Here is a 288,358-nt window from a genome sequence, read left to right on the forward strand (position 1 = left end):
CCTAAACCAAAGCTATTACAATGAGTAGTAGCATAAAGATAGTCAGCTGTTTTTTTCCCCATGTAAAGTTCCTGAACATGGTGGGAATACTTAGACAATTACATATATTGGATTTCTTTTTTCATAAGCAAAGAGAATAAAAGGACATCCTATTGGAGCTGGATGACAGCCACAAGGTTTAACTTTTTAAACTGAAGCCTCCACATCAAGGTTTGCACCTGGCAATTCTTATTGCATGTAAACAAACTTATATGTGTTCAAGTTAACAACTGTTTTTGCTCCCCAAAATTGCCTTTTTTTCCCAAAAATAAAGGCTTAAAACCCATCATTCATAATTCTGTGGCTGAAATAAAAACCCTTGTCCAGAGACTAAAATAAAAATTCACTGAAGCCATGGTCAAAATCCATCCGCCCTGACTCATCGAAACAGTCCTTTGGAATGTCTTATCTCTTGATAATGAAAACAAAAAGGCAGAGACATAACACAGGAAAATTTTTGTTTAAATTTAGGGTTCTATTTTCCTAAGGCAGTTTCTGGGGTAATTGAAGAATCAAGAGATTAGAAAACATTTTTCAATTTATATATTTAAAATATGCTTTTTCTAACTTCTTTTCATACTTCTTCAACAAAATAGCATGAAGGCTATAATCTCTTTCTTATTTTCAGAAGCTCAGGGAGTGACTGAAGACTCTGATGAGGGGTGATGTGGGTTTTTTTTGGAGATTCAATTAGAACAAATATTCAAGATGACTTTATTAAAAGACCTCAGAAATTGACATGTGGTTTCCACTGAGCCTCTGTATAAGTGTTTTTAACACTTGTCATGAATTGCACAATCCTTTCCAAATAGCTCTCAGAATATATCAAATGAAATCCTATTGCTACATCTTGGCTTGTCTGTTAACAAAGAATCATAATTTTTTGTAGTTTTTGATTTTTTCAGGGAGCTGAAATTTCAACGGTTTCTTTGAAATGATCATTACTTTTTCATTACTTAAAAATGTAGGGAAATACAGAGAACTGCAAATCAAATCATCAAAGCCAATTGATTTGTCATTCCGACAATATTAATATTATTTCTTATACAAAGGAAGACAATCAAAAGACATCCTGTGCTCCTCACATTTTATATTTTGAATTCTCAATAGAATAGCAAGCTTGTTATTCTGACCTTTCTAGTCTACCTTTTAATAATTATTACTAGGGAGTACCCTTTATTTTCACTAAGTGCATTAGCAAATCTCAGCATATGAAATGCACCTCTTTTCAGAAGCGCAGCTCCATTTTTATGAACCATTCAAATACTAGTTAAGTTCAGAAGGTTACTTACTATCCTACCTTAAAGTAGGATAACAGGGAAACATTGTGACACACACTTATAGAGCCAAAAGTTTGGGCTGGCATTTAACAGAAAAACACAAACTTCATACCAACCTTTCCTCAAGGCAAAATTGTTTTAAAATTCTAAATCTGAGACTTCTCAAACTCTGAAGAGTTTATACCTATAATTCCTTAGTTTGGGGATCATTATGCCATTTCATAGAGTGCTGACCCTGTAACAAAGGGTGGTGAGGCTGTGCACTTTCGCTTACTCAAAAATTAACTGTTTTGTACAACATTAGGGAAACTTTTTTGCATGAAATTGTGTAAGTTTTGATCTAATTAATGGCTATCCTGTCACTGATTTCATTGGAAATCAGATAAATCCTCATTAAGGCAAAAGAATAAATCTAGCAATCACATATCCAGTTGATTTTAAAATGGACGTCCTAGTCTAAGACAGAATGTTATGGGTATTTTATCAATCTTTCCTAGCTCAGTTCAGCTCTACCTATAGTCAGTAGAAAGTATTCCATGAGTTTCAGTAGGTTGCATTGGATTTTCAGCAAAGGAACAAAACACGATTTACTTTAAGCATATATTGCTAAATGGGAGTCTGAAAATAACTATACCATAAAAACTATAAAACAAAGATTAATAGTTCTGTCCAGCTCTCTCAGGGATGGTACTTTCAAGGAAAACTGTTTAAACTAGTTTATTTTAACTAAATAATTCTCTATTTAACCTCTAATAGAAACAATTTGTTACACAGAATAGACCTCAAAGAGGAATACTGTACTAATGCCAAACAAGTTGTGCATGTCTGCAAAGGAAACTACTCTACTTTCATACTAAATAAATCTCTTGTTTTAGAAACTAATGCAAAGAGAACTAGGAGAGGTAGCAGACCAACTATCCAGGAAAGATATACAGGAATGTATTTTAAATCCTTACCAAAGAAGAGAGTTATGTTTCCACTGCTATAACTTCACTAGATTTTCTTGCATTGAACATGACTGTTGAATTAACAGGATGTTCTGCTAATAGAACAGTTCCATTTAATGCATTTAATTTTAAGAATAGATCTGATGCAAATGCACACCTTTCCCTTGGCTTCAGTCAGCTTTGTAGAACACCCCAAGCTTCCTAAATAACTTACGGACGAAAAAAACCCATCTCATCAATAGATACTAAAATGACAATGTTTCATTTTTTTTAATGGGATAAATCAATGCTAAGACAACTTATCATTTCTGAATCATGGAGCACTGTAGTAGCAATAAGCTTATCAAGAATACACTATTTATTTTTCCCTCTGGAGTTTCCTCTCTCGACAGCAACCTTTGAAAAGAAAGAATTCTCTCCACCTTCCCAGATGCATCCCTACACCTACCTAACTCAAATATTACTTATGATAACTGCAATTACTCAATATTCTACTGGAAAAAGGCTGGAAATAGATGAAATTGCTTGGAATCAAACCAGTTCAGAGCAGTTACATATAATTATATAATTATAAAATAAATTCTGAACAATCCAGTTTGAGAAGTCTTGTGTGTATCCCCTACCAAAATCTGATCTATATCCAGTAAAAAGGGCATTCCCTTACCTCAGGCCTTTGAAGAGTCAACGTCTAGTCGGGAGTGGTTCTTCACTTTTACTTTGTGCAAAATATAATCAAAACAGTAATAATTCAAAATATATTGTGTCCAGAGATAGCAAGTACTCAAGTACAGTTCTCACGTACACAGCTTTTCTATTCATTGCTCCCAGGACTGTTTTTGTATTTTATACAAATTCTCTGCTTAATTCCAGTAGAGAATTAATCCTGAAAGCAGATTTGGGACCCCATCTCCTTTCTCCAAACAAACGCTCTTATCACTTCACCTAGCAGTCTGTCTCCTTTTCAAATACTTCTCTCTCTCTCTCATTTTCTCTCTCAACAAAACAGATCTTCAGTGATAGGTAATTAGTGCAATGAGGGAGAGTGCTCTTATCCAAAGTAGGCAACAGCCAAGTTCCGACTGCTTGCTTTCTAGAAGCTAGGCATACAGATTTGAAGTAAAAATTACATGCAGGTACCTCTCTGCCTGGGTGAGTGTACCAAACAATGGACTTGGTTATAAAAGAGGATCATCAGTGGTTAAAAAAAGCTGTGAAAAGGGCTCAGTCCTTCAAAAGAAAGATGGTTGGCATGTTACTGTTTGAACAAGACTACATGGTGTGAATTCCTCCCTGAAGCCCCGAGTGAAATACTGCTGAAGAGGAAGGAGATTTCAATCTCCTCTGTTCTCTGTATTTCCTTTACTAGCTGGAGCAGGTCCTGCACTGAGATCCTGTTTAATCTCTTTCTTGCACTGTGAAACAAAGTATAGCATTCTGCATTTCGCTAAAAGGATTACACCTAAAGGTTATGTGCTGCAATCTTTAAATGCTTACATACTTCTCTGTTTCAGTTGCCCACCTGTAAAAATTGCAGATAATTCTTTCTTCTACTCTTTATCCTTTCTGATTCTACGTAGGTAATCTCTTTGGGACAGGCCTTGATCACTACTACATGTTCACAGAAATGCATTTATAGGCACTACTACAATACAGATACATCATAAAATAGTTATTAGTGAATGAGTGGAGCCAAATGATGTCAAAGCCTACCTGGTCAGACCCAAAGCCTGAATCATCTTTGTATTAAATCTGACATTCTCTTTGCCGTTTTAATGGAGGATTAATTTTTCTTACCTGCTCTCCAATCCAACAGAGAGCTTAGGAAGGGTATGCAGAACATGATACTATAATAAAAAGGTGGAATACATCAATGAAACCAGAAGCAGGAGTAATTCACAGTGCTGGTTTCCTTCATAGATGCCAACAGCTCAAGAAGTTGCAGATTATAAGTTGTCTATTCCACAAGCTGTTTTGGCCCCTGCTGCATGGCTGTATGACAGTAATTTAGTAATTCTTGATGTGAAAGTTTGTCAGATGCATATTCCAGGCAATACCTCCTCCCCCTCGTTGAATCATACAGGCTGTGTCCTAATCAAATTATATTTTTGAAGTGTTTCCTCACTGAATCCCACAAGATTGTTTCTCATATTTTCCCCCACACCTGCTTTTTAAATTATTCTGAGGCTGCCAGTAAAGCCTCCTTTCTCCCCTCTCCCCCTGCCACCACTTTCCTTTTCTTTTGGGGTGGGGGGGGTGAGAGGGGGGAGAGGCAGGGAAGAAGAGAGGCACAGAGTTATGTTCATCATTTTCCAGTCCTTCACAGTCTGCCCTGTCAGCTGATACTGTCTAAAAATATCAGGAAAACCAATGCTTTTTTTTTTTTTTTTTTTGGCCATTTCAGGCTTATACCTGCAATTTGTCAAATGATTGGGAATGAGGAGTTGTCATCTATTAATGTCAGGAAATCACACATGTTCAGATCTATTGCACCTTGTTAGTTGCTCTGTCACTGATTCACTAATATTTATGAGGAGGCTCATTGATCTCTTCAAGCAAATACAATTGGATGGCTGTTGGGCGAAGGTGAGGACATGTTTACCCTTACAGACCACGGACAGAAGGCTTGCTGGAGAGCAGCACAGTAGTGACACAGAATGCTCGCTGCAGTCAGTTATGTGTTAAGTACACTTTACCTAAGCTGCAGCCCTATGCTTTCTCATCGTTACTCAGAGCTTATATACAAGAACAAAACATGTCCTTGGCTGCTCACTGGTTATGCCTTCCTTTCCATACTTTATCACAAGCCAGTAACATCACTGTCTGTGTTTTTATTTAAAATGGAACCACTGTTGTTTTTTGAATTATATCAAATCGTACTCCAACAGTTCTTCTTTGTGCATTGCAATAACCACGTGCCACCTGCTTCTTTGCAAACTAACTTTGAAGGACATATTTCTTTCACTTGGGCCCAGTTGTAAACAGGCCCCATTGCTGGGCTACGGCCCAGTGCTTTTCAGAACTTTTTGCAATGCTCTAGCAATATAAAGCAACCAGTAACAGCTGGTTGCCCAGATCTTCATCCACATAGTTCCTGGCATGAAAGCACAAGAGGAGACAGGCTCACAAAGGAATAGACAATTAGAGAAGGCTGAAATGCAGTTGAATCTTGTGGGATTCAATAAAGAAACACTTACACGTGTAATTTGATAGGACATATCCACTACATTGAACACAGTGGGGAGAAGGTATTGCCTGGCCTCTGGAACTTTGCAGCATTCCACATTAACAAGAGCATAAGGGAACAGATGACCCAGGGAAAAGTTAAAGCAAAGTTAGGATTGCTTTGATTAACACTTGGGCTTGAAACATTTTCCAGCAGGTCTCATGTCCTGGGAAAATCAAAGACAGACAGTCTCCATGGACTACTCCCCTGGCATAGCACTGATCAGTAAACATGGCTCAAAACACATATTACCAAAGGCAGGTTCACAGCTGCCATTTCAACTCAAGCTGATTCCACTTCCTTCTCTTCCTCCTCACAAATTAGTATTGCTTAGTAAAGATATACCATATAAGTAATAGATTATTAGTTGTTATATCATATTACAGAAAGATCACATCATGCCAAGGAAACATGAAATCTCAGCTCTTACACCGATATTCTTAGCAATATTCTTAAGGTGTCAGAGATTAGCTGAACACAACATCATTTCTTTCCTAAGCACAAATGCCAATGAGTTATCTGAAGACCCTAACTGTTATGGATCATATAAGAACAACTCCATTCTATTGGCACAGGTAAACTTCCTCTATCTGAAAAAAAATTCCAATAAAGGAAGAAAGAAATGCATTGCATGGAGAAAACTGAAGAGGGAATGGCAGGTTCATTGAAAACTTTGCATATTCTTCACTTAAAACCTTTTATGACTTAAAAAACGTTACTTAAAAGCAAGCTGTGCACAAACTGAAACAGTCTGGGGTTTTAATTGCCACATTTATTTTTGAAAGAATCCATCTAAGATGACATATAAGACACAACACTATGTCAATCATTAGCTCAAACCAAAGGAACTAGATTTTAACGGCAACTGGTCAGGGGAAGATAAAATGGGGTTTTGAACAGATTCTGAAGAGTTTTAAAATATGTACATGGCAGGGGACATATGATAAATCTGTAATAAATAGGTATATTCATTCCTGTTCTGTATATTGACAAGGAGTCAAAATCTGCAATGGTCCACATTGGGTACTCTGTATCTCCAGTTCACTTTTTCTTACTTTAGGTGTTGCAGGTTTAGGGTCTGAGTTTAGAACTGAACTATGCAGTAATTCAGGGACCATAAAACTTTCTTCATCATGGCTTGGGAAACATTTGGGGAACAGCCTGATGTTGGGCAGCCAGTTTCCTTTAATTAAGTTCTCTTTAGTAAGACAAATAAGTTCCTTGTCAGAAACATGCAAATATCAGGAAGGAGCAGAATGTGCATATTTCATATAAATTTTTTTAGCCTTTGCACCTTCAAACAGAAGTAGGCATATTTTAAGGGTTCATTTGAAAGTTACATGCTTGAGAAAAAAGCCTTATGGGTTTCCTGAGTGTTGAAGCTGAGCTGCCAGAACTTCTAGAGACTCTATTTTCTGATCTAGCAGTCAGCACAGACCCTGAGTGTGCTGTCCTGATTTCTGGTAAGAAAGAAAGTAAACAGGTCAATTAACATTTGTCAAAGCAAATGTTTGTCTGGACATGATGGATTGTACTCAGGAAACCTCAGCTACGCTTGTGGGCTGCCATGTAACCTTGGCAAGAAATTCAGTCCATCCAGGACACTATCTGTATATGGGGATAACAGTATTTTTCTCCTTCACAGAAGCTTTTTAGAGATAAAATCCAAGACCAGTACCAAGGTGTACCTATGGCAAGGCAACAGTTACCAAATACTATGTATATGATAGCATTAGATACATATCAGTTGGACTTCCACCCTAGTTTGGCAGTCTAAACTGAGCTTAAACTTTTCTCCATTTCATTTGCCATATCCTCAGGATCCACTGCATGTCTCAGCTTAGTAGGAATTCAGTTACAATGCATAGTTTCCTGGCCATCTCTACAGCCTCTATCTCAGAGGCACTTAATTTATACTCATAGCAGTATAGCTTTGTATCCTTTGATCCAGTCAAATTTTGATATATGGACATATCTACATCATGCCTAAAGTCTACAAGTGACATCTGTATTTCTAGTCAAACCAGGACCAAGATGAGTCCTCACAGAAGTTCCTAACAGATTCCCAAACAATTACCATTGCTAATACCAGGAAAACCACAGATACCCATATATTCATCCTGGTCTTTGCTTATCAGACTGCAAGTGAAGAGAAGGGAATGTTATTGAGACTGGTTGGTTTGCCAGGCTATATTGCCAGGTAACATAAGAACAGCTCCTGAACAGCTGACAGAGGGACGGGCAAGAAAGCAGTGACAGGGATATTAGGCAGGATCTTTAGGCAGTATTTAGTATCTTTAGATACTAAAGAACTGGTTAGGCACAGATATACAGAGTCTGCAAGAGTATCCAACAGCAGTTATAGCAGGAACAGAAGCAGAGAAGAGGGGAATAGGCATGAAGCAGGCTAGACAGGGATGGGAAACTAGCTGTCCAAATTACTGTTCATTGTGTGTAATAGGAAATATGTCATCTGGCCTATGGTAGCTAAAAGATAGTCAGATAATTTGGAGAGCTACTGATCAACACTTAGGCAGACCAGCTTGAAGAAGATGAAACTGCATTTCCTAAAAAGAAAATAAAAAAAACTTTATGATAAAAAGATTCATAGGTCTCATTTCATTAACAAACATTAAGTGAGAAACAACAGGAAAAAGAATCCCTGAAGACTGTATATGTGCACCCAATAATAGAAATTAAAAATTGGAGCATAAATTTGACCAAGAAAATAAGAAAAGTGATAAGAAAAGGCAAATTGCATAAAATCCTTATACAGATTTATTTTCTCTGCTGTTACTGCCCACCTTCCTACATCACTGGTCATTCCAGATGTCATCATTTTTTCTTAACTGCGCCACATTAAGCTGTAAGCATATGTGCAGTATACTACATGCTCCCCTGCAGAATGTATTTGTCCAGCCTAAACTACAGTAGAATACATGGGGAAGGGGAAATGCAATCTAAAAAACTTAAATACTACCATATAGAAATCAGGATTAAAAATGTGTATTCTCGTCTCATAATTGCCATGCTCAATCCACTCTACTACACTGCCTCGCTCTGAGTTATTACATCATTCTACCTACCTTTGAGGCAAGTTATCTCATTGAATTAACATTTACATATTTTTATCTCATCTAAAAATACCTGTAAACATATGTATATAAATACTGTATCCCACCTGCCCATCAGCCCCAGTCACCTCCCACCTCCTGCTCACTAATAGCACAGTCCTGCATCACCTCCCACTCAGCTAAGCGATCCTGTGCTAGATGCTTTCGACATACTCACAGCTATATATATTTATGAGCATGATAAAACCCTTCTGCAAAGTAAAGATGACATCTTTTTTTGCAGAGTTACAATGCATTTTAGAGTCACTGTGATGCTGGAGTTTTTTTACACTGTATTATGCGCTACATTTACATATACATGTATGTCTTTGCACTTCATCTAGTTTGAAAAAGTATATACCATTAAGGCTAAAATCCCCCATATTTAAGCCATACTTAAGTAGGTAGAAATATTTTTTCTAGCACAACAATTAAATCCTTGCTAATTTTGAATTATCAATAGATTTTAGTTAAAAAAAAAAAAGTGAAATGGTGTTTTATTACATAGAGTTAGATTTTGTTGAGCACCTATATTCTACTGTAGAAAGAGGCTCTTTTGATTACTTGTATTCTATATTTCCTGCATCAGTGGATAAATGAAACCATGGTTAGGAACTACTAGTGGTGCTAGGCCATCTGCCTATTCCTAGTACAGTGCAGATACATTCCAAACCCATCACAGAATAATTTTCACATGAATGCAAAGATTCAGTTTTCTCCTACTTTTTCTGGGGCTCTTCAATTCCAGCATTTGATTTCACTGTAAAGAGTATTTCATGATTCAGACTGATTTTCTTTGCTTAAATTTTATCCTGTTATACTATTCCAATTATCCTAAAATAAAAATTCCCTTTCCTGATATTTGCCTTTTTCAAGCACATGTTAACAGACATCATAACATTTTTGCTCCGTATTTTTCATATGGCTAAGTTATACACAGCAATTTCTTTTAAGCATCAGTCAAACCTTGCCTTAATCTCTAGCTTCTCTCTAATTGGTTGAATTAGGGCCTAATTCATCAGTGTAGAGTATGCCTTTCCTTCAGCTCAAGAGTTATGCATTCCCAATTCTTGCCAACTGAAAAGATACTCATGGTTCATGGGATATAGCTACTCATGTGGAAAAGCTCATAAAATTCTCATCAAGAACTAGACATGTAATGGGCTACAAAATTTTTGTATGCTTGGTGTGAAATTGTGCTTAATTCCCTATGATTGACAAATGGCAATTGCTACTTACATCATTGACTTTCACATGAACACAACATGAACAAGAGATGGTCTTGCTCTCTCAAGTCTAGGATATCCTTTTTTTCCCTTAGTACATGAGGAGTCCCCAAAATACTTCCAGAAGGTCAAAATTCAAGCTGAATTGAAATTTTCAGAGAATTAGACATTAATGTGTAGGTGCTAAGTGGCAAAAACTATTTTTGGTGCTTAAGAGCAGGGTAGCTTCCTCCTATGGCCACTAACCTGCAGTGGTCTTACTGAATGCTTTATGATGTGACATACAGCTCACTTCAGGCAGGAATGACTCCTTACAAGATGAGTTTCCCTTGGCAAGCAAAAGAAAACTATATCTAAACTTATAACAATCTATACTTAATAATTTTAAAATACCCAGGTGTTTTCTAAGTACAAACTGGGATGATACCAGTACCTCTTCACCCTTAAGGTCTCAGTGGTACTGTTTAATCGAACTTTAAACTGCTAGATTTTCAGAAACACCCATTTTTAGTTGTTAACACATTATTCAGCAAATTCTTCTTTCCCACCAGAGATTCTTTAATAAAATTTTTGTTTCTTTGGGATTTTTAGTTGTTGTACTTCTAGGTATCAGAAATTACTGGGAAAACAAACAAAATTACAATATAAGTCCAAAAATATCATAACTATCTCCAGTAAAAGAAGAGGAAAATATCCATTCAGGTCCTTATTTTAATCCTCTTCTCTGCTTTTCCTTAGAGCTCTACTAATTAGCTTCCCTGTGTATGGATCCAAATATAGGCCTACAGGATGCCAGGCCTGATAAAACCAGTAATATTTCTGAAGATCTGCGCCTGAATCTTAATACAGATTGTCTTACGAAGTGGCATGAAAACGAAGTACATATCCCAACGTAGGATGCAAAAAAGTCTAGGAAAGCATTTTAATTATGTTTATGCTTTTCAGTAAGCATAATAATAAGTACAGACAAGCAAGCAGGCAGGAACAAAACTCATGGGGATTATTTGTAAACTGCCATAAAGTTAAACTAATTAAGTGCAATTGATATTCAGTTGCATTACCCTCAACAGGATAGAACCAGGATTTACTTAACATGTACTTTGGTTTGAACTATATTTCTGCATCAAAGGACCAAGACCTATCTCAAGAATTAAAACATAATTTATTGGAACAAAAGAATTATTGCAAATAATGTGAACAGTGAATAATGATGTTTGTTCAGTTTTAGGCAAATTGTTCACTAATTTAAAAAAAATACTTTCCATATTTTAGTGAGTATATTGGTCAAAAGCAGAAAAGGTAGATTTCATAAATTACAGCTGAAGACATAATGAAGGAAGCTTTTCTATAAAAAAAGGAAACTTTTGCAACATTGCAAAGCAATTTTCTGTTCACAACACTTTGCACTTTCTCTTGGTACCGCAGGGTTCTCGTACATCCCAGAAAATTTCAACTGGTTATGAACAATCACAGTAGATGACAGGAAATACTGATTGCATTGTATAGAAGTCCTTTCCCTAAAGCTGTTACAAAATGATATAGCATTCAGTGTACAAGAACTACTAGAAGAGCATACATAATGCTTGAGTTTTTTCAACAGCTGATATTAACTAATTAATGCTGCTCAGCTCAGGAGAGAACCACAATCATCAATTTACTGAGCAAGAAACAAAGGTGCCACACTCAGAAGTCAGTTACTGGAAGGTATTGGAAGCTACAGATACCAACTGACAATAAATTCACAGTCATTTTCATTCTTCATCAGGCCATAATCATATCTGCTGTTCTGAACTCCACCTGTTCTCACTATGCCCATTTTTGCTTTTCTCTATTGCCATCCTTTAAAAGATGCACTGAATGCCAAACTTAAGCTTAAACATATCAAGAAGTTCTGTCCTTAAAGGATGGTGGGAGTTCCATCTGCAAGTCCTCTCAAACTAGTGTGGTAATCATTGCTAATCACCCATATTTCCCATGTAGTCAATATAAATAATTCTACAAACAACATTTGCAAAGTTCTGACATGTGGCTATGTTTAGCACATGCTGGATAATTAAATTAGCAATTTTGACTCATGATAATAAGAAAGAAAAAGATTGTTAAAATCTATTTCAACTGTACAGAAGAAAAATGTGTGTCATGTAAGAATGAAAAAAATTACAGGAATAGTTGCTTCCTTAAAATAACAAGCAAGGTACTTGTTCTAGTTTTGTACTACCAGTGTTATCACTAAAGCTATTCTGTTCCTCAGCACAGAGGAATCCTTTGGTGGTATATAGCTGCTACAGTTGTTCCTACATCATCCTCTCCTCAGTCAATATTCTGAGTACTGAAGCTGTAGAAAGGAAACACGAGTTGATATCCACCTGTCAGAATAGTCCCTTAGGGAAAGAGCAGACATGCTTAATGTTATTCCTTATGAAGACTTCCATACTTTCTCCAAACTTCTGCAGCTTTTATTAGCAGAGATTCTGGTATTCACTCCCTTTGGGGACAAATTGCTCAGCTGTTTCTCTTAGAGAAAGTATCATGGTAATATTTATCTTCTTTGCAGAAGGTAGAGTAACTGGAAAATTGAAGATTTTCCTACTAAAAATTTAGATTTTGTTGCATAAATTTAAATATTTTTATTTGCTAATGCTGCTACAGTGCCTTATGCTTCCCAGCTCATATTTCTCTCTTATGCAACACAGCCACTCATCGACGTTAGAAGACCTGTGTATGATGAGAATCTTCAGCTGCCACGGATCATGAGAACTGGAGTCCAAGGAAAATTTAGCCAAGGAAGACAAACAATCTCCTTTGAGGCACTATGGCAGAAGACTCATAAAAATAAAAAGTGTCCACAACAAATGTATTTGGCTGAAATACTGTGAGTTTGGGACATTTTTTTTTTTTTTTGCAAACTAAAAATAAAAATTGCACATGGAAGTCTGACACTCTGTAAAAAGCTAAGATGTGAAAACAGTTCTATTATTTTAAGGTCCAGATGAATACTAGTAATTTTATTTCTATGAATACTACTGTGGCATTTTACAAGAGGGGAAACTGAGTCATTAAGGACAGTACTTGCTTAAGGTCAATCACTGAAGCAGCGAGAAAACTGAGAGCTGAAACAAGTATAGTAAGAAGCACCAGTGAATGACAAAAGATTGGGGAGAAGAAAGGACTGGCAGAGCTGAAATTTTGATCAACCTTAACAGCTATGGAACCACAACATAAACTTCACCTCTTGAAACAGCCATGTTACCTTTGTTCAGACTGTGGCAACTTTTGTTACTGTGTTGTGTCACCACAGTCACTTTTTACTTCCCAAAATGCCAAATAATAAACTTCTGAATAAGGAAAAAACATTAGCCCTAGATAGTCTGTCTTTATTGCCCAAAAAGATTTTAGCTAGATATTTCCTTTCTCCAGCTTCCAGGCAGCTATTTAGATAAACACAAATGCTCAGCAGAGACGCAAAGCATACAAGATTAACATTCCTCATCAATATACGCACACATATCATCACAAGATTCTTATTATATGACAACAAACAGGCAGAAGCATAGCTGGGTAATACTATATCAAGCTAACTTTTTGTTCTGCAGTGTGGCAACTTACATGTCCTATAAAAGATTTGCTTTCATTTGCGTATTTATTTACATATCCTTTGAGGTCCCTATCTCTGATATAAAATGCACATTCATTACGGGGGGCGGGGTGTTCAGCCGTGGTAGAAATTCCACAGATTCTCCTCTCTTACAGGATCTCAGAGTGTTAGTAAACATAACAGACGACCAATCAGCCAGACTACAGTAACACACACACATCTCCAGAAGGCAGTGAGAAAGCCTTAAATAAAACATAGTACCAGCCTTCAGTAGAGTGCATTGAGACAAATGCCAGGGATGTGAAAGGTGTCCCTGGGATTACCAATGACGTGCTAATGGCTGTTCAAGCAATCTCTGAGCCTCCTTGTCTCTGACTCACTGTCTCCCTTTGGAGGCTCCTCTCACGTCATTAAGGGACTGAGGGTTATTCACAGATCACTGACTAAACGCAAGCTTTAGCTTCCCCTGCATTCCCCTGGTCATATGAAAAGGACTGAGGTCACTGCTAAAGCAGCCTTTGAGCTTTTTATCAATAGACCCAATGAAAGAAAAGGAACAAAACAAACAACAACAAAAACTTGAGAACCTTCTGCTCTCCTGTTTCTTTTTTTTCTTTTCTTGTTTTTTATTTCTGAAGTCAGGACTTTCCTTTTTGTTTTGTTTCATTTTATCCAAAGGGTTAAAAATTCCCCTGGTCACACCAGAATTGTCTTATGGATTCTAATCAAAGCTCTTTCCAGAATCTTCTGACTAATAATGCAAGATGAAATATATACATATCTAGAAATAAATATGCATACATATATATATACACACACATACACATATATCCCACACATACATAGTTTTATATAAGAATCCAGTCTTGGGAAGGTTACTGGAGAAACCTTTTGTTAGTATTAGAAAAAAAACCAATCAACACCTCCATCTAAACCCTTATAACAACCTGTTTCTGATTACTTTTTACAGTGTGCTGTGATACTTTCCCACATGCTCCTTGCACCTTCACCTTAGTAGCAAGTGCTGCAGGCACTGCCAGTGCAATGTCTCTGACTCAAGCCCATTGCAAGTTACTATTATCGCTCACTCAAGTGTTTTGATAGTTTTTAAACTGGATTCTATAAATCAGTCATATTTTTAGTATAACTGTTGGGTTAAGGCATTACATCTCCAGATGAGACAGACACAGCATGGCACAGCCCTAACGCAGACACCATTACATTGTTTTAATGATGCCTTATACCAATCCCTGTACCTTAATCCCCTTCCTATGTGAACATAATCTGTATATAAAAAGTATATTTATACTAAGATAACTGCAACAATATTTTAAGAATGCACCAGTGCAATTTAAGCTACACAGTAAAGCGGTATAACATTTGTGAGCAATGAAAACCTCAATAAGAGCTGATTATTTTTTAAAGGATGACAAAAACAAAGGATTCAAATCTGTCTCCAATGAACACAACAAGCTATCAAACCAGATCAGCATATACAAGCAACACAGCACAGGTGCATGAGCATAACACCCTCACAGGGCTTTTACACATCGTCTTCCTGACAACTTCAAGTATAGTTGACCCTCTATCACCTTCTCCCTATCTTACTTATTATCATACTATTGATTTTATCCTGGTATCAGCTTTTCATTTGTAAAGATGTTGCAATATTCCAACAGTCAAGACAGCACCTTTTTCCACCTACAGCCCTCTGAAACAGAAGAGATGCAGCAGATTCACTCCATCACCCTCTGGTATTCCCAGATTGCTCAGCTAATTCCTCACAAAAGCCTATTTCATCACACTTGATAGCACAAAACCTGAATATTCCCCAGAGATACCATTATCTGTTGGTTGCCAGGAATCTCTGTTAAACAGTTAACATGTTAAACATGTTAAACCACTAGAACAATATTTTCCAGATCTTAGCACCCCAGCACAGCCCATTAAATGTAGCGGTGGCAATGAAGCAGACTGAGGAGGATTCTATTTTCCTTCTCCTCCTAGGCACTGCACAGAAAGAAAATATTGCACTAAGTTCTCGATTTATACTTTGTGATGGGTTGATGCTCTTAAAAATTAGTTGTACCCTCCACTGAAAGTACAGTTTTCTGCTGTCATGGCTAAATCTCCTGAAATAACAAGTCAGGTTATTTTCACAGCCTACAGTTCTCTGTGGTAAAGAAACTCCAATTTATTTTTGTCTTCCTTCTTCCTATTTTCAACATTTGTGACACTTTGGCTTTATAAGATAAACATTTGAAAAGGAAGACATCTCTGTGCTATAGAAATGCACTTTTATCATACTGGCTTTTAAAAGAAAAGTTCAGTTTTGAAGGTGGGGGGGAAATCACATCATCAAAAAATGACTTTGGATAGTCCTGTATATGAATTATTTATGCTCTATTTTATAGTCCCCTTTATTCTCCAAGAAACAGCAAATGATTCAGCAAACCTATGATTTTCTGTGCTAATCAGATGTCTGACACTATACTCAGGCCTGATGATGGGCTAAAAGAGAAAGAACTTCTTTATGTGAGCTAAATGCAAAGACTCTTGATGAATCCCACTCAGTTGCATGTCTTCATGTAATAAGAAGATATTCAAATGCAACTTAATTATATTAGTGAGAATGGAAAATTCCATCTAATGATTTATAGCCCAAACACTGAAATATCAGGAAAGTATCCTGGCTCATAGTTCCACCAGAACTATTATGTATAAAATGAACTCTAGCTTTCAATTCTTTTTGAAAAATAGATACTTTTTATTTACTTTCTTTCTTTCAAATCCATCAATACAGCTAACATACCCTATGATTTCTTTTTCCAGTGCATTTCACACACCATGACCATTTGTGGAAAAGGACAGGGATACACACATGCCTTATTTAGATACATATTTGGATATATAACAGCTGATCTTTCTTACAATTCAGAAAAACAATCTAGACAACTTCTGTTTAGTTTGACTATCATCATCACACCTGTTGAGGGGTCCATTATGTGATGTTCTGCAAATCCATCAGTAGGAGGCACAATATTTTAGCTTTCTCATTTTACAGAGAAACCACAGATACAGAAAAATTAAATGGATTTGTCCAGGTTAGCATAGAAAATCTGTAGCACAGGCAACACTAAATCAGGATTTCTCAAACCCCAAGTCATTCATTCTCTCTCATTTTGATGTCTACAAGAACTCTCACTACCATGTCTGCCAATACTTGGTACTAATTCTTTACTTCTGTTAGTAACAAGTTCTAAGTAATATTAACCACAGAAGGAAGAATTGCTGTTCTTATCAACAGAGGTATATGATTCACTACAAACTGCAATTCTTCCCATGGGTTGTTCTTTCTGTGTCACACAGGTAGGTTTTTGAATAACAAAGAAATGAAAATGGCCACATCATATTAGAGTATCAAGATGGTTCCATATTCCAGCTCAACTGATCTCATATCATGGCTCACTACTGTCAAGGAGGTATGTTCTGCTCCAGCCCAGGTCTCACTACAGGCTTCTACTTTCTTTCCACCTCATCATGCAGCAGCCAGCTCAACCAGCTCACCATTTTGATAACAGCAGGACTTTGTATTAACTCAGCTGTAACATGAAGCCATAACCTTGAGTATATCTATACAGGAAGCTAGATTAGTAAAACTGCATAATCAGCTTAAAATTCATGGTCTATGTTTCACTTAAGAACATGTTTTTATTTTTGTAAGCAGGATGCTTTTCTGATGAACTTTGATTTGATTTAATTTGATATGGTGTAACTTCTGACAGAGCATTGACAAACCATGAATATTTTGAAATCCCACTGAAAGCAAAATATACTCCCCTTTGATCTGATTTTAGCCCACGTGTCACAGTATTTGTGGTGTCCCATATTCTATGTGAGACAGAACAGTAACATGAGAACCTGGCTATATGTGAAAAAAAAAAAAAAACCAAAACCGTAAGAAGAAATGTCAGGTTACTGCAAGGAAAAAAATTATCCAGTATTATTATCCACTAGGATTTTGCTGTTGCTTTAGTATCTGCTGCCTATTGAAAATACCTGTTGTGATTAGATAATTTTTTCACATTAGAATAAAAAAAAATTTAGATTATAAAATACAAAATAAGAAGAAATAAATCATTTCTTGCCTATTTTAAATAAACACAGGCTCTTCAACTTTTCAAGGCCTTAGTGCAGATTCAATAATTTGATTTCTTCATTATGGCTTTCTAAGCTAGAAATGTGCTTAGGAAAATAAAAAGAACCAAATTCAGTCATCACATTTGCCTTTAGTTTCTAATTAACCCTTAATATCTGACTAGCCCATGAAGCAGATCTTCAGGATTATACAGGGCAAAATAATATCATATGGACTGACTGAACTAAGTATATTATACACCCACATATAAGTGGTGGAAGAGGAAGACATGGAATGCAGCGTGGCAAGAGTAAGCCTTGATACACTACACTTCACTGTGCAAATCTCAGCTGTAGGCTTCTTTCTTGTATTGCATCTGAGGCACTACTCCATGAATGAGAAGAGCAGGAAAACAAGGCACTCAGAGTAAAAGCCAACTTGTACACATAATAAATACTGTATGTTCATTTTTGACTCTGCACCTTTTTCCTGTTCAGTGGCTGAACTGCACATAACAGGTATTCCAGGACTATCCTAAATTGGAGAGTCTCTATCACAGTCAGAGTAAAGAGTGTAAGGAATTAAAATAGGGTCAAAAGCAATCACTTCCTTGCTTAACTTGCACAGTTGGTACAACAGTTGTGTTGTTAGTTACTGATGCGTTGTTGACTGAAGGGCAACACGGTCTTGGATAAAGCTGACTGAACAATAAACAAGTATGCTGTAGGACAAAAGTTTGCATCAGTAGCTGGTAAGTGTGCCTGACAGCACTAACTGCCTTTCAGTAGTTTGTTATAGATGAAGAGGATGCACAGCATAGCATCATTATAACATCATCAGTTCTGAACATATCAAACAAATTATTAAATAAGTTAGTAATGGCAATTGTAAAGGAGAATAATGAAAAGAGTCAAATTACAATCTAGCATCTCTGTACTGGAAAAAGTAGAAGAGTATGAGAAAGAGAACATAATATACATACAGTATATACTTCTTTAATCTTTTAAAGCAATCACTTCTCTCCAATAGTAGCTATAATATATTAATTAATGTTACTAGAGCTCATAGCTACAGCATTTTTTGGCAAATTATATGAAACAGATGTCTGAGCCTGAAGACACTGGCTTCTATTTTTCGCCCAAATAGTGAGCTGTTAGCATTCTTTCTGCTGCTAACATATTGAAATCTGCTGCCATTTTCTCTCCTGTTGTCTCAATGTTAAAACAGAAAATACCTTGTTGACTGGGTGAGAGGGAGTAGATTTATTTGTTCAAATTAAGAAGAGACACAAAATGAACAGAGACATGAATAGACTCCCTCTCACACTGTTGCGCCCCTCCCCCCTTTCCTCCCAGGAATATTGTACTACCGGGGGAGAGATTGCTGGAAGTATTTTCAGAAGTCAACAAGGAAAAAAGCATAGTGCATAGAAAGTGCTTATAGTTGGGTTAGGAGTACATCAAAAGGGACTGGTTCTATTCCATGCTTTTAAACTTTTATTATTGCTAAAGCTACTTGAAAATTGAAAGCTCATATTCCAAAATTTTGATATTTCAGAGTTTTCTCTTGGAATTATCATAAGCAAATCTTTTTACTTTCTTTTCAAACAATTCTGATTTCTCCTAACATTTTTTACTTACGAAAACACTTAAGAACACTGTTTTTGCTAGAAATTGATTTTCTTCATTGAGATTTGGTAAATGTGAAAAAAGCAAAGCATGATAATTGTAATTTGCATGGCAGATCTAATGATGATGTTTCCTTGATTTTACTCTGCACTCTTAGGAACTGTGCAAAAAGGGGTTGCAAAATGCTTTGAAAGAAAAGGAGGAGGGAGTATGGATGACTTGAAAGCAAAAACAGCTGGGTAGTATACACTAAAGTGTGGGAACAAGAGAGAATTCAAGGAGAAAGATAAGGGGGCACACGGGAAAAACAGTATGTGGCAGCCAAAGCATACCACCCTTTTGCAACATGAGTAACGAACTAGCTGGTGAAGGCCAGACAGTTTGTTCCAGCTGCACGGCGGAAGAGGGAGCGATACGGAGGTATCATGGTCCGCCCCTGACCACAAAGGGTTGCATCCCAAAAAATAATTGCTGCTCACAGACTAACTGTTGACCTATAGTACCCCCAGCCTCATTATCCCTGCTTACCATATTAAAAATCACACCCTTTGCTGCATAATGATATGTAAATAAGGGGGGCATACCCCCAACAACCGCGCAAATAGCAATCTGGCCAATGAAGCATGTCTGCCGCACTTCCACATCCCACCTTCAGCAACTATAAAACAGAGGATAGCTCACTAAAGTTTTTGGAAGGGAAGAAAATTGAACCGCTGACCTGTTCACTGGAGATTGCTGACGAGCGAGCCTCCTTCTCCCCTCCCCCAAACAGGGACACCTCTTTGGTAAGACTTGCGCCTCCAACAAACGTTGGACGTTACCCGGGAAAATATATTATTATTGAAAGCGCTTAATTGTTAGTTTGAGCTCACAGAAAGAAAATTTGTAGCAGCAAGTGCATCTATCAACGGCAATTCCGAACCTGTTGTATCTGTCGCTTTAATAAAATCTTATTCTTTTTACTTTGCGAAACTGTCTCAGGGAAAGTCCTCAAACAGGGGGGCTCTGGCAGGCAAACATAAATTATAAAGATAAGGAAGGGCCTTCCTTCCCTCCCTTTCACGCGACACTAAAGCTTTTTTACTGTAATATTGAAAAAGTCCCATAAATCATTATTTAGGAGGAAGAATAATTATTTCATTTACTAATGATGTTTTTCTAAATAAAAAGAACAGTCACCCATAAAATGTTTGTTTCAGACCTCTCAGTCAGCTTGACTTCTGAAATGGTTAATTCTGTGACCACTACCACAGCCTACTGGCATTAACACACTGTTCTATACGGCTGCTACCATATTAGGTCTGTAAATGGCAAGCTATGTCTCTTTGATGAAAAGCATGTCCAACAACTTCACACAGTGGTTGACTGAAGGGATCAATCACAACATGAAACCACCATGAAAGCATTGTAAAAGAACCAAACCTGAATGGACATCCCTCAACTTTTTCCTAGTTCAGCTCTAAGGACATTCAGCGCACAAACTGTGCTCTCAGTCTATTTCCCAATTCAATTTTGCTCTGCTTTTCCAGAAGGAATAAGGAGCATGAGGCTGGTAAGACCTTGTCACTCTTTCAACTACCACAGAAAGAACATGTGTAACACTGTCTACTTGTTATTGACATTATCTTCTTAAATGTGTTCAATGAGGAGCTTTCTAGGCGCGTCTGAAAACCTAGTGTTAGATAAGCAATGATACAGATTGCTATGTCACAGAACCCAACAGTATCCTGCTAGAAAAGCCTAATGAACAAAATACATCAGCAAAACAAGACTTGTCTGTACTACTCAATCGACACTTTCAACTATGTTGGCCAAAAATATCAGAAGAAATAGGTTTGTTTTTAAATGTCCACAAACTTTGGTTGACATGCTAGCTTTATAACACTAGGCTGATGGAATCATGCTGTATTGTTTTAGCTTAGATTTGCCTTACTGATCTTTGCAAGGCAGAGAAATTTTTCCAAGGAGAAATATTTCCAGTTATAGAATATGCAATGCACTGATTACTTGGAAAAATTAAAGCCAACCCTGCTGTTCTGTAGGATTTTGGCAAAATTGCTCTGTGATACCGCATTGAATTCTGGGAACATTGAATTAGAAAGCTAAAGAAAGATGGAATGAACTCAGAGTAAGAAAGAAGCTGGCAGAAAAAAGGGGAAAAAAATAAAAGGAAAGAACTCACAAGCACAGTTTGGCGAGCAACTGGGGGAGATTTAAGAAAAGAGGACTACCTGACAAATATGCTCAGATGCTTGACTAGTATAGGGAATAAGTAGGGCTACTTACCACTGGAAATTGTATATTTCAGAGTGATGTTGTGAAATTTATAAATCCAAACAGAGCAACAGATTAGGGAAAAAAACAAAACAAAGAAACAAAAAAATCTAGTAGTCAAATCCTTCAAGGACAGATGCTCAGTCACAAAGACATGTTTCTAGGTAATGCACACAGCTAGAAGACAGATGCTCTAGACTCACTTACCAGTTCTGTTATACATGTTACTAGTGAGCCCAGGAGTAAACTTAGTTCATCTCTCATTGCTTCAGTGGTGCTTTACTAAAACAGGGATATCGGTATAGCCTTTCATTCTTTGTTTCACCTATTTAAACTGTAAACCCTTTAGGGAAAAATTACTTCTTACTATGCATTCATAGATTACCTTGCACAATGGGATCCTAATTTCATTCGAGCTCTCCAATTGCTGCCATAATACAAATAACAAATGATAATGTATTAGTCCACCAAAAAACAGCTCCCCAGTTTAATAAATGTAAATCCTCACTTGAGATAGTTAAATCTACTCTGGACTTAGAAATAGAAAATATATTTCAGAGAATAATCCTGTACCAGTAGGGGCATAGCTGACCTATTTTTATCTCTGGTTCCATGAATCACAGATGCTAAAATGGACGTATTACAGTATCAAATGTCTATTTTGAATGATATAACAGAAGGAGAAATCTTTTGAAGTTCCTTTTCTTTCAGGCACAGCACTCTACATATTAAGCACAATGTAAGGTGCTTATCTTTGAAATATGGAATAAAAGCTGTTGACCTTTTAAACATAAAATCTTGGTGAGCTTTGGTATTGCTTGGTCTAATTATATTATAATGGATGGAAGGTAATCTCTTATGTATGCTGTCTAGACACATCATCTCTTATCAGAAATCTCAGGGAAAAGAAGGGACCTATAGCAAAGCAGTGATGTAGCAATCTGTTGAAAGACCAGGCTACCATGGCTTCACAACAGACAACAAGAGATGCATGACATTGCTAAGCAACGCTATGAGCTAGTGAGGTTTTCTCTGGCTTCATATGGTGTGGTAGTTAAGGAAGTAAGAGCAAGGGAAAGAAAGACAAAAACAACTAAATGAACAGAAGAGTGTAAGAAAGAAAGCAAAAGAACAGATGGAAAAGCAGGAAAAATAAGTGGAAATTATTAAAGTAACTGTAGAATATCAAAATTGCTACTCTAGAAAAGTCACAGTGTTAACATTTTCTAATTAAGTAGTCATAAAAATTAATATATCTACCAAAGTATTCACTTGAACATAATATTGTTCCAGGTAAAATGTTAAAATTTTCCTGTTGCACTCCGTTACCCTCTCTCCAGCTAAACTTTTATCCTATTTTCCTTTAGAGTTCAGAATCACATATAGATTGGACAATGCTTCTTAAACTATGTTTTAAAGGAAATCACTGTTTCTTAAAGCTCTTCTGCAGTTAGGCTTGAGAATGTTTGAAAACTGAACAAGTGGGCTAAAAAGTGATTGATAAAAGGTTTAAGTGTTTCAAAGAATGGAAAAATCTGATAAATGGCAAAAATGTTTTCTTCCACAGCTTGAAAAGTTATTTGCACTCTAGAAAGCACAGCTGTTCATTTGTCTCCATCTTTTCTCTGTGTAAGGCTAATTCTCAGATGATAACAGGTTTGTCTCTATGAATAGACACTCCCATGTTTTGTTCTTTTTTAATGGAAATTTTCACTATTGCTAATTTAATGTCCATGCAGTCAGTGCTGTTAAAACTCCTTCCATCAAAAATCCCACAGCAGTTCACTTCTGAAAATATAGCTTGAACCGTTCCTGAATATAATCAAATCCAGGTTCACATGACAAGAAAATCTAGTCTAGAATAAATTATCATACCAGAATGCTTTCCATCAAGTTATAGAAGGGCATAAGTTATGCTTTCCAACAAAGTCTTCCAGTTCCTCTCCCTCACTCAGGTTATCTTTCAGTTCTTTCTACAGTCTCTCTCTTGTGCAAGTTTTGTCTTCTGCCAAAGAAATGACATTTAGTACAGACTAATGAATGATCCCAAACCACCTCTCATTCAACTCTGAGGAGGTGTACTGTCACCCTGCCTACAGACTCCTCCTTTTAGGAAAGTATGCGTGTGCCAAGTTTACCTTCTGACCTTATTTTTCATGGAGTACTTCCCAGATAAACTAAAACTAGTTTACAAATGACAACAGAATTTTGATCTCATAACACCCTGAGGAGAATAGGGTGGATTCTTTACAATACCTTGATAACATGATGCAAAACCTGGTGCTGAGTATTTGTTACTATGACCTAAAATAGTTAAAAGGACTGTTGAAAATGAACCATTTAGGATGTCATTACAACAACCATTATGTGTCCATAATCACTGCACTTGTCAAACCAGAACAATGTCTCACTTACAGTTTGTCTCCTAGCTGACAAACATTTTTTCAAAATGAACAACTTATTTTAAAAAAAATCACAGATTAGAAAGCAAAGTGTCTATAGGACACAGAACATGAGTCCATGGAGTCTGTATACTATTTTAATTCAAGTAAGTGTAAGAGTTTCGAGTTTTCTGCTGTTTTGTAAACACAGGGAAGGAATTGCATAAAATTAACTCCCTCAGGAAAGAGTATCAAATACAGAATAAACAAGAGCCACAATTTCAGTGCCATTATACTGTTTTCTATCTGATCCATTAACAGGAGCAAAAGTAATCTCGGTAAACAAGCAATAATTATAAGCAGACTCTGGGCTGCCAACCTATAAAACAGTACTACTGATGAAGGTGTCACTTCCTGATTATTATTTTTGTGTGGGAAGACTGTTTTTCTCCACAGTTTTCTAAGAATTTTCCATCTTTATTAAGTGCTTACAATTAGTAGCTTATTTTTGCAGTGTCTGTCAGCCCAGAAGTTGTTTAATTATTCTTTCCATCTTAATGAAAACATGCTTCTTATCTTGATGTTAATGGCCAAGAAACATGCTCTGTTAAACTAAGGACTCTCCGCTTATATATTTAGCATGGCTATTCAGGCTTTTAAACATGATGTAATTGAAACTTTTACTTTCTGGTTAGATGACCCTCAGTCTTACCTCCTTTTGTGCCACACTTTTAAATCTCTTCTTCTGTTAATATTAAGGGACATCAGGAAGTTAATCTTTAATGCAGCCTAGGAATTGCACAAGAAAAGGTTGAAATATTTCTGTCACTGTAAAAAGAAACTCTGATTCACAGCTTTGGAAATGAGAAGTGTTTTTCGACCACAAGAGGGAGCTCATATTGTTCTGTTATGTGCAACAGCAACTTGTAGAGGTTTGCAAGATAATTTTGTTTTAAACCTATTTGGTATAGAAATGAAAAAGGTCAAATATATTTTAATAAGAAAGTACAGATGCAAGTTTAAATTCAAATTAGTCTTAATTAAAAGATTTTTTTAACTAAACCAGAACTGTTTCAGATTTTGTTCAATAAAACAAAATGACACATTAAGTATATTTTTGATAGCAAAAAGATGCAAAAGGATTTAAGATTTGTGCCTGCCACTCTTGCTTCTATGAGTAACTCCACAGTTTCAGTGGGACTGTTTATGGGATGGCAGATCTCTACCATGATGAATGATGCCTACAAAATTCATTCTAGCTCTATACAAAATAACAATGTACAAATGCTAATGTTCCTAGAACAAACCTCACATTCCCCATCAAGTTCTACCTCATATAAACAGCTGTTGTTGTAACAGACAAGAGTTCTTTGAAGGCTTAGAATACTCTTGAGCCTCTTACCATCAAAATGGAATAAATTACCAACAGAACAATGTGAAAAAAGAAAATGGGCTTGGTCTGAAGACAGAAAGCATCACTCGCTGTGTCTGAAGCCAACGAAGACCTTTGCTGGTGCAGCCCAAAGAAGAGATGATTTAGCGGACCATGAAACAAAGATGTTAGAAACACATGAGAAGTCAATTACATCACCAAAATGTGTCTTCCTTCATGGCCAGACTGTTTTCTGAAGGCCATTTTCTAACGCTTAGGCCAGTTGAGTTTTAAGTGTCTCAAACTATGAGGCTTTCATTAGTTCCCATGTTCTCGAAACTCCATAGTTCAAAATGTCTGAAATTTTTTTTATGGCACTCAACCTTTTCTTTTGTCTTTCTATTTTCATCTCATTACTTACAGGCCTATGCACCTTGATAAACAGTCCCTTCTCCCTTCTTGCTTATCTCTTTAAAATAGTCGTTCTTGTTCTTTTATCTACACATATACACACACAAACACACACAGGCACTTGAAGAGCTAAGGAAGATATAAGCTGGATATTATAGCCATGAAGCATCAAGAAACTCATTCAAGTACAAAATTAAGAAGGGAGGAGTTTGCTTTTTTTTTCGTGAAAGTAAGTAGTTCATGGATGGCTTGAGATGATGGGATCTCAAGCACTGTTTAACCGTATTGGTAATAGTTCCCCATGCAACATATGGGCAAATGTGCATCCTTTAGATCAGTGTATTTTAGATATTTGCCTTTAACCCTTTCTTTTCCTGGCCCTTTCAATCATTATGGGAGTTTTCAATAGGGATTTTTGGAAAGAAGAAAAAATCTGAGAGGCATTGTTTCCTGTGCAGATGTTTCTATGTTATTTAAACATTTATATATTGGTGTATGCTCTACTGTGAAAATCAGAGAAAAATAACAAGACTGTGGTCTAGCATGCTGACAGACTTAGCCACAAATTCTTCTAACATCTTGCTAAAACCTAACAAACTTGTAATTCCTGAAACATGTATGTAGATCATTAGTGGTTTAAACTAAGTGCTGTTTATTGATTTTAAAACTACTCCTTTCTGCAAGCAGCACTTGTGATGTTCACCCACAACCCATTTTATCCCCAATAACTTCCCTGAAGAAAAGTGCACCACTTCCAAGTTCATTCTATTACCATTACTAAATCAAAAGAATTATTAAAGACTTGCAGATACATAACTACATGCAACTGGCATTGAGCATATCTAATTTGTGCAGAACATTTTGCTCCCTTACAAATCTATCCACAGTACTTGGTTTTATCGTGATATAAATGCCATTAAACCCCTCGGCATTTCTCGTGGCTGTGTGCTAATTTACATTTCAGTTCTGTCATGTGTCTTCTCAGTAAACTGCAGAGAATCAGATCTGCCCTTGTTTTATTACAATGTAAAATACCACTTGTAACTTAATAAAAGTGATGCATATGTTAAAAAAAGAAGAATAAAATAGCAAAGATGTCTCCACTCTCTTCTCACTCGCAGTAAAAGTAGTAGTTGAAGAGGAAAAAGGAAAGAGAAAAATCTTGTTAAGGGTAATACTATACACATTTACGTAATAAAGTATGGCTGACCTTTTAGCAGTCCCCAAAAATGCCAGCTACTGTAAGGCTTTCCACAAACTGTCTGCCAAATTGACAGAAAAACTGGCCACCTTCCTACAGTTCACGCCTGTGTTCAATTTGCACACAATAAGAAGAACGTAAGCCATCAGGAATATTTGATTTGTGCCAGTCTGTAAAATTATTTCCAATGAGAAAGCTACTTTATCATGGGAAAGCACTGAAACAGGTGACTAGTACCGTTAACTTTTAAGGAATATTTTATTAATAATAGATTACTTGAACACAGAGCTTGCTTCTCCATATTTAGGTCAGTTCTTCAGGGTGTTTGACACAAACATCTTCAGTAAAGCAACATTAGAGAGAAAGCACCATCTCTGGTTTTTTATTGTCCAAAGGCCTGAATCCCAGTTCAAATGTGGAAAACATTTCTAAGGCGTGGTTTCATTATTAATGAGCATTTAATGCCATTAGCAAACCACAACATGATCTGGCAAAAGAGGAAGCCTTTTCTAAAGAAAGGAACAATATTACAATAGTCTACTTTGGAGAATGAACTTTGCACTTTGTATTATGTGCGAGACGACTTTCATTACAAGACATGCTCTTGGAAAACTCCTGATTGTTTAATGAGTGCATTTGTGTTAGCTCATCAGATCTATTTTATAGCTACGTAGTAGTAAAGAAGCTGTTCAACTCTTCCTCTGAGGTTGCCATAATATTGCTCATTTTCTCTGGGACACAGCTACTTAAAACAACAACAAACACCACCCTTTATGCCCTCTCAGTGTTCCCAATTCAAATCTAACTACACAGACAGTCTCAGGATTCCCTAATCACCAGCATATTTAGCTTTAAATGTGAGCTTACTATCTCATGAAAGCAAAAATGCTTGCTGAACTAAGGTAACTGTTGACTCAGGACTATGAAGTCTTGCCATGGGAGTTACAAGGATACAAGCTGTCTATAAATGAGCCAAAAACCTTCACATAATCAGAAGAGCTATATAAAAAATGTCTTTCAATATTTTGCCTCATGAACTTAACCATTGCTACCTCTACAAACACGGTATTTACTCTAAAATGTTTTCCAAATCTAACAGGATACTCAAAGCTTGATTGACAGTAATACAAGCTCACAAGCAGCACAGAGCTGACATTGCAAAGCACTGATCCTTTATTGTTTTGCACAGCAAAGTGTAACCTGATGTTTACTAGGGTCAAAATTGCTGAAGAATTGGCAATTGCATTTAAGATACATAATAATCTGTTCAAAAAAAAACCACCAAAAAACCCAGCATGTGCTGCCCTTACCTTCCCTGCTCCCAGAGTCAGAGACACGCCATTTTGTACTAACTGCAATGCCAACACTCTAATCCCAGATCTCTTCAATGAAGCTGAGAAAGCCAGTCTCTTCTTCTCGTGTCTCCTTTACCACAGGCAGAGATGGGCATAAAAAGAAAAAAGTGTTTGTGATTGTGGGCATTCAACTTGGGAGATCATGAACAAAACTTCTTTTTAGGATGTAGGAAATTACCACTTTCTGAAAAATGAGCTTCTCTTTTCCATTTCCCAAACTGAATATATCTATAATCACTAATTCCATTTGGAGGCTAACCACCGCTACAGCAGTGCTACTATTTAAGTAAACAGCACCAAATTTAAAGGATTATTGTGAGGATTAGATTTTTATTTCTAGTAAAGTGGCTGAAACATGAAAGGTGCCAATTAAAGCAACACAAATCTATCTTGAGACCAGCCCTGATAATTGAAGGCTTGAAAGCGTATTTGTTTCAATGTTATTTCCTAGCCTTTTTTTTCCAAAAAACTAGATTAGAACACAGCCTGTCTTGAAACATATTCTTTAACTATATAACAATATCTACTGACAAAGCACCAATGTAAAAATCAAACTTTCTTGAAATCTGTGGGTTTTGTTATTGTGTCAAAAATAAGTTACTGGCACCCACCTTCTATAGAAAGTAATAAAGCGTTTTTCAGCAATTTTCACTGAACAATAATTCAATCATGTGTCCATATGTAAATAAGAGCTTTCACTGAATACTTTTTTTTTTTGATCCCAGTTCTATCTGTAATAATTGGAGTGTTCTTGAATAAACTTTGGCAGCGAACAAAGGGAATGGCCACACTTGTCTTTAATTCAAAGGATATCTATACATCCTTGTTCCCACAGTTTTGATGTTTTTCTAGAATAGTGTTTAATTTTGTAAAGACCATCTCATACATGAAGGTAGTCATGATATTACTAAAAGACATGCAAGAAGTTTTTCTGTGGGTCTTTTTAATGGAGAAAATACAAGCACCTCTGCTAGGATTTACAGTCTGAGGATTTCATGCTCAAGATGAATGCTAGGCCACAAGCTTTTTCATAACAATTTAAATATTCCCAAATAGAAATAATCTCCATAGCTTGTTTATTTTCCATAAGGTTAACTTCTTGTGTTCTTACTTTGCACAAAGATTTTTTTTTTCTTTCCCCCCTACAAGAAGAAAACAATAACCAAAGTCTCTGAAAGAGAAGTGAGAATATCCATATGTCTTCTTGGGACTCACATTTAGGCAAAAGATAGAATCAAAGGACATTATTGACACATGCAATTGACACTCAATGCAGCACACCAAGAAGCCAGACATGAAGAATCTGCCATACATCTAAGGAAAAGGAATAGAATATCCAGTTATTTTACCAGTTAAGCAAATACAGACGTTTTTCCAACTTACACTTCTCCAAAAGAGAGGTCCTGTTCCCTCAAAAAACCTAATTAACTATGAGGGAAATATGAATCAGCTCGCATTGTGTACGACCCTCAGATAGACTGCAACAAACTGTCTGAATGATAACTTTTTTTCCCCCCATCAGCATACATCTCCTTGTTCTGTTCCAGTGCTGAAGTATGAATAGTGTGAAAAAGAACAAAATAAGTTTATCTGTGGTCCTGTAGTTTTAGTCTGCACTTGGGTGAAGTTTGAGACTTTTTGTTTTGTCTGGTTGGTGGAGCTTATATTATATAAAGAAAAAGCTGCTGCCAATTAATAACCAGGGCAAAACTTTACAAAAGCAGATGGACCAAAGAAAATTTTCATTTCATGTCAATTATTCTCACCTCCTCCCACTAACCCTAAGATCTCATGGGCCGCTTCAAACTCAAACATTTGGTACTGAAGTACAAAGAAAGAACTGAATTTGACATCCCAGCATTTTCCAGACTCACTCCTGTCCTTACTCTTGACTCATTGCTCTCCCTCTATTAAAGTATTTTCACATAGTTTTCATGTAAACTATCTGCACATAGCTGCACCTGCAGGCTGGTGAGTGAGGAATTTAGAAAGTCACAGAAAAGGAGGCAACAGCCAAAATATGTGATGTTTTTGAAAACTCTAACAACAGTAGAAGACAATAGAGAGGCAGATAGCCATGTTAGGCCAGAAAGCAAATAAACCTCAGGGGAGTATTTGGCAAATATTAAGCTTGATGAGTTGAACTACTGAAATGCACTTGTTAAGATTCTATTAATCGTTTCACTGGAGATTTGCATTTATAATACTGATACAATATTAAGCAAGATTATAACTGATAAATAAAAATTGAAGGGACTCCTGTCACGAACAAATAACGTAAAAAACTAGGCTTCTGGGCTGGTAAAGTACAAGCAGCAGCATTAGCTTTTCAATACAGCCAGCAAAGTGCTCTGGAGAGATCAGATCCCCTTGTAAGGGACAGGAGCTGTCTGTCTCTGTGTTCACTCATGCTGTAATTCTCCATGCTGACATGACTTGCAAGGTGAAATTAGGGATAGTATGGCTTCTGTGTGTCAGAAGCCCTTCATGGACTAAGGATAAAACATGAACTTTGCAAAAAATGAAGATATATCTGAAAAGATATTTCTGCATGAATTCATTTCTGTTCTACTCACTCAGACAGGGCTGCTTCACGAAAGGACTGTGTGCAAAAAGTGAATCTGAAATTTCTCTTCTAAATATCTGCCATGTCAACTAAATTGTCAGATGCACAGCTTACACTGATAAGGAAAGTAACAGCACCTTATGGCTTAGGTTAGTAATGAAAGCTATATGAACATAAATAATTTCAAACAAAGGGGAAAGTATTTCCCCCTCCTTGCCCCCAAATAAATAAAACATAGCCCTCTCCTTACACATATTCAAATGATAAACTTGGAAACAATTTAGATTTCTTTATCTTAAAATCTACTTTATTAGTAAAACACCATGCCCACTTTTTAAGAGTTTTATGTTTGTAAGATCTGCCTTTTTTGGCTGAGCAAATCTCAACTGAGCTGCACATTTCAGTGTTGCCTTGTTTATCCCTTAAAACAACTTCTAATGTATTACACGCAGATGATATCAGCCTGTCTAGTCTGTCATTCCTGAATCTGTCTCAGGTTCATACTGGTAAACATTACATTTATTTTTTCTGGTCCTCAGGAGGTCTATTTTGAGCTAATACAAACTGCAGGAAGATTCACAAAAACCTCTTTATCTTCCAACTCTTTCATTTCCTTCTGTATACTTGAGTGCACAAAATTTGGGTTGCAAATGGCATCTGATCAATGAATTGAATGCTCTTCCTATAATCACCTGAAGGATTTGTAAACCCTTTCAGCTCCTCCACTTCTAACAGAAGTAACTTGCTCCTTAAATTGGTTAAAATGCCTAGCTTTTATAAAACTAGTATTTACACTGATTTTGTGCCTCCCATTTGTTTCACTTTGCTTCCAATTTTGTACTGTGTCCATACAATTTTTTCTTAGCTTATATTAATAATAATCATGCATTAGTAAAACACAACAAAACCAACTTTGTCTTAGCAGTTACATGTCTCTATTTCAATTTTTCAACAGACACCATGAAACAGATCCTACTACATGTCACCTAGATCCATTTTCTACCACTGCCTTTCACATGTCCACAGATGTACAGCTGTTTAGACTTTTTCTACCCAGAAAGCACACTGTAATTAACATGGTGGGGTCAAAATGCAGTATTTAGAATTTGAATTAAGATGTGTAACGCATGGGTATTCTCCCATGACTCCCACAGCCTGTGGTTTACCACCATCTCTTAAATGGGCACACTCCAGTCACCTGGAATGGTCCCTAGCTAGATTTCACACAGTATGAGAAAGGAAAAGGAAATACAGCCTACTGTCAAACTATGTTCAGCCTACTAGTGTCGTAGAATCTTCATCTCAGAAGATCCTATTTTAAGGGAGAAAGACTACTATCGACTACCTCAGTTCTTCCAAATTTGCATTGCCTCAGCAAACTAAGAATTTCTCTTTCTAGAGCACAGAAAAGGGCAATTCCAAAAAAGAACAGAGATCATATAGACAGAGCCAAATAATCATACTACAGAGCCATTTTTTTCACTTTTTTCCCTACAAATACATTTTTTACCTGAAAGGAAAGCCTTTGTGTTGTTGGGATACAAAGGACTTCTCCATAGTTCAGTTCAATCTACTGCTTATAGCTCCAGAGCAAGCTCCATGAATGTTCCAGCTTCTCTTCTCCAGGTCTGTGAGATATTTATTATAGTATGAAGCCCTGAGCTCTAGAGTAAATTTACAGAAATCAATAGACCTATATAAATATAACAAAGTGGGGTGGGGGTAAGTGACATAAATACCATATCTCAAGTACTATCATAATCAATAAGTCAACTTTTACGTTTATATTAAGGTAGAAATATATGAAGTATAGCATGGAGTATATAATTATGTATATGAGGTTTGATGACAGCTGCCACATTTTTAAGAAATAATTTTAAATATCTTATCAGTGTCAGATGATGCATGAAGACTATGAAATTTGATGTTCCCATAGTCTTTGTCACACTGAACCTCCATCAAATTACTTCACAGTGCTCTTAGAAAGCTCTGCAGTATTCTGAACTGCAAGAAAAGAGAGGAATTTGTAATCAGTAAAACCTCCCTGACACCCACACTTCATCACAAGAGTCTCCAGAGCAAGGCCCAGAAAAACTTTCAAATGCAAATGTTTTCCAACAGGAAGTCCAAAAGAGATACAAATGAAGCCAGCCAGTGGCAGTGCAAAACTGATTTTTAAGTGAGTAAAATATTAAAAAAAAAAAAAAAAGAAAAAAGAAAAAAAGAACAATTAAACAAATTAAAAGTGAAGCCTTCTAACATTAAAATCTGTTATCTAAATCACCCATCTGAATACAAAGGAAAAAGGCCTAAGGCTGCTCCCATCTGATTTCCAAGTAACAGTGGTTAAATGAGACCTCATATTAGTTTAGGAAGAGGAATTATATTTCAACTGTGTATGCTTGGGAACAACTAACTTCCTGTGCAAAAGTAGAGGACAGCTACTCACTTCGGTCAACTGGGAGATAAAATCTGATAGGTTCCTGATCAGGTAGACTCACATCGTAAAAACAAGTTCAGTTGGCATTGAAAAGGAGGAAGCCATCATTGCTCATGTGCATAATTATTTAGAGGATCAGGTCCACAGAGTTCATTCTACGCCTCAAAGAATTTCCCATCAATTTCTGCAAGGTTTGGGCTGGGTTGCGGATTTGTAAAGTAACCATTATATTTTATCTGTGTTTAAAGGCATTTTGGAAGAACTGAAACAAAAGAATTTTTAGAAATATTTAACCCTACTTTTATACTGAAAAAGATCTCTTAGTAGATCAGTTAGCTAAGCTCATCATATGATAATTTATTAGAAGTGCTTTGCTAAAGAAGTGTAGAAGTGTATTTACTAAAAGTGGTCAGAAAGCTCATAGCAAAATGTATAACAGGATGAATGCTTAAAATACAATAGAACTGACTTACTACGAAGCACCATAAAGGAAATACACAAATGCATTCAGATGGTCTGAAATTTGCAGTGGCAACCAAAATGGATAAATCAATGATTAGGTACTTGTTTTAACAATGACACTCTTGCACAAACATTTATAACATCCAAAAATTGCAACATTTAATTTTACTCTATTACAACTTGTATAATAGCTACCTAAGGAATATAAATGAAAAGTTGGCATAAGAGAAGTCATGTTAGTTAAGCGGTATTGGAATGGACTAAGTGTGTTTAGTCAATCACTGTGCCTCTAGTAAAAGCAAGAGTAACTTCTTTAAACTGATTAATGCAGGTTCTAAAACCCCAAAATGACTAAATAGCACCTAAACAGCTTTATTTATCTGTTTGCACAAACATGAGGGTGCAACCATGTTGGCCAATATTCAAACATAACCCTTACAGAATAATCTCAGCTCAAATCTCATGTTCACTAAAACACACAGACTAAATCCTGGGCAAAAACCTTAGCAAAAGTCATTCTCCTCTCTACAACTTTGAAGCACTAATAGCCTTCTAGGTAGTTTCAAATTCTCTCAGTTTGTAGGAACTACCAGAAATTTTAAGCCACTAAGAATTAGATAGTGCACAGCAGGCTTGGACTGCAACTACCTGCTTTATTTCTGTGGTGTATAAACAGTACACTGCATGCCTACTTATCCCCTGGTCACCTTGAAGCAATCTGTATGTTTTTGATTTCCTGAGTTTTGAAATACTTTCCACATGAATGTTAATGAGAGGCATCCTTTCTTAAAAGGCATCTGCACTTAAATGCTTTGCTGTGTCAGTGCCTGTATCAGATTCAAGTACCTAATTACTGTTGTTTCTTAGACAAGTTCTATCACAAACTCAGCAGAACAAACATTGTCTCCAGTTTGTTAATCTACCAGTCACCATAATATGTTTTTGCAACATGCTTAAGTAGAATTTATATCTAGAGAGGGGTCTAGCTCCCTCATCATTTTAAGATTAAGCTTTTCAGATACTTTTCAAGAGTAGTTGCTTGGCCAGTAAAGTATACCTGTTCTGAAAGGAACCTCATGAAGTTCAACAAAGGCAAGTGCAGGGTCCTGCACCTAGGGAGGAATAACCCCCTGCACCAGTACAGGTTGGGGGTTGACCTGCTGGAAAGCAGCTCTGCCGAGAAGGACCTGGGAGTGCTGGTGGACACCAAGTTAAGCATGAGGCAGCAATGTGCCCTTGTGGCCAAGAAGGCCAATGGTATCCTGGGGTGCATCAGGAAGAGTGTTGCCAGCAGGTCGAGGGAGGTGATTCTCCCCCTCTACTCAGCCCTGCTGAGGCCACATCTGGAGTACTGCGTCCAGTTCTGGGCTCCCCAGTACAAGAGGGATGTGGCACTACTGGAGCAAGTCCAGCGAAGGGCTACAAAGATGATTAGGGGACTGGAGCATCTCTCTTATGAGGAAAGGCTGAGAGAGCTGGGCCTGTTTAGCTTGGAGAAGAGAAGGCTGAGAGGAGATCTTATCAACGTGTACAAGTATCTGAAGGGAGGGTGTCGAGAGGATGGGACCAGACTCTTTTCAGTGGTGCCGAGCGACAGGACGCGAGGCAACGGGCACAAACTGAAACACAGACAATTCCATCTGAACATGAGGAAAAACTTTTTCACTGTGAGGGTGACAGAGCACTGGAAGAGGTTGCCCAGAGAGGCTGTGGAGTCTCCTTCTCCAGAGATATTCAAAACGCGCCTGGATGCAATCCTGTGCAATATGCTCTAGGTGACCCTGCTTGAGCAGGGGGGTTGGACTAGATGATCTCCAGAGGTCCCTTCCAACCTCAGCAATTCTGTGATTCTGTGAAAGCTATGAAATCTATTGCCCGCTGGTGTGTCTTGGATTAGTCTTTGCTAAGTTTCATTTCTTTTTTGTTTAATTTAAATAGCTCTGATCACTAGATATGCAAAATGTGCTCAAATGAGAACAGAAACCAGATATAGATTACTTTCTTGATAAGCCATTGAACATTTAGTTAAGTCCTTCATTCTGGTCTTAGTCTCCTGCGTAACCCTAGATGCATCACTGGGCTTGAGTAATCCATATATAAAATAGAACAATACGTCCCTTTCTCAGCATGTAGTATATGCATGTATACTTCAAAGAAGGAACTGTCTTCTCTTCAAAGCCTTTTTCTCCCTGTTATTAATACTGAAATGACTGTCTTAAGGAATATATGTCAACAGCATTTACCAGGCATAGCATTACACAGCACCAAAGTGAGGTTCAAACTTCAACCACTAAAACAAATACACTCCTCCAGAGCTTTTTTTCCAGTAGGTCAGTATTATTATCCTCATTTCACAGATGACAAACCAAGATAAAGAAAGAATATCATCTCATTAATGTGTCAGTGGCAGACTTGGGTACAACCCAAAGAGATTTCTGGATGGCACTCACTACTCTATTAAGCAGGCAGCACTGATTTTGATCATGTCAGGAACCTTAATCAAACTCTCAAAATACAAGGGTCAATGTGTTCCTAACTCAGAGTTCTAGCAATGGGCAGTTATGTCACTGGATAATAACCTCTGTAGCCTCTGAAAAGAAATTCAATTTATATTTCAAAATTTGTGCATTGTATTTGAGACAATTCTAAAAATAATCTGCTTCCTGCTGATGTCATTGCTTTTCTTGACTCATAAGATGTCAGAATGGAAGAAAGATAACTTCCTGAAGCTTTAGCTATGATGGTGCCTTTAATTATTGATGCATGGTTCTTACTTCTCAAAGCTAACAGCTAAAATAAATGGAATATACCTTTAACAATAGATAGAGTACAGGAAGGGTATGGATACATTAGGATTGCTTTCCCTCCAGAAGAGTCAAACTCAAAATGCTTAAAATTAAAGACTTCACAGTCACAATATTTGTTTGTTTCCTGGTATGCCTCTCACAAAGATACAAACAGATGAGAACATTTGCAATTTCCCAATTCTACCATCAAATGCTTTGTAGAGACCTTTGACTACAGGCTTGTGTGGGAGTAATCTGAAGAGTTACTTAAATGGTGATTCTGAACTTAACAGCTCAGCAATGCGCAAACATTTTTTAATCTTGATCCAATAGTCAAATCATAGCCAAGATAATAGCAGCATGGGTTTATTTTGTATTCAGTTAAGGTTTTACACTAGTACTAGAACAAAGTCACTCACAGTACTCTACCATAAACATATTCTTTCTCCCTTAATCTCTATTTTCACCTCTCCTCTACTTTAAGCAAAAAACTCCCCTCCAAACTTGCAGGCAGAAAGGCAGAACTTTCTCTAGAGGCGAGGATAAGGCCCTATGAATCTCCATCTTGCTCATCTGTTTGATGTGAAAGGCATGGTGATGCTGTGGTTGTAAGCAACAAAACTGATAGAGCTGATCCACAGAAAATAAGGTATTGAAGAGAAAAGCAGAAAAAAAAAGTCTGGTCTTTACAGCTTCTGGAGGACCCACTAACTTGGCGTACAAACGGTATCAACAGCTTTTCTTCAAAGTCAAGCTTGCCACTTTCTTATTGGCTGTGAGTTGTCATTTCACAGCAGGATTTCAGTCACATAACCACTCAGCACACACTGTGTGTTGAACTACAAATACATGTTTATGAAGGGCACAAATGGGGACACAGAGCACTGAATCATTAAATGTATTCAGCTGAACTAGTGATATTCTAGGGGGGAAAAAAATAAATAAATAAAATGAAATTTTCACAGTGCCCCTGAGGAGCAACAAAAATTTTCCAAACATCGCATTTGATGTGAATTAATTATCTGATGACACTAACTGAATAGTACAAAGCAAACGACTTTTTCTCATTCTATTACAAATTTGATATATAGTGCAAGCTTATTACCTTTCTTGTGCCACATTCTTCACATTCATATCTCTCTGTACATTTGCATATTATTCTACTACATAACAGTTTCCTTATGTAGTACTGATGTGTCCAGCTTTATCAAAAAGCAAATATGTTCCTTTATGGCACAATGGAATGCCAATGAATAATTCACACCAAAACCAGAAGACAGTTGGAAAAAAGCATGCTAAAATATTTTGTATTACATATACCCAAAACTATGACAGATGATTAAAAAATAGGCTTCATTGGTTGTGATTGTTCTACCCTAGTTCTATTTTACTGAATTAATAATTCAGAATTCTTAGTAGAAGTCCAGTGTTGTGTTTTGGTGTTTCAGGAGGGATAATCTGTATTTCTGGGTATACACAACATACAACATAATATTACAATATAATAATCTTGACTGTATGAAATATACATGCATTTTTGCATTATTCACTTCCTTTGCTTTATATATTTTTTCCATGTTATTGGAATAGTATCAGAATTGTGCATAAAATGTATTCATTTACAGTATCACAATTTTTTCCATGGCAACCAACCTTCATGTTATGGATGCAAGATGTGTGAGCTTAATGACAGGTGAATAGGTGCAGAAAATATTAGCGGTGTTGAGAAGGAGAAGAAGCCATAGATCTACCTAGTCATCTAATTTTAAATTACTGTAAAACAGCAGCTTTGGTAAACCGAGAATTAATATACTTATCTTGAATTCATTATTCACATAATGGTAAGCCAAAGCATGATACATGAAAAGAAAAATCATTGCCCAGTTTCCAGAATATAAGGAAACACAACATCTCATCTATTTTTGTGCTGTGTGGTTTTAGTTGTCATCAAAAATCACACCATATGTAAAACTATTTTACTCAACTGGAAGTCACACATACGTGTCAGGTACTGTCACTTTTAGCAAGTGCAGTAACCTCACCATGAACAGTATCCAGACCAGTGGATGAAAGCCTATCCATATTTAACAGACCACACCAAAACCAGGGAAAATTGGCATACACTGACTACTCATGAAATTCAAGCCTCTTGGTTAGTAATTTTTATTTATCTGGAGTTAGTTTTGATATGTAAAAGCTAGAAACCAAGGCTAGAGCCTAGGGCAGAGCGGACGCCATTTTGAACATAACAGAGCTCCTTTGGAAAGGGTAGTAATGCTACAAACTAAAAAAGACCTAAAGCAAACATAGAAAAAGCTTGTAAACCCTTACCATTGACAGGATAAACGTATAAACTATTGAAATTAACAGTCGATGAATAGAAGAAGTATGCCAAATTGTTAGATATCTAGAGAAGTTCACTCACTCTACACATGTCTGTCAGGGTGCAGGGTGGGGCACTGCACATAGTGCTACGCCACTCCCCCTCCCCCAAGCCTCCTGAATTATGCTAAAAATGTTAGCACGAATATACCACAAAGCACTTTAACAGCTCCTCAGGAGTAAACTCCGACAGCGGTGGTGTCTCTGAATTTGGCCAGGCACCGACAAGATGAGGATTGGTACTTAGGGGGTTCGCCCTGGAGCCCCTCAGCAAGGGGGCGCCACACCATGCCCTGCCCCCACCCCACTGGCAGTTATTTAACCAACGGTTCAGGTTACATAAGCTCCACCTGCGACCTCCCCAGAAACCGCCCCTCATTAGCAGTGCCTGAAAATGCTGCTTTCAGGGTGCCTGATTTTATTCAGAGATATGGGTCGCCTCCTGTGATCCCTTTTGCTAACTGAATCTAACCCCAAGTCAAGTCATGAGTACAAAGAATAACACGCAACGTGCAACTGGCAGTTGTGATACCCACCTAAAGTATTTGTTCTTTAATCATTGTATTTTGGATAGAATATCAGGTGTAAATAAATAAGTAAGGCAAAATAAATCATTTGACATTTAAATATTTCACAGTTTTACAATTTCTTTGCCTTGCTTTTAAGTCGTAACACAAAGATGGTAATATTCTGATTAAAGCCTGTTAGATTAAAACCTGTAATATGCAAGTAGCACGGATACATAAAGAGGGGAACAACACTTCAGCAAATGAGCCCATAGATCAATGCGTGTCACTATATCAAAAGACTTTCCACAGGCCTTTACAGCTTTTTTTTTTTTTTTTTGAATATATATACATCAGGAACTTCAGATCAGGACAAGACAGGAAAAGAGCTTAAAAATTTTGGTAAATATTTAAACATTAAAATCATATCCATTGGTGTGATAACGACAACATTAGGTAAAGAGGAACAGTTTCTTGAAATGAGGGGAGAACACAAGATAAACAAAAGCATGCTATTTAAAACCAATCTGCGCATTAAAAAAATAAGCAAAACAGCTTACTACTATTTTTTTTTTTTTATCTTGTTACTGGGGAAGAGCTTATTTGCCTGTAGGAATCCCCTTTTCTCTGTAACTCTGAGGATTATGCATTTTCTTCCTCTACAGTAAGAAGTAAAGTCAGTACTACCTTTGTGCTTGTTCAAAATAAGCATTTATTCCATTAAGCAGGGATCTCTGTGTTTTCAGAGAAATACATTCAGAAATTGCCTTTGTAGAAGAGAAATATTATTTAACCATTTCATTTGTTTCCAGGACCAGAATCCTGGTATAAGCATCACCAAACCAGGGAGACTGTTTCAAGAGCTAAATGCTGAACTGGATTATTATACTGTTGCAATTGTCCTTTTGCTTTGTAATGGGCTGAAAAACAAAAGGCCCTGGCACAAAAAGCCCCACCATCAGAAGTGCAAGTGCCCACATTGCATGGTTCAAAGTCTAGGCCACCATATGTTGAACTGTCTTACAGGAAGTTGGGTAAAGTTGAGTTCAATTCATAGCGCCTTGGTTTAATACAGATTAAGTTTTCAAAAGCCTGGCTTGCCTTTACTCTCAAATTGAGTAATATAAACTGTTAGCGAGCGTGAAAGGTGTACCACGCGTTCTCCAAGTGTTGCTAAACATACAAACACAATTCTCATCCCAGGGGCACAAACCAGAAGATGAAAACCACTATACTTTGTTGCTCTTTCTCACAAAGCTGGTGTCACAGATATGCTCTGACAAATGTTGAGGTAACCACCTTCCCTAATACACAAAAGGGGAAAAAGATCCATATAAACAGTCCCTTTAGTAAGCAAGGGCTAAACTCAGAAAAGAATTCACTATTTTCCTTCAGCATTTTCCTCCCAGATATAGACAGAGCTATCAGTAGATTTCATTAAACAGACAGAAGGTGAAGAAAGGGTAAACACACAGATACAACAAAACGAATGGTTTTCAAAAAAATTTTTTAGAGTTTTCTTCTTGTGTCATGCCTGTAGAAGATGAAAATAGAAGAGGTGTAAAAAGAAAGAAGCTGTTTAGCATCTTCCCCACCAATATATGGAAATTACATGTTTCTTCTGGAAGAGATATTTTAGCACAGTAGGGTGTTCTTATGTTGTGACAAGATAATGTGTGTGTAAAGCACTCCTATAATTTAGTTGTCACACAGATGTGCCTACTCAAGTGCATGTGTGTCAATGGAGAATTAGCTTTGATCTATGAAATATATCAGATGATTTCCACTTCTTACTCTGAATCACCTCAGTTTGATAAGAAATTAATCTGTCTATCTTTCTTACAGGTATCGTCAGAGTTTTTAAACACTGGAACTAATGCTGTCACTGAATGCAGCTCTACATAGAGTTAAAGAAACTAATTTCAGCATGGAAAAAAAATCACATTTTAATGGATTTTATCTTAGCATTGCCCCTTTAGAACATAGTAAGTATTTAAGGGCCATTGGGGTAACAAACTATATTGCAATTTTTTCTGGGGAAAAAAATGTGATATTTAATTCTGAATAGTCACTAAGCTGTGGAATTGGGAAATACATTTTCAATTGTAATTTCAACATTAGAAATCTAGACATGCAGATAGAACTATTTTTTATGACTATGCCTGCCAATACTATAAAGACTGACTTGAATTTCCAGTCATGCGTCTATCTCCTCTCTCATCCAAACATCTGCAAGTTTAAAGAGCGAAGTATGATTTGAAGTTGACATTCACTTTGAGGGAGAGGGATCTGGGAGCTGTCTCCTATTTTCCTCACTTACTTCCTGTACATGCTCACTTGGACACTCAAAATTATTCCTAAGAAATTCCAAAATTCTTTCTACACTGAGTATGTTTCAGACTCTAATGTTTAGCTGCTGTTGAAGTTCACCTCTTCATTTGGCATGTGGGGAAAAAAGACTAAACATCAGATCAAAAAAATAAAAAAGCTTAAACAGGGCCTTAATCTCAAGTACTCCTCAGTGCCATATACTTCGTAGTGCTCCCAAGTCTTACCTCTAGGGACTCAAAAGTCCTTACTTAAGAATCTAGTGGCAGAGATTGCCTACAGTCATACAGCATGAAAAAGACAACACAGAATGACAAACAAAAATCATGCTCATACTTGCTCTTAAACGTAAGCATGTTACATGTTTGGCTCTTCCTGTCTCTGACCATTGTACTGTTTCTAAAAACTTCTATTTTTTAGGGTAAAACTATTCATTTTCAGGAATTCAGAAGTCTTTAGTGCCAGTACTCCACTTTTATAAATAAATAAGCCTATATGCTAACATAATAGATATTCTTAATACTAGTGAAGGAAAAAAAAACCCAAAAGAGAATACCTACACATAGATGAGCTATTTCAGCATCCAGTGAAGCTCAGGTGATAGGCAGAGAAAAATAAAGTGATGATAAAGAATTTTTAAACCTCTCAACTGATGAAGTAGAAGTATAGAGAAGAATGGGAACTTAATAACTGTGGTGCAACATCAGAAACAAGTCAGTTGGGTAGGAGACAGGGAAGAGAACAACCAAGTCTCTTCTCAGTCTGTCCATGGCCATGTATGTGTGCATGGCTATTAGCTGTACTACTAAACAGTAGTTACATCTCTGAGCATCGGAGGAAATTTAATTCCCGTACTTGCACCATCTTCCAAAAATGGTTCTAAGATGTTAAGAGGATACAAGGCAGTTATGTTTTTAGTTTCAGCCAGATCAGGGAAGATAGAACAGGCAGTGTTTCACAACACAACCTGTAAGATTTATTGCAAAGCAACAGGAATCAACAGGTTTGTCACCATCCCTTCACTGAGAGAATCAGCTCTTCGCTGGTGTTCCCAGGGGAGCTCACCTCTATTTTCCCAGTGATACTAGCTTCTAGTAACTGCTTGTCTGCTTTCCCGCAAGCACCTGTATACTTTCTTCCTCACTTTAAAATAGCAGCACCCTCCCCCCTGCAGGAAACAAACTGTCACTTCCTAACCTCTAAGTCCCTCCTCACCACTAACTCCTACTTTGAAGCCACTACAGTACTAATGATCAGGCAGGTGACGAAATGCAGAGGCTGTTGCTGGTTTGCTGACCACAGGTCTCTCCCTCCTAGGGAGAAAAAAAACAAAACAAAAAAAACCCACTATTTAACTTTTCCTCTCTTCTCTTTCCCATCCCCTTTTTCCTGAAAATATGGAGGGGGAAGGAGGTGGATATAACCAGAACAAAAATCCCAACCTACTTTATTCTTCCTCTAGTCACAGAGGAACCCTTCTCTCTCCCCCCAACTTTTTTATTTTATTTTTTTAAATAGTCTCATGCTTCAGTGGGATATCTTCATTGTCTTATCAAATGATTCTTCCAAGATCTTGGACTTCACACACACACTGTCATTTTACTATATACCCATGTAACATACTGTAGATGGGATTTCAGCTTGATCTGTATTATTGGCTGTGATTGATTTAAAGGACTAGTAGTAACAGGTGTGTACAGAAATAAACCCAAGTAGAATGAGATTTGTTGTGAGAAAGAAAGTACCAAAGTGGAATGAAAACCTGCTAAAGATGGCATTTTTGGCTTAACACAGAACAAAAAAAGAGAAGGCCAAAAAAGTGTTTATGGACTTTTGGGCCCCTCAGAAATGCAGCATTTTTATCCGCAAGAGTTTATTATATACAATCTGTAGGTTTGTTTCTGGCTTGAAAAATAGAAATTTGCAAAACCAGAATGTGAGTAGGCAGAAAAACTTAATAGATTTGTCCTCAGAATACATGTGGAATGAAACTTGTATACTTTGTCACATAAAGAATTCAATGGCTTTCAAATACACAGTGCTGCCCAGTAATCAAAAAGAATTAAAGCAAGAAAAATTGCAATTACTTAGACAGTTTGAAATGAATATATTAGTTACTTGACAGTACCATTTCTATTGCTGATAGACCTCAACCTTTATACCCAAATTAAAGATTGGAACCACAACACAGCACAACTTGCTATAAGCACAGATAATATACAGTGGCCATTAACTGCCTTTAGTGGTTTGCACATCAGCAATCCATTGAAGAAAGAGCTACAAGACGTACCTGAATCACACACTATAACAAAGTTGAAAATAGGCATTCTCTACTCCCAGATGGAAAGGTAAGCACAGTATTTGAAGAAATAACTCCTGCTAGGGCAAGAAAAACTGAACTAACTACCAAAGACTGAAAAGCACCAAATAACCAGTGCTCATTTGTCAAAGATTTAAAGTCACTAATTGCAAAAGGAACTAAGCACCAGTCAATATTTTGCCCCAGAATGCAAAGTTTGTTCATATATTTTTGTTGTTCTAAGCAAAATAAAAAATCCCTGCTATTTTAGATTCAATAGCGAGCAAAGAATTGTGTTGGAACTTGCAAATGTTTAATAACATATAAAGTGCAGAGAAGCTATATACTGTCTCCCCCCAGCTTCCTTCAAGTAACACAGACATACATTCAGAGTTCACAACAAAGCTTTGCAGGACAGGAGAAAGGAATGAACTTCTCTTGGAAGCCTTACAATAGGCTGCCACTTGTTCTATGCAAACAAGAAACAACGTTCTGTTACTCATTGCACAATTTATTTACTACTGTCATAAAATAGGATTCAAAGGGTGTAGAATTTGATGGAGATACATATCATAAATCTCTTCCAAGCAGCAAGTGGTCTATAAATTTGCTTTACCTGTTGAGCTTTTCTAAAAATAATGCATAAGAAATACCACTTCAATATACATTTCTGAGCTCTTGCCACTCAAGACTGCCCTTGCCTTCAAACCAGAGGTTTTGCAGAAAAGCAGTGCATTAGAAATGCTAATTCACTGTTTTAGAAAAGAGTAGAGATGTATCAAATGAGGGTAAGTGTTAATCAACTATATCAAAATATATTTCAACCACTAAAATTTACATAGACAACAGTATAGAGACAACTCATAATATTGTCTTAGTATATTTGAAAGAACCTTTACAGATTAACAGGAAAGCCTGCATTTTTTTTTTCTGTAAATGAATGACAACACAACCATCTACTTCTATGAGTTGATATCTGGAAATGCACAAAGAATCACCTTCAGTAATTTTCTACATAAATTATCAAGGAATCAATTAGCTAGTCTAAAGCCATTCTTCACTAAGTGAAATTAATTGCATAATTCCATGATACTCATAAGCAGCATCAGTTTGTAGAAGAAAAATGATGTGAAAGAAACTTCTGTTCAGTGTCCAGGGTTATGCTGGACATATCAGTAGGGCCAGTTATCCTAATTAATAGTCACAATCTGCACAAAATTTGCATCATTACAGACTTTTTGCTACAACGTTAAAAGCCAGAGATTTCCTTCTGACACCTTAATGAAATATGTGTGGTTCTTATCTACTCTATACACTGTATACAAACATTGCATCACACACGTCCTGTATCCGTAGCTTTATGCCATGTGCATAACTTACATCAGTTATCACTAGGCGAATCAGTTCTTAAGACTAAAAAAATCGATCAGCAAAATCAAAATGATGAAAAATACAACATGGAGAATCAACAACTCATTTTTAAGCCTAAGCTTCTGCTTAGCACCAGGGCACACTGTCCTGCAGAAGGCTGCTGTTTGAATCTGATTATACAATCAAAAAATTGTGACAATTTGCAAAAATTCATACGTGAGACTTAAAGAATGCGTGAGGTTGACCAATCCAATTAGTTCAGTAAAGTGTGGCAGGTTCACACAGTCTTCAGAGTTCCTACAGACTTAAGAAACTGCCCAACCTTGGCAAGATCTGCCATTGCTGTGTGAGGTTCTGTGCAGCAAATGCAGCTTGGTGGCCTCTTCCCCTCAGCATGACAACACAGAACCAACTCACCAACAGTGCTGCTCTCTGAATAAGAGCACTGCTGGTTGTTTCATTAGGAAGGGATTTCCTACACTGTCTTTATGACTACCTTGGTTTGAAGACTGACGTATGGAAAGTAACTTTTTGTAGAATGCTTGAAGATCTTCTGTTAATTCAACACAAAATCTTAAGAAACGTCCAAAATACTCTATACAAATGCAGTGAGTGCTTGATATACAATGTTAGCTCTTCTCTCTCAGCATTATACAAAATTCAGTGGTAAATTAAATAGTATTGTTTACCCTTAGCTTTTGTTCTAGCTATAGAATTAAGAGCTGAAATAACAAAGCTCTAACTAATGTTTAATAATCATGAAATAACTACTGTAACAGTACTGTAATAAAACTGTAAAGCGTAAAATAATTAGAATGAAATGGTAACTTCCTGTGTATCTAGACTACCAAAAGCTTTTCATGAAAGAAAAAAAAAAAAGTTGTGTGTCCTTTTTTTAAAAACAAAAATTCAAACCATTTCAATGGTAAAAAGCTTTCAGATTAACAACAACAAACTTTTCTTACTGTGTGATATTTCATTTAAAATTAGTAGATCAGCAGTCCCCCCCAGAAATCCCCATATATACACATACACTTCTGTCAGGTATTTCTTTGGATTGCCAGAATGAGGTACACAGGTATTTTAATGTCTTTGCCATGCTAAGCTAACATCAAGGCAGTAAGAATGCTTCTAGAAATAGCTGTGAAGAAGAAGAGAGGACTGCAGTCTTACTCACTGGACACGGTCATAGCAGTCTCTTAAGAGGATCATGTGGCACAGGATTGCTCTGTGTTCCCTTGGCAAGGAGGAAGGATAAAAAGAAAGAAAAGTCTCCATTCTCCAAATCTTACCTTGAATCCACTACAAGATAAAAGCAGTACACTCCTACTCTTAGTAGCAGTTTTTGCTTTCTTTTCAGCTAGCTCCATTAATCCTGCACCTTAAATACCAGAGTTCAGGACACTGCTCAAACTGTAATGCTGGTGTGGTTTGATGACGCAAGGGGAACATGGAGAGGGTGGGAAGTTGTTATAATTGTGCATCTAAAAAGATTTATTGCTACTTTCAGTAAGAATACTAGGAAGTAAGTTTAAAATTAGAAGAAATTTATGTTAAGTCTCACGCTTACTGTACTGTGCAGCCTTTCCTTTCTGCCTGTGCAAGGTTCTAGTTATATGGCTTTTTGAATACCCTCATTTATGAATCTATGTTATTCAGAACATTGGACAGATGTACTACTTGTGAAGTTAAAACTGCCCATTTTACAAGGTTTGTTTTCAACAGGGGTTTTGCTGTGAAAAGGGAAGGGCAGCTATATCCATATAGGGGATTATTACAAGAACATCTTATATTATAGCTTAGCACAAAACTTTGTGGGCAAAATTATGTGTTGCTATGAAGCCCCAGTGAATCAGCTGACAAGTGAATATAACCACTGTAGTTCTCACAGTTTGTATTTACCACAATGATTCTCCCCAAGTTTTAAAATCAACCTAAAAAGATGATTCAGCTTAGCCCAGTACAAATAGAACAGACCTGCAATGATAAATACATGTTCTAAATATTGCTAGAATATCATTTTAGTAATTTAAAGCTGAAGTACTAAGAATGACTTTTTAGCAAAACAGAAGATAAAAAGGTCAGTGTCCCACCTACCATCTTAGGATTTGGTGTCTACTGAAGTCAGCAACAGCTTGTCCAGTGGTTTCAGTTGGCACTGATAGATTCTTCGCAGCTTTGTGACTTTGTTCCCAGCTGGCAACTGTTAATTTTTTAATAAACTGTTAAGATACAACAAAATGAATCACAGTGACACTGAGAGACAAGAAATAAGTAGCCTCCCAGTTCAAATATATGATGCAAATAATCAAATGTAAATTTACAACAAGTTCTATTACCAAATTTTTGTTGTTTTCAGCAACAGGCTTGAATAGCCAGAATTGGCTATTATTCATTGGTTCCATTTAAATTGTTTTACCTTCCCTGGAGTACCTGGACTTCAGAAGGTTCATATTTTACCAACATTTTTATTGCGAATCTGTGAATAGTAGGATTCCCAGCTGGACTCTTGTTCTCATGAGCTCAGTCTTGCGTCATTCAGAAAAATTATTCACATCACTCCAGACTCAAAGAGGTTCACTAAGAAGGTTTTTTCTCCCCTTTATACAGAGAATGAGCTGTGTTCTTATTAGCATAGTATTCAGCCAGGTCCTTCCCCCCTTAACCCCCCCTCCCCTTTTTTTTTTTAATTCAGAGCCAAGGTCATTTTTACGCTATCTGCTACAGACTGATTTTAAACACAGCAGTCAACTGTTACTTCCTTTTTAAAAAACTAGCTACAGAAAGTGTTTTAAGTCATAATAAAAAAAAATCTGAGGATTTCAAAATAGTTTTAAACACTAACTCAAACTAGGAAGGGAGTACACATGAGGCTTCAAAGAAGCAGTTAACAATATATCATGTTAAAAGTACAGAACTCATTACAGACATCTGCAATCCTGAAAATTTTGTAAAAGTATATTAGAATCTTGTTAATAAATGGAATATGACTCAAATATTAGCAATGCTATTGATGACATTTTAAAATGCCTGTTCTAACAAGTTCAGAGGCAGCACCCGCTTTTACTTGCAAGAAAACTTCTGCCATAAGTTAATAGTAAAATCTATCTCAATACAGAGGAAATTTTCTTTCTTTCAACAATGACAGCTTGATGTTCTCGAGAGATCACTGAAATACACTCTGCATTTACAGCTGACTTTAGCTATCCTGGGTGATTCTGGGAAGCTAATTACCTATACCAGCTCATACTTATTTGACCAGTTACTCAAATAAGAGACTGAATTTATATTTTAATCTTCTGTCATAGGCAGCCCATCTCAGTAGTGCCTGGGTGAAACCATCCACAGATGTCAGTCTACCAATGTCAGTCTATGAATGGTTCTTACTTTCTTGCACCATGCAGACACAACCTCACATAAATCATTGCTTAATCTCAAATCTTTTGACCTTAAAAAGCCCAAACCTAAAAGCTAAGCATCCTGTGGCTGAAATCTGCTTATCCAAGCTACAAAGGACCAACCAATTCTCAGTCCTTTCTCCTGTGCTTTAACATAGGCTCCCACAATATTCAAGTTAATGCCTCATGTTGAAACCTCAGCATCTTGGAAAGCTTTGTTTTCCTCTAGAAGCTGGGAAGACTGATTGTCTCATTTCTTCCCTTCTATTACTTACCTTCCCTCCTCATCTTATTAAATTGTATTTCAGTACATTCATTTTTTTTAAATCTAATTTTAGGATCTATGGTATAGTCAGGAAAACTTTGTAACTCTGCATTCTAAATGGTACCATGCTAGTCAAGACTTAACACTTGCATTTCCTATTCAACAAAATTGTCCCAGGAAGTGTTGAGAGCATGTAACACTGTTTACAAAGGGGACTTATACAAGACACTTCCATAACTAAAATAAACATCATCAGGGCTTGTTCTCTGGCCCCATGGACACTGACAGAGTTTTTTTGCATTTATAGGATTAAATAATCTTTTTCCTAAAAATGGATTGTTACCAGCTGTCTTGTGAGAATGATCCCTGGCCCATGCTAACTACTTTGTGCCCAAGAAACTGTTAGGGAAAACACCATCTGACCAGGCAAAACAAAAGACCATTCTAACAGGAAAGAGTACAGACAAGTTCAAGTTTCAGTGCTAGGAAATATTCCCTGATAATATTTAATATTTTCTTATAGATGAATTCTTAATATGTCACTATAGAGATTATCATGAAGAAAAAAACCTTAAGTTTTGGGTTTTTTTTAAATAGAAGGAACTATTTTAAATGTAACTTTAATAATGCATCTATCAATGGACAAGAATTACAGCTTGGCACTGCCTGTAAACCTTCAAACCCTACTTTGTGCAATGCTAGATACAGAGTGAATATTTGAGGTCCAGCTAAAAGCTCTTGACCTTTTCCCCCTTTCTTGCATAAAGGTCATATATAGTGCTCTCTCCTTTCATTAACATAGCAGTAAAAAATACATAGGAAAAATATTTTTATCTTCTTTTAAAATTGACTTTTCACTTGAGTTCAGAACTCATGAAAGATTTGAAGTAACTTCAATTTTGCTGCTGGCAGCCTTACGTTATTCACTGAGTTGATACAGCAGGACAGGCTGTTCCATCTCATTCTTCATTTCCAAGTTCTCTAAAAAGGCCAACAATCTTGGGTTTCATGATGGAGCCACTGGCGACTGAATGGCAAATCCTTGAGCTCCTTCAGTATATTAATAGTGTAAGTTAGTTTCACTAAAGAAATAGCTATATAAAATATATAAACACATCATGAAAAGCCATATCCTAGCACCTGTTAGATTTTTTTTTTTTACCACATTGAACAGATACACATCTGATTCTGAGGCCTGCATGTTACATGCTCAACATTTGGAATCTCCATTATTCTAATGTATAGCTAACTAGCAATCTAATTTATGAAAACCATAATAAAAAGTCAGGAGGCTGCTCCTCTAAATCAGCTGTCCTAACTTTTAGCCTTCCATTTTTCCTTTCACTATAATCCAAATAAAGAGCCATGATTTCATATGCATGTGCCCTGGTGGGTCACCACCTGTTTTGCAGCTGGTGGGACTGTTTCTTTGCATAAGCCAGTTTTCAAACCAGACCTTCATTCTGGCACAGTGGGTCAAATTTTGGTCCCACTAAAACTTATTGTCTTCCTATAAACATAGTCACAGCCCAAGCACTGCTGCAGTGATTCAAAAAAGACAAAAATCTGTAGCCATTTGGAAACAGGCTTTATTCATCTGAGATTTAATGGCCTATTTGCTTCTTCTGGAAGACTAAATATTGTGACATTTTGCTCAGTCTAACAGCTACTAGAAACAACTCTTCTTAAAGCTGTGACCCTTGATTTTGTTTGCTGGTTTTGCATAATGTGAAAGACATACACAGTCTCTCTGGTAACAGTGAGAATTATGCAATGGATCTATTCTCTGTCCAAGTATGCTCTCCACATACATGAATTTCCAATGAATGCTTGGAAATGAATGAATGAAAACTCGGACAAAATCTTCTCATAGAAAACAATTATTTTTGCCCTCATTTTCTTTCTGATTTGTGTTTGATTTCACTTTGTATTTTTATTTTGGTATAGCAAATGTATTTTATTTAAGGACCAGAAAGGGAAGTAAGTGCCTGTTCAGGGAAAAATGATAAGGACATTTCAGACATGATTTTTACAGAGTAACAGTTGTTACTGATTTAACAATTAACTGATAAGCCAATAGGCCAGGTTCAGATATAATGACACACTGACACATCAGATTTCACTTATGAAGGAGATATATATAATACAGGTTTGCAGTTCTCCAGCTAAGTACAGAGATGATTTATTCATGTTTCTAAACATCATTTCTGAACTCTGTTGTTAAATTTTTCTTCTTTTAAGCAAAACACAATGTTAGCACCTTTTGGATTTTCCCTCCAGACACCTTTTTCCTAGGATGGGAAATATTGTTCCTTACAAGAACACAATATATGATGATGTGTGAGCTGCACTAACTAAAAGTGCTTTGTAACAATTACATATTCTGCCTTGTTCATCATATTTCTTATCTGTTGTGACAACTTAAGTACTGTAACAAATGTCTTCATAGTTTTTTCTCCTATGGCATGCTGATAATGAAGAAAGGTGCTCAGACAATCATTCATCTGTGACTGAATGTAGCTGGTCATCTTCGTCACCACTGGAATCTACACCATCTAGCAATCAGACTATTTGCGTGCATTTTTATGAGATAAGAAAGAACAGTCTGGATGGATGCACTAAAGTGAAAGACAAGTTCATTCAGCATTAAGAGAGCAGAACAGACAGCAAAATCCGACACCAATGCTTTTCCTGAAGATCTCTTTGTTCTCTCTACAGCTATAAACATACCCCTTCCCCTCTTTCTCTCTTGGTTTCTTTCTTCTGACACTGTTATTTCTGTAAAGCATTATTTTGGAGTGCATTCTTTATGAAAAGTTGCACTGTACTCAGAGGAACAGATCACTGACCCACAAAAGCTTTTGTATGGTTACCAGCCTGCCTTCTGCACATACTAAGGGATTCAAAGTTATCTAGGCTGAAGAACTCTTATCAAAGTCTTTTGTATTATACCAAATGCAGAAGCATCAAGGGGAATTTTATGCTAATCATTCTCTTTAATTTCCATATAATTCAGGCCAGCTAAAAATAGATCTTTTACAAACAATGAATCATCATGACTTTAAGTGGATGCAGTTCTGCTACAATAAAATTGACATCTCTGTTCCAAAGCACCTTTCTTGCTTCTCTTCACAACACCCAGCATGCCAACAGACATAAATTAATAAAATTTATTTCTTCACCCCTCTTATTTCATTTATCAATAGCATGACCAGAGGCAACTAAAGAAATAATTCCAAATGCCATATTCTGTTGAAGGACAAAATAATTCCAGAAGAGAAACTGAATTTATAGGTTTTAGAATTCCAAAAATTAGGCATGAGATTATCAAACTTCATGGCAGTAGAAAAAGCCAAGGTAATTTCTTTTCTGGGAGGAAAAAAAAAAAAAAAAAAGCAGAACCAAGTCCTCGAGAAGGCTGTAGAGCTGTAGATCTACTTTTAGTACTCTCCAGCACTCCTGGAATGTGTCAGAAATCAGAGATATATTCAGTGACTGAACCTATTTGTATGATTAATTATCATCCATGTTACCTTGTGTACCACAAATTTTCACAAGGTGGTATTCTATACGCAAAGATTTCTCCTGGTATATCATCACTAGTAGACAAATAGCTTTGAAAATATATCTCTAAGATAAGTCAGGTCTATGCAATAAAGAGTTAGTTTTGTACCTCTCCTTAGCCCATTCAACTCAAAACTACCATCACCAAGAGGAAGAAGAAACAGTTTGCTCATCCATTCACATAGGTCTTCAAAAGCCAGATTTTTCACAGATTCTTTTCCACAGGGATTAAATTTCAATTATAGTCTGTCCTCCAAGATAAAAACAGTATTTTAATAAAACAATCACTAAAGCAGTTAAAAAAAAAAATCTGACTCTTGTTTAAATCCTAAACACTAATTCATTTGGAAATTGAGTATTTTATGAAAATTATTCACCTCTCAGTGACAGTATAATTGGTGTCCTAACATAATTCTTGTGGATTCCTTTAATTTTATCAACATCCTTCCGAAATTCTCTTAAGACTAGTATATAAGATAGAGGTTCATATGCATTTTTCTTAAACAGCAGCTGGAATAAATGAACCATTAGAGGGCAAAGGCCAACTATTAATATCATACAGGTTTAGGGCCAAGGAGACCTAGGTGTTGGCTGATGAAAAGTAACCATGAGACAAGCTGAAAGATTGTTTCCTGGGCTTTTAAAACCCTTCACGCTTGAAATTTTCTGAGTTTGCTTTTGAATCTCATTACTTTTTTTCCCCTTTTCTTTTTCTTTCTTCCCCCCCCCACTTTTTCAATAAAAGGTAAGAGTACAATCCCAGGGATAATTTACTTACCTTATCAACCATAAGACATCTCTCTCAATTTACACATATTCCAACCCATGGAACTTCATGTATCTGGTCCAGAAACTCTCTGATATGGTAGGATCCTATAAACAAATGTAAATGTGAATCTTGGGTACTATGATGGAAGTAAATCCCCGTAAGAAGCAATGCTCCAGCTGCTATGCAATGCTATAGAACCTCTCCGACTTCAGGCACAATGAGGAAGCACAGATATTTTAAAGACTACTGCATTTTTAAAAGTACTTCTTACAATTGTCACTGCATATGCCACTAAAATCAATAGGTATATGTACTGTATACCAACCAGGAGACTGAATTCAAGAGCAATCATGATGCTTGCAACAAAGCGGAAGACCTGGCAAAGGAGTAGATCTTGCAGGACACTCGGGAATAGTGAATCCCACAGACAATGGACTTTGCTTAGCTCTGTGTAATCCTTTCTGGACAATGGAAGAGAAAGGAACGTTAGTGAAGAATATCCTATTCTCTGCTCTGCTATCTTTGTCAGTTGAGAGCATGAAGAGTTCAGTGAAAGTCTTTGCCTGTATCAGGGTGATAAAAATGTTTTTCAGAAATGGAAAAATTTAACTAAGAGCCTGAATTATACCTAAGCAAAGCATATCATTTTTATTTACCTTCAAAGTGAATGTCTAAATCTGTGTGTCTTGCTGGTATTTATAAAATATGACTAAAAAGAAAAAATAGCTTTCTGCTTTAGAAACATAGTTCTCACTTTGTTTGCAGGTGCTCTGAATGGTAAAGAAGTTCAGTTGGACTTATGTATTTATTAGGACTGCATATTCAGATTTTTACATTTTCTGCAGAAAAACATTGTTAGAACTTCCTTCTGGCTTGGTAGTTGCAGATCCAGACACCCTAAAAGTAATACAGTGCCTTTAGATCTGAAGGAACGTTTCCTGTAATTTCACATGTAAGGAGATATGCTTCCAGGAGATGTGCTTCCAGGAGATGTGTGTTAAAATATGAATATTAATTCACTGATGCAGTAATTCACTATAGTGATCCAGACCACAATGGATGTAGGTGGGAGAGAATTCAACTACAGAGACTGTAAAATTCCAAGTTTCTTACAGTCGGGAGAACAAAGGGAAAACAAAGAGCTAAGCAAAGTCAAGACCCCAAGAAAGCATTAAACAAAATACCATTAAGAGGTCAACAGACAGTGCATTAAAATAACGTTATCAATGAAGCCGCGAAAAAAGTACTGTTTTAAATTCAATCTCAAAAACTTCTAAGAGGGAATACGAATATAGCAGCAGGAGTATATAAAGAAGTAATACAGACCTCAGGTCATCTTTTCATTTGTTTAGTTAGTACCACCTTACTCCATAAATTGAAGTGCCTTAAGTTTTCTCTGATTTCCACTGGAACTGGGGGAGGAGCAAACTCCAGAGAAAGTATACTGGAATCTACTATATTGTATGTGTCAGACAGACTTGTACCAAGATTTCCTCTAAGTACCTATATTACTTTTCACCTAACTGCTGACTTCATCTCTTCTAGATCATAATCTAGGCTTTGACCTGTACTAGGGATACACAGAGAAAAACGTAAGATTTTTGCAAGTACTAAGTGTTGCTCAGCATTAATACTTGGGTAAATTGCTTGGGTAACTATTACATAATAGGTAAAAGAATACAGCTTCCAGGTGAAAAAGTTAAAAGCTCATATCTTTCTTTTCCATTTATATTTCTCTTTGTTTTTATCCTTATTTTCTTCCCCTAAATTTCTTCCAGCTTTCCCTTTCTGTTTACAGCAGTCACCTTCTTATTATCAAGCACTGTCTCTCTCTCTCTCTCTCCTGCTATGCTAATAATCATCAAGTTTCTGGATCAACAGAAGAATGAACATCCAAGTTTCACTCCACTTTTTGAGTTACCCCTAGAAATTAAGGTAACATGCATCCAAAGCAGTACAATTACATACTCTAAAGGCATTTAATAGACCTGCAGTAATCTAGCCAGGAAAAACTCCATTAAAGAATATTAAATAGAGTTTACTTAGCCTAGGGATAGCCTGTTTTTAAAGGCTACTTCTGCACCAAGTGGTATACACACATACCTATTCTTCAAGGTCCAGTTGTGACTACAGTCAAGGAAGGGTGAGTGCAAATACATCTGGTGTTCACTCTGCTCAACAGCAAATGAATTAAATTCTTTTGTATTTCATAGAATACTTAAGCACCATCTAGCTCAGTGTGTATTTAATACTCCTCTTTGTGCAATTTCTGAGGACCAAAATGTGATGGCTTATCGTGTAATCACCTAGGATATCAATTTACAGAGCAAGACCATGTGAGTTAGGCTTTAGACACTCTTGGCTGACAGTAAGCATGAGGTTTTTGAAACTTTTAGGCTTTATTACTCAAATGAGCCAGAAATAGCTTATTTCAGGTGGATTAAGTTACCTTGCATGTTTTGCACACCAAGCATATCAGCATGGAGAATTAGGGTAGAAAATTAGTGTGAATTCCCATATGACTTTACTTCACGTTCCTTGTGTATAAATATTGTTATTCCTTGGAGTTTTCTCTCAGCAATAAAACATACAAATTGTTCCTTTATATTAAATTTGCTTACAAACTTAAATATATGCCATGAAGGTCTTTCCTTGAAGATTTTGCCAAAAGCTTTCCAGATTTGCATACTTCATTATATGCATATCTTGATGTACATTTCAAATGCCTTTGGAGCATGTTTGTAAAGACTGGCGTTGCAGCACTTTAAAACTTTGTATTTACTTACTATATCTTCACCATAGCCCATTTGTAAATTATGTTCTGTGAGGTTTTTCAGTAACATACCTACTCCAGACAAACATTAGAACACAAAAGCTGGCTATTCTTTCTTTTTCCCTTTACCTCCTGCTTTTCCTTCATCACATTGCTTCTGTGCTGTAGAAAGTAAGATATACTTTTCAGATTAAAAATTTTTTTTCAAGTTCTTTCTTCACAGAACGTCCCATTGTGCAATGAGCTATAAGCACTCTTACCTGCTATCCCAGGAGAGAGTGGGGGGAAAATCCTACAGTCTTAGCCTCTTAACAAGGTAATTTATAATTGTGAAATCTATGAATAAATTCCCTTAGGAAATATTAAAAATTGATCCAATTCAGCAAACTACAATTAATGCTTTCAACTAAAAATAAAGAAAAAAGTCATGCTTGTACATTGCTTGCCTGAAGGGCAAATAATAATAATAATAAATAATACCCTTACTTTGTATTGTCTTCATTTTTCAATTGCTGAAATCTCTCAACTCTAAATAGAAAGACATGCTGAAAAATCATAAGAAAAAGAATTAGTCCTCCCCTCAGTTCTTTGATTCTCCTCTATTCCACCTTATTCTCTACATCAGTATATTATTTCCTGTTGCATATACTGGATAACCATTCTTAAACTGACGGAACAGCTCATTCCTTTCTCTCCCTCTATAGACAGATAGCACAATAATGCTGAAGAGGAGACCATCTTAAACATTTTAGTGCAGATGACCATTCCTGGACATGTCATTTGCAACACACTTTGAATCAGCAGAACTGTGTGCAAGTTTTTTGGAACTTGTTTTTCTTTAAGGAAAATATTTATCAATACATTTCTCAGTTTAGATATTTCTTAGGCTAAAAATGTTACCAGAATGAAACCAGATCTCCCAATAGATCTGATTAGATAGAACAGATCTGATAGACAGCACCTATAATTTATTCCATGTTTTATAGAATACCGTGTTGCCAAAAATAAATCATATAGAATCTGATACTAAGGCATTTTTCAGGGTGAATGCTGTGAATCAGTCAGCACATGGGCTCTAAAGAATTTACTTTAAGGCACATTTCTGAGTGCCATAATAACTACATTTGTGATAAGGTACATTTTTTTCATCAGCACAATTAGCTCAACACCATAGATTAAATTTCCCCTATAATTTTGGCATTTCTTTTAAACATAAATCTAAAACAACAGATGAAAAAACAGATGCCCAACAGAAATTACATGAGTAGTTTTCCTCAGTTTTGCAATGCTAGTGGCATTGGGGCAGCGGGTGTACAGCTGCATCTATATGAAGTTATCAAATTTAAGAGTTCAGTGTTATTCCTTTTTCCTTCAAAATCATACTCCCATGTTGTTGTTTTTTTGTTACTGAGGAATAATACATGGTTAAACAATAGGATAGCAATATTTAAAACTGTAGGCTTCAGAAATCAGTAGTGTAACAACAACTTCCAGAGGATTAACAGACTTTTTAAGCACCTGACCTACTGATTCTCTTTTCAGAGGTTTTCTTACTGTGTCAATGTGGTGCAAGAGTTATTATCATCCTTCTCATGAAAGATCAGAATAGTTTTGTTTCAGAGCATTCTGATCTTAACAATCCAATGTGTGCCCAGCAATACAAAGCTTAAAAAGATGGTCAAAAAGCCATCTTCTTCCTTCTCTCCCCCACAAAACAGCAAGTTCAACTTGTCCATTATGAGTTTATTCTAGTGATGTAGTAACAAATATATTGGTGTCAGGGATCAGAAGCACATCAGTTTCCTAGTTTTATTTCCTATCAAGATATTGGTTGTTATTTCAGACGGCCCTTTTACAATGAATTCTAGATATCAACATATCTTTATCTCATTGGCCTGCTAGAACAATGCTTTTCTGGAAAAAAGCAATCTATTTTTCAAGTAACAGATGGATAAACAGATGGGTGGAAAGTCCACTGAACAGTGTGTTGGCTGTCTGTCACTCCCTGTATGACAGCCAATAAATATCATATGGATTAAACCTGTAAACATGTCCCTATTTAATGAATTCTTTCAGAATGGTACATGTTTGCTTGCCAATACCTGTATAAACGAAATGCCACTTTGGATAAGATAAATTTTTGCAATGAAACCAAGCACCTAAGCACAGCTTGTTCTAAGATTATTAATCAAAAGCAAACAGGAAAGGAAGCAGTAAGGTGTGTACATTTTTACAGATTATCTATGAGAAGGTACATTTTGCACACCTGGACAAATTCCTGGAAAGAACTTAAACTTCAGTATGTTTACATTTAGAATAAAGATTTCCTACTGCTTACATCTCTTTTTGTGAGAATTTTACATTTTCTTTTTTCAGGCTTGCATAAAGGAAATTCAGTAGTCAATCATAAGATACCTATTCAAATCAGACCAACAGTAAAATAAAGATTTTATCCTCCTTTGAGACATTCTCCCTATTTTGGGTTAACATAAAATCAATGGAAAAAAAATATTAACATGACAGCATCAAATTCCATATTTGCTAGTACTTAGGCCTTTCCATATCACATGTTCTTGCATTACAAATGATTACAATTTGCCCGTCTGGTTGTGAGGTATAGAAGGTTCCTGTTTACTTTAGGGTATTTATCAGCACAGATAAAAGGGTGTAAAAGGGTAGTTCCTTCACTTCACTTTCAATCTACTGTATAATATTCACTGAGTAATTCCTGGTTCTTTTACTGAGAGAAAGTGGATAATTTTTCTTTTCTTTTTCAACACACTGTTACTGATTTTACAGATAGAGAAAGAACGCTTACAGTCCCAGTTCCACAGGCTGAAAATGAAATGGAGAAAGATTAAATAATTTCCCTAGATTGCATTGAAAAGTCTACTTTGAAGAGGAGTTCAGCTCTTCAGATGCTCCAGTGCCTTCAACACAAGGGAACCTTACTCCTGAATTTTTGAAGAAAATACAAAAGCAAATAAACAGGATGGACAATGACATGTGAATTTAATTATTAAAATTGTTTCACTTCTAATAAATTTTTAGGTGTAGTACAACTAAATTTACTGATTTTCAAAAATTTGTTTTAAAACAGTATTCCTTAAAAGAAAATGCACTTGCTGAGGTAATAAATCAATCATAATTAGGTGTGAAAAGATGCAAAATAATACAAAAAGAAAAAGGAAAACAATTTCATTATGACAATGTACTTTAATAGTTCAATACCAAAAGATGAGGTAATTTTGTACAAAAGTTTCTGAAAATGTACTGACTTGCAATTACAAAACACCAATAGCAGTATTTCACAACACTCTCAGACATAAAAATGCAGATGCGTGCAGCAGAAGGGTACGTCACAAGTTGAAACTGGTTGTAATATGAGCAAAAAAGAAAACAGTAGAAAAACAGATATCTGTTAGAAAAAAGATTTGGTCTATGGAAGACAGTGAAGATAAGCCTGAAATACAAAAATAAATTCTGCCATGTGAAAATACTAGTATGAAGAGATCTTTACCCTTACATAACATCTTTTCAAGAGGAGCTCCAAATACTGTAAAGAGGTTAAATAAAACTTCATGACAAATTAATTAGTTAATATTATTTCATTTACAGGAAAGGTAGTTCTCTGGCTAATGTGGCATAACAGGAAAGAAACCAGTATATACTCATGACATTCCTCTTCAAAAAACAAGCAAGCCCCCTGCCCCAAAAACCTTGATCAGTTTATTTCCCAAAGCATGTGCATGAAGAGAACTGCAAAATGATCACAAACAGATACAAGCTGCAGTGTTTGTCCTGTACACCGCATTGTAGAGTCTAGATAAGGCAAGACTCTCAGCAGTATAGAAGCAATGAAGATGTAAACTACTTAAAGGACAGGACATTCCCATCACCTACAGATCAACAGCATATAACAAAACACAACACACTGAAGTGACATAATGAGGAAAATACAAAAAACTGCAAGAGATTTCAGCTTAGCATGGATCCTAGTTTGCTACAGGAGGTAGTTCTAAGCAAAGATGGGGGACAAGATAAAATTGGGGCAATCTGCTGTGCAGAATTACACAAATATATGTGGTGCTGAGTCTTCAGTATGATTCAATTAGTTGATGTCTTCTTTGAAAGCATCACCGAAGCCTCTGAATATGCTTTCCATCTTCAGAGTCTTCCATAAGAGGTTCTAGTACAGGCAGTAAGACCATAATGCTGAGTGGCCCTAAATCCAAGATGATAAATCTACGTACACAGAAGTAGGGTATGTAATCTATGTACCCAGAAATAGGTAAGTTAAGTTTTTGAAAAGCCAGTTATCTTTCTTCCAGCCTCTCTGGGCACGAGGCATTCATTTGTGAAGTTACCTGGATTCAGTCTTGCCTAGGGCTGCAGAATTCCTGAACAGTTGGTTCAGTTTTCTTATGCACTACAGCAGACTTACGAGCGACTGCATATCTCTAGTTCGTACTGAAGGGATGAATTAAAAGTAGAATATTCTCTTTTAGTGGAATATTACATGTCTATGCATCTTGCTGTGAATAAGCCCTCCTCTGAAAGAGCTTCTCTACTCCAGGCGTATTCCTGCATGTTGCTATGATTGACAGAATCTGTCAGAAATTGTAGGGAGATTTTTGCCTTCTTTTCCTTAAGTTATATATAACAGCAGAGAATACAATTTTTTTAAAGAAGGAAAAAAGTTAATAAAAACATTAGAAAAATAACTGACAAAGAAAACCAGGTAATTTTTTTACCCCTCAAAATGCTCACTTGTGTCTTATCCAGCATCTCAACTTTCACAGAACTTGAGTTTCATATGTTTTGCCCAATGGCTTTTTGTCCCACCCCTAATTTTTTTTTTAAACACAGAAGTCTTACATTCCAAAAATAGCTAAATAATTCCATGAAAACTTAGATTAAAATTAAATGAAGCTTAGATGTACATCTGAAGTAATTTTTACTCTTCGGCTGGCTGATCTCTGCAGGCTTAGGCATTCTTGTATCCCAGTTATTTAAGGCAATTCAAAGTTCCAAAAAACTGTCAGCATCCAACATTTCAAAGTATCATTATATAGTAAAAATTTACTCTACTGAATATGAGCAACACAAATCAACCAAGTGTTCTCAGCATCCTGGGTATGCAGAGATTGAAAGCCACTGCTGTCTGGATATTTTAGCATCCCAGCAGGGAGTACCATGGAATAACAGCCAAAGCAATGAAGCAAGTAATTGCACATACAAAAGTAAATACAAATAGTGCAAAATTATTGCCATCCTTTTCATGCCCTTCTCCTCCCATTCTCCTTCTTGACTGTTTGTTTTGTTCTCAATATCCAAGTTAAAATCAGACTTACTATTCTCAATCATCTGAAGGATTTTAGTCACTGCACACTTGGCTATGTCAATCTTCTTGTCTCAACATGCAGTGTATACATTTTAGCAGTTAGGCACATCCATTTTCCTTACCTCTAACTTTTGGCCTTATGCACCTTACTCATAGGAGCAGTTATCCAGCATATTAGACCAATATCTTTAGCAACTCCAGATATATTCCTCTGGTAGGTGATATTAGATTATTACATGAGGTTTATGCAAACTTCAGCTGCGTTTACCCATGAAATGACTTAACCAGACACATAGGGATTCCCCTGAAACAGCCACAGTAGACAGCTAAAACCCAATTCCCTCCTTACTGCTGAAAGAGGATCATGTCCAGAGGTTCCATGTGCTTCATTAATCCCCAGATGACTGGTGTATGCTCTATTAAGTATCTATATATATTATATATATACAATGTATGTATACACACACACACACATATATCAACACTGAACTACAGCTGACTAATTCTGGAAGGAGTCTGGAGCACAGCCAAGATGATCTACCTCTATGGCCACATGGCTCTTGTAGACAACTCCAGCTTCAGAATGTCCACAGTCTCCGTGCGGTATTCTTTCTCGTAAGGACTCTGGGCCATCTTGTCTGTGGCGAGAAGTGCAGATGGGTAACAAAGGAGCAGCTAGATAATGTACAGCCACATCCCTGGGACATAACACAGACATACACTGTTGCTTCCAATACACAGTGTGCTCATGTGTTTTTCACCTCAGACATCAAAGCTAGGTTGCTACAGAAGTAATCTTGATAACATGCCAGGGTGTAAAACCTGGAATACTTGGCTTTTAAAGTCTACCTTAAAATACAGTATAGTACCAGCTCTATCAGTGCCTTGCCAATATGGAGGAGACTTATGATTTTAATGATCATAAGAAATCCATATTAAAAGTGTGTGTCATCATTTGGAAAAATAAACAAATAAACCTGCAAGAATGAGGCTATGACCATTTTATTACTAACACTGGAATATTAATATTGTATTTAGACTGTAAAGTTTTGAGTCTCCTAACAGCAACAGTCACACTGGAGAAAATAAAGAACTGGTCAGTATCCTTCTTTGTAGTTAAAGGGTTCAACATCTAATCTCTAAAGTGACACTAACCCCAAAGTACTTTAAGTACTTTTTTTTTTTTTTTTTTTAAATCACTGCTCTTTTTCTTTCCTTTTTTTTCTTTATGTCAGGCCATTAAATCTATTTTTCTAGGAAAAGAACCAGCAGGAAAATACGTTTCGGCATATGAGTTACGTGGGTGATACAAAGATACTCTTATTCAAAATATTGGTGATTCACATTAATTTACTCTTTTCCAAATTTCTTCATTCATACAGTAAAAACAAAAGCTAAGAAAATTCCAGAAAACACTGTCTGCTATTCAAGCACCTAGAGATAAAGATAAGAGTATGCAGGGATTTTCAAGGTATTTAATTCCTGCTAACTTTTTTCAGCTTCTGTAAATGAAACATTTTCTGAGATCTGGCTCTTCCCATATGCCGCTTCAGCTTACTGGTTTTAATTAGAAATGCTGAAAAACCATCAATGAAAGGATTATTTCAAAATATTTCTGGACTCATTTAAAGTACAAACTAACGTAAAGAGAAATAAACCCATACCACTTAATTCTCAAAACAACTTTATTGTACTGAGAGGTTCAACTCTGAACTTTGGGGTGTTTTTTTTAAGCTGAACCTCTAAAACTTTTCAGCCCAACTTTTCAACATATTAAGTGGTTTAAACAAAATTGCCATTTTAAGAATTGAACCTAATATCACAAGTAGCTTACAACTTTGTCTTCCCATATACCTCCCTTAATAAATCCCTTCCAAGCCTCCAAGCTGTGATTCAGAAAGAGAAGAATAGTTCAGCGGTAACAGTATGGTGTAAGCCTTGAGTCATGCACACTTCATGGAAAGAGTTGGTGTATCACTAAGTAATAGAGAAAGAAAGAATAACTGATACGAGCCAAGAGAGGACAAAGCCTGCATTTTTGATGTGTGACTCAATGTGCTCTTCAGCAGCCAGAGCTGTACACAAACAGCTCCCTGCAGGTTCAAAAGGAGTGTGGTCTTTAGACAGTAGAACATGGAACTTTACTTTGGTAATTCACAACAACCCAGAACGTTTCCCCACAGCATCACTCACATGAAATATGAGTTACACACTCACAGAGAGAATTCAACAACCAGGGTCTCCTTGTTATTCTTCTATGCTATATATACCGCAAAAATTGAATTATATAAGCCAAACTACCCTCACCCTCAGAGATAACAGAAACACATTTTAAAGTATTACTGATGAAAAACTGGAGCTGAGTAACTTCATTTGCCATCACAATTGTCATTTTACTTCCACAAGTTCCTTTTGCTCCCTGTATCCTTACACATACCTCACTTCCTCAAACAGTGGCCATGTAACACAATAGTAGAAATCCTGATGTAATTAATGTTCTTTTTAAACAGTATCACAGATGGGAAATATACACTGGCTTTCTTGGGAAGAGAATCATATAGGGGTTATCATAACTGTCCAAAAAAACAGAATAGAGCAGGCACAAAGTGGGTGACTTCATGAACATTTTCCACCTCCAACTTCTTGTTAACCAGATATAAGTATCAGAGCTCAATTAAGTAGCACCCACACAATCAAGTGGCCTAAAACGAGAAATGGAGAAGTTCTTTTAGTTCATTCCCCTGCCAGTACAGAATAATTTCTTACATGATAGTTGTCATTTCTTTATCAAGTCTAATTTTAAATATCCTGGCAAAGACACCTCCACACTTCCTTTGGAAAATCTTCCGTGTCTTAACAAAGTTTTCCATTAAAACCACCCTTATTTTTTAATCCATTTATTCAAGTTCTTCCTTCAAATCATCCCCAAATTCTTCTCTTTCTTGCTTTTTTCATTTTTCAAGTATTTATGCTCAAATATCACTTGTTAGCCAAGCACTCAGTTGTAGGGTGTGGACAGATGAAAGCAAGTATGGTAATAAATGGATTAGCAAGTGCACTCCATTATTGTTGTTCACATTAGATAATTTAGAACCTGGTATCTGGTGACTGAACCTATAGAAGTGGTTCGTAAAACAATATACTTCATCTTTGTACTAGTTTTTTTAGGATTTTTTTCCCTCCCCTTTTCAGGTTATGCTTTCAGCTGAGAATTTTGTATAATGCTATAAGCCTAAGACAGTAGGATACAAAGATATGATTTTGGTGAGATACAGAGCCAGAAAATATATTTGGAGAATGCATGATAAATGGTAAACATAAGACTGCACTGTATTTATGCAAACACCTTGATGACATATGCAGATAATGTATGATCTGTTCTCATGCTTAGATATATATGATTTTCCCTTTGTTAGCCTGCCATCCTCTTGAAGCAACAGGCCTTATATTGCTAAATATCATAGGGATGGGCATGCTAATTAATGAAGCATGAATTCTTTTACTATAAATTTGTGTGTGCGCATGTGTGTGTGTACACACACACCCCTACAAATATATGTGCATGTAAACAATTTTGTTAAAACAGTGCAGCTATATAAACTTTGTGCTGAGGTAAAGGAATGATAGTAGAATTTGATCCTATAGCATAAGACCTTAGATGCAAGCAAATTCATAGCCTTCAGGAGTCATTTGCCATTGTACTGCTCTTAATATTATCACTAATATCTGTGCAAAATGCAAGTTTGCTCTAACCTCCACCACAGCTGGTCCAAATTTTGAAGAAAAATAAAATGGAGATGAAAAATAGCCAAAAACCCATTCATTTGTTTCCATACTTTCATTTTGGGGTAAAGAAAGAAAAGCAGAAATTTCATTGTTTCAAACTTGAAAACCCAGAAAAGATTTGCTTGTTTTCAAATACACAATCTATTTCATTTTTTTAAATAATTTTGGCTGAAATTGCTTGTCATTTTCCAATAGACATCATTTTAAAGAGGTGCAATATTCTCACTAGGAATAAGGTAGTTTCAAGCAAGCTGTACATTATTTCAGTGACATCAAGGGTAAGGAGGGATAGGATTTGGACAGGGGAAAGACAAAAGTTGAGAAGAAATACTTCAGATCTTGGTAAGCAGTAACTGGAAGATACTACCATGTGAAAGCAGTTCTAATGTGACATGTTTATTCCTTCAGTCCACACCTGAAGATTTCAACATCAATAAAGAACTACAGCGGTAATTAACACCATTTCAAAGAAATTGCAATAGTTTGTAATTCATTGCTTAATTGGTACTTGACTCAGCAGAAGGTATTTAATACCCACATAAAACAGAATTTTACTAGAAATGTGATGATTGTTTTCTGTTATAGACTGAGTAGCATGCTAATAAAGACCAAGTTAGAACTCTGATCCCATTTTGAGACTATGCTGGTGCAATGGCAACTTTGCAGCAGGAACTATGTTGTAATTATACTAATAAAAGCTTTGTTTTCAGACAGTTCTCTATATGCACGCCATTAGAATGATGTTAAGTATTTATATATTTATAAATATGTAAATCTATACATATTTTTGATTAACTTCTTCCTGGCCAGAAATGACTAAAAGCTATGACTATCATTTCAATTAAAAAGATGAAGTGCAACAGAAGCCTCCTCTCCTCCCTAACACTGGAAGGTGAGGGAATTAAGATACTGTATTTGCTATTTCAGTTGAGTTGAAGCTTTGGTGTTCAGTGTTTCTGCAAAGCCAAGCAAGTTATGAAATATGGCTTTAGGCATCTAACTTTTAGCATCCATAGTCAAACATTCCAGTTTAATTGACTCGCCTCCGGCCAGCCAGGGAGGCAGGCACTCAGCTGGGAACAGACCCCGGGGTCTTGGCTGGCCGTCCGACCTTCCAACCACTGCAGTCTGGTTAGCAAGAAACTTGCTTTCATATTAATCAACGTACAATTTAACAGCAATTTCATGATACTCTGCAATACTGTATTCCCAGTTTGTCTTTTGTAATGCCAGGTAACTAGTTAACTGTGTAGCACAGATAAATTACATAACTCTTACATAACTTACATTAGCCCTATGGAATAAACCATACCACTTTCAGGAATGTCTTGCTTTCTATACATTTCTTCTTGATCTGAGAACAGCACTTCCATTTTGATAAGAGGATGAGCCTCACTATAATGTACTGGAAATATTTAAGCCAGATGGATTGTTATTAATGGGGAGACAAGGACACATTTATACAGGTAGGGAAATCATAAATCTATTTTTAAAAATCCACTTAGATGAGTATACCTTCAGCATTACAGAAAGCAGTCTGCTGAAATAGATGATAACACTTATTTTTAAGCCTTGAAAAAGCTCAAATAAAGAAAATAAGACATAATTAATGGAACTTGTTGTGCTTTGTTCTCTGTCAAGATGATAAAAGAAAACAATAGTGTATTTTTGCAAAAACATATTAAACCCTCACACGAACTAATCTGCAAAGAAAGAAATCTTTCCCAAAACATCCACTTGAGTTAAATGGAAGGAAATTACGCAACTGATTCACAAAACTGTAGGGCTTATATTCATACTAAAAAGGAAAATGAAAGGAACCAATCACCCACTCTTTGTTTTCTGTGGATGATGTTACTTATTATTTTCTTTAAAGAAACTAAACAGGCAAAATTAAATTCTTCTATTAATGAATGTGTGTTGGCTTTTGTGAAAAGAGTAGTGACGACTTCTCCATGGCTGTTCACATTGGCTAATTTTCATTCACTGCATAGGGTTAAACATCCTGAACAACCAACTGCCCAACAAAAACTTAATCTGAAAAAATATTAAATAAATTTAAGCATTTTTAATTCTTTGGTGAGTGAAGTTTGCTAGAGAAATACACATTCTTCCCTTTTCTAATTTATTGTTCACAAAATACATTTTTGTTAGTCAGAATTGTTGTGGCCTGCTAAATATAGGTGGCAAAGTTTATTTCACTAAACCTATCCATAGCGTTGGATGCTACTTGAATACGATCACCTACTAAGCTACCCTCTGGCTATAAAGAGCACTGAATATAATAAAAATGCACCTAGAAATATCAGGAAAGTATTTAACATCAGTTATTAATTTGTGCAGAGAGGTCACAAGTCCCGTTAAAAAACCTACATCAACTGTAACAGGGTTTTCTATTTACTTAGCAGACAACTCAGGTAAGAAACTATAATGAATGAAATACCCAGAGTTTGATTTACCTTTTGCAAGCAAAGTGGCAGAAATAGTTATTACTGGAAGAATGCTGCTGGGTTCTAGAGGAACAAAATGCCATCCCTCCTCTGAGTGAAGTTCTCCATCTTCTCTTTTCCCTGAGGACAGAGAAGAAGGGTGGTGCCCCAGGTCACCTGCTCGCCACCTTGGCTTGCTTTGCACAACAGTGTAGTGCCCGAGGGAGAGCTGCAAGTGCTGGACACCGGAACACCAAGCATAACACACTTTTTGCTTTATTCAGTCTCTCTGACCACTTACTGTCCACACGCAGAAGACAATCCACACTCACCTCATGAAAGCAGCACTTGGGCACAAATACATCTGTTCACACAGACACTTGAATTGTCACAGAAACCTCAGAATAGCAGCTCCCCCAACAGTGACGTAAGCAAAAGGCTGTTCCTGCTGATATATGAGAAAAAGCAAGTATAAACTAGACCATAAACTGGGTTGCTGAAATTCTTTTCTCTAAACCAATTTCAGTGTAAAATTCAGTTTGATTTAAATAGCTAGAAAACAGATTTTAATTTAAAGAGTCATAAAGTGTACATGGAAATGTGATTTTTCATTAAGAAAAATTAAACTCCTAAGAAGTGAAATTTCTCAGCCAAAATGTGATTCAGATATGTTGCCTAATTCCTCAGCGTACCTACATCCTTTTCTTCACATATATCAGCAGGGCTAAAGCTACACTTCCCAAATTTACTGAATTCAAACATCATACTGCACCTTTGGATGAGTAGTGCAACCACAGGGATCCTGCAACACAGAAAAGAAAGAGGTCATAGAAAAAAACATACAGGGTAAATAAAATATATTAAATAATGTATTTAAATATTAAATAATATGCTCACTTCTGCACATGCATGCACACACACTTTATAAACTCCTGGTTGACCATCAGAAAGAATTTCCTATGTGCATTTAATTAGATTCTGAATATTTTATACATATCCTGATTATCTGGAACATTTCCAAAATATTAGGAACACAATTAAACGTATATATGAAATATTGCACATTTTTGTAACTAGGATCTTCATCTTACCTTTTCTACATAGTGGCCCACTGGCCAAACTGTCTACAGGGAATCTGTATCATTTGTCTACTACTGCAACTTGTACAGCTTGTTATAATGGTAAAAGCCATTGAAGCTAAGGGCTTTCATCCATCCATAACCCTAGGGGTTTTTTTAAGCTAGAGGCCAAATCCTTTACAGAGATTTTGATATATCTTAAAGATCTGTACTTTGTCCCTTAGAAACAGCTTTTTAATTAACTTATTTATTTATTGATGAGAGTAGATGATAGGAAAGGAAAGAAGCAAAGATAATAAGGAAATCATACTTTCCCAGCCTATTAACCTCTGCTATTCAATGACCTACCAAAAACCCCTTCATTTTCATTTTTTCTGTCTCTAGACAGATAAGGCAACGTCTTACATTCAGCACAGAGGAGAAATAAACATCCTTGCCAGCTACATTTCTGCAGAAAATGTGCCCTAGATCAATAGATTTGTGCATTTACAGACATCTGCCACAGATGACGAATCCTCCAGTAGCTTAAACTCTGAAGAAATGACATATAGTTGTCGGCATGCTGCTGGAGATGTTACCATTTCCCAGGAAAGGGTTCAGGATTCTAACACTCTTTAACCTCGTTGGACTAAAAACCTACACTATTTGCCAAAACAATACTTGTCAATTTTCTTCTGAATTAATTTAACATTGCTTTACCGGTGTGCTCCACTGTGCTCGCAACATATTAAGTAATTTTAGAGAGAACAATAATGTAAAAGAATTGTTATAAAAAGACATTCACAGATATCGCAAAGAAAAGTTAAAGATGTAACATGCATTGGCATTAAATGACAGTTTTACTTGCTTGTAAGTGAGCTGACATGGCATTAAGTAGAATATCATGGATAAGCACCCAAACTACTGCAGACTCAAGTTAGTACACTCAAGAAAACGATAGTGTGACAGAAGAGTTGCTTTGTCCCAAAAGCAATATAGTCATTTTAACATGCTATCAAGCTAATAAACTTTGCTCAGCAAGGATTAATAGCTCTGGTTTAAAAAAACTGCTTTCATTTCCAGAACTAATGCATCATACGCACAGGTTTAAGTTAGATACTAAAATCAATTCATATTGAGTCATTAAAAACTGTGTGCATATAAGCTAATTCTTTGTTCTGAGTGAAATCACAGCAAAGTCTTGATTCCCCTTTGATGTAAAACCTGTGCTTTTTATTTAACATTCAGGCACCTAACAACTTTTCACACCTGCATACAGCTTAACTGAGCATTTTGCTGAGATAAAGGAGAATGACATTTTTTTGCTGTTGCCTCTTCTTGCCATAAAAGGCCATTATAGCACACACTGCCAAGGCAACCGGTCAGCTACAGTTCCCTTCTCTCGGTTTCCCCACTGGATTCTGGGAAGGAAGCAGTAGCTATGAGGGAATGCTAACAGAGCTAATAATAAAGGCAGCAACAACTAAAGTACTGGGTACTAGTCACACATTCTCATGTTTCTCAAGTTTTCTCACAATGACACTTTAACACCTGCTCCTATTCCAGCAGCCATCCTCTCCTAGATACCCCATCCAAAACCTCCCTTAACTATGACACAGATCCTGCTAGATACCATGAGATGCTAGCCCACTCCCAGTAGTCCCAGCATCCTCAACATCTCAGATGCTCTGCAGTATTTCCTGACCTGTGGAGATGCCCAAAGCATCCACTAGACACATTTTGCATACAAACGTGTTAGCTGTTGCTTGGATGAGTATGTACGGACCATATGATGGAATGACAGTTACAGGCATGTATCTTACAAAGATGTACATTAGCTCATTAAATAACTTGCATAAAATGACATACAAGAAACAATATAGAGCTTTGCCCATTTTAAAGGGGTTTGGCCCATTTTAAAGGCTGATTTGGAACACTTCAAGCTGTTGGATTTAACATTGGGTCAGAACCCCACATATTTGCTAGCTGCCAAGCAGTTTAACATGATTTAGGGAAAAAACGGAAACATGTCAAGCAACTTGAATTGCATCTAGATTTAATCACTTAAAGCGATATTGCTGAAGAACTCTTTTAAACTAAGCACTTCTCCCCACTGCAGAAGACACCCCCCCACACCCAAATTTAACCTGCCCCAAAAAAGTCATGTGCAGTATTCTTCTCCTTGAGAATAAAATGTTTCTCCCTTTCCAATAATAAACCTCAATCTACACTGAGGGTTAGCCAAAGGCCACTTTACACAACCACCAATTATACTACCTACTGCTACAGTCTCAGCAATAAGAGACTCAGGCTCTTAATATCACTGAACAATGCTTTTAGGTGTCAGTCAACAGTCAGACCCAATCACATACCCACATCCCAGTGCCCTGCCACACAGCTGCCAATAAAGCAAGAGAGAGGCAGGCATTCTAAACCCAGGATACAACAGGATTGCTTGAGAAGGTCCTAGAATTTTTACTTTTAAATCAATTAAGGTAAAGACACATTTAATCCTGTATTAATTGCTGAAAAAAGGTTTATTTCAGGCACCTATTCATAAGTTCAGTGGTTAGAGAATTCACTTCATATTGTTTCAAAATACTTATGTAAGGTTCATTCTGCTTTTTTATTCATAGACTTTTGAACTTGCTTCATACATCGGCTAGAGTTTACTATGCCCTGAAAAAGAAAGGCCATGCAGCAGTTCTGCCACAGAAGCAGATCTGATGGTGACAAATGGTGACTCAGAAGGGAAGTGACTGAAATTATAACCTTTTCCTTGAAACTGAAACAAACAGATATCTCGCTCTTCAACTCGCAAAATGAGAGGAAGGGAGTGCATGTTTTCCATTGCACTATGGTACCAAGAACTAAAGACCAAGATACTAAAGATAAAGGTAATTATAAGTAGCCCACACAGGGTTTTACTACAAAGCCATTCCCTGTAATTTTCATACTTTAACATTCACAATATGCAATAAAACATTTTTTTTTAGGCTCCCATCTTCATTTTCAGTGCTTCCAACAGGCTGGAGTTCACTAAATTGAGGCAGTTGCAAAACTGAGGCCTGTATGAGAACCCCAGGGAAATGACAGTCCTACCTCTCCACAACTCAAAACTAGTCTCTTCAGGGATGCTAAAAGCCCCAGTGTTGGGTTCTTCACCTATGGTGCTCAGAAGATGGCTAAGATGCCAGAAAACTAAGTTGTTTTTCACCAGGACAGTTTAAACCGAGATTTTCCAAATATGAAGGTCCCATTAGAAAGTTTTTGACCTCCTGAACTGCGTAAGTGTAAAATACTGTCTTACTATCTCTTTTGGACATCCTGGGTGGGCAAAGGGCACTCGTCATTTGGATCAGAATGCTTTCAAAATAGCTTAAATGCTTAGTCAATGCTGAAAATGACCATAGGCAGAACAAACAAACAAACTATGAACCTCAAAGCTGTAGCTTACTGAACCATTAGCACTCTTGTTTAGGCAAGGTGCCTCACACAACCCCAAAGGTTCTTATGGAAATCTATTGACTCTGGCTACTGAGACTAATGAATTGCTCACTGGGAAAGACTATTTACAAAGCTGTATTTATAAATATTTTGAATCATGAATTCAGTTCAACACACTGGGATATAAAGCATAGGAAATACTTTCAAGGATACATTCTAAAAGGTTCAAGTTTAAAAGAGATTTGTGTACCACAGACGGTGTAAAAACTTTGTGTGTTGAAGATGACATGATTACACACATACCACATGTATACTGTGTAATGGTACTGGTAACGTCTCCTCTTCTTCCACTTCAAACCAGTGCCATAAAATTTGCTTAACTGTGTCATGACAGGGATTCCTAGATACCAAAGATATATGACAATTAATACAATAAATTAATACAAGAAAGTATGGCTCAGAATGCAGTTTGGAAAACATTTAGAAGAAGCTGTAAGTATTATATTATGTTCTCAAATTCTCTGCACTAATTTAAAAACAAAGACATCTGATCCCTGTCTATTGTACTCCTAAGAGGGTAACAAGAATTGTTTTGTAGCTCTACAGCAGGTAAAGCTCAACAAAAGCTAGATAATTGTGTGAACAAATGAAAAAACAGGAAGATCTGTAATGGACCAGAGCCAGTAACCTATGCAGGAAACAACCACTCACAATGTATTTAGGTGTGTAATTGCATACCCTGATTTGTTCTATGCATTTATTTAATTACATGGTTCCCTAACAATTTCAATAAAGTGTTAATCAACAGTATCCTTCAAGTAACAGACTCAGTACAAGTCAGTAACATGAAAGAACAAGGAAAGGCAAACACAGTAACAAACTACAGAACCAGTCTTGCATTTTCTTCCAGTCTGCCACACATACACTTTGCAGAATGGCAAAAGGAGTGGAGGGGCAAGAGGGAAAAAGGCTGAAAACAGCCAAGTACCCAGATAAAACAGCAAACCCCAAAGTATTATTTTTTAAATCTCTACCACTGCCAAACCAAAATGTTCAAAAATTGGAACTGAGGCTCCAAAAATGATAAGCTTATCTTAAAAGAAGACAGAAAGGACAAAAAAAGGATTACATAAGGGCTCATAGAAAAGATAAAAAGCCCCAAGTCACATGATTTTCTTCACGGTTATGGAGAAGGCTGGAAAGTGACTTAAATGTTTTAGGAAAGCTGAGACTCATGCCCATGGGAAAACTTGGAACACCATTAATTACATGGGTAATGAGTATTGTCAACACTAAATCTGATGCGTTGACTTGAACGAGAAAACATTTCCTAATTTTTTGTATGGAAAATAAAAAAATTACTAGTATGGACTTTACTTTGAGAAAAGATAACCTGACTTAAACAATTTTATAGTCTTGTATTAAGAGGAACAAAAGGTGAATGCATGGTGAGAAGACTTATTATTCTGTAAGGCTCTAAGAAGTGATTGGAAGTTAGGCCAGTTAATGTGATATGATATGTAAGAGGGAATGTGATATTCAATAGTTTTATTCAGTAGCCAGCATCAATACTCCTAATGCAAACAATGAATTACTTCAAAGGAGACATGACGGCCAAAGTCAAAGTGACTAGATCCATATTTCCTCATCAAAAATGAAAACTGAAAAAAGCATTGTTTTCTTAGTACTGGATTATGTTTGATAAAAGGAATCAACTACCTTTTCTAAGGAAAACTAAATGCTTTACAACATTTCTTACAAGAAGCCCACTCAAATGAAACAGAATCCTGAAAACTAACCTAACCCTTGGATAGCCTGCATGAAGTATTTGCCAATTTTAACTATGCAAGTGGCTAAAGAGCAAACGAATATTTTTATCTGCTGCTGAATTACTGAACTATTGCAAAATGTGGTATTTATGCAGCAGGATCATACTCCCACTGGGATCTAATTGGAGCTGTCACTGTATTAAATTCATTCATTATTTTTCATATCTCAAAGAAAAATGTTGACTGCTGCTTGTTCCAGGAAAATTTCCTTTAATTTTAAAGGAACAGTAGCTTGCCCCAAATTAGAGCGAGAAAAAAAAAAAAAAAAAAATCAAATTCAGGCAGTAACCAGAAAACAACCCAACAATCAGCTTGTAACATGTTCTTTTCCACCCCACTAAAGCCCTATTAATAAAGCATTAGCTAATATGTCAACGCTCTAAAAAGTGAATTATTGTAACATTCTAAGGGAAGGCTCAGATTTTAATCTACTTGTCAATCATCACACTGTATCAGCTACAGTAGTGCTTCTACCCAGGTGTGGAGGGTGCAGCCCAACACTGCTATGTTTACCTAAGACCTACACACCAAAAATTGGCAGGGGCCTGGTGTGAAGGCTAGTGTGACACATCTCTCATCTTCTATCTTAAATACTTTAGTTTCAGGATACAATTAACTGCTGTACAACTATAAAGCATGGTATTTGCCAAGCTCATTTAATCTATCTCCCAATTTCTAATTTTGCATCACCTGTTGACTTTTTTTTTAGACTGATTATGATTAATGGCGACAACTGCAGTATATGTGCAGTTTAGGTCTTGATCCTGCATTTCTGAAATCAGTGGAAGATTTTTATTAGCTTTAATTGTAATAGTAGCAGTAAAACCTTTTGGGGAGTAAACTTCCTTTCGTCTCAAATAATTTTTCTCTCACTCTCCTGCCCTCTCTAACAGACACTGTAAAACTCTGCATACAGACTCAGTACCAAGGATTTTTTGAAGTTTTCTTAACCTTAGTCTTCTGAAACCCTTTGTGACCATTATTAAACCACTGTGAAATACAGTATTTCCATATACACCAGTGGATCTGCCTCTATGTTAACTTTGTTAACTCAGCATTACCTTATTTCTAACTGCCTGGACTGCCCCATACTCAGTGGACTTAACATAAGACTACTGGGCTTATCTCCACCCATCTCTCATTAACTACCAAGATTTCTACTTCCATTTCTAATAGGACTTTGAGAAACAGGACATTTAGAAATAACATGTGCTTAGAACAAAGCTATTTCCAAAAGTAAAGGTTGCATGATTAGGCTCTCAGACTGTGCATGTATGAACATGTACAATTAGCACTGTATTACAAAACACTTTTACACAGATATCCTCATTTTCAGATACTTATCAGCCAGGACTGTCAATTCTCCATATTTCAGTTCTTTGCAAAGTCTGTAAGACATGTTTCTATGCGTAAAATTAGCTTTGATTTTAAAAAAGGAGAAAAATATACAATTTTCAGGAAGGGTACGCAGAAATCTGTGTAGAATGTAAAAATGCGTAAAATACAGTTTAAAATAATAGAAAGAGGTTTTCTAGCTTAAGTTGTGGATGACTAAGTTATTATTAAACTTCCATTCATTTTAGTGCACAAGTTTCGGCAGCATGTTTCACGATTGTTCATTATTTTGCTGTCGTTAACAACTTACAACACACTGTTATTAATGTTGTTATGTTAATGTTATTAATGTAATCATAGCTAATATATAATGCTAATAACATCATAAGCCTAGTAGTGACTTATTCTGAGTTCTACTATGTCTTGTGCACTCAAGCCAAAACAAAGGTAGATTACACTTCCTTTCCCATGAGCACATCCAGAGACTCCAACTAATGTGACTTCTGAACAAATGAGAGTGGAATATTCTAAAACTTAAGCTTTTATTCAGGTATTCTAGCATGTATGAATTCTAAGATGTGATTTACATAATGTCATTTGTTTTATTTCAGTATCTGTCATACATCCTAGTGTTTTGCTGTTTATAGAGATTTGTCCACCAATGTAGAAAGTATTTCTTTTATGAATGTTAACAAAAACATGAAGTACATTTGCCACTGTTACTTCTACAGAAATAGCATTAAAGAATAGCTAGAAGTGTTATGTATACACGTATTGTTCTACATATTTACAGAATAAATTTTATTCTCTGTATTCTATATATTTTATAACTTACAAGTTTAGGATTCTTACTATCCAAGTTTGTTTTTCTGTCTTTTGAATTAGATATCTTGACTGAAGTATTTCCAGATGAGAAAATGACTCACCCTTTGGTAGTCTTTGTTCTTTTAAAATACCAGTTAGAATAACTTAAAACAACTACTGACCTGTAAAAGAGTTATCCATGTGTTTTTGACTGGTATCTTCACGTTGACAATAAACATACTGTTACTATAATCATTTGCAGGTGCATTCTGAAAGGAACAAAGCATAGATATTCCCAAGACAGATAGAGGGAGCTGCATCTCCAGTTTTACTCTTTAAAGAGACATCTATAAACAAGGTGTCAAGTTTAAATTTGCAAACACCATAAAAGTAAAAAATACTCTCTGCTTGTTTTTGACTGAGTATTACAACCAGTCCAAGTAGGTTTTAAAAACATCAGCAAAAATATAATTTGCCTAAAGATCAAGGTACAATGAACAAGTTTTATTTCTTTCTATAAACATGTCTACGCTGGTACAGTAAGAAATCCAGGCAACCAATAATTTACTATGTGTTTTCAGCTTAAACTTCTTGTGAACAAATATTTCCCCCTTCTCCTGCTTTAGTTATGTAATAGCAATATTAGAAAGCATGGTATGTCATCAGCGAAATATGTCAAAAGAAACAAAACTATTGAACACCATGTTGTTTAATAAAGTTGGGTGGACATGTATTAGTTTCCCAAAAAAGAAAAGCCACTCCCTCTCAATCATACGGGGGTAATTTCACATTACAATTCTGAAAGGTAAACACAATTCCAACAGCATAGGAGACAGAGTGAAAAAAAAAAAATACAGGCTTGGATTTAGAAGCATCTCTACCCTCCTATTACCTGTGAACACGCACTAGAAATCATGCTCAGCGTCCATGTATGGGGAGCAAGCTACCATTCTACTAGTTATCCTAAAACAGGAAAAATTAGGCAATTAACAAAGAAAACCTAACAGAATACTGCATCTAGGTATATATAATTCTGTTAACATTGGATGTTAAATTATTCAACCTCACCATAAAATGGATTTTTTCTAAGAAGATGTTCAACTTTATGGCATACTTCTTACTTTTTAATTAAACATATTTTTCTCCTCTGTCTTCCACAGGGGCTGGGAGGAGGGGAAGGGAAGGAATTGTTCTACATTCATTTAAAGTATTTACAAGATTCACTATAGCACTGCAGTTTTTAATTAACCCACAAAAGTCTACTTTAATTCCAGCATACCTCAGGTGTAAAAAGACCTATACATTTGATTACACTTCTGAAAGAATTATAAATAAAATGGCATATTATTTCAAGTTAGAGATTAGTTTTAAACAACTGTTATATGGAGAAAAATAAATGCATGCCTATATAGAGACTCTCATAGTCTTCTGAATAGCGTTTGCAATCCAAGTGTAAACAGTCCTACTTCTACTGAAGGAGCCTGTCTGGAGAGATTTTGGAGCATGGGAAAAAAAAAGTCTGAACCATTTATTAATCTTGCTAGAGATAAGGATGTTAAGTGGGTTGACAGCAACTAATTGGTCTTTGAGTTCATTACTTTCCTGTTCATTCAAATTCTTCTCATTCTTCACAAGCACTTTTGTACAGTGGTACTCAAAACAATGAGTCAAGACCAATGTCTAAGTTATTTTAAAATTTAAACTAATCAAATAAAATCAACAACAATCTGTATCTAAGACTGCTTGTTGAAATCATCCCACACGTGCACCATCACCCTTACCTCAGGACATATTTTCTCATGGTTCCTCCCCCAGAGTGGTGAGCTCTTTAGAGCATAAACTCTCCAATTAAAACCATGTCTTTTCCAACATAAAGAGGAATACTGTAGCCATTATTATTATATAAGTTGTTAGTAATAGTATTATATGTATTGTATTTATTATTAATTTTATTAATTTATTATTAATGGTATTATACATTAGCATATAAGCAATATACAAAAAGTCTTATACAATATTTGCTACTAGAAGGTAACCATTTGCTAATAGTGTTTACTGAAATAACTTTTCCTCCATTTGTACTACATTAAGAATCCTCTCCTTCAAGCTACCGTATGTGAAATACTTTAGTAGATCTATACAAATGTTGACATTTTAAACAAGAATTTTTCTCAAAAGGCATTCTCTGTATTTTACTCTAAAAGACTCATGAGAGATTATTTTATTCATTTGTAATAGATTTAAAAAAAAAACAATGAAAAAGATATCAATTGTTTGTATTATTGAAAGCATAACACATGATTAGGCCTTTACATTCTGAAAAAATGAAACTTTAATTTTCTTTAGGCAACAATAGTGAAGCAATAGTAACAGCTGTCGCAAGGCCCTCATATTGTTAAATAGGCTTTAAATACAGCTAATTGCTTACACATTAAAATGGTATTTTTAAAAAGTATTTTATTTTTACTATAAAAACCTTTCTCACAGTATAACTGTGTCTAATTTTCAAGTAACTATTCTATGTATTCTACTACTGTCTACCATCAGTGATCTCTTCTCCAGATAGGTACTTTAGCCTGTAAAAATATCAACACTTTACCTTCTCTTGGATTACCCAATTAAATCAAGTTTTTATAACATTTCAATACAAAGCATGTTTACAAGGCACAGAAATACTCACATAGCTGGTTTCTGATCCTTTTTTTAATTTTTCAACATCCTTCTGAAATACTGACATGAAAAAATATGTTGTACTCTAGAAATAAGCTCTGCACATCTCTATTGTTTGGCAACAGCACCATGTCTACAACTATTACTTGATATTCTTCTCTTACATATCTCAAGTTTCTCTTCTTCCTGTCATGTTTAGCACCACAGTATTGCCATATTTCTTGTAAATGTGGGCTAGAGTCTTTTTCCTTAGATATATTATCTTGCATTTGGCTGTATTAAAATGAGCGCTGCTCAGGGTGAATGGCAACATTCTAGAAACAATGTACAATTTGTATCTTGACAGCATGATTTGGTTTTCAGTGAGACTATAATTTTCATCAGATACTGTCTCCTTCACAGATAACATTTCTGATTATGGTAAAAAATGTTTAGTTCTACTAATGTGTCATGCATACCATGTTAGGAAAGTTTAACATATGCTATGTATACCTGCGTCTTGAAAAGCACGTAAAGATCTTCTGTTCTTCACCTAATACAACTTCACCTACTAAATTAAAACAAAACACTTAATATATGCAATAATACATAGACTAACGATAAACAGAAGTTTTTCTGGGAAAAACAGAATATTCTGCTTTCAGGCAAACAGTAATTAAAACCCACGTGTTCTCCAGATCACCAGTTCAAAGCAGAAAGTAAAGAGACCCTGCGAGGAATGAAACAGATCACCTACAGAGAAAAGCTCAATGGCTGATGTCCCACCATGGCTGTGGAACTTGAAACGAAAAGGTAAGGAACCGACAGTAGGAACGCAGGATCAAATCTTGGTAACAAGCATAAGAGACTGTGCCTTGGAAATCAGAGGGGAGGAGTGTGGTTTTTAAACAGTTTTAAGCATAAGGAATTTGGAATAATAATAAGGAATACTTCCATATAATTTCTGGGATGCAGATACTTACCTGCTTCTACTGATGTTCTGTTCCTGATGTGTATCCCTGAATAACTCATAACACTGCATTACAACTCTTCTAAGCCTATTATAGAGGCACAATTTTTTCAACTTACAATTGGAGAACATTTCAATATGATATCTTAACCAAAAATAACTTTAGCTATTTATATTTAATGTTTGGATGAAAAAATATCTATTCAAGGTACAGTTTATTGTCTCTATGATGTCAACAGTAAATAATATTATTTGAAGTGGAATGTTGTATTTAATAGCACATACAATGAAAGTAGGAAAAAATATTGAAATTTCAGAAAAATATGAAGTGCCCATCATCATTCAGCTGTTATTTCAGACGAGTGATGTATGTCATGATATATATACACCTAAGAATACCACTGACATTAGATGGCTTAGCTTCACCAAGAAATTAAACAATATTCACATATTTCAGTATAGCATATATTATAGATGGGGAAACTAAATTTCAACTTGTTGATGTTTGATGACTCAACTCTAGTGAAGCAATCATATTTACATCAACATAAAGAGGATGTTTGATGAAAATCAAGTCTGAAATTACCCAGTCAGTTTTCTTTCAAAAGCTAGTGTAGTAATCATTTAATTCAGAGTCAGAAATTGCATTTTCTTATTCTACCAGCCAAGCTCCAGGTTTATCAGAAATGAAATCCTGCTACAGATTTGATTATCCAAAGACTTTTTTTTTTCTTCTTCTGAAGAGATGAGTCAGAGCTCAAAGAAGTTGAAACTTGCACTATTTTCTGGTCACCTTTAAGATAACAAAGCAACAGTCTTGTAACATAAAATACAAACTCAGAGCAAAATCCATTTCATATTAATTAGCTTTATCAAAACAAACAAACAAAAAACAAAAAAATCCACTCTGTTACAAGTTATACTAGTTAGTATAGCATCCAAATAGGAATCCAGTGTTACAATGGGCCACTTAAAAATTACTTACTACTTACCTAAGTAGCAACTCTTAATAAACCATCACCAGCAAATGAGAATACTGTATAAGACCCATAAACCCCCCTTTTTGATGGCTTTATTATAATTGAATCAACACATAAAATTTTGACTGGATCTATGCACAGAAGTTAGGGTCACAGGTAAATTATGTACTACAAATCTTCCTCCAGTTGTTGCTGCTTTTAGTGTCTGCATACAAACAGTGAACTTTTAAGCATCTTTTTTCCCCCCAAATATATTCATTATTTAGATGTCATAAACACTGTATAACCAGTTAATCACTCAGATAATGTAAATATTTACTAATTAACAAAGGTAAAAGCCCATTTACAAATTCTTGGATAAAACATTAGATATTGGTATTAATTTATTTAAGAACTAGTTCTTGGAATAGTCCTACAGGCATTCATGCAATGAATCAATAAGGAGACAGAATTTTATATATTGTGAATTCTTAGGTTACTTTAAACATACTCCAGACTAAATTAGTCATCTGAATTAGGTGTGTGAAATCAACCCCTGTAAAAATGTGTCCATCTCAATCAGCTACTGAATTTAGACTGTTAATGTCAAAGTTCTGAATTAAATCCAAAGGAAACAGTGTAAATACACCCAAATTGTAATTTTTATAAACTTCAGTTTTGATGGTTTTTTTAAAATGTTGTCTTTTTTGTATAATTATTGACAACCTCTCATCTACCTATATTTTACCTTTCAATGCCCTGTTTTTAACACTACATCCCAAGTAAAAAGAAGCACAAAAGAAAGAAAGAAATGTTTTCCAACAGCCTTTTTTTTCCACTTTATTTTTCAATTTGATATTATCTGTCCAGTTATCTTTCTGGAAAACAAAACTTTAGGAAATCATACAATTTTATAATCAAACATTTTGTTTTAGAGCTTAATAGCAGCTCTTAACTTGGCAGACCTCCCTCTTGGGTTTGTTTGAATATCCTTGGCCTGGGGTGTGAGAACTTTTTTCTGTATAAAAATCCACTTTAAGTTGGATTTTCCACAGGGAAATTCTTCTGTGTCGTCATCTTTGGAGTAATTTTTTAGACCTTGTCTTATCTTATGCCTTGAGCCAAGATTGTACTTTTCTGTCATGTCTATTCCATAAAGAAAGCGTTTGATGATACGATCTTCTAGGGAATGGAAAGAAAGGGCTACAAGTCGACCTCCAGGTTTTAGAAACTTCTCAGCTGTCTTCAGCCCCATAAAAAGTTCATGGAGCTCATCATTTACAAATATTCGCAGTCCTTGGAAAGTTTTGGTAGCAACATGCGTAGGTCTCTGAAGCAAGTCTTTTCGCGCATACAATGCTGATGCTGGAAAAGCACCTGTCAAATTTTAAAAGGTATAATATTAATATTTTCTTATATCTATACTGCTATCCTGACATTGATCCACTCATGCATGATGACTTTAAATGGAAGTATACTTACAACTGAACCCAGAGTAGTGAGCTTCCTTCTTTATAATACATCGTTATTGTCTGCTTTGAATTCTCATTTCTGAAAGTAAACCCTATTAAACTGAGCTGGCTTAAGTTGGGTGCTGTTTTTTCCTAGAACCATTCATAGAAATTGCTTCCTCAAGTGCTTCACAAAGCTAAAATGCAAAATAATAGCTGAAACTGAAATGGGGAAAAAAGGAAGACAGGCTAGATAAATCCTATGCCTTACAACTCAGAGTAGTCAATGATAGTTCAGCATTTCTTTGCTGTGGTTTGTTTTTTGCTCTTAAGGCAAAAAAGTTATATATAATGTACGATGGAGACGCAAATTTTAAATGTTGCTTTCTAGATTATTATGCATTAATTCACAGGCAGAAAAAGAGCAAGACAATTCTTACCAGGTGATAAATACTTTTCAGTTAATTACTTAAAGCTTAAAAGAGGCATCCTTGTGTTAGTATAAAAATTGTTTACCTCTATGTCTTCATTCCTTCAAATATTCACAAAAATACCTTGAGAAATTTATGAAAAGCAATTGACACAGCTGCTCTCTCACATGCCTATACAGCAGAAAGTGTCAGCGTATGAATTTGTTGAAAAAAATCACAAGATTAAGTAATTTAGACTGGTTCCATAAAATTCCCTCCTCCTTCCCCAAAAATCTAATGAATTATACTCGTCTCTGTAGAAGCAGAGAGAAAAAAGAGAGATTGAAAATTTTGGTGGAAACTTTTTTATAGCATTAATTAATGTATTTGAATCTTCATTATCTGAGTATAGAGCAAAGAGCTAGAGAAGTCAAAGTCAATGGATCAAAGGGACTGAAGGGCAAAAGTCTTACAAAACCTGTGAATCCTGAATAAATTTATAATCTATTATGTAAGTGAACGCAGGAGGCTGGTTAAGGTAAATTGAAGGAATAATGCTAGTGTATAAAGGGAAAGAATTATTCTTCCAAACAAAATTTCCAATGAGCGGTAAGGCAATGCCTCTGATATACCTGTATTAGAATGCCTCAATTCTATGCCTATTCTAAACTACACCACCAGAAAGTAACGGTTTTGAAGCAAATGCAATTCATAATCAAGTTAATGATATTCTCCATAGTGGAGCAAGAAGGAAGAAAGGGGTATGGTACCTCTGAAACAAGTGAGTTTACTAAATTCACATCTACAAAAGTGACTAAAGTAGGCAATAAGAAAATTTAATACTAATATCATAATCCACTATGCTGTCACAAAATATTTTATTACTGGAATTCTTCAGAGTTTGATAGGTAAGCTTTTAATTATGTGAGAAAACATATGCATTCAGCATCACGCATACACTGATTACCAGTGTTCAGCAAAGGGAGAGGCCAATGACGAGACTGTTACTAATGATTTAATTTTAAGTTATTTTCCTATATGTGGTGTATCCAAGATGTGTTTCTACATATTCAATTTTCCAAATTACATTCCCCACCTCCTCTAAGTCTGATAAGAATGCTTGAATTAAATGAAAAAAACCCCACCCTACCCCCCTGCATCCCCCCAAAAACGAAATCCAACCAACCAACCAAAAAAGCCCAAAGCATAACCGGGGCTTTTTCCTGTTACTCTCTTCTGAATTCTTCAAGACAGAAAATAGCAACTGGATCAACTTCTCCCAACACAAACCACTGCCCAGAAGTTCATAGGAATTCAGTTTAAAATTCTGTTTCACAAAACAGATTTAATCTGTGGGAAATTGGGCTCCTACATTTCTTGCAAACTTTAGAAAAAATTACACTAGGTAGCTACTATCATTTCTGTTTCTGAGAATACCATAGTGTGTGCTTCGTGTAAATCTGTAAATAATAAGAAAACAACCCCTCACACTGTCAGTGTCAGAGTCACAAAATCTGACTTGATGAAGGGTGAACCAAAAGGAGAACTCAGGATCTCAGAAAGTAAGATGTCCCAAAAAACCAACTGACACCAAGTTTGTGTTATTTGGCACAATATCTGTTTCCATATTTCTTTACATATCTAAAAATACATTCCAATTTGAAAATGGAGTCCTTGAAACTACCACTGACTGCCATTTATGTGTGAAGAAAACTGCTTCTTAAGACGTAAGAGAACACTGTGCTGAGCAAAATGAACAATTTCCTTTAAATGTTCAACTAATAAAACTACAAATACTAATAATTTGCTCAGGACTCTTGGATAGTTATCAATTATATTGAAAGAGCAGGGTTTAAAATCGTAATATATCCAAAATACCACAGGACATGCATGTTTCTGTAGCACAGTCAGAAGGAACACACAGATATCCTTCTTTGAAATTTATACACTAAGTGACTAAATACACATAGCTTCATAGTCTCCATAAGAGACATTAGGATTTTTCTTCAACAGAATTTAAGGTCACATCTGACACCTGAGAATTTTTGGGGACTAAGTTACAGAAGTTGTTGGTTTCTTGAGAGAAGAAACTACTCTTTTCGTAAAAGACTTCACATCACAAACCTATTTCTTGCTTTTTGCAAGCCTACATTTAAAAATCTCACTCTTCTACCCCCCCATTCCAAAACCAAATCCATCCCCTCATGTTCATTTACTGAAAATAGTTAAAACTAGAATGAAAAGGCACTGTTCCCTTACAAAAATATTAGCTACTAGCAAGCTAGTGGATTAGAAAACAGCATTTTTTCAGTTCTACCTGTGTTATTCTGTTAGCTTTACACAGGACCTCTTTTCTCCTGCCATTTGCTGAAAAATTTACAGCTGTGACTTCAGTTTTAACATCAGTTCTATACTTCCAATTTTGGGCTGTTACTATCCAGAGCTCATGTTCACTTCTCAAAGCAGGACCCAGAAATTTTAAGTATCATATATTAGTAGTCTAAATACTAAAGTGTTTTCTAAAAATACTGCTGGTTTTCTGGGGATGATCCATTCCTGATGTTCTGAGGTTCCAAAAGCATCACAGATAAAAGCGAAGCCAATCCACAAGAGGGCAGAGTGAAATCCAGGTACAGATCTGTGTCTATTTTTTGGGACCAACCCATAAAAGCAGAAGCCTAGAATGAGATCTTTTATTTTAATTTCCACAGCCCATCATACTGGAATTTTAGTCAACTACTGAAAGCTTTATCTTCTATGTCATCAAAATATCTTTTACTTATCTGAACTAAGAAGAATAATATAAAGATCTGCTCTATTTCGAAACTGCTTTTGTAAAAATCTAAATAGACATGACACAGTGATATCTGATCAGGTTTTTTTACAGTCTGACCATGAACACCATTCTGTGCTTTGCAATTGCAATACTGCATGGACAAATAAAAGAAATGAGAAACTCAGGCTACCAGGATAACTAGAACACTAAAGTGCCTTAGGAAGGTTCTTCTAAATGCATGGCCATTGTAGAGCGCCATGTCTTCCTACAGTATCAGCTAACTGTGCTTTGAAATATCTGTAAAGTAAGAGTTGGATTTGAAAACTGAATCCTTAGGATACAGACTTATGATATATGTTGAAGAAAAATAAATAAAAACCCAAGTATATTCTGTAAGTATAATACAGCCTTGTATGCCTCAGATGAACAGGAACAAATAGCACTGCAGGTCCTATAGAGCAGTACAGAATATTAATATTCACAGTAACACGTTGCAGCTTTATGTAGCTAAAGCCCCACATCTAAACTCAAACCATATTCAAGTCCAATGACTTACTGGTTTGTCTTCAGAGATCACTAATTACTAATAAATATAATTTGTCATTGTGACTTTTGTCATACTGGCCTTCCTCTTTTTAGCACAGGCAGTAGATTTGATCTATGCTGGGGTGAAAAATTTTTCTGCCCCACTGTTAATCTTGATATAGCTAAATAATGACCTAATTGTGCTTTCTGCTAAGGAACAAAATCCCTCACCCAGCTCCCTCCAATTATCATGATACTAAAAGAAAATCCTTCCTGGTAATAGGCTGTACAAGGTACAATAATATAAAAAAATCTGTATGGGAAGCTTGTAAAATGGATTTCATTCATAAAAACACCATGCTTCTGGCTAGATGACTGGTTTGAAATCCCAGTGAGAGAAATTATCATTTTTTAGTTTTGGGATGCCCTCATGCTACTTGCACTTTTAAAAATCTAATAAACTTACATGTTAAAGTATATTGAAATTTTTAAGCTTGTGAATGAAATTAGCAATGTGCTGTGCCTGTCAATATGAACTATTAAACTCCCTAGAGTGTATGAGAGTGGGAGAGTTTAAAAATTAATTCAGATCCTGCACCTGTTTGCAGGAATCCGTCTGTTGAATTAGCATTGCATTTAATAAGTTTCTGTGACGCAACTAATGTCCTTTTGTCTAGGCTCCCTTAGTATGGTGTTAATTCACACCCATCTGAAATTCAGGCAATATTACAAATTTCAAACTGATAATTAAAGTCTAAGTGTGAACAGATCTGGATGAGACTGGCTTTACCCACTAGTTCTTTTCAAACTTCAACTTTCTTTAATAGCTCATCATCAATTTCTGTCAAGTCCAAATGATTACATGATCTCAAAATAACCTGCTAATAGATTACCTATCTAAATGACACTGAGAAAAATTAAGTTCTGAACACAAAGAAAGAGGTAACAAGGTATATTACCAACTGAAAAGAAATCAAAGTAGATGATCAGAAAAAGCATATTAAAATTACATTGAAAAAATTCAATAATTAATTTTTCTAAACAGTTAAATGCACATCCTGTTAAGCCTAGCATTTCCAAACAGAACTCAACTAGCTACAGCAAAAGCCATTGGAAAGTACTTCTTAATTGACTTCCACACATCTATTCACAGATCTTCAGTTAAGAACCACTGACGTCTAGTATTTACAGAGCATTCATCATTACAGATAGCTGTGTGAAAGAAATATAAACAGTGAGCGGGGTTTGGTTGTGCTGCAGAAAGAGACAATGTTCACAGGAGTGAATAAAAAATGAGACGTCCGATAAGATTTCAAGATTTGAGTGCATGAGGGTTACAAGATAGTCGACATGGTTAAACTTTTAAGTTTTATTAATTCTATGAGAACAACACTCCTTTTTCCCCAAGTAAACTACAAATTCCATAGCAATGAGGTCTGCTTATTTAAATGGATTAGAAGCCTTTCAGACAGCATTCAGAAAAAAATATCAAGCCAAACACTTTACTTTTTTTTGTAGGAATTCATTCATTGGCCCAGTATGTAGAGATGACCTTCAGGCTCTACAGTAAGAACTTGAACAAAGTATTTTCTTGAACTGGAACACAGGGCTGAAAGAAATCACTTGGACACCTGAGTTAGCCCCAAGCTGTTGTAGGCAACTCTGAAATACAAATCTATTTATAAATTTCTCACACTATATCTCAAAATTATATCTCTTGCCAATAAAACTTTACAAATTTCTGACGTTTCTGTGAGCTTTTTTTTTTTTTTTTTTTAATTTCCTGCACACTTATCTCCCCATCAATTTATTAAGAACAACAATACTTCCTCTAATTTTTTTTTGTTTGTTTAGACCAGAAATCTAGCATTCTATGGGCTGGTCCAAACCTAGCTTGGACTTGGTCAGATTCTGGTTATCAGCTGGACCTTAACAAAGAAGTTTGGAGTCTTAGAAAATCTGAAGCCATAGTAAACTATGTCTTGTGAAACAAGTATGGACTATACATGAATTCTCAGATACTCAAATCAGCAAAAAGAATCAGCAGGGAAAGAGATAGAGAGACATAGCTTCATTGGCTAGGCTTTTTATTTCTCTTCTTGCCCCTATACTGGGCAAAAATGATTCCGTTCTGGAGAAGAAATCATGTTCATATAGAGTCTGTGAAATCTAAAATGCGAGATTTTATTTTTCTGTTTTAATTTTTTTTTTTTTTAAGGACTTCACATTTAAACAATGGGTCATAGATTGTACTCTGGTTAAATCTTTAATTAGTGTGAGGTTTTTGTGCTGGGCCACCAAGGGCATTCTGGAGGTGTTGGTGTCTGGCACTTTAGCTTATCTCAATTCTTTCATGGGTATCATTTTGCAGAAGAACATATATCGATGAGAGATGATGAATTACACAAAATACATTATAGTTACCAGTGCTTGGTGGTTTGTCTCCTCTTATTTGAAAATTATTAATTATTTAGAATTTTTCTTAAGGTATAACCAATTTAAAAACTAGTAAAGATCCACCCTTGTGCTCCTTACTAGAGAAATCAAATTAAATTCTACCCAAACAGGTACCAATCTAAATCTAAAACAATTAATCTAAAATTGTTTTAATTATTTGCATACTTTGAAAAGGCACATAAAAACCATATGTATTTACGAACCACCTTGGTGGATGTGTGCTGGATTTTCTTTGGCGTGTATACTATACATGAGTACTTGATTCACATATCAAACAGCTCTTCAAATAGCAGTAAGAGTTTAAAAATGAGAACAAAAAAAAGCTCTCACTGTCACCTAAAGTGACCATTAGGTGATGACTCACATGTAACCCATTAAAGTTCAAGCAACTTAGTTTGGGCAAGTTTGGGGCAAAATCAATTTGGAAGTTTTTTTTTTTTTTTTTTTTTTTACAGCACATAACACATTATATCTGTAGCATAGCAATATGGCTGCTTTAAATCCATTAGTAATGGTATACTTTTAATTAACAGTCTTCCAAAGAGCATGAGATATATGTGACAAAACTCCCCAAATTATTAGCTCATAAAGCTGATGACAATGATTATTTTAAAAATGTAACTTGTCAAGTATTATTAAAGGATCATATAGTGATTTACCTCTTTGTTATTCAACATTATTTGTTCCCCACATACACTGTATTCACAACAGAGTCTTCCTATAGCAAGCAGTCCCTTCAGGTACTTTTATCATACCAGCTAAACTTTGGGCCGGGGTTAACCTGACAACTTGCTTAAGTATCCTGACTTATACAAATCCAAAATTTTTGTTTCTTGTCTTTAAAAATAAGCCCCTATTAAACTTACTAAGGTTTTCTATTAATTACTAGCATATTTGTCAATTATTAATTACTGTTCTATTACTTATCACTTATTAGAAATTATTAAATTTAAAGTTTAGGTAATACAAATTTTTGTGAAAACAATAATAATTTTAAAGGTCTTTAGGATATACACACAACTTTAACACTATTTTTTACTAAATGTTAAATTTGGATAGCCAGTTTTAAGGGGTGAACAATGTAGACATATCTGTGACAAGACCCAGTAATTTTCATTTCTTGGGAAAAAAAGTTATATATTATAACATTAAGGAACAGTATTTGTATCTAATTTTTCTCCTTTAAAATTTTCACTCTAGAACACAAACATGAAGGTTCTTGTAGTGCCTAACTACATTTTGTTCAAGTTGTTTACAGTGAAGAGCAAGTAAGATAAAATATTTCAACAGGTGCTTCAGGCTGATCTGGTTGGCATTCACAAAGTGAAGCAAGCTATATATTCTTTTTGCTTTCTGGTTCTTTAAGGAAAGAAATAATCTAATTTCATTTGTAATTGGAAACTGCTGTGGTACATCCCTATCCCCTCCAAAATATTAAACAATAGAAATTTAAAACTAAGAGAAGTATATCACATATCTGATATTTGAAGGCTTATCCATAGCTGGGATAAAGAATTCTCTAGGCTGCTGTCATTGTGTTTCAACTTGGTTGGCACAAATAATAAATCGCTTCATGTAAAATCTATTATTATACTAATCGGCGAACTACAGTAGAAAAAGTGGGAGCTTACAAAATGAAAAAAGGAAGAGCTGACATCAGAGCAGAATAGGCAGGATTAGATCCTGCATGATTTCAAGTACAAATAGATCCCTCTGGGACTTTGGGGATTAATATTTTTTCCTCTCTCAGCCACTGTGAAGAATTAATGAGGATACCTGCAACAATGCTTGCAAGCTGCTGAGTTCTGGTGATGGGGTATATGCTGCGTGCCTGAACGATGGCTGAAGCGATTTTCTTGGCATGCCTCTCCTCCCCGTATGTTCTCAGGATGGACGCAAGTGCCTGTTGATCTAAAGCATTCACAACATCAGCAGCAGTGGGCATGTCAGGGTACCTACGCACAAGAAGAGTCAATTAGTTCACTGACGTCAGTTTTCATTGACAAGAGGTGAAGCTTCATAGCATTAAGACATAAAGTCAAACACACACATTGCATACAAGTGCCTTTGAGGTTTTTAAATAAGAGACAGGAACCCTATGAAAACAGATAGAGCTTGTACCTTTTAAATCCTATTTCTTGCTATTTTAGACAGAGTATGTTCCTTAACATTAATTAGACTAGCTTAAACTTCCAAGCACTACAATACAACTATGCCTAATGAGTTGACAAGAATAAATATATTTCAGTATCACATTAAAATGGAAATGCTGTGTGACTGTTCCTATTTAGACAGCTTCAGAATATAAACTTGTCCTTTACAGGTTCATTTTAGTCACCTTGTATTATACGTTTTCTATTCAGAACTGATCTCAAAGATCTTTTCTCTCACATCTACTGCTATGAAAATAATTGCTTATGAAAATAATTTACTTTTCATTACAAGGCATCAGAATTTATATTCAAATACTGTTTTTGAGGGAATACAAAAGACCTAATATTACAAATGAAAAGAACTATTAAAATATAAATAGTACATACCATACATACTTTTTTTTTAATCTATGACACTTTGCTACTGAAATAGTTCAAGGTATTTTATGAACATTATGTACAGGTTTACTCATGTGGAGAGAACATACAATCTACTGTTTAATAAATTCTCTTCTACTAACATGCAGAATATTTTTCAGCCATTTATTACCCTCCTGCAGTATCTCACAAAAGATAACAAAACTTAGAAATCAGAGGCAGGTAGTATCATAGCAACGACTGTAGCTTAGGCTTTTGTTATGCCACAGGTATTCTTTGTTCTTATGATACTGCTACATGTATGTATTCTTATGATACAAATACAAGCCTGAAGTTCAGATTCTTGAAATCAGAGGGCTGAATCCCAATAGGATCATCTGAGATTTTTATACAAAACTGGAAAAAGTGAGTATCACGAAATTTGCTATGTGTTAAGACTTCTGAATAATTTCCTGAGTAACTGAGGTTTCCCACAGGCTCTATGTGAACAATGAAAGGTCAAATGATATGCCTCAAGACTACAGGTTCATCAAAATACTGGGCAAGGAATTTTAATTTTCCTAGTAACGCATTATGCGATTACTATCATCTACACAAAGATCTTTGTTTTTTTCTCGTAAAAAGTACGATCCTATATTAGGTTGCTTGAAGATGAAAACTCCTACATAAATAGGAATTATTATCCTACTACTGCATTTCATCCTCTTGAATGTACTCAGCACCAATTCTGATAATTCAGGTACACACGAGATTTACTCATAGTTGTTTATTTGTGACTTAAGTAAGCCTGATATGCCTTTTACACAATGTGAAAGGAAGCTTATAATATTGCTAAGGAAAGCTTACAGTAAAATCTAAGTTCGCATAAGACAATGTTACACTCTTATGTTAAAAGCAATGTTGCCCTCTGATTTTAATTGACAGGTATCAAAGACAAGATCTTTTTTTGTTGTTGTTGTTGTTTTAATTTTACATTATATTCACGTTAAAGAGAAGTAACTGGGTCAGATGGCCATTCCAGAAAAGAGGGAGGTTGTTCCTTTCCCGAGGGAGCAACTGAATATGCTTAAGTGAAATTTCTGCAAATAGTAAGCGTGGCAGAAAAGGAAAGGGATCCCAGTAAGGAGTTGTCAGCCTGCAGATCAAACAGAGTCTGAAAAACTGAGGCCTGTTTTCTCCCTGTTATTTCAGCAAAGTGAAGAAAAAACAAACAAAAAGCCTCCTAGGGGTCAAAGCAGACTGTGCAGAGCTTGCTACAACGCAGCTAGTCATGGAGTTGCTGAAATCAAGACTAGAAACCTCACAGTGACCTAACAGGAAAGGGTAGAGTAATTTCAACTTTTAAAGGAAAGGAAAAAAAAAAAATACTGTCTCACCTAGTCACTTCTTCTCAATTAAAAGAGAGAGAGGAAAAAAAAGAAATTCTAGTTAATAAATGTATTTTTAAACTTTAAAAGCCTGTGATGTTTCTTGGAGAACTCACTATGGGAGAAGGTGTAGGAAATCTACCTCAAAGCTACCTTAACTCAGTGACCTGTCAACATAATCATCATACTTGGCAGTTTCCTTACTCTCCTCAAGGTTATCAGAAATCTTTCAGTCTTACATTAAAAGCTGTCCCAATAACTGTACATGCTATACGTCACAAAAAATTTTAATAGTTAAAAAATATTACTGTTTTAATTACTCATCACTGGATCCACCCTCTTATTTCAAAGAGGTGAAAGAGAACATAACCAAGGTTCTAAGAATTAAAATCTAGAGAAGCTTCAGGGCAGAAGAAAGAGAGCGTACTAGTGCAAAATTAGACGTGGTTTTATGATGGGAATTCTTCAACCTGAAATGAAATGCACAGAGTTTTGCTAAGCAATAGCTTTTGGAGTTCTAAGGAGAAATATTTTATTAATAGGTACCTGTCACTATCCATCCTCATGTCCAAAGGACCATCCTTCTGCAGGGAAAAACCTCTTTCAGGTGTATCAAATTGCATTGAAGAACAGCCAGCATCCAAGAGAACTCCATCTAGAGTCCCTGGCTCAACTCCAGATGAGATTAACAAAGCCTCTGCCTGGCTAAACTGTCCTAGAAGAGCTCGAATCTGTTTCCTGTAAGAAAATCACAAATGAATAGTCTCAATTTTATTTGTAATAGTGCAGTGCTTCCCCCTTATATAGTAGGAATTTGATAATAGGGCTCACATGACTCAAAAGCAACATGGCTATACCCAAAATAATAGGTTAGGCAGTTTTTATAAGCCAATATGCAAAACTGATCCAACCCATTGTCAGTGGCTACTTTTTACTTCCTTCCTGTTTGATCTCGAAGTTCTCCAAATGCTCACAAAGAACCAGGGTGCTTTATATCTACAATAATTGACACAACAAGGCCTAATCCTGAGATCAGGCCGATCTAACACGCAATTCAGAACACATCTAACACACACCAGTAAAACTGAGCCTTAACAAAATGCAGTGAAAGCACATTCAGATACATGTGACAGCCTGTGGCAGCCATACAGCTACCTTTTATATAACAGCCTATTTAGAGCTCCCACTCAAGGGAAACAGGAATTCAGTTCCATTTTTCAACATGAAGGGACTCAAAGGCACATCTTTTATGTCCAGGGGGAATGCCCTAACCACCAGGGTATCCACTGCTCTGGGTAGGGCTCTTAGTTAAGTTAGGCCAAAATGCAGAAAAGAACAAAGATTGTTGGAGTCAAAGGAAAACAGACCATGACTGCACAGCGTTGTGCTTAATACTTAATCTGAGAGGAGAAAATCTCAGGTTCCTGCTATTGGACAAACACTTATTTTTATGGTACTTGTCATTTCAACAATAGTTGGGCAAGATTAGGTGCACTGGATCACGAGCAGATAAAATATTTCTGTGTAGTTCTGACACAACCACCTAATCACTGGAGAGAGCAGTAGTTCATATGCATTTTTGTGTTTAGCATTTTTCCTACTTAGCTTTAAGGTGGTTCTTGCTTAATATGCCTGTGCTGGAAAGGGAAAGTGAGGCGGCAACGGAGAGGAAGAAACACACCTCTGAAGTCCCACAACTCTTTCTTGGTGTCTAAGCCTGTACTTTTGATTATGGTCTATGCACCAGGAGATCTATAATTAAACCATTATTGGATCTGGCTGTCAAAATCTCAACAATTTCACAAAGATTTATAATGTAAACCAATATGCTGCTGCAGGTTTAAGTAGTACCTGCAAAAACCAATATATTACTGTCCCCTAAATAGAAGCAAGAGCCCCCACATTTGAGTTTTGATAATGGTTTGGATAAGTGCTCCTCCGCCATATGGATTAGTGTTCACATATTACAAGGTAAGCCAGGTTAACCTAAATCATTGTGTCCAAGTTACACGGGCAACAGAGAGTGAATGAAGAGAACAATTCCTTGAACTGTTGCAACTACAAAAGGAGAGCTGCTTATACTTTTTGACACTTCAGTGTTTTAGTCATTTTGAAAATGAGACAATCGTCTTTTCAAAATACCAGCTTAAGTCTAATCCTTCTTTCTGATCAGTTTAACATTGACACAACAGGCACTATGACATAATTTAGTTGACTGCAGTGGCTTCATTTTTAAACTAGTGCATGAACAGAGAATCTGAGGTATTTTTGCACTCATTCAACTGGAGTAATTAAGAAAATGCTATGAGGGAAAAAAAAAGAGAGAGAAAATGCACCATTTAAAATAAAAATTTATGACCCCATAAATATATGAAAGAACATTTAGCTGTATAATGGTATCCTCATTACAGCAGAGTGAGCCAACTTATTTAACACAGTTCATTCCAGGAAAATACCTGGAATGAACATGTATTTCATGAAGGATATCATGATCACATATACAGATTTCTTAATTTATTACTGTACAAAACTAAATACAACTATTCAGCTTAATAATAAGAAGAACGGACAGTTCCTGAAAAGTATAATGATCCATTCAATATATTTGCTCTAATTGAAGCTTAATAGTTACAGGTTTGAGATTATTCTTCCCTTCAGTATGAGAGGAATTTTCTTGAAAATCCATTTCGCTTTGTCCAAATGCAGTTTTTCTATTTTATAACTTGCGTAAATGAATGAGCTTTACACTTCTGTATGTGGCAGAGAAAAATAAATGAGAACTGGGGAAAAAAAAATCATAAATTGCTATTGTCTAGTTCCCCCACCAGACAATATTCCATGTTGGGGGCTATGAACTAGTGTAGTATTCGGCTACCAATCATTTCAAAAAATGAATTTGACCTATATCCTTATGACCTGCTAGAAACTTGATTATGTTTCTTTAAGCAAATCATAAACAAATGGATGCCCGAGATGTTTAGGACAGTGGCCTTTGATTTATGGTCTGTCAACCCTTTGGGATTAGGAAAAGGTAATTAAAAAAAACCCAAGCATATTTGAAGTTGAAATTTACTATTTGGGATAGGCATCCTTCAGCTGGAAAATGTTTTGGAGTTTGCAGATAGAAAGGTTGAAAAAAAACCAAACAAAACAGGTTGACGTTTTGATGTCAGTCTTTCACCTGTGGGAAAATATAGCCTATGTATAGAAAATGTATATAATGAATCTAAACTCTTTTTCTAAGATTGTAACAATGATAATGATGACATGGAGTAATCTATTCGATTATGAGAATGACACATTTCAAAGAAAAATATTTTACCAAACATTCAGAAGATTTTATTAGATCATAATAAAACTCTTCCCTTTTCTGCCTATGTTCAAATAATAACTGCCTGTTAAACACATGGTTTTCTCCAAAAATGTTTAATTTAAACTCAGTTTCTTCTGCCTTCAGACTGTTTACATCATCTGTCTCATTTTTCAGAATAGCCTCAAATAAATGATCAAATAAATAATAAAAACTTATGAACCCTATGCTTAATACATTTATTTCCTACAGTCACATGCCTTCTGTTGCTCCAGATACGCAGACATGACCATATTTACCTAGTGTGAAAATCTGTCCACTATCCCCTTCTGTATTAATATACTGCAAAAACAGTGCTTAGTGGAAAAATCAGGAAAGGCAAACCAGTGACTTAGGGAACATCACAACACATCAAATGAAATAGTCTGGTTTATAGCTCAGAAAAGCCTGAGAGGAGAGAGGATATGGAAACATTATAGACCAGGACTGAATGGGTGGTTCTGGGGATACCAATGAAAGTTGCCAAGACTATAAAAGGGTCGCAAAGATAGGAAGCATTTTAAGTATTGTAAACGTTCTTTGAAGGTAACAGCCAAAACCTAACCAAATCCAATTGTCTTGCTTAGGAACAAATACTTAAACTTAGTACTTGACCACCACCTCAAATATTCAAATACTTTAGAAACATAAAACAATTATGAAGTGCTTTTAGTCCCAACTTATAAATGGAGAAAATAAGATTTATAGGGTTTAATAATGAGTGATTTGAATATAGCTATGCAGAAAGCTAAGACAACTTAGGAGATTATGGTCTGAGAATGTAAAAAAGCAGACAATACCCTTCATATATTTAGCTTTCATATATTTGGCTTTTTTTTGGTAATAGGATAAATCTATTTGGTAAATTCCCAAATGACAAGCAACCTCCAACTTCTCCAAATATTCCACATCCTCAGTCCATCTTTATTAATTTTTTTATTTTTCAGAGAATGTCAAAAAGTATTGAAGGATTTAAAAGAACACTGGGAACACGGACAATCTAGCCAATTTTATAATAATAAAATATTATTTCAGCTGCTACATATGTTCTGGGGCCTCTAATAGATTTTACTGCATACCAGCCTCAAGGGCTTTCAGAATTCTTGTAATACCTGCTATACTTGGAAAACAAGCATGATTTTGGGCTCAGAACCCTGTGTTCAGGTCACAACACAGTATTATATTCTACTATGACACACAGCATAGTAATTCTGACAGAAGGCATCAGATCCACACTTCTAAACTATATAAAAAAAACAGAATGAGAAAAAGCGTGTCAAGTCTTCCAAAATATTATGAGCTCTTCTGCTTTCAGTTAACCGCTGTTAATTTTATATTGCTTTATAAAAATATTTTTTATTTCACTGAGGTGAGAGGGATGCACCAGAAAAAAGTAAAGCATCATCCTAACTTCTACAAAATAAACTGAGAAAACAATTTTTTCTCTTACTTACTTCCTCTCAGTAGTAGTTTTCTTCAAGATTGCTGTGACATCTATCAGTCAAGTAATTTCACAAAAAAGTACTATTATGCTTTCACGGTATTTCAGCATTTTTCACAAAGATATATAAATATAGAAATAAACAGTAATCCTTGTTCTTGATCTTCTACCATTGCTACCATTACAAATTCTATGTATGAATATACACAATGTCAGGAAGCGATGATCCCTTGTCAACAGTGAAAAATATCTCTTACTCAACCAGAGAAAATGGTTTCTTTGAGAGAACCAAAAAGAGAATGTTCTTCAACTAACTCTCACCAATGTAAATCAAACCAACCTGGCACTTTGTCTGATTCAGTAACTCTACTGATTGCCAATTAGCACTAGCTGTAATGAGGTTGACTCATTCCACCTAGGTCACTGAACAGCTGTCAGATAGCTGTAATCCCCTGCAACCTCCAGCACCCTAGCTAGAAATTGTTATGAGCATTACTCTGCCGCAGCACAAACACCCTCTCAAAAACTTGTCTGCATATTCTCCAAAAAATTTAAATGACCTTTGGCAAATGGGAAATTGCCACAGTCTATGTTTGCAAACAAAAACTAAATGAAGAATTTCAACCTCTATTAAATTGCTAACTTATAAAGGAGCCTTGTCATTACATTCCCAGCTTTACAAAAATTATTCACAGCTCTGGAAAAAGCCCATATATCTATTTAAGAAGTAACACTTCAGCCTAGGTTGGTTTTTGTACCACAAAATCAAAAAATCTAATCTCAGTCACTGATTAACGAAGACCTTAAAAAACGGGAAGAAGCATATGTAAAAAACAATTTCCACAGAATCAAGTAAGTTCGTATTTTCAAATTTGGGGGGTATAACCATAATTTTATTCACCATGTTACAATTACAGAAATGCCACTTTAAGTCTTTATGAATTAGTAAACTTTTACTCATCATGTTTTCCCACTTAAAATTTGGGAACAATTAAAAATTATTCACATATTCTACAAGTTAAATACTTCTTCTCCATAAAGTTTGAAGAGAAAAAAAGCCAACAACTTTTTATATTAGCCTCTAGAACACCGAACATCTTGCATTGTCAAAACTAGTAAAGCAAAGGTGAATACACTGCTTTTCTGTCTCCTGTTGTCAATTGCCTTTCTTCCGCCTCCCTTTTACTGCCTCCTACTCACACCATTTCAAAAGGAGTTATTTCCTGCTTTAATTGTTCTCCCGTAGCTTCCAGTAAACTTCCTCTCTTTCTTACCCCTGCCAACAGATTCCATAAAATGATGCTGCCTTTGCCCCTCATGTCCCATTTAATCCAGGTACCAAAAACTGTTTAATTAAAAGATACAATTATTTAATCAATAGAGCAAAGATCGGTTCCATAGAATATAAAAGAAACCTTACCATATTAGACACCTTCCACAGCAGGTATGTTCAATCCAGTCCACAGCAAAAATTAAAATATAAATTTCTAATGAACCGTGTTCCTCTCTGGCTAAATTAAAGATTAAGACTGTAGGTTTTTTCTTGGCAAACAGAAGGCCAATACAAAATGTGTAATATATTGTCATCATTCATATGTGCCAAGGAAACCAAACCATTAGCATGCCTTGACTTTCATTCACAGAACCTACTAGTTCAAAGGATAAAATATGATCTGTGAGAAGAACCATAAATATTTCTCTGACTTTACATGGCATTATCTGTTGATTTTATTTAGAGGTAAATGTTAGGTTAGCATTCATGGCAATAAGAGAGTCTAGTTTTACAAGGTTCAGAGGACAAAATATCGAACCAGCTGAAGACCTGTATAATCATCTCAGGTCTACCAAACATTCATTGTGACCCACAGCTTTATTAACACTGATTTTAACTTAAGCTAAACTGCTCCCTTCAGACTTCTGGCTCTTTTTGTACTGGTTTTTGTTCCCTCTCCTCCTCACATGACCTCCATGGAACAGAGTATAATGCAAATAAAGAAAGAAACAGAACACATACCAAGACAGAAACAATTTGTTGGGCAAAATGGTGAATGAGATGGCAAAAATGCCAGATACATGTTCATAAACGCTCATTTTCCATGATTATGGAAATCAAAGATTTGAGACAGATAACTGAAGAAAATGGAGGCAAATCACACCAGGAAAGGTTTTGTTTCTACAATCACAATCATTGTGGTTCTACTTCCACTCAATCACAAATGAAGCAGAGGGCTATAGCGTAATTCTGAAACAAGAAAAGACTTATGCAATAATTTCTACAGCCAATGAAACTACATGGCCGCAGATAGAAACAATAGATATATGTATAGATACATACATAGATATGTATAGATAACATACACCAATGACTCCGCCTGTTATTTTAGATCTCCTAATAACTAAATAGATTACTGCAAGAAGTTTTTGATATTCTTGTAGCATTTTTGCTGACAGCTACGCAAACAGTTTTAAAGTGGGAATGTTCATCTCACTATTCAGTTCTATCTCAGGAGTTTTTTTCACTGTAAAAAAACAGTAGTAAAGCAACTTTCCTTTGAGTTGATAAATCTTATGTATTATTTCCTCATTCTTTCTATAGCTTAATACCAGCTTAATTAAAAAAAATATACATTTTTTATAACCCTCCTCTCCCTTTCCCACCAATTTACACTTTCATTACAGATACAATGCTGCTTCATTGACCTCAACAAAATTTTTTCTACTGGCCTTAGAAGGGAGAAAAGTCCTCTTTAATTCATTTGCAAAAACCCTGTAGAATACAGAAATAAATTCTGGATACTTATTTCATATACGTATATGTATTTCATACATGCATTTTATATATCAGATTTACTGACCAATTACTAATCAGTTATGATCAGCTACGTATAATGACCAAAATAGTGTATATTAAAGTTGAGACAAAAGCTTGTTGCTCCTCTATGTTAAAGGAATAAAAAAAGTGTACTTCCTCTATTAACTTCACCCCTTCCCCTGAACATCTTCGTTTGTGCTGTCTAAATATGTTTCTGCCCTACCTAAAGCAGCAATTAACTATTCTCTGAACAATATGGAAATTAATGAACAAGGAATTTTTACACATAATGGAAAATCAGATCAAAAAATTATTTTCATATGAAGGAAAATTAAATCCTTGCATTGTTCAGTGCTTTCTCTAACTAAGCTTATCCCTTTAGAAATCCACAGTAATCTGCTCATAAGCAAAGGATTATGGAGAAAGTAGTCAGTTTATAAGATTCGAATATAGCTAACTGACTTCCAAGAGTATTCATTCACTAGTTTAAAGGGTTAATTTTTTCCACATATTTATCTGCATATAAAACATGAACTTGAAGTTAAAAGAACATACATTGATGATTTAGAGTAACATGTAATCAAGTGTCAGAATAGGCTACTCCTAGCTACACCCCCACATTCAATTGTTTTAATATGACTCCTACTACAATTTGGTTTACATTTTGTAAGACTGTTATAAAAACACAGACATGCAGCACATAAACTACTCTTCCTCTCTGCAGAACCCACTAATAAATGTAACGATTGCTAAATTTTCTTTAGTTAACAAAGCAAAGTTACCCAATATTTTTCCACATCATAAGCTCTGGCGTTCGAAAGTGCTCTATTCATGGAGAGAGCTTGCTCAAAATTGTGCATAATTGTTGCTTTGACAGATCTGCTGCTACTGATATTTGGAATATATTTGCATAGCCTTCACATAGCCTTTGCCTAGTTAACAAAATATGAGTCTAGACCTTCAGACTCAGTGGTAATACTATGACAATAAATGGAAAAACAATCTGAACCACAGTAGGGTTTTTTTTTTCTTAATTATCCAGTAGCTGACAGTATTGGAGTGGCCTGAAAAAGTCCTATACAATTTTTATTTCCTTTGACAAACTATTTCTTTGTTTGACATGGTAGTTAAACCTTAGAACACTAAGGATGAATACATCTCGCATCAAGAATATATTATGAAAGAAACAAGTAACTTTTTCTTCCCTTCTGTCATTCTAAATCTAAGTTCTCTCAGGTAAGAGCATGTCTACATTCCTAACTGACTACCACTTCGAGCATTAAACCGTCCAATCATCCAAACACTCAGGATCACATGTCCCAGCCATATACCTCTAATTGCGGGAAGGAAAAATATGAGAAAAAACAGTAATGCAAATAAAGGCAGAAGTGAAGTAGGGGCATCATTCAGCTGGAAATTACAGAAGCCACAAGCCTTTTTCTTCCACATCTTTGCTTGTACCAGACCTTATCTTTTTTGAGACAGGGGAAACAAAATTGTGCATAACACTGAAAACAATCATGAGTTTAAATGACACCATAACATTCTCTGTTCTATTCTCTATTCCATTCCTAATAGTTTCTAACATGCTCTTCTAACCACTACTGAGCACTAAGTTTATGTTTTCATAGAACTATATATTACAAGCCCAATATTTCATTACAGAATACACAGCTCATAGCCCATCATTACATAACTAAACCTTGGATGTTTTCTGCCACATATCATTTTATACTTAACTATACATCTGTCTTGTAAGGTTTTGAAGTTCTTCACAGTAAGCTTGATCTTTGCTGTACCGAGTAACTTAGTATAAGCAACAATCATCAGTGACTTTGTCACATACTGGTGAACTCATTGCTTTGAAATGAGATGAACATCCCTTATAGCTAGGCAGAAAAACCCACACCAGAAGACTTCTGTGTTTCCATCTGCTCTTCATTCTTTCCTCAAAAACAGTTATTTCACTTTATCAAACCGTACTTTTTAACTTCTGAATTTACAAACCCTCTGCAAATGTAAACTCATGTCCCAAATTACAAAGCACTTAAGTTCAAAATTATATCTATGTTTATTTGTCACAGCATGGAAATCTACGCTTGGAAAGAAAATCATGCACTTAACCCTACTAAAGATTACAAGGTTTAAGTACATATTTAAAAGGGAGTATTTATTTACTAGTTTGTTGAAGCAAAAGCTTAAGAAAGCATTTTCAAATTCCATAACTGAAAGTTAGGTACGTCCCCCTAAGATAACAGATTTTTAGTTACAATGAAAAGCATTAAATTCTGAAAAACTTTTGAAGTTATACAAAAGAATGAAACATCAACTTCTGTAAAATGCTTTTGATTTAAAATACTGTCTTTAAATACAGTTTGGCAGGAATTCACTCTCCCAGTGACCTTGGCCATTTTTCTAATTTAAAAATATCAATTTTAGAATACTATCACAGAAATAAATCTGGTTTGTTTAGGAACCAGTCAGATCTTGTTATTTTGTAGAGGACACTCATTTAGTGTGCATGTGGAATCTTAGAGACAATTCTATATCAAATTCTAATTCTGTTGTAAAATCATTTATGAAACATTGTAATGAAGTTTGGCAAATTTTGCTGCATTTCATCAGTGATAATCTTTTCTGACAATCAGTGTTTAGAGTATTGACTCTTTTCACTTCATACAAGTCCTGAGATGCAGCATCTAAATGCACTTCCCTCGTACCCAGCAAGCATCCAGAAATTGTGCAAATCATCTTTTAATTTTAGTAAATAAGAATGCTTATTATTTTTGATGAAACACCTTAACTTCAACTACCTATAAGCTTTTACGGGCAGAGAATTCATGCACAGTCAAGTTACGCACCACTACGGACGAGAACACAGAGTCTAAAGTTGAAAGTATTTGCAGAAATAAGAGAATATCTGGTTAAATAATGTTTGGTCCTGAAAGTACATACAATTTTAAATTGCAGCTCTGTTTCTCTCTGTAATAGCACAATATTTCCAGCTGAGATTTTTTTTTTTTAATTAAAATGTACCACTCTTGTGAAACAAAAAGACACCCAGAAGTAAATGAAAACAGTGTATCACCATCTATAAGGTGTAGTAAGGTAACTAAAGAGTTATATTTTTATACAATTTTGCCTGGAGTTTCAATGATATTATTGAATTAACATATGATCGTATCTGTCTGATTTTTGAAGCAGCCAAAGCTAACAGCTGAAGTTAAAAAGATATGATACAGAAGAAACATTGTATTATAAAAATGTGATTGTCAGGCTATTAGAACAGAAGCTGTTACACAAGTCCCAGTTTCAACTATCAGGAAGCACGATCCTTAAAAGTGCATAAGTAAAAAAGTACAGCAAAGTCAATTTTTAGTCAAGCTTATTTTAACCTAGAAGAGGCAGTAATATCAGTCTAGTTAAATTCTTTGCAAGTACCACAGTAAAGGATGACAAAGTCATAGAGAAAAGACTAGAGAGAAATAGGATTTCAAAATTATAACATGCAAGACCACATACTGAGGAGCCAAAAGAAAATATTCTCATATGAGCTGAAAGTTTATCATCAGAAAATGATCATGAGGAAAAGGAATACGAAGTTTTATTTGATCATTAAAGATAAACAGTAAACAATAGTGTGAATGCAGCCATAAACAGGCAAACAAAAACCTTGGGTGTACAAGCCAGAAGTATTTTCATTAGGCAGAGAAAAGTATTGATGGTAAGACTGCATTTGGAGTTGTGTATGCCATTATGGGAGCCTTATTTAAAAAAAAGCAACTCAAAGTGGAACTGATACAGAGAAGCTCTAATTCAATGACTACACGGAATGAGAGCCACTATTATGAAATGAAACTAAAAAAAAATCCAGATTTGGGTTGCATACCAAAGGTGGTGGCCAAGAAATATATGTGAGTATTTTAATGCCAGGCAGAAAAAAGAAGTAGTAGATATTGATCAACTATTAGTTTTATTTAACTGAAATTAGATTAGGTAACTACTTTAGGTGAAAATTAAAAATCATGAGAAATTAGGCTCTGGAACAGCTGCAGCATGTCTGCAGGACTCCTACCAACTTTTAAGACAGAGCATAATGAAAGAATTATATTATATTTTGTTTTGGTTTGTAATACCAGACAATTGGATTCAATGATCTAGAAGTCTTTTACAGCGTGTTTATATTCAAACAGATATTAAAATTCTCCATCGTAAAGTTCACCCAGATAATGTTTATTTAAGTTCATCAAAATATATACATTACTTATTTTACAAGTGTAGATACATACTCCAATCTAATAATAAAAATAATATAACCCTTAGGAATAAACTTTTCATTTTGTTCTTAGAGATCTCTAAATTGAATGCATAACTTTACCATTGGCACTGAAAAGGCTTCTTTCTCTTAAATTTTCACAAAGTGGTTACAAGGGTTTTTGGAACCAAAAATAAGACCAGTATGACTGGAAACTTCTATTTTCTAATAACAAACTCAGAAAAGGTACTACTCTCAAATACAATGGTTTTCAGCTTTTTTTTTTTTTTAATACAGAAGAAGAGAAAGCAACTCCCAATGCCTTTTGCTACTAAAAAAGGGAGATCAGGATCCCAAGGTTACCAACTTTTGATCATTACTGAAGGAAAAGTTCAGTATCTATTTTTCCACAGAGAATGATAAAATAATTTAAAGACATTAATTTAGCATGATATAAAAGGAAAGTTACACAATATTAAAAAACAAAAACCAACTTACTCCAGTAGTATTTTAACCATATTTCTTTCCAAACATAAGAAGGATTGGCTGATCTTTTAAGAATATTTCAACATTCTGTTTCACGACTCAGTACTTTGTAGGCTGTACTTCTCTATGTTTATGAGTAGTTTCCATATGAACTAGTATGGACACAAACAGAAACAGAAAAAGATATGGGCTTGTTTCATGTAGCAGCTGATTACACAATTTGACTAATGTTTTAGTTTAGATTACTAGCTTTACTAAAGGCTAAGATCTTATAGGTAAAATAATTACAGATAATTTCCATATGAAGCTGAATGGCTTTGAGATTGCTAGAAAATACAAAGTATCATCATCTTGGAAGGCTTCAAAACAGAAGCACAGTATACCTAGACATTCACTTAAACAAAAGTCTTCCAAAACTGGAATTATACAAGAATGCATTTATTCATGAATGTTCAGAGTGTACAAAGCATTTTGTTTCTGAGGTATCATATTTTTAACTTAGAATCATAGAATAATTTTGGTTAAGAGAGACCTCTGGAGGCCATCTATTCCAACTCCCCGCTTAAAGCAGGTCTAATTAGACTGGGTTGCTCAGGGCCATATCCAGTCAAGGCTTGAACATTTCCAAAGATAAATATTCCACAAGCTCTCTAGACAACCTCTTCCAATACTTCACCACCCTTATGGCAAAGATTTTTTTCCTAATAATCTGAATGGAATTTCCCATCTTCCAACTTGTGTTCCAGAAACACTAAAGGACTCCAGCTATATGGCAGCCCTTCAGGCAGGTAAATGACTCAAGTGCACATTGCTTATAAAGCTGGTAAAGGGATTTAAATAATCTAAGCCTGCAAGATCACTACAAATCGCTGATACTCTTTTGTGAATTTTTTTTTTTTTTGGAATTATAAACTATAAATATACCTATATTTCTGTTCACAAGCTGCACTACTGACACCAATATAAATACAAATATCTGCACTTCAAAGGAAAAAAATACCATTTTATTTTGAATAAACTTCTCCGCCAGGGCAAAACCATGGGTAATCCATTACAGAAACCAATCTTCAGAAGACACTAGATGGCTCCACTGGTGTTCCTACAATGTGCTCCAGTAATGCCTCAAATCACCCTTGGGGAATATTAGAGAAATACCTTACTACTTCATTTCAGCAATATAATGCATTATCTAGAGTATGCTCTTCCCTGAGGTTGTATACCATAACATTAAATATAACTCCATTTGAAAAGCTTCTATAAAGATAAACTTAAAAGATACGGTAATTTCCATAGTGAAACATTAAATAAAAACAAGTCAATAGAATCATCATATACAATTCTTTAATGTTAGGACAAATATATCTCTGATTATTCTCCACAAAATACAACCATGAACTTGGCACAGTAAATTCCATCTCCACCACATACCTTCTTCAATACCACTGACTTTTGAGCTATATTCACAGCATGGATATCAGATTTGTTACATTGCATACAGTTTGTTTTGCTTTATAAAGGTAATCCCCAAGTGATCCCCAAGCTACTGCTCTGTCTTACAAAGGAATCTGGAAACTGTAGCGCAAAGAACTTCCTATATGAGACTGATTGCTCAACATTCATGTATTTGGACTGACCTCTCTTTATAGAAAGCTGTTCTGATGTCATACTGCTTTTGTGCATAAAACCAGCGAGTATTCTGAAACACAGATGAATGAATAAAATGTTATGGAAGATTCTGTCTGCTGAAAAGATGATCAGATATTTCTGGAACATCCCCAGTAGATGGGGGATAAAACATATGTCCATTTAAATGGTTTGTGTCACAGCCATTTTGCACCATTCTTCAAAGAAAGAGCAGGAAAAGCAGATTAAGCCAGATTTGTGTCAACAATGCTTTAGGGCCTTCTCAGAAATGTGAACCTTTTTGCAATTTATCTTTATTCTTACCTGACACCACCTCTTTGTGGATCACCCTGACAAACACTTAAAGTCTCGTCCACAATTCAGTGAAGAAAAGAACAGCAGAATGACACTCTGCACAATGAAACGTTGGGATTTCCTCAACATATACATATTTTCTTCATGCTACATTAACTGATAAATTTTTGTGACAGTCAATTGTCTGAATGAAGCAGGAAGACTTCTGCTGATGATCTTGAGTACCTGAACCAGATTTCTCGCAAAGCTAGGAACTTGGTTCTTTAAGACCTCTTATTTGGGGCATGTACACATGGCAGTTATACATCAGCATTTTAGACTGCATTAGGGGTGAGCTTTTTAGACAATCTTCTGATCACTCTCACTTAACTGCATTTTGGTTTGCATCAGAGTGGTTTCAGAACACTATTTGAATTCCTGTCCAATGAAACTAAATATGAAGATGGGCACCTAACGTGCTCTCATAGCTAAAGGCAGTCAGTCTTAGAGATGAGAGTAGTCCAAAGTAAACACCACTAAATGAATAAAACATGGATGCCAGGTCCCAAGCAACACCACTGCTGTTGCATGATACTATGTGCTAATGCAGGCATGGCTTATACTTCTTTTCAGATGTGGATTTGGTGATTTAGATGAAAGAAAATTTCCATCATCATATATATAGGCTTATATTTTCAGACAGCATCTGGCTCACTTTACAGAATGCCTTGAAAAAAGGGTTAGAAAAATTACATCCTTAATGCTTGCTTGAAATGTTCGTGAGTCTAGTGAAGAACCAATATGTAAGGACTCAAAAATAACAAAGTTACAAGAAGCAGTAAACAAGAATTTTGCTGGGGAAAGTCTCATCAAGCCTGCATCTTGGTTAAAAGAAACTATTTCTTTTTTTGACAAAATGTGTGTCTTGTAGGTAGGAAATATAAGCATACAACCCACTAGTTTTTGAGCATTCCACATAAAATCATAGCACACTAAGGAAGCATGGTGAAAATTTCTGTAAGGTGCATAAATGATTTAAAAAACGTAGACCAGTAATTATAAACAGTCTGTAACAGAGTTTTTACAGCACTAATCCTGGGCCTACTACAAGTCAATATTTTCTATATTCATGAAACAGATAGTAATAATTTTAAAATCCCAGATGGCATTGAGCTGAAAAATCATGGATGGCAGAATTAACATAATCCTGCAAAAAAGAATTTGGAGAATTACACTGTTCAACAAAATACCCTAAATCAGAATGTGATGCTGTTAGAAAAAAGACAAATATTTTTACAGTATAATTAGCAGAAGTCTGATGAACAAAATTAAGAGTTAACTATACCATGCTACACAGAACTAATCAGGTCTCACCTAAGTTTTACAGACAAGTATTTCTTGGACCAAGTTTCACAGACAGTATTTCAAAAAGCAGTGGACAAACTGAAAAAAGATGCAGAGGAAAACAAGAGGTGGTTAGAAAACATGACTCATACAGAAACATTGGAAGTTTTGCTTTATTTTTCTTTCTGGATAAAAGGCAGTTGCAACATACTATTTTTATACCATCTATCCTCTTATCTTCCTATCCCTTCAATCAACGGTTTCCCAAGTATGATATCTAAAAAGTAGAGATTGCCTACCCTTTTCATTCTATTGACTCCTCATCACTTTAGTCTATTAGTAAGTTGATATTTTGCACTGAAGAAAGATTTTGATACATAGAAATACTTCTGCTTCAGTCCGCACATTGTCGTCTTTGATCGAGAAGTCACAGTAACAGCAAGTAGCTGGTCCCCCAAGCAGCTGTTTCTTCCTTGGCTCTTTCCTTTAGTATTCTGAATGCCCAAATACCCCAGATCACTCTAACAAACTGCAGTAACTGATATGTAACATTTCTGAGGAAAAGTTCTATGAGAACCATGTAGATAATAATTATCTCAGAGTTCCCCCCAAACTTTAAGAAAGGTGTAACATATAACATCCACATTTCTTTTTCTGTGCATTAAATACTTGTTGCGAGTTAGCTGCCTGAGAACCAAAAGTTGTTACCCACAGGATTCTCCTCTTCTTCTTTCCTGTACACACAAGAAGTGGCATAAGAACTATTTTCAGAAGAACTTGACTGTCCAAATATGACAGGCAATGTTACACAAGTTCCTGTAAATGAAAATACTGGTAAGGAAGTCTTTAATGTAATTAACAGATATAGGCAACTATTTCCCATTTCAAATAAGAAATTAAAACCTTCAGCTCAAAGCTAAACACAGATGTTACCAAAAAAAACCAAACCCCCAAAACCCAGTTACTGCATGGTGAAGTGAGGTGGCTCATTTCCAGGAGATGCTGATCTCTGCAGAAGAGCAGAGGATGAAGGGAAGAGCATATGTTTAGAAGTGTTTTCACTGACCAGTTTCATGCTGAAGTGGACAAACAGGTGTGAAGCCACATTACTTTCCATGGCAACTGAAAGAGATGGTATATATACACTTGCAGTACAGCAAAGAATGAAGTTAGACAGAAATGCACAATCGTTACTTCTACAGGTTAAGAAAAAAAAACCCTCAGTATTTCCACCTAGAACTAGATATCCTGAAGACATACGCTGTAGACTCCTCTAAAGCTGCTTCTTGGCTATCCCTGACTTCCCCACAAGTTTTAACTATTGGTGTTAAACGGTCAGTCAAAATTTAAATTCTGTTGTTCTTTGCCTTTTCTCCTGTCATGTTACAAATTTATATCCTTTCCATTAATTTCACCTCTGATTCATGTCAGTCCTCTTAAAAATGTCCTACCCCCTTCACCTGTGAATTACCAAACTCACTTGGCCTTTCAGTACTTGCATGGCTCTGCATTTTCCTCAAACCTTGCATACCATTCTAGTCTTCAAGACTTGGGGTTTTTTGTCCTTTGATTGCTAGATTTTTAAATTGCTTGAACATTCCAAAGTTTCCTTCTCTCTTCCATAATCCCACTGCTTCTCCAAGCAGTACCAATGCTAGTCCATTGGTATTCTCTCCATATATTTTTCACACTAACTGAACACTGAATGGGTGTTCACCACATAAAATATCACTTAAAAATATTACTTAAAACAGCTTTTTCTGTTTTCTAGGAAAAAAAAGTATTTTCTTAGAACACTTATTTCCTGCCTTTATTGCTCATTAACCAAGGTACAACCCATATAGCTACAGTTCATACTTCTTTTCCATTACACCAATAGAGATCAAATTAAATATATTCATGCTCATTACAAATAGATTCTATCTGAAGTGATTTGAAATCACTGAAGTTTCACAATTCTGCACAAATGAAGATCAACAGCTGAAGCTAATTATGCTTATATCACAGTTTTTCCAAAGTGCAGTTGAAGTTAGAGGGCTGAAGCACTGAATTCTAGGTATGATTCAGTTCTTCACAAAAAATTTTCTGTTACTTTATATAATCGCATGTAGCTTGCTTCTGTAGCCAATTGAGTTCATGATGAAACTGTGCAGGTTAAGAAAATAAACAAATATCTGAAATTTGTGGACAATGAATATTCTTCTGCCATACACTTTGTTCATTTCTGTGACAACGTGAAGAATATAATACTATGTCTGAACTTCAGATATTCCGTTATAGAGATTAGTGTAGCATACTGAAGGAGATGAATATTCACAAGCAGATTCATCTAAAAAGTTACCATTTGAGTTGACAAGTGTACCCAATTTGGGAGGGAGGGGAAAGCTGAAAGAGAAGGAATTACACCTACAGTGAACTGTGCACCTCTTGCCTTTATCATAACGTCTGAATAAGGAACTTAGTTTTAGGCCTTACACAAATATTTATCAGACCTAAGGGCAGATCCTGCACTGAAAATTTCTTCGCTCCAGAACTTTATCACATGATTAACAAAAGCTTGCATCACATTTTTAAACAGGAAAAGATGAGTTTCTGCATATCAGGGATATCCCCCGTGTGGTATCTAACTTTTACAGAACCACAGAATCACTGAGGTTGGAAGGGACCTCTGGAGATCATCTAGTCCAACCCTCCTGCTCAAGCAGGGTCACCTAGAGCATATTGCACAGGATTGCATCCAGGCGGGTTCTGAATATCTCCAGAGAAGGAGACTCCACAACCTCTCTGGGCAACCTCTTCCAGTGCTCTGTCACCCTCACAGTGAAAAAGCTTTTCCTCATGTTCAGATGGAATTGTCTGTGTTTCAGTTTGTGCCCGTTGCCTCGCGTCCTGTCGCTCGGCACCACTGAAAAGAGTCTGGTCCCATCCTCTCGACACCTTCCCTTCAGATACTTGTACACGTTGATAAGATCTCCTCTCAGCCTTCTCTTCTCCAAGCTAAACAGGCCCAGCTCTCTCAGCCTTTCCTCATAAGAGAGATGCTCCAGTCCCCTAATCATCTTTGCAGCCCTTCGCTGGACTTGCTCCAGTAGTGCCACATCCCTCTTGGACTGGGGAGCCCAGAACTGGACGCAGGACTCCAGATGTGGCCTCACCAGGGCTGAGCAGAGGGGGAGAATCACCTCCCTCGACCTGCTGGCAACACTCTTCCTGATGCACCCCAGGATACCATTGGCCTTCTTGGCCACAAGGGCACATTGCTGCCTCATGCTTAACTTGGTGTCCATCAGCACTCCCAGGTCCTTCTCGGCAGAGCTGCTTTCCAGCAGGTCAACCCCCAACCTGTACTGGTGCAGGGGGTTATTCCTCCCCAGGTGCAGGACCCTGCACTTGCCTTTGTTGAACTTCAGGAGGTTCCTCTCCGCCCACCTCTCCAGCCTGTCTAGGTCTCTCTGAATGGCAGCACAGCCCTCTGGTGTATCCTGCCACTCCTCCCAGTTTTGTATCGTCAGCAAACTTGCTGAGGGTGCACTCTGTCCCTTCATCCAGGTCATTGATGAAGAAGTTGAACAAGACTGGACCCAGGACTGAGCCCTGGGGGACACCGCTAGCTACAGGCCTCCAACTAGACTCTGTGCCGCTGATCACAACCCTCTGAGCTCTGCCATTCAGCCAGTTCTCCATCCACCTCGCTGTCCACTCATCTAGCCCACAATTCCTGAACCTGTCTATGAGGACATTATGGGAGACAGTGCCAAAAGCCTTGCTGAAGTCAAGGCAGACAACATCCACTGCTCTCCCCTCATCTACCCAGCCAGTCATTCCATCACAGAAGGCTATCAGATTGGCTAAGCATGATTTCCCCTTGGGGAAGCCATGCTGACTACTCCTGATCACTTTCTTGTCCTCCACATGCTTGGAGATGGCTTCCAGGATGAGCTGCTCCATCACCTTTCCAGGGATGCAGGGGAGGCTGACTGGCCTGTAGTTCCCTGGGTCCTCCTTCTTGCCCTTTTTGAAGACTGGGGTGACACTGGCTTTCTTCCAGTCCTCAGGCACCTCTCCTGTTCTCCAGGACCTTTCAAAGATGATGGAGAGTGGCTTAGCAATGACATCCGCCAGCTCCCTCAGCACTCGTGGGTGCATCCCATCAGGGCCCATGGATTTGTGGGTGTCAAGTTTGCTTAAATGATCTCTAATCCACTCCTCCTCCACCAAGGGAAAGTCTTCCTTTCTCCAGACTTTCTCTCTTGCCTCCAGGGTCTGGGGTTCCTGAGGGCTGGCCTGAGCAGTAAAGACTGAAGCAAAGAAGGCATTCAGTAACTCTGCCTTCTCTGCATCCTTTGTCACCAGGGCACCCACCCCATTCAGCAATGGGCCCACATTTTCCCTAGTCTTCCTCTTGCTACTGATGTATTTGAAGAAGCCCTTCTTGCTGTCCTTGACATCTCTTGCCAGATTTAATTCCAAACGGGCCTTAGCCTTCCTCGTCACATCCCTGCATACTCTGACAATGTTCCTGTATTCCTCCCAAGTGGCCTGTCCCCCTTTCCACTTTCTGTAGACTTCCTTCTTCTGGTTGAGTTTTGCCAGGAGCTCCTTGCTCATCCATGTAGGTCTCCTAACTCCTTTGCTTGACTTCCTACTCATAGGGATGCACCGCTCTTGAGCCCGGAGGAGGCGATGTTTGAATATTAACCAGCTCTCTTGAAGACCCCTTCCTTCTAGGGCCCTCACCCATGGGATTCCTCCAAGTAGGTCCCTGAAGAGGACAAAGTTTGCTCTCCTGAAGTCCAGGGTTGTGATCCTACTTAGTGCCCTGCTGCCTCCTCGCAGCATCCTGAACTCCACCATCTCATGGTCACTGCAGCCAAGGCTGCCCCCGACCTTCACATCTTCCACCAGTCCTTCTTTGTTTGTTAGTACCAGGTCCAGCAGCACACCTCTCCTTGTTGGCTCCTCCACCACCTGTGTCAAGAAGTTGTCACCAATGCTCTGCAAGAGCCTCTGGGACTGTCTGTGCCTAGCTGTATTGTCTTTCCAGCAGATATCGGGGTGGTTGAAGTCCCCCATGAGAACCAGGGCCTGGGATTGTGAGGCTACTTCCAGCTGTCTGTAGAAGGCCTCATCGACTTCCTCTTCCTGATCAGGTGGCCTGTAGTAAACACCCACAGCAGTGTCACCCATGCTAGCCTGCCCTTTAATCCTTACCCATAAGCTCTCGACTCGCTCTTCATCCACCCCTAGGCACAGCTCAATACATTCCAGTTGCTCTCTCACATAAAGAGCAACTCCACCACCTCGCTTTCCTGGCCTGCCTTTCCTAAAAAGCACGTAGCCATCCATGACAGCACTCCAGTCATGCGAGCTATCCCACCATGTCTCTGTAGTGGCAATGAGATCACGGCCCTGCAACCGCACACAGATCTCTAGTTCTTCCTGTTTGTTCCCCATGCTGCGTGCATTGGTGTACAGGCATTTCAGGGAGGTGATCGAACACGCAGGTTTCCCAGGAGGGATACAAGAGGATCCTCCATAGCCACATCCCATGTGCACTTCCCTGGCTGCATTCACCTGCTGGAGGCATCCTGACTTGAGCTGTCTTTTGCCAGCTACCCTGGCACTATAACTCTCCCCTTCCCCCATCTTTCCTAGTTTAAAGCCCTCCTTACCAGGTTGGCCAACCTGTTGGCAAAGACACATGTGCCCCTCTTGGTGAGGTGGATCCCATCTCTCGCCATCAGTTGTCGATCTTCAAACAGGGTCCCATGGTCATAGAAACCAAAACCCTGTTGCCAATACCAGCGGTGCAGCCAGTCGTTAACTTGGAAAGTCTGTCTCCTCCTCTTCTCATCCATCCCCCTCACTGGCAGGATTGAGGAGAAGATGACCTGGGCTCCCAGACCCTTGACCACCATCCCCAGAGCTCTGAAATCCTGCTTGATGGTCTCCAGTTTGCCCTTGGTGTCACTGGCGCCCACATGGAAGAGCAGTAGTGGGTAACAGTCCGAAGCGTGGACAAGCCTTGGCAGTCTTTCCATGACATCTCTCACACGAGCCCCCGGCAGGCCACAAACTTCTCTAGACAAGAGGTCAGGTCAGCAGATAGATGCCTCCGTCCCCTGCAGCAGGGAGTCCCCCACAACAATCACCCACCGCTTCTTCCGGGCGTTCCGGCAAGGCACAGGGTCTGTTGTCCCAGGTACTTCCCTGGCAGCCATGCCAATCTCCTCATCCTGGAGGGCACTAAACCTGTTCTTCAGCTGCAAGTCTTCGGGAGGAGTAGGAGCCTTTCTCCTCCCACGAGCAGTGACCACTTTCCAGCCTTCTTCTACGATGTTATGATGTACCGTTCCACACGGCACAGAGCCCTCTGGCAACTCCACTGCTGTGGGGGGTTGGGACTCCCGAAGCTGCACAGTTTCCGAGAATACCCTGTCTATCTCTTGCTCCGCTTCTCGGATGCTGCGCAGCCTACTGACTTCCTCCCGTAACTCCCTTACCTGACGACACAACTCGTCAACAGCAGCACACCTCCTGCAGGAGAGCTGGCTGCCAGCCCAGGCCTCCCGGAGAGGCCCCAAGCACTCCCTGCAGCCTGAGACCTGTAGAGCTGCATCTCCTGTCAGAGGGTCGGTCTGGGTCCCAGCCTCTGACACAGCAACTCGAACAGCCACTGGGGAATGCGCTGTGCGGCGTGTCACGACCATACTTGAGGAAACCTACACCACAGGGAACAGAAACGAAGGTTCCTTCGTGCGCCCTTCTGCGCGAACTGCTGCGCAAACTGCTGCATCTGCTCGCTGCTGCGCAAACTGCTGCATCTGCTCACTGCCTCTGTACAGCTGCATCTGTTCGCTGCTGCGCAAACTGCTGCGTCTGTTCGCTGCGCTCTGGGAGCTGCGCTCTAGGCCTGGCTCTTATATAGGCCTCTCCCTAGCACTGGCTAAGAGGGTGCTTGACCTGCCCTAATCAAGGGCCACCAGGATCAAAGGCCCCAACTCCCTCTGGCCAGGGCAACCAAGAGAGCTCATTAGCAGCAGCCACTTCTAGCTAGAGCTTTTCCCAGGAGAAGTCAAGGCCTCCTGCAGTTGTCCTTGCCTAGCTTCCCCTTTCCTGTTCACAGCAATCACCTTCTAGGTCCTCGGGGGTCCTCAGAAAGCCCACAACTTCCAACAAGATCCTCAATTCTAGTCAGAGCCCAAACACTGCTGCACTTTAGCAGGTTTTAACAGCCTAAATGTGAATTTATTTTCAAAGTTAGTAAAAGTTGCTTCAGAACATTTCAAAATGTGACTCTAATCTCCTTTTTCACAGGAAATTTTCAGAGCCAATGTTGGCCCTGAATCTTGCATGTGGAGTAGGCAAGAGAAATTCTACAAGTAAAAACACTATTCAACTTCAAAAAGTGACTGCTCCAAGTACTGCCTAAATTAAAATACATGTAAATTGTTAGCACTCAAGAAATGGCAGGAACAACATTTTGTTGTAATTTTAAAGTTAAACTAACATTCTAGTGTTAGTACAAGTTTAGTATTTAAAGCAGTCTTCTGTCTTTTCCAGGAAATCAACTGAAGTAAACATTGCTATATAGTGAATTTGAGACTGTAGTATTTCTGTTTATCTTCATGGTCTTTTCTTTTTTTTTTTTTTTTTTTTTTTTTTTAAGTAGACTAATGTTGAAAATCTGTGTTCTAAAACTAAGCACTCACATTTGGAGTTAGGCATCTATATACTATATTATGTATATATATTACGCAGATTAGCAAAATTGAGTAAAAAAAAAATGCAGATACCTGATACTTTGCAAGATTGAGCTGCTTGTATTCATTTGGCAAATAGGAGTTGATTGCCAAAAGTCAAAGGATCTTTAGTTTGCAAACACTAACATTTACACAATATATTAGAATTGGCCTATTAAAATAAAGATCAGAGACTTCAGATAAGTGTTATTACAGGAAATGCAATAACCTACAGCAAAAGCTGACAATATGTCTACTACTGATCTAGAGAATGCCAGATCATTAACAAAGTGCAGGAACTGAAAAATCTTCTTCTGTAAAAGAGCATTCTCTTCAACATAAGCTTAAAATACACTAGTAAAGCAACATGTACAAACTGGTGTTTCATCAGCCTTGTAGACAGGCAGCTCCGACTTCATGTACGAATAACAGCACATATTACCAAGACCCCGGGAGAAATACACCAAAAATGTTGCAGAAGAAAAATGACTGTTGCAGATGTTACGTTTGTACACAATGGCATTCCTTACCTCCAGAACACAAACAATGATACCAAGCAATGAGGAATACTATCGTATCCTGTAACACACTCTTGTTCAGAAGTTGTTCCATTATACTCTGTATATGGTTTATGCAAACGCTCTGTGGTCTAATGTTGCTGAAGTTTAGATTGGGGGGGGGGGGGAAGAGGAACAACAACAGAAACATAAATTAACATTTGTTTGAGAGAGAGGGGTTTTTTTGCCCCCCATGATTTTCCTCCATGCCCTCTGTATCTTCCTGTCTCTACCTCAAGTCTTCAGTCCCTTTTTACCTCCTCCTGAAGCTAACAGGATGACCTGCAAGCATGACTCAGCTGTAATTACATTAACTTCTAATAAAGGCTCATGCATTTGACAAGTCAGCCTAGCTTAACCCCAACTCTGTACACATATACAGCAAGCAGTCAGTGTGAAGTGTGGCTGAACAGGATGTTTTGTGAACTTTGAAAAATTCATGTTTTTATGCTGTTGTTTTTGGGAAGCTATATTTAATAGGATATAAAAAAAATCTCTTCCCTTATTCCTATATTGAGAAAGAATCCTAATTGGCCAGAACCAGTCATAAAAATTTAACCATGTTTCTGAAAACATGAGTGCCAAAGGGTAATGCATTGCTAATGGTTGCCAGTGGAATAAATAGCAGTTCTGACGTCAAAACTTTGTTACACTCCAGTAACTGGCTCACTTGGGGTTTCAGGTACAGCAAGTTACATGTCAGTTTTAAATAAAGTTATAAAAATAGAATGCATGGTGAACCATATTGTCACTATGCAACCTGAAACTACATGATTTATGTCTAATAAAATGTTAACAAAGGTGATAGATGGTATAAAAATAGTATTTTCTGCCTCATAATATCCTCTTACTTTGATTTGAGAGGGCAAAACAAGGCAGATTTCTCTTTTGTTCTTCAAATGCATGGCCAAAACCAGAGTAAGCAATTTCTAGTGAAAGTGATGTTTTTTAAACATTTATACTACCTTTACCCAAAAGACAGTCCATTAAAATGCAAACTGTAAAAAAACTACATTACAACAGATCTTTGATTCCTTCTTTAATAAACATATTAAATAGCAAGAGGCTTTATCTTGCCTTTCAACTCCTTCTATGGAGTGGCAAATGGAAAGAGCAACTATTTAACAAAATACTCCCTTTCAAATTTAGTTTTGTAAAAGATACACTTCATAGGCCTGCTAGTACAACTGATGACTTGCAGGTTCAATGATGCAGCCACCAAGATGATGGAGAACATCTATGATGCCAGTGTGGAGCTTAATATTTGAACGCTTCCTGCTATGCCTGTGCACAACTAGAGGTCTCAAGTTTCAAACTCGGTTGCATTCACATGGTTGGGAAGGCTGGAAGGGAGCTGCCAGTGCAACACTCTCAAGGCAACATGCATGGCTAGAGATGGAAAGACCGACCTGAGAGGTGCCAAACTTTGGCTAGGTTCCACACAGATAAGACTAGACCATCCTGATCAAATGCTACCGTTAAATCTGACTAATCTTTTTCTTAATCTTCCCGATCTTACAATCTTGCCAAAACATAACCGTAAATGATAAAATTTTCCATTTCAGGATAGCCGAAATGCTCTAAAGGGCTTCAACAAAAGAAACCCTTATGTCACGTCCAAAAATGAGGTTAGAATAAATATGCTGTTTTGCCAAAAAATGCTATGATCATTTAAGTGAACATATCCAGCAGCTCACATTTCCAGAGCTGGAACCTGCAGCAAGAAGGCAGTGCAAGATACAGCTACAAAGAGAATTTGGGAGGAAGTAAAAGCTGCCCGGCAACAAAACCTCTGCTCTGTCACTTGGATACAAAACATACACTACATCCAGTACTGCTAAGGAGGTGAGTGCAGCTCCCCAACGTCTAGCCCTGAAATTTATCTCTGGAGCTTTTTTAAAGGTAGCCACATGGGGTCAGACTCATTTGGTCAAATTATAAACCTTGGAAAACTGCAGTTTCCTAATTCTGTATATGCTTCAATTGTGGCTTATAAAAAGCTGAGAGGGGGAAAAAGAAAAAAAAAAAAATTCACTGAGCACTCTCAGAACTAGAAGCAAAGAGGATTTTTCAGAAGTCCACTCTCCCACCCAAACAAAATAAGGAGGCTGGTCATCCTGACAAGACTGCACTGCCTAGGTGCTTCTCTTATTCCTCACACAGGCCACGGTAAGATTTGCGCCACCTGCAATTACCCTAGAGTTCAAATAGTAAAGGTTTGTGTTGTGGACTTAGCAGTCCTAATAGTCCTCTTTAGTCATGTGAGAGCCAATAGTGTTTCACAGAATTTCTCATTTTTGTTCACTACCTAAGAAAAAGTATAAATTTACATTCATTAAAACTATGTTAAAAGAACAATACAGAATAGGAAGCCATGTACTCAAAATCAGAAGTTAGCATACAGCAGTCTGTAATTACAGGCTCATACAGCCCTTTTCCACAGGATCCCTTTCACATTAAAATAGGGAGGAAGCACAATACTTGGAGAATAAATCAGGACAATTTTAACTCCATTATAGTCCAACTTTGAAGTATCTGTCTTTTCAACTTGAGAATTCTTTTAATGCAGGTTTTTTGTTTGTGTTCATTTGTTTTCTAAGCTTTGCTGGCTTTTGTTCTTTGTTTTTTTAAAGTAATCCAAAAGGATGGTTTGAATCTGGAGGAGTCTGGAGAAATTTAAGTTTCTCAAAGTAATACCCACTCACCCAGCATTAATTAAAACTGACGTGAATGGTCATTACTCTGAGTGCTTTAACTTTTGCATTTCCTGGCTTTTGAGAATTTAAATGGAAATTTTACATAACCTAATTCATTGCTTCATTAATGGATTTTTTAAATTATTATTATTTAAGGACAAAAAAGAATGAGTGAGAAAGCATGGAAGGGGAATCATTTAGAACATGCTGTTACCATTAAGGCAGTTTGGGCAGAATTTATCAACTGGTCATATAGCCACTAAAAAAAAAACTTCTTTACTTGAACAGTAGGACCTGTTCATCTCAAAGAAATCATTTCTGTTTTGAGTTCCTTCTAAGTTTTCCTAGGAGAACACACATTATTTCCATTTCATAGATCAGAATGTGAGCTAAGTAATTTAAATGTTTGTACCACACTTTGTACGCGTGCGTGTGTGTGTGTAGATAGATACATTAAAGAAAAAAACAAACTTTCATTCACAATTACAAAAACTTCTCAAGACGTTGCTCCAAGAAAACAGGCAGCCAAAATAAATCCAGTTAAGTCTCTAGCTCCTGTAAAGTTCACCCTTTTGTCCCAGTTCTGTGTCCAGATGATACACCATTTAAAGGAAAAGGTACTCTATGCTACTTCTCTGTCTTTCTATGCTACTAGGAACTCTATACTTCTATGCTACTTTGATATTCCAAAGTATCAAAAATATTTTGGTAACCAGTCTTTCATTATAAAGTTTAAGAAACTGAGGTGTAAACTCAGTATATACGATCATTTAAATACTAATTCAGATGATATTAAAAAATAATAAAAAGTGATGATAATGTTAGCATTAACATCTGTTCCTTTTAAAAACAAAAAGCATTAGGACAGTTAGTGCCAAACTGAAAAAAATGCAACAAACAAAAAGAACCTGCAAAAAGCAATCCTTACATATTGATTACCGTGAGCACCCAAGGTGCCGCAAAACACAGCTTACCACTTATATTTCAATATTTTTATTGCTGAATTGTCTAATCCATTTTCAGTACTTGATTCTGAGTGGAAGAAAGCTACTGAAAGCAAATATTGTCTGCAAGTACCTTTTAAATAGTAAATTGTACCCTATTTATGTATTACAAGCATGTTTTCCAGCTGCAAAGCAGCCTTAATTTTCCAGTAAGTTTTTGCCTCCAGTGAGTAGCAGTGAGTGCTAAAAAGAAAAAGAACAAAAATCAACAAGCAACAACTGCCCTTTCAGAGTACAATGAATTAGAAACAGTAAATTTCTTTTACAAAGATAGGGCAGCTTTTAATCCTTTCAATAAAGATGACTTTACTTTCCATATTCATTTCAATTACTGTGCACATAATAGCTTTTTAAAGTTCTTTTATTTTCTGACACTGCAGAATAACCATTATATTTTAAATATACCATTGTTCAGAAACACAGGCCTAGTGTTTTTTTTTCTTTTTTCTTTTTAAATCAGCTGATGCACTTGTCTAGTCTAGCTAAAGGAAAATCATCTCAAGAGCGAACAAGCGTGTTTCAGCCATAGGTCTTCATGAGGAACAAATGGCCAGACACGTGACAGGATCATCTAAGATTTAGTTGCTGGGGGGCAATGGTAAAGCAATACACACTGGGTGCCTTGGCCATGTTCCCTCTCTTTTTTAATCTGTATCTAATTTTCATGCCACATTCAGATTTCTCTCTCTTCTCTTCCTACTAGGGAAATACAAGTTTAGGCACTTCCTAATATGGTAGAAGTGGCAACATCATCTGTCACTATGAATGATATTCCAAATTCTTCATTTGGTTAAAAGGCATTAAACAATTAGCATCTACGTTAGAAGAAACAGGCTCAAGAGTCACAGTTTGGCAACTTATATCAATTCTTCCAACTTTCCCAGAGTACTTTCCAACAAAAGTCAAAGAAAATGTAGAACATGGGCAATCAAGGCAAACACTTATAATCCAAAATAAAAGTTTATCTTAAAACTCTAGGTGAGCATATAAATCAGACTATAACCAAAACCAAACAGCACATCAGCACACCTGAGCTATGAGACAGTCCCCCTCCAAGCTGCTCCACTTCAGTCTAAGTTTAAACAAAGGGCTTACGCAACTAGCTTATGTTCTGTTCAGTATGTGTCTTATTTTAAAGAAGTCTATTTTAATATATTAAATTAGAAAATCTTCCCAGTTGTGCATGCAGGAAGTTGCAATATTCTGCAGACAATTTCCAGACCTATTTTACTGTCTTAGAGCACATTTTTAGAACTTAAGCAGTAGCATTGCCCAAATTGTTACCACACTGTATCAAGCTGTACATTAGCTTACCTAGGTCTATTCCCCTCAATTGACATCACCTGTTTGTTTATTTTTTTAAATGTGATATATGTTATAGCCTTCACATACAAATGTAGGAGTTCTTTCATTTCTTTCACCTGGCTGTATAACTTTTTTTTTTTAAACTATGATTAGCAACTACATTACTGTTTTTATAGATGGGACATATTCCTCCCACCATCTCCCTTCTTGTTCTTACTGGAATTCAAAATTCAAGTGAATGTAAGTGCCAGCATTGTCATTTTCAAAAAGAAACAAAAATGCCACCTATCAGTTTTGAGCTCCTCACTTTGCTTTTGAAGTTCTTTTTTAATACGCATAATAGTTAGGAAAAAAATCTAATTGTTTCTAAATCTAAGAGAACTTTCTCTAAATAGGAAAAATAGTAACCATTAATTTTGTTAATAGGACATCAGCACCTTATCACTTTTAGCTTTAAGACAAAAGTTATTACATTTTAAAGTACATCCTGCATCAAAATTCCCCTGATGGTTAGTCCCCTGTAACAACATTTTCTGGTAAGAAAAAACATTCTTTAAAGAAAATACTGACCAAATTGTCAGTACATCAGGACATTCTCTTTATCAATGTCAGCATTTAATTAAAAATGTATTCTTAGAACTCAAACAGAATGGAGAGAATTTATTTGCAGGAAAACTTTTCTATATATTTTAGAGGCCCTATTTTTAGAATGGAATCTGAAAAACATCACTGCTATACCGTATTCACAAATGTCAAAGCCCTGACAATAGATAAAAAAATATTAAGTAAATCCCATGTTTCTAGAATATTTGAGGATAGCTGATGTTATGTCATTAGTCTGTGGAAGCTCATTTGTTCAATTCTAGCACTTTGCTTAGTTTTTTTTGATTTTTTTTAAGGCAGAAGGTTATTATCCAATTTTTTTTTTTAACCTCTTATGCGATTTCTGTATCTCTTTATGCAACAGCTTCTAATGGTACACTAAGAGAGAGAAAGATGCCCAACTAGTTACAGATAGGACACAGAGAAGACGCTACCAACTGGGTAAATCACTGATCTCTTGTTTCCTCACTCGCTGGGGGAGAGGGAGGAAACAGATTTGAGGTGGCCACAGGCATAAAAAGGTAATGTGACAGGTTTTACTGGACTGCCTCTAAAATTAACAATAAATTTAAATGCATTGCCCAGGCATCCCATTCCCTGTTTCAATGTCATTTTTGTTTTGGTTGGTCTTTATGTGATGCTCACAGCAACCTAAAAACAATACAATAATCTAAAAACAATACATTGCAGGACTTGAAGATAATACAGACGAGTGAGATTACACACACCTTATGCTTTCCTTTCTGAAGGCAGATGGGGTAAAACAGGCTGTCTTTCAGGAGCCCCAACTTGGTTTAAACCTCTGTTTGGAAAAACACAATTGATAAAAAGCTGCTGGCACAGATATCATTTTGTGGCTATAAGATAATTATTTCTCCAAATATCAATTTTATAAGGTTTTAGCACCGTCTCTTCTGAAGGCTTTAAAGAGAAACACCAATCTGAAATGAAGGACAGACTAACTATATTAGGCAAAAGGTTTTTAAATCCCCATTTTCCCTAAGGTATTTGAAAAGAATTACCATTCTGAATGCCAGTACCAAGATACAGACAATAATGGACAATTCCTTACAAGGCAAGCAAGAAGGGAGGCTAGAACTTGGTGAAGAAAAGTTTTAGTCAGCACCTTCTTGCACTGTTTTCATGGCTCATGCAAAAGGGATGGACAACTCAAACAAATTGAAAGACAAAGTTTAAGGAAATTTGAGAGAAGTTAACTTCAGATTCAGATGAAGATACTAAGTGGCCAGACCCCAAGCTAGATGAAGTAGGCAAGCAATGAAGGAAGATCTTGAATAAGTTTAACATAAAATTCGGTTTTCTGCATTCTTGTAACTGCTTCTGTTTATTTATTGTTGGAAACAGATATTATACTCATTATCTCAGTATAATAAAATGATGTGTTTACTATTAAATCCAAACAAGTAACGCAACTAATTTTGAGAGAACTGAAGTCTAGCTGTTCTATTTCCTACGGAGTGGCAAACTTAAGAGTACTGTATTTATTTTCAAAGCCAGACACCTCCCATACAAGCTTAGGCACCGAAGAACTGAAAGTCTTACTTGAGCCTACTAACGTGGGTGCCACGTGTCTGGAGAGAATAGTCCCTTAGCAAGCAACAGCAAGCAGGGAGGTACTCTTCATTTGTTAAACCTAAAAGACTTCTAAAACTCTTGAACAAAAACCATGATCGACAATTATATTATTCTTCTGCAAGATCACCATACTAAGGGTATGATTTTGTTTATGCTGAGTATCATTGCCAGATTCTCATGCAAATTCGTCCAGGACCACTGTAAAACACAAATACACAGTAACAAGCCTATGTTTAATACTTCTCTCCCAATCTCCAATAAAAGGTAAAATGAAACAAGATACTCTACTACACAGTTCATTCTGTGAGGGATGAAGATGACATAAAAATGAAAGCTGCTACTGGAAGTATTTGTGTTATAGTGACAAACCACGGCCTAAGAAAGGAACATAAACCTCAGGACTAAAGTCCCGAACAGAAAAAGGGTGAGCCCATCCAGTTAAGAAACAAACTCCTTTTACTCCTAACTATTAAGCATTTTCATGTAACATCAAAAGAATGTAGCTACATTTTGCTGAACATTCACTTAATACAAAAACAAATTAACCAACATGCTGAAAATATGCAAGTTGAAACATATTTATTACTAGAAAATCACATCAGGTAAAATGATCATGATACATTCAGAAGCTGATGCAAGATCATTGTATAAACTGCTCATATTTTCAATGCTAATTGTAACATGTAAACTTTAATAGCCATTTCCAATTTATTTAGTACACAGCACAGCATGCAGCACATTAACGATGTATGCACCTTCTGCTTAAGCCACAAGAGTCATTTGGGGAAAAAAAAATGATTTCAGTCAGAGATTTAACTGCTGTAGTTCCAACTTCTTTCCTTCTCCTAACTAAAAATAAAACCCAAATAGTTATTCGTTTAGCATTTAAGTCATCCTGTCTTGCAACAACTGTATAGCTTTCAAAGGACCTACAAAATCATTCAGAACTAAGACACACATTTCCAGATTAAAGTGTGAAGAAATCAGAGCTACTTTAGGAGTAATGAGAGTTGCCATTTTGACCATGAATGAGAGAAGCATTCAGTGTTTAGTTCAAGAATATTAAGACAGACATTCACACCATTACAAGCATCTCCCAAAACAAAGAAAATATCCTAATACTTTGCAGTCACTGTGGATCCAGGGTCAAATGCATGAAATCCTCCCCTTAAGAGGCTGGCAATAAACTTACAAGTCACCTATACTGCATCTAAGCTTTCATCAGAAAACATCTGAGCAGTATAGGAGTCTACAGAAGTATGTGAGAAAACTGAGCACCAACTGCAAAAAACAATGTTTATAATCAAATTATTAAGTACCACTCTATGGAATCTGAGAGGACAATTTTGGAGAAAGAAAGGAAGATTTGCCCAAGATTTGTTCAGAAAAAAACAGAATTGCCTATGTACTAGGTAAGCAGTACCCTGGGGAGTGGGGGTTGATTAAAAAAATGAAAACATAACCCAACACTTCATATTCAATAAAATGTTACGTCTCTTCAGAAGGCTCTAGTCTTCATTAGTTAACAGTTTATAAAAGGTTAATATTATTTGCAACGATCCTGAGGCTTAAAAGGAACGTGCCAAGAACAATACAAGAAAACACTTTACAGACAGAAACCTTCAACATGGTCACAGAAATGACTGTTCTTATTGCTTGTCTAGTTTTGCGATATTTGAAGATATATTGCCTTCCTGCTAAAACAACATACTCTAAAGAGTTTATGAATAACACAGGGAAAAAAAGCTGAAAAAAAATCATATAAGACTGATATTCAATTGAGTGAATGTTCTTGAGCAAAAGCCATATAGCAACATTTAGTATATTGAGTAATCACTGCACTGAATATAAGGAGGGAAGTTTAGATTCTACTTACAGTTGCAACAGAGAAATTATTTGAATTGGTTCTTTGTATTCCTTACAATAAAACAAATTTTTATAGTATCAAGTTAAACCAAGTAAATAAAATAATACTTATTTTGATTTCTATAATTTTGTTTCTTTGTTCATCAGCATCAATTGCACTACAGGCTCCTGCTGCTTATTGTCTTGGTCGATTTTAAGCCCTTAGGTGACTTGTTAGCAAATGATTTGGAAATAAAAAGTGATGCAAAAAGCTGCGTAAATCCTTATTAATTGTTAACTCACTCTACCTTCAAGCCACCTGCAGTATCTCTTAAAGTTGATTACGGGATAGAAAGACGTCAGAAAGCCAAAACACTGAGAACATTCTGATTCTAGTTAAAGGGTGCACATTTTTTCATAAAAAAACTCGATTGAAATTGTCACTCAAGCCTAAAATATTCAAGGAGTTTGACTGAGCACTGCACCAGGGAAGAACAAAATATATAATAAAAAAATTTTTTTTTTTTTAAATCACCAAATGAAAAAAAAAAAGCACCAGTTTTTAAGAACTACCATTCTCACCCTGCATATTGTTGACTTAGGGTATACTCTAAGCCAATCAAGGTCTACTTACAAAACAAAACAAAAATCCATATAATTCTAAAATAAAGTAAATATCCAATCCCTCTCACCTGCACAGATAACTTTCTAAGACCATCTGCTACTTTAGGAAGGGGTTGCACTTCCTGCTACAATAATGCTTGCTAAGAAACACTGAACCTTCAGCTACAACTCTTTCTCCAAATCACTATCGTAGGTGGTAAAGAAACAAAGTACCAAGCTATCATTTAATGCTCTTTTTACTTTTATACACAAACTTAATAAACAAGCAAACAAAAACCCTAAAAGAAAAACTCTCAAATTTGCTGTCTGAAAAAATAAAGTTCAAATTAACATAAAGCTGTTTGATTATTACAACAGGTTTTTTTTTTTGTTTTTTTTTTTTTAATATGGACACATTCAAATCCATTTCCAATCAGTCGTAATGATTTGAGGATTTACCAGCACGAAAGACTACAATAAAACTGACACTTTTAAAAGGAATAGAAGAATTCAACCGAGTCCAACTTCACCTATATCAAGTATAATGTTTGCTGTTGAGCTTAAGCAAAGAAGTCAATGATACAATTGACTTAATTTTAATAGATCATTGCAGTAATTGATGTGTTATGCAGGTCACAATGATTCTTCTCTGTAATAGCTTTTTTTTTTTTAAGCTATTTTAGCTATTTTATTTAGCTATTTTAAGATGTAAAAATACAACCTACAACTCATGTCAAAGGTGATTTAAACTTCAATTCTAGGAGTTTTAAAAAACTACATTCATTTTATAAGTGCAAGAAAAATGAAATCAAGCTCTTCATGAAATTTATGAGAAATGGTCTTCCATATATTTATTAAACTATGATCTGCATCATCATATTTAACTGTTTTCTGGAAATCTGTTCTCTTACAGTAAATTTTCCTATAAGGAAACAAAAAAAGACTACAACAGTTGCAGAGCTACATGAAAACCCAACAAAGGCTGTTTGTCTATGTACTTGGAAAGCTCTGGGCCAGTTTTATACAGTGTCAAGTACAATACCTATACTAACCAAGGCACAGATTTGCTAAAAACCTTTGGGGATCAGAACCAAGCATTTCAATTATATTTGACTTCAGGACACTCAACTCCTGAGAGAATCAGGTACCCTGAACAGATTTTTGGAGAAAGACAGTGAAAGGGGCATTAACAGACCATTCTTCATGGAATGAAAGAAACTGTCTGAAAAGACATTTTAATATTGGTATCCTAGATCCTAGGTTAGGTAGAGTCAGTGTTCATTTTAAGACTTTGGACAAAATTTCCTCATGAAAGTGAGGAAGAGCAGTACCAGACTAAAGATCCCAGGACTCAGCAAAAAGGATTTCAGGCTGTTTGGGGAAGTGGTAAGCTGGAGGTCTTGCGAAGCTGCCCTAAAAAACAAAGGCACTCAGGACAGTGGGTCTGTTTTCAAGACCAATCTCCTCAAAGCACAAGAGGAATCCATTCCAACCTGTAAAAAAACAGGTAGGCGTAGCAGGAAGCCAGCTTGGCCAAACAGGGAAATCCTGACAGAACTCAAATGCCAAAGGGCATAGAAGGGAGAAGCGGGGACGAACTACCAAGAAGGAATATAAAATCCTGGGCTGGATTGGTCTGGGCTAGAATTAGGAAGATCTAAATTTGGCTGAAGAAACTGTAAGAGATATGAAAGGATACGTCAGGAATCAAAAGAAGACTGGAAAAGGCGCAGGTGACCTAGTAAAGGTCACACAAAAGGCTGAGATAGTCAAAGCCTTTGTCTTGCTATTTACAAGCAAAATCTGCTCCAAGTGCCTAGTATCAAAGACCAGAAAGGAAAGGTGCTAACACTACAATATTGGAGGATCAAGCCAGGTGGTCATATACAGCAGCTGGGCATACACAAGGCTATGGGATCAGATGAGATATCCAGAAGTGTTGAGGGAGCTGGCTGGTGTAATTGTGAAGCCACTCTATCATCTTGAAGAGATCATGGTGATCTGGGTAGGTGCTTGATGACTGGAGAAATGCAAATGTCATGACCAGCATCCAAAAAAAAAAAAAAAAAAAATCTAAAAGGAGCATCCAGAGAATACAGGCTGGCAGACCTCACCTTAGTCCCTGGGAAAATTATGTAGTAAGTCCTCATAGAAGCAATTCCCTGGCAAATAAAAGGCAAGGATGGGAAGAGAGCCAGCATGGATTTATTGAAGACAAAACATCCCTGACCAACCTGATTCCTTTCTAAGATGAAATAACTGATTCTGTGGATAACAGATAAGCAGTGGATTTAATTTATTTTGATTCAAACAGACTATACTATCCTATATAGCCCTATACTATCCTTATAGCCAACCTGAAAAGCACAAATTGGATGCATCAGCAAAAAGCTGGATTCAAAGGATATGGGGTACAATGTATCATATGTACCATAATTCTACTGCATGTTAATCTTTTTCTGAGAAACCTGTAAATAGTGAGTTAATGACAAGCTTTCAGGTCAGCACCCAAATACATACTTTTCTTTGTGTAATTCTGGTTAGAGAGAAAAGAGGACAGGACATTTAGTTCTGCATACTTGTATTTTTAAATGTTCAGTTTCTCCCAAGAATAAAAAATGGGAAAAACCCATGGAAAACAAGAAATTCCCTTAATTATACAAAGGGACACAGTTCTTGTTTCTAGCCTTAAAAAGATTAAGGTCTTAGAACTGTGAGGTCATTATGAAGAAAAAAGCTATAAAGATTAAAAAACACTAAGTTTTTGAAATCATTAGGATTTTGTTTCATTTATATTTCCTGCCGCAATACATCTGATTTTATAATCAACTAGTGCCTCAGGAAAACAGATATTGAATAAAGGACACCAAATTAATATCAAAATCCAGCAGCAGCTTCTCTTCCAATCTATTTGTTATATGCAAAATATCCAGAGAAACAGAATTAAAGATTTGCTTGGGACACATCTTCGATGTCTTGTATATCAGGACTGCATGTTACAAAGGGACAAGTGGAAAAAAACAATCAGCAAGTACCTTCCATACCTACTACTTACCATGCTAAACTGTCCATAAACCTGTAGTTTTCCAAATATCTGGAAAGAGCAATATAAAAATTCTTGATTTGTGTAAGAATGATATGAGAGCTCTTGCCTGTTTTGTACTATTGAGTAAATATTAAAAACTGCTCAAGGACTGGTCAATAACTTGATGATTAGTTATATAATTTCTTATTTGTCACCAGTCATTTTAATTAATACTACTGTTAATCTGAATGTTGATAAAAAGGATAAAAAGGTCATTCTGAAGGCAAAAGAGAAAAATTTTAATCATGCATTTTATTTTCAGAAACCTATTTTTTTTCCACAGCATAGCCTGCTTTCCAAATGTGCAGAAATAAGATCATTCTTGCTACACAGATCATAAACCAGAACACAAAAAGCCTACCCTAAACATACTGTGTAAAAAAAAAAAAAAAAAAAAAAAAAAAAAAAAAAAAAAAAAAAGCACCCAACAACAACAAAAACCCACACACCTTGTGTGGTTCCCCTCATTACCATGGTAAAATCATTAGTCTTCATATTTGGTCTTTCCTCTTATATTTGTCATGCCTCAGCTGTGGATTTTGACACATATAATAGACTCAGTTTGAAAACAAAAATTCCCAGTATGTATAAAATGAAAGCTTCCTGTTATATACAGAAATTCTTCTTAGCTTGAATTAAGAAGTTGCCTTTTATATACTTGGAGCCAGTATGAACGATGCTCCCAAAATTCCCTCTAACTGAAAAGTGCTTTCTTGTAAAGTTTCAATGTGACAGTACTGATAAAGTCACATATTTTTGGTCCTGATAGTTAGAAAATTAACAAACTGCAAATTCAATTTTGTTGTGGCACAGAATTTTTGGGAATATTAAAAGGTACTGGCATCATTTTGTACACTGTCAAATCATGGATCAAATATTATTCAAAATGCTGGTAGGTCATACCTTAATATTTGGCTCATCAACTGATAAAATCCACTATGTTTTACAAAGCCAGACTCTGTAAAGGGTTGAATTTGGTACGGGTGCTCTTTGATTCCATGTTTGAAATTGAAGTATGGAATATCTGGATGGTCACACATTGCTTCACCTGAAGTTTTTGTATTACAAGTAATCAAAACTCATTCAGATGTGCAATCAACTAAATGAGATTTTTACCCTGTCTTTAGTGGTAAATTATCTCTTCATCAGGAACAGCTAGTGGTCACAAATGAGATGAAAGAGGACAAGCTATTACCTCAGACAGATGGAAAATGTGTCTTGGGACACATCCTATTGTGCCTTGGGAAGGGACAGGAAGCAACAATGGATTAGGCCTTCCCTAGCAGCAGAAAGGTTGGCTTTTTAATAGCTGCTTCTCCCAGTTTCACAGGGAACAGGTTTCTAGTTTCTTTCAAGGGGTGAAGGTACAGGTTTTCAGGTCCCCATATAATTACCAGAATAGAAAGTGGTATTTGTGCTTTCCCAGAGATAAAGATGCAATGGCTTGGGGGACCCCAGAGAGCAGCTCTTATCCTCCCCTTTCCCTCCCTGCCCTTCACAGCCTGCTTTAAATCAAGTGGAGGTGGTAGCAGGTAGGCATAGACCAGCTTAAAGATAAATGGACAATCTGGACATTATCATCAGAAAGAATTCAGTTCTGTTTTCCTGACTCTTCCTTAAAAATCTAGGATTCAAAAGTCTCTAACCTCTCCTGATCAATTTAAGACTGTACAGTAAGTAATATTAATATTACAGATTGTTTCTGCTGAGGAGAGACGTCACGTAATCTTTCTTATAAATCTGTGCAAGTCAAAAGTTAAGGTCATTTACTAGTCAATAGTAGTCTCAAATACTTGCACCATTCAGTGGTGCCAAGGACACAGGTAACTTCCACTTCAAGTTATGCTGTATGCTTTCTCCAACAAGGTTTTAAAAAGAAATTTTCTGAAATCATCCCATCCAAATCTTTACTGTTCGATCAATCTAAGTTGCTGCATTTGCAAGTATTCGAATGCAAAGCCAACCACCAACTGTCTGATTTTACTTTCAGTCCTTTGAATATTCTGTACTACACTTGGCACGGCTGAGTCACACTGCCCAAAATCGAATTAAAATGCAAATGATGTTTATTATGATGACAAGAAAAATAGAATTATATAGTCAAACTCAAAATAATTCATTTTTATGATCTATGTCACTTATATTCATGATCCTAATGTATCTAAGGGTAAGAATAACAGTATTTGTAGTATAATGACTCAATCGAAAATAGTCTGAACTCCAAATAACTTTTCCATGTATGTACACATTTCATACTTAGTTAAGTGTGAAGCTCAGTACTGGTGCAAAAAAAAGCCATTAACAAATATTTTCATTTAATTATCCATTTTCCTGATTCTTTATTCAATTTAAAGAAATAAAAGTATGAATCAGAGACTAACAGCTTTTTTTGTTTATAGTTACTTAATAAATGACATGTTTAGGTTAACTTCTCATCAGTCTTGACCTTCTTTTATTAAGTGACAAGTACCTTTTTTTGGTCCATAAATTGATATCATCTCCTGGTTTACAGGAAAATTCGACTCCTCAGAATTATAATCTACATATTTTTGCATCAGACAATAAAAGCAAAACTCTGTTGCATCAATAAGTATCTCAATACAGACTACGTACTTTAGTTTGGCACTGAATGCCTCTGATGCTTCTTATTGTAAAAGTGAACAAGAGTAGGCTAATTATACAGCTTTTGACAAATACCAAGCTAAAGTACTAACTGTTGCTGACAAATATGAAGATACCATCTTCCCAATAGGAGAAAAAGATCTGTAGCCAACTGGCTGGCAGATGCACAAAAGTTCAGATAAGAACCTGTGTTCTCTTCTTTCCTTGCCTTATCTCTCATTAAGCTACACAGAACTGTCCTCAGAAACACTCTGCATGTATGAGCTAAAACATTGAGCTCTGAAGATGTTCTGAGCATTTTCATACCATACCAATAATAGATGAATTAAAATGAACAATGATTGACGCATCTGAAACTACCGCTGGTTTAAGTAACACTTGGCACCGCATTCCATATAAAGTTGAGACAGCAGGATAGCAGGTTTATGTATATAACGCCCTTAAAGATAAACTGAAGATCTGGATATTTGTACTGGAAAAAAATTCAAACCTCCCATACTCAGCTCTGTGTCCCTGACCAACACCTAGAGGTTTTTGTTTGTTTGTTTTAATTTCAAAAGCCTCTTATCCCTCTTAATCAACTTAAGTCAAGAAATAGAGGTCCTTGCTGCCTTCATTCTGTACAAACAGTTAAAATTTTATAGTATCCTTAGAAACACAGACAAAAAATTATGTGGCAGAAAAAGACTGCGACATTCAACAGAATGTTTCTTGGTTTCTTTCAAGTGGTTCCTTGATCTATCTGTTGTCAAAGGTGCAGTAGCTCCTCAAGCTGACAGGTAATTAAACTGCTTGGGCTACAGTAGATGATCACATAGTCTGCCCTGACCAAACAAAATCTAGAACAGAGTAAGTATGAAAAGGAATAATGGGAACAGGGAAGTGAATCACAGAAACAGAATCTCTTCCTATACATTTTGGATGATGATCCACTGCAAGAACTTTGGGGAGATGACAACATGATACATCTCTCAATTTTAATTTAAACTCCATAAACAATATAAACCAATATAAAGCACTATCACATCTGATTATGTCTCTGTGGACCACCTCCGAGATACTCGCTACTGCCTGCTACAGAAAACTAGTGCACAAATTAAAACTTGTCATTTAATGCTACAGCACTACAGTACAATAAGATCAGGAAGTAAATGTATTTCAGAATCCTGTTATGCCTTAGAAATATTCAAAAAGACCTACCCATATCAGATTACAATCTACATTCTATAACTGTTCGTACTGACACTGCTTTAAGCAGAAGATTGGACTAGATGACTTCCTAAGATGCCTTCCAATCTGAGTGAATTTGTTATTTTTTTATCGTGGGAGAAATTGCCTAAATCACTGAATCAATAAATACAAATTATTTACAAAACTCTAATTTCCACTTAGTATTGAAATGTAAATGACTCAATAACAGTAACAGGAAGAAGAAAAGATAGAAATAAAGCAGTTCATTGTTTCAGGCCTAATACATCTCTCTGTTTCAAGCCAACATCTCTAAGATTTTCCCATTAAAATAATATAAAGATGCTTCTTCTCTCAAGACTATTCAGGTCAAAACGGCAGCAACTTGTTTTCCTAAACCTGATTCGTTTGACTGGAAATAACATTGTCTGGCACTGGTACATGAGATGTTATGTATGAAAGCAGATACAAAAAATAAATCTAGGACATCACATCAAAAATCATTTTTAATAAATAATATAACCATCAGATAATTTTGCCAAGATAAAAGAGATAAATATATGCAGTGTAAAAGGGATTAACAGAATCCAGTAAACAGAATGAGTCTGGATAGACTGAATAGTATTTAATCATTTCCCAAGTGTTTATAGTGTTAAGTAAAAGCTTCAGTGGGAATGTCAACATAACTTTACATGTGTTGAAACTACTGCTATTGTATATACATATAGAGGCAGTATTTGGGCACAGCTATGTTTTTAAGACACCTTACTCCTCCTTTGAGATGCAAACAGTGCAAATGAGGACTTTCCTTTTATATATAGTATGTGAAATTTAAACTCAGCTACTAATGTTGCAAATGGCCTGTAGACATCCCACTTCAATGCATGAGCTAGACAGATCTCAAGTTAAACAACAGTCAGGTTAGGACAGTATTTGGTTGCAACTGAGGCAGAAAAAAATTAGAGCTCTGAAATGATTTTGATAAATTCATGTTGTAAATCCAGCAGACAGAACTTTGCCATGTCATTCAGCATTAAAATTCTGGTTTGACAGTGCTAAAAAGAATTCCGTGATGGAGAGATATGAGATGTTGATACCACATCCAACAATTACCCTTAACATCCTACATAAAATGCTCTGCTCCAGCCTTCCAAACATACATGTTAACCTGTTTCAGTCCATTGAAAATGCACTTTCCTGCCCTCACTGACTATGTAATGCAAGTAAAAGCTGTTTTCTGGCTTCCCATGCACAAAATAGCTAACAAATCCCACCACCGGAACCAAATACCAGTGAAAGCACCAATGTTTTAGGACTCACTTCACAGGCAGTATTGGCACACAGCAGGAAAAAATCCCAGTTTAGGACCCCCTTCAGTTTTTCCCATATGGATGCAGTCACAACTCACACTTTCATATCCATGCCCACTCTGTAAGGTACAGTGTTTGAGCTGCTCACATCTATCTCTTCTGAGGAAAAGCAGAAACATGCTGGAAGCTGCATCTGGTCAAAGAGCCACAGTGGATCATCACTAAATCATTCCTTCTATAGCCTGGTGGACAGGGACATTATCCCAGAAGGAAAATTAACCAACTTTCCTTACTACACTTGTTCATTCTGGAAACAATTTTCCTGTTCTTCAGGCAATCCACCAACTTCCCTTCCCCTAGGCTTTTTCTCCCTGCACTATAAAGTAGCAAAACAGGACTTTTATATCTTAAAAGGTGTCTGTGGATAAATACAGTATGAACTGACACCACCATGTCTGCTTTATCAGTATACCTAACTTTGTCATCTTTTCACATTATCATCCTCATGACTTCTTACTGGTTACATCTTCCTAAACTTACTTCTAAAACTGAGTTACATCCCCTTTTAAAGAAACACTTGGATTTCTGCACTGTTTCTCTTCCCCCTGCTTTTCCAAGATGTCTGTTTGCCTACCTGGTCTTACACAGTGATACATTTTGTGGGTGTTCAGGAAACATTTGCAGTTCAATGGCCATTTCCACATGAAACGTTCTGTTCTGCATAAGCCAAACAAATACTTTCTGTTTATATGAATACATATACAGATTCAATATATGTATTCACTAGTTCATACCATGAATTATTTTCCCTGTGTGACAAACTCATTAATACATCCCTTTTTCAAAATATTCTGTATGTAAAAATCCATCAATAAAACACAAAAGATAAAAAGACTGATTATACCCTACAGAAAATATTGCACTGCTCTGTGACTAACTTTAATGTCTACCTTTATGTCTTAAATGAAAACTTACAGTGCAAATTCCCAAAGATAGTAACTCTCCCTGTTTGTAGAAAAATCAATAAAACTTTTGATGCTCACAGGATACTACTCCTAGGAACTACATAGCACCCTGCTATTTTAAGCCATTACTTTCTACTGATCACTATGATTAACTGTAACCATAGTTAGCTTATTAACTGTAAAAAAATATTATGCATATTAATTGGGAGACAAGAGTGAAAAGATGTAAATATATAGTGTAAAAGCACACAGTAGAAAACATGTACTTTACAATATAAAAACATATTAAAACATGTTTACTTTTGAAAAATCTGTAAGTGTGTTTTTTATAGAGAGCAAGTGAAGTGTGGAATAGATATGGGCTTTGTATCACACTGTGCACCACTGACAGCTGAGAGAAGAGGCAGGGTTGGTTAATCCTCAACCAAAATAATCCATCTACACACTGTTGACAGTTGGCTGTAAAAAAATTCCATTCATTTGAGAAACTCCTATAAATAGAAAAAAATAATGAGTTGATAGTAACTCCGGGGATAGTGGTGTGGGTATGCAGGCACCTGAAGTAGCACTGTGTGTGTTTACGTACACCAAAATTATTTTTAATATACAAATTCAGATACAAATTTTTACAAGTTTTAGAAGCCATTTATATTCAGAGCAAATTACAAATCATTCTGCTAAGAGATTAATTAAGAATATGGTCTTGATGAAGAAGCATCAGCATTTGTTTCCATTATCTCTTGATTTAGCCAGGAAATAACCAACAAAATATTAATGAACTGGTCTTATCTTAACTGCATGTTAGTCGCTTTGTTTCAGCTCCCTGATTTAAATCCCTAATGAAAACAGTAAACCTGTCTTTCACAATTCCTTAGCAGAGATACATTACTGTTAACTGTGAGTATATGACTGCAAGAGCAATTCAGAGTATTACCACAGGAACATCAGGTAAATTAAAAAAAAAAAATCTGTAACATTTAGTGCTGCTAGTTAACATGGTTAGGTATATAAGAACTTGATATTGAGCATAAAAGGAAACACACATATGCACTACATCTGTTTTTCAAAGACTGTGAACATGGTACTATGTGCTTCTTATGGAAACAGCTGCAGCCCCCCACCCCCACCCCCTTTTCTTTCCCAGTATCATCTACTACAGGGTATTGTATGAATGAAGAGATACTGTCTTTGAAAGGCTTTCAAGGAGCAGGGTGGAGGGTTTAGACACCTTAACTAATGAGTCACTTCAACCATAGAAAAACAAAGAATTTCCTTTTCTGTCAAGAAATTTTCCTTTCAATCACACAATCTGTTTTCCTCCTTTCCTTGTTCTTAGAGAATATTTACAGGAAGAGCAAAGATTGACAGTCTTGAAAAGGCTCAGCTGCTTTCTTCTGACTATTGGTTTAATTTTGTTTCTGCCATGGTAAAACCGAATGTCACCGGCCAGTTTTGGATTCTTAACACTGTGCTGAGTACTTCTTGGACCACTAAGGAGTTACCTATCACAACAATATATTTTTCTTACACAAAAGTACCTCTTTCTGAACTTCAAATTACTAGACTGCAGTCCATACTTGGTATTGATTTTGCAGACCATACAATGGATTAAAAGACATAGTCAAAACGTCTGTAAAGAAAGGAAAATTAAGACCTGCATACACAAAAGCTTTAACTGCAATTTAAAGGAGATGTTGGTAATAAGACATCTAATTACACTGCGTAAGAGAAAACTAACACTCATATTGACAAGGTTTTAAGAAAACACTAAAGGGCCAAGTTATAAAAGACTGTAGAGTAAAAGGGGAAGAAAATCAAGTGGTAAAAGTAGACTGTTAAAAGTGTTTTCTAGGCTAGGGTAACTTTGAATTGGACCCAATATTGAATTGAAAGTTCGATGTACTGAAGGATCAGATTATACGTATGAAAGCAAGTAAAGGATTCTAGGCATTCTGAAACCTGTACAACTGGAATTCTGGCAGCAATAGAAAGAATTTTTATTCTTATATTTTAGAAGGAACTTTACTCAGGTTGGTTACCAAATCAATCTCTCGTGTAACAAACTAAATGACAGAAAACCCTATTCTAATACAATGGCATTTTACGGTCACTTAATGGATCTTAGTAGCATTTTTTCCATCTCATACATCTAAGACATTTATCTATGGTGCCTGTATTTGAGAGACAGAGATGCTGACACACATGGAGAATTCTTTATAAAGATTTAAAGCTACAGGGAACTTTAATGATCTTGCTTACATATAGTCAAAGCATCATTATGATGACATATATATGCCTTGATTACAGATTGCAAGTATACCTTCTTTCAAGTCCACAGTCAAGAGTTTAATAACAAGTAGAGCAATGGAAGCATCAATATATTACACACTCAGCTACAATTCACAAGTACTTAGGAAGAGGTTATTGTAACCTAAAAAAAAGTTTTGTTTTCCTCTAGGACCTAATACATATTCTATTTTGCCAGAACTTGCTAGATGCAGTTGATGGTTCTAGCTTTTTCTTTTTGTAAACTTAGTATCACTCTGAATGAAAAACCCACAAACAGCATCACCTCAAAATTACTTCAGAATTGCAGAAAAATATATTGCAGTTCAATTAAGTGAGGAATTTCATACTACTTGTCCCTACTTCTGGGGCATGTTTTCTTATTCTGTGCAGACAATCACAAAGAACATACTGTCTTTTCTGCGTAGGCTTTGCGTAGGTTTCTCATATTTAAAAGCTTGCAATGATACTGGTTAATTGCTAGATTTCAGCCACCTTTCTAACCTCTCTCTTTCAGTGAGTGTGAAAGGGTTTACTTGTAATATATATTGCTACTGATAGAATTTTATCTTGTTCTGGATTCTCAGCAGCAATTTCCCAGTTAGAGGCTTCCCCGGAAAGCACGTCAAAGGATTCCCACCCACACACTGAATATCTAACAGCCCCGACCCATTTTCTCCTTATTAAAGCAGCACTACATATTTAAAAATAATAATAAACAGAGAAGCTAAATAAATGCAAGAATTGCAGTGGGAACTCTACCCTTTTTGTGTTTTATTTCTGACAAAACCACTACCAAGAAGCTAAGAGATGCATTTAAACTACAAATATCAAATGCATTTTTCCCTCAGTGTTCTCATTCAGTGACTTATTGCTCCGGCTGTCTTTTGACTAAGTAGAGGTGGGACTTCATTTATTATTCTGAATATAGAAAAAAACCTAATTTAGCCATACTTATCTCTTCCAACCATATCTTTGGGCATATTTCTGCAACTTGAGCTTTAATAATCTCACAACTCATTGACATAAGATATAGGATGTTAAAAAAAAATAAAAATAAAAATCAAGCACCCACGTGAATAACCCAGTTGAAATTATATGATTTTACTAATATTATTAAAGTTGCTTAACCACAATAAGCAATAGATAAGAAATAAGATTTTATGGTAGGATAGGCTACTACAAATGACACTGCAAGATTTAAGATCTGACGTAGCTGGTATACTGAAAATTTTGAGCATCCTTGTTTAAATGGTTAAACAGGTACAGTATTCTGTTTTAAGTAGAAACAAAACTGCAACAGAAAATTCAATAAATGTACGACTTGTAATTTTCCCATTGCATTCAAAATTTCACAGACATACTATGAATCTCTGATTTTACTGCTTACAGTTGCGTAACAGCCTCTTTCCCCCCCTGTGCTATCATCTCTAAAGGAAGTGAAGCACTTTGGTAAGTCAAATAACCTGTCCCAAAATGACAATGTTAAACTGAAAGAGGTGAAAAAAACCCTCAAGATCGGAAAAACAATGGAGAAATTTATATTTCTTCAGTGCTGCAGTTCAGTTTCATTTGTGTCTGTACTTACAGAAGGGACAGCCCTACATTTCTCTCTGCCTGCAAATGAATGCTCCCATTACCACCTTTATGATAGCACAACCATTTCTGTGGCTGCGTGGTGAACCTCATAAGGGAACTATTTTAACCGACAATTAACATGACCAGATATAGTTTTCAACTGGATCAATTCCCTGACTTTTGGGGGCCAATACGGATCTGAATTGAACTGATAAAACTATGATAAAAGGTTTATTTCTAACAGTACTAGAAATAGACAATAAAAAAATATTGTATTAGCTCAACCATCTTTTAATGAATATCAAAAGAAAATATTTCATTTATGAAAAACCTATCTCCTGTAGCACAAGTAAATCTTTTATACTTCCAGTTTATTTGTAAACAGACTTTAACTGCTATTTATAAAAGATATACATATTCTTTCTTCTGCCCTTTTAATTTACACTTTATAACACAACTGACATCCCAAAGTAAGTAGATTATTAATAACTATTTATTCCACATAAGAACATTCTTAAGATGACTAGCTTAATTTTCAACAGAAACTACTATAAGACAGATATATTTCTTACCTTTTGAAAAAGGACCCACCAGTTCTTTCCACTGGTTTATAACAGAAGATGAGGGAAAACACCAAAAACAACAAGACTGCTCTGTATCTTACAACACATACAAATAGCATGGAGTCTTCTTTCAATGATTAAGACTTTAACAACAGTTTAGCCCTATGCCATTTAAGAATCCACTTCCTTCTAATGACAACTTGAGTCTGTAATGGTGGATAACACTGTATCTGGAACACTATTGAACAGATTTATATGAGTTTACAAACAAACCCACGAACTAGAAGACTCCCTTTTTTATAACGTCACAGTAAGTTACATCAACTGTAATACTACATTGATTAAAGCATGTCTCCTAACAAACATAAGCAAGTAAAGAAGAAACAGTATCAATTCAGAGCTAATCTAATTGTTGGCAAAACAACATCTGATACTTGTAAAATCTCTTCATCTATCTGGAAAATAAACTTCCTTCACATCAAGGTTTCCACAGGATACTTTATGGACAAATATACTGAGTCAGAGGATTGTTCATCATTGTATTATGCTTGGCAAATGTTTTTGAAAACTTTTAGATACATTTGCTTCAATCTGGACTACATATTTTTTTCTGTGACACAAAATGAAAAAGAACAGTAGACTTTACTACTCCAATAACATCTGTTTGCAGAAATGTGTTTGCAGGTTTAGTTTGAAAGAAAATGGACTTATCCTAACATATATTCTCTACGCTATTCTGTCAAAAAGAAAATTATCCTGTAATGGCAAAGTAGTATTTGAGAGATGAATTTTATAAATTTATACGTACGCACTGCATCTCACTTGAGCCCACATAGAACTGAAAATTTGAAGATGTATATTTAAGTGGTCTTACAAAGTAGGAAGATCAGAGAATGAGCTATGCTTTCTTCTCCCTTGAATTTTTCCCACAGGGCCTCGGACAATGGCACATGAATAAAGGAGTGCATAATTAAACCTTTTCTTTCAGAAAACATGAGGAATACCTTCCACATTGCTTTGAGTACTGCTCTCTTAGAACAATTTCCTCTCCCTTCATGGGAATATGTTTAAACTAGATATTTCTAGTATGGAGAAACCTGAAAGAGGCAGATAAAGATTTGCCTCTTTTCATGTAAAACCCCTTTTGAACTAAATACTCTGAAGTTTTCAGAATGATAGTAAATGTCCTCTTCTTCCTCCTTTCCCTAAACTCCTTAAGTATTATTTTTTCCATACTATTTGATTTTGTATCCACATATTTTTACTTCTTGGCCAAATTTAAAAACCAGCTTTTGAAAAGCGCATACTCAGCTCTACATATTGCACACTTATGCGTGGATGCATATACACTCCGATTGGACTGCTTCATGAATAAAATAAAAGAACAAGACCTTTGTATAACTAACAAAAAATTAAAAATTTGCATTTAGCAGCTTTTCATTTAATGAATTAAGCACTCTATTCAACAAGGAAACTGAAGGATGAGCTAAATGGTCTCAACAGAAAAAGAGAGGCTTGTTTAATTGATTAGTAGTTTCTTAAGCCAGTGGCACAACTGACAGAATATTTAGCAAACACAATACTGAATTACAATAAATTGTGTTTGCAATTTTAAATAGTTTTCAGAATGAGTCATATTTAAATTACCTCACTATTTAAAAGTATATCATTCCATCCTGTTTTGTGAAATATTTCTTTGCTAGTAAAATCATGATGTATATGTTTTTGTGCAACTCTGTCACCAGAATAATCTCCAAGTAAAGATCACATGAATTCTTTTAAAACATAAATTTTCAATAGCAAATTGGCTACTTAAAACATATACAAAGTTAGCAGAGTACAGAACATGTATTTAACTCCAAAAACCTCAGAAAAGCTTTCATGCAATTATGCAAATAAATTGAATAGGATTTCTTTATGAGGTTTATACAGTACATAATGCCATTCTACAATAATAAGCCATTAAAAACTATATAAATATATTAAAACTATAAAAATATGTTGAATTGGGTATACAACATCACAATATTAAGCTCATCTCAAACATATTTAAAAGAGCAGAAAACTACTTACGGGTAAGATTCTGAGAGTTGTTGAGCTATTTTATAAGCCGTGGGGTCCCTGTCTAGTGCATGTACTGTAATGTCACTGGTTTTCTGTAGAAGAGCTGTAGTATGACCTCCAGCTCCAAACGTCATATCAAGGAAACTCTGTTGGATACAAAAGACAACACCATTACCTTATAATAGAACAGAAATAAACTTATTGTCGATTTAAACCTTTAGTTAATCTCTCTCATATGCTGGAGGAAGGAAGACTATTAAATATAATTGTGGTTTTGGAAGTATTTTCATATTTTGAGCAGAACTGCAATTATGTCAGAGTAATACTTTTCTGGGGGTTGTGACCCCCTTAACCTACCTCACCTACCCCTCCAGTCCCCAAAGGGACAACCATTTCCACAGCATCATATTCTTCCCGCTTCTTTATATTGTGAATTTAGAAGAAAGCTAGTTGTTTCACAGCTTCACCAGATTTACTCATATTGAAAGATGTATGGCTACAAGGAGTAATCAGCACCATCTGCTTTGTAAGATTGTCTAAAAGGAAGGCTGAGGGATTTGTGTATAGAGAAAGAAAAAACTGCAGCTCAAAATGTGATGGCAGCACAGGCACAGATATCCTGACTGGGACTAATCTAACCAGCATAAAAAATGTAAGTTTTGAAGACACAGTACTGATGATTTCAGATCCACTACACAAGGTTAAGGCTATGCATTGAGGTTACTATGATATGCTGAAACCAGTGCTGTTGCATCCTCACTACCATCATTACACATGTTAACTAGATTCAGAACCATACAGGAAGGCTTCCCTAAACAACAATAACATTTCAAATTTGCTGTATGTGACAACCTCTGGGCTTAAATTATACCTTTTGATGAACAATGTACATTTCTATACTTCTGAAGAGGATATATGCACATAGGCAGTAAATAATGTTAATGTTTTGGGTACAGTGACATAAACTAAGACTGAAAGATTTTCAGTAGTACCAGGCAAACACAGCCATCCTCTCCAGACCTCCTCTTCTGGACTGAAACTGAAAACATATTCAAGAAACTTTGAATGCACTCAGACCAAAACATAAACAGGTATAGCATAAGCACAGGTTAAGTAGAATTGGGCATTGCAATTCCAATGATGAGTCTCTTGGAATTCCAAATTCCTGAAGATGAATGCAAATTTCATATTCCCTTTATCAAAAACTTCACAAAAATCACAACAACAAAATTTCAGTATCATGACTGAGAAGGGTGATGGCGTCACAAAATTTTACACAGAGATAAGGTGGCTTCCAGAGGCTGGTTAACCCTATGCCACACTCATGAAGGAGAACATCTGGGGCAAACCATTTGCCTGCAAAAAGGGAGGGAGATGGACTGACTGGCATGCAGTAGGTCCCAACAGGAGAAAGCAGCAGAAGGGCAGCTGAGATAAGACTCTAGCAGGGGGACACTTCCCCCCCTGCCTGCTCTACTGTTTCTGTATGCTGATTCTAGAGAGGCTTTGGTAATCAAAGTCCATTTGACCAACAGGCTGACCAGGTGGTTCAACTCCTGAGACTTGCCTAGGAAAGAGCTGTTTGGGACAGATAACCCACCTTGAACCAAGGCAGGCTGGATCTACAGGATCTTATGATAAAGAAAAAAGTTTTGATCTGTGTCCTCCCTAAAGGGAGAAATACAAGAAAATTAGCTGAAACTTAATGATGTTATAAGCCTTTTTATCCATAAAACTGAAGTGCTTTTTATAGGAGCTGGCTTATATGTTTCTACTCCTTTGGACAGAAATTCTAGTACTTAAGTTGACAGACCTACTTTGTTGACAGAAATAACTGGCCCTTCATTCAGCAATTCGGAGGTTATATGAGTGCACTCCTATTTAAGAAATATTTCCTTTTCAAATTACTACTAAGAAAATATCTATTATTCTATACTCCACAGAAAACATACTGAGGCTTAGAAAAAACAAACAGAATTCTGTTGTTTTATAACAGCATATTTTAACCCACGTAGATACGATATTGAACAATATCTTCCCTAGTTTCTGCATCTCTAAATTCCCTTAACTCTTTCCTCTCAGTTAATTTTTCCAAAAAATGATGATGACAGTAATAATAGTAATAATAATAAAAGAGGCAGACTCCATGGAAGCTAGACTAAACTAGAAGAATAGAGTCTTCATATCCTTTAATATGAATACCTGATTTTTTTCACTGCTCAAATTTTTGGATGATAAAACAGTTTTTGAAAACTACTTACCAAGCACAATCAAATTATATTACTTAAAAACCTCATGTACACTAAACTTACTTACACAAATTATACACATCAAAGCTAAGCACCACTTAATGGCAATTTTATTACTTTTATAACTAGTAATTATTATAGATTTTGCTTGTAAAATATACAAGTTGACAGATACACTTTGAGCCTAAGCAAGGTATCATTACACCCCCCAAAAGCCCAGAAACTGTAAAAGCTATTAAATCCTTTTAGAAAAAGTCTGCTGCACTTAGCATGTTACAGCGTAACTGCTTTCACACTATTTCATTTCTTTCTTTTTTTTTTTTTAAAGTTTCCTATTAAACATATTGTAACTTAACTGTTGAAATAAGAAAGTTTCAACCACAAAGACCCTTCAGATAAAAGTGGAAATTCAAAGACAATGAAGACCAGAGTAAGACTGACCCAAAAGTTTTCCCAGAAACAGTTTTTAGAAGCCATAAATAAAGACTTTTTTAAAGAAATCCCACAATAACAAAATGGATTATTTAAGATACTAATAATCCAACACTACTGTGCCTACAAGTAAGTGAAAATTACGATTATTTATACAGATCTTTAGGATGTTATGATATTCTATTTAGTTTCTTTATATATACCATCAGACTTCCTAAGCCTGTGCTCTACTGGCAGAATTTTCCTATGATATTTTATAAAGTTCTTGTGGGGAAAAAGTAGTTGGCTCATCTTCCAATATCAAATTGCATCATTCATATGAGGAACTGACACAAAATATCAGTTTTCTGTAAACAACATGCATAACACAAAGTTATGCTACTCAAGCAAATCATTAGATCCCTGAAAGTATTGCCATAAGAATTGCAAAATCTACCTTTAAATGTTGCTCCATTAAGATTAGGAGTAACAAGGAGAATCAGGTAAAGTATTAAAACAAACAAACAAAAAACACACATGCAAAAGCATCAGAATTTCAAAGTAAAAGCCTGTAACATAAGCAGCACATGCAAGCTCCAGTAAGTTCAGCTGAAAGGTACAGAAATCAGCTCGGTCTTTAAAAACTCTGGGAGGAGGAAGGGGAATGTATAGTTTGTATTACATGAAGGTATTATTTCCAAAGGTAACAAACATGGTGCGCAAAAATATTAACAAAGAATAAAGACATACAAAAGGTACTGGAAAGAGCTGTGATAAAAAGAAACATAAAAAGGAAGACTTCAGTGCAATACTGTATCAGTGTAGGCAACTAAGCTTAGAAAAATCAGATGTAATGTGGGCAAAAAAAAATCAGATATTTACACTACAGTTTAAAACATCTGAATCTAAAATTTTACTTCTCCATCACTACTGTGCAGCCCTGGATATTTTCTTTGTGAGAGATAAGACACACTTGGGAGTCCAAATTTAGATTTTGCTTTCTTAAATGTCCAAATCATTTAAGAAAAATACTGACGCTTAATTCAGTTTCTCAAAATTAAGAATTAATGACTAGAATTGAATATCCCTTCAAACATTTGTTATTCACATTTTACAGGCTTCTGGTTAGAGAAGTTGTGGGTTCCTATGGAAACTCTCAACTCAAAATAACAAGTAGACTTCCTTTCAATGGGCACCCAAAGAAGAAAGTTCATGAAGTCATTACCCCTGGACACAGCTCAGTAGAACAGAGATTGAACTGATTTTGCCTCTTCATCTGGGACTCTAAGAAGCTCAGTTGCTCTGCCGCTGTACTGAGCAAGGCTGAACCGCTGCTGCCACTGTATTGCTCAGTTTTCCCATCTCTTTACACACAAAAAAGTGTAGCACCAGTGTGGGACAAAGGTTTCTTTCTTGGCAAATATAGGCTATGCATACATTACCAAGCAGTGAAGCAAGAGCGACAGTAGCATGTGTTTAGAGCAAAATAGCTGGTGTTGAGGACTATACTGTTACTTGCACTATTCTTGGACAAATCCAGTACTAGCTACTGAAGAGGATACTGGACTAATTAGCAAAATTTGTATTACCTTTCAAGGGGAAATTATTAGTATAAGCATATAATTGTTAACTCTGTGCAGTTAGCTTAGCAAATTGTAAAAATTAATACAAATATATTCGTATTATAATAATTCATGTTATATCATAATATAATTCATATTATATAATTCATATATTGAAAATATACAAATCTCTTAAATTTCCAAGAGGTATGAAATATTTTTTGACTTCCACTCAAGTCATTTCCATTAAATCCTTACCAGAAGTAATGTGTGTAAGCAATAAACAGCCCTTCAACTTTCATCTTTGGTTTCTATAGAAAAATCCCTTTAGAAGAATGTGAAAGAAAAACAGGAAAATAAAACTACTTTTCTATTCCTTGCATAGGATTAACCCACTCAGGAAACATGATCACAACAATCTCAAGCATCATGTAGGGTTGCACTATTGCTCAGTGACTTGAAACAATCAAAATCAACCTAAATTGCACAAGAATACCTCATGGAAAACATCTGTTTAATCAATATAAATAACATTTACTGTTTTCTTTTAAAAATAAAACCAGTATAAAGAAATGCTGTTATTTGATATCATAGCTAGAAACCTACCACTGAAATCTTAAACTCACCATTGCCTTTGCTGAACAACATCGACAGAAAATGGTCAAGGCAGGCACAGGAAGTGCTAAAAGTAACTAGCTATTTGTCTCCTCTTTAAACCAAAGGAAGTTTGGAACAGCAATTTTATTCCACTTAAACTCACTAGTAACGTAAAGTTCCAGAAAATATTGTTTCTTCTCTGATGGGCTTATCCATTTGCATATTTCTTGAAGATCTGCTCTTCTTCCAAACTAGTTCTTCTTTAGTGAGTTCTGGAAAATATTACACAGATACGATCCTCTGCATCTTTTCTCTCACTAACACTTCCTATCATGGAGGAGGTTCCTTGTTTCATCAAGTTTGAAGAGCATAAAGTATGAAAAGTTGAATGAGTGACCTTTTTTGCCAAGTATATATCCAGACAACTTAACTATTTAAGCAGTATTTAATGTTGCATTTTTTTAATTCCCAAATGAAACTTTGAAGATCTTGTGATTCAGTCAAGAACACTTGTATTCATTAGTTTGCTTAAATTCTCACCTTTCCTCACACTCATCCGCTTCTGCTTCCAGTAATTTTTAATTTGTTAAACTTTAAGCTTGATAAGCCCCTTAAACATGCTGAGTATTGATGAACAATATAGAAGGTCTTTTACATAAACAGAAAATTAAAACTAGCAGTGCAGAGACACGAAAAGAGGAAAGAAAGATCACTGTACCATTACACAGAGACAAGTAGTCAGTATTGCAATAGCATTTAAATGCTCTAGGTAAGAGTTCATGCAAGCATTCACAGCAAACACGCTTGCTTACAAAATTATATTGCCCTTTCCACAAAAACCTTTAAGCAACAGTAGACAACTATACCATGAGCTTTAATTGGTAGCACTACATAATGGAATAGACTAAAGCATTTTTGGCATCCTAGCAAACGCAGTTAATGCTAACTAATTTAAGCACATTTTGGTATAACTTTTTAAGGTAAATAAAGACCTTCCATGGATAATCTTCAAACTGTGCATACATACATGCCTAAACTAGCAAGTAAGAACTCAAACGCAAGCTTCATAATCTGGCTATTCCACTCAAAAGCAAAGTTTTACATCTAGAATCTAAAAACCCACCACTTTAAATTATCAAATAAAATAATTTTATTATTACCACAACTATTTTGGAGCACTAAATTGATTTAAAATTAATCACTACAGTGATTTATAATATACTTTTTATATATTCCATTCATCTTTCATGTCTGAAACAGAAGAAAAATGCTTCATTTGTTCTTTCACTTTCTCTCTTGCCTAGTAGTTTTTAATCAAATAAAATTAAACGACATTTTATCCTCATGGTCCTATAAATACCGGAAAAGATTATTACATGAGCTCTTCCTAGATTGACTCACAGTTCCATTGTTAAGTTATGACAGCCCCGTCAGGCTTCCCCTTGGGAATTTTATAATCAGTTTATGACTGTACATTTTAGAAACCATTTGGCTCTTTCATGACATACAGATAGCAACAAACAAAAACTTTATAGCCCTCATTTTACAGCTAGCTCCACGACAGTTATATAGATACAAGAAGTACATTTTATTTTTCTATACAAGACTTCACTGAGAAGATACCTCCTAATGAATACATTTTAAATACTTCATCTTACTACGAGAGAAGTCAACTGTAATTCCCTTACCACTACAGTCCACATCTAATAAAATTTTCTTACCTGATAGCTTTTGCAATTATTATATAGCAAAATGTGATTAAATTGAAAACTGGTATAAAATTGAAACTCTCAGACTCAACATTCATACACTAAAACTACATGAGACTTACTTTAAAAATATTTAAAGTTTTCTCACTAGTTCCAATAATTTCTAGTCTCTGCTTTGTTTTTTAAAGCCACAAATTTTTTCATGTTCTAAAACCACCATTTGTTCCTTCAGATTTACATCTTGTATTTTCTGCTATTAACGGTAATTCTTTCAAGCAGTTTACAGTGATGCTGATCTTCCACAAAGCGATTTTTCTAGTGTCAAAGAAGGCCTAACTTTGGCAAACTAACTAGAAAATATCCAAGCTGAATCCTGAATTACATGAAGCATTAAGCCAAATCAGTCTCCTATCCTGAGTATTAGTTCTTCATGGCTAATCTGTTTTCCATCATTGACTATACAACAGGTTTCTGATGGTCACCTTTTCGCCTAGCCAAACCTGGTCTTTCTTTATTCATACCTATATACCAAAGGATCATTAGTATGCTATAATCAATTAGTACACATAAAGCCTTCTCCACCACTGCTTCCACTAGCTAACAAGAGCCTCTTCCAAAAACTGAAAGTCAGTTATTCCCAAAACAATCTTGTACTGCATATAATTCATTTTTCTTTTCTTTAACTCCCAACCCTGTTTATCCATTTTTTTCCTAAAAGAAATCCCTGTCCTCTACTGGTAAGGACTGTCTTCTGTACCATTAACCAGTGTTATTACCTGAACCTCTTAAAGCCAAGCTCGCTAAAATATCAGTCTCAAACCAATCTTCCCAGCGAGATGGAGTTACTTCCTCCAGCCGATTTTGCACTTTCTCTGAAGACTGACACACCCACAGAAGGGACAACGGTACAATTATTCCTGAACTCTTGTATCATACTGTTGGCATTTTTCCCTTGTTCTCTGAAGGATTTTTTGTTAAGTGGCAGTCATTCATATATAACAGGATAATTTACTGAGCAGAATGTTTTAGGTTGTTGGAGTACCCTCCTCACAAATTAAATGCTTGTAAGATCCATCAAACATAGTACAGGCATATCACTTGTGAAATTAAAATAGCCTACATTAAAATATATGGTATCTAAGAACAGGAAAAGAAGAATGTTGTAGTATTCCTCTTTTGGAATTGCATTCTATCTACTCGAGATAAATTTCAAAAGATTTTGAGTCTGGTATTCATTTTTTAACATAAAATCAATTAAAATATATTGAAACTATAGGATTAATATCCCACTGTCAAGAAAAGACATATTTGGAGGGTTAAAGAGATGTTACTACATTTATTGATTAAAAGTGCTAATTTGCAAAAATTAATAACAAATAGGAGAAATAAGAACAGGATGTAAAAATCTGTTCAGTTTTCTTAAAATAAATAAAAAAAATCAAATCCTATAATTAAACAAATTAGCTTTTAGCTGGTGTGAAATGAATAAGAGCAGAACTTTGTCTGCAGGGGAGCTAGTCCAGCATAGGCAGTTGTAACAAATGGCGGAATATACCCCTAAGAACCGTACATGTATTTCACATGCTACTATCCTTTGAAAGTAGAGACTAGCACTCAGTGAAACTATATATTTTTTAATTACCAGCAAGTTCTAGTTATGGGGCTCATACAACAAAAGCAAAGAAAGGTGATAATGAAGAAAGGTATAACATCAGCCAAATAGAATGGTAGACCAGTCTTGGAAAGTCATCCTGATACTGCATACATTACAACATATGATCTCTATAAATATAGAACTAACTCTACTTTTTGTCATCTGCAGTATACATATTGCAAATGTATACTTGTCTATGCATGCAAATGTATATCGATGGCTCAAATGTAGTTTTAAGAGGAAAATATTGCTCACTATATAATCCAAAATAAGGGAAATCCAGCTTACTTTTTTCTAAGTTAAGTTAATTAGGAAACATACAAAAGAGCAAGAAGGATGATATGACTAAAGCTCAAAAGATGAAGCAACACAGGTTCTCTTCAATCTTTGCTGCGTGCTTTGAAAGTGATACTGCATATATCACTGAACTTTGGGAATGTAGTTCTCAGTTCTCATCTGTGGAAATCAAAGATAAAGATTCTGTACATTTCTTGCTTATGAATGTGCTCATAGGGACTTTCTGCAAACGTTGACTTATGTACATAAAAATTGTCACTTTGTAGCTTTAGTGTTATAAATATGGATGACCAGCTTGCATAAGCTTTCTTTAAATATAGTACCTTTATGCGTGTACTTTAAAGAAGTAAATAATAGCTGGTAATGCTAACAAAAGGAACAATGCTAGGACATTATGCTTGCATAACAGTCATTTTGACAGTAAATGTCACTCTTTCCACTTTTTACAGGCTTGAAGCAGATGCCACAAAAAATACTGAAATACTGATTTATTTGAAACCAACTTAGCAGAGAAAGAAAAGAACAATTATCCAGTGTCAAAGCTATCCTGCCCAACTACTCCGCTTGTCAGCATTAAAGAAAATGCTTGGTATCTACCACCTGAAGAAAGACTCCTTCATGCAATTGAGATATCAAATATCAAAATAACAATAATTTGACTTGGCATATTATTATAATGGATATTCTAACAAAAATAAATTCACAAGGAGAAATGGTAATCTGATAAGAGCAATGACATATTTGCATGGTACTGAGGCCACTGTTTACTAGCGTTCCAAACCAATCAAGACTAGGTCACAATGTTTCTCTTGGTTTTTACCAATCTTTCTTAGTGGGATGACAAGCCAGCAAGTGTCACAATAATACAGCTCCTACATTTGAAATGAATGCTAGCATTTTCTTGTAAATAAAAGGTCCCACTACTACTACACTTGTATTTTGAACTGAGATGCTTATTAAGGTTAACAATAAATATTTATTATTGCATTGCCAGGCACCATTGGTAGGTGTACAGCAAACACCACCACACATACCCAGGAATAGAAAAGTTTTATCATAAAAAGTTTTATCACTAACAAAATAATCAACACATTAAAAGACATTTTCTTCCTCTTCGTTCTACTGCTATTACTATGATGAGTCATTCTCTCTAAACTCTGCTAACACTTGTTGTCTGAACTTCCTTGTTATTCACAACAGAAATTGTTTATTGTCACAACACAGCTTGTTTTCCACTCAACTTTATTTTTCAAATATCAACCCAAAGTGCATTAAAGCATAAATATATTTGACCTCTTGTTCAAACATCCTGAATTTGCCATAGCTTACATTTTTAATACATTGTTCATGTACAAGAACTATGTCATATACACGAAAGGAGAATAACAAGTTGAATAGATGTGTGGGGTGGGGGAGTGACAACGGAACCTATCTTTCTCTAGCAGTCATTTTTTTCAAGGAATAGCTAATCTGCTAAGTATACTTTTATTATCATCATATTTTTCACAGCTAATCATAGACGTACTTAAAAAATAATTGCTTCTTGATATAAAACACAGACTATCGTTTCAGCACATGTTTTTTTAAGGACCACAGCAGGAAAAAGGAAGAATGTTTTCTCAGTTCTGTGGTCTTTTCCTTCCTTTCCCCAAAGCTCAAATCCACTAGCTCAAAATTGAGAATTATTGCTTAGGGCCGGCCTTTGTTAATACCAACCTCCCTGAACCTACAGTTTCAATAAACAGAGAAAAATAATCAGAAATACAAATCTAAAAATAATGCTAAAAGGAAGAAAAAATAAATCCCTTCAAAGTAGGGATTCTGTAAATCCACAAAATGATATGGAACTTAATCACACTACAGAAGAGGATAGTGCAAACCCAGAAAAACCCTTCAAGTCCTATTTCAGCCAACCAGCTGGACTGAGAATGTGCAAGATCCTGAATAGGCTTCTGTCAGGACCTGGTGGCAAACATCACTTTTAGAAGGATTTCTCAAAGACAATGACAGCTCACACTGCATCCATAGTCTATCTATACAAAATTACAACAGAAGTGTTAATATTGATATGCATGGAGAATGAATGGAAACCTCTGGGCATGAAAAAGAATCTCTTGACTGGCTCAGATTGTATTAATAGGAATATTGCATAGCTAATGCAGACTCGTACACAAAACTACATACATTTGTAATAGCACAAAGAACTACTGTTTGAAAAAGTTATGCAGTTTAATGAAATGATTTAAACATATTAACCTTAAAATTACTTTGATTAGTAGTCTCTTTCTTGCCAGATTTAAGTAATAACTGATGAGAATTATGGCTTATCCTATTCCAAATCATTTTCTGAATTTCAATAGAAGACCATTTAAAACTTCAGTGTTGGAGAAAAATATTTTTTATTTCAAAATACATCTGGTCAATATTATAGAAGAAAGGAAAAAAGTTCTGTTGCTTTCAAATCTGTAATACTTACTGGAATTAAGTTGCAGACACTTAATTTGGGCCTTTTTACCAGGTATTCAGACATTTTTTGTGATGTAATGCACAATATCAGGACTTGTGAATGACTGAGGATGTTTTTTCCTTCAATACTACTTAAAGTCTACTTCATCAAAATTCTATACAAGATTACCACCCACCTTTGAAAAACAGCAATTTATGGACATATTCAAGTGCCTGAATTTTAAAGATAATTGTCCAAGGAGATAAGGAAAAAAGTCTTCATAAAATACATAAAATCTATCCTAATTAAAATAAACTTTCCAAGTTGCAACATGCAGCAATGTGCTGCATAGTAATTTCAGGGATAAAATAATACTATGAATAGCTTTCTGTAAACAAACAAAAACCCCTCATTTTTAAGTACAGTATATATGATATATCCATGTAATATATGTGTATATATACACACACAGCAAAAACTACACAGTTCAATCATTTTATATCAGATACAGTAATGATAAAATAAGCCTTTAAAGTCAGTTAAGAATTATACTATCTCATTTTGTCCAAATTAATTTAAAATCATCTCCAAAAACTAAAGTTAACTTTACTCTCCTGAACAGTAAATTAAACCATGTGTGCATGTATACATATATACACAGAAATACTTGTATGTGGTGTATGTATATATAAGAATGCTTATATATATGCTATATATGTAATTTTTTATACACATATATACACACTATACATATATGTCTGTGTGTATATATCTCATTTTTATATATACATATATATAAAAAAGGTCATGTTTATGACCAAGTATAATGGAAAAGTAAAATGAAATTTAGGAAGTAATATTGTCTTTTCCTAATACACTTTCTGAACAACAACTCAGTCCAGAAAGTGAAAATAAAACCCAGTAAGCTAAATTTTAAATAATTTAAAAGGCGCTATAAAAGTATAACTTTGCAAGAGACAAAGCAGAAGTAATCTCAAATCTCTTTAAACAGAATTTATTTTAGGTATTATTTTGCATTTTACTTTACTTACAATTCTGAAGAAATTTTGATGGTCAAGATGTGCAACAAACAGAAGAATAATGTTTTCCTTAGTTCAAAGATCTGACAATATTACCATTTTGAAAAGATTTATATAAGAATAAAAAAAATCAATTCTAAAACTTAAATTAACATGTGCAAACAACAAAAAAGCTATTAATTGCATCACCATTGCACAGTCATACATGGGTAAAGTCACTTACACCAGCTCAGTTACACAGAACAAACCAAAATGTTGGTGTTGACTTTGCAACATCTTATTATGGTAACAAACAATCTATTTAAAAGAGGCTAATGGAAGTAGGATCACTTTTCGTCTGAAAGACATATGGAGTCCTTTTCCTGTCAACTGAAGTTCACGTCTGGACTCAATTTACAACTCTGTTTAGAGCAATATGCTTAAAAACATAGTGTGTATAAATATCACAGATATTTTCCTATCATTAGATAATAATGGTTGTCTTTTAATGCACATAAATAATAATTAATAACAGTCCTTCTGTTAAATATGTTAATACATACTTGATTTGGTTTTAGTACGCTACAGTAATTTCAAAAAAATTGCATAATTATAACATGGTGTTCTCCAGAAAAAAGGTTGTCTTGAAAAATAGAGTATTTTTTACTATTCCTATTTGGCTGAAACATAAGGATGAGATTATCAATTGCAGACAGGCTACCAATTCAACTACATTATGAATGAAAGAAGCCATTGAACAGAGTAACTCTTAGCTTCAATAGATAAAATTCTACCCTTCTCATTAAACAAATTTTTCCTAGTAGTATTATTTCATATAATATTTTCCACTGACCATGATTTTAAGCAAAGGATATTTAAAAAAAATACACATTTTCAAATACATTTCAAATATACACTATTTTTCTATAAGAAGCAGCATAATCTACCATCTTCATTTTAACATCCTTCATGTAATAAGCTCATTAACATTCTTCTGAGAAACAGCTCTGCAAGTTCTCTACTCTCTCCCTCTCTCGGACCAGTAATATGCTTAAATTTCACTCTTCATAACTAATATTTGAACTTATTAAAAACAAATGTCTGAAACTCAGTATCCAAAGGTGAATGTTTTAAATTGTATAAGCAGAAATCCAAAGTAACATGGCATTTGTGATCCTGCTTATGTAAAGGTTAGCCCCAGAGTAAATGAAGCACTGTGTTTTCTATAAAGTGTACCACAGAAGTTCCACTTCATAAGGGGAAAAATAATCATAATATTTCATATGCCCCCACAACCAAATCCACAAAACAAAGATGTTAGATATAAGTATCTAAGAGTGCAGAGACATAACGCAGACTTAAATACCCTGAAAAACATTATCATGAAATAGAAGTCTTTGCCATAACGTGTATTCAGAAAAGATGACATTGTTGTCCTGCCACCTTGACCCTTTCATTTTCTAATTCCTGTTTCAATTGTGTAAACTTGAACTTCTTTAGGGCTATTTTGTTTTTTAAATAAAACACTCATACACCATGGGGGAATTGGCCATAGGATTAACAGAATTATTTCTCTTCTCCAGGTTGTTGAAGCTCAGCTGACTTGCAAATGAATCGCATATTCCATACTCTAGAGCTATTTTCTTTACTTTTTTTTCCTTTAAATAAAAGAAACTTGTCAAGCAAATTGAGGCTGTGCATCATGTTTCTTACTCAACAAGCACCTTCTAAACAACAACATTGACCTCCAGCTCTACTAAGCACATTATTTATCCTTTGTCTCAAACATAGGAGCGCTGAGAAATTGTGGGGTTGAGGCATGTTCAGTTAAACATGACATACTATCAGCCTTCTTTTTGTTGTCAGTGAACTAAAGTGACATTATTCCAGTTCCAGGATCAGTATTTCTTTGAAAAGGTCATGCCTGCAGACTATTTGCTTCCTGCTCAGGATATGAATGATTCAGTACTACACTGGAACAAGGTACAGCACACAAACAGTTGTCAAAGGAAGCCTGTAATTTAGATGCTTTTCTGTTTTTAGCAGATGGGGTAGATAAGTAGAATAGATCAGAAGTTTCTAAGGTGATCATTAGCACTTTGCACACCCTGCTGACGAAGAAAAAAGTTTTACTTGGATAAATTTAAAAACAATTTATGAATCTAAGTAGACATTAAGAAGTAATATTTTGACTTCCTCACAAAAAGTTAGTACTTCTTAAGGCTCCAGTCATGCAGTTTGAATAACACAGTAAAATTCTATTTTGGCCTTTTCATCTGCTGCTTGGGCATTTGACTGTACATGAAGGATAGTGACCACAGAAAGCATGTTTTGTTCACAAAGGATTGACTGCAGCTTCTGCTGGTAGGCAAAGAAAGATAAAAAAATATGAAATTCTCTCTTGAAACAAGTCAACAAAATTTCATTGGCACTAAATGCTATATTAAAAGGAAGTTGCAAGTGTAACAAGTATATGTCTGATGGTAATGATTCTAACACAAGAGGAAATCGCATCTGAAGTGGCAGTCCAGGTTTTGGGGTGAGAAAACCATTAAGATTAAAAATTATTTAAAATAAAGTTTCTCCATGCTACTACCAATCATTTTGGGAGAAGGAATTTAAGAACAAATGTTACAATTTAGATGAAATGGCCAAGCTTTGGCATGCATAACCAATAAGAAAACAGACAAGTGCCCGTGATTGATCAGATTGCTAATGAGTTTTGCACTTCACCATTTATCTTTAACATCCTTCTTAAGGCAATTCACATTCCCAGACTTGCACAGCAGATACTCTACCCTGTATAAATAGAAGTCTTGCTGGTAAATTCTGCACTGCTTGAGAGCTTGACAGTGTGTTTTACCAAAAACTTCTTGACTGAATTTTGGCAGGATGCAGAAGGTATGCAGCCTGCCACATATATTCTTTGCATGTAAATTTACAAAGGCCCTCTTGCTCCTAACAAATTTAGTCAATAAGCAACCTTCACTTGCTAATGACTTTTGGAGTCTGAGCAATTATGCAACAGAATTATTTATCATATCAGTTCATGTTAACCTATCAAGTAGAATTTTCTGCTTTTTGAAGTGACAGCATGCAGATCATGTAATGCTCCCCTAACAGAGAGACACTGAATACTGAGCTGACAGTGCCTACTTTAGATACTGCAGAAGGCAGGCTAAATGTCAGAGAAAGATGTTCCACTTGGAGCACAGACTACTGCAGATCATGTGGTCAAGGAATTGTCTTTAGCAGTGAAATATGGTGCTGCAGACTGGAATACCTTGAATCTGGAGAATGGAGGGAGAAGAACCAAGGAATTCTGGTGTCTCCAGACCTTGGTTGATGCCCTGCATCTTTGTTATGTCTGCTAATATGGTGACTTATTAAAAGCTGTGGTATGCCATGTTAGTCAACTATTTTTGAATACAATTTTGTCTTGTGTTGAGAAACCAGTCCTTGTTCCAGCCCTCTCAAGACTAACTAGTATCCAAACAAATCACATAGATATAGGAGTACAGAGTAAGAGTTAAAATACCACCAGAAGTCAGACTCTGTCAGTAAGACCATCAGGCCTGTTTATGATGCTTCTTAGAGACGCAACTGTGCTAGTTCAAACTTATATCGTATATATTTGCAGTGTGGCACCAACATGATCAGTAAAGTTAATCCTTACCAATCACAACTGCATTCATTGCAGCAGGTTTTTGTATCCCCAAGTCCTATGATTTACAACCTAAAGCTGATCCTATCTACTTAAAAAAAAAAAAACAAAAAACCCCCACTATTTTTGCAAATAACTTGGCCCTCCATATCTCAGTGTCCTACCTACAAATTTTACAGTACCCTTAGCAGAAATAATCTCTGCCAGAAGAAGGAAAAAGGTTAAGTGTAAAGTGGTGGGGGAAGAAAAGACACCGCTATTGAGAATGCTAGCTACGTTACTGACCTTTCCATGAAATGAGTACACATTTTCATATCATAGCAGAACTGAGCCACGCATTTATGAAACACTAAAAATATTCTGAAATAATTGTGATACAAGTTTTGATTTTACATTAAAATATTACAAAATTATTTACAATGACAGTTTTTTATTTATTTTTGTAATTTTATAAAATGTTTACAGCAATTTTTTTCCATATTGCCAAAAATCTCCATGGAGTTATTTATAAAGTGAGTGATTGTGTAGCTAAACATAGAGACTCTAAAGCAAGCAACACAAACATAGTATATTTTTCAGTAATTAGAAATGCATTGTTACTAAACTTCACAGAGCAGAGAAGATTTAATGACCTCCAATACCTTGTAACTTGAGATCCTCATACTCTCATCTAGTATGCAGGTACAATACACTAATACATAATTAAAGAACAGGCAGTTACTGATTTATATTTATGTGAGATCAGCTTTACAAAAGGAACATATTTCAGACTCATGGGCAATTAAAAACAGATTAATTTCCTACCACAAATATGAGTTCAAATTCCTAGTGAGAATAATATAAATTATCATTTACATTAATACTCCTCATCGCATTAATATAGAGATCAAAATACAATACTGACCCTGAGAAAAAAAATCCTGTCATTTAAAATGGGCAAAAATAATGAGGATGAAAACCTTGTATAACTATACTTTTTCCATATAATTCACTGATTACAGAAGGGACCTACTCTGCTGTTTAGAGCATAAAAATTAAATACCAGGAACTTCCAACCTCTTGTTTCAACTCTGCAGCTGGTTTGATAGTAGTATAAAAAGTCTTAATCAGCAACATGTAATTATAGTAATAAAACATGTTTGAAGTGTTGACATTAGTCACTGAAAACAAACATGTGACTGTAGTCTGTATTCTGAACAGCTGTCCGTTTAGGTCCTTTCTAAGGCAAAGAACATTCTTAATTATATTACTTCGGTACTTTAACACAACATGCAATGCTGGAAATTCACTGAATACAGTGGCATGACTTTAGGTTAGGCAAATTTGCTCTGGATTTTTAACCTGTTAATTACAAAAAGAATAAACAGCACATTAAGAACACCATAAATTATATTCTAAGTGGAAGTTAAACTAATTGTTTGTGTTTTAACAAGACATTATAGATACTATTGTAAGTGCTCATCAAAAGCTAGCAAGAAGAGAAGGCAGCATACCAAACTCTTCACATGCTGACAGCACTCTGTTTATGACCTAAGAACTACCTGTAGTATCACGTTACAAAAGGACGAGTTGATTTGTCTCACTTCTGTTAGTTCTTATTGGCTAAAACAAAAAGTGTACAGTAACTATGTCCAAATTAATTACACAAATTAGATGTATGCAATAGTTGCCTCAAGCATATCTAACACAGTATTAGTTTAAAACTTAACAAACAGAAGCAGTACAACTTAATATACCCTAGTCTGTAAAAATCTGTTTTAAAAAATACGTAACAACAATGCACAGGAAATGAGCCAGCTTTAATCACTAAAAGCTACAGAAATGTTTTTTGCTTCTCTTTGTCTATTATTTATTGCCTGAAAATGAACTAGTTCTACTCAATTTTGCTATAATGGTGTTTGTGCACCATGATTATTCATTACAGAAGCCAAAGATGTTACCATTATCAAAGAACTTTTTGGCTTTATGAACTGTACACAAACACATACAAAACAGTTCTTTTCAAAAGGACTTATCTAACTTAAGACATGATTAAACAAGTGAATGTGACAGAGTAGGAAAGACTACAGATAACAGTAGCAATTTCATGTAATTACACAGATTAGTAGTCATTCTCCTCAGAGCAAAGCAATTAAACACATGTTAATTTTTAGACTTAGTTTCATTGACCTCCAAAAGACTACTCGGGAGTTTAATGTTATGGGTTAACATTAGAATGCTTAGCTGTCTCAGAATCAGTTTGCACAATCAGATGGTTCTACTAGTTTGATAGTTGTTAGTTTTGTCCTGTATTTCCAATCAGAAGTTGTACAGGTAAAAAAAGTTAAAAAGCAATTATCAGTTTGAAAGTTCTCTTCCGCATGCACAATTTCAACCACCAAAATCTCTTTTGGTATCTAGCCCTCAGCACTGCATCCAGTACTGCTGAGCTCCTCTAGACATGAACAAGATATCCATTTTTCCCTGTTACCGCCTGGGTTTCACCTGCAGACTTGCACCATCCTGTCGGCAGCCAAGCTGATCTTCACCTCACTGGACATCTGACCCTCCAGGTAGATACTGGGATCTAAAATATTTTAAGAGGCATCATAAAGGAGTATTTCCCCAAATTCTATCCACTCCCAGGTGTTTTACCACACCTTTCTTCTAGGAAACTTCCTTTCCCTCTTCTGTGAAAAACTGGTTTAACTCATTTCATATCAATCGCTACTAAAACTCATCACCAGAAAACTAGTTTACAATTATCAGCTCTAGCTCTGAACTAGCAGTGGATCTTCCTTATTCCACTTATCCTGTCCTAAGCTACAGATTTATAAAGCTAAATAAATAAAATTAACACCAAACACATGCTATTTATTCCCAAAACAGCTATATATGCAGAGGGAAGGGAGGCTCACATCCCTCTATTGCTTAAAGAAAACCCCATTTCTAACCAACAGCTCATGTATTACCATTTGCATGACATTTCCCTTTAATTTACCCCAGCAACAATTTCTCTTATTCCTTCTTTATAGCACATGACAAAGTAAAATCAATTTAGGGAGCACTGAACAAATAAGGAGAGCATTGCAAAGGAAAGGACTCATTCCTTCATAAAGAATATCCTGTTTAGCCTTTTATTTTTTCTTCACACAGAAAAGTGCCAAGCTTATGTATATTCCTGATCTGAACTTGAACATGACACCCTAGAAAGATGGGGTCAGTTCCAACATCATGTACTCCACAGGTCAGGATAATGCAGAAGCAGCAACCTCTAGCAACCTTAACCATAAGTGAAAGTTTTCCAACAGCAATCAAATTCATAGCTCAGCATCCAGGCTGCAAATACAGCAGCAACAGGTGAAGATATGATACCAGTTACTGAAACAAACTAATGATTTCTGGTTATTTTCTCCAATATATATTGTTATTTCAATTTTATTTAGAAGAAACTTCAGCCAGTTTGCTCAGTGCGGTCCAGTCTGTGCCAGACATTCAGTCGCTCAAACAGAATACAGAAATAAAAAGAAAAATCTAAGTTACAGGTATAATAAAAACAGGTATTTTTTCCAGTAGTCCTCTTAAGGATATTTTACATAATTCCTAACACTGTTAAGCTTATTTTAAACTGAGAGAATTCTTCTTTTTTGAACATGCACTACATTTACCAGCATATCACCCTCATCCAGGCTGATACGCCCAGCTACCATGCCTATACAAGTAACAAGATACAAAAGAGTGTGCAAAAGACACAGTTGGCCAAGTCACATCTTGTATTTTTCCCAAAGAATGGAATGATTCATGAATGGCGAGATCTACTCTCAACACCCTAAGTATGTTAGCACCCTAAAAATCAGTATATGAAAATGTTAAATACCTTTAATGCAAAGCCTGGCCTGATTACTTCTTTTCTGTCCAAGGCCAGGATAAATCATTCACCTTTTTTTCCACTTCTTACATCAGCACCAAGTTACAGGTTGACAAAGTACCAAAGTTACAGGGGAGAGCAAGGCATAACATAGAACTGCTAAGAGAGTAGTACCAGACAAAAAACAAACAAACCAAATAAATGGCAAAGGCAAGCGCTATTGGCAATATTGATGGAGGCTACAGCAGGTCACAAAAAGAGGTAAATGTAAGTGTACAAATGTAAAGGCAAGTTAGGACTTGAACAGTTTCACTGATTAAAAAAAATAATGTCTAACTGCTACAGCCTCAGTTGTGTGAGCTTCTTTAAAAGCAACGCAAAATGAAAAGACTTGTTTTTGTCACTACAGCACACAGTCACAACTGTCAATTTACATCCAAAACTGACTTTTCCCCATGATAACTTAAATATCCACTTTTCATTGAAATATACTATTTTACACTTTTTAATGAGAGTAGTTCATTTAAGGAAGCTGGAAAAGAACTTGAAAGCACTAAATTGTGATTGGAAAGGATTTACACCAAACCGTGTCAATCCAATGTGTTGAATGTCACCAATAAAATTAAGCAGAAAAAAAGCCCACCACTGAAAGACATGTACCAAGTGTGTTTGAACAGCAACATTACTTTTTCAGCATTAACGCTTGTTCTAGATTAACCACAGCCTCCAAAATCCAATAGATCTCACTAATAAGTTTTAAAGTTTGTTTCCAAGAGCAAGAAGGACATATTTCACGAGAGCCACATATGTCATTAGTCTTGTGATAATAGTAAGCGTCTTGTACAACTTTTAAAATTTGCTTAAAATAATTGCTAGGACAATTTTTTTTTTTTTAAATAACTTGCCCCTTGCATTCCACTCCTTTGCTTTTAATATTTATCTAATATAATATACTATTTGAATAGACAAAACGTAATGCAAACAACCTGACTTGCCGAGAAAAAAAATAAAGATATTCCTAAACCAGTTAGGAAAGCTTTTTACAAAACCATGAAGACCACTGGGCTAAGAGCATGTTTCCAAGTGTACCTCATGGACTGTTTGTTAAGTTATTTTAATTATTAGCCTCTGAAATGATTCTAAAACTGATACCTTAATGGTTTCTGTTTCATGCCTCAGTAGGTGTTAATTTTATCTACTGGATTTTCTAAATGACAGCTCTATCAGGCTCTGAGCATTTACTCTTGCCCACTCAATAGACTCAGGTCAACAAGAGAGAACTTTTGCATAACATTTGCTGAAATTAAGTCTTAATTCTCTCTATTGGTAGCCAAGAGACTAACAAATACTTCCAGACTGGTGTTTCTAACCCCATTTAATGATTTTTTTTCTTACCTGAGTGGAAGAATTAAGTAGTCCAGAAGAGCTGTTCTGCAAAATTTGTATAAAGTAATCTACCTACCATAGCAAACCAAAACCACAGACTGTAACATGCAGTATGTCAATGCTTACAGAAGACAACCTGAAAATATTTCATGTATGTTTTATTAAATTACACAGAAAAAAAAAGTAGGCATTACCAACATTGTTTGGGTTATGAAGAATGAATTGTGTCCCACAAAATTTAAAGAAACATGACTTTACTAGAATATGGAAATATTCTTATATATTTCCTCTACATGTAGTAAATGCAAATCCCACTACTGATGGGATGTTCCAAACTGGTGTGCCGAGATGCAGAAATCCCATTAACAAGTCAGAAATCTCATTTCCTCATCTTCAACTCAACCATTTAGAATAGATAGATTCTGTCTAGCAATAACCTAGCTCAAAGAAGTGCTAAGAAAACAAAAAAGTATGTACAAATGGTTGTGTGGGAGACAGGAAGAGAACAAATAGGAAACCATCACCACTGTCAACTCTATATCCAAAATTATGTAAGCAGCAATATGCATGCATCACTGAAGACAATGCTACTCCTCTTACTGTACAAAAGAGAATATGACAGTTTCCTAATTACTGAATTTACAATCCAAGTTACGGGAGTCCACAATAAAAAATAAGTTAAAAAAAAAAAACTTTCCTCCCTCCTTGCAGAACATTTAGAAAAGTTTAGCTCTAATGGAAGGTTTTTATCCAATTTTTGATTTTTCTAGAAATTAGGTAGGTCCAGTAGAGTTTTATTTGGTTCAGTGACAGCAAGGTGGATGGAAGCTTTGCATTATGCTTTTAATGCTTCTCTCAAATTGAAAAAAATGCTTTGAAATATGCTGTATTTTTCCCCTAAATTAAAGGATTCATTTTATTTTGAGTTTCTAGCATAAACATTATTTTGGTGATCATATTCAAAATATCCAGGCATTTCCACAAACCAATGAAATAGAACAAATGCCTACATGGAAGAGTTATGGCTATACCTAACTTAAGAGACAAAAAACTGAAACACATTAAGATTTGAAAAGGTTCTTCAGCAAACCTATTACACAGGGGCAAATGCAACTCCAGAACTCTTCACACACCTCACGATCAAAATCGTTAGAGAGGCATGCCAAAATACTGCAACCTATTTAAAAAGTACCTGTTTTTAACATCACAAGAACTGAGTAGATATTTTGAGTAAGAGTACAATTAGAGGAATAGGAAGAACTGCTAGAAAAGGAGAGGGACTGGATAAAAGCAGGGGAAAAGAAACAAAGGAAAAATGAATGGTGGGGAAAATCCAGTAGAAAAGAACAAAGCCGAGAATAAGCTGCATCAGTACGGCCAGCACTGTAGGAGCAAGTTGATGTGAAGGAAATGTACAACACAAGAAAAACAAGAAAATAACATTCAAAGAACAAATTTCAGACCTAGATGAATGATCATTTCAGGAGAAAGCAGAACACCTTCAGTCTCTGCTGCTTCAAATGAAACTGGGGTCAGAGAAGGACAAGAAGATCCAAAATACGGAAAAGGAGTCCCTTGGGGCACATCTCTTTGGTCCAATAAAATGCCCAAAGGCTCAAGTATTTTCTGTGAAGTAATGGATTAATGTTGCTTTCATACAGCTGTAGCAGATGGTATGATTCACTATATCTCAAAACACAAGAGCTTGGGGAACTTGATGGTATTATCAGGCATTAAGTTAAAACAAATAAAAGAAAGCGCTTCTCATGCAAACATTGAAACTATGGATCCCATGTTGGGGGAGCTAAAACATGACACATTTTTAAAGGATATTAATCAAACCTATGAAGAAAGGCCACACCAATGGATATTACATCTCCAACTCCACATGTCCTTAAACTACTAACTGCCAGAAGCTTAAAGGTCATGCAAAGAAGAAAAAACAATCACTTTATTTCCCCTTTCTATAATCATTATATTATATATAACATATTATAACCATATAATCCTTATCAGCTGGTATTGGGCACTGTCACAGGCTGGACACCCAATCAGGGGTACTTTGATCTGAACCATTGCTGCATTACTGGTGGTCTTATCATTTAGAAGGTCTTTAGATCTACACAGGTTAGGAGAGAGGAAAAAGTGGTTAAGATAGAAAGATAACCAAAACATCTTCCACCTCCTCCTCAGGTCTCTAGAAAGAGAAATTTCTTCCTCATCATCCCAGCTTCAGCACTCATTATATCCTGATGCAGCCTAGAGAATTTCTGAAATTTCTACAAATATATTTATCTTAAAGCATTGAAAAGCAAGAAACTCAGTAGCAAAGCAGTCCACAATCCATTCAAGTTTTCACTGAATTACCACAGCTGAAGCAAAGAGAAACCCTGCATAGAGCTGGCAGATTTTTTATTTTATTTTTTTAATACTGCAGAGGATAAAAACAAACCTTGCCTTTCTCTCAAGACTGTGAGGATTTTCTCTTAATGAAAGGCAGTTTGAAAAAAAAAAATCCCCCAAATGTAGCACTTTCCATGATGCTCCTTCAGGAGTTAAAGAAATAAACATTCAAAAAGAAACTGTAGAAAAGGAGGAGGAGAAACTCCAATGATATTGGAAACTACTGCCATTATCTGCAGATGCTGGCAGACACTGGGATAGAGCCACGCATTATAAAACAAGGTACAACACACCAAGATGAACACAGGAAAGCTATCAAAATTGAAAGTGTAATCTGCAAGTAAACACAAAACAGACATAAAACCATTGATTTTATCTGTAAGAAATTTTGCATAATATTTACAAAATTCGGGGAAGAGAAAAAGAAATATTCAGTGCTTAAAGGATGGTTCTTAATGAAGAAAACTTAAATCCTCAAAGGATTCTAAACATCTGTAAATTCACAGGCAAAGTAAAAACATAATTACCGAATATGTGACTTAACAAGGGAAAAAAATCAATGTGAATGGTATAAAAATCATAAAAAGGATAAAAAGAATAATGATAACAACAGGTCTATTCAACAGAAACAACATCTTAAAACACACAAATTTTAGCAGCAGAGAACAATTAATGTAAGTTGCCAAAAACAAAATACTTCAGAGGGATGTCAATCAGTAACACAGCTGACAACTGTGCTTTAATTAAATTTGAGACTGTTACCAATTAGTCTACAGCACTACAGGCTTCATACTGCCTATGACTCAGTGCACTGAGTCATCCAGTAAAACTTTTCTTACAGAAGAACTATCCATGCACTCACAAGGATGCAAGATCAAAAGGAAAGTAGTTTCATTGACCTTCTTAGCAAATGTCTTGTGTTAAATTTAGATGATCAAAAGTATATACTGACACAACCGTTCAATAGGTATTCCAAGGAGAGAGAATTTCAAGAGTATTGTTTTAATTCCACTTTGGATAAACATTATCTCAGAAATCAAAATACAAGTAATACTTTGTACAGTTTGAAGCTAAAGCACCAGATTTTAAATTTGCCTTTTTACAAGCTGCTCAAGTAGTGCTATTAATTGTTAATAAGATAGCTACTATTTTTCACCGAAAGATCCTGTTTTCTGCCACTTAGAGTCCTGACTGATTTAACAATTGGGGACTGAAATTTTCGTGTCAGAAGGTCTCCAGCTGATAGGGAGGGTGCAAGGCAGAATGATAAAAGGTCTTCAGCCCTTTCCCTGGTTAGGGAAAAAACATGTTTGCTTAAATATTAAAACTCTTACATGAATTTCACTATTGCATTAAGTAGTATTAGTATTTTTAAATTTGAGAATAACAAAGGGTAAAATAACAGGAGGACAATTCTGGGTGAAAGACCTTATAGTATTCTTATGAACCTCCAAAAACTTTCAATGCAAGCTAGATTTAAAAGCAAGACTTCCTTCCCAGTTGTTCTTTCTGAACACTAAGTCTATGATGTCTAAGCTGCTAGGCACAGGATTTCAGAAAAGGATGGGCATCTCTCCTGTTCTCTCGGATCACGTTCTGATAGTGCCAATTCAGAGGGAGCGATCAGTCTGTTTGCTGTAGGATAGCAGATGAGAAGGTGCCTAGAACCAAGGCATGCAACTTGCAGAGGAGACCTGCATTTGTAACAACAAACTGACCTAACAGCATGGCTTCTCAAGACAACGGGCTGTTCACTATCATCTTCAGCTCTAGGTGCACACTCTTGATGCTATTTTTGCATTGGCCCCATATCACAGGTTGGATAAGCTTGCTCTTTTACCCTAAAACCAACTGCAAGTAAAATAACTGTTTTCCTATCAGCCCTCCCCATGGCTGCATAATCAGCAGAGCAAGAGAGAAGATGAGCATGTGCAAGCAGACAGAAGCATGAAAGGCAGGGCAATTTGAGATCTCTTAAGTTCTATGAAAAACAAGAACAGACAAATTCAAGAAAGAACAAAAAGTTAGATTTTAGGACTGAAACACAAGCTAGAAGAGAGTAAGGTTCCTAAGGGCTAAAATGAACAAATCTTACAATTAAATAGAACAGAAGGTTAAATTAAAGAACGTTTTCCCCAGAACCTGCACCAGGATCTAGAAATCCCAATACTGAACAACTATTGCAGAGTCAATTGTCTGGATGATCATCATGTGGCAGCTGTGTTTCAGGATACCTATCCCACATGAACCAGATTCTGAAGTTTTTGAAATTCATTCACCAGCGTCAAACATACATATATACGTTTATATACATACAGAATCTTTTTTATGGTTACTGTGTTATCTCCTCATGCTACTATATGTGACCAGCCCACAGACATTTCAATAATGTAGTGCTAAAAACACATATAAAAACTAAATTTAGAGTCTACATTAAAATGTGTCCTCTAACTTATATTTGATCTATCTCAGATGATCTGCAGTTTTCTGTAGCATTATTACTATCATCAGCTCATCACAAATTTTTTTCAACCTACCATTGTTACTCTTGAGTCAGATTGATAAGAACAGAGGACTTAAATGTATATCTCTATCATGCCAAGATGCATTTTTCATCTAATCAGTTTAATGTGCTTTTTACAAATATCTGTACATTTCAATCAACTTACTTTCTCTTGATAGAGTTAAGACTGCATATACAGTCCACTGTGTAGTGCAACTCTCTTTTTTGCCTAAGTCTACACATGTAGAAAGAATACCTGTTCAACTGTAAATTAATGGTTAGACCCGTAGTTGTACAGTCTTCAGTTTAAAAACAGTCTGTTTTTACATATTTGCTGAAAAAAGACTCTTATTACTGTTTCCCATATGCCAGATACAGAAATGCAGAACTACTGCAAAAACTCATCTATTTAACCTCTATTGTTCTATAACCCAAGAATGCTGTGAAATATTGTTTCTATAGAAATTTAGTGTACTAAGCAGTATTCATGTTTTTATTATATCAAAACAAACTTGTCTGTAGTCAAAAAACACATCTAGATATAAACTGAAGTGAGCTATGCTCAAAACATCTTCTGAAGAAATTCATAAACCTAATTATTTGCAAAAAATGAAGTTTTTAATATGCCTCACCAAAAAAAGTAACCAAAAGTAGCAGCAGCAGACCTTAACTGCATTATTGGACAGTATCTCCAATTCCTCAAAAATGGAACTCCAACAAGATTATGACAGCATGAGAAAATAATCTAGATGAGTTCGCAATCTTTTATACCTCCTCAAATCACTACAATGGTTCACATCTTCGACATTATCCCAAATGCTCTATGCAAAAGGAAGAAATCCTGTTAGTGTTATAAAAAACATCTATAGTAGAAAGCCTTCTAAAGAAGATAAAAGTACTATAATATTCAGAAAAAACTGATTAAGTGCGAGTTCTGGTCAAGTAAGAGTTTTCTACTTCAAAAATTAATGGCTTATTTTCTACTAATAAGGCCTCTTTAATATTTATTTTCCCACTTATAAGAGGTCACTGGGTCATATACCTACTTTTCCTTGGTAGCTTTGCTTACAAATTCAAGCCAAAGAGATCTGCACTTAATCCTGCTGAACAATTACCATCTACAAAATTCTTGATTGAAAAGAAAAAAACGTTCACTATGCAAACAAAATATATACTATCTTAGCTCATTCAGATTTCACAGCAGTAATCTTGCTGGTTTGATAGAATGTTATCTGTCAGAACTTACAATATGTTTAACCATATCAGTCTAGAACTATCAGAGAGCAAAAATATTTATTAAAAAAGTATTAATTCCTGGTCATATAATTTTATTCATGGCATTAGCACTTCAGTCACCAAAAACACTAGCAGGTAACAGAATTATCCATAAGAAAACAGAAAATTGCTATGAATCTTCCTCCTCTCTGAGTGAGCACTTACTACTACTAGAAAAAAAAAAGACATCTCTTGAAAGAACATAGCTCATGTAAGCTGAAAGACATGCAGCTTCTCAAAGTCATTTAACAAGGATTTGAGAATAATCTCAACTTCAAAGTCTAGCTACCTACTCAATTAATTCCTAAGCAAATATCTATAAATTTTAGTTATGACACTTCTCAGTTCTAAGCACTGCTTCTTTGTTTGATTCAAGATTCGGCTTATGCTTGTGTTTAAGATGGATAAGCCACCTTTATCCTCAAAATTTACCCCAATCTATTTATCTCACCTACCACTTATGTCCTATTTAATATATGCATAGGTAAACCCTGCAGAGCAAGAGTTATCTTATGTTTTTTGCACAAGTACCTAATAATTTGTCTCTGATTCCTGTTAAATATACGAAAATTAAAAAGGCATACTTGTTTTATATGACTGCCAAAAGGCAGGGTTTTTACAATTATTTTAAATAAAATGGATTGTTAAAAAAAACGTTGACACAGTGAGACATGCTATAAAATTTGGTTACTCATGGGATCATAACAGATTTGTTAGTATAAAACTCTACTTTTAGAGAAATGCTGGAAGGGTTTTAATATTTCTCTAAATAAATAAATAAGCTATACATACTTTTAAATCACAGCTGAAAAAATTATTAAAACTTACACACAGCTTTTATTCTCATGCAAATAAATAAATAAAATTATCCCAGAACTAAGAAAATGAGAGGTCAAAGATAATCTCCTGAGACACTGGCATTTTTATCAGCATCTTTTTATACTGTTGCAATTTAGTAGGAAGTATTATTTAGTCTTAAGCATACTAATAATCTTTCCTCTTACAGAAATTTAAAACATTTTTAAAAGATGTTCAGTTTCATAAGGTAAATCAGATACTTTTTTAGAGTAAAAACATCTCTATTTTGTTTCATAATCATTTTTTTCAAAACTTACAGAATATTGTCACACAGAAGGGAAAATATTATTATAAATCTATAAAGCTACATACTATATATAGACACCTAGACAATTTGAAGGCCCTAACTCCAATCCTGAAAAAAGCTGTGCTTCATATTCTGTTACTGCTACAAGGAATTCCAACTATGAAACACAACTTACTATTTTAGTATATATTCTAACGTCATCTCAGTTTCAATCAAATAAAATACTAGAATGTTATAACAAAAAATTATTTAACATTGAAAAGCTAATAAAAAAGAAACTTCTGGAGAATAAAAACCATCTGTGGCAAAAAGTGGTTGAGGTCACCTTCTAGACCAAAGCAGTCATTCCAAGTTTTCCCATAGCAGAACCTCAAAATGCTAAAAACATGCAGAAGCTAAACCAAACTTTTCAGAACTTTGCACCTACTACCAAAAAAGAGATGCTGATGACAGTGATCTGCAATGTATAACGAGGTACATTCTACAGACAGACATATAGCAGCACAATTCTCACCTCAGTAAGCAGAATTCTCCTCAAGTACACAAGAGCTGAACTCGACAGTAATAAATACTTTAAAAGGATAAAAGGTCTTATGCCTTATGACATCAACTGCTAGAAAATAAAGACTAAACAAAAAAATTTTATTGTTCCATATTCTTGCTAATGGTAATATACTATTCTGTACAAAGCAATTCTGGAAGAGAAAAAAGCAAATAAAGCACACAGCCAAAAAGAATATTTTAGTTGCAAACAAGAAACATTTCCTATCAGTTCCACACAATTTTTATATAGATGAAAGGCTTTGTACTAACACAAATAATTTAAAAAAAAATAAGAATTGAGAGCAGGACTATAAGCAGACTACAATTTTTTCCAGAAGTATATTATGTGATGGCACCTTTGAGAGATTATATGAGATGATAAAAAAAAGTTGTTTATACTCCAGCTCTAGTAATTTACATTACAAAAAGAAATTTAAATAAATACTTGGCATTTTGTAGGAAAACAACCCTCTTGCAAAATGAATTATTTTAAGTACAATAGAAAATGATTTTCAAGTAGTGGTTTATTTGGCAATTCAACATAATACTGCTATTATTAACCATTTTTCTGCATTCATCTCATTGGTACATTAATAGATGCTACTACTAAATTATACTGCTGTACAGCTCACATACCAAAACCTGTCAGATCACAGACAAATAGTCAAACATTACACTAACTTGCATTTTGTATCAACTATTTCTGCATCATCCTAAACAGGAGGAAAAAAGTTGTTACAAATATGATATTTTAAAGCACCCAATCAAAACCATTCATCAATATCCTCAAAATTAATTTCAAATATATTTTCCTCATGCAGGCTCAAATTTCTTTCTGATTACAGCTAAATATGAAACAGCAATTCATAGGCAAGATACTTCTCTACTTAAAACATTTCTTGCATTAAAATGTCAAGACAAAGGCCGTTTACCTGTTCTGTTGTTTTTTTGCTTTCTTCTCTTATTATCTAAGACTGAATACCTTTGTTTCTGATCTTGAATCTACAGAACATGCTGGAATACTCCATCAGAAAACTACCTGCAATTTACCTAAAAATACCTTACAGCCTTCTTGGTCATCAACTGTAGCTCCTTCACAGAAGCCTGGCAGCAGTCCATTAACTCAAAGCTTCTGGACTTTGAAAGTCCAGATCAAAGAGCTGTGACCCAGACCCTCTCCTGTCTGCCGAGTGACATTCCTCGCATAGCGTGAAACCTGACAGCCAAATACCACCTATCATTTAACTGAGTGAAACCTCTAGAAAGATTAATGGGAGCAAATTTTCTTAATGCAACAAACATATGAGCCCTCCCCCCCACCTTCCCTCTCAAAACTGGGAGAAAGGGTAGCAAGGAAAAAAAATAAAAAATAAAAAATCAACAGCACTGTTGTCACCTGCTTTTAGACAGCTCTATTAGGCTGCGCTTCAGTATGCATTATTTTACTCATTTTTTCTAAGAGTTATGTTGTCTGTAATTATATTTAGTGACATTATGACTCAAGCAGGCCATTATTAACATTTCCATATGAAATTAAAATTTCAATCTCTGAATGACTGCAGCTAATCACTAGACTTAGCAAGACAAACTTGATTTCCTCAGCTATCTTAAAAAACTTCTTTCCTCTGTTACAACAAAGGAGATACTTAAGATGCAATGAAAACTCTACATAGGCTTAACTGCAGATTTAATCCATTCTTTAATATTTATGGGTAGCCAACCTCAAAAAAGTCTACACGCATATTTCCAATAGGTCCTGGCTGCCAGGTGCACACAACAATTTTACATTAGAGAATACAATCTTTTATAAAGTTATAATCTGAAACAACATTAGTTGATTTCAGTGCTTAAAATGCAATTATGAAAAGAGTATTCTTACAAGATGCTGAGCACCAGCAGATATCACTGGAGTTGAGGGATGTGCTCAAAAACTCTTAAAAACAGACCACACATTTGGATGACTTCAGGTACCTGCTAATTTGTAGTTTAACCTTTAAATTACCTCTTTATGCAGAGCAAGCCTGCAAAAAGAGCTACTTAAAACAGAATTATCTTAAATGGAAATACAATAGAATAAGAAAAAATTGCACCTATTTTCCGTACTTCAGTCATGATCTTAAACCCCTAGTAATATTTTGCATGGTAGAAGTCTGTACTCCTGTTTGCAAACTAGAATTCAAATATTTAGTAAGAAAGCTTAGCCAAAAGGCTGACTAAATAAGGCACACAGTACTAAACGGGAAGGAAATGAGTAGCTACATATATTAATTATCACCCTTTCTGGGATCATAGGCTCACTCAAGTTAAAATTTAAAGGGCTGAGATTACTTTCTGGTGAATTTTATTAGTTTTCCCCAAGAGGTGCAAAGACTAATGCTGTCACAACAGAAAAGGAGAGCATACACAGCGTCATTACAAGCTGAGTCACCCAAAAGCATTGAATCTTGCTTTATTATAACACAGTGTCTTAAATAGTCTCCTGAAGCACTATTATTTGTTATGCGATAGAGTGATAACAGCAAGCTAACTCAGTATTACAATAAAATGAAATCTGGTGCATCTGCAGAGTTGCTCTCAGTAGGCAGACCAAGTTCCCTTGCTGGCCTCTTTGGAGGCAACAGCTGCAGGCTTCCCTTCCTCTACTGCAATAGAGAAAGATACAGAATGAAGTTGGTGAGAGCCGTCATGTGTTGCTGCCGAGGATAACATTTATATTTGCCTGCGGAGAGCCATGCTACAGATGGGAAGAGGAGGAGGTCTGGTGGATGTCTAAGAATTATAACCAAAAGATTCTTCCCCATGCAGCTGTAGCCATCAACCTACTCTTTTTTTCCTCCTCACAAGTTTTTGAGTTACTTTCTCTCTAGGGAGCAAAATCCTGAAGTCCCTTAAAAAAGTAAACTCTGAAGGGACCTCTTGACCATGCCTTGTTAACATCTTGCCATTTTCCAAATCCAATATATAAGTATTTTTCATTTCCTAGTACCATCACAGTCTAATCTCAAATAAATCATATGTGTTTTATTTCATCTGTCATCAGGGAATTTATGATCCCTGTATTTTTTCAGGACCCACTACAGAAGACAGAAAAGCAAGAAACTTGAGATAATTAAAGAGCGTGACTGGACTTTCTTTGCACCTTCAATTGACAAACTGTTCATAAAGACCATCTCCTGTCTTGTTTTCTTTTCCCTTCCCTCCTTTTCTCTCTCATCTCATGATGTAATTCACTCTGCCCCAGATAGTGTAGAACTTGTATGACATTTGCTGCCATCACACTGGTAAATGATACTCCTCTCCTCCTGTTATTCTCTTACTTGGACTGCTCTTCACAGTAGGGACCAATTGGTTAAGAACCAATCATAAGTTAAAGACCAAATGAAAATGGTGGTCTGATTTTCCAAATCCCCATGTAAATACTACTTTCATAAACACAGATATTATTATTACTCTTAATAAAAACAACAGGTATTTTGAGGGACTACCTCTTAGTCAAAATTTCACTATTTTCCATTTTCATACCATATCTTCAAAAAATCCTTTTATATATAATTCTAGCCAAACATATTTTAAACAGTGCTCTCTCTTTGATAAGATTCCATTTAGCAAATCTTCTGTTACACAAGGCAAAAAACAAATACACTTCGCATACACACACAGTCTACAAACTTTTTATTATGCTTCTCCTTACACAGCTGTGATCTGAAGCCTAGCTAGTCTCTCTGTAAATTCACAACACACACCACCAGGGAATCAGGTACAACAAGAATGACCAAAAGGGTGGTTGGTACACAGGAACTACATGATCTGCTGAAATAACTCTCGCCCCCACCCCACCCCTGTAAAAAAAGTGTCCTGTAATTTCCAGAATATCTTCAGAATTTCTCTATATTCATTTATTGCTTTCTGCAAATTCCACGTCTTTTTTCCTCTTTTACAACAGCTTGTTTATCTTTATCGATCACAGTATAAACCACTGTGCTGCTATGTCAGAAAATTAATGTCACAATTTGCATGCAGAAAAACATCTTCAGTAGGCTTCCCATTAAAAATATGCAGCTATTACTACAATATAAAAGATCATCTAAATCACTTGCTTTATGCTATTGGACCTACTTTCATTTTATAACTTAAATAGGTTAAAATGGTATAAGCAATTACTCTGTCCCTAGAGTGCTGTGCTTTTCCAAAATATCTATTTCAGCATTATCTCATGATGCAACATGAGACCGAAAAACTTGGTATTCTGGGATTTTACTCGTTACACCCTACAAAATACTTTATGCAACTTGAGAACTTAAAAGTTCATTTTTCCAGGTCCCTTTTCAAATTCCTGTTTATTTTGGAAACTCTGCTGACCACTTAGATTTTGAAAACCTTTAGTGTAAATTTCAGTCATAATTATTTGCAGATGACTTTGGAACTATTATAAGTACATGGCCACAAGCATAACCACATAATTATTTATATACTATGGTACTTGGAAACCCTTCTCACAAAACAGAAGTCCACTCCGCAGGGTACTACACAGAGGAAGTTTATTTTTGTCCTTAAGAGCTTTCATTCAATATAAGGCAAAAAAAAAACAAAAAAACATATGGGCAAGGATATAAAGAAACTAAGACAACAAGATCAGAACAACATACCACGCTTTTTGCACACTAGCAGTCTATCTCAGCTTCATTTGATTGAGCATCACCCAGTACTTGACTAACTAGCACTGAGCAATGGGAAATGACTATACTCCAGATCAACAACAACCAAGAGCAGCAACAGAACTTCAGGAGGTGAAAGGCCACCTTCTTCAAACTAAATGCAGACCTCATGCAGCACTTCAGTGGCAAAAGATCAATGTGAAACCTCCATGAGCAGTCTTGTGCTTCATCCTGCTGTTTTGGAAGGCCATGTTCATACCCTCTCAGCCGAGAATCTTTCATTTGACATTTGGATGCATGAAAATAGTAGCTATTGAGAGAACAACGGAAGATGTACCCAGAAGACTGAAAGGAAAGCTCATGGCAAAATTGGAGGTTAAGTACCTGCCTCTTTCTAAAAGCTAGAGATCCTTTACATATTAATTCTAAGAGAAGGAGGACATCCTTTCAATGGAAGCTGGGGAGAAAAAAACATCTGAATAATTCTGCGAAGAATCAAAGAGGATGCTTCCACAAAAAATCCCAACTAACTCAAGATGGTGCAACATAAGATCTGTTTGGGGAAATTAACCATATGTTTTTTAATACAAATTAACTTAATTAGCTAAAAAGAGCATTTGATATTAACTCTGTTTTTGATGAACCACTTAAAAAAATAGATAAAAGGCATCAGTCTTGTCATTCTTTCTTTCTCACTCCAACTTTGACCACCTATTTCATGCAGAGACATGAAAGAAAGTTTGCAGAGCTATCATAAATCAAGTAATACACCTAGAACCTGCTGCATCTCCATTCTTGTCTATTCTAGACTATCATATTTAATACAAATCCATAGATGTTACCAGATTACGATTTTCTTCATTACATCTGAATATGGTATAGTATTTCTTCTTATTCTAGATGGAGTGTATGTTGTATGTGCTGTCTGTGCTGGAGCACGAACAAAAATAGTTTCCTAGAGATATGGAACTTGTAAGAAACTTAGTTATAAGACCCTGATAAGAATAATTAAAATTCCAAAGTTTCATCCTCTGGCATTCATATTAGAACTCACTGCTAATGAAATTCTTTTTCACATTACTGTATTCCTATGATGTGGAAGACATATAATTAAAAGGCAAGTGAACGACGCAAAGGAAAAATTACGAAAAAGTAGGGTGAAAATCAGGGAAACGTGCTTGTGAAGGACAAAGACATTCAATCTAAAAAGGTACGCTTGGTTCTTTACTACCAGTAAAGCTCACGAGAACAGAGAAAACTCAAGCTGCCCAGACAACTGAAGAAACTGTTATAAAGCATGCATAAAGAGCACTAGTGGACTGAGAAGACTAAAACGTAGTTTAGTCAATACAGTAAACTTAAAAGAGGAAATTACTTGTGCGTGGATTTACTGCAACAGACCTTTCATTGAGGAGAAGCAAGCTAGACTGGTAAAAAAAAAAAAAAAAAAAAAAAATCTGCAATGTGCTTCCAAGAAAGCACTACCACAGAGACTTTGCAGAAACAAGCACTAAAGCAATAAAAGGAGACTCAAAGGTAAGTGGAAATACTGCTGTTTAAATCCCTGACAAACAGATTCTACAAAAGAGATAGCCAACAAGAATATTCAATAGGGGGGTACTAACATCTTTATCTCAGCTGTGACTCGCTCTAAGTATCATTTATTTTTTTAGGAACCCCTATAAGTAAAATGAAAACCCCTTTCACTGACTAAAAGCACAAGGAGAATGTTGTCCTTCTAACTGGATTTTCTATATATTGGCAACTCCTTGTCTTAGGACTCTACAGGAAATAAAGGCCCAAATCAGCTTTTTTTTATAACAAAGAATATAACTGTGTTAAAGCTGAATACAAGAAAGCTCCATGATGTAAGAAGAAGCAAAGCACAAAAACGAAATTGAAGATCTGAACATTACAGGTATAGAGCATATTTTGTTATCTTCCCTGCCCTACCAAAAAAGAACAGAAAAAAAATTTAGACTTTGTAGTCATGATCATAACCTTAAAAATGCAAATTGATGCAACAGTCCCAGTTCTACGTGTTAACAGAAACTGTAGCAACGTTCATGTCAATGAGAGTCAGTCTCTTAATCTCTATTCAAAAATTCACTGATGATGCTTACGCTAGCAAAACTTGGTTAACACATTGTGCTCTTTTGCACATGGCTTCTTTTCAAAATTGCAGGCTTCAAAAAGCTTTAAGATTCAATATTGACTAGTACTGCAAATACATGGTTTACTTTGTCTTAAAAACAGAAGTGCATTTAGCACATATGGTTAAAATCTCAGGGAAAAGAAGTGGGATCCTGTGACTCTAATAACTAAACTTCATCCACCTGCAGTAGCAGTTCACTTTAATAACCCAATAAATTTCCTTTGAAGGATTTCCTTTACATTTTACAACAATACTAAGTAACAGAAACTGCAAAGCTGAAGTGAAATGTACACCTAAGCCCCAGTTTAAACGTAAAGGATTCCCAGTGAATAAGACTAAGGATTATTCTATTCAAAACCAGAATTCAACATCCTTTTTTTCAAAAAAAATAGTCCTTCACCAGGAAACATTCACTGAAACTATTTTAAGACATATAAATTTATTTAAAAATACCTCCACTAACTTAGATATTGCGAACAGGTTAGCCACAAGTTAGCCATTATAAATACTACTGTCCAAAATAACACGCTCTCATGCCTGAGACTAGTGGCCCATTACTAGCTTAGGAATCTCTGCAAAGTAATGTACAGAGACCTGAAAATTGAGATGACTAATAGCAATAATTAAAATTTAAAAAACCCCACCCTACTAACGAGCCATTTTACATTCATAAATTTTTATTTAAAATTCTCAGAGTCCCTTCAGTGACAATAAAAAATTACTGTCCACAGTTATAACCAGGAATGGAGTTTCTCTTGCAAGATTCCCCTCCCCCTCCAAGCTTGTTTTTTTTAAATCAACAACCACAGTTTAAGAAATAGTCCCCCCCACCAGCCTTCTTAATCCTTATTTAAGTACAAACTGAAAAAATACTTGGTTATAGTGTCCTAACTTATATATTCATTTAATGTGGGAAAACTTCATTCACAATTCTGCAGGAAATCTGAACTCAAAGTTCATTACATATTTCACTAATCTGAGTATCTTCAAAAGTAAGACCCATGCAAGAGCATTGTGTATGTTATAAGAGTTGTGCTATTGTGATTCTCTCTTGTTTTTGAAACACTTAAAATAATACATTGACTCCCAAACCAGAGAAGTTCTCACAAGACAATGCAATGAGATTTGACTATAACTTTTTTGAAGCCTGATTCCATTTTGAACCTGATATATCCCTTTCCCATTCGTGGATGATACTGTTTCTCAGTAAAAGAAAAAAAAAGGCAGTATACTACATTTTGAACCTTCTTCTTAATATATCATTCTTTTCACTAAACCTTCACAACCTTCACACAGATAAACCTACAATAATATTCTATGAAGCTAACAAAAAGCATCAAACTGACAGATAAAAGCATCTGAAATGGGAAAAATACTTAAGTTGTAAATTTGATAATAAGATGAAAGGATTTCATTTAAGATCCCACAGATGAAACAAGTTCACTGTGTATGAGCTCTGTAAAGGGAGCGCATAACAATATACCTACATTGCATAGAAGTACACCTTCATTGCGTACAACAGTACAGTGTAGATATATCAGCCCTGCAGTGTTGAGTTAACCTAGACACCAAAAACAGTCTACCCATTGCACCACAGCCAAATTAGAAGGCTTGTGATACTTCCATGTTACTGATACTAAGCTGCTTTTGGTTACATTATGCAGTCCATTTATAATTTTAAATCTCTCTACAGTACACTACATCATGCAGTAAAAAGCATATCCTCAGATAACGCAGTGCCCCAACCCTCTAAATCCATGAAAATAAGCATCTTATAACAAGGTATGACAATGATGTTTAAAACCCACATACTTACTATCCATTACACAAAAAGGGAGAAAGCTGTTCACAAATCAATGGATTAACCACACAGGAGAACTCCCTGCTACTATTAGTAATTAATACAACCCTAGAAACGCACAAAAGCAATCCAGGAAGACTAGCACAAAAGCAAGAGATTATGCAAATATTTACTGTAATTTTAGCAAATAATGTTTCTATTATTTTAAATAAAAAACTTAATCTGAATTGCAAATCAATTTAGGAGCTTTAAAAGGTACAAAGGATGTTTAAAGAGCGCTCCTTTATTTCTCTAACTAAAAGTTATCCCTACACTGCACAGACTTTTCTGGACTGCTACCGAATCATAACTTGTTAATTATTATTTAACTCACCTGGCCAGGCTGTGGGGATAAGAAATTAACAACTTCCTCCAGCATCACTGGTATATGCAATCTTCCAAAATTTTTGTTTTCTGCACTTTGAGGCAACTCTCCAGTTACATGTCTTTGTATGGTGTCTTCCTTTAACTCACATTCAGAAAGTTGTTTTACTGAAGAATGGATCCTTCCGGTGAAAGTAACTACATTTATTGAGCTCAGTTCTAAATTGCGTAGAAGTAAACATTTGTAAACTTGGCACAGACACTGAGATAACATTTTGGAGTTGGTCAACCTAGAAAAACAGTAGATGCTTGGAATTATTTTAGAATAAATATTTAAATAATAGATTTGTTAAAAAAAAAAGTGGAAATGCTCTAAGAATATTGCTACATATCCCAAGACAGGAGGTTCCACAGAAACATCATGCCAGCAAAAATTTCATCAGAATCTCCTGCTTTAGTCTGTTTTCAGAAATTTCAAGGCCATCTACCCATCAATCATGTTCAAGCCACAATGGCTTTCTTTTCACAAACACCCTCCTTTCTTTTTCATTGGACCTTAACAGTGTTATAAAGTTCTGAAGTTGATAACATTAAACAACAGTAATCAAATTAAGCATGAGTAAAATACTAACTTTACTTTCAGGCTGTTCCTCTCTCTTTTGCCAAAGATAACAAGACACTTTCACTGAATAGTAGCACTCTGGTTGCTAAGTTCTCCGTATTTCTAGTTAAAACAGGAATTGACAAATCAAACATTGCAACCCGATTTTAAATGGTGCTATAATTACATAGTGTTACAACTAACTTATTTATACTAAATATATTATCTTTATCACACATTACGTCTTGTAATTAAAAACACCATCAAGCACATCTACAGGCAGGAATCTCCAGAGAGAGAAGTGCTAACTGACTGCTATTGCTAACTGAAACAGTAGTCTAGTCCCGGAAGATATCAGAGCTGTTAGCTATAATATAATTTGTGATTTTAAAACACATCTTTTAACTACCTGAGAACTGATGATTTTTTTCCTATGCCTAAATGCTCAAAAAAATAAGTCAGTGACCTACGAGTAGAATATTGTATTAAACAGACTTTATCTTCCATAAAAAAATTAAAAGTTAGTTTAACACAGGTAATAATAGTGCTTTGTTTGCAAGTTTTCTGTTTCTTTATGGAGCAGAGACCTTGTGTAATACTACACTTCATACTCGCCATACAGGAAAGTTACAAACTTTAACATAAGACCATTTGAAAATATGCCATCCTGTATTTAAATCTTTAACAGCTGCATAATCTTATTTACCTATCACATTTTTATTGCATGTCTTGTTTACATTCAGCTAGCCAGAGGTTTTGCCCGTTTTGTCTGCATGGCTAGGAATGTGCCGAGTCATCATTTCTGGAAAGTTACTCTCATAGTATTTTAAGCCCCAGTTGGGCACTATGTCCCCTTATTTTAAATTTCAAAGCCTGCATCATTTTACAGTCTTGATCAGACATACACTGCAATGAACCACAACCTCTCTGTAGAGATTATTGTATAAACAGGGAAAACACATGGAAGTATGATCTAACCGCTCGCATGCCTTGTGATCACGCTGCCTTGTGATACTACAAGCCTCAGAAAGTGTTACTAATACTAGCGACACAGACCATTTTACTTACAGCCGTTATCATTCTACTCAACGTGGCTTTTTTGTTTTGTTTTTTTTTCTTTAATACGGTAAGAAGCAAGCATAGTTTTTTCCATTACAAGTGTTAAGCGGCATCTGGGCGCAGGCCGAGGCAAAAGTCCGCGGAGCGAGGCTCGTGCTGAAGCGGACGGAAGGGCAGCCAGGGAACAGAAACTCGACTCCGCAACACTCCCCGCAGGGAGCCCGAGCAGGAGCGCGCACCTAGCATCCCGCCGGTGCCCGTTCTCTGCCCGCGGCGGCGGAGCCCTGCCCACAGCGCCGGCCGCGGGGAGGGGACGGGGCCACCCGGGCACGGCACGGCACGGCCCTCACGGGGCCCTCGCCCCGCCGGGGCTGTCCGCAGCGACCCCCGCCCCAAGCTCCGGCACCTCCAGCTCCCGCCGCGGCCCCTCTCGCCCTTCCCGCCGGGGCGGCGGCGGTCCCGGGGAAGGGGGCTGGGGGGGGCACTCCTTGCCCCGCGCCGCCCCGGCTGTGGCAGCCTCGGCCCTGCTGCTGACCGGGGCAGCGCTCCCGCTCCGCCTCCCTACTCGCCCCTCACGGTGCCCCCCTGCCCACAGGCGCGTACCTCGGCGCGGCCGCAGAGCAGCCTCCACCTCAGCCCGGCGCCGACAAATCCGCTCGAGGCGGCCGCCCGCCCACCCCCGCTGCGGGCGCCCCCGTAACGGGCGTCCGCAGCCTCCACGGAGCGGGACTGGACCCCCCGGGGGCGCGACCGGCCACGAGTAACGTATGGCGGCACCGCGCGCCGTCGCGCTGCTGACGTCACGACGGCGGCAGCCAATGGGGGAGGCGGCGAGAAGCGGGCCGCTTGTGTTTGAATTCGGCGGCTGGGGGTTGGCGGTGGCGGCAGCCGTTTTTTTCTGCTGAGCTGCCCGCAGCGCGCGCGGAGGAGAGGTGGGCTGGGGCGCGTGTTTTCCGCTGGGGTGGGGGTCGGTGTGGCCTTGCCCCGCCTGGGCTCGGCGGCGGCGGCGGCGGGGCAGTGCCCCCCGCGGGAGCTCTGCCTGGGGCGAGCCGGGAGGCTGGGGCCTGGGGGCAGGTGGGACCGGGCTGCGGGCGTTGCGGCTTTGCGTGTCCGCCGCCGTAGCGGCTGGCTAAGGGGGGAGACTCGCCCGGAAGCTGGGACCGGTGCCCTGGGTTTTGCATTTTGGTAAAGGGCAAGAAAACCATTAGACTAGGTCAGCAGAAGACTGGCAGGTCATACACAAACTTGCTCTGAAGTAAGGGAAAACTGATAGGTGTTTTTTATTGCTGTTGTTTTTTAAGCTAGAGAAATAGGCTTGTGGATTTCCTAGGGAACTGCTGTTCAGCTTTCTTGAAGCTTTGTTCAATTCTATGGTGAATTAAGGCACCTTTTCAGGCCAGCTGAACTGCTTTCCAAAGTTGCGTGAACACTGCAACAGTCCATAAGGCTAAGTAAGAAGAGCTGGACAGGTCCAGCACAGGAACAAGAAGCTAGAGAGCCTTAGAGAGCTAATTGGAAGGCTATATTTGAAATATAAGGCCCTTTCACTTTTTTTGCATTTGCAGAAAAGATTCAGCTGCATGATCTGAGAAATTCTTGAAAGCAAAAAGGGGAAGAGCAGGACTATCGTTATGTCTGCTGCTAAAGAAGAGGATGTCTGTAGTCATGTGAAAGTGGTGGTCCGTGTCCGTCCAGAGTCCCAAAAGGAAAAAGATGGCAACTTTAGCAAAGTGGTTCATGTTGTAGACCAGCATATATTGGTCTTTGATCCGAAGGAGGAAGAAGTTAGCTTCTTTCATGGGAAGAGACTAGCCCATAGGGATATCAATAAAAGAAAAAAGAAGGATCTCAAGTTGGTGTTTGATGCAGTTTTTGCTGAAAGTTCATCCCAGTTAGAAGTTTTTGAACATACTACCAAAAGTGTACTTGATGGCTTCTTAAATGGATATAATTGCACAGGTAATTTTTTTCTATTTGTCTCCTTCATTAAAAACCTCCCTAAATTCTTGGAAGTTTCTACTATTATATCCAGATGCCTTAAAAAAACCCTGGCATTTAAACAGAATGTTTTGTTTTAATTTATAGAAATGCGAGGCTGACTTTTTTTATATCCAATAGAAAATAGGATAGCTATACTCCATTTTGAAAATGAGTTCATTTTTAGGGTTATGATATGCTTTATAATTTTATAAGAAATACAATGTATAGTAGACACAAGTGCTCAAGAAAGTTACTCAAACAGAAGTGGCTTTTCGCTGAGTGTGGTAATCTATTTTATGAACTTCTCTCTTTAAGAGCTTGTCTTTTTAATTAACAAATGGAATGTTATGAATAAATGCAATACCTGCCTTCAATAAATTGATGGCCTAGGGTTATGACAGTAAAGAAACAATATTTTTCATGTAAATTGCCTGTGAATGAGTTTTAAACTGGAAATCTGAGCATAAATGTGATTCTGAAATAGTTTTCTGATTATGATACTAAAGGGAAAAGCCTAAGAAACTTGATCAGCTTCTGAAACCGCTATACAATATGATAGAGGTATGTGAATGTCCATTTGAATTTTGTATTCCTGATTGGCTTACTGGTATAATAGCATGTGTTCTTGTTTTTTAATGAAAACTCAGTGCTTGCATATGGTGCAACAGGAGCTGGAAAGACTCATACAATGCTAGGCTCCCCTCAAGATCCTGGAGTGATGTATTTAACCATGATGGCACTTTATAATTGCATGGATCAAATAAAAGAAGATAAAATATGTAATGTTGCTGTTTCTTATTTAGAGGTAAGCCAGTTCCTGCATTTAGTGTGTTGTTTTCAATAAAGCATATTCTTATAAACAGAGATTGTTTTTTGTTGTGTGTGTGTGTGTTCCCCCCGCCACAGTCAACCATTCTGGAACTTGACAAAATGAGTTCTTGAAAGGAATGGAATAGAACTGTGTTCTGCAGATTTGATGTTATTTATAGCCACTTGTTACTATCATACAGCAGGCTGCTCAAAAAGGCCAATCTCTTCTAATATTTTTTATTAACTGAATCATGTTTTGCTGATCAGTTATATCCCCTTGAATATCTGTTAATATGTGGAAGGAAATATCCTTTCGGGCATATGTTTCAGGACTTAGAAATAAAGTCTTGTAATTACTGTGAAATCCCACAACTCTATTTCCTTTTAATTATATTAATTTTTAAAGCTTTCATATTAGTACAACTGTATTTTAGATTTGACAAACAAAACAATTAGAACTGCTGTGCCAATGGTTAGTTGTCTACAAATATTCCTTTCATTCTTTATTGTCAGCCTCTCTCTTCTTCCTTTATCTTTACACATCAAAGTCCTGCTTTTGCATGCCACTGTGTTGCTGTCATGCAGAAGTAGCAAAATTAAGTTATGGTTAACTTCTAGCTCCTACTAAGTCATAGTGGAAGAGTAGTTATTATTTGTCAGTGGCGGGGAAGAGGGAGGAGGAAAAGGTATGTTTTGCCACATGCTATTTCAAGTGCTTCCACAGGCCCAGAGATGAAATATGATAATTAAGAATGTTAGCAGAAGTGCATTTGGATTGAGAAATCTTGCTGTAGTATGTATTATAAAGTCTAGTAGAAGAAAATAAATGCTACATATTCACACCCACTCCAAAAATTAGTCAATTTTTATTTAATAGGAAGAATGACTCCCATTTCAATGGCTAAAAAAATATATGCCCAGTGAATAAATTAAATAATTGTCTCAAGTTCAGTGAAGGAAAGCTGTTTGGCAAAAATTGTACAGGATTAATTTGTTACTTTATCTTAAATGAGTATTAAAAAAAAGCATAATGGTTTCTGTTTAGTTAGGTTTAATCCTGTCAAGTACAGTAAGATATTTTTCTTGAAAGATTGTGATTTCCTTTTTGAAGGTCTACAATGAACAGATTCGTGATCTGCTGGTAAACTCAGGACCTCTGGCTGTTCGTGAAGATGCCCAGAAAGGGGTGGTAGTTCAAGGCCTAACATTGCACCAGGTATGTAAACAGATCTCGAAACTTAATAAGCCTCATAACACATTTGAGAAAGTGATGAAATTTGCATACATTTGTGAAAGCTGGATACTAAATAATAATTTCCTAGTGGGCTTTTCTGTGGCAGTAATCACCAGTACCTAAGTAACTTGCAAATCTAATGAATTCATTATTCGGAAGCAGGTTGTAGGAAAAACTCCTGCTATTCAAATATGCATATTTATAAAAGCATCCAGTCCTTATTATCAAAAGGGTACCACTGATTTGATGCTTGTCCTCAGATTTTGGAAGATTAGCTTTTGACTGATACATCTTAGCACTTCTTAAGAAATTTTCTGCCTTCAGTGCTGCTGTGAGTGTTCAACACCTTTGCAAATCTCTTACCTGCATCTCAGTTTTTTTATTTGCAACTTTTTTTTTTTTAAATAACCACATCTGAAAAGTTTCATTTTAAGTGAGTTTTCCAGCCCAGCATAGCAATTCTGTGGCAAAATCAGTGAAAGAATTCAGTTTTCCAGTCCAGAAATCAACTTTCACGGACCTTTCTCTTTCTTGCAGCCTCTTAGTGCATGTTATATGCTACGTGGCTTCCAGCTTTTGCGTGCATGGGATAATGATTCTATAACCAACAGTTTCATCAGTTTGGTTGACTCTTTGAACACAATACTTCACAAAGCCTGGGTCTTGTGGGGAGAAAAAATAGTATATTGTTTAATGCATTAGTACAAGAAAGATGAATTAAGGCATCCTTAATTAAGAGTTTCCTGAACCATGGAGAACCTTTGCGGAATTTAGGCTCTTTAAAAATAAATAAATTGTTTTAAATTTCTGCAGTTAAGTGCTTGCTCTTTGGGCCTTATTGTTTTTTCACTAAATTTGTTTGAAGCACCTCAGTCTGAAAACAGGAAATTTCTCCCCTACGTATTTTGAAATCAGTATGAAATCTGCTATATTTAATGAAGACTTAAGATAAATGCATGTGTATTTTGTTTCCCCCTCCCCCCATATAAAGCCTAAATCTGCAGAGGAAATCCTTCAAATGTTGGATTATGGAAATAAAAATCGAACGCAACATCCCACAGACATAAATGCCTCCTCTTCTCGATCTCATGCTGTCTTTCAGGTAAAATGATACGTGGTCATTTTTTTTGAATTTTAGTTGTTGTCTAATCTTGGATACAATGAAAGGGTGGGTGAGTTTTTTGTTGTTGGTGGGTTTTTTTGTTTTTGTTTAACTGTGTCTAATCTTTGTTTGGATGGGAGGAGATAAATGATTGTTCTTTTTTGACTTCTCATCCTTTATTACTGTGTAAATGTTCATAGTGATTATATCTGACAAAGAGAAATCAAAGAAAAGCTTTCCTGCTTTTCCAGCTTTTTTTTCCAGTGTGAGCTATTATTCCTTAGAAGAAAGATCTTGTTCTGTAAAATCATAGTTTTGACCTATGAATATACTTCCATAAATTGAAAGATTTCTTGTACTTTATTCTTTCTTTACAGATCATTCACTTCTTCATTCCTTCTACTTTTTAATATCTTGTTCAGCATTTTTCTAGGAAAAATGTTTTACAGGGTGCAATTACACATCCAGGTATAAACTGAGTACCTTAAGTGATACTTTCCCATCCTGCTTATTCTGATTAATGCAGATTTTCATGCTTAAGTGATTTCTTAATATTTGTGCATGAACCATGTTTGCATGCATTGTAAAAATCTGCTGAAGTTTGAAACTTCTCCAGAGATTATTGCTGTTTGCAAACCATCACTGTATCCTTCTGACTCCTCTTAAATACAGCCTGTGATATAAAAAATTTAAAATGGGTCCTGTTAGCTAAAACTTCATTATCCATTTGCTAGTACATATTGCAAAGCACACTATTCTTTGTCATTTATATGTTGCTATTCTGAATTGCAAAATATTAAAAAAAAAAATTGAGCCCTGGTGCTTGCATTACAGCCCAATTATTATTTATTTGTTCAACAGTGTTTAACCCTATCTACAGACATAGGCAATGCTTAGTAACTCTATTCAAAGTTAATATTTTGATATAGATGATGGTAATGTAAGTAGCTTTAAAGTTAGCACTTTATAGCTTTACTGTCAATGTTAAGAAAAAAAGATTAATAATGGACAATAAATTTTCTATATATTTAAAAACATATAATGGAGCAAAAATCATTCCCACCCTAAAAGCTTTTGTGTTGTCTTACTTAACCTCAGACTTCTATTTGAAACTTCAATTTTTTTTTTATTCCCTCTGTAATCTTGTCCTGATCTGTATCAACTGTTAGAGACCATCGTGGTTGGATGTTTGAGGCAAAGGATCGTGCAAAGTTGTTCAGTTTGAAAGCTGCATTGTCGTGTGTGTGTGTGCCATCTTTTAATAAGGTGCAAAGCAGTGGTGCAGTGACACAGAATGAAATCAGCACAATAAAGGGAGAAACAGAAATCAGCACAGTTCACATGCTGGACTGTCCTACCTTATCTCCCTCACCTTTACTTGGCAGCAGAAAGCTCTGGATTGTTTTATCTGGCAGGCTTGGCACTCTTCGGATTTTGTTTATGAATGTGGCAAGCAATTAAATTAGGCAGATATTGTTGTCTAATAATATCTTTAACAGGACAATTATGTGAATAGGGATGCTGGAGAGTTTATCTTCAGCCTAAGTTATATATTTATTCTTGCAAATTGATCTTAGTGTATATATATTTACTTATTAGCAAAAATTGTTTAATCACCAAATGAAATAAACTAGACTGACAAAATTAGTGTCTTTCTATTTTACTGCAATTGTATGTGAATGTATTACCAAAAATTCCATTAGTATATTTTTTAATTAAAAAAATGTAAATATGATTTCATTCATCATTTCAAACTACTCCCAGCTTACAGAGAGCAAAAATGAACCACATATGCTTATAAGTGAAAGGATTGTTTTCTTTCTAGTGATATAAATAAAAACAGAAAACTGAAATTCTGCTGTATTGAAATATCGTATGAATAGCAAATATCTTGGGTGTATATATAATGTATATTCAGGATGCAGCTTGTTTGCAATGCATTGAACTAAACAAACTGGTACATTTGTTTGGTTTTGTAAATGTCCTTCAGATTATGTTCTCAGTGAAACAGGTTTAGTTTTTATATATAAACACACATGCTTTAAACTGGTTTGACTCTTTGAATGGCTAATATAAAGTGGAAATAACAATCCTGTGATTGTTTGCAAAATACTATTAAAGTAAGTGTCTGACTTTAAAAAGCAGATAGAAGGATATGCTTATGCAACTTGGTTATATATTAAGCCTTGGATGATTTTCCCCCCCCCGATACAAGTTTGCCCAATTAAGTGACACCATTAATGTTAAATATGCAATTCTTAAAACTAGTTAAGTTATTTTTCTCTTTGAGCTTGAGATAACTGACAATGTAAACAATTTCATCCTTTCTGGACTAACCTCTATGCGGTTCATTCTTTGTTTCTCTGTGCCAGCGTAGTAGTGCCCAGCAGAGTAGCACTGGTTGCATTAAGTGCACTGTCTGTCTCTTAGCCAGTCTTAATATGCAGTTGCAGTCAGTTAAATGGCATGCCTGGCTGAATTTGATAATCATGGACAAATGCCTTGGTACTGTAACTTCCTCATGAAGGAAAAGACCTTTCAGCATAAAGATTATGTTTTGGCGTGTCACAGCTCAAAGAAGCATGTTCTGCTTTGTACTCAGTAGTCTGCCTAATACATAGTTAATTCACTCTGTCAGACTAATTCTGTTTGAAGATGGTGTCATCAGATTATTGTAGTTAGCCAAAACTTTCTTTGGCTTTCTCTGCAATATTCCTAATCCATTTAGTCCTTGTAATGAGATAATCCTGACTGTTTGGGGATTTATTTTGTCTTTTGAGATAGTCTGTCAATCAAGATATTTAATTGCTTTTATTATTACTATTATTTGGGAGGACACGAGTTGACTTGTTAAGAGGAATGACATGATTTAGTAGCAGCATGTCTAAGTAATGTGAAACTCTGCAATATGAGCTAAATATATACGCCCTTGATGCACTTGTCTCCAGGGTCAGGTTTGTTTGGATCTAAGACTTCTTCTGCCTCTGTTCATGATATTCTTGTATTTATTTGCTATTATTAGATAATACTGCACCAGTATGAACAATATTCTATGAATACCAGGGGGTATAAGACTTCACCGTCTGCTGACATTTTAACAGTTAAAATGGTTTAAACTAAGCAAATTTTCAACCATGCAGTTTGGAAAAGGGGGGTCATAGGTACTTTTTCTACTTGAGGAATTTAAGAGTGTTGGCATCTGTAATAAGTAACTACAGAGTGCTCAGTATTACAAGTAACTGCTTATGTCAGTTCACATGACATCTATTTACATTACTGTGGTATATCTGTGACATTCAAAGAAATATGTCTTAGCTACTTATCCCTTACTGCCTCTTTGGTTCCACAGATATAAATGAGTGCATATCCCTACTGCTGTGTTGGTTCTTTGTTTCCCTCTTGGTGTTTTTTTTTTGTGGGTTTTTCTTTTTTTTCCATTTTCTCTTATTCTAAAGGTGGCTCTTATTTGTAGAGATCAGTTATCTTTAGGCTGTTTTTGTTTTTTGTTGTTAGCTCTGTTGGTGTAGGACATGTTCTGGAACTGAATCAGAAAGTAGCAAAGTCTTGGCCCAGGACATTTTGTGCTGATTTTAGAGACACAAGTTTGTACCATCTGTCTTAGGTTTGAAGTCTCTATGTAGGTCAGGCAATTACTGCATCTGAAAGTAAAATTCTGAATTGCCACACTGTTCTGTTAAGTGGTCTGCTGACGGACAAAGAAGTAGGAAAGGTTCTCCTTTGGGGCACTTCCTGTGTCTTTTGAACTTTTTATAGAAGCTTGGATCATACAATATAGTTTGGCTGTCACACCAGCTTTCCTTACTATAGTAATGATAGTTACTGGGTTCTGGTAGAGTACTACTAGCTTGAAATAGCTCCTTTACAAAGATAAATACAGGGAACAAATGTGTTTTCCATTTCTTGGCACACTGGCTGCACTAGAAATAGTGTAGCAGGACTTTCTTGACTCGTTTGATATAAAAATCTTTCTTGCTATGTCATAAGGCTCTTATTTTTGTTAATTGACTTCAGTCCCAATACTTGTCAAATTTCTTGTATTAAGCGTCTCTGTGAAGACTTTTCTCGTAGACAACCTTAAAGATACAGAACTGGTGAGATATACTAGTACAGCAAGTCTTTCCTAATTCTCTGTCAGAAACACTAAGCCTTGCAAGTGGCAAGGTACACAACAGAAAAGAGGGGAAATGTATAAAGAATGCTGAAAAAGTAAATGCTAAGTAAACGTAAGGATAACTAATTCTTACTTTGACTCTGATTATGTGCTGCCCACTTTCTCAGAAACCTAGGTAAGGATACCTTCACTAGCAGAAGGAAACAAAAGCATTTCATTCCTACTATATCTCCTGTACCTTGAAAACTTGAGGAAAGAAAGGATGAGGAGAAACAAATGGCTACAGGAGTCTCTGCTCTCTAGAGGACTCTGGCATAGCATGTGATTTCACAGGAGTAAATGAGTATTGTACTCCATTAATGGCAGTTACAGATGAGTCAATTGCTGAAAGTCCAGCCTTTTCCTATGACTATCCTGTATTTATATTTTTATGGCATACTGTTAATGATACCTTTTAAAAAATGAACACCTTTTACACTTGAAACCATAATAGCATGATGTACATCCTGCCCCCCCCCCCCAATTAATGCTTGAAGCAGATGAATTTAAGAGGTAAGTGTCAGAAATGATTCTCGTACGTCTCCTTCGGCCATCCTCCCTTTTGTTGTTAGAGATGCACTGAAAGATTTAGCTTGGATTCCAAAAAAGGGGATAATAAGCATCTCTGAAAACACTTTTGATACTGTAAGATTAATTTACTGCTTAGAATAACAAGAGATTGGTTAGTGGTTACTTTTTAACTCTTTTTCCTTTTTTGTGCTTGCAGATTTATTTAAGGCAGCAAGATAAAACAGCTAGTATTAGTCAAAACGTTCGCATCGCCAAAATGTCTCTTATTGACCTGGCAGGATCTGAACGTGCCAGCGCTACAAATGCCAAGGGGGCTCGTTTTAGAGAAGGAACAAATATTAACCGCTCCCTGCTAGCTCTCGGAAATGTCATTAATGCCTTGGCAGATCCAAAGGTATGTGCTGTTTTCCCATGCAGTCTCCACTTTCTAATCGTTTAAAAAACAAATTTTTAAACAGTAAATATCAAATGTGGCACCATTTCTTTTATCTTTTGACTCTTACTGTATCTTCAGAATGTATTCCTAGGATATTTTTATGGAATATATTAGAAAATGTTTACAATTCAGGTTTTCAATTTTTAAAAATACAAAGTCTCTGCAGACTTTGATTGTGAAAGTTGCAGGTTAAAGTTTTCGGGTGCTGAATCATCTGATGTACCTTAACTTTTGCTCCATTAGCACAGATGCTGAAAGTAACTTGCACTTGGAGTAGAAACATTTCATGAGGATCCTTATGTATTTTATCCCTGCTGATATTGGTTTCGGAGCCAGCATCTCTTTGACTGCTTTAAGTCAAAGATTACTTAGTTAGCTGAACTACAGATAGTTCTTTTTTGTGGTTTAAAAAAAAAAAAAGGATTGGAGGAAAGTGTCCTGGTTTTGGTTGTTTACGCTCAGGAAAAAAAATGCCAAGGCTTTAAACACTTTTAAATGCTTTGGCATCTGCCTGTTATGAAGTACTTGTAAAGGTGAGTAAGTTTTGTTTCTGTCCTGCAATCCATAAGCCTAGAATACATATGGTTATAATTAGAAAGGTTTTGCCCTCCAGTTATATATACTCTGCCACTCGTCTTAGACTGTCTCCTCCAGATAAATAGAAGCACTATTTCAGAACTAAAAGTATTTCTTAATGTTTCAGTCATTTAATAAAAGTATACATTTTTTCATTTGCTACAACAACTAAAATTAGGTTATAATATCTAATATTGAAAATCATGCTCTTCATATGGTATTCCTTGTAGGCTTTCCTTGGTGCCTACAGAGTGAGAGAGGGCATTCTGTCTGCAGCTGGCAGGGGAAGTTGATGTCTTACCACAGTTTCTGCCTGTAGTGCTGTAAATAGTTAATGCAGCATTTTATTATCTGGTCTGGAGAAATCTCCTTTTACTACTTTGTTTAAACAATATTAATCATCTTTTAGGGTAACAGTGGGGTAGATAATATCTATCTATTCCCTTCTGAAATATAGCCACGTTAAAGCCTGAAGTCCAGGAGAGCTCCCCTGGAATAAGGGGGATTACCTTGTTTATATTTTTCACATCATTGCTTTTCCTTATGGGTTGGCACCATTTTCTCTAGGATAGCTGATTGAAAGAATCTTCTTGGGAAATGGTTCTCAAAAATAGTGTGCAGCTATCTCAGGATAATATCAAAGATGAATGTAACTGCTTCCCCTCCACACACACCTTTTTCCAAAATCAAGCGTATCTAGAGGGTTGCATAAATAAATAGCCTACTGAAGACAAAGACATCAGAAGCTGTGTTGCCTCTAATCTTAATGGAGGAGGATTTTGTAGGAGAAAACAGCACCTATCCAGAGCTTAAACTGTTAAATAATATGTCTGACGTTTACTGGATTTGCAATAAACAATTTATTCTTTTGGCATTTTAAGAACACTTAAAAATATCCTATTGGGTCAGATCAATGTCTGCCAAACCCAATTTTCTATTTCTGACTGTGTGTTAGAGCTCACAAACCTGGTCACTTTCTGTGGACTGTTTGCCTTGTATTCTTCCTGGCATCTGAAATTCTTGTATTAGGGATGTTAGAGGGTATATTCCCACCTAGTTCTTTCAGTATCCGTCTATGGACTTGTCAGAGAAGAAATTGTTTAATCTGTTTTTGAACTTGCTTCCACTGTCTGCCTCTACAACCTGCTGTGGCAACAAGCTCCAGAAGTTCACTAGCTACTGTGTAAAGAACTACTTCCTCGTAATCTGAACTCCCACTAGTTTCACTGAGTACCTTCTAGTATTTGAGGATTTGGTGAATGCATTTCTGTGGGGAGTTTATCCTATCATTTCATATGAACTGTAAATCTGACAGTTGTTCAGATTCAAGGCACTCCTTTATTCAATAATCTTTCTTTTGATTCTAGAAAGAAATAAAAAGCTCATCTCTGAAAGCAGTCTTTCAGAAGAGGGGCTTGCATCTATGTGATCTGTGGATTACAGAAATATTTTTATTAGGATGATGGAACTGTGGAGCACAACTGAGGACCTGTTTACTTTCATAACCTATGGTTAAGAGACATGACTTTACCTTTGTTAATCTGCTTTAAATTTGTGAAGCACAGCATGTAACTTGTACTATAGCAGAATTCCACTGCTACTCAGTGCATCCCTTAGTGCTCTAACCTCTGAGCTTTTGTATTCTATTATGACACTGAGAAGTATTTCTAAACTACATTTATGTTTTTTTTTTTTTTTAAACTGAAACTTCTGAATCAGGCAGGTTATAACAGGAAGGAAGTAGCATCATCTGTTCCAGAGCTGGTTTTTTTGCTTGTTTTGTTGTTGTTCTTTTGGGTGTTTTTGTAGTTTTCAAAATACTCTCTAATGCAGCTCAGGAGGTTGATGTATTTTGATATATTCTGATCATATAAATATATTTAAAGGAACAGAACTGGAGTGCGGAAGAAGGAAAATGAATTTAGCAATCTCTTCCTGTCTGTCTGTCTTGGGTTGCTGCAGCTCCAGAGCTTTGCCAGTTTGATCTGGTCTCACCCAGTAGTTGAACTGTAAAAACCCAGGATGGGGGAGAAGAAGGTATCATTTTGTCCTACTTAAGACTTTCCCTTGGATTTCCTCATTTTCTTGTGACTCTCAGCCATATGAGGCTTTTTGTTAGGTAGCCTGAAAGGTCAGGAATTTTGACTTTCCCTGCTGTGGAATCAAGTGACTGCTCTGAGCAGGACAGCTGTTATGCAAAACTTAAGGAGTGGGAGGAAAAACAAAAACTGAGATTTAAGTCACTGTCTAGTATGTTGACTGCATTTATCAGCACACACGAGAACATAAAATTAGAACACATGAACAAGCATGTGCAAGAGTCTGTCTTCAAATCGTCATGGGCTTATAGGCAAGTTTTTGGTTGTCCTTTGAAGTACGGAATAATAGCGTAAATTACAGGATATATTGTATTTCAAAACTACAGTAAGTATTCTAGAACTGTTTGGAATGAATAGTCCATTCATCTAGACCAAAACTCTAATCTATAATTGAACTTTACTTCTGTTGCATTCATAAGGTTTGCCATTGTATTTCTTCCATACAATTTCTTGCCTGGTTATTAGCAATGAAACGAAAGAGCTCTTTGCCCTTAGTAGCCGTCTTGTTCAACTTGTTTCTTACCCCTTAATACTTGATGTCTATGTTACATAAACCAGGTGTTTTACATGATCATATAAATTAATGTATAATTTTTCCAACCAACTTTATTCATTTGTTCGTTTGTTGGAAGGGAGCTTTGTTTTGTGTATGAGTGATTGCTTTCAATTGAGATAACGAAAAGCATTGTTCTGATCAAAACTAAAAAAGCCACATACGATTCCCAAAAGTATTTTGGAGAGGGTTTTTTGTGTGTGTGTGTGGTTTTTTGTTTTTTTTTTTTTTCTCTTCCTTTCTCATTCAGGATAAAGTCTATAAACTTAATCTGACTCATCATGCCTTGCGCTCTCAATGGCGTGAGAGAACTGCAGATCTGAAATGTAAAAGTAAAGTAACAAATACTTCCAACAAGATGCATACACAAATAAGAGAAATATGCCAGTTACATGAGCATAGTTGCTTTCCTGTTTCTCCTGCAATAATTTGTTTTTGTCTTTTTAAATACTTAATTACTGTAAGCCACTTCTCCTTGTCCTTTTCAAGTCGAGATTGGTTCCCTAAAGTATATTTGAATACTACTGCTAATGTTCTCACCTGTCAGCTAGGGTATATTCTTACCCTTGTATTATATTCAAACTTGTCTCTTCATGAAATCTCATTTATGACCTTTACTATGTGCTTTTTCCTTTTTTAGTCAGGACAGCCATGAATTTTCTCCTTCAGTTTTCTAGAGAATGCCTGTGTTCTTTTCATATTCTTTTCCCTTATTGCTTATTCTGGCTATAAACTAACTTCCTAACAAGCTAGATTGAACCCTTCTATTTCCTATGTTCTTTCCAAAGAATTTCCTTTATTCAACAAATAATGATAATTTTTTAAACGTTGTCCCTATTTTAATATTTTGTTGGACAGGATCTGGGATGTAGGGGGGTCTTTATTTTGAAATCTCCTTAAGAAAAGCAATATGCAAAGAAAGAAAAGCAAAGTAGGTTAGCTGTTTCATGTGTTTCATGAATGTTCAGTACCAAAAATTAAGGAATCCAATAAAATATATCAAGGGAATATATCAAAATATATAGTAAAGATACCTCAGCTGAATTAAAATAAATATACTTAAGGTGGATGCCAAAATATTTTTCTTCTCATTGGTTCCGATTACTGCCCGTTATTGTCTTATAGGCCAAGAAAACGAGCATTAGAGTATGGATTTATGTAAAATAAAACTATAGTAATACGTGGGTGTATTACTGCCTGAGCGGGGGGTGGGGGGGGGAACGACGGACGGACGGACATCTGGGCTGTCTAGACATTACAGAAATCTTACTCCCTCCACACACACCCCCCCCCCCGCAACTTGCCTCTGTTCTTCCCCTCCCCCCTCAATATTTTCCTTTCTTTAAATATTTTCTAAGGTGAATGAACAGGAAAGCTTTTTTTTCCTCTAACCTGAAATAATTCCCAAGGATATGACTTGGCTTTGCATACAGAGAGACTTGTAAGTTTATGGAGAGATTTCATGAGATCTTTCTTGATGAGTTAATTGTCTTCCAGCTCACATAACTGTGAGGACCAATCGTAGAGGCATAAAGAGCAGAGTAGGATGTTTCTGTTGGCAATCGTGAACTTTTAAATCAGCTCACTTGCAATACTGCCTCCCCTTAGACTGTGGTTGTGCAGATGCTTGAATCCAGTCAAAGGGGTGATCATACCCTCTTCTTGCCTTCAGCTACTTACTTTCACCTCCATGCTGGCATTAGCTAGCATTTGTGTAGCTGTGCGAAGAGTCAAACCAGGCAACTGGTCTGTGTGACAACTAACTTTTTGGGGGGTGGGGGGGAGTGTTTCTTGTGTGAGTGTTTTCGTTGTTGTTTTTGGAGTGACTTTTGTTTGTTCTGCATGTGTTTTGTAGCTGTGGTGGGGATGGTGTTGCAGCAGTAGTGAATTAGTCCACTGATTTGGCTCACCACATGGCTATGCAAACCCTTGATGCTAGCTGAAGGGAAGGAGTGGGAACAATTGTGTAAGACAATGACAAAACATCCTGAACTTTGCCAGAGTCAAGTTCCTATGTGACTATTGCCTCCAGCTACACCCTTCTTGTCCTTTTGGTCAGCTATTGAGCTCCCCCTTCAAATATGTAAGGGGAAAATGATCAAAACTTTAATTTTTCCTTCCTGGTGCCAGAAAAAGGTACACACTCACCACTGTCTTGTTGGGAAAGGAGGGAGAATTTGGAATCTGTACATAAGTTTCTTCCTGTTGACTTATTTGGTGTAGGTTTGGGTTTTAATAGCCTTTGTCCTGTGAGATGGAGATTCTGTAGATGGAATTGAAAAAAACTTTACCAAGCAGGCATTGCGTTGCCCAGAGATGTGGTGGAGACTCCATCCTTGGAGACACTGAAAACCCAACTGGACACAGTTCTGGGTAGCATGCTGTAGTTGATCCTGCTTTGAGCAGGGGGGTTCGACTAGCCCTGTTCAGAGTCCCTTCCAACCTCAATTCTTTTATGATTGTATGAACTGAAAGTAATTAATGTAGTCTACTTTTTTCTGTTGGTTGCCCACATTAACGAAAATAGTTGTTGCATATCCAGACTTCAAAAAATAACTTGGCTAATACGTGTGCTGTGAAGGTATAAAACGGTTCTAAGAGATTTTATAAAGGAGACAGTTTGAGGTGTATATGTAATTTTGAGGAATATTACTTATGTAAATGAAGAGTTCTAAGGCTGTTGTGTTTTGTGGTATTGTTGAAATGCTAAGCAGATATTTTAAGCAGGTCAATATTTAAAATACATTTACATAATCCAAAAAAAAATACATATAACTCTTTCTAGAACAAGAAACAGCATATTCCTTATCGAAACAGCAAGCTTACTCGTTTACTGAAAGATTCTCTTGGAGGAAATTGCCGAACAATAATGATAGCTGCTGTTAGTCCATCTTCTATGTTCTACGATGATACATACAATACTCTTAAGTACGCAAACCGAGCAAAGGATATTAAGTCTTCTGTGAGTATATTGCTATTTACTGATGTTTTGTCAAAATATACTATTATAGTACGAAGAGAATGATTTTTTTAATTATAATTTATTTCATTTTAATATTTAATATTAGTAATTTTTCATCAAAGAAGGAGCATTACTGGGACTATGCCTTAAAAGGCTAGCCTGCAAATTGAAAGAGTTTGTTTCTGTGAGCCTCAAATTTCGAGCCAATAATCTCTTAGCTCATATAATTTGTAGTCAGCTTCAGTATCTTAATATTACATTCCTAAACGGAGAATTGGGAAGTATGTCACAAACATCTGAACAGTTGTGCAAGAGCCAGACTAGGTTTGTTACAGGTAGAATTCAGCTGGAGCCAGTAAGCTCAACTAGCTTATACTGATGAATGAAAAGCTGCTGGGGTGTCCTGTCTTCTGCTCTCTGGTGTTCAGATTTGGTTTTTCATAATCCTGTCTATTTCAGCATCCTATTTCCTTTGCATAATATGGGGTTGACGGTAGTTTCTATTTGTTGCGTACTTTTTAATTAAAGATAATTTTTATAATAAGATCCACAAGGCTTGCTTTAACTGATAAAGCTAGTTCAAATAAATGTAAAATTTGCTTGTGCATATAAATGTAATCACTTTTTATTGTGCTGTTGAGGGAAATTACATGAGCAGTAGATTACTACAAAAGCTAAGAGAATCATAGTTTTGTGCAAGTCAGCAATATATTCATCTCTCTTCTCATAATACAGTACACATGATTATGCAATACTTTATATATAGTGTAAATATTATGCAGGAAAAAGTGAAGGAGTCTTCTTAAATTTTAACTTCTTTCTATTTTTCAACAGTTGAAGAGCAATGTTGTTAGTTTGGACAGCCACATAAGCCAGTATGTTAAAATTTGCAATGAACAAAAGAAAGAGGTATGTCAATATTTTTTGTTATAAGTTTGAAAACAAAATGTCTTCATGGGATTGAACCTATAAGACAAGTGTTCTCCTAATGTTCCTGTACAGGTTTGAAAGAAAAAATGTATTTTGTATTTTTAAGCACAGAATGATGGTTTAAAAACAGGTTGACAAAAGCTAAATTTATATTCCAATTGAAAGGCACTTTTTTGTTTCAGATCGTAATGTTGAAAGAGAAACTGAGAGAATATGAAGAAAAGAAAGCAGCCGTTCCTGAAAATAGGAGTACAGCAGTGCTTTCAAACCAACAACAGGAAATAAAAAGGTAAACTGATCATATTAAGGTCTTGCTTTAAAACTGGAGTTTGCATACTACATAGAACACATTTACTTTCTTTTCAATATTGGTTTCATCATTAACATTGCTTTATTTGGTATAGGTGTGACTTTGCATAATTATTGTTTCTTTTCAGGACAACTTGATGGCAGATTTAAACTGAAATATTGTACATGTGAGGAAGTATCTTAATATCAACTTTCTAGGCAAATTATACAGTAAAACACTGCAAGAATAATCATGTACTCTGATCATCAAGAAGCTGATGTGATTCACTGACATCACAGTTTAGATCAGTGGTGAAGGTCTGGCACCTCTAGCTACTTCCTTATTAAGGCTGTACTAGATTGATAAAAATGCAGCAATGTCAGCGTGCTGTAGACTATATCTATTCCCATCAAATTTTCATTAGAGCTGTTGATATCAGGAATATTTATTTATGGTAGGGCATTAAATCTTGAATTTCATCAGTGAGCATGTGGTTATTAAAATGCCTATGTCCTTTTTTTTTTTTTTTTTTATTTTTAACTTATCTGTGCCTTAATTATTGTAATGATGCTAAATTTCACAGGGAAATGATATTTTTGTCCTAAGGCTACTGATACTCTTCTGTATTAATATGCAAGTGAAATCCTACAATTAACAACACTTAATGCAAGCCTTCTAGCCAGAGCTCTGTAGGGTTAAAAAGTTCCTATTTCAAAAAGCTAAAGATTTGGGAGAAAATCTAGAATAATAGCCTTCTTTAATTTCAACTGTTTAAAGTACTATATTGTAATGTGTTTTCAGAAGAACTAAAATGAAAAGTAAGTTTTATAAAGTCTTTATCCTATTTGGAGCCAATACTTAAGCAATGTTACTATAAAATGATTTTGAGTCACCTTGACTTCTTGTATCTGATTTTTCAAAGTTATTCTTGCACTATAGGAAGAACCCTCATGTGAAAGCACTGCCTTTTTAAAAGAGAACTTTCCAAAGCTAAAGTGTAAAGATATAGTGGTGTCCCACTAGATGAAAATGAGATAGTGTATGTGAAAAGCTTTGTAGCAAAAATATTCAGTGAAACACTTGCCCGTATCTGAGGAAGGTACAGAGCTGGGATAGGATCATTCACTAAGTTGTTATCAGGAAGAACACCAATAAATTGGTGAAAGTTCAGCAATGAGCAATGAATGCCAGCCAGATAATCAACTAAAAAAATCGTCAAAGGGCCATTGAAAAATCCTAAAAAGCCAAACAACTGGTCTGTATATAGACTAAACAATATGCTGCAGATAGAAATTGAATTATAGATATACAACATAGACTAGCGTTATATTTGGGAGTTTTGTAATAAAAAAATGCAATGCAGTTAAGAAAGGGGAAAAATTTTGAACATAATTTCAGAAAAAGCTTTCTCATAGATCTGTCTATAGAACAATCTTTCCTGGAAGTCCATCTAGTTGGACTTTGAAAACTAGACAGTCCTGAAATAAGTAATGGAAAACAATCCTTTTCTAGTAGGAAGCTTATCTTCATACCACAAGAAATGTGAAAATATCTTACAAGTAAGAGAAACTTACTACAATTTTTAAATTATTTTATTAAGTGGTCAAGATCTAGACTTTTATAGCAGAGGTATGACATTTGGGGAGGGAGAGGGAAATATTTATAGGCTCTGTTTTAATGCTCCCAGAAACATGTTACCAAACAGAAATTGACTCTTTATTGCATTATGTAAAAGTCTCAAAGCTATTCCCTAGGTTCTAATGCTGCTGTTTCTGCTAACAGTTTGATTTACTTGTACTGCCTTCTTTTGAGGAAAATAAGAATGCTAGCTTTCAGCAAAGCCACTTAAAAGGTCATTTTTGTGGGTAGATGGAATGCAGTTTTCATAACTGCCAGCAGCTGCTGCAACTGCTGGCAGGTATTTCTTCAATAATATCCTTTTTGTGAGGTTTAAGAAGGACAAGAAATTGAAGTTCTTCATTTCACAAAGGATTTCATTTACATCTGTAGGCTCTTTAGTTTTTTTTTTTTTTAATACTTCTCATTCTTCTCAATAAGTCTTCTTATATAGGATCTGTCTTTGAATATTTCATCATATATATTTCTGGGAATTATTCAACTAGGTTTATTCATTTAACTCTTTTATTGGCCCTTTGAATGCATTTTTTATCTGGAATACTTCCTGAAGAGAAAGTAATACTCCATTCCTCCAAAGTACAAGATTGCCTAACAAAACAAAAAACATTAGCTGAATAGTACATGATTCCATCCAAAATAAGTAAGTATAATATCTGTCATGTTGCAGACAGATTTGTTTAGCAACAGGTTAGAGTCTTAGAGAATTTTCAAGGGAAAGTAATCTCTGTTAAATTTGTTTAGCTAAACTTAAGCCTGTTAAGGTTCCTGATATGTGTCACTTAATCTTTTTGTGGAGGAGAAATTATACACTGTTTAGAAATGTATTATTCCCAACATATGTCTGGATCAAAAACAACAAAAAAAGTGAATATAGCTGATATTTAAATAACTCCTTACTGTGCTTGTGAAACCTCTGTAGAAAGAAAGTGTGTGTGTGTATATATATACGCACAGATACTTTATCTACTGGATGCAGGTTGTCTCCGGATTCATCTTAAAGACTGGAGTTTTATTGCGGAGAGGTGGCAGACTGTCTTCCTCATCAGCAAAATGTAAACAGTTGGGGCAAACCTCTTCTTTTTTTCTTTCTTTTTCTTTTTTCTCTTTTTTTTGAAAGTACATGTTTCGTAAGGGGTTAAATGGACTGTCTCCTGTTCTCACACTAGCACTTTCTAGTGTGGCATATGCACCAGGAGCTCTCTAAATGAGACAAGGCTATGCATCTCTATGCTCTCTTCTCTGCCTTCTGTTATGACTGTGTCTGACTCTGCTGAGACTACATCATTTCACAGATCCTTAAGTTTGGGGTGTGTCGGGGATACTTAAAATTATTTGTTTAAAGCATGGGAAGTAGCAAAGCCATATGATAATTTTGTAGTTAAGCCAAAATGAAGCTAGCTAACATATTCTAAAATTATTTTGGATTTTTGTATTGTCGTTAAATACTCCTGTCTTACTAATTTTGGCAGGGAGGGGGTAATTGTTTTTCTTATAAGTGTCAGAGCACTACTCAGCAGTGGTTACTTGCTGTGGAAAATGCCTTCTAACTGGGATTAGTCCTACTGGCATACCAGAGGCTTCATAAACTTCTCATTCAAGTTATTTAAATTTCATTTTCAAAAAAAGTGTTGGTTTCCAAGTCATGTTCATACTTCTGACAGTTTTCCTGCATTTTTGGGGGGGAGGGGGGCTATGTCTGAAAGGTTAATTTAATTTGTATGATTTGCCCTTTATTTCATTCTGTGTTTGAGAAGAATCAGTCAAGAGCAAGGTCACTTCGAAATGCTGGGCATACACTATGCTAATATTTGTTGGTCAGAGAATATTGTTAATCTTCTGGAGTATCCACAGAGACACATATAAGCCTCTCCGCTTCTCTATAAAAGTCAGCAATAAAGTGGGTGTTGCATTCTTTTCCTCCTCTTGAGGATCCTGTCAAGTTCATGTTACTCAGAGTGCAGGTGATAAGTTGATTCCCCAACATTCACTTGCCAGTTTTGAAGACACTCTATAACCTCTTCCCTTCTGTTTGGCACAGGGTAGAGAGCCTTTATTCTAATGCTTTGCTTCTATTAGATACCAAGAAATCCTTAAAAACGTGTTCACAAACCGTGAAGAAATCAGAAAAGAATACCTCAAGTTGGAAATGCGTCTGAAAGAAAATACACTGAAGATATATTACCAGAAACAATATCATGAACAAATTCAGCTGATGTGCTCTGAAGAAAGAGTAGAAAAGGTGAGTTGCCAGTAATTTGATACAATGTACCATCCCTTTATTTTGCTATAGAAAGATATGGAATTTTGCTTAAATATTTACGTAATTAGTCAGTGCTAAATATTTAAACAGTTAAAATGGGACATGGTGCTTATCATTTAGGTAACATTTTTCTTCTATTTATACAGAAAACGTGGTGCTTGTCAGGTGTGCTATTTTTTGCACAGCACAAAGTGTTGATTTTTATATTGCTGCTAATCATGAAAACTTTACAACTTGTCCTTACGTAGGCTTCATTGTCGTAGCTACTCTTAATATCTGACTAGATTTGGGAGACTCGTGGTGCTTTTTTCCAAAACATATTAATGTACGTATGGTACAGACATTGCAGCCATTATCAAACCTGCGAAATCTATCTGTGATGTGAGTAATACTTTTTATAAGGAAAAGCATTGACATTGTGCTAAACAAGGCAGATTCTGTTGTTGGTGTTTTTGATTGTCACCTGTAAGCTTTTGGAGACTTGCTTAAGAATAGTCATATGAAATAAAATTACATTTAGTTGTCCATTATTTTAAGAAAAGAATTTTGGGACTTAGTACAAATAATTGCTGTTGCGCAGCATTGAATGCTCACATCTTTCTAGAAGACTGAAGTATAGACAAGTAAGCATTTATCTTAATCAAGTTTTTTGATGCAACTTGGTTTAAAGGAATACATGTTTTATGTAGGTATGAAGTTGGAGGTGAGGCTGGTTTTGCTTAGTCACAGTAACAATCTGTATTTGGCCAAAAATGATATAGCTCACCCTATTACAATTTTTTCCCAGTGATTCATATGAAATTTGGTCCTTATAAATGTCAAAGTGAAAATATGTCATTTTATTCAGGCATGTTTTTTCTTGTTACTGATGAAGATGTTTCAAGTGACTTATGTATTCTAGAATTCTCTTTCATGTCATAGAAACTCTGAAGTAATATCTCCTATCTTGTGCCACTTTTTAAATGCTTCTTGCAATGGAGCATAATTGTATTTTTACTTATAGTGTAGAGTTTTATATTCATACACTATATTTCATACAAACACTTCTTATGGGCTAATTTACCATTTATGTCAAATGTTGCCACTGCTGCATCAGATGTTGTTGTTATTTTTTAGTTAACTTATAGATATGATTTAGTAAGGGTCAAGTGTCACTCTCCCATAAGTACAATGCCTTATTTATTAAAAAGAGTTAAGACACTGTAATGATAAAATTAAATGTCCTTTTGAGACTGCTTTGGTTGGAACAAATTGGATTTTAATTTGGAATCCAGTCATTTGATTATCAGAGTGACTGCTCACATTTCCCTTGTGCACTGTAATGCTTCTGTTCTTCCATGTATTTTTTCCACATTTGCTCTTTTCCTAAATGCCTCTGGGTTTTCTCTCTGTAAAATACCCTGCGAGACCACAGGGGTATTTCTGAAATATTAATTTCTAAAGGAAGATATTTGCTTATAAAGCACTTCTTATTTTACACTTATTTGTTCATACTTGGTAACTAGCTATAATAATCACATTAGCTAAATTAATGTGAAGTGAAGAGATCTTACCTATGTTTGCCCAGCCCTCATTTGCCAGTTTCAATTCAAAATGATAATTTCAGAAAGAAGGGGGGGAAAAGATTAATGTATGAATTTAGACTACCTTAATCTGTTTTAACAAATTCTTTCTTTTTGCAAAAATTTTGTTGTAAATTATCTTGCAAAATTTAACCCGTTCTCGATACTGCCCCTGTGTTTTGGTTATTTTTAACAACCTTAGTTGGAGTAAATGTTCATGCAGTTTTGACGTATGTTATCAAAGTTTTCTACTTCTAATGCAATACTTGATACTTGGCAATCCTTTTTGTTTTGGTTTGGTTTTTTTAGACATGTTCTGCAAGTGTTGGTTTGTTACGATCCCAGTGAGAAAGGCATTCACGCTCTGTAAGGAGCACTTAAAATGCTGTTTATTAGAGCTAACGCTATAAGGAGAAAAAGGGTTAGTATAGATAAGCTTACTCCTTCAGATGCTGGGTATCCTGAGCTGTGCAGCATTGAACAGGCCTCCAGTCAGGGCAGAGCACACCATGTGGATCCCATTCTCCGAGAAGTTATCCCATTTTGGTCTTTTGAGCTCTTATGGGATTTTCTTAAGATAATTCTGATTGTCGTCTAATGTCAGATGAAATGGATGTTCCCATGAGAAATTGTTGCTGCGCTTTTAGATAAAGACAGATAAAGGTGGTGTAATTGTCAATGCTAAGCAGGAGCTGCCAACAGGGTCTTTCATTAAACTTAGTGGGTGAAGTTTATTCTATGGCAAAAAGTATGTGCAGCACAGTATAGGCCCGAAGGCCAAACTACGTGCGCAACAGAGCACAGCCCAGCACTAGCCTGTGCCTACTCAGGTTAACTGTTATGCAGATCATGAACTTTCAGACTTTCCTCCTATGTAGGATGGCCTTCTGGTTAGGATTACTGCAACATGGCTAAAACAAATTCTTCTCTGATAAGCTTTAAAAAAGTATGTTAGGTGTAAAATCACTTCTGCAGTTCCAGTTGTCACTTTAAAGTGTTTTTAATTATCTGGGAAAGGAGCATGTTACTGGAAAGCAGTCAGTCTATCTTGCTTTGAAATTTTCTGTTCACTGTAATCACTCATGCTGAATCTAGATTTAAGTGTTAAATGTGTCCCAGTTCCTCAGCCTTGAGGGGCCAATTTCTTCTATATCACCTGTGATTTCTGCAATTGTGAAACAGAATAAGAACCAAGTCTCTTGTCTGGGAGTACATGTCTTCCAGATTTCATGTCCTGGTTCAATTTTACAGCTAGCTGTCACTGCAGCACATTAGCATGATAATGTCCCTGCTTCATGGGAACCTGCTGGGAGGGTTCATGAAACAGCAGAATATTGTCATTACCACCTATAGTACTTTCTAGTACCTCTCTTGCACCACATAATGTCAAAGACAAGCCTTCAAAACAATGCATTTGGATTTTTCCACTTCAGTGGTCCTGAAAACTTTCCCCTAGTGTCACTGACTACAGGGGACCAGATGTCTAGGGGAGCTCTGGTCTTGCACTGATCTTTTCCTGATACTTTCCCTAAGGATCTGGCCCTTGCCTGGTAAGTGCCAGGAGCACTCATATTTCAAGTTTCTCTGCCATGCTGATTCTATGTTCTGCACACTGTGTATTGAAGCAAAGGTTTTGAAAAATCATCTTGGAAAATGCAATCTGCATCTTCTTGCATACTGCTCCTGTTTTTTGTTCTCCATTACCTTTGGAAGAACAGCAGTTAGAGTAATCTGTGCTTCAGCTCAGCATGAGGGAGCTACATACAGACTTTCCTCTGACTTCTTATAGTGGAACCAGTTTGGCCTGCTCTTCTAAATATGTAGATTTATTACAGTTGATGTTCTTATTTAGAGAGTTATTCTTGAAACTGTATTAACCTAGAGGTTTAGGTTACATAGTTTATAAAAACTAATTGGGTTTTCTATGCTCATTTTTGTTGAGTGTAGCAAATAGACTTTAAACGTGTTTTTATTTTGCTTTTTGTAACTACCTAAACTTCAGGCATAGCTGAATTCTGTGTGCTCTATCTAAAGTTAACATTATCTGTGACTAGTAGAAATCAAGTGACCTAATGTTGAAAGTATATTGCAAATTATAGTTGTTCTCTGAAATTAGAATAGAAGTCTCCTTTGCCCTGTTAAGACACTGCCTCATACCAGCTGGCTTTTGCTGTTTTTGTGCTTTTTTTGTGGTCAAGCTTCAGAGAAGTTTTAGGAGAATTTTGATGCTTGGAGGTAGAGGATTTTCCTTCTGCAAAACATTTAATCCTTCGGTAGGTTTTTTTAGGTCATATTGCATTAGAAAAACAAAGCAGATAAAATTCCTTCTTCAAATTCATGCTTGAGTTGCTAGAAATTCTTAAGTTATATGTTATATCTAGAAGCAAGCGTGTGTGTGTGTGCATACGTGCATGGGTATTTTTTGCAGTCTTCCTAGTTTCAGACAATTATGACCTAGAACAGAAATTGATCAAAAACAGTGTATCATCCCTTAAGAGAATAATCAAATGACTATATTCTCTATTGGAAGGGTTTCCATGGAAAAAGCATGAAAATATTTAAAAATAATTCAGTAATGCCCAAAAGAAGAATGCACTATTATTTAACTGGTCAAAAATGTAAAATGTTTGTTATGTCCCATTAAAGTCTGGAAAAATCCTTGTCATCTAGAGGTGTTTGTGAACACCATTTGAAAGTCTCCCCTTCAACATTGTCCTTTTAGGCCACATGCAAGCGGGATCATAGGCTTGCAATGCTTAGAACGCACCGTACACACATGCAGAAGAAGAAAGAAGAGGAGGTGAATCATTTTGAGGAAAATACAAATTGGCTGCATCGTGTTGAAAATGAAATGCGCCTCCTGGGTCAAGATGGGTGTATTCCAAAGGTAAAGTGCCTTTCACTTCAAGGGCAGATTTCATGATTTGTAGGCAACATTTGACTACAGTTAAGAATAGATTTCCCTTTTGTCTCTCCTGTTCTTGCTCAGGTGACTCCTGCTGTAACTAATCCTTCTAGGGTGTTTTTAAATTCTAGTGTTAGCTGTTTCAGTCCTTCTGTCCTGAAAGTACTTCATTGTTCATGCAAGTATATCTCTTCATGAAAGTATACAATTGCATGCAAAAATACCTGCTAAAGGTGAATGAACACAATATGGCTGAGCAGTTCAGGCAGCTGCTGGAGACTTGATCCTGCTCCTGGCCATATCCTTCTTTCTACTCCTGCCTTTACAATGGCTCCTGATGCTTGTCTAGCCATATGGCAACCTAATCTGCTAGCCTGGAAAAAAACCTTCTCCTTATTGGGGATTGGATTGTTGGGAGGGTGCTAGAAGAGGGGGAGGAAAGGGGAAAAGGAGAGGTCAGTGAAGTTCTTTGCCAAGTTTAGTAAGTAGAATCAGCTCAGCTCAGCCTCAGACAAACAGCAGAGCTGGCTGACAGGAAGGGATGAGAGGGTGTGCAGGAAGAAAGCAAAGAGGAAAAGAGGGATGGAAAGTTGTTCCCCCCACCTTTCATTTTAAGTCAGCAGTTAGATTGGCTCAAATGATACAGTGTAATGAATACTTACCTGTCTTATGCAATGGAATGTATATTTTAATGGGGTGGCTAAAATTTTTTGATATCTTAAAAATGAGCTTTAGTATAGTTCAAACAAGATACCAGCATCTCAGGAAGATGACTGAATGTAATGAAGACTTGTCCTGGACAATGTCACTGAAATCCAGTTATGGAACAAGTACATAGGAAAATAAGCAAGCATATTTTGGGGCATACACACATAAACATACAGTTGTGGCTGTTGGGTTCTTAATGCTAATTGCAGCACACCCATCTCTTTCTGAAAAGAAATCTACAAAGCAATACTGAAGTATGTAAATGAAAATCAAGCAATTGTACTTTTCTACTGTAAAAACCTTATTGTAATAATATAGATGAATTCTATCTTAGATTTTCAATATAGGACCTATTAATATGCTTATTTATAGCTTAAATTTCAGTTTCTCATTTTCAGTTTGATGTTTAGCATTTTTTTGTTGTTGTTACTAATTTCCCAAGGAACTCTCTAAAGATCTTCAGTGTTGTCATTTAAACCTAGAAGTTAAAGACCTGAAAGCCCAGATCGAGCACATGTTGTCTCTGGTGTCCCTTCAAGATCAACATCATAAGCAGACAGAAAAGTAAGTACATTCTCATAGCAGGCCTAAGGTGACTTCCATTCTGATATTTGTGACTTCAGAAGGTATATCTGTTGAATTCAGATTTAGTTGAAACAGAGGCGAGATTTTTCTCAAACTTTTCTCTAGGTTAGAATTGTATTTTCTTAGCAAAAAGATATAGAAAATAGTTATCAGTTCATAACTCCTGATCTCTACCCACCATTGTTTAATGGAACCTAAGAACATACTGTAGAGCTTCTCACTTCTACTTCACTTCTTTCTTTTTGTAGTTTTTTCCAAGTTGTTGAAGGTGATTCATTTCCCACTTCTGTGCTGAACAATAGTACAGATTTTTAGATATGTTATCTTTTAATTCCCTGAACTGTAGGCACTGATTACATTTACCTGTATTAAAAATTGTTACTATAGAACTGCTATATAGCTACTCAGACTCAAAAAAAAAAAAAAAAAAAAAGCTGAATTTGATGGTGCACATCAACTCTTTTTCAATTATCTGTCACTTGAAGCTGTTCAAGATTAGCTTTCAAGCATGATAAAAAGAAAGGGAGGTAATCACAAATTTGTTTAGTAAATACAAATTAAATTTACAATGAAATAATTCCAAAATGATGTAACCAGCTTTTATTCATCATTGGGAGGATAGGAAGAGGTTGTTACTATAAACATCACAAAAAAGCGAGTATATAAACTTGCAAAATAGAAAGCAAAATTTTTAAAACTCAATGTTGTTTGTAATTACTAAGTTGCTGCTTTGCTTTTTTAATATATTTTTAATTTAATTTATTTTGAATTTAATTTTGAATTTAATTTTAATTTAATATATTTAATTTTAATTTTTCATTTCATCATATATCTGTGTGTGTATAAGATATATGTATGTGTGTACACCCCCCACCCTTCTCTGTTCTTTCAACCTACAGAATTCAGTCTTGCAACTGAATTTGCAGTTAAGGCATTCTTGCGTTCACACAGAATTCGCAAACTTCTCTCATTGTAATATGGATTACAGTTGGGAATGGATCTAAGTGTGCTCTATTGTATAATTTAGGTTCCTAGTGTTCTAAATTTATTTGGAATAGGCTTCTGATGAGACCTGCATGGATGAGCAAGGAGCTCCTGGCAAAACTGAAGCAGAAGAAGTATACAGAAAGTGGAAAGGGGGACAGGCCACTTGGGAGGATTATAGGAACATTGTCAGAGTATGCAGGGATGTGACGAGGAAGGCTAAGGCCCGTTTGGAATTAAATCTGGCAAGAGATGTCAAGGACAGCAAGAAGGGCTTCTTCAAATACATCAGCAGCAAGAGGAAGACTAGGGAAAATGTGGGCCCATTGCTGAATGGGGTGGGTGCCCTGGTGACAAAGGATGCAGAGAAGGCAGAGTTACTGAATGCCTTCTTTGCTTCAGTCTTTACTGCTCAGGCCAGCCCTCAGGAACCCCAGACCCTGGAGGCAAGAGAGAAAGTCTGGAGAGAGGAAGACTTTCCCTTGGTGGAGGAGGAGTGGATTAGAGATCATTTAAGCAAACTTGACACCCACAAATCCATGGGCCCTGATGGGATGCACCCACGAGTGCTGAGGGAGCTGGCGGACATTATTGCTAAGCCACTCTCCATCATCTTTGAAAGGTCCTGGAGAACAGGAGAGGTGCCTGAGGACTGGAAGAAAGCCAGTGTCACCCCAGTCTTCAAAAAGGGCAAGAAGGAGGACCCAGGGAACTACAGGCCAGTCAGCCTCCCCTGCATCCCTGGAAAGGTGATGGAGCAGCTCATCCTGGAAGCCATCTCCAAGCATGTGGAGGACAAGAAAGTGATCAGGAGTAGTCAGCATGGCTTCCCCAAGGGGAAATCATGCTTAGCCAATCTGATAGCCTTCTGTGATGGAATGACTGGCTGGGTAGATGAGGGGAGAGCAGTGGATGTTGTCTGCCTTGACTTCAGCAAGGCTTTTGGCACTGTCTCCCATAATGTCCTCATAGACAGGTTCAGGAATTGTGGGCTAGATGAGTGGACAGCGAGGTGGATGGAGAACTGGCTGAATGGCAGAGCTCAGAGGGTTGTGATCAGCGGCACAGAGTCTAGTTGGAGGCCTGTAGCTAGCGGTGTCCCCCAGGGCTCAGTCCTGGGTCCAGTCTTGTTCAACTTCTTCATCAATGACCTGGATGAAGGGACAGAGTGCACCCTCAGCAAGTTTGCTGACGATACAAAACTGGGAGGAGTGGCAGGATACACCAGAGGGCTGTGCTGCCATTCAGAGAGACCTAGACAGGCTGGAGAGGTGGGCGGAGAGGAACCTCCTGAAGTTCAACAAAGGCAAGTGCAGGGTCCTGCACCTAGGGAGGAATAACCCCCTGCACCAGTACAGGTTGGGGGTTGACCTGCTGGAAAGCAGCTCTGCCGAGAAGGACCTGGGAGTGCTGATGGACACCAAGTTAAGCATGAGGCAGCAATGTGCCCTTGTGGCCAAGAAGGCCAATGGTATCCTGGGGTGCATCAGGAAGAGTGTTGCCAGCAGGTCGAGAGAGGTGATTCTCCCCCTCTACTCAGCCCTGCTGAGGCCACATCTGGAGTACTGCGTCCAGTTCTGGGCTCCCCAGTCCAAGAGGGATGTGGCACTACTGGAGCAAGTCCAGCGAAGGGCTACAAAGATGATTAGGGGACTGGAACATCTCTCTTATGAGGAAAGGCTGAGAGAGCTGGGCCTGTTTAGCTTGGAGAAGAGAAGGCTGAGAGGAGATCTTATCAATGTGTACAAGTATCTGAAGGGAAGGTGTCGAGAGGATGGGACCAGACTCTTTTCAGTGGTGCCGAGCGACAGGACGCGAGGCAACGGGCACAAACTGAAACACAGACAATTCCATCTGAACATGAGGAAAAACTTTTTCACTGTGAGGGTGACAGAGCACTGGAAGAGGTTGCCCAGAGAGGTTGTGGAGTCTCCTTCTCCAGAGATATTCAAAACCCGCCTGGATGCAATCCTGTGCAATATGCTCTAGGTGACCCTGCTTGAGCAGGAGGGTTGGACTAGATGATATCCAGAGGTCCCTTCCAACCTCATCGATTCTGTGATTAGGATCTATGCACATCTAATTAAAGTGTTTGGCTTAAACCACATTATTTGGTTTAAACTGTTCATCTATCTAATAATTAATTTTAGAAAGTAAGAACTTCAGTCAAGATATATTGACTGTATTTCGGTGGGGGGGAGTTTGAGGGACTGAAGAACTTGGAGACTAAGAAAAACAAGACATAATGAGTTAATAAAAATTCATAGTCCAATACAAGATTTGACAAATGAGAAAAATCACTGAAATGGTCGTGAATATTTCCACTCAGTGTTATAATATTTTCCGGAAATTAATTCTACAGCAGAACTACTGATATTAAACAAATTTAAAAAAATTTCTGTTCGTAATAGTGGCAGTTCTAGTAAGCCTCCGATTAGTTATGAAATAGTCATGTTTGTCTTGCCTTTTGTTGTTTTGTAGAGTACTAAATGCTTTGCTTCCAATTCTTCGCAAACAGTACCTGACTTTGAAGGAAGCTGGGTTGACAAATACTTTAACTGAGACTGAATTTGCAGAGGTTGAGCAGCTGATTCAAAGACAAAAATCAGTAGTTTGGGCTGACCAAACTGAAGATGGGGAACAAAATCAAAAACATCCAGAGATGTCAGTTATCTTTGCATTTTCACAACTTGTGAACAATCCAATCACCCCATGCCGTAAGTACATAGCTTGGATAATTTTTTTTCTGTTGGAAATATTTTTAAACGTCTCCCAAAGACTCTGTCATCCATATGCATAGTGGATACACACTTCTGCAATTATTAAAGCCAAAAGTAAAAGTGAGTATCAGGTTAACCTTCTATAAATTATGTACCGTTTTTCATTAGATGTGGGAAATAGCTCAACTTTTTCAGTGGTTATACATGCTCTGCACACAGATAATGCCCTTCTGTTGTTTTAACGTGCCCCATATGTCAATGTTTCTAGATTCTTTGAGTGTTATTAAAAAAGAATAATTCTATTTGAATCTTTCATATGACACAGATGGAAAAAAGTATTGTAGTGTCAGTAAGTACTATAATACTGTTGCAGTGATTTTGAAAAATTAAGCAACTAAATGTTTTCGCACGGTTTGAAGTAACAACTTTGAGGGGGATGAGCTTTGCTGTTTATTGTAGCTTGACATGGAATCAATGTAATACAATATTATAAGTTTACTTTTCTAGGATATCAAAGGATTCAGCATTTCTACCATGGAATTGACTGTGCTGCTGTATCCTGATGGCCCCATTTTTCCCCATTACTCTGTGTAGCTGCCTTCTCTTTAGATTTTCCCACAGATAACTATTAAAGGAGTTGCACTGTACTGTAGTCTGGGTGCAAAGGGATGAAGAATCCTTAGTTAGCTTTGCTCTGAGGGATGAGAAGCAAAATCTCAAATGGACAGTTCTCAACAGTGCAGCTGCTCTGGGCCAATGTGTATACTGCCTAGCCAGAATGAAGATGCTCAACACATTGGAGCTTCCTGATAACAGCTAATAATCCATAGCAATGAAAGCTATCCATAGCTATCCAGGGAAAGACATATTAATAATACTTCAGTTTCTCAAAAGCTGGTAGACATGAAAGAGCAGTGACCCCTGGAGCACTGTGCAATTAATTACCTTCTTCCTTTAGTCAGTATTCTACATAGTTAGCTCTGGGGTTGGGAGTTATTCTGTAAAACCCTGTTCTTTCTCTGTTCCTATTAAATGCACTATACTATTTTAGCAGATGTTTGTACTGCTATTGATCATATCAGAGATACTACTCCCGGTATTTGGCTGTCTGCAATGTAAAGGTTAGATTGTGTTGCAGGTGGGTTAGGTTGGAATTTTTAGCACTTTAGGGGAGATGAAGGGAAGGAAGGTATTTGTACTACCTGCTCTGCCCATCTCAGTTAGAGGAAGGAGATGTTCAGCAAAGCTGAAAGCATTTGCTGGGTTGCCCTGTTTTCATTCCTACATAGAGTGAGGGCAGTTGTAAATTTTAATTCTCACTGCTCACTGACACTAATAAGCTTCTGGTTCTCAGCTCTTCAAATTCTGTCTCCTAAGAGGTCAGGTCTGTTCCTCCTGAAATGAATACTAAAATTACTATTATTAAAATTGTACAGGAACTTTTAAGGCATAAATATTCCATTCCCTTAAAACCATTAGACTTAATTTGAGGGGTTGCATTGGAAGTTTTATGTAGAAGTTTTCCGATTATTCTCTTGTTCTAAATGTTTTTGAACTGCGTGTTCACCTAAGTAAACACGTGCCATCTTTTTCAGTTAAAAGGCAGTTGATATTTCAGCCATGAATGGTGTCTTTGCCTGAGGATGTCCATGGAAATCTTTTGGGATGGTTTGTTTTTCTTGTTTTTTTCATTTTTTTAATTGGTATTTGGAATGGGAAGTGGAAGACATCAGTTTCCTTCCTTTTCCCTCTTGACAGATACAGCAGAAAACATGGTAGAAACAACTGTCCTCCTAACAGTCTCTGTTCAGAAAAGAGAAATTCTTCTTAAACAGTTTTTTTACAGTATCATTTTAATCTTAATGTGTCCTTACATAAAATACTATGGCACTGAACCAGTCATTTCCATACATATTGGGAGGTGGGAGTGGAAAAAGTAATCCATTTACCAACTTTAAAAAAAAAAAAAAAAAGGTGTTGTAAAAATTGTTTGATGGAACACAAACACAAAGAAATAGCTCTTCCTCAATTGTTGCTTAGAATTCAGTTCTAAAGGATTGAACTATTAAGCAGTTGTTATGCTATAGCAATACATTTTTCTTGCACAGGATGTAAATACCAAAGCTTTTTAGAGATAAACATTAATTACAGAAATTACATTAGCATGGAAAAATGTGAGGTAGTACAAGGGCAACGTTCTAATCAGAAAAGGAAGGATGTAGTAATTTCTCTTTTCCTTTAAAGACACAATAAATTATTCAAGAATCCAATTCCTTCTCCCTCAAGTCATCTCAAAAGTATGCTTGGCAAGTGTTAGCAAAAGCTGACCTAAGAACTTGGTGAACAAATAAAAAGGAAGATTTATACAGATCCGCTCACACCTTTGGCGCATTGATATTTTGTTGTTTATAATTTGTTCAAGATGTTTGAAAGGAAATAGTGTTTTGTATCCACATCAAAAAAACCCAAAAAACAGACTACCTGTTACAGTGGTCATTATTCCTTATTTAAAAATCCATTTTTCACATATAATTGCACGTACTTCAACCTGTCAGCAGGAAAGAGCAATACGGGTCATTTCTTGACTTTTGATTATTTTTCATGTCATAAGTTGAGAGCAGTTTTGTTTTAATCTCCCATTTCATATAAACGTGTTTCATTGTGGCAATATCTTTAGAAGTTTCTTTTTGAAATAATTTGGGGGAGGGGATGGAAAAGTTAATTCGTGGCAATAGTGTTTCATTCATATTACACAATTATGTATGATAACTCTTTAATGTACTATGAGCTTAGAGCATGTAACAGGAAAGGTGTGTACTAGATCAGCTGGTAACAAATGTGATGTATGATTCTTGAACATACATACAGGCATACTTGGAAGAATACTTGGGGAGAGAAAATGCTTTATCAAAAATGAAATATGCTAGTCCTGTAGAAAATAATAGTGGCTATATAGTAAGACTTGGGAGGAAAATATGACTTCCTCTCCAGTGAAGGCATATGAAGTTAATAATTACATTTCTTTTGTTGAACTTAAAAGTATTCAACTATATATATATATATATATATAAAAAAAATAGCCATGTGTTACCCATATTTGGAAATTTCAAATTCATTACTTTAATAACCTACAAGTTATTATTTAATCACTGTGTGTTTAAGATGGTAGCAATACAGAAAAACATCTGTACTTGAAGGAAACTGCTGAATTCTCCACCTCATAAAACATGAGGCACTAACCATTGCAGAAAACTTTTTAATGATACGGTAAACCTTTGCTGGCAGTCCTGTTAGAGGGGAACTGTGAAATTTGACACAGTCGAAATGTAAATTAATCGTTATTGAGTGGTTTAACTTAAAGAAAATTGGAATGCTCTAAGTCATATAAGCACCTTGTCTTCGTATGTAATGTTTCTGACTATAAGCTCTGTCCCCAAAAATCTGAAGCAGCTGAATCACTTCTGGTGGATCAGGAAAAGCTATAAAAGCAGGGCTTTACCTTTTCATGGGTTACTTTGGGAATTAACTACATTCCCCTATCTGATCCTAAAGAAGGAAGCCAAATTAGTAGTTGATCTAGAAAAAGAATCTAAAAAGAAAGGCAGTGATGGTAAGGGTGAAAGTAGGGATTTTTAATCCAGGTTTTGCTGAAAGGAAATTTCTTACGGAATTAAGTTTTGAAAAATATATTCGAAGTGAATTCACCTTACTGTGTGAAGATAAATAAGTTTAAATGTGTTCTTGATATTAGCTCTTTATAAGACATTTATTTCTATCAGGAATTTCAAAATACTGAAGACTCCGGTTGATTTCCAGTAATGCGTAAGTCTTTGTTTCCAGTGAAGATTTTTTTTTCCTTTGTAAAAGCTCTCTTACCTATTAAGTGCTGTAAAGTCTAATTGGAAGAGGAAAGGATCAAGATCCTGTCTGGCCATTCATTCAACATATTTGTTCCTATGTTCGAATTATCAAGAGAGTCAATTCTGGTGCTAAAAACTCCCTGTTTTTTAGAGAAAGCTAATTAAAGCTTATTGACTTTGCCAAAGCACATGTATCTTTTCACGACAGGTTTTAATGTGTTTCATTAAAGCTAAAGTGTGCAACTTCATACACAACCCAACCATTTATGCCGAGTAAAATGGAAGCTATGAAAACAGCATAAGTTTATTTAAAAAAAATGATTCAGGCATCCATTTTAGGGTGTTTGGTTAATGGAGAGCCATACAGTATTCACAGAGCATGGACTGTTGGGTAGGTGGAGAGCTATGACTGGTATTTGCAAGTATTTCTGTGAATGGGAAAGTTCTTGGCATTGTTTCAGGCATTCCATTTCCGGAAGCCTTACTGTACATTAGTATTGAGAGAACAGAATTGATTTACAGGAAAAAAAATGGCATCCATTACCTCTCGTAGTGACAAATATCCAAAACTAAAGTAAATTTATTACTTTGCATGGCAGAAACAATTGGGATGTAGTTGTATGTAGTAAAAGAATTGATTAAAAACAGGAAAAGTGTAATTCTTGGCTATAGGAAAGACGTGTCATATGTTGAAGAGCTTTTTCACACTGTATGTCCTGTATGACTTTCTCATGCTGTGTAATATAGTACTCAGGACCACCGGGACCCACAAGAATGCAGTCTGGCTTTTAGCCTTTTTCTCATCGCAGCTGTTGTTTGCAAGACTGTCGTTAAATTGGCCATCACAGTGATGCCTTTGGGTCACATGAATATTAAATAATTGAAATTCATTCACTAGACCTCATTTGCAATTTGGAATTCCATGACTCAGTTGTTAGAAGAATCAGAATGTATGATTAGGATAGTAATTGGATCAATCATTGGTAGCCCAGAAATGTTTATTGAAATGAATATATTAATATTTGATTTCACTTTAGCAGAGCAACCTGGAGAACTTAATTTAGCACAGTTTCCAGAAATAATCCCCTTATGCATGTATTAACATGAGTTCTAGGAAAAAAAAGTCTTGGCCATTATTTTGTCCAAAACCTCAATTAGAGCTCACCCAATTCATCACAGTCGTCTTGTCATGAGCCCTGCTCACTTTTGCTGTGACTCATGTTTTCTAAATAGTGTGTCCTGCTTTTCATATTAATTCACAGTGCTGTAAATAGCTAATACTGGTATTTTTCTCTCTTGATAAATCAGTTCTTCTGAGGAGTCCTTTGGGACAGATAATATGACAAACCAATGACCAAAACCACTTCATACTGGTTGGCAGGGGGTAGTTGGCAGGTGGGAGGATGATTTTTATTTTTAATTTTGGAGTGACACTTTTTGTTGTTGTTGTTATAGAGATGAATCTGGTAAGAAAAATAGTATCTTAAAAGAATGCTGACAATTAGCTTTTATAATCATCAACCTGAAATTAAAGAGCAGTAAATATGCAAGTGGTATAGTCCCTAAAGCACATTTAGAATAATGCTTATTTTTTAAAGGATAAAAGTTGTAGTCAAGAACACTAGCTAAGGAGATATTTCTGCATTTTTCTGTTTAGCTGATCCTTTTACATAGTGATTCACTTCTGTATATGTAATAAAAATAAACTTAATATTCCTGAAGCATGATAGTCATCTGATGGAGAATATTGAACTGGCCACAAAATGTGAAGCAAATAAGAGCTATAGACATGTCTTTTGTGTCTGATTATAAAAGAAGTTTGGGAGTTTTTTTGGAGGTGGTGCTGTTTAAGTGTTGTCATTACATTTCTACTTAATGGCTAGCACTGGAGATCCATTTAGGAACCAATTAGATTTGTTCTGAAGAAAATAAGAATAGCCATGCTTGGTCTATCGCTATGTTTTCTTCAATATCCTATATTTAGAAGTTGCCAGTAACACACTCCTAAGAAAGACTGTGATAACAGGGCAAGTCTAGAGTCAACTGACTTGCAATTTCCAGTTCAGGAAGTCTCGTTGGAACAATCACATGTAATAACTGCAAGTAAACTTCTATCTTATGAGTTTGTGTTTAAAAAAAAAATATATATATATATATATATATATATATATCCCACAGGATGCTGCAGTGAGTTCAACAGTAAATTTGTGCTGTGGGAAGTAAGTATTTCTTTTTGTATTAAAATCGCTTTTTTTTTCATAGGGTAGCTATTCCTTATTAACCTTGTATATTATATATTCCCTCTTTTTTTTTATTTATTTTTGTTCTCCTAACCAAGGATATACTGTTATCCCAATTTTCTGTTTACTCATTAATACATTTGAGGGAGAAAGATAAAGCATGTGCTAAAACTTATTATGTATACATATATCTCACCTACAAGCACTCAACAATATTATGCTAATATTGAGTATACTGGGAGAAAGCATTGCCCAAAATTGTCATACAAATAATTTTATAAAGAAAAATAAAACTTCAAGCGGGCCCCATCCCAAGTTTGACATTGTCTTGGCTCTCCCTAAATTTTATCTCCTAGATTTTAAAGGAAAAGCATAAAAAGATAAGGTTTACATATCCTTTTGGATGCTTGTTTTGAAACCACAGTTCCAGGGTCCTACTGAGTAGATTTTGGGTATCTTACAGCTATTATGAGTATGTGTACTATAGGAAACGGTCCAGTTCAGCGTCATTTGGGGGAAAAATGTTAATGTAAATGTTTTCAAGGGCAAAGTTAAAGAATGAAGGAAGATGAACTCTCCAAAGATCCTACTTGGTCATTTTAATCCATCTGTGTTTTTTTCCTGGCACACGCAAACAGTAACTGGTCAAATTTCTGCATGTTGGCTTCCTCCAGGCCATTGAACTGAGCCTCAGTTGACCACGCTTAGGTGTTTCAACCTTCCATGTTTCTCAGTAGACTAAAGCAATTCTTCTCTTGCTTCCTTAGTGACAGTATTAACCATGAAGGTTTTCTGCAAACTTTATACAGTTCTGGCTCTCTAGTTTAATTTCTTGGAGATATCCTATGATTAATGAAATGCAGACACATTCTTGATTCTAGATTTCTAGATATGTAAATATATATAATATATGTATCAAGATACAGATTTGGACAATTGTACACACTTTTTCCCATTTTTCTAGTAGATCTGTAGAAAACTTTGGCTTAGTTGTATGGTCTGCTGAGCTGTCCCACTTACTCTGTGCTTAGAATTTTTCCTCTGTCTATCAAGACTACACCTCTGTCTTTGGTAGACATGACCTGCTATGAAATCACATTTCTCAGGTCTTCTCTTCTGTGCTGGTGTAACACTGTGAGTTCACATTTGCCACTGACAATAGTTACGTCCTTTACTCTGGAGCTTTTTCTTTTTCCTATTCCCTTCTCAAATAGGACTTAAGGAACTAGTTCATCCAAGTTTTAGCTGCTCTGTTGCAATATAAGCCAGATGGTGTCAGATACCGCCCATTTTCCAAAATTATTTACTAAAATGCTTAATGCTTGTTTAGACAAAGTTGCACTAAGATTAGGAAATAGAAGGTGCAGTGGTTGTGTGGATGTTTCAGTTCTAGATGTTGTATTTGTGTCAGCCTGCAGTACTAATCTTCTTTTTCAATTAGAAGTTCTTAAGATATATAGATATGTATGCGTGTGTGTGTACATATATATATATATATATATATATCTCTTAAGAAAGTATGCATCTAAGTACCACTGTTTTTAAAAATATTGGGTAACCTTTGAAGTATCTTAAAGTGAGTTCTCACAAAAAGGATACTGGTTATTCTCAAAAATACATCACACTTGATATCATGACCATTTGAACTCATTTGAAATCCATAGGAGTATTGTCCTTGTAGCAGCTGTTGTTGTCTGAGCTTATTGTATTTAAACTTTTCAGTTGCAGATATTAAAAGCATCCCCCGAAAATAGCCATTGTGTCATATCTGGGCTTCAGTATCTTCTTTCCTTATTAAGATGGAAATAATACAGGAATGCATTGTTATTTTGTGGATTTTAATATGCTTTTCTTAAAATATTCATGCTTACTTTAGATCATAACTGTTTGAAGTATATGTACAACAGCAAACCTGACTTTTGGAGTGGTTGTAGTGGAGTGGTTTCCGCCCACCCTGTGCGGCCCCGGCCCCCCCCCCTCCCCCCCCAATGGAAGAATGGCAACATTCTTTTGACATAATGCCTGGAAACCTAGTGATGTCTCTCAGACCAGGAACACAGTGAATCAGAAAGAAAAATGCAGACTGCATTACTACGAGACAATTGGACACAACTTGTCAAGTCTATGTCCGCATTAGGAAGTAGAGTGGATCTGTGGAGGGAGACAGTTGGCACCTGACATCAACAATATATGCGTTGGGGATTTTTTTTGTTGATTTATTACAAACGTGCTTTAATGTAGTCTCATAAGTGAAATATCCCTTTGATGCTAGACTGTGTTTGGAAGATGTTTAGTTTTATCTAACAGAAATCCAGTTCATGCATGCTGAGACCATGCCCCTCTCTGAATTGGAATGGGATATGCTGATACCGGTGGCAGAGGGATATTAACAGCCTAGTATTTTAACAACATTTTGAATCTACAGGAAGTAGAATAAGTTTGCACTTGTCAAGACATAAAGGAAGGATGCTGCAGTAATGCAAAGGATGAAGTGTGTGGATCTGAGGTCTGTGTGAATGATTAAGAAAAGTATATCTTAGGTTTTGTGCAAAAAAACCAACCCTGCAAGTTAGACACATCAAGTACGGCTCTATAGAGAAGAATGATGTGGAGATGACACGCTGATGGGTTCAAGTGAAACCAAGTTAAATATGACATTGCTGGTGATATTTTTGTTTAGTATATTGGGAGCAACTTAATGCTTTCACAAAAAGCTTTGGGAAGGGACAGTCCTTGAATATTTTATATGCTTTCCACTATTTAACTGGCAAGAGGAGCTAGTTTTGTATTAACTTGTTCTTGCTAGGAATTTTATTCCAATGATAAATAGATTTAAAAAATAGGTCTGGGGTTTTACTAATGGCTTATATTTGCCCTATATAGAATTTTTGCAATTGTCTTTTAATGTACTTGTATTACAGTATGAAATACTGTTTATTATGATGAAATTCAACAAATTATTAATGTTGGCAATACTTTTGTGTTCTCTACCTATCTAGTTCATGGTTTAAATGCTTGCATTTACGGTTAATTTAAAAATGCTTCCAGTACTTGGTCCTGGAGAAGCTTCTAAAACTTGGCACTCACACCAAAACATTTCTCTATCACAGACTTCCTTCCTAGTAACTTTAGGACATTAGCAAAACCTCAGTGCCTTACAGTAAGCAAACTTTCTGAAACTGGAACCTCCCAGTCATAATGTATCAACAGACAAATATAATTGTAACCATTATTTTTCCCGAAACACACGCTTTCAGTTGCATATAAGCAGGAGGAAAACCTAATGAATTAATATTTTAAAATGAGTTCTAAAATGTTTAATGGATAGTTAATTCAAAGACTAGACTGGAATCATTTGATAAAGCTGCTTCTTGTGTTTAAGAATATAAGCTGTCCAAAAATCTTTAAAGGAAAATACTAGTCTTTATTCTGATTACTAGAAAATAATATTTTTTGAGGGAAAGAAAGATTAGTCTTTACATAAAAGAATACTGTACTCATGTAAAACCAAGAATTAAAGACTGAGCACATTAATGAAGCATAGATTTGTTGGTAATGTCACAGGGGTACACACTGAAAATAGTTCATATACAAGTTTCTTTCTTGTTACCACCAAATCCAGTCAAGTCTTGGAGAAAAATAGATCTTCATTAAAGTAGGCCTATAATATTTCTGGGGAAGGCTAAAATTTCTTAGGGAATGTGCAGGCTCTGTTATCAACATGATGACAGCATTCTGTGGTCTTGGAATGAAATATGGCTTTGTTCTACTCTAACACTTCTCTATTGCCCTTTCCATTCTACTTCATGTGAAGAATACTGTGAATTAGCTTAATGTTCAGCTTACAATCAAGTTACTTTGTCTCAGCAATTTGCTCCACTTCAGCTGGTGAACGTTGACCATGAATTAGATTAAGATGAGGTGGGTAAACTGTACATATGCATGTGTGTGTACATATGCACTGGAGTTATTTTGGTCAAACAGACTTCTCACCTAAATTTTCTTTGTTTGTATTTCTTCAAAGCTGAAAACAAAATGGTAGAATTGTAATTGTCCACACAGGTGTCTTTTCCCATAAGCAGTAGCTTGATTTAACCTACTTTTAGTATGTGTGCCGTTGCATTACCTTGCTTTTGGATAAGACCATGTTATATATTTCTTGAGCCATAAAAGCTTAAGCATTGTTCTTTTGTGAGACTGAGCTCTTTTGGGGTAAATGTTTGTTTTATTTTTCAATGGCTTCATTATTTAATTAAGTTCTGGCAACGTAGAGCAGATTTGTGCCCTATGTATTAGCGCCTGATTTACTTATTACTTGTACCCTCTTTGCTACTCCGTGTTCCATCCTCTCCAAGCAGGTCCAAGTCTCATGGTAGTCTTTAAATCCTTCCCTGTTTCCTCACAGCACTTAGAACTCTAATTCATCTCCTCTAATTGGGCATCCTCTCCTCTAGCTGAGCATGAGGGGATCTCATGTGCTACAAGCATGAGCAAACTCTCATGTGCAAATTCTAGTTCAAAGCATGTGATGGCTGGCTAATAGCAGGGCCAAAAAAATCCTAAACAGCAGGTGCCGAGATCATCCTTTGAAGGCTTTCCCTCAATGAGGTCCATATTTGGGCCTTTTCTCTAAGACTTCTGATTTCTGATGCTGGTTGGAGATTAGCTTTTTCAGAACTTCTTGCATGTAACAAATTGGGTTGCAGCTGGGCAGTGAGGTCAAAATGAAACCAGGACTGAGAAGTAATAGACAGTCAGAGAGCACAATCACATAAGCTTTGCTTTCCTAAGAAAATTACACTTTAAATGAGGTGGGAAAAGATACTGTAGTGTTTTTTAATCAAATTTTCTCCTCTTTAAGGAATATTCATGGAAGTGCTGAAGTGCTATAGGTGTTGAATGCATGATAGAAAACTAAAATTAAGAAGCATTTCAACTTGATGAGTTAAAGCTAACTTTCTCACTGAGGCAAACATAAAACAGAATTTTACAAGAAATAAATACTTGTGAACACTTAGGAAAGCTGTAGTTATTTCCTGAGTACCTTTCTTTCCACAATTTAAAAGTACAAGATCTTCTTACAGTTTAGTTGGTCATAGGAATAGAATAGACAAAGCAGATAGGATATATGATGCAGCTTCAGCTGCAAGCCGAAGTGGGGCCAGTCCATAATAATTTTAAGGATACTAGCCTTTTATTTCATCTTTGAAATTTGCAATAAAAGTTAAATATAGAAGCACTTCCCTTTATATGACTGCCATCGCCTAGTCTTGAATTGTAAAATAAGAATTGGTCAATTTTCCGTTAAAAACTACTAGTCATTGACTTGAGTCAACACTAGCCCAGCTATTTGAACAGTGGTCTGTGTATTGGAATGATTCACCCTCATTCATTTTGAATAAAAATAAGGCTTTATCTTCTATTTTGATGGTTGCTTTTATTACTGCATAATTGAAAATACTGTGACGCTTCAAGAAAAATAATATTAATGGGGGTGAATGGGAATGACCAACTGCTGGTGCATTGCTTGCTTTATTATTTTTAATGCTTTTAACAATGTAATGTAATTACAATTACAGTGAATGTAATTGACAAGACCCAGATACCTTCTCTCTTCCCCTTTTTCCAAAACACTACTTTCATTTGCAATGTCAAAGAATATTGTCCTCTCTTTGTTATAAAAGGAAGAAGATAGTATCACAATCTTGTTCATTCTACTGCATGATACTTACTAGAAAAAATGGCCATGGTCAGAAGACACTTGTAGGATTATTGTGATAATACCATCTTAAATTAAGAGTTATTGAAAATGATACTGTTATCATGACACATTCTCGCTCTTCTGTTCCCTGTCATTGACTTGTATCTTACTTGTGCTTCCTTGTAACATTTCTCTCTGGCGTTAACTACATCAGTTTATGCATTATTTACAATCCTTCAAGCGCCACAGAACAAATGCTACCATCTGGACAATGCTACAATAGAAATAATTTAAGTCATGTGAACAAATTAATATGTAAATGAAATCAATAGTATTTGTAATAACTTCTGCTGATATCTTCTGCAAAAAAAAATTTCAGTGGGGAAGAAGAGAGGAAAAGCAATATTTAGTAAGTAAATGCAGGTAAGTGTACTAACTACTGCTGACTATGTTGCACAGGTACACCTGTTGGTACACCATCAGAAGAAATTAAGAAAAGTACAAAACAAATAATAGAATATGCAGTCCCACCGCAGAAAAGAACTAGGCGAAAGCTAATGGACTCTCCAGTCACAGCTCAAAGTCCTGCTGCTTCCAAGCACTCCAGCCTCCACCATCTGGAGGATTCCTTTAGCAAGGAGGTTCGCCCTATTGTGTATACACCAGAATTTTGCAGAAAGCCACTACAAAGCTGCTGTACACAGACTGTGGTAAAGCAAGATTTACAGACTGCAGGCCTTCAGGGGGCAAATGATTGTAATATAGATATGCCACTGAGAAAGGACAGTCTTATGGCCTCTACATGTAATGTTATCCCGGAGTGTGATGAAGCTGACATGGACTCTACAGTAATTCTCTATCAAGGCCTAAGTAAAACAAATGAAACTTCTACTGACTCATCTGGAAAGGAGTCACAGCCAGGCAGCAATAGCATTCTGCAAAGGTAATTCCCATTTATATGGGCAAGGGATACTACCTATTTTTTCCCTATTTCTATTTCCCAAACATTTTAATGCTGTTTAATTTCAAAGAACTAGTTTTTGTCCCTGTTGTCAATTTTTACTTGTAAACCTAACCTTTTGAAAATCAAACCCTCAATTTTAATCAACATCATATTCAGTTCTGCCAGTATTTGAAGTCAATGGTATTGAGTGGTAACAGATTAAGCTGAAAGGTTATCCTGTCTTACAAGATGCGTTCCAAAAACAAATACACCACTTATAAGCTTGTGTTTATGGGGCCTCAGACAAGTTGCTTTCTTTTTCTAAATGTTAGTTTTCCTGTCTGTAAAATGGATACCTTAACCTCCATTGAAAAGTAATTGCGAGATGCTGTTGTGAAAGAAGCCATGTAAGTTTGTATTCCTGATATTCATAAGCATGAAGTCCTTATCTTTCAAAAAAAAAAAGGAAAAAAACAAAAATAGCTTTGAAGAAAGTAATATTATTTAAAAATATTTCCAGTATTGTTTTTCAACTTAGAGAAAATATATTTGTTTACAGTGAAAAGCAATTCCATTTGACTTCTATCCAGGATAGATTTTAAGTAATGTAATACTTTAATTTCAGACTTAGGCTCTCTTCCTTGAAAAACAAAAATTCTACTTTGGTACATGAAAAGCCCTCGTACATGGCAATGACTTCTGCTGCTGAGAGAAAAAGAAAGATATTAAGGTAAGGTGAAACTAACTGCTCCAATTCTATGCAAATTAGTTTGTGTTCATTTCTTATAGTCTCACTTCAGTTTTCACTTTAATTCTAATATTATATCCCAAATCTGAAGAACTTCTGACAGAAGTTATCTGGACCTATGAGCATATCAGATGTCAAATATGTTTAACAATTAAATTTTTTTTCTTTTTTCTTGGCAAGTTGAGTAGAAGCACTTCTGCTGTGTTTTGGTTTTTTGTTCAGGAACTTCTGTTGTTTTAATAGAACAAATACAAACTAGTTTCACATCTTCCATAAATGCTATGTACTCGGAACAGAAAGATGACACACAATTCTGAAAAGAGAAATTCCATCATCAATTAGAAAATCTAATTTGTTTGAAAATATTATGCCTTTGCTGGAAAACACTAGACTACCAAAATGGAAAGCGGAGAAAATGCTTGACAACACTTCTTATGTGGGTAGTGCCTTTGTTTTTCTGATAATTCCATTTCCAGTCTCAGTTATTATGACTTCATTCTTGTGGTCTGCTCTAGGAAGAATTCCCATTTGGTCACTTCTGTTTTTAGGCCCTGAAAGAGGTTTGTTATGAGGAGCAGTAGAGAAGCTGAAACTGAAGAGACACTGAGTAGTGGAATTGTACATTTTTGGGGGGGTGGGTTGATTTATTATTGTATTTCAGGGTAAGCTATTAGATCATTATTGATAAAACAACCATTTTGTTTTAAATTGAAAGCAAAAATTGATACAATCTCTTAAAATTGTTATTGAGTCACTTGTTGCTAAACAATAAGTGGAACTGCCACCTTATAGATCTTGCTCTGAAGAATGTTTCAAGGCTGTTGCAGCAGGCTCTATAGATATGTCACAGGACATGGAAGAAACTTCAAGTACTCTTGATTTATTAGCATCTTTGAGATAGAAGATCTTAGAAGCTTGTAGATTTACCTGATCCAATTTCATATTCATGTTCCAGTTGATATTAATTATTATTCTAAACTTTTTGCTCTAGGATGAGAAAAGTGATGCTTTGTTAATGCATTTTCCAATTTTTTCAAATAGTTGATTATGAATTTAGAAAAACAGGTCACCCACCCTCTGAAACTGAGCTAGTTGCCTAGCTTATCTTTAGAGAGAGGAGTGGGATCTTTTGGAGCCTGATTTATCTTATCTTAAGGTAAATGTTCTAAGATAGACTCTAGAAGTACTCACTAAGTGTAATGATTTGCAAACTTATGCATGCTTATCTTTTGCCAGAAGATTAGCTCTTTCTGCTCTTTTGTCTCCTTTCTTCAGTCTCACAAACATTCACTTCCCATTTTCCAACTTAGACTAACTCTGCAGGAAAATCCCACAACCCTTATTCTTTTGGGGGGATTATTTTTTCTGCTTAGACTACCTGTCTTACTGTAAACCAAAAATTCTTTACAGCTTGTTCTTTCTGTTGGTGAAGAAGTAAGAAAAGGAGTGAAAGCATCTTCCCATCTGTGAAGCAGAAAAAAGAGTATACACTGAATTTTCAGACAGCATCTCCTTTCTTTTCTCTCCTTTCCTTTTCCCCCTTTTTCTCTCCATGCTTTCCCTATTTGAAGAAGTTCATTCCAGTCATTCATCTCGTAATAACATTAGAATAAAACTAACTTCAGTTATTCTCTCTGCACCATAAATATAGTCGGAAACAGTCCTATTGCTAGGACCAAGAATAAGACAAGTCAGTCATAATATGGAAGCTCCTGTTACTAAAATACCATTACATTCTTATTGGCATAAGTTCTCTTCCGAGAAGCACATATGAATAGATCTTAGCACTGGCACAAGGCAGGTACTAGTATTTACTGCTTGCTATATATTTTCAATTAGATACAAGATTATTAAGAAAACTAGTGTAAGTTAGAGGACTGTAGAGTGAGAATAACATAATAACATTAGAGAAATGGGGAAAGCATAGAAACTTGGATGTAAATAGAGTTAGCTTGTTTACGAGACTGTCTTATGGGGTGGAACTATGGAAGTTAGGCAAGTATGAAAGTGTGAGATCATAGATAAGTTCATAGTTTTCAATGTAGATCTTAAGTCCATCATATAAAAGGCTATGAAATATAGAGGTTTTTGTCTTGGTGAATCTGAAGCTGTAACAGCTCACTTGCAACTTAGCTGAGAAGTATTGTTGTGCTATGAAGCCACCCCCAACCACTGTGTTTGGAGGCTATAGAAGAATTATTGTAGCCATAAAAACTGTGATTGGATCAGTAAATGCGGCTTGGTCATTTTGAGAATTTCATACATGTTATATGTGTGATAATTTCTTAGTATAATTTGTGTGCAATGACCACAAAGCTGACTTCCACAGTTTGCCAAAAATTTGTGGCATATTGGTTCACGTTTTAACATTAAATGGCAACATTAGTTCTTATTTTCACTATTAATACATTCTTCTAAAGGTTTAAAAGGATACAGAAAAGGGGAATAGTTTACTTTATATATATATGTGTGTGTGTGTGCATATGTGTACGTGCATACACATACGTGCACACACACACCTGAAAGACATGAGCTTATTCTCTGCATTGTGTTATGAACTATAAATGCTGAATGATATTGTTTAATGTATTTGCACATTGCAAGACCTGAGCTACTGTAATATAGCATAATCAGCATAATTACTTTATTGAAAGCAAATTCTTTTTGGCTGTTTTTCCAGTTCTACATCAAACACTGGATTAAGTGGCCTGCAAGATCCTGTTTCTGCAAAACGTTTTCGACAAGAGATCTTGTTAAGCCATAGAGCTTTGAGGGTACCCAGAAAGGCAGGTAAGTGTCAAAACTAGTGCATGACACTGCATTGATAACTGTGTTTGTATAGGAGGTCCAAGATGAAGGCTGATGCTTACAATGTTGTCAACTTAATGGCATGTGTTGCTGTGATCAGTACACTAAGCATTGGTTTGCATAGTATATCCATTCGTTTAAAAAAAATTTTTTTGAATATGTCTAATGAGTTACTGAGTTTTGATTAGATCTGATCCAGATGTTGCAAGCCTGTTAAAGAAAACCTTACCCTAAGAGTTAAAGATTTACCACTAAAAATTGTGTGTGTACTTGTTGGGGAGTTTGAAATTTGTTATAAATTTTATCTTTGCTTATCAACTTCATCTTTACCAAAATCAGTTGCTATACCCACATTATTAAGAAACCACCTAATAAAGTACCAAATTCTGAAATAGAAAATAGTGTTTTGCTTTTCAAAGTTCAGTTTTGAACATAACATCCTGCTTTCAAAAAGGATATGTTATAGGAGAAGAATGAAATATGGCTAAATTCCTAACAGGAAGAGCTATTTTCGAATTGAATAGAAAAAAACTTCCTCAAATGACATAATTTCCATTTTACAGTATTGTACTATATATAATAAAGAATAAACATTTACATATTTGTACTTTTTTTTTTTTTCTTTTTTACGTAGATCACTGCTTCTTCTCCTGGCATCTTGTATGTCAGTTGAGGGTCACATCAGTAGACCTGCTAGGAAACTAGCACGTGGGATTACTGAGCTGAGACTGATTATATATTTTAATACCAAAATCTAGCTTTCAATAGAGGCAAAAAATATCTGTAAAAATCCTCAGACTTTCTCTGAAAAGGGGAACCAGGTATACCAGATTCTGCTTATGTTTATTGGATGAATGTCTCATTTATAATAACGTTTCTTTCTTCGTTAGGAACTAAAACAAGGAGCTGGAAGCAAGAACAGGATATGCCAAGAAACCTCGTTAGAAGCCTTTCAGAAGGAAATGTAGCGTTGCATGTTAAATCAAGGACTTCAAAAAATCTTTTACTTCATGTTTGTAAGAAGAAAAATAGGATTTAGTTCTGAGTTCATCCATATTTCAAGCAGGACTGATAGACAGCAAGTGAGAACAGGGTGACTTTCATTTTCCCCTTGTAAAGTATTTGTTGTTGAAGACGCATATCAACTTATGTCTCTTTCAATAATGCACTATTCTAGAAGAACTGCTTCTTGGAGATATGAGGATTTCATTAAATTCTAAAATAAATTAAGGGTTTTTTTGTCTCCCTTTAGAGCTTACAAATATCTTTAGTATATTCACAATTGAGTAAGAAATTTCATTTGGACTTGGCAATAGGGAAGTGCACAATATACCTTTCACTGTATTCTTTGTGAGCTTTTTCCCTGTGTATATAATTGACAGATCAAAGCTTTGCATTTCCTGAAGTGTTAAGGGGATGAATGGTGCTATAACTTTTTTAGAAGTTGCTTTAAATTGCTTACCTATGTTCAGTCTAATTTTCCAATGAAAATTTTGTGGTACAAAAATTAGAAAAACTATTTTTACCAGCCAAATTGTTTTCACTGAAATTTCATAATGTTAAAGTTTTTTTTCATTTGGAAGTGAAGCATGTTTAATGTATTAAAATACATTCATGCTGAGTATTAGGATTCCAGTTTATTCTTAGATATCAGTGTTAACATGGACAGATAATACCAATGTAGTACGAGGAGATAGAGAAATATTCACAAAAAATGTTTTTAATGAAGTACAATATCTAAAAAAATTTTTAGCCTTTCCATTTTTAGTTTGTTACTTAACTTAGTTGTAAATGTTCCTTCTTTGTATTTCAGAGGGGATTTTTAAGTAATTCAGTTGTAAATAGAATAATTGTTAATTATTTTGAATAAATTTTTAGCAGTTGTAAATAAAAGCAATATAGTGTGAATTGAGCTTTTAGAAAAATGTACTACTTTGCCTGTTTCTTCTATTGTGAAAAATGACAGAATTAATTTTGACAGGTATTATCATAACACCTCATAGTTCATACTGTATCTCTTTGATAAATGATTAATATTCAAAGATAAAGTCATTACTGTATAGTAATATTGTAGCCCTGACAGCCTGCCCACTTTTAGGAACATGATTATAGTGTATTTGGTCTATACAAATGTAAGTACATGCATGAAATTCCCCAAACCAAGGAGTGCTAGAGAAGAAGACCAGGTGCAACTACTTCCAGTGGAGTCAAACTCCTGTCTGAAGCAAGCAACTTGTCAACATGATGGGTGCTGCAGGAGAATGTTCTGGCTTCCAGTGATAGTAATAGGCTCAGAAGAGTTTTACAAGTTCTTAAAAGGATTGTATCATGTGCTTTCCTATGAGAGCAGGTGACTGGACTCAATGATTTAATAGCTTTTATCAAATTTGTTCCAGAAATATGTTTCTAACTATTACCAAATATTTATAATTTTGTAAATGTATTTAAATTTGTTCCTTATGGTCTTTTCTTTGATATTTAGACAAAGAAATGTAAACCTTCTACCCTATTATATCTCCCCCTAGGTGTCATATGTTGACACATTTATTTTTAATGCGCTGGAGGGGTGTTTTCAGAAAACTTCTGAAGAAAGAAATAGTTACTGCCTGTATAATATATATATATATATATATATATATATTTTTTTTTTAAGACAGTGTCTCATGCAATTGTGGGAGGAGCAAACAACTTTGCAGAGGCGGCTGTTGTTAGGGAAGTCCAAAGAGGAAGGAATGATTCCTTGAGAAATAGGCATTGCTAGTTAAAAATGATGAGATGAGAAAATTGAATCCTCCTGTGTGCCTTCTAAAGGGAGTATAGGTCATGAGGCCATTGTGGTGGGCAAGGGGTTGTGCAGAGAGCATAATGTGGACTGGGAAAATATTGGCTGTGGAAAAGAAAGTTATGAACAATGTCCAAAACATCAGAAAAGTCAAAGAAAATGGAATTCTGGACTTGACCACACCCAAGCCAGATAATGTAAGAAATTTCAGTAGAATGAAGGAGGAAAAAAATCATTTTAAATTTGCGCTGTCATAAAAAGCAACAAGATTTTGGAATGAATTATAACTTCTTACAATTTTGGCACCAAATATAACTAAAGCTATATGGACCAATATGTTCTTGATTTGTAGGGTTTCTTTTGAATTCTTAGTGTGCAATACAAAACATGCATGGGGAGCTTATTTTGTTCACACTGCTTCACATCTGCAGGAGACATGTTGCACTTTGCTTATAAATATAGTTAAAATGCTCTTGCAGCATCTAAGGCTCAAAATGCACACAAATGTTCTTAGCAATTTTGAAAGGTTTTTGTGTTATGTGGTGTGGGGTTGTTTTTTTTTTTTTAAGACAAGCTTGTGCATGTAAACTTTTGATGCTGAATCAAAACATAGAACTGATAAGTTCTTATCTTTTCTTAATGTGTTTTGCATACCTGAGTGGAGCTGATTTGATTGACTTGTGACATTTCTAGAGACTAAAAAAATATAAAGTATGTTGAGAAAATTAGCACACAGATGAGATATGACTCCCACCGCTACTATCTGTTATCCAAATATGTTGAATATAAGTTGTTGATTACAAGGTAGGTGTTTTGTTACAGTTTATAACTAGCATAAACAAAACTATTTCCATCCATTATATCAGATTGAAGCAATTTTTTAGATTTCAGATGGCAGTTGATTAGTATTCTGCTTTTTTAAGCATACATTTGTGTTGTGTATTATGAACACATCTTTCAGACTTTATAAGCAGAAGGTGCTTCAGAGTATATTCCACACACATTACTGGTACAGAATTTTTCAGTGCTTAACAAGTTTTTTTATTATAGTGCCAATTTATTTTTAGGTAGAAAGGAAACACTATTTGGGGAGTGGAGGAGGTATGATATAACCAATTTCATTTTCTTGCATATCTGCATTGCCTGTTACCTATTGGCCTACCTTTACAGACTAAATTAAGGAATAGCTTTTTAGATGACATTTATCTGAATTATCCTTTTAATTGCTTTCACTCTGTTGTACCATGCAGTGTTAAATCATGCCAGATGGGATGAAACATAATATTGCACAACATAACATGACTAAGGCTGAATCAGGAATTCAAATGATTTGGGTCAATTTAATCTTGTTTAGTGTTTGAAAAAAAAAAGTTTAAAAATAAATTCACTTGAAGAAAATATTGTGCTCCTTAAATATTCTAGAGTCTGACGTCTTGGATACCTAATACTTCACAGGTAACTAGTGAATCGTCTTGCTTGCTGTGAGATACATGATGATTTTCGTATGTTTGGCCATATACATGGCAATAGAAATACTGGTCTTGGTTCATCTTGCTTTCTCATTTAATAGAGATACCTAGTTTATTTAAAACAAAAACTTTAGCCTGAGTCAAAAATTTTGATTAATATTCATGTCTCTGCCTATTTAATAGAATGTTCACAAGTTCTGTGTATCAAATCAACAGTGTGTGGGAGGTGGTCCTTCATACACAAATGTCCTATTTTAGTGTTTCTAGAAGTTCATGTTAGATTATTAAGTATAAAACTGCCTGAAAATCTGTTGATAAAAAGTTGCTATGATGTAATATGTAGTATATTTTGGAGAAGAATGTGAAGAAAAATATTTCTTAACAATAGTTCTTCATAAAAACTTTTTCTTTAGAATGTTTGAGTATACTTTGCAAAACACAAGTGTAACTTTAAAAGGAGAGGAAATACGCATGCCACTGCCACCATACTCTTATTGTGGGTGTAGTTTGAATGTGAACGATACTGTCTCTAAAATGGTAGTCTTCATGTTAGTCTTAAACACAAATACCCTTCATAGCTCAGAGGAGTATCAAAATTGTGTAAAATGTTCTGTATTAAAATGATCATTGATCTTTCCATGATGCATATGTTGCACTTTCAAAGTTGAGGTACTTCTGTAACTCCTTGAAGTTTTTACTTAAGTCTTCAGGGTGTAGTATATTTATGAGATATCATAATTTTTTCCATAGTAGTTGATTTGTTCATAGTTACATGGTAATAATTTACAAGGTCTTCCTAACTGTCCATTACTGTTCCTTTTTCTTTTTTTAATAAAAGGAAGGGGAAACATGCAAATTCTTGGACTATTTTCTTTAAGGAGCAGTTGCAGTTTGTGTACAAGTGACAAACTTGTGTCAAGCCTTAGGATGATGGAGTTTTCATTATGGACCAAAACCTGTTTTATGTATCCTCTTATATTAGGACACCGTGGTGAAAGTGACACCTACCTTGGTAAACCTGTCTAAATGGGTTTTTGAATATGGACATATTTATCCAAGACCCAGTTGTGTAGCAGCTAGAAAATGCTTAAAATACATATATTATTGCGGGGCACTTCTACCTAAATTTATTCAAACAGTAAAGCAGTCATGAAACTCCCTAAAATGCCTAAAAATATTTCTATACACTGAGATATGTTGTCCAGGCTTTCTTGGCCAAAAGCTTCCTTTGCATGTTTATCTACATCAAGCATATGTCATTTCCAGTATGTCCTTTTCTCTCTGAAAGTGATTGTAATCAACAGGAATCCTAATGTTTTGCCTCTAGCCACTGTATTTGGTTGTACTACTGCTAGTACAAGCTGAGGGTCCTAATAATTTCTCTGAGCCCTGGCCAGACTTTCAGGACTGCTTGCAATTATCAGCTTTTCAGAAAAGCTCATTTTGGACTCTTACTTAAGAGGTCAACATTTCCCATGACCAAATGGGCTGAAATGTTCTGAAAAGCAATTTCTTGCAAATGTGAAGAGGATGTTAAAGATCTGGTCCCACTGGGAAATTCTGAGGGGAAAAAATACAAAGGCTGCAAGATATAGTTTGTACTATGACTCATATACTTATTGTCATCACAGGAAAGTGAATTTATAGGAGATATCTGAAGCATAGTGAGACACTTGTTAACTAGGCTTGGAAATCTATGAGCTTGTTACTGAGGATGGAGTTGGATACAGGAGAAAGAAATACAGAGAAGAATGAAAATGGTATTGTTGTCAGTGAAACTCTGGAGACTGCTGAGCCGTTTCTAAAGGACTCTTTACATCTTCATACCTGTTTTTGCATAACTTGGTTTTCATAACTAGTTCCACACAGGTAGAAAATAGTTTCCGTTGTTCCTCTTGAGTAGTAACTACCTATAATAGGGCATATGAGCCTGCACTGCTTTGCTTTAGTGTATTCATGTCAAGTACCTAGGTGTGTTGAAAGCCATATCCATTGATCTTGCAGAATTTTAATGAGCTTTGTTACCCTGATGGTAAACAAAGACATATGCAGACTTATATCCAGAGATACCTCTTGATATTTACAGGTTATATGAAATATTAAGATCACACAATTTTGTGTGCTCTCCTGTCTGACTAGCAAAGCACAAGAACTTTATTGGTTTATTGGGAAAAGTCACTTTGGCAGGGGGGGAAGAAGTTTCTGTATCAGCCTGAAGATGAGGAAATTTGTGCTCATTGGGACGGTATTTTGGGAGTGAGTTCTAAAGTTAAAGATTGATAGTCCTTTGCTGAGACTGCTGAGTCTCACACTTACAAGTTTCAGTACTCTGGTTCCAAAAGGTAGATAGTACTTGGAATCCTGACAACATAAAGTCTTAAGTTAGCAAAGTGGTCCATCTTGAAAGTCATTTGGATTCCCAGGTAGTTGTTGGTTTTTGAAAATGCTTTTCTGTAAACAGACATGAGAATATTACTTTTAAAAACTAGAGAAAGAAAATGTTCCTAAAAAATTAATTTGCCAGAAATGCTAAATATATGTGGTCTTCCCTGTAGGAAATTCTAAGACTGTTCTTTCTTAATAGAGTGTAGATGTGTAATGGTAAATAGCCTGTTTTATTTCTCTGTGTAATGCTCTTGGGAAAAATATTCCTAATTTCTCCATTGCTTTCAATTTGGTTTTGCTATAGATACTAGCACTTAAGGTTTTATGTGGCATGACTATTGTACATCTGATTTCTACTAGGGAGTGACTGAAATGCCTAACATTTATTCGTAGTTACAGTAGTATAAATCAAGCTTTAAAACTGTTTGAATAAAACAGTTCTCCTTTTGCAATTTGAATTTTAGCATACCACCATTGCTGATATTGTTTTTATACTGAATATACGTAGTTATGTTTTACAAAGTGTTACAGAAAACAAGATGGTGAAACCACTCTTTTTGCATCTTTTTACCAAATGCACTTAGACTGCCGTACTGTATGATACTTCCTTGAAACAGTTGGTTCCATTTACTTAAAGATGTATTTAAAAAGATAAACTATTTTTATACATTACAGTGGTTCCATATGCTAAGGGAAATTGAAAACTAATGAATGAGCTAACCATCTGATTAACATGGAATACATTTCCAATGATAGTCAATATTTAAATTCCTATTGTTTGTCCACCTTGCATGGTGTCAGTGACATGCTAAGAGAAAACAGAGTCTGTAAAGAGCAGAAAGCACAGTAATAGCACAGTAATAGCAATTTCAGTTAACCATGTGCAGATGAGGTAGTGTCAGGAAGGGCTATGATGCAGATTACATTTTTAGAGCCCCCCCCTCCAAACAACACTTGCCCTTGTCCTGAGCAGTGCATAGATGATGCCTCAAAGTTTAATCATTACTCTGTAATATGCTCACATTCAGTATCTTTAAAGGAGCAAAAAGCTAAAAATACCCACTATTGTATTTAACTGGAGAAGGGAAAACTAAATCTGAAGTAGAAGTTTATTTAAAAAGAAACTAAAAGGGGCAGATAATTGGTGATGCTGTTTACCTGAGGCATCTATCAAAAATGACCTATGAGGGACAAGAGGGAAAACAAACAGTCCAAAACCAAAGTAAAGGAGTCCATTAGAAACCAAAATGTGTATCCTTCAATATTGGAAGTAAAAATGTGGAAGCTGTGCTCAGATAAGAGAAAAATGGAATTTTAAATATAAAAATAATGAAATAGCTTGCTAAAATGGAAAGCTAATAGTAAATCTTTTTCCACCTGTATCAGAAACTGAAAGCCTGCTAGAGAGTCTGAAGGCCTGATACATAATGATTCAGTAAAAAAAAAAGAGTAATCAGAAAAGATAAGGCTACTGTAGATATCTTAAAGGGATTCCGAAGATATATTAGGTAAGATTTGCATGTCAAAGTATTTCTGACAGGAAATGGATGAATTGTCATTTAAGAAGGAAGAGATCAAATGCACCCTTGTCGAGTCTGTGGTGGATACCAAGCACCAGGGGTGCAGTTGATACGCTTGAGGGCAGGGCTGTCATTCAGAACTAAAGGAGTGGATCAAGCAGGATGCTTGTGAAATTCAACAGGACAAAAACAAAGTCCTGCCCCGGGATGGATTAACACCTTGCATCAGGTCAGTCTGGGGACTGACTGGGTGAGTAGCAGTTCTGCTGAAGAGCACCTGGAGATCCATTTGGGCAGTAGGCTAAACATGAATCAACAGTGCATCCTGGCAGCAATAAAGAGACTAGCAGCACACTGGACTGCATCAAAAAAAGAATGGCCAGAAGGTCAAGAGAGGTGGTTATTCCTCTTTACTCAGCGCTTAGACTACGTATGGAATAGGGTGTCCAGCTTGATGCTGCTCAAAGCAAGAAAGATGCTGATAAATGTAAGTCCAGCAGAGGGTAACCAGTATGGTCAGGGGCCTGGAGCACAAGGCTAAGGCTGAGGGAGTAGGACTTGCTTAGCTTGGAGAAGAGAAGGCTTAAGGGATGCCTAATAGCAGCACTGCAGTATGTCAGAGGAGGCTATTGAGAAGATGAGGCAAGGCTTTTTAGTGAGGTAGGTGGTGGAAGAACAAAAAACAATGGTCATAAATTGAATCAGGAGTTTCTGACAGTGAGGATAATTAAGTATTGGAACAAGTCGCCCAGATGGCAATGGAATCTCTGACCATGGAGGTTTCAAGATCCAACTGGACAAAGCGACCTTGGCCTTGTCTGAAATCAGTGTTGACTCTGCTGTGAGCAAGAGATTGGACTCTATGACCCTCCAAGGTCCCTTCCAACATGAATGATCCTGTGATCCAAGGGAATGGGATGAGTTGTCTCAAACTGGAGAGCTAATAAAAGGTAACAAAGTAACTAAATGAGTAGTAGTAGATCACTCGCACTGGCCAAAAACACTAATGGTCAAATATGGAAGAGCTGAATAACTGACACAAGTTCTATCAGTTCAATTGTCTTTAGTATCAGTGTATTGGAAAGAGGCAAATGTGGCTGTATTTTAGAGGTTCTAGGTATCTACACAAAAATTTAATGAATGTAATAAGAAATCTGTTAGATAATACAGTTAAGAGGTGGAATAACTAGACCTATAGAGAGATATAATGGTAACGCCTTTCTATAGAGGGAAATCCTGTCTCTCAGATCTGTTGGATTCCTTACAGATTCTGAGCATATAATTAAAGTAGAACTGCTTGATATAGTCCAGTTAAACTTTCAACAAGTTGTCAGAAGTTACCTCATTGAAGGTTATTAAAGAAACAAAGTTGCTTTTGGATAAAAAGGAAGGTCTTTATATGAGTTAATAAGTACTTAAAGGGCAGAAAACAAAGAGTGGGAATAAAGGGTCAATTTTCAAAATAGAGGGAAGATTCCTGGTGCAGTCCTGGAGGTAACTGTGCTAAGACCTGTATGGTTCGACGTATTCACAAATTATTTCAAAAAGAGGTTCTATTATAAAATGATAAAATTATTGATATTGAATTATTCAGGTAGCTAAAACTATCTGTAAAGAGTTGCAGGAGCATCTCAGCTACCAAGGGACCGGGCAATAAAATAACAGATGAAATTGAATGTCAATGAATGCAAAATAATGCAAAGAAAGGAAAACAACCCAAACTGTATATACATGATGATGGGTTCTCAAAAAGATATTGTGACTCAGTAAAGAGACCTTGGAGTTATTGTAAAAATACCATGAAAACATCAGCTCTGTCGTCAAAATAGCAAGAAAAGAAATAGAAAACAAGTCACCGTATAAATCCTTGGCATGCCAGCATCTTATGAACAGTGTTGTCCTACACATTTCAGATAAATACAGTAGAACTACAAAAGGTATAAAGAAGGATGAGAGGAATGATCAAAGTGTACTGAACAGCCTGAATACAAGGAGCGATTAAAAAGATCGGGACACTTCAGCCTGGAAAACAGGTGATTGAGGAATTGCAATGTAGGCATGTAAAATAATGAGTCATGGAAAAAGGGACTAGGCAACAATTATTCACTGTTTCTTACTGTACAAGAACTAAAGGGCAGGTTCAAAACGCATGAAAGTTCTCTTCTGCACAGCTTATCCAGTGACAATGAGCTCTGTAATTTAATATACGGTGAGTGCTAAAAGCTTTGAGTTCAAAAGTGATTAGGCAAGGCTATGGAAGGAAAGGTCATCAGCAGCTGTTGAAGACTGAAGACAGGCTCAGCAGATTCCTAAAATGCATTATATGCCTTTTAGATGGAGGACATATTCAGTATCATTAGTATGTTTGACTGGTTCTGAAATTTCTGTCAGTGTCTACTAAGAAGTACTATCAGAAAGAGGAGACTGCGCTGACCAGACTTTAACTTTAGTACGACTATTGAGTTTCGCTTAATGCCAAGGGGCTAATTTTCCCAGCACCCTCTGTAGTCAACAGAGATGCAGAGAGAGGAAGAGACTCTTTTCCAGAAGGCAATTCAGAATGGGAACCTGGGCTGTATTCCTTTGGCAATACGCTTGCCTGGCAGGCTAGTCTTGTTCCTTAAGGACCTTAAAGTTTGGCACTCTGAATATCTCCCTTCTTCCAAGTAATGTTTATATTTACTCTCCAGAAACTGCATAAATTTACAAGATTGTACACTAAAAAAGAGAAGAGATAATGAAGTTTTCAATATTTTACTTCACTTTGTGACAACCTTTCCTAGATTTGTTAAGTCTGAGGTGTGAGTCTACCCTAGTTGAGGCAGAGGTCAAAGCACAATACTGGGCACTAAGTGAGCTAGTTTCTAATCTCAGCTAAAGATTTTGTGTAAATTACAATGTCCCATTTTGAAAAGAGGAGCCAGATTATTCAATGACAAATCCACAAATATCCCCATATTGCTATAAAGCTTGGAAATATTGACTTTTATATATCCTTCATTGCATAATCTCCCTTTACTTTTTTCATCTGGTTCACTGAGTTCTTCTTTCCTCTTGTTGACCTGTGTCATGCATTTTTTAGCCTTCATAATATTCTGTGAGACTTCTGCTCATGTATTAGGGGAAACTAAGAAGTAAGTGTGTATGTTGAACATTGTGAAAGATACAGGGAGATTAATTTTTTTTGGGGGGGGGGTTGTTTTGTTTGTTCTTAGAGTATTTAATCTGAGGCTCACTGACACATTTAAGGATTTAAGAATGATTATAGACTAAGTATTTTTAAGTACTGCGGATTCCACTGGAAAGTATTAAGAATTGTAATGCTTGCACACAGTGTTTACATCCGTAGATGTGAGGTGCTATGGAAGTTCACATATTGCATATACTGACATCATAAAATATTTTCCATAACAAACTAAATCTCATGTGCTGGAAGACTTTGTTTGGCTCCTGGGTGGGAAAAGATGACTGTCTTTGAAATTAATCTGAAAAACGTTAGGGAATATTTTATTTGAAAACTCTTCTACAACTTTATTTGATTCATTTTTTTTCTCACTTCTCAAAACAGATCAGTTCTACTGAATCTTATATTTGCCTGGAAAATCATTAAAACACATTTCAGCCATCTTGGCTATGTTTAAGCTTGATCTATTATTTTTTCTGTGTTCTCAGGCTGCTAGTTCTCTCCTTAAGTGTGTGGGGAGGGGTTGTTGATTTTTGTTTTTGTTTTTTTTTCCTTGACCTCTCCCATCCATATGCCAATGAGAACCCCATACCACCATGGTTCTTTAGGAATGGCAGAAGCTTAATGAATCGAAATAGAAAGCAACATTTTATTTCAAATCAACACCATGCTGCTACTAAATTTTACAATGAGAAAAATGTTTCGTCAAAATCAGTAAGATTTTGACAAGCCAAGTTTGTCAGAATAGCATGATACTGTGACTTGTTAAAAGCGTTTCGTCTGCCTCCTGCTTCACTGAATGTAGTACATTCATTTAGCTTAAATATAGAATAGCCCTTTGTGTTCTTCTGACTCCTCCCCATCTTATGGTAACCTGACTGTGTAGACAATGACTTTCCACTGTGCACGCTCTGGCACCGTGCTTTTTGGTAATGATCTCCAGAAGTGGACAAATTGGATTTTCTAATTTTTCAGAGTAAGATAACCGTGAAAAAACAAAAGGTGTTTTTGTTTAAAACAAACAAACCAAACCCAAAACTTTTTAAAATGTGGTAACTTAGCTTGTTACTTTGCACTCTAGATATAGTAGACTGTAGGACTCTTTACAAAGGCAAAAAATAAAAGTTGCCTGTTGGGTAGATAAACTGTTGGACAAAAGGAATAGTCCTTTTCAAAGTTACCCTCCAGTTCAGTAGCTGAATAGCACTGGAACTCAGATTCCCTAGTTCCCATCTTGTGTTCTGGTAGCACAAACTGGTCTAGTTTAAAATTCTCTTGAGTTTGTAAAGAAGAATTATGTAAAAATAGAAACTAGCTGAGAATTAAAGAAACAAGTCAGACTGCTGTTACTGTACACAGCACAACTGATCTGTGTTTATTATCTTAACACTTTGCATGCATGCATGTTGTGCTGCTGAGAGATGGTTCTTATGGGCCCCCTTGTGCTCAGTCGTGATGCACCTGTGAAGAATGCAAATTAGCTTTCTGCTTTGTAGTCTAATAATGTTTGCTTTTCTTCCCAAACCAAGCCCTTCGCTTTTCATTTTCCCAGTGGATGATGGGGATATGGTTGTCAATATAAGAGTTCTTCTGATAATTTGCTTTGCTACTGTGATGAAGGTACAGCACTATCTTTTTTTGTGGCATTTATTTATTGAAAAATACACTTTGGGTTTGATTAAGGCTAATCATGGGCTTGGATTTAACGTTGCTAGTAGTTATAGCTAGAGTACTGAGAGTAAAAATTACAAATCTAAACAAAACACGCAACATAGGCTTTTGATGACAGGGGGAGAGTCTAGGTGTGATGTGTTTCTTTGTGGGTTTAAGTAAATCTTTCATAAAGACCAAATTGGCCATTTTTCACATTAAGGGGGGGAGGGAAGAAACACAGAACCATTTGTCATAGGTTGAGAAAAGCAGTTGTTCTTTAACTTTTGGGTTTAGCCAATGAATAATTATTTGCCAGTCTCTTGAATCCTGCATATTTTTAACTTCGTTTACTGAACTGATGTAAACCTTTCAATATTTCGTAAGGATGAGTTCCAGTATCCTCCTGTTTACAAGTAGGAAAAAATGAAGGAGCAGTTTTATGACCTGTTTTGGATAGACTGTTTTTCCGTTGCTGCCAGAAGGTAGAAGAAATCTGTGGTGTGGAGCACAAGCTGAAAGCTGTGCTGGGGAACAATATCAGTGCAAGCATGAACTTCAATACTGCATAAAATATGAGAGAATGCAAACGACTTGGGCAAGTAGATTCAATGTTACTAGCTCCATAAGAAGAAAATCCAGTGAAAAGGGGACTGAAAAGAATTAGAAACAAACAAAAGTAAACTGTTGATTTGTGACCAAGAACAAGGAGATAATGAAGGAGGATTAGAATTATTGAATGCCTGTTTAACTAATTAGCTAGCAAGAACTCTTTCCCAGAGCTGAGAAGAAATATCTGAGGTGCATTTCTTGCAGTATGAAATAAGTGAATACAAATGTTCGTTTTTAAACCATCTTATTGGGCAAGTGGTTAACATACAATTACTAGCAATGAGAGAGGGAGATGTGATTAGTAAGGGAGACATTAACAACAGGCCTATAGGCTATTTGCCCCTAACCACAGTAGGATACTTACCCATGTGGATAAAGCATATGACTTCATTATTTCTGATGTTAAAAAATCAGATTTTAAGTTACTCTCTTATAAAAATTTAAAAGTATAAAAATCTAATCCATCAGTTCCATCCCAAGAAGTCATAGAAGGAAGATGATCTCTGCATAAGGATCTTTCCAGTAAGTTTCAAATTCTATCTATCATCTGGAGGGAGATGTAAATCTCCTCTGATAAATTTTTGTGAAAGCTACAGAGGCTGGCAAAAGAGTAAATAATGGAAGGGAATTTCTTGCTCTTTCAGAGCAAACTGGACTTCTTAGGAACCTGAACACATTCACAAAAAATGTAACAAACCTCTAGGGCAAATTTTACATTCAGAGAGAGAAAGGACCACCGTTCCTACAGGATAGGGCAAGTAATAGCTCTGGAAAAGCAATCAAGCTCACAGACAGCAAGCAAACTGATAGACATCCCCAATGCAATGCTGTGGTTAATAAGGTTACTGCAGCTTTATTTATGAATGATAGATGAAAAATAGTAATTTTACATCTCCTCCTGTCCTTGGTGAGCACACTGTCCATTTGTAATACCTAAGGATTTAAACGTTAAAAAATAGAAAATATATTGAAAGAACAAAAAGCATGATTCTAGGACAGGAGAAAGTGCCTTGCAGTAAGAGGTATAAAAATACTTATCTGCATTAAGTACCAAAAAAGAAATTTATAGCGAACCTTGATTTCTGGCTGTAGGTACCTTCACGATGGATGTTGATGGCTTATTTCAGTCTAGTTTAGGAATATATAGCAAGAACTAACTAAGCAAGCAAAAACCAGGTATATTTAAATCATAAATAGGGCCTAGGCTTGGCAGAAATGGTAAATAACAAACATTCAAAGGAAACGATGAATTTTCCCTCTCTTGCTCTTTTCAAATAAAATCTAGCTATTTTTCTTAAGATGCAATTTATTCCAAAACATGTTATTGGTGTCAATGAGGTGGTAATGAGATAAAAATTGAATAACCTGGGTTACACAGGAAGTTAGGTGGGGCAATCTGTAGATCTTTTCTTGTCTTAAATCATGTGATTCTGAGACATCTTCTGCTTGCGATATCAACATAAAAAGTTCCACTGCCATAATTTTACAGCAGAATAAGGTCATATTTTAAAACAGCTTTTCTGTAGTTGTTGCTGTCAGTGTAATATAGATTTAAGTTGAAATCCAGGTCCCACTGAAGCCAATAGAAAAGCTCTCATATGTTTCACAGCAGCCTAAGTTTTTCGCTCTATGCTTTTAGATGGCTGCTTTTTCCTTTGACAAGGTCGATTTATTTCCAGGACTTAATGTCTTTGTTGCCTGTTGTTGATTACTATGATCAGCTATGGGGAGCTATGCCAAAAAAAAGTGTGGGGGTTTGGGATTTTTTGGGGGGTGGGAAGGGGAGGTGGCATTGCTAGTACTTGGCAGATGCTTTTGCTCTGTGTTTGTGTGTACGTGCAGCATGAGCTCAGAACTTGCAGTATAGTTTTTCACTTCCTCTTTCATTTCTTCTTAACAGCATAGTCTTCACTGAGCTCTCTAAAGGTGTTGGTGACAAAGCCCTGAAATGACAGCTGAAACCAGACCTAAAAAGGTAGCTTACAGAAAGGTAAATAAACTTCAGTTTAGATGTTTTTAAATACAGGTTGTTTAGCAATTGCGTTGCAATGTACTGTCTGAAAATATAGTCTGATTTTTAGAGGTCCTCCTTAATTTCTTCCCTTCACATCTGAGAATGTATTAGGTTTTGTCATATGTTATATGTAACTATAACATATTATGTTATATGTAAAAAAAGACAATAGCAAAAAAGTTAGTGTATATAATGATTTTAACAGAGGTAGGTAAAGTATGCAGGTGTACTTGTGTATCTGAAAACACTTCTAAAAAGTTATTTTACATCTTGTAGATGACAGCACTTACATGTCTGAGTGGTTAAAGTTCCTTTGTAAAATTTTGCATGATTAAGACCCTGCCAGATGCATGTGATTGAGAATTCAATTGCTAAGCTTGAAATCCAAATGTCAGGGAAGAGTCTTTTGCAGTGGAATAGTTTTCCAAATTTGGTTATATTGAAAGAATTGGAAAAAAACCTCAGTACGTGAGCTTTCAATTAAACTCCAATTGTGTCTCACAGCTTCTGTCTGACATTGACCTGTCTGTATCTTTGCTTTGGTCCCTGGTTGAAGATTTCAGAGTCATGATCAGAACTTTTGCATGTAGCAATTCATGTGTCACTATAATTTTTCCCATTTGCATACAGGCATCTTGTGTAGTCTTCAGTTAAAACAAATGATAGGTATATATTTTTTTTCAATGTCCATTTATTCTGGTGCACAGGATGGACTTGCTTTAGTCATGGGCTAGAGTCTTTCAGTGAAGAAGATGGGCTTCTACAGGAAATCTCATTTGTTGTGGAAGTTGAAAGGGATCTTGTGAATGACACAAAGAGAAAGAAAATTTCTGTGATTTTGGCCAGAGAGAAAGAAGTAAGTGCGTGCTTTATCTCAGCCACGTGATTCCTTTAAAGCAATGGGCAGGTGATTCAAAACAAACTTTTCAAAGTCTTTTCACTTCTGAGTGCTCAACTGGAAACAATTGAGGTTTGATGTGAAGAAATGTTGAACATACACAACATTTTGCATTCACAGCAGCAAGTGATATAATCAGGATTTTTGCTCTGAACTTATAAAAAGCTTTAAAAACCTTAGCTATTGGAAAACTCAGGTCCTAGGCTTTCAAAATGGGCAAACAAAATTAGCTGATGCTTCTGAACTTGTTGGCTTTTATCTCAATTATTCCATTCCCCTTGTGTAAAATAGTGATAAAAATATTCTCTTACTTCAAAAGGGTGTTGAGAGGATCAGTTCATTAATGTTTTCAAAGAATTCAGATACTGTAGTGAAAGTACCATACAAAATCCCATAAGGAAATTAATTCTGTGTTCATTGTAGGCTTTGGGTGATGGTAAGTCAATTAGACATAAGATTATATGCTGCATGAGAAGGATATCGAAAGACTTGCAGCAGTCTTCCACTCAATGAATGCTGTCCATGCAAGGCACTGTGTGTCAAGAACTGTGGGGGAAAACAATGCAGAAACTGTGGGTGGGGGGGGGAAGAGTCTTTATTGTAGGGCATGGGCACTCAGGGACAGACTTACATTTCACTTAAGTTGCACAAAATTTGCCATTAATAAAAAAAACCCAAAAAACTTTACATGAAATCAGAAGACTTTCAAAATGAAAGATGCAAAAATATGTTGTTAAATTACAAGTGCTAAAAATAGTTTTGGGGGTGAAGGCTTGAAAACCTGATTAAAAGTAGTGAACAGCAAATGGGAGTTACGTAAACTGCTAGGTGCTAAGTCTATTCTATGGGTTTCAGGTTCTCCCCCAAATTATAGTGGTCAAGCAACTCCTTGGTACAAGGACTTGCACTTTATTCAAGAGAATATAGCAGGAACTTCAATAAGGAGATCAGAACGTAGTATGACAAATGCATTATAATTGCTATCACGAACCTGAGTTTCCTATTAAATCATCTCACACAAGGATTTAGTGATTTGAAAAACAAACAATATGCTCTTTTCACGGGTTTAAAAAATTATTTCCCAGAATTTATCAAACTCTTCTTAAGAACTGTAAACATTTACCCAGGAGCTCCAATTAAAAACATAGCTGTACTGAAATCAGAAAGTTGTTATAATGAAAGATGAAAGCAAAAGACTAAGGGAAATCTAGAGACAGATGAAGCAAAGCTACACAGTTTCCAAGATCTTATTCAGCATGTCCTCTAAAGATATTTTAAGTAGTGGGAAAACAGAAGATGATATTAAAATGAGTGGAAAATGGCAAGTGTTATTGACCCATGTGGCCAATACAGCCACTGGCTCAAGGAACAGGACAGCAGAAGCTGATATTATGGGAGTCTGGTGTAGGCAAAGTGCTGTGGGGACCATGGCACGTTCAATCAATGGTGACAACTATGTAGTAAGTTAAGAAATGTTAAGAAAGTATCTTTACTGGTGGAAAAGCAGATGATTAAATCTATGCCACAATAACTTGCATTTAAGGGGACTTTCTGGAATACAGTTAAGTAAACACAGAACACAACAGGACAAGACTGAGAATCAGTCTCATTTAAAAAGAAAAAGCATCTCATTTGTCAGTGAAATGAGGATATCAAAACAGTCTAAAGAAATTTCAACTTAATTTCTTGAGCTATTATGGTTAGGCTGTCTAGCCAATTAGATGATCAGAAATGACTTGAGAATTTAGGAAATATGCATGTACTGGGCATATTCTGAGAGGTTCAGGTGCTGCTGTGTGTTTGTGAACACTGTAACACATCAGAAGAAGTCAACGCCAGAAGAACAATAAGTAGAAAGAGATGATCTTGAGCGGGCAATGCTCTGTTGTGGCCAGAACAAATGGGTTTTTCATCTATAAGGGACAAAGGATGTGAAGAGTGGTATTTGCAGCTGTAAATTTCCAGTACTTGACATGAAGAAGAGAAAGGAGAAAATCTAGGAAGTTGTTGCAGTATTTTTTTTTTTCATAGAATCAGTCAAGCTTTTCCTTATGCAGACAAAGTATCTGTTCTGTTAATTAGTACATTGAACAAGAATAATAGATGCATAATGCATCCTTGCACCACTGAGTATAGGATAGAGCTAGTTAAATTGGGAGTGAGAGTGGAGTTAATTTAAATTCCTTGTTGGGGACATAAATTTTGATTTTAAGTTGATTTTTATTAAGCTGTCTTACAAAAAGCTTAGCCAGAAAAAGGTGTTGACTTTGCAGGTACTAAGGGAAACCCAGAAAAGAAAAGAGAACGTTCTTTCTAATTGCTGTACACTTTTACAAGGAGAATTAAATCATGTAATACTCTGCCCCTACAGACTCTATCACACAAGAAGGAGTCTCTACTCTCATCATAATCACTACTTAGTGTTTTAGTGTTTGCTTTTTCCACACTATGATTTCTTAGTTACCCAAGGACTTAATGTTCTTAAGATAGCTTTTGTACAAGATAATTCACATAAAGCCATGTTGAAATAACAAATAGGCACTCAAAAATAACACCCAATAAATCCCATAAAAATTAATTAAATTGATAGTAAAAGGTAATAATCAGAGAATGGAATTTTTTTGTTTAAAACCATCTACAATAAAGTAGTGGCTCTCCATAGCTAGGCACTCTTGAAAATGTTTAGGCATAACTTTAAGAGTAGATTTGTAACAATGACAATCTGCTTCTGAAACTCACAGGAAAAAGTAAATAAACTGTTCCTTGATTAAATTATGCTCACAAGATAATGAAGCAGGAGATTAAAAAAAGACTTTCAGACTATCACTATACTTTTTCGATGTATAATGTTAAAAAGCATGGGCGGTAAAACAAAGAAATAATGCAAACAGTTGGATGAGGCTTCTGGGAGAAATTTAGGTGATAAACTGCACAACAGTTCCTACAGCCACACAATGTACACTGAAAGTAACAATGTTGCTACTGTTGACAGATACCACTCAAAGAAGGTGTTAATGCTTTCAGACATATGCTAAAGTATTAACCCATGCTGCTTTTTTATTCTTTAAAATTTCACAGGAAACAATCAGACTTAGCAGCAGAATCTGCTTCTTCTGTAATAAAACCGACTGTTTCTTTGAAAACAAATTAATTGTCACTGGGAGAAAGCATCTTAAATTCCTTTTTTTTGCTAGTAAGTCACACACACTGTCAAATCTTAGTTGCAACCTCTAGGAGGAAGTTTGTTCATGCAAGCGTTAAGGAATCCTTAACTGCTTTGCTATTTAGTTGGTTTTGTCTGTAAATAGAAGTTAACAAAGGTTAGTTAAGGCCATTGTGTGGGGGGGTTTTTTTGGGTTTTTTTTGCTTGCTGCTGTCATGGTGTGTGTTGGACCATGAGCAATGCTGTATTCTGATCTCTCTCATGTCTAGACGGATATTCATAATGAAATAGATGTCTGGATAATGAAGTAGAATTTCACAGTCCTACGGGATTTGAGCCTACAATGGCTGGAAAAAGAGCAACTTGCATTGTACCCTTCAGGGCCACAGAATTTCGCAGGTAAAATGAGCACAAGCAGTCAAACTGGTTCTGCCTTGTAACCTCGCATCCTCCCTGCATGCTCAGCCCCGTTTGACCTGACGCGTGCTCTCAGGACTCAGCTTTGTGGAGGGCTGCACAAGCACGTTCACTGAGACAGCAGAGAGCAGCTTATACAACACTTAATCTGGTTCACAATTCTCAGAAGCATAGGGATTTTTCAGAATGAAATTTCAGTCTTGAAATAATGTGCACAGCTGTGATGTTCTAATGAATGATGGGGCATGATTTTACTGGAATGTTTTTATGCTTTCTGGCAACCCCCTTTTGAGGGTTTCTTGAAATAGTAAATGAATTTGGAAGATGCTGGTGCGAGTGCTACTAGTAGGAAGAAGAGTGGGGAGACCACGGTTATAGACAATTGCTTTTTGTTCTTAACCAAGCTGGACATCGTTGAACTTGTCATAGCTAGATTACAAAAAAATTACGGCAGAACAGAATTCCAGTGAGACAGTAGAATCACGGGCTTTCATTTTTATTATGATTTATTATGTTAAAAGCACATACTGTTTGTTGTATTTTAAGAGAAGCTAAGAGCTTTAGGAGTTGGAAAGTGCTATAAAGAATTGTCTGAAACTGTAGGTATTTCAGCAGTGGTGGGTTTTTTTTTTTTTTTCCAGGATGAACCATCAGGGTATCTGGGTTCTGTTTTTATCGGTTCCTCTTGAGCTGAGCCTGGACACATGTGGTGTGTAACCCTGCCTGTGTTGCCTGTGACCTTCAAGCCAATGGACCTCCAAGTAGCACACAAAGTTAAATAATGTTTGTAGGTCTCTCATGTTCAAAGTTTCACTGCTCAGTGTTGCCCAAGTAGCTACTCTGTATGAGCACACAAAACTTGCAAACGTATTCAGCAACCATGCATTATGCATTTTCACTTGTAACTGATGACCTTTCATAACTTACCTGTGTGTTGGGCATTCATCAGTTGTAATGTGATCTATAACTCATGTAAATGTATCTCTACAAAACCCATTAAATAATATATGGACCTATTCAAAGAAGTATGACAAAAGGAGGGGTACTGATTAATGGCCTTTTTTTTCTTTTTTTTTGGGGGGGGGGATAAAGGTAATATTCTAATTTTTCAATATTTTAAATATTCACTTCTAAAATTATTTTTCCAGTTGAAACAGTTTTTAATTTGCCACATACATTTTTGATATATCAAATTTCATATATTTTATAATATTCACAAATATAGAGCCTTAAAAATGTTAACTCACAGTTACAACAGAATAAAATGCAGATATTTCAGATGCTTTGAATTTAAATTTAGATTTTTTTCAGAAATTACTTTGTTTTTTTGATTGGCTTATAGTACATATGCATATAACAGAATATGTATTGTGTATTGTCCACAGTATTTAACTTAAGTGTGTGCATGAAGACAGAACATTATGAAATCTTCAGCTATGCTAATAGCACTTCAGTCAATAGAACTGTTTACACTGACTGAAATATGCACTATGATTAATAGGGCATACAGTGACATGAATTTTGTTATGAGATATACTACTAAAAATCATGCAAAATAATATTTACATTTTGGGCTACTTCTAGAGGCAAGAAAATATTTCATCTTGGATAGGTAGGTATGAAGAGCATGCACTGAGCTTTAGGAAAATGTAGAAGCGAAAGTTAGATATTTGTACTGGCAGTGGTTTAATCCTTCACTTTGAATTGTCCTGCTCTTCGGTATGCATATACAATAACTGCTATGAGATTTTAATGTCTGTTTTTTCTGGAATTGTACATATTTAAAGTATACTTTATATGTGTACATATGTATATTTAAAGTATACTTAATAAATTGAATTGCATGTATTTAGATTTTAGCAACATGTAATTAATTCAAAGATATAGCACTCCTGTAAAATTATATAATAACATTCTTGGCAAAATGTTAATTCATTAACATTTATTAAAAGCAAGAATGCATTTAGTTCATTTTGTGGATTTATCTGACCCAACATCAAACCCATTTGGAGACTAAAAGGACCTTTAAGGAGCTATAATTTAAACCTCTTTTTCTTTTTAAATTCAGAACCCATGTTTTGTAATGTGCAATGGAAGGACAAAGATAAGGTAAGCAGGAAGTATAACCTATGGAACAAGGATAAACATCAAATAATGCTTAGTGGCTACTATGCGTAGATGACAAATTGTTCTGGCAAACTGAAGTGCTGACATAGCTTCAGCTCAAACTGGACCGATGTTACCAGCTGCCCTAACAGCAAGCGTGTTTGTCTCTTTTAACGATATTTGTACGCCTACAGTGAGGTGCACAAACTGAAATTGCTGCCAGTTAACTGTATTTCATACTATTAATTTAATTGTGACTCAAAGGTTCATCCTACACAGAAACTTCTAAGGACATATTTGTCTCATTATTTTAACTCGAGGAAAAAAATATCCAAACCCCACTAGGGCAGTTATGTTATTTGGGGTGGAATATCTTCAGTGGGTGGAGTTAGACAACATGAAAAAGCTTTCAGAAGTACAACCTGTAAATGGTCCCCTGTTAGTTTCGTTTGCCTCCTCGAGTTTATTTTATGAATGTATTTCTCATCATCATTAAGTAAAACCATTGTAAAACAAAGAATAAAAACAGTATCTCTTTCAATATCCTCTTATTAAACGTAAAAAAATTATTTTTTCATTAGCACTGCAGTCTTTTGGCTACAATTAAAAATATTTTAAATAACAATTGACTTTTTGTTAACTTATACTGAAGTTAAATCCTAACAAGGACTGTTTAACCTTGGCTTCGGCTTCTTATCTGGTACTGGGAGGTATTTCAGAGGCTACCTCGGTTCTTCCTTCTTCAGTCCACACATGAACATAGCTTTTCAGGAATTTTAACACCATAGTGCACTGAACTTTTTCTCTTGGGAGAGAAAAAATGACTTATCTCTTGACTTCCTGGCTGCGAGTCTGGGAATCTTGCTGCTTTAGATGCACGGTATCAACCATTCATATGTGTAACTATACTGCTTATGTCTGGTCTAATAACATTTCTGGCCTTTGATAATCAGAATAAATACTTGATAATCAGAATAAATACTTAATACTGTGTCAATAAAATAGATACATTCTTATATCTGTGCCCTAATAAATATTCTCATGCCTAAATACTAATTTTTAATAGTGTATTGTGTCAGTTCTAGCTGTTTTTAACTTCTGGCGGTTTTCAAGGGTCAATTTAAGATTAAAGAGGGATTTTGCAGTAGCTGTTGTTTATGACTGGGAGATGGGCACTTTAAGCAATTGGTGCAAAATCTTGCATGATAATACCCTGTGTTCCTGTCTGAAGGATACGGGTTGGTATGCTTCTTCCAGAGTAATTAAATAACTTCGTGGAAATTGGTATATCAAAGAAAAACTGTAATGTGCAAACGACAGCAGTCATGCAAATGCTGCTATGATCTTAAAAGGTGTTTCTGTTTTGTATCCTATTTTGCAACAAGTTTTAAAGTTTCAAAATATTATTGAAAGATTCAATCTTCTTGATCAGTGAATGGCGCAGCAGCTGTGAACTTGCCTGATGGGAATTCTCCTCCTGCTGCTTCCTTTGGACTACATGATTTTAGGGTAAACCACATCACTTTTTTTTGCCTTAGCTTCCTCATTGACCATTTATTTTTGCTGCCTTTCTAAACAGGAAGAGAACAAGAGCATCGGCTGCCCATTTCCCAGGCTAGTGTGTTTGACAGGGCCCAACGTAACTTAGCCCCAGTGTGTGTTATGCTCTATAAGCTCCCTAGTAAAATGAAATAAGAACTCTGGTTTTTCCTCATGTGGATTTCTTATAAGTAAAATTACATATTTATACTGTCATTTGTGGAGATGAAATGTAGCCTGGCTAAGCTATTGAAGGTCCATTTAAAAAAAAAAAAAAAAGAAAGAAAGAAAAAAAAAGTACCTTTAATGTTTCAACCATTCATTTTGTCCTTTAGTTAAGAAAGAAAAGAGTGTGGATGTGTGGTGATGTTGATGTTTTATTTGTATTCAGAGATCTCTTTTCCATTTGCCATAGAACTTGGACAGCTGTGAGGTGCAGTTATTCCTCTGCTTACATTTGCTTGTGGTTAGCTACATCATGGCCCAGATAAGAAACATCTTTGAACCTGCATGCGTGTCTACCAGTCACGGTCTCCCAGCAGCAGGAGAAGCACCCTGGAGGGGGACCTGTTGACGAATGGGCAAAGATGTGTAAGATTTTCTACTGCCTGTTATAAGGACAAGATAGGAGTATGGGTTGTAACTGGGGAAAGCAGATACTTGGTAGACAGAAACTGAAGTGTGCAGCAGGGATTCCCGCTCTCAGAAAAGTGTTATGAATCCCAGTAGGAGGAGAAGGCTTTCTAGAGAATGTATTTATTGTGGCTTTTACCACCTTCATCTTTTTACTTGTATTCAACTTTAGGATATATTTCAGAATAGCAAATGTATAAATTTTGTTATCTGCAGGCAGAGGCAAATGTAATGCAGATACACTTAAATTAACTTTAAATAAGCTATACTCTGCACCATAGCAGTTTAGTGCTCATTGCAATTCAGTTTACTCTGATTAGTAGCTGTAAACTTCTCTTTGTTTTTTCCCCCCCAAAATTTAAAAAATAAAAGAAATGTTGCTAATATTGTTCTCATTTTGGCCAGTCTTCTACATAAATAGCAGTTGTCTGTATTGTTTTTCAGAACCAAAATAAAAATTAGTGTATTTTTTTTTCAATTGACAGTAGGGAAAGAAAAATCAGAAACATTCGAGCTGAAGAAAGCTTGCTCTTTTCTCCTTACAATACCTCTTGAATGCTGAGAAAGGTGGACTTTGCTTGAGTTTTGGACATGGGATAAAAATTCAGCCTTTCTAACCCGTATAAGACAGGTAAGACATGCCTACTTACCCTGAAATTTTTCATGCATCTTAAAAAGAAGTGTAAAATGCAGATTTTTGTCCCAAGTAGTATGTGCAGGAGCATGATGCAGGTGAACCTCTCATTTCTGGTTACCCCAATTAGTAATTAAATAACTTTCTGAAGTGCTAATCCAGTGTAATACATGTTTACTGTTAAGTTAGATTCAATGGATAAACAGACTCCTCATTTCTTCTTTCTAACATAGACCTCTCGGCAATCTCAGTTCCCTCAGTCAGAGGCCAGTTTGCAAAATGCTGTAACATTCATTTTATCTGTTGCCTAAAGGAAGGACATTTGCCACATTTGACATTCTTTCTGGGCCACTCTGCTGACCAGCAGAAATAAAGAATTAAGAAAGAGGCATTTTAAAGGAACTTTCTTAGATTTCAGTTGCATTCCTTTTTTTTTTTTTTTTTTTTTTTTTTTTCCAGAGACAGGCTAATAAATATAATTTTAAATCAACCCAAAAGATGATAATCACAGTTTACTGTACAACTGTCATGTACCAAATGAAATAATGTACAAACAATTAAGATAATCTATCAAATACAGAAAAACAAAGGCATAATGATTAATAAAATAAATCCTTTGTGGTTTTCAATTACTGCATGTATGCCTACTGAAACTTACTGAGTGTAAACCATTCTGTTCCAGTTAGCATTGCTATCAATAAGAGGCATCTTCTGATAAGCCATTTACTTTCTTGCTTTCTTTGTGTAAGAAGATGTTATTCTGCAATAAACAGGCACAACTGAAGATTATTTATCTGTTTTTGTAGTTGAAATTCTTAGGTGGGCAATGTGCTATTACAGAAATAACTGCTATCTCTTTTTTTCTAATTTGACTTTTCATAAGGCTGGATCTTGGCCTGAATATATGCATCTCCCATTACTTCAGGAGTCCAGCTGCTCATTGCTTCTTTGGGTCATGTCTGCTACATTTTGTTATTCAAACTTCATTATTAGTTCAGATTTTTAATGTTACATGGAAGACATGTCAGGTCACTATATACACCTGAAAATCTGGCCATAATTTTTTGAGTAGGCATTAATAATTTCAGTGGCTTTTCAGTATAATTATGTTTTAAGATAAAAACCTGATCTTTCCACTCCTTGATACTCGATATTGTCAGATGACATAATATTATGACTAAATGACGGTAGTGACACAGCATATGTGAAAAGGCCTTCTGGTCTTTATCCAACATCCTTCAGTGACTAAGTTGCCACCAAACTTGCCCCTTCCTCCCATGACGGTATACTTAATGCTAACTGTTTCGTTATCCAGAGATTAAGGAAGAGAGAACTGGGATTCTGAACTAGTTTATCTGATCTTTTCTGACTCAAAATGATGAAGGGGGAGAAGGACAAATGATTTCTGCCTGGGACCTAATACCTAGTATTCTAGGGTCAGCTTTAGGACATAAGAGAGAGATTAAGTGTTGCTAGGTTTTCTTCTGCATAGAAAGTCTTCTGCTCACTTTTTTTTTTTGGGGGGGGGGGGTTGGGGGGGGGAGAGGGAAGGAAAAAGTATTCCCTCAATAGATTTCAAGAATTTCTTTTCTTCTTTCCTTGAAAATATTTTTTTTATCTCTTTCTCTCAGTTTCAACTTGCTGTGGACCTTGAAGCTTTCTTCCAAAGAATGAGCAAAAACACTAAGGTAGGTGAAGTGCTATTTCTCTTTCAATGATGGGGAAACTGATGCACAGTAAAGAGCTGAAATATCAGATGCCTTGGCTAAATTGTAGAAGTGGATGTACTGGCAACAAAAATACAATCAAAATATTCCAAGCTGAAACTACAAAACCATATTTCTAATCCTGCTTCGTGTTTCTTCTAGTTTTCTAATGTTCTAGCAAGGATAATGGGGTCCCTTGAAGATGAAGGCTGGTTGTAAGGACTTGCTAGAACTAACAAAGCGTAGATATATTTATGGGAGAAAATTTTCTCTGAGAAATTCTCCAAAGCCTTCACCTTATTCTTCAAATATATCTATATAGAAAAAACATTATGCTGAAAGCTATAGTTGATCTCTAGCTGCTCCTCAGACCTTAACAGTTTGCTTTTTGTTAATCCATATTGAAAAATAATTGATCAGATTCAGGTTAGTGGATTTAGTTTCACTCTCATCAAATGACAGGTATTGGTTGCTAGTTACAACACCTTAGCATCTGATACTCTCAAGGTGGCTAAATAGGTACTATCTCATTTCTTTTAGGGTTAGCCTTCCACAGCAAATCTATTTTCTATTTCAATGCAGACAAGATGAAGGTGTGCTAACCTTTTAGCAACATTTAATAACATACTAGAGCCAGGGTTGAATCTTTAAAAGGTGATGTGCAAAATAGTGCTTGAATAAAATTAGTATGAAAGTTATACGCCTTGAAGCTCTCAGATAAACTGGGTGCTCACCCTTCCCCAATGTAGACACGCTGGCCTGCGAAGACCGATTTTGTGGTGACAACTGACCGGCTCTCTGCTGGTGTCGCACCAGCGATCTGGTGATGCGTCCTGCCTCTTGGCTGGCCTCAGGAAGAGGTCTCTCTTCCCACTTTGCTAGCCTAGGAAGTGCAACTGAGGGCTTCTGTCCAAGCTGTCCTTTCTTGTGAAAGGAAACAATGAAGGCAGACTGTGACGGCCGTGAGTAGGCACGCCGTGCATGCACATATCTGGGAAGTTGTGGGCCTCGAAGCAGCTCTGAACAGGCAACGGGGTCCAGCCCCTGCTCAGAGGCGGTGGTCTTGCAGAATGCCTCGCGTGGATGAGAGACGCCTCAGGGTGTTACGGCTATGGACACTAAATACCTCCTTCACAGGGCCGTGCTTTAAAAATGTATTTGTCTTGTTTTCATGATGACTTACCTGACCTCAGAGGCAAGGATTTTGCCTTCAGCATTGATCCGTAGTAGCGGAGCATCACTGTGTAGGAGTCTGTGGTGCCAAAGCAATTCTTTAAAAATGCAGGGGATAAAAATATTTCTCCACATTAGACTCTCTTGTTTATATGAGACATTCAATTCATAAAATATTTTCAGGTGACCTATAACCTGTCCATTTGCTTCACACTCTGAAAATCCACTTCCCTCCCCCTCCTCCCCCTTTTTTGAGCTCAGATGTGTTTGTAATTGGAGTAGTCACCGGTACACAAGTGTTTCTAGGCTATCTGTCTTGACCTTGGCAGTGGGTGGAACCTGCATGTTGGGTTGGGCTTTGCTTACCAGCTTTCAGATGTCAGCCTCATGCAGCGCAGGGAAAGTGAGACAAGATCTCCATTATTGGGAAGAGTCTCTGATTATCTATACAATGGCAGGCATGCCTACTCCTTGGTGTACTGTTTCAAAAGAGCAAACACTTTTTTGCCTGGTCTCAAGCGCAGTTCAATTCATTGATATGAGTGGTCTAAATGTTCCCTGTGATCTTTCTTCTTTGCACTGTGTTCTGAGATAATAAATCTGTCTGACAGGAGGAATGTGTTTATACTGCACCTGCTGTTATCCTTGCTGGACTGATACCATGACAGCATACCACTATATTATTGCAGCTATATGTACTTTTTCCTGTGCTACCAAGAGAAGTCCTCCCCACAGTGTAATAGGCTTCAGTTCTACTGTTGTTGCACTGTTTGCTGTGGTTTACTTAATTGTAGAACATCAAAGAAACAATGAAACACTTTCCGTTTTCTGCTAGCACCTTTCTGACAATGTCCTGTAGTAATTACGTCATGAGTTAGTCTGAAGGGGATGCTAAAATGAGGTGGGTCTCAGATCAGATGCTACTAATTTCTTTATTCAGTTCAGGCCTTGAATTCCTCAAACAAATTTTATGTTGCCTCTCTGCAGGTTGAACTTTTGTGAACAGTGAAAATGAGATGGACCTGATCTGGTAAGCTAATAATTTATTAAGTTAATTAATTTATCATGAAAGAAGAAATAAGAGACAAAGATTTTCTGCTGCTTAGTTATTAGGTGGTCTTCTAGGGCAAATTGTAACAGAAGACTCTGGCTGGCCGTGCATATGAAAATATGTTTCAAAGTAGGTTTGTGCTGTCAAAAGCACCCTAACAGGCTGTTTGGATGGTTTGGGCCATGGTTTGACATGCTCTCAGTGCCCTGAGGCACTGAATAAATTGTTTGCAAAGAATTTCAGTGAGTGATCCCTGAACCCATGATATGGGTGAAAGAAATGAGGGAATGCAACTGCACTAATAGCTATTAGGTATAGGTATAGATGACTTCTGCAGGTCTCTTGTGTAGAGGGAAAGGTCTCTGTGTAAGCACAGCTAAGACTACTGGGAGGAAAGAATATATGACAAAGGAGAAAAGAAAAAGTTATGGTTGAATCCCTCGACAGTGCCAACGCATTCTCTCTGGGAATTCAGATAACAGAGAAGACTTGGTTTGATAAAATATCTTCCTCTTGTCAATATAGAGGTGCAGTTCTACAGGCGAGATGGGAACTGGAATATAATTACATATAGATGTAGGAGCTGAGTATCTGTATATGTGCACATATGTCTGCACTTAGGGAAGGAGGAGAATGTAAATAATAGACATAAGGAACTAAAATGATTGCTACAAATCTGATCTTTATTTCCATTTCTGGTCAGCTATTTAATGCAGTGTTTTTACACAGTTTTCATTTAAAAATCCACTTCCAATTAATGACAATTACAGACAGAAGGGTTATGGATTTCAGACAAGATACGGAGGATCAGTTGTGATATGCACAGTTATGTCTCTGTTGTTCTATAATTTCTGAGTTTGCTCTGTTAGTGGGAAACTTCTGTAACTTTTTTCCAGGCATGGGATTCATTTTTGTTTCTCCACTATAGGGGAGTGTGGCTACACGTTGGCTCCCTTTGTCTGAAACATGATTGACTTTTGTTTATCAGGAGCTGTGGTCTTACGCTGGCTTTCTGCCTAACACATGTCTGATGGAGCTTGAAGCTGCTGGATGGGATTGTGTTTTGTCTGCCACACAATAGGCAGGTGCTGGAGCGTTCTTAACTAATTTGCAGGGCTTCCCCCTTCAGTCACTGAGCATGCCTGTGATGTCTGCATCTTCTCTTTACGGTCAGCTCAGCCTGCCAGGATTTCCACAAGCCTCCAAATTTCAAGTTTCTGTAGCCTTGTACAGTGGATGCAGAGAGACAAAGCTCCAAGCACTTCTGATTGACACCCATAAAGAGATTCCCAAAATATGCTCTGACATGGGCACTGTAAGAGGAACTGCTTTAATACAGAAGAATATGTGCAGTGACAATTTGGCTATATGAAATGAGAAAAGACTATATTGGTTTGTTCCCTTATGCCCCATCATTCAGTGTGCTGTTTTGCCGAAGCATGTGGAGGAATTAATGGTTCATCCATGAAGGCCAATCAAAGGTGAATGTGCACTACACTTTTAACAGGTGCTTCATTCAGCTGCTCAGAGCCTTGAGCAATTACTTGGCTCAGTATCCTACAGCTCTCTCCTTTCAAGCCTTTTTTTTACCCTACCTGGATTTAAGTAAAGCATCATCTCAATATCATCATCATAGCATGACTTGAGTTCCAATTTGGCAAGACTCAAGAAGGCAGCTCAACATAAAGTCCCATCCTCGGAGAAATTACATTCTGATGTAAATGTGTTTCAAAGGGAAATGGTTCTTCACCTAAGAGCCTGCAGAATCTTGACTCAAACTGTAGTTGCTGAGTTCAAATATATCAGAAATATGGTGAATATTTAAAAACCTGAATGTAAGCTGAGAAGCTAAAGATGAGCTTGAATGTCCAGAATCTTAAAGGTTTTTGTAGCTTTAGCCTCTCCTTTTTGTAGCATTGTGGCATGATTTTATTTTTATTTTTTTTCCACATGAACTCTTGAAATAATACAGTGAACTTTATGAGCATCAGAGTATGAAAAAGGGGTACAGGGTAAAGCATTGTAAGACTGTTTCGTCCCCTAACAGGACAGGTAAATTTAAAACCAAAGGATTTTGCTGTGATTAAAAGATTTAAAGCTTTGGTGCCCATTAGCTTTGTTCTAGTCAGGAAAGCATGCATTTCTCTATCAACATGGAATACTCCCCCCCCCCCCCCCAGCCAGAATGTTTATGGAAAATTCTAAGAGAAACAGATATCAGACACAACAGGCATACTTTAAGCATCCAAATGATAAGCACTAAATATACATTTAGAAAAACATTTAACGTTAAATCTTCATCATGGATTTGTAGCAACCATTATGATTTTTTTAATAGTATGCTTATTAATTTTGGCAAATTAATATATGGTGGACAGACACTACAGTTATGCAGAATTTGGCTACATTTCAGATGCATGCATGTCTTAGAGGGAAGATAGCCCAATATATTCTTATCTGGCATACTAAATGGGTGGGTATTTCTAGACATAAAACAAAAGACATAAAACTAATAATTTCCAACTGGTATCTGCTCATAACAAGCACCAAACATCTTGTGCTCTTGCACAACCCTCTCTACAAGGATTTTAAAAGATTTACCAGCATTAGCACATAAAGCTACTTATACTCACTCTACACTAGACTGCTAGTATCAGAGTTGCATTCTGTGCTAGTCTCCTCCAGTAAACTACAGAGCATTACCTATTATCACATTACTGCATCAGTTTGTATTCTGAAAGTCTCCAGTTACTTAACAGTAGACTCCTTTAAATTATTTATTATTATTACATATATTTTCTATGGCCATAGTGCCTGGGAGCTTTAAACACGGAATGGGACCCCAAACCAGTATAAATATACGACAGAAAGAAAGCCCCTGATAAAGATACAAAGAAACAAGACACTATTGGCCAGTATAGTAGGCAGTGGTTAAGCACATCTGCTCTTTTTGTAGGCATCATGAAAAAGAATATAGCTAGTGGTAGATGGGAGCAGATGTATCTTAAGTGAATGAAAGCTGATAGGGAAATAGAGGGTCCTTAGAACTGAAAGTGAGTAGTTTAGGTTTAATGCAATAGCTGGAGGTAAGAGGAGTAGCCGTCACAACCAATGCGAAGGTAAAGTGACATGGGCAGTCAGGTCAGGAAAATTATCTTGGCAGGGCATTCAGGGTAGAGCTCAGTGGGGCAAGGTTGCATTTGTCAGGATGTGAGAGTAAGATGTTGCAGTATTCAAGATGGTAAGAGTCTGGGTGAGAGCTCTGGCTTGTTTGAATAAATAGTAAAACCTTCATTTCAGGGATCTTATAGAAAAAGAAATGAATGATATTAGGACATGATTTGGATATGAGAAGTTAGAAGGCTGTCTGTCTTTTTCAGGGGGAATCATCAACCTTATTTTTTTTTCCTGTCTTGGATTCTTTGTTTTCCAGCCCCAGGTTGGAAAAGCATGTCTCCACAGTGTTAATAAGCATCAGTTGGCTTAATAAGAATCAGCTTTATGGCAAATCTCAGAATGCTTTTGTTGAAAGCATGAGATGTCAGAAGCAAGAAATTTCATAAGAATAGCAGTTATTAAAAAAAAGTTCTAGCACTCAGGGTTTCAGTGAGAGTTGAAAAATGCTACTAAAATCCACAGGAAATCAAATAGAAGTAACTAAGCATTTATTACTTTATAAAAGTTTTCTTAATTTTTAAGTGACTTCTGTCACTTTTAGGGTGGCCTAATTAGTGATTTTTGAATACTCGAGACTGACATTGTTCACACTGCACATACTTGTTTACATAGCTCTGATAGGCTGCTGCATTTCTGTTGGTAATATACCTCATCACAATACCGATGTAGTTTGGAGTTTTGCACAACTCACCATCCCAGTATGACTGCTTTGTAGCCAATCATTTTACCATTAGTGTGTATCGCTCATTGTAGCTACAAATTCCCCTAAGTATGTTTTGCATCTTCATAGCAATGCCAAACTGATTACAAATATTAGTAGAAACATCTACTTCTGTCCCTATACTTCTGAAGTGCAGGCTAATTCAAAATAGGTAGCTATTTTCCTACTTGATGCCTGAAGAACTGGCTTCACTAGAAGACAGAATACCTTAATCTCTAATGAAAACTCAAACTATAAGTGACTTAATGATCTCACGTTGAACTGACAACAGAGAGGTAACAATGCCTAGGTTTTCCCAGAACTAGCCTCCTACAAAACTCATGTACGTGGTATGGGCACTTGCACCTGATTAAGACTGTCTGGCTCAGTCTCCAAAAAGCTTAAAAATGATGGCAGTTAGTACCCATACAGATCCCTGCAGGAGCTACTGCCTTATCTTCCGAGTGAAGCATTGCCTTCACTTTGAGAAAATGTGTTTTATAACTCCAGGTAGAATTGTGCTTACCATGAAGGGTGTTGTAATTTTACCAGGTCAACCCAAAACCTCACTACACAGGAAACTTTGCTTCTGCCTGATGATTCACAGGGAAACGAACTACAGACTGCCTTGTTGTCTTCGCTAGGGTATTGACTCAACTAATTGCAGTTAAGAGTTCACCTTTACTGTGGGTATGGCCGTGGCTGGAGCTCTGTGAACCAACCTCTTGACCTCTGGAGGCTGCTTGCTGTGATTGCTTCATGCCTTTGAATGTTGCAAGTTTGCTTTATTAAACATTAACTGCTTTTATACACTTCACAGATCCTGCTCTAACCTCCTCCCAAGCAAATTTAATACAATCCGACTCCAGTATCATTTCCCTGTCTGTATTTGATACTGTGTGTTTTCCTGATGCTGGCTTCAGCGTTTGCTCCCTAACCTCTCACGATGTGTTATCGAGTGTGAGCCAAAATTGCAGGCTATTGGTATAACTTTTAAATGGAGTTGTGCATTGTTGAATATTGGCAGCTTTGCCATTATGCTCATGGTGTTTGGCACTTCAGCATGGCAGTAACCATGCAGATCCTCCTGCTTCGTTTGCTGTGTTAACTGTGCTGGCTGTCAAGAGCGGTGTAAACGCGACTTCCACTCTACAACAAATCTCTTTTGAGTTCAGAAAGACCCTGTAGAGACCATTTTGCTTGGATATGTTAGCGAAGGTAGGGACAGGGTTTGGTACAGCAATTCTCTCACTTTCTAAGAGGAGTAAATAGGAATGATGTAGGTTTCCTGCTCTTTTTTCATTGGGCTTGCTTCGGTTTTCATTGTCCAAGCTTGTATTTAATTATTTATGCTTCTATAATTCAACATTAAATAGGAAAATTGGACTATGTGTAGGCTAAAGACTGCGGCAGAGAAGAGTTTAGTTGTCCAAATAGAATTTCTCACGTGTGAAGAGTGCTGATTTATCTCTTGAACTAATGTAAATTAATTTAACATTTAACCTTAATGCCAACAGAAAATGCCTGTGTGCTGAGCTTTGTTCAGCACATAAGCAGTAAAGCTATTGTATTTGTTTAGCACTACTTAAAGGTAGATAACTCATTAAAATGAGAGGTTAATCAGTTTGTCTATTCATAGAGCAAAAATAAATGTGATCCCCTCACCCTGCTTTAGGTGGCCTACAGCGAGAGCTATTTAAGAGGTGACATGCTGATGCATAATGCTCTAAACTCTGATGCTTGAGGACTGAAGGTGAAATTCTGTGCCCTGCTAATGTTGGGAGTGGGGGGGAATCCTGCTTGGGCAAAAAATGATGTGTCTGGCACCGAGGAGTGACTGGAGCAGTAATTCTCACTACACTTCTAGAAGATGCTTCAGCACACTCTTTCTGAGTAGTCTGACTAGTCTATCAGTGCTTGTCAATAAATGAGAGACTGATATTTCTCTGTACTACCAAGCCACCTATATAGGATTTTGAGGGAGAACAGAGTCCAGCAGCTTGTGCTGATCTGTTTGAAAAGGGTTTCCTATGAAGACTCTGCCACTTGAAGCTACAGGCAGGAAGGGGTTTATGTTCCAACTTGGCTGGTTAGATCCAGAAGCTCTTGAAAAAACATAGCCCTACTGGGTGCTCACATGAGTAAGAAGTTGGGCTAGTGGTAGATGAGCAAGAGAGGAAGAACTGCAGGAACAGCAGTTCCTTTTTGATTATGGAATGATTAGACAGTCTCTACATGGTGATCTGTTGCAGTGTAGCAATATTATGTTGAAGTCCACAACTACTAGAATTCTTTTTTTAACAATCCCTCCATATGTAAACCTTCTTCCAGCAAGGCTTTATCAGGGTAACAGGCTCTCTTGATAATATTCCATACCTGGCTGGGGAGGGAAGTCATCTCTTCCGCAAAAGCTACTGCATCCAAAACAATGACTGCATTAGGAATAACAAACAGAGAAAGAAGAGGCAGAATATATCTAGTATAATTTCTTTAGGTTCAGAAAGAAGTTGTCTATACTATTGACATAGGACACTACTGTATGCAGATAGGCATTACTAACAGCCTGGCCAAAAAGAGTAGATGTCTACAGGAAACTATATCTCTAGAAAACAGCAAACTAGTGTTTGTGAAGCAGGAGCTCCTACAGAAGGGAAGGGAGATCACCTTTATTTCTCCTTCTATTAGTTAGAAAAGCTGGGAGGTGTGAAGGGGCAGTGTTCTACCATCTTGTCTATACAGGCATACCTCGGAGATATTGCGGGTTCGGTTCCAGACCACTTCAATAAAGCGGATATCGCAATAAAGCGAGTCACACAAATGTTTTGGTTTCCCAGTGCATATAAAAGCTATGTTTACACTATATTGTAGTCTATTAAGTGTGCAATAGCATTAAGTCTAAAAAAAAAAAAAAAGTACATACTTTAATTAAAAAATACTTTATTGCTAAACCATCACCTGAGCCTTCAACGAGTTGTAATCTTTTTGCTGATGGAGAAGGATCTTGCCTCGATGTTGATGGCTGCTGACTGATCAGGGTGGTGGTTGCTGAAGGCTGGGGTGGCTGTGGTAATTTCTTAAAATAAGACAGCAATGAAATTTGCCGCATCAATTGACTCTTCCTTTCACGAAGGATTTCTCTGTAGCATGCGATGCTGTTTAATAGCATTTTACCCACAATAGAACTTCTTTCAAAACTGGAGTCAATCCTCTCAAACCTTGCCGCTGCTTTATCAACTAAGTTTATGTAATATTCTAAATCCTTTGTTGTCATTTCAATAATGTTCACAGCATCTTCACCAGGAGTAGATTCCACCTCAAGAAACCACTTTCTTTGCTCATCTGTAAGAAGCAACTCCTCATTCATTAAAGTTTTGTCATGAGATTGCAGCAATTCAGTCATATCTTCAGGCTCCCCTTCTAATTCTAGTTCTCTTGCTATTTCCACCACGTCTGCGGTTTCTTCCTCCACTGAAGTCTTGAACCCCTCCAAGTCATCCATGAGGGTTGGAATCAACTTCTTCCAAACTCCTGTTAATGTTTGTATTTTGACCTCCTCCCATGAATCACGAATGTTCTTAATGGTATCTAGAAAGATGAATCGTTTCCAGAAGGTTTTCAATTTACTTTGCTCAGATCCATCAGAGGAATCACTATCTATGGCAGCTATAGCCTTACAAAATGTGTTTCTTAGATAATAAGACTTGCAAGTCGAAATGACTCCTTGATCCATGGGCTGTAGAATGGATGTTGTGTTAGCAGGCATGAAAACAACATTAATCTTGTTGTACATCTCCATCAGAGCTCTTGGGTGACCAGGTGCATTGTCAATGAGCAGTAATATTTTGAAAGGAATCTTTTTTCTGAGCAGTAGGTCTCAACAGTGGGCTTAAAATATTCAGTAAACCATGTTGTAAACAGATGTGCTGTCAGCCACGCTTTGTTGTTCCATTTATAGAGCACAGGCAGAGTAGACTGAGCATACTTCTTAAGGGCCCCCGGATTTTCAGAATGGTAAATGAGCATTGGCTTCAACTTAAAGTCACCAGCTGCATCAGCCCCAAACAAGAGTCAGCCTGTCCTTTGAGGCTTTGAAGCCAGGCATTGGCTTCTCTCTAGCTATGAAAGTCCTAGGTGGCATCTTCTTCCAATGGAAGGCTCTTTCATCTACATTGAAAATCTGTTGTTTAGTGTAGCCACCTTCATCAATTCTCTTAGCTAGATCTTCTGGATAACTTGCTGCAGCTTCTACATCAGCACTTGCTGCTTCACCTTGCACTTTTATGTTATGGAGATGGCTTCTTTCCTGAAACCTCATGAACCAACCTCTGCTAGCTTCAAGCTTTTCTCCTGCAGCTTCCTCACCTGTCTCAGCCTTCGCAGAAGTGAAGAGAGTTCAGGCCTTGCTCTGGATGAGACTTTGGCTTAAGGGAATGTTGTGGCTGGTCTGATCTTCTCTCCAGATCACTGAAACTTTCTCCATATCAGCAATAAGGCTGCTTTACTTTCTTATCATTCGTGTGTTCACTGGAGCACCACTTTGAATTTCCTTCAAGGACTTTTCCTTTGCATTCACGACTTGGATAACTGCTGGGTGCAAGAGGCTGAGCTTTTGGCCTTTCTCGGCTTTCGACATGCCTTCTGCACTAAGCTTCATCATTTCCAGTTTTTGATTTAAAATGAGAGACGTGCGACTATTGCTTTCACTTGAACACTTAGAGGCCATTGTAGGGTTATTAATTGGCCCAATTTCAATATTGCTGTGTCTCGGGGAATAGGGAGGCCCGAGGAGAGGGGGAGAGACAGGGGAGCGGCTGGTCGGTGGAGCGGTCAGAACACGCACAACATTGATCGACTAAATTCACCATCTTATACAGGTGCGGTTCGTGGAGCCTCAAAACAATTACAATAGTAACATCAGAGATCACTGATCACAGATCACCATAACAGTTATAATAATAATGAAAAAGTTTGAAATATTGTGAGAATTACCAAAATGTGACACAGAGAAACAAAGTGAGCACGTGCTGTTGGAAAAATGGCGCCAATAGACTTGCTCAATGCAGGGTTGCCACAAACCTTCAATTTGTTTAAAAAAAAAAACAAAAAAGCCCACCACACAATATCTGCAAAGTGCAATAAAGTGAAGCACAATAAAATGAGGTATGCCTGTAATATTCCTTGTGGCTGCCTCCTTCATCCTGAAACACATCATTTGAGTGTGAGCATGGACTCTGCCCTAATTTTTACTCTGTAAAGAGGGTTCAGCTTTTTAAATTAATAACTTATTTGGAAGATGAAGTTACAGATACATTATATTATGTTAACCAAATACGGTGTATGTACAGAAATATGTTCAACCTTTGGGTTAGTTTTGCATTAAGACATATATCTTCTTTTGATGTAAACCATCCATTCTCTTTTGACAAGGAAGATCCTGCTTTCTATTAAATTGAGGGCTACTACTAAGAGTTTTTAAAAGATGCTTTGTTATTATGAAAAATTTTGGTTTTTCTCTGTGATTTGGCCATGCAGTGGGAGGGAGTAAAAGGCAAACAATGTGGAAAGTGGACACAAGGGTCTGAAAGGCAAGGGAAGCCAGTCATCTAATCTGTTATCTTTATAGTTCAGATTGTTGCTTTTGCATTTCCTGAATCTTCATCCAAGGAGTCTTTTCATGTTTTTTTTGGCTGTAAATCATTTGTAGGTGTTTCCCCTCTTTTATGATGCTCAGTCTCTTGGCTTCCTGTGAGACCTCATCAGTTTCTAGCAACATGCTAGGGCACTGCTAGAATCCATCAAAATGGAGAGAAGATGGGGCTAACAAAGCAACAGTCTAGGATTCATACTAGCATGAATTGTCAGAGATGAATAACTAATGGTGTTTTATTTCACGCCTGAAAAACTGTGTAAAATCTCTGGTAATTTCTTTAGAATGACTCTTTAACCAACATTTTACCCTTCATCTTTAAAGGTGGATCTTGTGTTTCTCCCTCGTTTTCATCAGACTCAGTGAGGAACAACTGCGTTTTGTATGCATCCTCCTGCCAGAAGGCGGCTGTTTCCCAGAGTGTCACTGCTGGTGTTTTCTTCCATTTAAAATATCCCACCCAAGTAAGAGTAGTGCTTCTGTTTTCCTTCAGAGATGAGTCTACAGCCTAGGACATCTCACTGTCAGGTAATTTCTCCCTGTGAAACTAGCCAAGATAGTAAGGTTTTTTTTTGTTGTTGCATCTTGTTACTGCTAGTGCTACATCCCTGTATGTGTCTTAAGTAGTTCTTCTCCCTGCACTACACGTCACCTTTCAAACACTTACAGATTGTTATATGGCACCTATAATTTTGCCAACCTGTTGGCAAGATCAGATTGTGCAGCGTTCTCGTCAGTGAGCACAGGCAGAGCTAACCATCATGGGGACTTCAAATGCCACAACGACACCTGTGATCCCCTGTGATGTGCCTTGACAGTGACGAGTACAAACTAGACTTCACCATTCCCCTAGCCATGTACTGTTGTAAACTCCCATTTCATTAGCTCTCCATGTTACTCTTAGGTCTATTTCAGTGTTACTGTTTTTTCAGTTTTCCCCCAACACATTGAAAAGATGATCAGCATTTTACTGTTTTGAATCTATTTGTTGTCTTAAGAGGTGTATTTAGGTTGTTCTTCAGATTCCAGAATAGTAGTATGTCCATGTTATAATTGAGAAAACTGAAGCACAAAAGTACTTTGTTTTCTATGACAAAGGAGATATCAAACGTCACTGAGAGAGCTAGAAAGTCTGGAACAATTGGGACTTGTTTCCTCCTCTATGAGACTTGCATCTAGAGCCAGACAGACATAAGCAGCCACATGGAAGTGCTTGGGAGCAGCTATCTATTAAAGGAAATTGTTCTTTTACTTCTCAAGGACTTCTTCAATCCCACAACAGCTTTCTTCACTGTTGTGGGAGGTCCTAAGCTTATTTCTAAATTTCCGTCTTCTGTAAGGCTGTCTTACAATCAGATTTATTGCTTAGGGTATGCTGATGTTCAGCAAGTGTAAAAGACAAAACAGCAACCATGGGAATAAAAAGAACTTTTTTTTTTTTCTTCATTATTGGCAACTTCCTTGCTCTGGCTTCTTTGACCTCACCCCAAGGTTGGTTAAATGCCTCACAGGAACTGGAGTGTTTGGAGTGTAATCACAAATCAACTTTGTCGTCATCCATTAGGTGGATAGAGAACATTTCTTAAAAATGAAAAAAGGGTTTCCAGGGAGACCTTCTTAGTAAGCGACTTGTCCATGAATCGAAGATCAGACCTTTTCATGGTGCAATTTACTGGTTTGCTCAAGTGTTCTCACACAGACTCTGTGCCCCCGGATGATGTTCTTCTGACACAGTAGTGTCAAGTCAACCATCAACACACTCAGCTGGAGTTCTCCTCCTTCCTTGGTTTCCCATCCTTCGGTCCAGTACATCATCTGTTAAGTACCTTGCTCACTCCAGACTGGAGAGATAAGTCATTATCGGGGAATAACACTTTTTGACTGTGGTTGATAGGGAAAGGAAAAAGCAACAAAAAATGAACACTAAATGAAGATGATCCTGTTGACTGCAAGAACCATCTCTGAAGATTTCTAAACAATCAGAAACTTCAGTTTGTTTTCAGCATATTCTCCCAGGGGAAGGTCATCTGATTCATATCCGTCAAATGTTGAAGGGATGAGTCACAGTAAAATCACACTTTTCTAACTTGTCTTTACACATATGGGAAGAAATAATCTCTTCATTTAAAAGGACTTTTCTTTTTCTTTTTTTTTTTGGTAGACAACACTCAATAACTTAGCCCCATGTTATCTGTTTTTCTTGAATTATGAATATTTATTCCTCTCCATGTCCATAAATAATACATAGTCTACAGTTGCCTCATTTTTCTCTTATGACCTTTATATCCTGTACTTCAAATCAAACTCTCTCATAGTTACAGAAGGCCCTAATTTCCAGCCAGAACTTAATTCAATACCGACAAAAAAAAAAATCTTGTCTTCAAATAATAGCTAATACCAGATGTTATGTTCTTTACTGCTAGTCAGATGATATTGGACATGAATAGATGAATGCTACTCGAGAAGTCATCAGTTTATGCCATGGAGCTGAAGATGTGATAGGGCTGCTGTATGCTCCTGTGCTCTGTGCTACTAATCCTATGGCTGCAGTATTAGTGTGAGAAGTGCTCACTGTGTGAAATAGTCCTATACAGCTGACAGGGTGCCGTGCAGATGCAGCACCTGCTTTTTGCTCCAGGAACGCCTCTGAAAGAGTTGTGTTCTCCCTTTTGCTCCTCCACAGGTTATTTCTCCTTGCATGCAACCTGCTCCAAGCTGCATCTGCCTTCATGGGTAAAGCTCTTACCAGCATTTACATTTGCTTTGCTTGGTTAATTCCAATGGCTGAAAATGTTTCAAGAATGGCCTTTGCAGGGTTACATGGTTTGCGGCGGTGTTGTGTATTTCAGGGCACAAAAGTTTTAATTCCTGCTCCATGCTACCTCCAGAAATGGCACAAGTATTTGAATGGTTTCTCATTTAACTGGATCAGGGAGCTGTCTGAAAGGCAACCCAGAAGAACTTCAAGCTGCTTTTGGCTTTTATTCAGCCAAATCAGTTTTTGCCCTGGTTTAGCTTGTGGTCACACACATGCTCACACCTGCCCTGGGGACGGGGTGGCAGAGTGGCAATAAGCAGCTCACCCTGGGGTAAATGTGTGAGGGTGGAGGTAAAGGGGTGGCTGTTAGGCAGTGACTACTTGAGCCGAGTGGAAAACTGCACAGAAAAGCTTTCAGAAAGGTATTTTTGAATGGTAACCTGAAGGTAAAATATATAATTTGTAAGACGAGTTCAGGAAATAAAATTAGCATTTCAGTTTGCAGGAAACTGAAAACTTCATTCCTTTTTGCTCTCCTAGAGTACACTAAATTGCATAAAAAGTAAATCTGAATGAGACAACTATTTTAACAACAGTCATCTCACACTTTATTTTAAAAAAAATACATTAATTAAGATTTATTGCTATACACCCAAAACAATGCTCTGTGAATGTATACAAGTTTTGTCTTAGCTACTACACAACAAGAATCTGGACTGCTGTCCAAAACCTGAACTCTTCTGAGTTAGATAAATATCCTCATTTTAGAGGGGGAAAAAAAATTATCTGACACATGCAGAACTTACCCAGGACAATTAATCACAGGACATATCTGGGGCCAGAGCCAGATCTGCTGGTTCACAATGCTTCCTTTTAGCTGAGAAAAAAACATATTTTTCATAATTATGTTATAGAATTAGTGAAAAAAATTTCAAAAGAACAGTTAAAAAGTTGATATGAACTTTCTCAAATGAATCATTTTTATTAATTTCATTATGACAAGTATGTTATCTAAAAGTATGAATTTCAATATTACATATTTATTAAACAAAAATATATCTCCTTGAAATCTTTTTGCTTTGACATCCATATCAAATATTTCTAAATTATCTTAAATCTTTGAAACTTATCCTATGGGAAACATTGACATTTCATGTTTTCTTCTGAATTCTAAACTTTTGTTTCTAGAAGATTGGATCAGCCTGTGAAAGACAAATGCAAGTTTTTTACTAGCTCCTCTGATTTCAAATGTCAATTTACCAAGAGAAAAAGTAGTTGAAAAGACATCCATTTAACCCTGAAATGTAACTTATAGTAGTAATAATAATAATAATAATAATAATAAAACCCCCTCAAATTTGGATTTGACCATGGGGCTAATCTATCAGAAGTGCAACTGGCTAACAAAAAAATTTTTTTTCCTTTTAATGCAAGCAGGCAAGCTGCATCACTCCAAGCTGATTACCAAGAAGTTTTCCTGAGTCTACTCTCATTTAGATCTTTTGGTTGCTTAATATGAAATAGAAATAACATTATTTAAACCCATCACTGAGTTGTGAAGCATCATCTTTTCCTACATAAAAATTGATATTTGCATATCTTAATTCTTTCTCCTTTGTCTCCTGTTTTTTCACTTTTCTCTCCAACTACCTGCAGTTTTGCATCCTCTTTATCATGAAAATTCCTGTGCTTGTAGGTCTCAGACTTCATTTTGTTTCATGCCCCATTTTTAATGTCTTCAAACCTAGTCTTAAAATGTATATCCTTCCATATGTATAATTTCCTACTTCTTATAAATAATTAGCTAACCACTGCTTTCTTCAAATCAACTGTTGTCTCATCTCTCTCTCTTCATAGTACCCAAGTCCAAAAGTGTTTGTTTCTAGGTTTTTTGGTCTTCAGGATTCGGTAGTCCTAATATTTGCTAAAACCCAGTACTAAGGGCCAGGATTTTAAAACCTGTTTGAAAAAAGCTGTTTAAGGGGAAAAAGAAAAAAAAGTTATCTACATACCCAAAGGGGGAACTGAGGTCTTCTGAGAGTTCAAACCCAATTGTAGATGTGGTGCTCTTGACAATATAACCTATTTGCTTATATGATATAAAATATCATAACATTATAAAGCCTTATTCTTTGGTTGTGATGTACTGGGTAAATTTGAATTTCCTTGAAATTGTTGTATTTACATTTTAGAAATATTTCAGCAAATACTACTTCACCCAAAAAGATAATAAAAACCATCTCAGAATTCTCTGTAAAAAGGTACCAGCATGTAATATGAGAAAATGTAGGGAACCTTGAAGATGCAATATCTACAATCCAAATTTCTGGAGTGATGTCTATTCAAAGAGAAGTATCTTGTCCTGAGTTTTCTATCTGACTGCATAAGTGATCTTGATGCAGGGAATCAATATCTCATTATGGGAGAAATTTCTCTAAGATGAATTGTGAAGCACATGGAAAATAGTGTTAAAAATAACATTTCTTCTCTTTTTTTTTTGTTTTAGATTTCATTTAGGGGCATAAGTTGAAACAAAACAAGGTGATGTAATGAACAGTCAGAATAGGATGTCACATTTCTTCAAAACAGCAGATGACTTTCCTTTAATGCCTTAATGCTGCTATATCTGTAATGCACATTTCTGGAGCCCTGCTTGAGCACTACCTTAATATCAAGTTAATTCATGTTGATGGCTACTGCCTATTAGTCACCACTTCCAAAAGGGATGACAGCAAGTAGGTACTTGAAGAGACCTACTACAGCTGATGGTTTGCATTATGAAAAATGCAGACTTGAAATCTCTTTTGGTGTCCTTGAGAATCTGGTCTTTGAAACAATTGTGTGTGGAGTTCAGTGTTGTGGGCGCTTGCCCATGCGTGGGGAGCCCTGCTTGCCATTTGGTGCCCCCAGCAGCCCTCCTGTGTTTGCTATTGGTTAGGCATGGACTGACAAAAGCAATGCTGGAAAGAAAACTAGGAATCCTCCCTCTGATGCGACTGGAATTATGAGGCCATGTAGGCTTTTGCTCCATGCTGTTCCTGTACCCTCCGCTTCCCAGGTAATCTTCATCTTTATTTAATAGGAGATGTCTTCAGTGAAAGGACTGGTGAATGCCTCTGTCCTGGCCTCAGTGGGAGCCTGTAGACTCATGCTTGGTGCCTAGAGGGTGGGACTCTAAATCTCTGTAGGGTAGGAGGTCTTCGCACCCCCATCTCTCACCTTCTGGTGATTGCTCTGGTCATCAGGGTTTGTAGGAGAGGAGGACAGAGTACCTAACCCCTCTCTGCCTTGGCTAGTGCTGCTCAGCCCCAGACAGAACAGCAATATTTCTGGAGAAATGCAGAAGCAGAACTGTAGGTGAAAAAGGGCTTAATGGGCAAACATTGACATGCACAGAATAAAAGGAGAGCTTTGAGAATCTCCTTCTTGGGTTTAGGAACTGAAACTGTCCTTAAGTTGGACTGAATATCTAAGTCTAGATTTTTTTTTTTTTAAATCATCACCCACAGGCATTATTACAGAATTTATTCTTTGTGTATGGGTCGGAAACAGGGCACTGCATTATCCTAGGGAATGATTTTATTGGAACTTTTCATACTCCTTTTTAGAAGCAGAGTATTGAATTAACCCATTCTCTGTTAAAGAATTCTTTACTTATATAATGGTCTTCAAATAAATTTTGTAGTGGAAGGAGGTGTGAAGGTTATTTCCTGCTCCTGCGTGAGTGCTGTTTCTTAAGGAGGTGATGCTCTGCTGGGGAAGTGAAATAAAAAGATATAATGGAATATGTAAGAGTTAATTTAGGAAGGAACTGGTGGACAGGAACTGATGGAAAAAAGTTTTAGGTATGGAATTTAAGTGCCTAAAATTTTAGAAAGCTGTCTTTATAGACCAAACAACTTGCTAAATTTGAAATAGAGTTTAAACTCTAATATTCTGGCTATGATTTCATTAAAACCTGGGAAGATCAATAAGGGAGGAAAGTATTTTTCAGGGGATCAGTGCTCTTTCATGGAATTTTGGACATTAGAAGGTTCTGCAGGTTTCAAAGCTATCCATTAAAATATGTTATAAAAGGAAATGAGTCATCCTCCTGTCTCAGGAGAATGGTGGGTTAGACTCGCAACGTGGGAGGGTTAAGGGAAAGAAGAGCTTTTGCAGAGATTTGTAATAACCCTGGGAAATAGTAAACAGAAATCTATTCCTGTTCCCCATCCTCTTTTCCTCTTCCCTTCCCACCTACCCCTCTTTTAGCACAGGTGACAGCTGTAAAAATGTCATTTAAAAATGCAGAATTGATTCTGATTAGACAAATGAAAGTTTTTATTTCAGAACCTTATTCTGGGTTTAGTGCTTAGATATGTAGTCAGAGATACTGAAGCCAGCAAAGATCATCAAATTATTTTAGGATGGTACTTGCAGGCAAATACCTTCAGCTGAACTTGCAAGATGATGAGTGCTGCTGAGGAGGTCCTGAGCAAACTCTCCTTTCTTCCCCACAGATACACAAAATTTTGTGTCTGTACAGCATCATGCACAATGTGGATGTCCATTGATAAGGGAGTTTACAAGCCACTGTAACATAAATGACAATGGAAGCATGCTCTAATTAATTCTCTTTTGGTTTTCACACTGATAATGAGATGTAGTTACTTGTTTGCTGCTATTGTACTTTTTGTAACGCTTTCTTGAAACTCCCCTGGAGAATTTCCTCCAGGAAAAGAAATAATGTTTTGCTTCTACCCTAGGTGCATCAATTGTCAAATTCAAGGATGCCTGCCAACGCAGCTCAGCCTTTTGCAGTCAGAAATTCATTTTCAAACAATGCTTTCCTATCCCTAGCTAATCTGTTGTATGTTATTCAAACCTCTAAGGTATGTAATTCCACAAGGATCAATGTAGTCAAGCACACGGAAGCCTTGAGCTGGCGTGTCAAACAAAATGTTCTCTGTTGAAAGTTAACATGATTTCATAGCGATTGAATAATTAGTGTTTTGAGTGTTAGAGTCTGAAGCCTAATTTTAAAAACACATACTAACACTTTCTGACTATGACTATAGAACAGCCATGTTGTGTAAATTAACTGTAAGTGTAAAAACCTAGCCCTATTTAAGTCAGCTGCATAAATCTCTTGAGTTTCTATGGTTTGGGGATTTCACACCTTTTCCTTCAGGGTACAGCATGACTTTCATTTCCATCGATTCTAATAACAAGTTAGGTCTTAAACTTGCAAGGAAGTCTGTGGCTATAGTGCCTCTCAACACTTACTTCTTGGCCAAACCTGGGCCAAGTCACATAACCATTATGTGATCTGCCACTTTCTTTCAACATTAGTAAAATCCAAAAGCTTTTTTAAGAAAATCTTCTACAAGAATCTGCAAAGTTCATGACAGAGTTGGCTGAGGAACTGGTAGTCTTGCTCTTTTACAGTAGCTGGTGAGCCATAACAAGAGCAAAGAAATTGCGGCTTTATTCATTACCTGGTCTTGGACCTTAAATTTGCAGCACTTAAAACTTTGACTTCAGTGGGAACAGGCTGCCGCCCCAAACTCTGCTTGGTTTACTCTGTAAAGTACTAATATGCTTCATGGTATGAGACCCATTTTCTATGTAAATCTTTCTCAGGCCAGCCACCCAATCCTGCCTTTTGGGAGAGCAAACTGAGACTAGATCACTACCATTCTGCACAGAGGAAGGGAAGGGATGTGGGTAGGGAGAGGGAAGGGAAGATGGACAGCACTCCTTTAATTAGCTGCAACATCAATATTTTATCCTCTCTGCATTTCAGCCACTAACCTGCAAGAGCATCACTCACTCATAAAGAGAAGCTGGTATGTGCAGTGTCTAATTTAGTCTCGTTTCAGAGAGCAGGGCTTCTTGGGTGATTCAGGGAAGCAGGACTTGGCATTGAATCTATGCTCATTATAAATGGATTACGCACCTTGGGCTAGTCTGATGAAAATTCATAGAAAGGATTTAGAAGCTCCTATTATACCAGGCACTTCTTTTCCTTTCCCTTCTTAAACAAATGAATATTTTGTTACTACATATGCTGATAAATGGGCTGGTGTCAAAACTAAGGTTTTTTCCATCAGTGATGAGACAAATTTCTAGGGAAAACAAGCAGGAACAGCCTGTGCAGTGAAAGGGCTGGTCCCAGACTGTCTAAAACAAACTCCCCAGCCCTGTCTTTGGATGTATGACATTTTAATAAATACTTGTATTATGACTCATCCAATCAAGTTTCAAGGCCTTTGAAACTTGTACAATACACTGAAGTTGATAATGTCTAGCATTTCCTTTCCTCAGGGAAAAAACACCTTTGCATTGAACTCCACAGGTTTTAGGTCAGAGCACAGACCCTCCTCGTCGGAGTTTCCCGAAGTTGGGTGCCCGTGCTATGGGCTGGCGTACCAGCTGCCGGCCTCGCCGTGATCACCGCGCAGTTTGAATCCTGTGCCGTGCTCACAGCGTATCCCCGCAAGGGCTGATCCTTGCGGTGGGGCAAGGATCTCCACTCCTGTCTAGGCGCATCTTTGCAGGGTTAGAATACATGATATAACTATGTACTTCCTCTCTCTGTCACCCTGACCCTGTATTTTGATTATTTGTGTTACAGTAGCACCTAGAGGAATCTGGCATATAGGGGCCCCATCACCCTACCTTGCGTTTCCTATGGCTGAGCTATAATGCAACACAATCTCTTGGGTGTGAAAAGCATTTTTTAATTAGGCAGTTAGAACGCTGCATTATTTGAGGCTTATTCAGCTTCTTCTAATCCTTATTTGATTTAGCTTTATTTCACTAATGTACATCTTGCTGCTTGTTGTTATCTTTCTTTTTGAGTCTGCTTAGAAATCCATTTAGTCTGGGAAATTGCTCCTTTACAAGGCACTTTTCAGTAATGTTCTGCACAATGATCTCATGTCAAAAGATGATGTTAAAATAAAGTGACTGTCATGATAAAGTCTTTTTTAAAAAGAAGAATTAAAATCTACTATTTGTTCCTGTTTCTGATTATCCTCCATTACAAGTAATGAAATAATGTGAATAAAAGTTATAAGTATCATCCTAAAGGGAGCTCAGATACTCAATAATATCAGAGATGACAGACATAATCATATTTAGTTACATATATTGCTGTAGTTGGAACTCAGTTGTCTGATTACAAGAAATAAAGGGAACATCAATATTGTTACTGAAGTCTGAAAGTCATTTTATTCCCAAATTAACAACATTGCTGATGTACCTGCATATGCTGAGTGTACGCTTCCTTTATGAAAATAATTCCTGTGCTGTAAACAGAAGGAATTTGAAGCTGATGCCTCAAAATGTCACTTTTTGTATCCAAATGCCTTTTATATAGTAAAATGAAAACAACAAGGCTGATGGTTCCACCAGTTCTTGTTTGGGTCCAGCAAAGGGAGCTTTGCTTTTGCAAACTTCCACATCGATAGCCAATAAACACAATGAAATGTGATGCAGGAAGATTTCCATTCACAGTAGACAAATGGCCAGCTCCTGACTCCTGACTCCAAATCGTGAAATCCAGCCTGAGTTATGTTTTCATCAACAAGTTAACGTCTAATTTTAAAGCGGAGCTGGTTCACTTGAACAAAGGTGTGTGGAAAACGGGAGGTGCACAAGCTCTTCCATATAGTTTGTTCTGACTGATATTCATTTCTTCCTTTGTTTCCACACTGGTGTAGGGAATATATGTCCAAAGAACTCTTTCTTTAATTGCTAAGCATTATGGTAGTCTTTAAGAGAATTTGTTAACTAATAGCTTTAGCAAACTATGTTTTACCAAAGCATCTTAGATCCAATTTACAAAATAAGGATTTCCTCAAGCTCATCCATGGATTCAGATTTCTGTGGTTGAGATAGGAAGGTCTTTCTTTCAATCAAAATATAAGCCACTTTTAAAGTAATCTAGGTATTTGTGTATTGAGACTAGCAGACTAATTTATTACATCATTTGCTGCAGGTCCCTAGTTTGAAGATGTCTGCGATTTCTTTACAGTACGTGTGCCAATGGATAGGAAAGCTCCAGGAGTGACAACTAGGAAGCATAACAGAGATTGGTGTACATCTCTGAAGGGCGGCAGCTTGCTCAGTTCAGCTTGCATCAGTCGCACATGTGATATTGTAGGTATTTGTCACTTTTAAAAATCTGTTAGCTGCCACTGTGGGTCGAAAAAGATTGACAGTATTTCAGGTTTGCCAAGAAAAACATAGGAGATCTTGTAGGGAAAACGCAGGAGGGGACTAACAGAACATCCCATGATGGGTGCTCTCTGAATGTGTCTGGGAAGTTCCTTTCTTTTTGTGGCTGCTTTGGTAGTGTAATTCTGTCTCTGTGCTGGTACAAGAAGGGTGAATGAAACCAGCATTAATGGTCTCCAAAAATGTAATGTTAAACAGTAGTAGCACAAAATTTTGGCTGATGTTGTGAGGAGGTAATACAGGGATTTTCAGGCTTTTGGTTTTTCTTTGGTAGCTTTTTTGTTTGTGTTTTGCTATGGTATCACTAATGCCTCATTCTGGGAGAAGCAGCAGACAACTTCTAAAGCATCAGCTGATGCTAATGATCCTGACAGGAACCTCTTTTTTTAGTGTTCCCAGCTTAGGAAAAATGACTGTGAAGGTGTCATGATTCTGACCCTGGCAGATGTTCTCAGGTCATGATCAGCTTAGTTTTGGGACATTTTACAATACAGAGCCAGGTAGATATTAATATCTTTGGCCAATGATCTGCTTGTAATAGACAAAGTGCTACATGATAGTTTCATGAGAAGATTGATGCTGTCGTCTGTGAGATGTTGCTGACTCATCCATGGCATCTAATGGATGCACTTCACTGAATTAATTCCTGCTTCCAGTTCCATAAATACGGCTAAACTAAAAGATACCTCTTAGGAAACATCCTGTCTTCATCTTAATGTCACTTACTCCAATGGTTAATTACTCTTACTGTTAAATATTTGCATCTTATTTCTAGCTTAAGTGTGTCTAGCTTTGGATTCCAGTTATATCTTATACTTTCTAATTTTTTAAAAAAGCTGTTCTTACTTCAGAGGTTTTAAAATTAACCCATTTTTCATTTTTTAGTAAGTTTTTTATCACAATGTCACCAACATTTTCAAGGCAACATTTTTTCCCCTTCACTAAAAGTTCCTGTTTCCCGTAAGGAGCACTTTGTTAATGTATTTTTAAATTGTTTTGAATTTTGAAGTAGTCGTAATGTTTTAGCTTTGATGCTCTGAAAATATAAGAGAGACAAAGTTTGTAGTGTGTGGTCAGTGTGTGGTATTGGTCAGACCAACTGATATAGTCAGAAAAAGAACAGATTTTGGACACATAAGCACTCCCTGAGATGAAGAAAAGCTTTTGTGACCAACAGCTTATCTATATATTGGTTGGTTTAATAAGAGAAACTACATCTCCTTTCAAATTTTCCCTTTTTGCAATACTTCACAAAAAAAGGCAGAAAATTGTATATAAAGAAGAACATTCAAGTATCTTCTAGCACAAAAGTGTTTTTGAGAAAAATAATCTGCACAAAAGTTATGAACAGTATTGTTCAGCTCAAAAATAAATAAATCAGTAAGGTGATATATTTTCCGTCAGGCTAAAACCGTTGAGCTAGAGAAACTTCTGTTATAGTTGTCTATCTTGTCTTTCATCTCCTCAAGGTTTAATAAAGGAAATAAATGCCACTGAATGTATTCAGCAATAAAGTATTATATAAAGGCATGTAAAAATAAAAAGAGGGAGAAATTATAATAGCCAATCATTATAATGCTTTATAACCATTTTTGAGAAGTACTTTGCCTCTCTCCTCTATCCCCACCTCTTTCAATGTTGGAGGAGGCAGGAAATTACATTGGGTGATCAAATAACCTAATTATTCTAAAAAAAAATACTAAATGTTTTTGTTTAAAACAAGGCAAAGAGGTGTTGATTCCTTCTCATTCACAACATTTACTACATATTTGACATTTGAGCTGCTGTAACTGGGAAGAGATGAATCCATCCTGAGGGGAAGGATGTTATTTCTATAGCTAATTGGCTGGCTGATTCCTTAATTCAAAAAGCCGTGTGCCCATTCTCATTTACCATGGCTAAAGATCCCAGCCATTTATAGCAGGCAGTGAGGACAAGAATACTTGTTTTCTCTGCTCTCTTTGAAGTCCATTCTTGAAAATCACTGGGATGTAAAATTCCTGTTCAATAGATTTTTTTTAAACTCAAGCACCATTAAAAATATATATAATATCAAACCTTCCTTAAGGAATCTGTCACACAGTAACTGAGAACAACTTCAATTAAATCTTCTTATTAAGTGAAGAAGTAATTTACACCCAGATTTCACCAGATGAGGTTAATGTAATTATACTAGTGCTGTTCCAACAATTGACAGCTCCCTGTAGCCTTATAATCACCTGCAAATTAGCAGAGGAAGAGCTTGGCGTTCCTGTCTTCTTCCATGCAGGATAGATACAGAAGGTAAATGGGAACGTTCCCAAGGTGGGCCACACAGTTTTTCCCCTCTTTACTTCTAGGTTTTTTTTTTCCCTGGAAATTCCTTTAATGGTAATAGGTGTCTTTTTCTTAAGAAATGCCCTTTCTAGACTCCCACCTCCACCCAGGCGCCTTTGCCAGAGGGGCAGAGTGTTGTGCATAGACGGGCTACATGCACCCGCTCCCACGGTTTGAGAGGCGGAAAGCGGAGGAGCAGGGACCCCTGAGCCTGGGGGTCTCCCGGCACCATGGGGCTGCCCCTCTGCCCCGGGCAGGCGGCAGCACCAGGCCCTGGGCCATCGGGGAGCCAAGGTGCTCTTCTCAAAGGAAGCTGGTTGACAGCCCTTCTACTGTCTGTGCTTGGGCCTCCTGACCCTGGCTTAGCCCAAATTTAGAGTCTGACCTTACTTTAGTCAGTTTGACATCATTTATTGTCACTGTTTAATGTTAAGACTTAAAAGGGGATTTACTCAAAAAATTCCAAATGTGAGACACTGAAGTAGCAAATGTAAAACAATAGATGATTGTTACCTACACACAGTAGTATTTATCTGGGAGTGTGTATTTCTTCTAATTAAAAGATCCTTTAACTTTTTATAACTGGAAGATCCTTTCAGGATTGTGTCCTCCACATATGATACAGCAACTCAAACTTATGTAAAAAAAAAAATTTTAATGAAATTTGCATACAAGAAGTCAAATGAAACTTTTAAAAATGATTGGCTTTTTATGATTGTTTAAAAAGCCTCTAAATGGCAAAAGTTTTATATGAGTAATTCAGAATTCAAACATCTAAAATGAGCAAAACATTGCAAACTTTAGTGGTTAGAGCAAAAGATTTGAATTCAATACTGTCTCAAAGAGTAAACCATGGTAAGTTTAAGTATGGTCCATTCAAATATGTATCAGGTATGTATTAAGTATGGTCTGTTTAAACTTCCCTTTAAAATTCCACACGCCACTATGTAAAATGCTCTAGGACATAACACCCACTGCAAACGCTTGTACAGATCAGGCAATTGTGTGTTAAAATAGGCAGGTAAGTGTACAGCTGGTCATGTACTCTCTTTACAGTCATTCTGCTGGCAATGGTGCGTGCACATGTGAAATATTACAAATTACAGTTTACTCATCTGAGAAATGGTTATTGCCTGAACTTTGTTAAGATGGAGAGGGAGAGAAAATGTAAGAAGGCATTGTGAGATCTTCAGGTATGACTGTTGGGCTAACTAAATATTATTTTTACATTTACATTTTATACTAAAAATCATTTACCTAGATATATAGTGTCCATGGATTATATTTGCTGCATAAGGAAAGATGTGGGCTGAAAAAGAGGTCTTGGAGACACTGATTTTCTCCTTGATTTCCCTGATGCACCGCAGCAGGACTTCTCTTAGTGATATTTTATTCATTTTCCTCCTCTTCTAATTATCTTTGATTTTTCTTTTCCCATCTTTCATTCCATGTTATCACACTAGAAAGTGCCTTGGTGGTGAGCAGAGGGGAATTCCTTCAACGTATTTCAGGGAGCATGAAATTCAACCTGGGATTTTGCTGTGAAGGCTAGAGATGAAAAGTGCTAACTAACAAAATCTGCTCGAGGGGAAAGCATTTTCTCACTTTCATAATGAAATATTCATAGTGTAACACTTTTCCCCCTATGACAGTCACAGGTGAATCCCAGACTGAACTTTTGTGTTCTCTGGAAATGGGACCTTGGCAATATCCCTTCTGTCAAGCTTATTCATCTCATAGCTCTGGATGCAAAACATACTGAACTAGCTGCACCGTTACAAACTCCTACATGTACACTTTCTGTATTTTGTGACTCAGAGTGACATACTAAGATCCTTCTGCCACAGGCTTAATTGCCTTGGAACATCCCCTGGAATATATCTGAATCTCAGCTATTTAGCCTGCGTGCGCCTTCATACCGCTAAATATATGGGCCAAACTTCCCTTGAGCTTGCCTGAGCAGCGTGCAGATTGGCGTGCTGGGGGCTGCTGTTACTGTATTCGCATAGCCCCCCAGTGAGGTCTGATTTATGAGCTGATCTTCCTGTTGATCAGAAGATTGAAGTGGCTTTCTGCTTGTTTTTCATTTGTTTTGATTTTGCTTTGTAAAGGCAACTGGAAAAAATTATATTTTTGAACTAGTGCTAACATGAAACTAAAAAAAGAGCTAAACTGCATCTCACTTTTTCATACCATTATGCCACACTAAAAAGCTTAAAGAAAATCTTTGCTTTTTTTTTTTTTTAAGCCCATTTTTTTTGTCTCATCCATTAATCATTTTAGCTTCATATAATCAACATGTGTGGTTCATAAACTTCCCACCTGGCATGCATTCTAGGTGCTGCAACACAGCAGAAAAGAATGCAAGCCTATATTACTGTAAGGCTTGTCTTAATCTAATTTTCTTAAATTGAGAGATACTGGAATGAAGCTACAGGGTTGGAAGGCAGACACCTTAGCAAACAGAGATGAACGATATTCTGAATATTATAAAACGATTTATTAGACAGGTGTAGTATTAGACTATGTGGCTTATTGGACTGTTATGCAGTGTATTCTGTGTGACACATTTAAATTTCATGCAATTAACAAAATGGTCAGAATTTCAAAGCCATCCCGGTGAGGCAACATGAATATATTCATTAGCAATCATCAAACACGCAATAAATATGTTCATCATCAAAAATAATTTGTTCCATTTATAAAATACATTCATGCATATTTGTTTTATGTTTATGAAATAAAGGTGAACACATAAATGTTTTGAATTTCTTGGATAATATAAGAGAGTCCTCTATTTGTGAGTGGAAAACACGCCTCTCCTGGAAGGGGAATCTTAGGATTTGAACACGGAATATGAATATATAAATGCTTATTTTGGTCCATGGTTCATTGAATTCCACTTAAGCAAATAAAAATGAAATGCTCCACACCAGACTTTGACAGACTCTTCCCATCTGACCTCAGGGAAAGAAGTCAACTAATTTTTTGTGGCTTAATTTACCTGAGTGAAATCCCACCTCTATTGAAATCAATGACAAAGCCACAGTGCTTTCAGTGGGGCTATAATTTCACATGCATGTGTACACTGTGACTGATGGCCTCTGCCATATGTAGCTCCAGGAAGTGTCATTTATATAAATTTGTGCAGTGCCCAGCACAGTAAAGGCCTGGCTTAGTTGAAGTGAGTAGCTGCTAACCTAATATCAATAATAAATGATATCTGCTATGCAGCTTTGTATAAAGACTGTGATTCTGTGGAAAGGAGATTTATATAGTGTGAAAAAATATTATTTAATGATTTTCCTGTTGTATTTTTTATAGTCTGCTGGCAGATCAACTTGTCAGTTCAAAAACAACATGACTAATTTTCTTCGTTCCTCAAGGAACTCCTGAACTCCAAACATGAACAATTTTGTTTTCAATGTTATCAGTTTAACCGACAAAAAAAAAAAAAAAAAAAAAAATCCAAATCTGTTGTGGTCATGGTTAGGCTTTGGGTTTGTCTCTTGCTGCAGTGTACTTTCCTATTCATTTTTCCCAGAAGTGGCAGATAAAATAAACAGTCTTGGGAAAACCTAAAGACCTGGACAAAGAGAGGGCAAGATGTCTTAGTCTTATCTCTCAATCCTCCGATCTGTCAGTGGAAGAGCAAGCCAGCCAAAATGTGTGCCTGAAATATGAAATGCTTCTGTTTGAATGCATATCACATCAGGACTACTAAAGTTTTGACCATAAAATCTGCTTTAAAACAGCTTTTTCTGACTGAGGACAAAGATAGTCTCTGCAAATAGCTGCTGGCAAAAGAGGAGGAGCCCCGAAAATAAGCCTATTGCAATTTCTTTGTCCAATCCAGACAGGCCCATATTCAAGGACAAAAGTCTAGTGCATTCAGCTCTAGATCATTTTACAGTTTCTTCATCTAAGCCTTAAATTTATTTACTCAGCAGTAAATCAGATGGAAATAAAGGATGCCAAGAAAAGAGCCCCATACCATAATGCAGCAAAATTATCATTCAGAGCTCAAGGAGTCAGAGGGGAGTGAGGATGCCCCATGCAAGCTTTCAGGGGAAGATGTAAAGCTGAGAGCTCCCTACACTTGGTAAAGAAATAAAATGCTTATTACCATTCATTGCTTTTGACTAACATAGGGAAAAGTATTCTTGGAGCAGACTGGGATGCTTGGAGCACTCTGTGATTTGACAGACAGGATATGCTTTACTGTTACTTTTCTACAGTAACTAGCTACGTGTCACATGCAAGTTTCTTATGGTACATACCAGGTACATCTGAGATAGCAATTTCTGTTGGTATAGTAATTGTAGTTAAGGGATAAGATTTATGGAAGTATTTTTGTACAGACAAAAGGTAGTAAATGCCAAACCTACATAATCATGGTGATTTATAACAAATACTCTAAAAATCCTATTTTGAAATTTGAGTTCTCCTGCCTGCATACCTTGCTTTGCCTTGGAGACTTGTATAAAATATACTGAAAAACTGCAAAAGCTTTTTTTGATACTATAAGATGCATGTATACTTTGATATTTGCTGCCATAGATACCATAAATTAGCTTTTTCTTCTGTAGGTAAGGTCCATACTTCAATGGTACCAACCAAATGCATTGCATTGCCTTCAAATTCCTGAATAAGGTTGTGAAACTATATGTGTGTAGGTAAAAAGAGTTTTAATGGATTTCTTTTCTGCAGACAGAAGATCTGACACTGGCATTTACAAAGGATGTTAAGGCCTGAGGAGTATGACTTGGAAATTAGATGAGAACATCAGGAGCTGTGGGAGAGAATTTTAGAAACCTGAAGAAAGTTACTCACAATATATTAATGTCCTTCCTCAAGGTACATTGTTGTTTTATCAAGCATCCCTATCAGCTGTTTCCAGCCTCCCATTGCCGTTTACAGCAGCTTTAACCTTATTTTTTAAAATGATAATGCACTAAAATTAAACAGCCTATTAATGCTGCTAAAAACCTACATTGTGCTGTTTCTATCCAATTTAGTTACATTTAAAGATCTGTCAGTTATAACACTATCTCGAAAAGATAGTATTTAGTTCTTGCAATTTAATATTCGCAGCATGTGGAGAGCCATTAGTGGCCGACTTGTGGCACCCTTCGTCCTTCACTCCCCTCTGAACTTTGCTGTGTCTCTGCACTGTGCCTTGCTATCAGCCCGCGAATATCACTAGGCAGGCTGCAGCTGCTGTTTTCCCCCGCTTGAAAGCACGCTCTAGAGTGTTCTAACCAGACAATAATGAAGAATAAATGTCTAATGCCTCAGCCTGGAAATTAGATTAAACAATTGAGCTTATCCAAAGAAATAAAACTTAGCCAAATAACGCTGAATGGCTTGGAAAACTGTAGTGGTGGGAAAATGATAGGTCCTTTGGTCATATTTTGATATATTTATTTACAAATGAGTACTATCTTAACCCACTGACCTTAAGGAAAATTTTAAGAAATAATAATGTCAGAATCTGATTAATATAGCAGAATCTGGTTCATATAGCATTATATACACCTGTATTTTGGTGAGTGTTGGCTGTATGGAAGTTATTCACCTCCAGCTGTTACTGAGATGTTTAGCCCCCACCCTGTACTGTTTGTAAAAGGTTGCTCAGTATTTGATGCAGACGGAGCCAGCTCAGAGGAAAATGAGAACCAGGTTATGGGTGCCCTTTGGAGAGCTACCACCAGTTTTTGGCTGAATGTAACTGTTGAACGCTGGCTCCGGTGGTGGTCTGGGCAAGGCTGTGCCACCAGTGGTGTCCTTGCTGCACACTGGCTGAGTGTGCAGCAGCGAGAGGGCTCCCACTGGCTAATATTGCAGACAGGGTGCGATGTGCTAGTCCTACAGAAACCCTGCTGGGATTCACATCCCTTTATTGGGAAAAGGAAAGAAAGGGGATAACGCGCTCTGTGTGTGTGCATGTGCTGGGATGGCGTTGGAGGTGACGCTGCTCTACTTCAAAATCTCTAAACTTTTCCATCCTTGGGCTTGCAAGAAGATATTTGGAACTGAGAAGTGTGATCTTTCTTAACTTCCTTCTTTCCATGCTCACTGGAGGCTTTTGGATGGTGTCTGCATATCTTTCATCCCCTTTGCTCCTAAGGAGTTACTTAGTCCTAACTGCCTGACACTTACTTGGCTTTGGGTCTTTGACTGAACATGAAGCCAGGCAGGGAAATATCTTCTGGCGTAATTTCATCATAGACATGGTGATGTTATAGATCATCCTATTTATTTTCTTTTTCATATGAGTGATAGAGCGGTAAGAGTTTAGAAAAATAGTCCTGGCAAGAAAACACTTTTATGTTAAATAATGACCAAAAAAAAAAAATTAGGAGTAGGATTGAAAACACTATTCGTTTAACAGCTGTCATGTCTCCTAGGTCAGCTGTGAAGCAATTAGGTAGGAAGTAGAAAGGGCCTCTCCTCAGGACAGAAGCAGCTAGTAAAACCACAGGGGCCTCTCGCCATTTTGAGAATAAAACAAAATGATATTTGAAATCCTGTAATGTTCCATTTTTTATTTCACTTCCTCTTGGCCAGCTGGGTGTGTCACATTTCTCTATTCATAGCTAATCCACAACAAATATAAGAATTTACTACAATGATACGACATAAAGCCGTTCCTCAACCTCCTATGTTGTAGGGGACCCACAGTGAAGATGGCAGTTTCTGAGCTGAGTTGGTGGTAAGTTTTCCATGGGCATAACTGGAGGCACACATCACAGATTTTTGAAATATTTGAGTTCAGGCTTTCTCAGGGATGTCTTTTGGCCCAATATAGCTCCATGTAAAAGTTCCCCAAATGAGCTCCCAGTGAGCATAAAGTCTTGTTCATATCCTGGGACTAGCACAGAGCATTAAACACTTTGGCCAGGCTAATTCTCGTTCCAGCGTTAGTTTATGGATCTGTACTCTGATCTCCATTGATTGATGCAGATACATAGTTGAGTTTTGGCCAAAAATAGAAGGTACTGGATATTTCACAATGGTCTTTTTTTTCTTTGGAAAAAAGCATAGCCTACTTCTGTGGGTGTAAATATTTTCATCTGTTTTTCTAGGTGATGCTAATCTAGCTGATGATTTGAATGTTTAACTCTGCTAGCCCAATTGTTTTATCTTTTGATGTTTGTCCACTTGATTGGGCTGGCAAGAGATAGGAGATATGCAATGAATTTTTATAAATTCATTTTGCTGCTAAAAATATTGCATTAGCAATTTAATCTAAAACCAGATATCCTAGACCTGTCTCGCTACCACATCTGACTCTATTTCTTTTGTGCAAATCCAATAGCTAGATATGATCTTCAGTAGGGCTCTGAAATACCACTAATGAGATGAAGAATGTGGTAACCGTAATTACTTTTTGGAAACAAATACATCATAAATGCTAACGGATCCAGTTTGATTAACCACAGATTCTTCTTTTTAAAAAATCTTCTTAATCTCTTGGTTGACCTGTGGAGGTAGAGGTCTGTAGAGCCATTGTACTGATATGCTGTCTAAAACAGGTATTCCCCTGCTGAGTTGTACCACCTGGTGTTATAATCACCATTTTAAATTTCAGAGTAGGCTACCATGAATGTGGCTTCTTGTTTACGAATGTTTTTAATGTATCATTTCAGGTATAAAGCTAAAAACTTGCTCATTTTAAAATTCCATAAATTGTCTTCTTTCAGAAATGTTAGAAATCTATTTTTTCAAGAAATCAGCTGGTCATCTGATCATCCTATTTTAGAATAATTCTCTTTAGTTAACTGCTTACAGATTATAGGCTTTTTCACCTTTACAAGTATGAAGGAGTGTTGTTTGTGAGCATACGGTAAAAGAACAAGGTCCTCAGACCCCAGAGTGAACTAAATCCTGCAATAGGTCAGAGGCATTTATGGCTTATTGTATAAACAATGGGAAGGATCAAATAATTTGCACTGTGGACTTTCACACGCTCTAGGGAAATTGCTGAAATTATTAAAAAATATGGGAAATCCTAGCAAGTAATCCATCAGCTTCACAAATATTTTCCTCTTTGCATCTAATTCCGTGCAGATGTGGGAGAGACCTGGCGGAGATGCTTGCGTTTGAATCTGCGCTAAAGGTGTGTTCCAATTTTTATTTTTATTTTTATTTTTTAATATTCTGCCACCTGTTGGTAACTTCAGGTGATAAAACTACATAGTACAATGATATATGCAACTGCCAACACAATTCATGTCCCTGTCTCTTTTCATTAACATGACCATTTATTCTTCCCATGCAATTTACTCAGTGAAAGTTCCTACGGATCAAATTATGTCAGTGGAAACCACCAAAGCATTAAAACAATTCCACTGTTTTTTGGCTGGCCTGATGACAAAACAAGCTTTCAGATTTTTGGATAGTTTTTCACTGTAGTACTACATCTTAACTTTTGGGGCCTCTCTTACTGGTTTTAATATCAGCATGTTTTATAAAGCTGTGGGGTAAAACAACAACATTTCTGTCTATTTGTAACTTGAGT

At 36.3% G+C, this 288,358-nt stretch overlaps 2 protein-coding genes across 8 annotated transcripts; one reads left to right on the plus strand and one right to left on the minus strand.

Moving 5' to 3' along the window:
* Window positions 1–79,941: 79,941 nt before the first annotated feature.
* METTL15 (methyltransferase 15, mitochondrial 12S rRNA N4-cytidine) lies at window positions 79,942–181,504 on the minus strand. 6 transcript variants are annotated; one of them, XR_010884108.1, is made up of 7 exons: window positions 181,343–181,504; window positions 179,090–179,369; window positions 141,445–141,581; window positions 92,766–92,957; window positions 90,098–90,232; window positions 82,185–82,375; window positions 81,996–82,079 (listed from the first exon to the last, which is right to left on the minus strand). XR_010884108.1 is itself a non-coding variant. In XM_067296222.1 (6 exons), the coding sequence occupies exons 3-6, from the start codon at window positions 179,351–179,353 to the stop codon at window positions 81,634–81,636; spliced, it is 1,026 nt and encodes a 341-aa protein (XP_067152323.1). In that variant the 5' UTR covers window positions 179,354–179,369; window positions 179,712–179,803; window positions 181,343–181,504; the 3' UTR covers window positions 79,942–81,633. The 6 variants fall into 6 exon arrangements, 5 of the variants coding, with proteins under 5 accessions (XP_067152323.1, XP_067152322.1, XP_067152324.1 ...); XM_067296222.1 differs by lacking the exons at window positions 82,185–82,375; window positions 92,766–92,957 and adding an exon at window positions 179,712–179,803 and having other exon boundaries at window positions 79,942–82,079; window positions 90,098–90,276; XM_067296224.1 differs by lacking the exon at window positions 82,185–82,375 and having other exon boundaries at window positions 81,888–82,079.
* A 103-nt stretch (window positions 181,505–181,607) lies between these two features.
* On the plus strand, window positions 181,608–230,590 carry KIF18A (kinesin family member 18A). Of its 2 annotated transcripts, XM_067296220.1 has the most exons (17): window positions 181,608–181,671; window positions 182,305–182,698; window positions 183,367–183,524; window positions 184,641–184,745; window positions 185,755–185,865; window positions 190,764–190,961; window positions 197,017–197,193; window positions 198,028–198,102; window positions 198,306–198,412; window positions 202,127–202,289; window positions 206,595–206,759; window positions 207,928–208,049; window positions 211,536–211,771; window positions 224,035–224,518; window positions 225,144–225,248; window positions 227,947–228,056; window positions 228,965–230,590. In XM_067296220.1, exons 2-17 carry the CDS (start codon window positions 182,371–182,373, stop codon window positions 229,111–229,113), a joined length of 2,793 nt encoding a protein of 930 aa, XP_067152321.1. In that variant the 5' UTR covers window positions 181,608–181,671; window positions 182,305–182,370; the 3' UTR covers window positions 229,114–230,590. The 2 variants fall into 2 exon arrangements, with proteins under 2 accessions (XP_067152321.1, XP_013815047.1); XM_013959593.2 differs by lacking the exon at window positions 181,608–181,671 and having other exon boundaries at window positions 182,231–182,698.
* The last annotated feature ends 57,768 nt before the right edge of the window (window positions 230,591–288,358 follow it).

This window comes from Apteryx mantelli, chromosome 4 (genome assembly GCF_036417845.1).
Source record: "Apteryx mantelli isolate bAptMan1 chromosome 4, bAptMan1.hap1, whole genome shotgun sequence".
NCBI lineage: Eukaryota > Metazoa > Chordata > Aves > Apterygiformes > Apterygidae > Apteryx > Apteryx mantelli.

What these genes read in the sequence shown, in the direction of transcription:
- KIF18A (XM_067296220.1), top strand. Translation starts at nt 182,371, where the DNA reads ATGTCTGCTGCTAAAGAAGAGGATGTCTGTAGTCATGTGAAAGTGGTG. An exon ending in TTGCTGTTTCTTATTTAGAG is followed by an intron (nt 183,525 to 184,640) that starts GTAAGCCAGTTC and finishes TCCTTTTTGAAG; the next exon opens with GTCTACAATGAACAGATTCG. An exon ending in AAGGCCTAACATTGCACCAG is followed by an intron (nt 184,746 to 185,754) that starts GTATGTAAACAG and finishes CCCCATATAAAG; the next exon opens with CCTAAATCTGCAGAGGAAAT.
- METTL15 (XM_067296221.1), bottom strand. Translation starts at nt 179,353, where the DNA reads ATGTTATCTCAGTGTCTGTGCCAAGTTTACAAATGTTTACTTCTACGC. An exon ending in TATCCCCACAGCCTGGCCAG is followed by an intron (nt 141,582 to 179,089) that starts GTGAGTTAAATA and finishes TGTATCCAACAG; the next exon opens with AGTTTCCTTGATATGACGTT. An exon ending in GCTTGCAAGCATTGTTGCAG is followed by an intron (nt 82,080 to 90,097) that starts GTATCCTCATTA and finishes AAAATTTGACAG; the next exon opens with GTGCTTTTCCAGCATCAGCA.